General features: G+C 35.3%; 1 protein-coding gene across 4 annotated transcripts; it reads right to left on the reverse strand.

Annotated features, from left to right (window-relative positions):
• Window positions 1-81,292: 81,292 nt before the first annotated feature.
• USP25 (ubiquitin specific peptidase 25) lies at window positions 81,293-218,816 on the reverse strand. Of its 4 annotated transcripts, XM_041734849.1 has the most exons (26): window positions 218,624-218,816; window positions 195,185-195,262; window positions 191,752-191,896; window positions 179,322-179,445; window positions 169,010-169,172; window positions 159,159-159,245; window positions 150,754-150,891; window positions 146,298-146,374; window positions 140,476-140,549; window positions 135,932-136,080; window positions 129,902-130,029; window positions 129,421-129,516; window positions 127,934-128,092; window positions 127,116-127,342; window positions 123,924-123,994; window positions 123,020-123,248; window positions 121,417-121,617; window positions 112,425-112,564; window positions 107,172-107,285; window positions 105,615-105,710; window positions 95,694-95,872; window positions 93,660-93,738; window positions 90,433-90,512; window positions 86,553-86,676; window positions 83,018-83,213; window positions 81,293-82,709 (listed from the first exon to the last, which is right to left on the reverse strand). In XM_041734849.1, exons 1-26 carry the CDS (start codon window positions 218,666-218,668, stop codon window positions 82,537-82,539), a joined length of 3,372 nt encoding a protein of 1,123 aa, XP_041590783.1. In that variant the 5' UTR covers window positions 218,669-218,816; the 3' UTR covers window positions 81,293-82,536. The 4 variants fall into 4 exon arrangements, with proteins under 4 accessions (XP_041590783.1, XP_041590786.1, XP_041590782.1 ...); XM_041734852.1 differs by lacking the exons at window positions 105,615-105,710; window positions 107,172-107,285; XM_041734848.1 differs by lacking the exons at window positions 191,752-191,896; window positions 195,185-195,262; window positions 218,624-218,816 and adding an exon at window positions 187,364-187,447.
• Between the last annotated feature and the right edge of the window lie 58,161 nt (window positions 218,817-276,977).

Here is a 276,977-nt window from a genome sequence, read left to right on the forward strand (position 1 = left end):
CACTAGAGGCTCCCCTGGGTCTCTAGCTTTCTGACTGCAGATCTTGAGACTTTTCAGCCTCCATTATCATATGAGCAGTATCTTAGAACAAATCTCTCTATGGATAGATAGATGATAGATAGATAGATGATAGATAGATAGATAGATAGATAGATAGATAGATAGATAGATGATATACAATCATGGAAGCTAAAGTTGGTCCACTTTATAGATAAGGAAAATGAAATGCAGTGAGTTTAAATATTTTCCCAAAGATATACAGCAAATCAGTAGCACATCTTTCCTGAATTCTAGCTTAGTTGTTCTATCCTTCACACCAGGCTACTAATTTCACACTTGATTCTTTTTACACTTCAGTGGTTTAATACGTAAAATGATCTCAGAAGCTAACTCATACTCCCTACTTCATTTATTGTGAGCCGATCCTTTTTTTAAAATGAATGCGTCCTGCTAAACAAGACAGGTCTTTAGGCTGGATAAGAAGTAGGCTTATATTTGAGGGAAGGTATGGCAGTGAAGGGCCAGGAGAGATGAGCAGAATGCTTCTGGCTCATGAGAGTCAGTCACAGAGAACTCTTTGTTGTCCACTCTAAGATGGGAAGGGAGTAAATACTGAACTGGTGCCAAGGTACTCAATTGCAAGAAGCGGGACGGGGGTAGGATGCCAAGGCCTACAGAGAGGCATTATCCTGGTAGCCTCCTTAAATCACCCCATCTCCAGAGAGGGCTCTGGGGCCCTGAACATGCCATAAACAAAGCTGACACTGCCACAACTAAGAAGAACAAAAATTTGTTTCAAAGGACTTTCCCTGAATATTCTTGTATGAGGCCCTTACTGTGCATCAACTCACTGCTTAGGGTAAATTTCACCACTACACTTATTCAATTTTCACGCTTTTGGAAGTCTCACTCAATATTTAGTGATACACTGGCTTGGCAAAATAAAAGAAACTGTAGATTATTCCTGCAAAATGCATCTGCTTGCTACAGAAAAAAAAATGTGGAAAGAAAAATAAGACATTATTTTTCCAATTGATTCCAATTTCCCTGGACAGATTTAAAGCCAGCTAAAAAAAAAAATTGTATCAAAGAATACTTTCTAATTTCTAAGAAAGCAAATAAAACAGTCATCTGATGTTGATCACAACTCGCTATACATTTTTAGTCAAATCTATAAGAAAAGTTTTATTTAGAAAACTGATACGTTCAGTATATTTTCCCTATTCTATGATTTCAAGCAAGATGTTGAAAGTTCAAATTATTGTAGATGTTTATAGTTGTATGTTTTGTTATGACCACTTTTACATTGGGTCCCTGGTCAGAAATGCGGCACTACCACCCATTACAATTGTTCCTATGGGAAAAATCAATCTTTTGGACAATAAAATAAGTCATGACAATTCCCATGAACATCTTCTAGTGAAAAGCAAGGATATGCCTCCAAAACATAGAAAGGACCAGAGGGAGCAATATCATAGTATTTACTTTGGATAAATCATTCAGATTTTATGAGTCCTCACATAGATCCATTCCCTCTGTCAGAACCAGCCATGTGTCTCTAAGGGGGTTTTACAGACCTCCAGGGTGCTGCTGAGCTATGGTGCTGCACGTCCATAGGCTGGAAGGTCAATATCCAGGACTACTTATATGAAGTATCTGATATATTCTATGGTCAGTAATCTGTGAATCCTAGGATATATTCAAGAGCTAGTTATTAGTGACCCTAACTGTATACTCACTTCTGATGCCTTTCTGTTTGGGGATGAATGAGGGATAAATTTAGGTGGGCACATAAATGGAATCAAATGCTTAATTTGGATGGTGGTGAGATATCCAAGAAGAGAAGCAATTTCATTAGAAATATTCAGATACATAAAATTGAATTTAAATAAAAAACAATAAACTATATTATATCCACAAACGGTTTCTTTTTTTTTTTTTTTTTCCAGAAGGATCTGTGGTTTAAAAGGTGTTTGTGACATCTGGATATTTATTTTCTGACCCAAGACTGTCATAAAGCCAAAACACCTAAATAAATATATCAAGACTTAACAAATTAGGGACACCTGGGTGGCTCAGCAGTTGAGTGTCTGCCTTTGGCTCAGGGAGTGATCATGGTCCAGAGATCAAGTCCCACATCGGGTTCCCTGTGAGGAGCCTGCTTCTCCCTCTGTCTATGTCTCTGCTTCTCTCTGTGTCTCTCAGGAATAAATAAAATCTTTTTTAAAAAAAGACTTAACAAATTAGACTCTACTCAAAACTTTCCTTCCCACATGATGCTAACTTCCATTCTTACTTATCGTATCAACCACTTAAGGCAACCAGTCTATCAGTTGGTTGCCTTGCCAGGAGTCATGAAAATCTGACAGTGGATACTGATTGCTAAGTGAAATGACCAGTTTTGTAAAAATATGTGGAGTTTCATAAAGTCCACAAAGTGATTTTGGAGGACTACTTTTACTATATGCACAGAAACTGACAATGAAAATTTAGCTGGCTTACTCTAATTAATAATTGGGGGAAAAATTAACTTAAAAGAAAATGACTATGTATCAAAAGGTTAAGAGGTGAGTCGGGAAAAAGAGGATTTAGGAAACTTCCTTTTTTTTTCAAAATATTACCAGATAGCTTTCTTCTTTGTGCATACTCTTTTCATTTCTTCATCTAAAATTGAAGACTCTTCCTTACAAAAATGAAATAAGAACAGAAATTCACTTCCTATCCCTCATAGAGGCTCACTAAACCAGTGATGCCTAACATAGAACAAAGTTGAGGAAAGTTTGAAAACCATATTTAGTATGATATATTTTTGAGATTTTATAAAGCAAACAAAAATATTTTGTATCACATCATAATAGTTAATAATACAAACCACAGAAAAGAAAGCCTATGAAACTTTGTAAGTTGTAATATGCATACAATTGTGTGACGAAAAGGTTTATTCATTCAATTAAAAAGTAGGGAAAATTTGAGAATTTTTTTCTAAGATGCATGTGAGTAGTAAAAGTGGGAGAAACATTGATATCTGTAAATTGGCAAAATATTTTAAGTTGGGAGAAAAAAAATAAAATCAATTTAGTCATTTGAGGTTTGACCAAATCTATTCACTCTAATCATCTCCTCTAATAAAATGACAAATAAGCTGATTTAAAGGTACCTTGGTGGATCTATTTTAACATTCTCTCCCCTCCCACCTGGATCCAGACCTCGCCTCTAAAATTGACTCCTTTATTTGATGAACAAGGATGGCCAGGAAAAGGCAAACACACACATAACCTCTTTGCAAGCTCGATCTATGTTTCTATGTTCCTATGAAGAAACCCTAGTGTTAAAGGCAAGTCATGTATTTGCATTGGTCTTAACTATATTTATAAAACCAGAGCAGAGTTCCTTCCTTGATCCTATAACTCATTCTGAGTTCTGGGAGGTTTGTATAAAGGTCAGCTGTCATAATTGTTCATTTATATGGGAAAGTATTTTAACATTTTTATTGAGATCCTGGGATTCCTTCTATAGCAATATAAAATTTCTTTTTTTACGAAACTCTTTAGACAGGCTAAGATATAGTACAGGATTTAGGCAACAGAATTTTAAGCTAGACCAGACCTTATAGATCATCCAATTTTCTCATTTTTATAAATAAAAAACTAAGGCCCAGAAAACTAGAGACCCAAGCTCATGCTTACACAGCAATGCTGCAAAGTCAAAGGAAATACTGCAGGTTTTGTAATTCTAAGAATCTGAACTTAAATCATAATTCTACCATTTATAAGAGTGAAACACTTGGCCAAATCATTTAATCCCAAAGGAAGATATTTTTACGTGACTAAAGTTAAACAATTTATCCGTCTATAGGATTAGGACAATAATACCTAGCTTTCAGGACTATTGACAGAAATACAGATAATATTTTTAAAAGCCTTTAAAATGTTAACTGCTATTTTTACCAACTAGACAAAATTCCAGAAGTCCTGAATCTTAGCCTTTTGCTCTAAGATTATACTGTCAGTTTCAAACGTTAGATTCATATTTTTTAAACTCTTTTAGTAAAAGCCTCCTTTTTCTTCATAATGTCTTCCAACAGTTTCATAATTAGGACTTAGTTGTTTGACATAGAATGGGTCTCAACAGCACACTCAGAATGCTCCAGAAAACATTATGCAAATAATTTAGGAAACAGTTTGGTATGGCTCTAAACTAAACAGAAGTAGATTTTATGAACATACAAAAGGTTTCTAAAAAATCTGCATATATGAGCTTAACCAGTTTCTTTGCATACTTAAAAAAAAAAAGTAATATCAATATCCCCACAGACTCCTGTTGCCTGGACCAAGTCCTCCCTAAAAAATAACAGGAAAGCGCTGCTAAAGGCACAACTTAACTGAAATGATATGGATAACTCGAAAATAATGGCTTTAATTCTTTCTAAGTGTTGAGTAAGTAAAATATCAAGTAGGTTGACTTATCTCTACTTTGAAAATTTCACGCATAGGGCTCCAGGGTGGGTGAAGTGGGGAGAGACTGTCCATGGGTTCAGAGTATCACCTTGTGGTTGCACAACATTATCAGTGTGCTAAATGACCCTCAACTGCTTCCTTTAAAATGGCTTTGTTTAGCTTATGTGAATTTTAACCTCAATAAGTTAACTTTTTAAATTTTACAAATGCATAAACCGTTTAGCTTCAGAGTACTAAAACCTAAATATTTCAAGCATTGTATGAGAAACCTACAAAAAGTTTCACAGATTTAAAACATGTATCATTACACATGACATTGTACATCTGAAAGTAATATAATGCAATGTCTATTATGCCTCAATTTTAATTATCTAATCAAAAAGCAAGTTTTCTAAATGGTCTCTAAGATGTCTGTATGTGTTTATAAAAATAAAAAATCAATATTTTTCTTAAGCTCTGAATTTACAGAAGCTATATAATAAAGTCAATACTAGGGGAAAAAAGGTATTTTCTACAGGTAGCTAATATTTTACAGGCAGATTACAAACCATCACAAAACACATATTGACAGAGATTGACTGTAGCTGCTGTAACTTAATCTCAGCAGTCGTGATCTCAAACCTCTGGAGTCTCACTTCATGGTTTATGATATAGTTACATCACAATCCCTCAATAGAATTACAGCTTTGTCACTAATCTCTCCCTATCAGTTATCCTGTAAGGAAGGAAGCTGCGAGGCACCACTAGAAAGAGGCAATGGCATGAATGATTGCATTCAGTCTCTTTCCACAACAATATCTGTAAGTCTGGGAGTGATAAATGGCACCCAAGTTATAAACGAGCAACAAGGTCAGTGGCACCAAGCAGCCAAGAGTTCAAAGAAAAGTCACAATTCTGACGGGTTCAAGAAAAGGCCACATACTGCTGGCGTGCATCAGCAGAGATAAATCCTCAGAGATGCCTTACTGCAATTACAAAACAGAATTAGAAGAGTCTGGTATTGAAGAACTAAGATTTTTGTCTAGTAATTGAATGAGGACATTTATTAGCATAAAAGTCAATGCTTTTATGGAAAAAATGATGAATTTAATAACACTCCATGACCAGTCAAGAATCTTGATGGAAAATATCTTGAAATGTTAAATAATTCTTTGACACTGAAAGATATGTAACTGAACAGCACTAATTTTCTTCTCCTTCTCTCCTTAGTAATTTCTCAAATATATCTACAGAGTCCAGAAGAGACATGGAGAGAAATAGCCTCTCTAGGATTATTTTAGGTTATGCCTATATCTCTTTACACATATCCTAAGGTGAATGTGATTTTTTTAATAAATTAAAATATGCAAATATCCTAACAATATCACAAATAAAAGCCACTCATAGTATGTTATAATGGAAAGTCTCCTGAGAAATCTTATTTGACCTTTTATGTAATGGAGACCCAGAAATGCTGAGGGTCTCTCCCAAGGTCGTGTCACCAGTAATGGCAGGTTAGGATTAAAATCATTGAGTTCCTAATGTCTTCTCCTATCTTCTTTCCACTTAATAAAAATTCCAATAGCTCAAATAGATAGCTGCTAAAGCTCTTGTAGCATCTAGGTCTCTCATTGGATGGCTGCAATCCTCAAACTTTTATGCTCTACATAGATTTGTAATAGATTTAAATAAACTTTGCTATTTCTCATTTATTTGTTCATAAGGATCATGACAAATTGTATCACACTGGAAAATTTGCTAGCCCATTGTGATGCAAAGATGAAAAAGAATATAAGAAAAGATAATCATTGGAATCTCCATTACTCCTGAGAGAAAGAAGACTTAAAACAAAGTGGTCTTGATGATATTGAAAGAATTTCCCTCCATTTTCACTCCACTTCCTCATGAGGAAACTCACTGTACTCTTGTGACAGCCATGGAGATTTTCTTCCTTATTTTAAGCAGCCATGTTTAAATAAAAATATTTTATTTCTTAAATAAAATAAGATTAAAATATTGGATTAAAAAAGACAAAAATATTGCATCACATCTCCCATGAGTGATTAACATTAGGATTATTATTTTAACAATGTTTCTCCCTGAAACAACAGCATAGAAAATGTTAAAAAGCTGCTCATTGCATCCAGCAGTGGAAATTTAAGGCACATTTTGTATATGTGTGCTTTTAAGATTCAAGATGATTTTACAAAATTTTAATGACAGGACACTAACCAATGAAAAAATATACTATATTTTCATCAGTGGCATAAAACTGTAATTAGTGCTAATCAAAGGACGTGGGAGCTCCTATTATCCAAACTGATGGACAATCCAGGAATGACTTACTTGTCTTTAAAGACTATTTTTTATATGTAGTTATTTTATGCATGTCTAACGTTCTGGAAATACTTCAAAGTTAGTATTGAAATTTTACTCTTAAAGCTTTGAAGATTTATTTTTCCCATTGTGTCCCATAACTAGCTCTATAACACTTTTCAGCTCTTCATGAGAGTACCTCTCTGATTGGCATGTGATGAAGCCCAAAGAATTTCTGCAAGCTTGCTGACTCACACCTCTCCTGAATATGTAGAATAATGTTTTGCTTCCAAAGTATCTCTCTTCTTGCTATGATAAACTTGAAAAACATACGTAAGAGGAGTATTTCAACCAAGTACATAATTAGTAAGTCTAGAACATGAATGTGAGATTTTTGTAATGGATAATGAAAAACTTAGGTGATCAATAGAAAGCCACACAGCTTCAAATACATATGAAAAGTTCTTGCATTTCTTTACTCCATGACATAAATTGCTCATGCTAATTTATCGTGGAAGCAATGCTATGTGTCCTGTTGGCTGGGAGCTTCCAGAGAGCTGTTCACCCCTCCTCACTCAGTGTCACCATAAATGCTTCCTTGCTAAGCTAGAAGAATCTATGCTCCATTTTCATGGGAGGACATCATGAATTGAGACATAACCCAGACAAAGCACTTTTTAACTTAATTAAGACTAATATTGTAATGAGCACATTAAAGCATAAACATTGTTGGCAATTGGCTGGAGCTGAGAGACTTTGAAAACCGTGGTGGATTTTATTGTTGTTATAATGGTTTTTACCATAATGAAATTTAATGCATTACCAGGAAAAAGCCATGCCCTGTGGTAGGGTGCTGCTTATATTTCGAAACGCGTTAGTGTGAAGCTACAGTGAGATCTAATAATAGAAATGAACTTACCTAAAGACATATTGATTTTTATATTAGGTCATGTTGAAAATTTACAAAGAACATCTAGTCCACAAAAAAAAAAAAAAATCCTCTTGAGAATAGCATTGATTGCAAGAAGGGTAATATTAGAAAAATGGAAATCCTCTCCTCCCGAAATGGTGTACATTCATATAATGGATTAAGTGCACTAGGTAGTTTAGGAAAGGTCATCTTTCAGATAAATGATAAATTTGATAAATTTCAGTAGATTTAATCACCCCCTGAGATTTGATCAAAACAATGAAGTAAAAAATAATATCCATCTCACCCACAGAATTTGCTTATTAAAAATACCTCACCCACGTTATTTATTCTAACTTCTGATTATTTCTATTATCATAAGCTATTAAATAAAATTCCCCATAAAATCAATTCCTACCATTTTAATACACACTTCAGTCACCAGATGGCTTCAAAGAAGATAGGTTTATCTCTTAGGCAAAATATCCAGAAAGAGAAGGACCAGAGGCAGTATTCGATTCTAGCTTTTACAGAACCAGAGATCCTCCCTAAAATATAAAGACTAGAGATGGAAGGTTACTTTCTTATGCCCACATTAGAAAGTTGGGATCAGCATTTAACAGTTTACACACATATATTTTAAAAAATCACTTTGCTAAACAGTTTTCTTCAGAGTTGTGTATTTCTGCATATCTGTCACTCTAGTTTCTATTGTTTATCCACATTCTCTACTATATGCTTCATGTATTTTGTTTTGAAATATTAGGTCAGTTTTCATTTCTTTGTAGGCATGCCTCTGGAGTGTTTTCCCAATATGTAGGGATGTTCCACTGCTCCTTACTCTCCTTTTTCCAATATTAAATTGGTATGAGACTCAACTCACTTTTTCTATTGTTCAATTTTAAGTAAAATGAACTTTCAGGTCCCTTTGAAGAAAGGGATGAACCAACTTCATGGCTCTAGAGCTCCCTCTTTTGTTGTTTTCTCAAAGTGATTAAAACAACATGGAGTCCTACTTTCTGAGATTAGCTTCCTTTGCTTCCTTTTCTATTTTTTACCTAGATCAAGGGAGGCAAACTACAGCTAATGAATGAAATATGGACTTCTGGCCTGTGTTTTGTAATGCCCTCAAGCTAAGAATGTTTTTCACATTTTAAAAATATTGTTTAAAAAAATAGAAAAGAAGAAAGGAAAGGAGGGAAGAGGAGCAGAGGTGGGGGGGAGAGAGAGAGAGGAAGGGAGTAAGGGAGGGCAGGCGATGATCCAACAGAGACTATATATGGCCCACAATAAAGCTTGGAAACTTACTATCTGGCCCTTTACACAAAGTTTGCATCTCCTGAGTCCTGAATCAATATCTTCCTTTTGAACTTGTTGTCATTGCTCTGTTCAGGGCAATGGTTTCTACTGCCAGAATTTTCTCCTGGTTCAAGACTTTGACCTGGAAGAAAGTTTCCATCTTTTCTTATCAAGTATTCTTGGGATTCGGATCTTAGAGTAATCCCCATTCACTAACAGTAAATCAGATCCTGAGAAACCCCTTCCACTTTGCTGTTTTCAGATTGCCACACTTTTGGTTGGTTTTCTATCTCTGTATCTGTGGAAAGATTCAGGGAGAGCTGAAGTTTAGGCCACTGCTTCCATTCTTCCCAAAAATCTTGAGTTAAATTTTTTTTTAATGACAAAGAGGGCTTAGAAAGATGAGGAACACTTCTGCATTCTCTTTATTAACTGGAACATGATTTTTTTTAAGGACCAAGTATGTCTTTAGTAAATGCTTATAAACTTGTTTCTTATCTCTAATAAACTATTCGGGAATTTTTATAAATTAATAAAACTGATCAAATAATTAAATTTCAATGTACATATCAGTCTACAATAAAATTAAATTCCCCTAAGAGATAGCAGGGTATTTCTACTGGGTTAATTCTTTGCCTCAATACCTCAATTATCAATAATAAATTCTGCAATCTCCGAGAGTTTAAGCTATTTTACTCTCTTTGTTTCTGGCTTCCTTTTCAAGGATGAAGGAGTAATATGAACCATCATAATTAAACGTATTCTATGAACATGATAGAGTTACTTATTGTATTGGACCCATAGACAGGTAACTATTCAGGATTCTGCACAAAGTATAAAGGTAACTCCAAGGAGATGCTGAAGAGCGAGCAAGAGCCAGAAGAAACTGGAGGACATTTGACTCTCTCGTGAAGGAAAAGTTGCTGCTCCACCAAAAATCTTGGCTGATCCCTGGCCCTAGCCTGGGTGGGAGATGGGGAACTATTGGTTTACAACCTCGGAAGTTGCCCTGGCCAAATCAGAAACCTGCTGGAAGATTGAGGGCAGAGAGGGACAGAAGGAAGTGCCAGCTGCTCCAGATTAGCAGGTGGAAGTTTTTAAAAGCAAGAAGACTTACCTGGCTCTTCTTGGGTGGCCGCAAGGCTAGTAGACATGGGCACCACGGGCCTGAATGTTGAGTTTAGATGGAAGCTGTAGCACAGCCCATTCATATAGATCTTCCAGAAGATCTCCACACATTACTCTCTCAAAGCTGTGTCCTTGAGGCGGCTCCTAGTGTGAGAAAAGTAAGGGAAACCCACATTCCTAGGGTAAGGGGGGCGGGGAAGAGCCTCCCACTAGGTTGTCCAGCTCTCAGGTCGACAAGCGGTCATGTCCTCACCATGGCCTCCTCCAGGAGGAGCTTTGAGGTTTGGTGTCAGGTGCAGCAGCTGGGAAGGCTAAAAGAACAGACCAGTTTCAGGAGCAGCTCTTCAGAGCAGACAGTTTAGAGTTTAAACCCCAAATAACTAACTACCAGCTAGGGCAAAAATCAGCACTCTTTAAGGAGGTTATAAAACCCAGAGTCTTTTCGGGGTGGGGGGAAGAGCAGACAATAGACCAACTCCTCACCTGAATAACCCAGATGTTGGAATTAGCAGACAAGCATTTTTAACACCTATTATGAAAATGCACAAGAACTTAGGGAAGAAATACAGACATAATCAACAAAAGGGGGAAAGTTATAGCAGAGAAAGAGAAAACCTTTAAAAAATAATAAAATGGAATATCTAGAACAAAAAATGTAAAATATTTTAAATGAGGATGTACCTGGATAAGCTTAATAGCCAATTGTAAATGACAGAAAACTTATTATAATGATGTAATTATTACATTTTACAATTTAACTTATATTTATGATACTCATATTAAATCATAATTATTAAATTATAAATTATTAAAATATAACATTATTGTATTTGTTATAATTATATTATTAAATATATTCTTATGTGCTGAAATATAAACATTAGTGATGAAAATTGCTAGCTACTGTCGAGTGTTCTAAAACCGCATCCGATGCTATCGGAACTTTGCTTTCTCGACACGAGTAAGTCACCTAATAGAGATCAGGACAAACACAGAGTCAGTCATTTAACTGTGAACACAGGAGGAAAGAAAGATTATTAACTGACTCTCATCAACAAAAGGTTTTCATACCAAGTCAGCTCAGACTATGAACTTGGACCTTTAATCTTAAGGCCTGAGAGTATGATAAAGAGAATTAACCCAGGTAGAGAAACAGGATTCTTAAAGCAAAAGTCTGAAAAAAAAAATTTTAACTGCTTTAGCATCTTCAATTTAATGTTTAAGTACTTGCAATATAGGTAACTTTACCTAAGGAAATCCCCCAATATCTCACCATTTATTTATTTATAACTTTAGTAAAAACCTTTTGAACATGCCCTGAGATGGGCACCACAGGAGATACAAAGTGAATGGGACATATCCTTAGCCTTTAAAATAATTTAAAATCTAGGTTAGATCTAAGATGTACATATACACATGCAAAAAATAAAAATAGAATATGATAATTAATTTAAGAACAAAAGAACCAGGGAATTGTAGTCATTCAGAGAAGGAAACATTTACTTCTTGGATGATTATCTAGAAAAGATAGCATTTTAGGCAGCTTTTGGAAATGAAAAGTTTAGTCTGAGTTTTGGCAGGGGGACATGTTTGTACAGGGCATTTTAGTGGATGAGGCCATGCTAATAAATGTTCACAAGTCAGATAAAAGAAGAGGTTGCAAGTTCAGACACTCTCTTTATACCATCATTACTCTGCCAAGGCTTAAATAATTTGAATTTTATGTAAAATAAAAACAATCTACTTTTAGATTCGATCACAAACAAATCTCACTACTTCATTAAAGTTATAAAACTGAAGAATCAGATTTTAATCACCAGCATATTCAAGAAATTTCTCATCATTGCAGTTTGAGTTTTAGGTGAACATAAAACCAGCCTCTTTTTATATTTAGTCATGAACAAATCTCACCATTTTATCAACATTATTAAAACCAAAGAATCAGGTTTTAATTCCCAGCATAATCCAAGAAATTCTTTATAAATTACTCTTTTTAGAAATAAAAAAAAAGAAAATCACACAAAGACATGAAATCTATACATGTTACAACCTATATGCTACTTCTCAAGTGAAAATAAATTGCATTGTTAATGACCATATTCCATGTACCAGGCATAATGGGAAAGCAACTTAGTGTATCACAATTTCATGTATGTGTCTATCTGTGCAAAGCACTGTGCTAGATACTACAGAAGAAAGAAGACAAGTCTCCACCCTTTAAGAAGTTTGCACATTAGTAAGAGAAACACACATGAGTTCAGTTACACCTAAATGAGATCTGTGCATTTATCAGTCCAAAGCTGTAAATATCCTTGGCTATTCAGAAAGAGAGAACATTTTTCCCTTACGTCGTATTTGGCTTACATCCTTTAATTCAAAACTTCCATTACAGTACAGTTCCTTTATCACAGCACTTCTTAGGCTGCATTTTAATTGTGTAAATGAATGAGTGGTAACTTAATTTTTTTTAAGATTTATTTATTTGAGAGAGAGAATTCAAGCAGGGGGAAGGACAGAGAGAGAGAGAGAGAGAGAATCCTCAAGCGGACTCAAGCCCACTCCTCACTAAGGAGGGAGCCTATCGTGGGGCTTGATCCCAGGACCATGAAATCATGACCTGAGCCAAAATCAAGAGTTGATTACTTGACTGATGGAGCCACCCAGGCACTACTGAGTGGTAACTTGAAAAATCACTTGTGATTGTAATCCCTGATTTAATAAAAGAGGACCACCGTAACCATAGAAATTACAGAGTTATAGAATAGGATGGGACCCAAAAAGATCAATCCTTTTATTTTCTCAAACTGACTTAAACAGTCCTTTCTAAATATTTTAAATATCTAAATTATTTTAAATATATTTTCTGCAAAGGGTAATCTATCATATATTTTGGTAGTATATGCCAGGGATCAATTAAATATTTAGATTCATACTTAATCTAAATTCTACTCAGAGAAAAGTTCTCATCTAGAAATCAGAACCTATTATGTGATGCAAATATTTTCCCTATAAAGGTTCTATGTCTTCCTTAGAATTGAAAAATAATAACAAAGTTTTCCAGGTCTTTCCTTTTTCTCCTTTTTTAAAAAATATAGACTGTTTTTTAAAGAAGATTATAGGAAAATTGAGCATAAAGTACAGAGATTCTTCATATACTCCCTGGATCTCATATCCACAGCCTCCCCCACTATCAAAATCCTACACCAGGGGCACCTGGGTGGCTCAATGGTTGAGCATCTGCCTTCGGCTCAGGGCATGATCTCAGAGTCCCAGGATCCAGTTCCACATCAGGCTCCCCACAGGGAGCCTGCTTCTCCCTCTACCTGTGTCTCTGCCTCTCTATGTTTTTCATGAATAAATAAATAAAATCTTTAAAAAAAAATCCTGCACCAGGATGGTACATTTGTTACAATTGATTTGTTACATTGACACATTATTATCACCTAGAGTCCACAGTTTACACGAGGGTTCACTCTTGGGGCATATTCCATAGGTTTTGACAAACATATCACATGTATCTACAATTATAATATCATATAGGATAGTTCCACTGCCCAAAAAATCCTGTGTTCTGTTTATTCATCCCTCCCTCCTCACAAACCCTTGGCAGCCACTGATCTTTTTGTTTTTCATATATAGATTTTATTTTTTAATGCAGTTTCAGGTTCACACCAAAATTGAGTGGAAAGCACGGAGAGGTCCCCTCTACTCCTTGCCCCACGCATGCACTTTTTCTCTTTAATCATTTCCATCATACAAAGAGTGGTAAATGCAGAACCAGAAGCCAAATGTCCTAATTCTAATCCTGTGTTCTTCTTTTTATTTTATAGGAAATTCACTTCTCTAAACAGTCCCCACTGTAACAGGTTGGGCGTTTGGGCCCACTGCACACAAAGTTCATTCAGGAATGACTGTGGCCCTCATTTGTTTACTAAAAATTCTCCTGAGAGTATCATAAAATATACCATTGCAATCTTAACCAAAGTTTAGTGAATACGAATACTTAGCATTCAATTTTCTGTGAAGGCTCATCTCTCAGAAAGAGCTCTGTGTATTTGGCCTGTGCTTTCCTTCAAAACAGCATTTCCTTTAATAGGAAGTCAGCTACCTAGTAAGGAGCCAGTCAATGAAATCCCTTCAGTTGTAATAAATAGTCTTTTGGATTAAATGACATGTTAGTCTCTCTACAGCAATAAATTCAACGACTACATCCATCATTCCTTCCCCCTACAGTATCAGAATCTTTCAGAAAAAGTTTATTAATTTAGAAAATTTAAATATTAATAAAACAATTTTGTATTCCAGAAATGATATCTGCTTCCAAGATTTAGCAAATGGGATAAGAATATATGAGATTAATTTAGCAGTGTATTGGATAATATTCAATCATTGATAACAAAAACTATTATTTAGATGATAATTATAGGTATATAGGTATCCTTATAGTTTTTATAATGTTGATTAATAATAATTATTGCCATTACTATTATTAAAATGAATTGATGCCAATATCGGAGAATAAATAAAAATATTATATCAGTGGAGTGCACTTACATGTTTGTAGAAAAGCTAAGAGTATGATTGGAATCTTCTAGGAGCCAGGATGTCTGAAGGAGAGGTTTATCAGTACTTCTCATCAAATAACAGACTTCTAGAAATAGAGTGACAGATCCCAGCCCCAAGATAAATTGGGGAAGGGGCCTTAAACATATTGGAGAGTAACTTCCCCTTAAGCTGTTGATAAGACACTCAAATGGCAAGGTACCATCCAAAACAGTACATCTGACTGGAGTATAACATCTCCACCAACAAGGTGGGGTTGTGAACTCCCCCTGCACTGTGAAAAGGATGTGCTTATGTGCTTCGAAGCCAAAACCTCTTGGGAGCATTCTGTTGGCACCATTTGCAAGGCTGACTCTTCCATGAGATCGTGGAGTCCATTTTGTGGAACTAACTCAAAACAAAATGAGAAACCATGTAGATGGTGGTGATGACTACCCCCCAGTCATCATGCTAGTGAGGGGAAATACTTGGAATTTGGGGTAGAATAAATTCCTTTAAATTATAACTTTGTATCCTGAGGTACCTTTCTTAAATTTTGTCCTCTGAGATTACATGCTGTAAAAAAGAAATTAAAATGAGGGTTTTTATCTTAATTACTCCATGCATCATTAAGAAATTAAAATGAGGGTTTTTATCTTAATTACTCCATGCTGGTTTTTCAAGATGCTTATATTTAGAAAATTGGATACTATCTAGTTCTACTTCGTGTCTATCTGAAAAAAAAAAAAAAAGCTATCGAAGATAGAGGACTTCACAGGTTAAAGTACGTAAGGAAAGGTTATAGTCCAGTGACCATTCTGAATGTGAAAATGAAGATGGAAATTTTTAAAAATACTGAGTATTAATGATTCATATGGTTTTCCATTTTTTATTGAAGCTATTAAGTGATGAAGTTAATTTTATAGAAACTAACTTCTGGCCTATTAGTGAAATGATTCAGTAGTTCTGTTTTCTTCCTGGATAGCAGGATTTCACATATCCATATGCCCACCACCCAGAGATCTGACCCTATTGAAGGAGCAGAATCACAGTGGTTCCAGAGACAGGGAAGAGCCCCGTGTAGGCACTGCCCCCCACTTCCAGAAAGAAACTTCACTTCTCGTCTTCTTTACAAAACAGTTCCTAAAAACGTTATAAGATGATGGCTTATACATCCTTTAATTTGAAGCTAGTGAAGTTGGTTCGCTGATTGAAACAATTACTCTTCATAAGATAATCATATGCTTGAATGCTGGTAAAATGTCAAAAGACACTGACTAAAATGAGGATTGCAATTTCCTGATTCTAAAAACACAGCCTGAGTAAAGATTGCTTTAGCCTTTGCTTCAGTTGACTATCTACATTGCTCACAGTTGCAGTCAGACATTGTGTCCTTTATTGATGAAAAACAGGAAGTTCAAGTAAGTTCAAATGGGAAATTTATACAGGAAGAAGTTCAGTATATCCTTGTATGACAGAGTCGATTCAGCTCAATGCCTCACATTTTCTATATCTAAAAAAAAAAGAACAATAACTGATTTTAAGGATTAGTGTAAAAAACAAAAATTACATTGTTTTGTAGGACATATAGAGAGGGAGATTTTATACAGTTAGGGAAGAAAGGTTATCCACCAGAGAAACCCAAATGATGCTAATATTTTTAGAGCCAGCCAGGGAATACTAGAAATTTTTAAAGCTGGGATGTGTGCCCTGACTAATCAAGTCATCTCTTGAAATTTTAGTTATTCATTATATCCCATTTCTTCAACGAATGAAATTATGTTGAGTAAATATCAGTTCCTAAGTGAATAAAAACATAAATCCCAAATTGAATAAAAACTCCTATAGCACAGTGACCTAAATTTCCAAAAAAATTAAGAACTCTTGAAAGCAGAATTTAAATCACTTGTCCCAACTCTGCGCCTGTTAAAATAGTATATTAAAAACACTTCTCTCCTCCTGTCTATCAAATCATTGTACATGTCATTATTTACTTGTCAAATAAAATATTTAACACTAAAATTAAGTTGTCGCACAGCAGAGCCATCCCAAATATAATTTTTGCCCCTGAGACCTACATCAACAATGGAAAGCAACCTTTTTCAGCTGCATCTATGCCTTTTTCCCTATCCCATTGACCCACATCCATCATATCCTTTCTGCCTCAGCTATTCACTTACAAATGTACTTTGTACCCTTCACTTCTGAAATCAAACACTCCTACATGTTTAAACAGTTTGCATGAACTCTCTCTTTTCACCCTAATTAAAATGTGGCTCCCTCCTTAATATGCTATTTTCTTTATAAAAATTCTGTAATTATAAAAGCCACTATAACCCAAGTAGTCTAGGTCTCTATTGTATCCCTACACATGGAGTCTAAACAGACTTGGAAGGAAAAGTAAAGGGCATTGACTTTGTGATTCCTCAAACCATAAGCATATACTCCTCATCAGTCATGATGTGGGTGTTTGATGATGATGATGATGATGATGATGATGATGAATTTAGCTGATCAGGAAGGAAAGGAGATACTTCTCCTCCACATGTCATTTATACTTCCTCCTCCATCTTTTCCCAAAGAAAATTGGCATTATATCCCAATGGCAAATTAAGCTGTTCTTAATTTAAAGCTGTACAGAGTTCAAGATTGAGATTAAACATCGCAAATACAACTTGAAACAGATACCTGGCTATCAGGTACCATACGTTTTCCTGGAATTCCCAATAATACCCTGAAACAGTGACTAAATATCTGTTCCTCTTGTGTACTTTATAAAGTTTATAGATTCTGGCATACACTTTCCAAGGCCTTTCTTGGAAAAGTAAAGATGGAGGAGCTTTGGTCTCATTGTCTTTGAATGGGGATACGAGGTTTTCCACTTCAGGCTACATTTTGAATCATCTAAGGTATCTAAAGTAAAAACGTTTCTCATGCTGTGAGAATTAACTTCCTTCAAAGAATATACATGAGATATTAAACTTTTTCCTACTGAGGTAAGCTAATCTCCAAGAATGACCTCAACAAATTTTCCCACTCTATATGTACATACTACTCTTCACATCAAGAAATGAATCTGATTTCCCATCTCCTTGAATCTAGGCTGGTCTTGGGACTAGTTTTGACCAATGAAATGTAGCAGAACTGACATTCTGCAACTTCCAAGCCGTGGCCTTAAGAATGACAGTCTTAATTTCTTACCTGCTGTGAGAATCACAGCAATGGATTGACCATACGGGGAAGAATAGGGACACTTTTGTCAGCAACTTGAGCTGAGCTACCAACCAATAGTCAATAACAATTGCTAGTGATATGAGACCACCATCTTGGACATTCTAGCCCAGTCAGGCTTCCAGATACACAGACCCATCATGTGAAGCAGAAGAATCACATAATTGAGTCTAATCAACCCAAAGAATTATGAGAACTAATAAAACTGGTTGTTCCTTTAAGCCACTACTAGTTTATTACACAATAGATAATCCAAATACCTATTAACATAATTTTGACTTTATGCCTTAAAAATTTAGTTTATTAAATTCATAAAATAAATGCTGATGTTAGATTAAGTGCTCATTGCGTTCAGGAATGCTGAATAGAATACTGAACCCAAGAATTAGACTTACCCATTCATTTATAGACATAGTTGGACTTACAAGTTATACAGCATTGTGGGGGGAGAATGAAAGTTAATCCTAAATGGAAAAAGAAAGACTTTGACAAGACTTCCTTAGGCTCTTTGTTCAAGTTCACCAGAGTATGTCATTCCTCTTCCTCTGAGAGAGTAGAGAAGAGCACGTAGAGGTTTAGGAATATTGTGATAACAAACCCGCCCAAGTATGAAAAATTACCAGAAGTAGGAGAAGGATTGCCTTCAAACATCTTCCTGCTATCGTTCTTTAAGTGATATCAAATGGCAACATGAAGATAGACCAATGAAAAATAAAATAAAAATGAAGTAAAAAGATAAATTTCACTTTCAGTTGGATATTAGAAGGCATAAAAGAGCTTTTCTCTGATTATAGTAAAAAGAAAAACCCAGATAAAGTTTTAAAAAACATAGATAGGGGGATCCCTGGGTGGCCCAGCAGCTTAGTGCCTGCCTTTGGCCCAGGGCGTGATCCTGGAGTCCCCAGATCAAGTCCACACATCGGGCTCCCTGCATGGAGCCTGCTTCTCCTTCTGCCTGTGTCCCTGCTTCTGTCTCTCATTCCCTCTCTGTGTGTGTCTCTCATGAATAAATAAATAAAATCTTTAAAATAAATAAATAAATAAATAAATAAATAAATAAATAATTGAAAAAACATACATTTTGACAGAATTAGAGAAAAGCAGTTGTTTCAAAATAAAACCTTCAATGATTTATCTTAAAAAACAATGGATATATCAAATAATTAAAAGTATTTAACTAAACAAAAATAATTGTGAGATTATGAGACACATAATGAGCCTTTTATAGGTAAACAGAATTCTAAGACAAAATTGAGCAGCTAATACATGTGTATATGGTGGGGGGAGGAGGGTAAAAGTATTTGAAAAAATAATGATTAAAGATTTATCAAATTTGATGAAAATTATGAACCTACACAGCCTACTGTACATTCAGCACACTCCAAAAACAAGATATACAAAGTATACCAAACTACAGCATAATCAAACTCCATAAAACTAGTGATAAAGAGAAAATCTTAAAAGTTGCCAGTTAAAAAAAAAAAACAGACATTACATACAGAAGAACAAAGTTAAAGATGACAGCAGATTTATATCAGTATTAAAGGAAGTCACAAAGCAGTGGGCCAATATCTTTAGGGTCCTGAAAGGTAAAACAGCCTAGAAATCTATATCCAGTGAGAACAGCTTTCAAAAGTAGTCAAAACATACTTTTTCAGATACAAAAATGCTGAAAGAATTTTCAGCAGATCTCTACTATAAGAGCTATTAAAGAGTCCTTTAGGCAGAAGATAATAATACCAAGAATGAAAATTCATATTTTCATACCCAAGAGAATGAATAGCATTGCAAATGGTATGTATATATAAAAGACTTTTTGTTGTTGTTGTTATTTAAAGTTCTTCGCAGGGGCGCCTGATTGGCTCAGTTGGTTAAGCATCTGCTTTAGGCTTAGGTCATGATCCTGAAGTCCTGCATGGGGCTCCTTGCTCAGGAGGGAGTCTGCTTCTCCCTCTTCTTCTGCCCCTCCCCCCACTCATGCTCTCTCTCTCTCTCTCTCTCTCTCTCTCATTCTCTCTCTCAAATAAAATCTTTAAGAAAAAATAAAGTTCTTCCCAAAATAATTGTGAAGCTCCTTGTTAAGTTGCTTGACATTGCTCAACAGGTCTTGTCTATATTCTGGGTCAAAGTAAAAGCTAGTAATACTAATACCCTATAAATGATTTTGAAGTCTTAAATGACTAATTTAGTTCATCAATTAAGAATGCAGTGTGCTGGGGGAGACTCTTTCCATCTTTCTATTCTCCCCTCCTTATACGATAAGATTATTTTCCTCATACCTATTGTGTAAAAATGGTCATACCTATTGCTGAAAAAAAAAGAAAGAAAAGAATGGCTACCATAGGTCCAACAGTCATGTTTACATTCTAGACAACAAAAGAGAAAAAAAAGTAGCATCAGATATCCTCTCACTCTCAACAAAATTTATCCCTAAACTCATTGATAGATTTTCTTATATCCAATTTGCTGAAATTTGGTCACATGGTCCCCCCAGGTACAATAGGGCCAGTATGTGACAGAGAGAGACAGGAATGCCATGTGTGGTATAGATCAATAATATTTTATCACGTAAGGCTGGGAATGTTGGCATCTCCCACAAATCAGGGTTCTAGTAACAAGGAAGAAGATAGAAATGGATATTGAATAAGCCACCATGCTTACTAGTCAGTAACTACAAATTACTCATTGTGAAAAGACTTAATACTAAAATTATAGAATAAAAAATAAGAATTCTGGGTGGTATCTGGGTTGAGTCCCAGGATCAAGTCCCAAGTCTGGCTCCCTGCTTGAGAAGGAGTCTGCTTCTCCCTCAGCCCCTCTTCGGCTCATGTGCATGTGAGCATGCTCTGCCTCTCTCCCTCCCTCCCTCAATCTTTCTCAAATGAATAAATAGAATATTTTTTAAATGAATGGTTGCATATTGTTCTTTTAAAAAATTATTTGTTTTTGTATTTATTTGAGAGAGAGCACTATGCACAAGCGGGGGAGAGACAGAGGGAGAGACAGGAGGAGCTGACTCCACACTGAGTGGGGAGCCTGTGGGGCCTGATCTCAAGACCCTGAGATCATGACCTGAGCCAAAATCAAGAATTGGACACTTAACCAACTGAACCACCCAGGTCACCCAAGTTGCATGTTGTTCTTAATGGATGACTGCCAATGTTTTCACATTTCATTCTTCAGTGTACTATGTAATTATGTATTATGTAATAATTATGTATTATGTATTATATAATAATTTCATGAAATCTATGAGATGTGACAAAAATTTTTCTAACATGATGACCACCAAAGGAACAGTGATAGAGTGGAAAGTTCTTATTAAAGAATGTTTATCAGTTTCATCAAAGAAATAGCCTAGCCTGATGTCCAGAGCTTCTAGTGACTAACAGGGCAATCTACTCCATATCTGGAATATAGACAGCAGTTATTTCTTATACTTAACCAAGTAAAAATGTGGTAATGAGTTTATAGCTGTGAATAAAATAAAATGTCTCTATTTTCTGGTAGAAGGTAGGAGGCCCTTTTTGTAGGAGTTATGAGATTAAATTATAAGCATTCTGAAGAATAACTGACTTTTTATTCCTGAAGGATAAGGGAGAAAAATGTGCTGTCACAAGATTGACATGAGTCTCACAAACTCCAGAAAGGCACTGACACCAATCACTGATGAGAAATCAACAGAGACCACACAAGTAACCACCCCTCCCAATTGACCAGCACCAGGAAATCCCAGCATGACAGTCAGCAGATGAAACAAGTATATATTAAGAGGTCAGAAATAGGATGCCAGTCTGTCTCTCTCTATTCCAACTTTAAAAAGTCATTATACAAAAAAAAAAAAAATGTCATTAATAAAGTGAAAGGAATCATGTTGAAACAAAAGTAAATTGAGAAATCTTCAGTTTCACAATCTCATAATTATTTTTGTTTACTTAAAGCCCTTTAATTCTCAGATGATTCCATGATTTGATATATTCTATTTCTTTGGGAGCTATTATATCTACTGGAAAAATAATTTTTTAGGCAGCTAAATAATATTACTAGATAACAATGAATGAATAGGCTATATAAGAAAATCTTTTGTTTAACAACTTTCTATAACTTCTTATAGAGTTTTTTCTAAATATGCTAGAAGTCTGAAAAACTCAAAGCTTCTTTGCCTAATATTACTGCTAGGAACAATTAGGCAAAGCATAAGAGATCAGAGTTTTCTAGTGACTATACAGCTCTAATGGTAAAAAAGCATGATCACAGAGAAACTAAATGAAGTCTTTTAAGTTAAAGATCTTTCACTTGCTTATAGTCTTAATTGTAGGGGTGATAGTGATGCACCTCACCACTCAGAATTAATTCAATTTAAACAACATGTAATGACTAAATTTGGCCTTAATTGATCAAACTAAGCAACAATTCATAAATGGTCAACTAAGGAATTCGTCAATATTCTAATCAAGAGATGAGTCCTATGATCAAATTTGAGTTGAAAATAAATAATACTAACATAATTTTAAGGTTAGCAACAAAAGGATCAGTGCCAATAGAATTTTTTTCTTAATATAAATGGGGTAAGAGATATTAGCCCAGCCCAGAATTACTCCACACTCTTTAGTACAGTCTTGTCCTTGAGACAGAACATTAAGGCCACATCAGCAAGGCCTTATCTACAGAATATTTTTTTTAAATTTTTATTTATTTATTATAGTCACAGAGAGAGAGAGAGAGAGAGAGAGACAGAGACACAGGCAGAGGGAGAAGCAGGCTCCATGCACCGGGAGCCCGACGTGGGATTCGATCCCGGGTCTCCAGGATCGCTCCCCGGGCCAAAGGCAGGCGCCAAACCGCTGCGCCACCCAGGGATCCCTATCTACAGAATATTTAAAGTAAGTTCTCTTGTCCAGAATATATCCCTTATTCTGACTCTTTGCTTAGTAAGTAAACTACCAATTATGATTGCCTAAAAGTGCCTATAGGTAAAGAACAGTATATCTTGCCAACATCATATCTGGCTGAATAGAAGTAACATTTATTTTTTAAAAAACAAACAAAAACTGACATTCCAGTCTATGTATTAGACACCTGTGAATTTAGATTAGATCATTGATAATATATACATTCTGGGCTTCCAAACTATAATATGGTAACCCTCTCAGAAAACTTTCAGGGGGCTGGCTGCCTTGTGTTGTCTACATTTCTTTTCCTCACTCTTTCAGGTCCATTATCCCACACTATCCTCTGAATATGAAAATTATGTCATTAGTCTACTCTTAAAAGGCACCTAGTAATTCCTCTAGAATTTGAGATAGATTGTGCTGAAAAATCAATAAATAGCCTTTTACTATTAGAATATAATTGAAACTCAATCTGGGAAATAAAGGTTTGATCTATGGTCAGTTATGGGAGTATGAACCCTTAACTTTAGCCTGCTTACCACCTACTGACAATTCATTGGGTTGCTAACCCAGACATTATCCAATAAGGCAGCCTCACTTGGCTGCCAAGGAGGACCTGGATCTCTGGGTAATGCTAGCAACATACCAAGAAAAGACCCCCTTTTTATTCTCCCATGGATTTTAAAAATTTAATCTTTGTCTTTTTCCTATTGTTTTTCTTCCACTTTGACTACCTGCTACAATAATCATAATTACTGCAACATCGACTTATGTTTGCTTAGCAAAAATTTCAATAATCTATAGCAAAATGCAGAGCATTTTATGTCTTTATGATGATCTAAAAGATTAGTCAACACCAATTAAGGCATTAATTTTCCCTTTGCCTGGTACAAAAATGTATGGATTCAAATACAGGTTGTTAGAGTAACTTTCAGAGACCATCAATGAATGGATAAAATAAAGGATATAAAGGATTTCTGATGTTTCTGAAATTTAACACACATTGTGGGCTCTCCATATCACAATTAGAGCAATATTTGGGGTAGTGAGCCAGCTGGAGGAGAATCAGACTTGAAATATAATAAACCCAGGAGAGGAAGCCCAGGACAGGAAGCTGGGAGCAGTATGGTGTTGGCTAATGCCACACTCAATCATCTGCTAGATTAAGTTTTGGCCAGGTCAGCTAGCTGGAGGAAAAATGTGAAGCAGAAACTTGCTCATTATCGAGGTGTAAGTTGACTAAAAACAGAGTAATACTACTTAGTAATTATCACCTTGCCTCCAACTACCCCCCCCCTCAACACACATCTAATAATGGATGGATATCTGGCATGAAAGTCTTTGACCACAAAACGAACAAGCAAAGGGTACAGGAATTGAGCCTCAGGAAAGAGCTCAAAAACCACTCTGAAAATCTTCACTTTGCTTCCCTAGGTTTATTGATGATGGTGTCCCCAAAGGACCAATTAAGGTTCTCTTCCCAGATCCAAGAATTCTTCTAGGTTAATGAGAGATACACTCTTTTTTTTTTCAAACCAAAAAAAAAAAAAAAAAAGGTTTAAAGCACTTACAGCAAAGAGGAGGAAAAGTTCTTTTTACCCTAGCTCTGTAAATGTTTGTTTGCATTAATATTTTTCTCCTAAAATACTTGATAATGCATAGTAAAAGTAAGAGAGCAGACATAAAATGATGTTTTAAAGTCAATACAACATAATCTGATTGAGGAATGTTGCTCTCTTCTACCTTCAAAACATAGAAAGAAATTGACCCTGATATATATTAAATAAGCTGTCACTGCATTTATGAGGGGGGAAATAGGGCATTTCCTAGAGACAAAAGGATTTAGACTAGACATTTGCTTTCATACAGCACCACTGAGAAACTGTTAGCATTTTTTGGGAAAAATTATTTACTTCACAGAAGAGCCAGAAAGTGGTGTCATCAAGGGTTGCACACACCTGATTCCTTGTTCCTAACTTGCCATTGTTACCCATTTGCTTTCACAGTCTTCCTATACATTTGGCCCTGTAATTTGGTTCTTGACGTGCTTCCTGCCTAATGGCCCAACCCACCCTATAGCCTAAACTTTAACCAGCAAGGGAGGCCCATACCTACAAACAGTTCTGTTCTACAATGACCACCTGTACACTTGGCTCTCAGTAGTCGCTGTTTTCTGATTTGCTTGCTACTGACCTGACTGGAAAGTAACTATTTTTTGCATTGCAAACTAGATTGCAATACTCCTCAAAAATGTAGCCCCCAAAATTTGTCACCCTTAGACCATTAGCACTTGTATCTGTGCACTTCCCTATGTCATTTCTTCCATAGAGAAAAGATTTTGTGCTAACACCCAAATATGTGAGGGACAGGTTTTCTGCTCTGTCTTACTCTAGAAAGACCATCAGTATTTGGCAAGAATTTATCCCAGGATGTGGCATTGTGGTAGGCACAATTCTAAAGATTAGAATTGTGTTCTAAATGGTGGGAGAATCTGGCCTGCCAAGATTTCCATCCCCTGATTATTTAAACACTAATCAAGGTACTGTTAGGAGATGTAATTAAGGTTACTCATCAGTTAACCTTAAAATTGGGAGGAGTTTATCTTGGATTATGTGGGTAAGCTCAACATAGTCCTATAAAGAGAAAGAAGAATTAATTTTAGGGATGTGTTAGAAGAGGAAGAAGAGAGATGTAGCAGAAAGAGGAAGTCAGAGAGATTCCAAGCAGAAGAAAGGCGTGACTGTACTTATTACTGGCTCTGAGATCTGGGGACCCACGGGCAAAAACCTGGGAAGGGTCTCTAAGAGCTAAGGGTACAGGGTACCTAGGTGGCACAGCTGGTTGGGTCTCCAACTCAGTTTTGGCTCAGGTCATGATTTCAGGAGTCCAGTTCCCTCAGGCTCCATGCTCAGCCCAGAAGTCTGCTTGAGATTCTCTTCCCCTCTCCCTGCTTCTCCTGCTTGTGCTCTCTCTCTCTCTCTCTCTCTAAAAGAAGTAAATAAAAAAAAAAGTAAATAAATAAATAAATATCTCTAAAAGTAAGTAAAGAGAGAGAGAGAGCTCCCACTAAGGGCAAGCCCCAGCTAACAGCCAGCAAGGAAATATAAATCTTGGTCCTAAAACCATGAGAGAACTGGATTCTGCCAATAACCTGAAGGATCTTAGAAGGGGATTCTTTCCTGGGGCTCCAGACAAGAGCCCAGCTCTTGAATTCAGCTTTGTGAGACCCAGAGCAAAGAAACCTATGAAGCCGTTCTGGACATAAGACCTGTAGAACTGTGAGCCATAAATTTGTATTGTTTAAGGCCATTAATTTTATGATAATTTGTTATGGCAGTAGTAAAGATACTACTTATAGATGTAAAATACACTCACAATTTCTTGTGAAAACAAATTTTTTTCCTTAGGAAAATAATACCTCTGATTAAAGTTAGTATCAATATTCTTTTTTTATAAACACAGTTAGGAGTTTATGTTTCTTGGGACCCCTAGGTGGCTCAGCAGTTGAGCGCCTGCCTTCTGCCCAGGGTGTGATCCCGGAGTCCCAGGGTCAAGTCCCACATTGGGCTCCCTGTGAGGAGCCTGTTTCTCCTTCTGCCTGGGTCTCTGCCTCTCTCTCTCTCTCTCTCTCTCTATCTCTATCTCTCTCTCTCTCTCTGTCTCTCATGAATAAATAAATTAAATATATTTTTTAAAAGTTTATCTTTCTTATAGTTCCTCTACCACTTAACTATTAGCAGCTTTTCAGAACCAAGTATTTCTTCTATCATTATACATTACTGAGCATCTCTGATGTCCAAAGGTATTCAACATGTACAATCTCTGCTCACCAACTCCTCCTTGTATGAAAGATGAGCTGACCCTGACAGGATAAAGTCTAAATACTGTAACATGGCACACACAGTGTTCAATCATCTGTTTTCTACATGCAATTCTCCCCTTACCCACTAAGATCCAGCCACACATGACACTGGCTGCTTTTTAAAACCCTTCCTTTCATGCCTTTAAAACTTAGAACTTACAGTGTCATACCACAAGGTGGCTTTCCCCTCCATCTGGAAACCTCCTCCCCCAGATATCCAGACGGCCCTCTCACTTCCTCAATTCTTTGCCATATTTTGCTCTTTAAAAAACTTCTACCCTTATCATTCTATTGACTCTTGCAAACTACCTCACCTCCAGCTCCAAATCACCCTTATCCCTGCACAAATTTTATTCAATAACACAATTACTCATTATTGTATCTTTTGGGTGTTGTCTCTCTCTTTTCCTAATAAAACATAATCCTTACAAGACAGTGACTTTAACTGTTGTGTTCACTGAGTGATCCCTAGCACCCAGAACAGAGCCGGGCTCATAGTAAATAAACTCTCTATAAATATATCCTAGAGCATTGAATGAATCTTTTCAAGGCTACAAATTTTTAATAATTACCTGCAGAGTGGAGTTTGGTGGAGCCCGTTAATGTCCATGCAAAGTGGAGGACTAACTAAGAAATGTGCTTGTCACTTTGTTAAAACCAGGAAACAGGCCTAGGACTCCACATTTGTCAAGTGTCTGGTATGTTCAGTGTTCTTCTAGAACTGGTCTACAAATATGGAGAGCACTGCTAGACAAGTTTTGGTGAAATGAGGGCCAATCTTGCATTAATAAAATACTACAAAAAATGAACATATTTTGAATTCTTGAAAGAGAACAGAACAGTTTAGGATTCACTCATTAATTCCTTTCTCCAATTGTCCCTTTTTATTTCAGCAGAGACATAAAAGCAATGCTAAATTGAATGCAATATTTATTTATTACCGCTCCAGTTCTATCCCTATTGGTTGCCAGTATCTTTTCCCATATACTCTTCAATCTATGAGTGACAGTTTCTTCTTGTCTTTTTTAAAAACCATTTTTACCTTGGTATCCATATACTGGGAGTGCAAGGATGAAAAGTGTAAAAATTAGATAAGACTTTTTTTTTTTTTCTTGTTGCAAATGCAAGTTATTCACTTTGAGGTTGTTCTTTAATTTTCTAATTGCTAACTCTTTATTCTAAGTTGTATCTAGAAGAAAAAAGTTTGCAAACAGCTATCAAGCACCTACAAGGCCACATATGGTTCCCCACATATAAGCCAAAGCCACAAATTGATATTTATAAAACTTCAAAAGTTTAAGATCTGTCTGGGATATGTGGCATAAAAGTACTAACACTGTCAGTGACAAGGAGCTAGTGTGCTTACTGGTAAAGAAATTCTAGCTCATGCTGGCCCTGAACAACGTGCTTGAACTTGCCCACCATTTAGTAGGTTACAGTTTGCCAACTTTACAAAGGAAAGGTTTATTAAGGAAAAATTTCAACCTCTCCATCTTTAGCCTTCTGTATCTTGTCCAAAGCCATTTTGCCAAAGCCAAAGGTTTAAGGGCTGGGCTCAAATTCTCCATTTTAAATAGAGACCACAAATAAAACTGTCAACCGGTAAGAATAAATGTAGTGAGCTTCTTGCCCAAAGTGGTAGACTTAGTTTGGCCAGCAGTGCCAGAGCAAATACATCCATAGGGCTCATTCAAAGACTGACAAATTTTGACTTGGTCCCAACAACAGCAAGTGGAAAAAAATCAGTCCTCAAATCACCTCCTTGTGGGTTTGCATGTTTTAAGTTATGCCTGCTGCTGAGACCTAACTAGCAGCTATTTTCAGACATGTTTTCATCCCCCAAATCCTAAAATGGATCTAATCACAGAGTTTCATACTTAAAAGCACAACAAGCAAACATGACCAATTTTCCTTTAAAGCTGGAGGCATAGCAGATAAACAAAGATAGCTTGAAACCCAACATGTTTAGACATGAGAGATGAAGGAATCAGCAATTTATTTCAAAAAAACCATGAAAATTCATTTTTTAAAAGAACTTCAAATTTTCCTGGCAAATTTCAATTTTTTAAAAGCAATCTTGACAGTCTGAAAACTCTATAATAGATGCTCCAAAGAGTACTCAAAGTAGAACAATTGATACTATTACAAAACATCTGATGTTTGCATTTCCTAAGGTAATGGTTGCCGGTACTATTAGAATCGCCTGAGTATTTTTTTTTTTTTTTTTTTTGAAGCTCAGGCTCTATCCCGGATCAATTAGACTAGAATTTCTGGGAGTGAGGTCCAAGTGACTCTAAAGTCTAGCCAGGGCAGTAAACTGAGTTCTACAAACAAAGGGAAGGTAAAAAGAATTGTGAGAAAAATGTTTTCCACTCTTGCCTGATGATCAGTGTCTTCGAATACCCACCCAGACCTACTGTATGCCATCCTCTGGGAAATGTTTTTTGTTTTTTGTTTTTTTTTTTAAGATTTTACTTATATATTCATGAGAGGCACAGAAAGAGAGAGGCAGAGACATAGGCAGAGGAAGAGCAGGTTCCCTGTGGGGAGCCTGATGTGGGACTAGATTCAGGGACTCTGGAATCACGCCCTGAGCTGAAGGCAGATGCTCAACCACTGAGCCACCCAGGCATGCGAAATGTATTTTTAAACAGCAACATAATAATATGTATCATCAGAAACCTGGTCCTGTAAGGAGAAATGTGAGTCACTATATATGGGCTTTAGCAGAGATCTATGGAAAGCACTCAGAACAAAATGTTATTTAAACTTACCTCCAAATCACTACCTGGGCCTTTTAGGAAAGGTAAGGTCTGTGTTAACTCAGGCGCACTCTAGAGAAAGCTTGTTTACCCTAATATTTTCAGTGTATCCCCAAGGAAAAGGAGATGTGAAAAAATTCAAGAACAAGACACAATCCTCAGAGACATTGAGCGGAGGTGGTGGGAAGAAATGGATTGGCTCAAATCCTGTGTCATTTTCTTGTCTTTGCACAGACTTACCCTATTCATATCACAGGTGTATGCTGTTCACTCTCCTTTGTGTGTGGAACTGGGGTCTGGAGCACCTTCACAGCAGCTGATGCCTCCAACTTCACAGGGCCTGAAGATACACATGATGAGGCCACTTACTAGAACATTAAAAGATAGCCGTATCAGTTTAAATGGCTGCATTCCACTGCCTATTTGTCTTACTATTTTTTCGATTTTACTCTTATTTTTACTAAGTTGTTTTATTATTTCCCCTGGTAGTACTGAAGAACAGCAGTATTCATTTAATAACCCTTCAACATTCTGTAACCATAAGGAGAGTAAAGACAGGCTTCCCCACTTTGCCACTAAATTTCCTACATAAGCTGCCCTGTGAGACCCCATGACATCAGTGACAATACCTAGTGGACCAATAGAAAAGCCTGGTAGGCACAGTTATGTTCTACCATGGTCTGGAGGGATACCCTCATACTAGTAGGGCATGGCAATACCAAGGACTGCATCATGAGGAATGTAAAAGAGCACTTTAGAAACAAGTGGAGTAACCACTAGAATATTCTCAGACAAAACATTGTTGCACTTTGAACAAGACTTGAGTTTCTATAAAGAAGATAAAAGCAAAGGACAAAAACTTCAGAGGTTATCATATCCAAGGTATCCTTATCTCTACCCAAAGGCAAAGGAGGACCAGAGATATATGAACTTAATCAAAGGTTTTTTTGTTATGTTTTGTTTTTAAAGATTTTATTTTATTTATTCATGAGAGAAAGAGAAAGGCAGAGACATAGGCAGAGGAAGAAGCAGGCTCCATGCAGGAAGCCTGATGTGGGACTCGATCCCGGGATTTATGGATCACACCCTGAGCCAAAGGCAGATGCTCAACCCCTGAACTATCCAGGTACCTCAAAGTTGTTTTCTTTATTTTTTTTAAAGTAGGATATTATAATAACATATACCCAACAATTTCAGTTTTGTTGGAGAAATCTGGGTGCATATTTTAAGACTTTAAATGAGTAGAAGACACTGTTAAGTGATTATCTCTGAGTAGAGGGATTATGAATGATTTTAGGAATGTTTTGTGCTTAATTGTATTTCCTAGATATTCTACAATTAATATTTATTTTTATAATAAGACGAAATATTAAAATTATAAAAACATTGTGACTGTTCAAATTTTATTTGTATACTATAGATCTGTGGTTTAGGAAAGTTAAGTCTTTAGACCTCATAATCTGAGGTAATTTGTTAGTTTTAAGCCTTTCACACTGTGACAATTTCTTAAAGAAATAAATGTGTATACTATGGAACTCAAGTTGTATCTTAATCCAACAAGGTAGAGGAATAAGTATTCATCATCAAAACACAAAAAAGTTGCAGGATTTTTTTGCTAAATACAATTTTTTTATAATAATTATTCACTGTGTTAGCTAATATTTTGTAACTCCAATCTTTTCCATTAATCTAGCCTATCTCATAAGTCATTAATATTGTCAAAGTCATTGACTGTGAATAAATTCAAGACTCAGATTCTTTAGTTTTGGGACCCAAATCCTAGTACAAGCTCAACTGTCCAGCATGCTCAAATCATAGGGAAGGGAATGGGATGACTTGAGAACAACTGTTTCAACTAAAAGTCATATTTTTTAAAGGCAGAGTAGAAAACCCATGGTTCTATTCAGCTGTTCCTGTGGAAAAAAAAGAATTTCATAATATACTTCACTATAATCCATCACTACATTAAATTAAACTATTACCCTTTTGACGTTAGTTAAAAATAATTAAGGTATTTTAATTAGTAAATATTAATGAGTGTTTGAAATATTCAATACTTGTTACATATAAGAATGACATATGAAAAATGTCATATCTTGAGGATGGATTTTCATTACAATTCATATTCTCTCTTTGTTCAGCAAATACTGAAGTTTTTGTAATCACAATTCAATAGATATTTTAAGATAGAACTAACAACATGGTGCTTGGATGACCATTTGGCCAACAGAAACAACTTCCATAATCTTCAGACTTGAGTGTAGTGGGTGATGAAATATGGAGATAGAGTTATTTAGCAGCATAGCATCCTAAACTGATAACAACTAAATTTACTCATCTTCTCTTTTTCTGATAAGGCACATTCTGAAATGGAACGACCTTATATCAGACCCAGTAGGATGGAAGTATCTATTGATTTAAGAAAGTTACCCAATATGGGGATCCCTGAGTGGCTCAGTAGTTTAGTGCCTGCCTTCGGCCCAGGGTGTGATCCTGGAGACCTGGGATCAAGTCCCACATCAGGCTCCCTTCATGGAGCCTACTTCTCCCTCTGCCTTTGTCTCTGCCTCTCCCTCTTTCTCTCTCTCTCATGAATATATAAATAAAAATATCTTTTTTTAAAAAAAGAAAGTTACCCAATGGAAATTTAATTTCACTAACTGTTAAACAGAGATATATAAGGGCACATCTAAAATGCTGCTATTTGAAATTATAAATTTATAATATATAGCATTTCATTATTTTGTTGATTGATGTCTATTTTATAGGTAAATTTCCAGAATATTGTTCAGGCCTCTGAAATTCTCAAAAACTTTCCTGGATGACATTCAAGAGCAATATGCCCATCATTCCCCCCATGACCAATGTCATCAACAATATTAGCACCATCGTCACTAAAATTATGATCGTAATCATCCTAGTTATAGTTAATAAACTATAACCAGAATTCACCATTTTGAATTTTATCTGTGGCTTAAGTCATGGCTATGGCATCCTTCTACCATGTAAGGTAAACCTTTTAAAAAATAATATTCAAAATTGAAGATGTGAAATAGTGAAAAACAGCTAATATTTAAAAATGTATTTCGTATATGTATCTTAAATCTTAAGAATATAAGAATATGACACACGATTTATATATATTTTTTCTTTTGTATTGCTTATTTTAAAAAATGTGATATTGAAGTCCTTCCCCTGTGATCCCATTCAGTATCCTTGAACATTATCATTGCTAGCTTATTATTGTAGTGATTCATTGGAAAATAAGTTAAAGCTATGGAGCCGAACATATAAAAATGTTGGCAGCAGGATAAATATCACTTGTAGTACTGAGGATAAAAATGGGTAAGTATAACTGGAGAGAAAAACAAAACATGAATAGAAATTCTCTGAAGCTCATTCACAGCAACACATAATAGGTAGAAAATCACTGTTGCCAACAATGTTCCATAGCTATAAGAAATTGTATTGAGCCATATTTTTAAGCAAAACTTACAGGCAAAATATATGCCTGGGGGCATATTTCAATTCTGGTAGACACTTGAATAGTGGCTATAGCAACAGGTATTTGGAGAAAGACTATACTTATAGTCCAAAGCATAACATTCACCTGTGAAAACTGGCCTTCCTAATTCTATCTGAACATGTAGGTCTCACTTTCCACTCAAATCATGCCCTCTAAAAAATGAGAGGATAACAAAATATATTTATCCTAAGGGGATAGAATACAACCATGTTGAACCCTGCTTAAACTAATCTGTGTTAAGGAGACTGATGGTCAAGAAAGAGTCAACCAAGAGTTATACAGGTAGAGGATCAATTGACATACATCAGTGACTAACACGGAACAAAGAGAAAGGTAAACAACAGAGAGTACAAAGGAATCAGCCCTCCTTTTGATTCAGGGATACTAAATGAAAAAGAAGCATTGGTAGAGAACACAGAGAGTGTTTATGGTAGTACTCTCCATGTGTTTGTCTTTTCAATTTCTTAATGGTAGCATTTAGAGGTCACTTAATTTTGTTCAAGTCTAAATTATTAAATTTTTGTTATGAACTATGCTTTTGATATTTATCTAGGAAATCTTTGCTTAACCTAAGGTCATGAAGATGTTCTCTAATGTTTTATTCTAGAGGTGTCATACTTTTGCCTAATTGTATTTAGATCCATGGTCCGGCACTGTTTCTTAATAAGACCAGACTTCCCCAGTTGGATTACTTAGCATATTTGTCAAAAATTCATTGGCACACACTTACCAATTTAAGATGGCAATATTCCAAAAATTGATCTACAGACTCAGCAGAATCCTTATCAACATCCCAGTTGTCTTATCCTTTTTTTTTTTAATTTGACAAACTAATAATAAAACTAATGTAGAACTGAAAGGAATCCAGAACATCCAAAATGATTTTGCAAAAGGAGAATGAAATTGAAGGAATAATTCTTCAAAATTTTAACACTTACTACAAAACTACAGTAATCAAGGCAATGTGGAATTGGATTAAGGAAAAACATACATATCAATGGAATAGATTTGAGAATCCAGAAATAAACCCTTACATTTATGGTCCATTGATTTTCAACAAGGGTACCAAGTCCGTCCAATGGAAAAAGAAAATTATTTTCAATAAAATCCTCTGAAAAAGCTGGATATCCATATGCCAAAAAAAAAAAAATGGAACTTGGAACTCTTCTTTAAACCATACATAAGAATAAACTTGAAATGACCATGGATCTAATTGTAAGTTAAAATTATAAAACTCTTAGAGGAAAATATAGGAGTAAATCTTCACGACCTTGGATTAGGCAAAGCATTCAGAGACAATGACAACAAAACACAAATGACAGAAGAAATATTAAATAAGTTGGACCTCATTAAACTTAAAAACTTTTGGGCTGCAAACTATATCATCAAGAAAGCAGAAAGATGACCTATAGAATAGGAGAAAATATTTGTAAGTCATATATCTGGTAAAGAAATTATAACCAAAATAAAGAACTGCTACAACTCATTAATAAAAAGACAAACAATCCAAATAAAACATGGGCGAAGGACCTGTCATTTCTCCAAAGGACATACATAAATGACCAATAAACACATGAAAAGATGCTCGATATTAGAAACATTAACCATTAGAAATATGCAAATAAAAAACAGAATAAGATACTATTTCATGTCTATGAGGATAGTTATAATGAAAAAGACAGATAACAAGTATTGGTAGAGACATGGAGAAACTGGAATTCTCACACATTGGTGGCCAGAATATAAAATGTTGATATCACTTTGGAAAATTGTTTGGCAGCTCCTCAAAATGTTAAAATCAGAATTACCATAAGACCCAGTAATTCTACTCCTAAGTATATACCCATGAAAAATGAAAACATATGTCCACACACTTACACACAAATATTCATAGTAGAATTATTAATAGTAACCAAAATGAGAAAACAACTCAAGTGTCCGTCAACTGATGAATGGATAAATCAATGTGATGTATCCTTACAATGGGATATGATTCTGCCAACTGATTTCTTACAAAGATGTAAAAACAACTCAGTGAGGAAACCATTTCAACAAATGGTTCTAGAGCAATTAGACAACCAAAGTCAAAAATTTGAATCTCAACCTGAAACTCCTATCTTATACAAAAATTAAGTCAGGATGGGTCACAAACTTATATGTAAAATTATAAAACTTTTGGAATAAGACACAGGAGAGAATCTTCAGGATCTAGGATGAAACAAACAAAGTTCTTAAACTTTATACCAAAAGGACAATCTATAAATATAAAAACTGACAAATTGCTCCACATCAAAATTTAAAACTTTTGGGAATTAAAAAACTCTTTAAAAGAGAACGAAAAGACAAGTTACAGTTTGGGTGGAAATATTTGCAAAACATATATCCAACAAAGGATTAATATCTAGAATATATAAACAGCTTTCACACTCAACAAATGATTGTTGATTGTTAATAAAACAAACAATCTAATTGGAAAATTGGCAAAAGACATGAACAAATATTTCACTGAAGAGCTTAGAGAGATAGCAAATGTGCACACAAAAAGATGTTCAAAAAAACAAAACAAAACAAGAAACAAAAAAAAGATGTTCAAAAATCATTAGCAATTAAGAAAACGAAAACTGAAACCAAAATGAGATATCATTACATACATATCAAGTAGCTAAAATAAAAAATGGTGACAACATCAAATATTGGTGAGCACTTGGGGAAGGGCCACCCAAACATCGCTGGTGGGAACATAAAATAAAACAGCCATTCTTTAAAATAACTTGGCAGGCCTGCCTTTGGCCCAGGGCGCGATCCTGGAGACCCGGGATCGAATCCCACGTCGGGCTCCCGGTGCATGGAGCCTGCTTCCCCTCTGCCTGTGTCTCTGCCTCTCTCTCTCTCTCTCTCTCTGTGACTATCATAAATAAATAAATTAAAAAAAAATTAAATAACTTGGCAGTTTCTCATGAAAATACACACTTAACCATATGACTCCACAATTGCACTTTGGGGCATTTATTTGAATGAAGTGTAGTATATGAAGTTCAGTGTAAGGAATAAGGCTGAGACCAAGGCTGCTTGTCAGTTCCACTTACCCTACCGTTCTCCTAACTTCAGTTCAGCCTGACTATTCTTTACTTGAATAATTTAGTCAAAAAAGTATGGATGGGGGGACGGGGAAAGAGTAGTGAGCTTTATCTCAGACGGTGCTATGAAATCCCTAAACATGTTTTCCATAGCACTTACTCTGATAGTTCAGTAAATAAAACATAACATGGAAAACATTTAATTCCAAAGTACCAAGGACGTATATAAAGATGTTCTTTGTAAAAGTAATACTTGCTAACTTTTTTAAAGATTTATTATTTATTTGAGAGAGAGAGAAGGAGGGAGAGCGCAGGGAGTGGGGGAAAGAGGGAGAGAGAGAGAATATCCAGTAGACTCCCCAGTGAGTGCAGAGCCCAACATGGGGCTCAATCTCATGACCCTGAGACCATGATCTGAGCCAAAATCAAGTCAGAAGCTTAGCCAACTGAGCTACCCACTTACCCCACTTTTTGCTAAAATTTTATTGAACAACAATAAAAGTTCAAAGTTATAGAACTTCTATTGCATAGAATGTTGTACATTAAGTATTTATATTTTGAGATTTGCCAGTATATTTATAAAACATAGTTTTATTAATTGTTACAATGATATGGTATATTCTAATCTTACCAGCAGGAATTCTGCTAGGCAAACATATTTTAATATGTTTGGAAAAGAAATATCTTGAAACAAAAATGCTGCTTTCTAAATTGCCATTCAAATATGAGAGACTCTCCAGTTCCAAAATCCAAAAAGATTATGTGAAATGACTGATATTTAGTTGAGATAACTTTATTTTACTTTGAGTTTACATTTTGCCTGAGCTTTATGTTCATGATAACACCATTTCTTTTGCATATTTTTGCAGTGTTCATTCTAAATAAGTCAGTTCTATCAACGTGTTTTCATTTTTATTAGTTTCATAAAAACATTTTCTAAAAATTAGGGGTTGAAAGTGATTGTGGAAGGATTTCATATACTCTCCCATCACATTTATGAAGAAACCATTCTTATCAATACTTCAGTGGAAAAAGGCAACCACTAACGCATTAGTTTCTCCCCCATCTGCATAGATATTTATGAACTACTTGTGGTTATTTCGTTATCTGTCACCACACCCCAGACAGCCATAGGAGACACCTTCATGCACAGTCTTTGCTCTTACCACTCTTTGCAAACTGCTCACGTAAAACTGACAATTCTTTCATGTTTATTAAGCTCCACAAGATTTGTCCACCTTTGAACACTTGGAATCGAAGGAGTTACTTTCAAGAAGTGTGTTTTCAAAGGCAGCAGGATGGGAAGGACTGAGCAGCAGCCTGGTGAGCAAAACACCAAGAGTTCCGTTGTCATCTCGACCTCGGTGACCCCTTCACTTCACTTCCCTCAGCTGCAAAAACACAGAAAGCTGCGTTACCATTGCTTATTCGTGGACATGAAAGGACACCATGCAACAAAAATGAGTAGAGGTCAGATTTGGCAGCAAAGTCTTGTGCAAAGAGGTGAGTTGGGAATCAGAGTACCCACACACTGTTTTCTGCTATCAGGACTGTGTGACCCCCACGAGCCAACACTTTCATGTCTTCATCACAAAATGGCCATAATCACAACAACAAAAAAATGAATTGCAGAGTTTTTGAAAAAGGAATACCTCTGTTGGTACTCTAAAATATAAATAAAAGCCGAATTGATTTGATATATTATAATAATTATCAAATAAATAACAAGATAAGCTCTGACCTGATAATTCATTTTTCTAGGTTTGAATAGGAACCAAATAAATTTTTAGTCCTCAGGCAAATGTCTTTTGGCCAAAGGAGTTTTAGGATTTTATTCAAGAGGAAAATAGATTACCAAAAAACAAAAGAGCTTCCTAAGGGATGTTAGATATTGGATATCAACCTTTAAAAACAAAGCTATTATAAAACATTGAAGTGAATCAAAACCCCATAGACTCTGTTCTGTCAAGTGATTTTAGAAACAAAAATGTTTACTCAGATATGATTGGAATTTCAGGAGAGACAAATATGAAACATATTTTATGCTATTTTTCCAGTGTTAATAGTTTATAGCAATACGTTGAAAACTGTATTAAATAGTTAAGAGAAGACTTTCAAAAAGATGTTACTAAAAAAATGTACCAATTACTTTTAATTTGAAAATATCTATTACCTAATAGTTTGCCAGCATGATTGTCATTTTTCAAACTCAAGGGTTCTTAATGACTAGCAAATCAACAGCTTAAAATATGTGCGGTCAATTCCAGCATACAACACCTAAGGTCAATAGGAGTTAGGAATAGTATCTGAGGAAGCTTAGAAATGCAACACAAATACTTTCAACTTATCTATCTTTTCTTGATCAAAGACTACAAAATGCCATGCACTTATTGACTATTCCTTCTGAATATTAATGATAATATGATCAAAAACATAATCTTGTTTTATTCTCCTAACTGCATTAGACTGCAACATTTTCAACACAGATGGTCTTCACATTATATGGGGATTTTGACAGTAAGTTGTTTTCAGAAAGAGTTTAAGTGACTTGAAGTCAAAGAGGGGCTGAAAGGAAAGTGGCTGTTAGTTTTACTCACACCATCTAAAGGCTGACCTTGTAGCTCTCTTTGCCTTGCTGAGCTGCTTGCTCTTTCACAGAAAATGAAACTATGTGGAAAGTGAATGAAAAAGTAAATGTGTATTGCAACTTTAAAGAGGGGAGTGGGGAACAACAGAAAACCACTCATGGGAAGTAGAAACTGTAACCGAGATTTGGAATACAAAAACAGAAAGAACAATTGCCATGCTTAACTCAAACATTATATCTTTTACTATAGTAATTATATAAAATGAAATCTAACCTAATTTTTGTCTAATTATACCTTATAATATAAGACACAATTATAATTGAATTTATGCCATGGTTAAGTGATGCCTATTTCACTTTACACTACATCATCCATGCTACTTTGAGTACTTACTCCCAATCAATGTTAACTTTATATGAAGGGAAGAAAAGTCTTCAGCAGTCTGTTCATGCACTCTTTCTTAACTGAGTGTGTTAAATGGTAGTTGGGAAAGTGTTTGATACAGTATCCAAGCATGGGATACCAAAAACTGGAGCTTATATCTGTGAAATCTTCCTGTTATGCCACTGAAGTAACACAAATTTTAACATAATTTTTAAAAATGTATATGAAACTTTAAAATTCATCCATCCATGGAGCTGTAGAGACAAAACCATGATTACTTCTAACCAAAATAGTTAAAGCATCTTTTCTATTACTTAAGCCAAATTGGCTTCTAAACATTCTATTATTCACCCACCGGGATCAAGAAAGTAAGGAAACTAATATTTCTGGCATCTCCTTTTTATAGGAACTTTTAAATACTTTCTCACTGAGTCCTAACAGTAATCATATGAGTCAGCTTTTATTATTTTTATTTTTCAAATGCAGAAAGAGACACATAAGCAATTTTCCTACGTAGAGGACAGGGAAGTGATTGAAATTCATTTGGCTCAAAGAAATTGTATGGCAAAAATGCTGAGAAAGTGTTATAAAAGGGAAATCATAATGTGGTATTATTTTTTTTCTATATTTTCCCCAATTTGTGAGTGATTTATAATACAAGTCACATCACCTAAATAAGGGTCAGCAGATGTTTACAAAGCAATTAGTATATTTCAGAATCAGATCAATGCAAGGAAAGACTGACCACTCCATATGGATAACTACCATTTGAAATGATGTTCTTCTATATCATTCACTAATGCCATCTAAATCAGTTTTTTAACAACAGAGGCCCTGTGAATTCGCTAGAATATTTTAAAATGTGTTTTCTTTGTTAATTCTTGAAATCATATTGATAATCTCAAAATCATTAATTGCATGAGTACCAATATTTTCTGTTCTGGTTTTGGTCTCTGTATCTTTTTATATGGTTTAGTGATACATCTTCCTTGTAGAGGCAGCAATGAGAAAAGAGAAACCAATGTAATACTTAACTAACGTGTTTACACAAAGTAAAAGGCAAATGATATCAAGATATACTGTATAAGTGATGTTTCCTGGAAAGACAGGAGGGCCTGGGAGAATTTATACATCATGCAGTACATAGGAATAGAGACATGCTAAATATTTTTAATATGCTATAGAAATCAGAATTACACCCTAATATGCATCATTTTAGTTTCAGGAAAAGAAATCATCTGTCGAATTAAATAACAATGCATTATGAGGTATTTACTACACACAAAAAACCCCACTTTGGGAATCATTTAACAACATATTAACAAAACTCATGTGTTAAAAACTATAGAACACTGATGAGAAAAATTAAAGAAGGAGAAATTTTAAAGACTTTTAAGCTATTGATTTCAGTACTTACTAGAGTAATTATGGTAATTAAGACATTGGTGTACTGAAAGTGAGAACAGGTAAGTACATCAAAGTAAGAGACCGGAAAGTCTACAAACAGACCCATATATATATATGATTGACAAATTTTCAAGAGAGATAGAAAAGTAATTCAACAGGAAAAGGATGGTGCCTTCAAGAGTACTGAAGCAACAAGGTATCAGTTTAGGACAAACTATCCTCATTGTTCACATCATACGATGCAAAAAATATTAACTTAAGATGGGTCATAGATACAAACATGAAAGGACCTCATCAAATTTGAAAGTATCTGCTCTTAGAAAGATACCATTATGAAAATGAAAATACAAGGCACGGTATAAGAGAAAATATCTGTAATATACATATGTGACAAAGCAGACCTATCCTGAATATATAAAGAAATCTTACAACTCAATAGTAAAATAAAATATTTTAAAAGGCAAGATTTTGAATAAATATTTCATAAAGATATACGAGTAGCAGAACAAGCACAGGAAAAGATGCTTAACATAGGTAAATTATCAAATAAATACAAGTTGAAACTATAATATAATATTATTACACATCTTATAAAATAGGCAAAATTTAAAAGGCAGACAAGACAATAGGGCAGCCACAGTGGCTCAGCAGTTTAGCGCCACCTTCAGCCCAGGGCGTGATCCTGGAGACCCGGGGTCGAGTCCCACATCGGGCTCCCTGCCTGGAGCCTGCTTCTCCCTCTGCCTGTGTCTCTGCCTCTCTCTCTCTCTCTCTGTGTCTCTCATGAATAAATAAATAAATTTTTTTTAAAAAAGGCAGAAAATGCCAAGGGCTGATATGGAGATAGAGCAATGAAAATCTCAAATGTTACTGGTAAAAGTATTAAGTTATATAATAATTTTAAAGAACTCTTTGGCAATTTCTTATAAAGTCAAACATAAATAATAAATAAAATAATAAACATAATAATAAATAATTATTATTATAATAAATAATAAATAATAAATAAAACACCCAATAATAAATAAAACACAGATGCCTAAACAAGTCTTTGTAAATGGAAGTTTATAACCATTTTATTGAAAATAATAGCTTGAAATAATGCAAATGCTCACCAACTATTGAATGAACAGATAAATAATTATATATGCATACAATGGGACACCACTCACAAATTAAGAGTCACTGATATACACAACAGGGATGAATCTCAAAAATATGCTCTCAAAAGAACCCAGACACAAAAGTGTGTACATCATGTGATCCGAATCAGATGAAATTCTGGAATAGGCAAAATTAATCTATTTGGCAGAATGCAGATCAGTGATTGCCTAGGGTGGGGTGGGTAGGGAGGAATTAACTGCAGAGAGATAGAAAGGAACTTTTTGGGATAATGAAAATGTTATATACCTTGATTGACTTGGTGTATGTATAGGTAAATATGTCTGTCAAAACTCCTACTACTGGGAAATGAACAAAGGATTGAGGAAGGGGAGGTGGGAGGAGGGTTGGGGTAACTGGGTGACAGGCACTGAGGAGGGCACTTGGGATGAGCCCTGGGTATTATACTATATGTTGGCAAATCAAACTTCAATAAAAACAAATGAAAAAAACCTCATGTACACTTAATATGTGCAATTTATTCCATATAGGTTATCCCTCAGTAAAGTATATTTAGAAAAATAAAACAGCACCCTGAATAAAGTAGATACAGAATGTTACTGAGACCTGTTTTCTTGGCCAGAGCTGGAAAAATGTGTCATGGTTGCAAATTACCCTCCACTCCTCTCTTATATAACTCTTTGTTATAATTGTTTTATCATCCATTCGCCAGAGTCTAAAATGTTTTTACGCCCCACATGTAAGGCAAGTCAACAATGGTGAGGATCTGTTGGCCCTTGTTGGTGCCAGTGTCTTCTTCTTGCAGCTTTGGCTTAGGAAGAGCAAAAAGAGAGCCCGAGAATAAAAAAGCCAAAGGAAATGCTGATTATTCTATAGTCATGGGAAGATATAACCACCAGAACTGGTTTTAAAGATGTCTAATCCACCAATGACAGTTATAACGCAATGGCAACAACAGAACTCGTTTTAAATCTGTATACTTGGTTGGTGACAATTAACTTCAGTGAACATACCTCTATAACCAAAAAAAACCAAAACAAAACAAAAAACAGGCTTTCAGAATGCCATCACCATACTTCTGCTTCTCTATTAGCAACACAAAACATGCCTCTGTAATTGATGTCAGCCCACTTATGCCTCTATACCCAGCACAACCCAAAACAAAATCTTTCTCAAGACTGCCAATCTGTTGCTCTACAAAATTATGCCTAATCATCAGCGCTCTTTCTGGTGTATGTTGTGGTTTTGGCACTTACATTGCAGATATTGAGCAAGACACTGAATTTTATACTTTGGCAATTCCCACATAGATCCTATTTTACAGATGGAGACAATAAGGCACGAAAAAAAATTAAAGAAGAAAATTAAAATAAATTAATTAGTAAAGAAAAATGTTTTTAATATAACTAATGTTTATATAGCTAATATAATCCAGTGGGAACTAAATATCAGTCTACTGAGAATAGGTCTGGCAGGAAAGAGTAGGTCTGCTCTTTCTCCCCTAATAGGCACACATGCACACATGTGTTCATGTATAATGGATAAAAAAATTTTAAAAATAATAGACACTATATAAGTTCCAAGGTTATTCAATATTATTTTCTTACTTAGGCATAAGGAATTCAAAGATAAATAATATGCCTCCTAGTACATAAGGATTGCAGTTTTGTGAAGGAGACATTCAGGTAAGAAATAATAGCAAAGTAATAATGGTAAATAGAACCAAATAAGCCGGACTTGTTCTAGATTTGTGGCAATATCATGATGTATAAATTACCTATCTTTTCAGAGTATCAATTTTCTTACCCATAAAATGCAAATAATAAAACACACTTGAAAGAGTATGGAGGAGTTTGAAGATTCAAGTTAAAAATCGCAGTGTCAGAAACAAAAATAGTCTCTATTCTCATTTTATCAACATCATCATTCCCAATAAAATAATTAGAAAGTGTTTTGTTAACAGACATGAGAGAATGGTTGCAATTTTGAAAAGATAAACCTGAGTAGAACATGATAGCTTATACTCTATCTAATCCATCATATGATAATACAATAAAGAATATACTTTAAGGTATATGACTACTTTATATCAATTTCAGAGCTATCTATGACAGTTGAGCTTTTCAGAAGCCATTGAAAGCATCTAGAAAACTAGCATATTCAAATATTTAACAAATATTTAATTTCTTTTGCAATATGATTAAATAATTACATGTGGTTGGTACAAAACACAGTATAAAAATTCAGTGTGCACAAAATACAATTTTTTTCTATTACTTAGTTTACTCTATAACAAGCTTCCAAGTAGTCAGATGACAAAAATTTAATATTAATTAAATATCCATATCACTGGGATGGGTGGGTGGGAGTTGCTGGACATCTGGCTCTTGTGTTATATTCTATACATGCTGGCATCTCCCAGGATTGGCTGAAAAATCAGTAATTAGTTCGTCAATAATTTCTATCCAAACAGGTCACTACTAAGTCATTGTTCCGTCCCACTCAAGAGGTCCCTTCATACATTCTCTCTCTAGGCTACCTCCCACATCTTTTAGGGTATGTAGGATCATTCTGCTGCCCCTCATCTCACAAGTCACAGAAACTTACAGGATGAGGGGCTATCTATAATCTCTCATGACTTCTTTGCTCCTCTTAGTTTCAGGAGATATTTACATTTCTCAGGTGCTAACGTATGATGTGAGCAAAGTGTGTGTTGTCATCAAGTGAACAGAGATGTTTGTCCACTTAAGTTTATTTTATCTTTTTCCTAGACCAATATTCCATCCTCCCTTGCTGAGAGGTATGACCATGTAACTGAGTTTTAACCAATGTGATATACGATCAGAGATAACATAGGCCACTTCCAGCCTCACCCCCAAACCTTTTACACATGCTCTTCTATGTTCTTTCTCCCTCTGCTGTCATGACACAGACAAGGCCCCAGAAGCTGCAGAGATACAAGCTGTACAAGCTGGAAAGGGCCCTGCTTCCTAAATGAGAGTCATAATCTGGAACACCCATTAGGACTTTTGATCAAGAAATAAACTTCTGTTGGGGATGCCTGGGTGGCTCACTCTGTTAACATCAGATTTTCCTAATTTCAGCTTAGCTCATGATCTCAGAGTCATGAGATCGAGCCTTGTGTCAGGCTCCATGCTCAGTAGGGAGTCTGCTTTCTTTCTCTCTCTCTGCCCCTCCCGTCTCTCTGTCTCTGTCTGTCTGTCTGTATCCCTCTCTCTCAAATAAATAAATAAATCTTTTAAAAAATCCTTTTTTTGTTTAGCCATTACTAGAGTAAGTCCAGATAGTAGATTAAGTCTATTTTTTACCACAGCCTACTGTAGCCTAATACACAGATCCATTTGATTTATATGCTAAATGTATCTGTACATTTTTACATACATATTTGTACACCTTTCTATTCTGTAATACTGATGTCTCCATGGAGTGTTGGGAAAGAGAATACAGGTATCACTTGTACTCTAATCCCTCAAATTTATCTGGAATCTCTAAATGACCTGCTGAGTTCATCCAAGACCAGGAGCCATCTCCCTTTTCCTAAAGGACTCTCGTTATTTATCCACTCACTGCTTCTCCATCTTATTGCTCTCTTCCCTCTGAGTTCCAAGAATCTTTATTATTTCAGTGGGTAGGTAGAAAGTTTTTTGTTACTCATCAAATACTCCTTAAAAAACAATGTTGAAGAGATTAAAAGATCATAAATTGATTAAATACTTCAGAAATAAGTAAGAAAATAAATAAATAATGCTTTAGTGGATTGAGACCAATATAAAAAAATAGCAAAGGTGAAAGAATCTCTATTCATGTTTCCAAACATTAACCCATAACTTTGCAGTCTTCCATCAAATCACATACCTAAGAACTGTACTATCTCTTAGGGTCTTAGTGATAAGCTTGAGTTCCACCCAGAATTTGGGAACTGTGACGCTTGAAAATTATTATTTTTTGATAGTGAAGAGTTTGGTCAATGAACACATGTTTACTGAATACCTACTATATATACCAGTCACTGTTCTAGGTATTGAAATCTTCAGAAGTACAAATACTTGTAATGAATAACAACCAATCTCTATTTTATTCCAAAATACAAGTAGCCCATGGAGATACCCTCCCTCGTACAAGCATGATCCACATTTGAAAAGGCTGAGCAAGACAGAGACCAAAGCAAGTTTTTGTAACACTCTACAGATATTTTCATAAATTTACTTAATGTATATACCTGGACACATCTAGGTATGCTGATATGAGACAATATGAGTGTATTATTATTATTACTTGCATTGCTTCTAGAAAACAAGACCCCTCAAGTCCAGTTCTTGAATTGAGACACATTTTCATTTCTCCCCATCCTCTGCAGAAGTACACATGAGGTTTTATGGTGCAGGATTCAGGCATCTAAGAAAATTGCCAATTGCCTCAACTTCTCTTAACACCTGCCTCACTCCTTAAACTGGAGTAAAGGAGCACATATTCAAACCGTAAACTTGACACATGCTTGGACAAACTATAGTTTTCTGGTTAAATATGCAGAGCAAATTTTAACACTGGTCTCAGGTGATGTGTTGGGTGTCAAATTTCCTAAAATAATTGTTTTACTGGTTTCTCAGTCATGAATCTATCTTGGTATTAAACATCAATCCATATTGTGCAAATTCTCACCCCAGCTGGCTAAGCTCAAAGAGTGAAAAAGGAAAATCAGACATGATTTTCACGTAATAAATATGAAAATTGTGACTTTCATGATGGAACACTGGAGAACTGAAGGACAAGGGATTTTTAGGTTTCTGGGGAACTTCCTTCTTCCAAAAACAACTTGATTTGCATGGGTTTGGATATTTTGAGGTTATGAGCTGTGAGTTAAAATAAAAGCACAGAGCTCACTAGTCTGGTAAAACCATGAAATTCTGTTTTAAACGGAATTTCTGGCAACACCAAGATTTGTACTGCTTTTACCTGGAACCATAATGACAGAAGTCAAGTTTTGCAAATGGACAGAAAAAAGAGAAAACAAACAAATAACACTTGTTTATCACATAACCACGCAGGCAGGCAATGACCCTTGTGCCAAGTCTGCCCAGCACTTAAGCAAGAATCCTGAAGAAAGATTCAGTGAGCCACTACTATTGCTTTAGCCAGTTTCTCCCCAAAGATTTGGGTACTTCCATCCCACTGTCCTGAGGGAGTGCCTTGGGCTAAGTCTGCATATTTGTGGACAAAATGGCCACAGTTGGGAAATATTGTTTTGAGAACATGCTGGTTACAACAGCCAGTGTGCAGTTTCACCATATTCAGTCAAATTAATCCCTGTCTCCCATCTCTCACTTTTTTTTTTTTTTTTGGCTTTTAAATGACTTCCTCTCCATCCTACTCCCATGTGGCTCAAACCTCCTTTCTTTTTCTTTAATACCTTTACAACTACTCACTGAAAAACTCATTCTCAATTTGGAAAGATGGACAAAAAACACTTTTCCCTATTTCTCCCACTAGGTACAGCTAAATATCCTGGACACTATATATAAAACAAGCAAAAGAAGGCTTTGAATGGTAGAAAGAAGAAGACAAATTGGCTAAGGACTGTTGTCCCAAGGAATGATACCATGGTGAGATCCCTGGGTTTTCTTTCTGCTTCATATGTCCTAGACTTGTAACTCAAAAAACCATCAAACAGGAAACACTAATGTACACAAACTAAGCCTCCATGTCTATTTTTCTCTGCCCAAAGGACCAGGAAAGGGACATCTTAGACAATAACAGTTCAACACCAAACAAACACCACAGAAAAAATTGGCACCTCCATGCCAACCCCACCCCTCTGGGTCAACACACGCTGGGTGAAATGACTAGACTTCTACCCATAGAGGTAGCTCCCCAAGCCCCATACCTGTTGGTGTGGTGTTGGAAAAGAGTGAGGAGGTGGGAAATCCACCTCCTTCAAGCACTAATGAATTCCACCCTACTCTGCAGGTGTCTTCTAACCCCACACTGTGGTAATAAAGTACCCCTCCCCCTACATGCTTCTGAGGTGTCAGATGAGGACTAGTGGAGAGTCAGAACTCTTAGCACTGCTCAGAGTTAATGAAGCCACCTCTATCCTTGCCCCACATGTCAGTGGAGGCCATGTAGGAAACAATGAACAGGCATTCTAGACAGGGGAGGTTTCAGCAAAGGTTTAGTGGAAAACCTGAATTTTCATACTAACCCAGAAGTACTGAAGTACCCTTCAACAACTCACCCCCCGTATCCAACTAGTATCCAACTAATATCCATGTTTATCCATGTTTGAGGCCTGGTGGGAAACCTAGATTTCTACCTTCTTCTAGCATTACTAAGGAGGTGCTCATATCCCTTGCCAGTGTCAGAGAAGGCTAAAATAAAAGATGCATATAAGATCCAGTTTCATTACATAATATCCACAATATCCAGGATATAATCACAAATCACTTATTATACCAAGAACCAGGATAATCTCAATGTGAATGAGAAGACAATAAATATATGCCAATAGCAAGATGGCACAGATGTTGGAATTATCTGACAAGAACTTAGTATCATTCCTATTTAGCATATTTACTATACACATTAGTTTCTCAGTAAAGTAGAAAGCTCGATTAAAATAAATCTCATGAAATATAATTCACACATAATGAAATATACTTGTAAAAATGCTCACTCACTATCAACAACCATAAAGAATTTAATGACAGCAATTAATGATGGCATTTTACAAAATGATACTGGAATATAGGTTAAAAAATTAAGAACCAGGGTAATAAAGTATCCATGTTTTACTTCACCTACACAAATTATTATCAAATCATTGTCAACTGAGTTATATGGATTGGGGTTCATTTGTCTAGTCACACTTATTTCCATATTTTCCTTCACCATCCCTCCCAATCCTGCTTTCAAATCCCATGATCACTTATGAGTGACTAATGGCTTACAAATTAGAATTATTCAAATATAGTCAAACACAATTTAGATGACTATTACTTTTTGACAGTGGAACCTAGTGAAGATGTATTAATCAGCATTCTCAGGATGCCTGGGTGGCTCAGCGGTTGAGCCCCTGCCTTCGGCTTAGGGCCTGATCCCAGATTCCCGGGATTGAGTCCCGCATCAGGCTCCATGCCTGGAGCCTGCTTCTCCTCCCTCTGCCTGTGTCTCTGCCTCTCTCTCTGTGTCTCTCATGAATGAATAAATAAAATCTTTAAAAAAAATAAATCAGGGCTCTCCAGAAAAACAGAATCAATAGGATCGATCTATCTATCTATCTATCTATCATCTATCTATCTATCTATCTATCTATCTATCATCTATCTATCTATCTATCTATCTTTATACATCTACATGTTCATAACTATTTCTATATGTTGAAAGAGAGAGAGAGAGAGAGAGATTGATTTTTTTTTTTATAAAGAATTAGCTCACACAATTGTAAGTCCCACTGTCTGCTGTCTGCAGGCTGGAGACCCAGGAAAGCTGATAATATAGTTCAATCAGAGTACAGAGACTTGAGAACCAGGCCAACCTGTGGTGTAAGTCCCAGTCAAAGGGCAGGAGAAAACTGACATCTTAGTTCAGCAGTCAGGCAGAAGGGGCAAATTCTCCCTTCTTCCACCTATTTGTCCTCTTCAATGGACTGGATGATGCACATCCATGTTGGGAAAGGCAATCTGTTCTACTGAGTCTATCAATTCAAATGCAAATGTCATCTGGAAACACTTTCACAAACACACCCAGAAATAACGTTTAGCCAAATATCTAGGCATGTTCCAGTCAAGATGATATGCAACACAAAGGACAAGTGAGCCATCAAATTCTAAGTTAAATAATTAATTTTATATTTGCTCCAAACTATTTTCTTTCCTTAAAGAGTTCTCCATATTTAGCTCCTTGAAACACAAGCCCCAAATTATTTCACTGAATTTGATAGTCTTTAAGATACCATTTCACTATAAATAGTATTTTTTTCTCTCTCTCTCCTTTTATAGTCAAATTTTATTGAGTCTTTATTTATGAGATAATGTCATGATTCAGAAGCAATACAAGGCTTTTTATAGACTGGTTTTCCCTCCAAAATAAGACTATAAAAGTTCCCATAAACCTCTCCACTCTTAAAAGCATGAATTGGCAGACCCTGCTAGGGTTTCAAAATCATTAGATGGCTTCAGCTGCATGGTCACTTGTCTTAACGTGATATCTTTCATCTGGTTTTTAATCTCAAGAGAAAAAAAATTGTGGATGACTTAATTTTTCATTTAAACAAATATAAAAAGATAAATTTATCATTCTTTACTTTTATCAGTTTTATTTGGAGTTTTGTAAATCTTGGGAATGTGTCCCATTAGAAAAAAAAAAAAAAGGAGGGTATTCAACCTGCATATAAAATAAAAGAAGGAAGGAAGGAAAGGAGAGAGGAAGTTTTTTCTTATGCAGCAGCTCTAACATGTTACCATATTTGTAGGGAATTGTTTTTTTTTTTTTTTTTTTTTTTAGGGAATTGTTTCTTGTCTTATAAAACAAATAAAACCATCTGACTGAACCATCTAACTGTGAATAAAGTTCTTGAAAACTGCCCAAAACACAGAAAATGGAACTTTTCTACCCTGGACTCTGTTGTATTAAAGAGTTTTCTCTGGTAGAGTACATTGATTATAATTCTTTCCAAATTAGCAAACCACAAAAATGTAGGAAGCAGAAAATTACTTGCAAGCAAAATGAAACCAGTTTTTACAATAATTAAAATATGAGGAGTTTTCTGGGAGGGGAGGATTAATTTAAAGTGGGAGAATCTATACTACTTAATTAGATAACAACACTGTTACAGAAACTTTAAAGAAACCAGCATGTGCTGAGCAGCCCACGCTCAACTCTGGTATCCAACACATTCACCCTTCCAGCTATTCAGTTTAGATGGAAATATGAGATGTAAATGCTTTAGCTTTACCCCTGCCGTGTTTCCTTTCTGTTTAAATTATAAATGTTTGTGCACAATTGCGAAATATGGTAGTGATGTTTAGAAACCCTTAAACCTTTATGAATTAACTTTGAGATAAGGTTAATTCCTTACACTAGTAGGTAAACTCTGGAAATCTTACACAAAAATAAAGAACTATATAAAACACCCTTTCTGATTTTTAGGATTCAGTCATATTTCTCTGTGTAATATCTTGGGAAATAGCAAACCTCTGTTCCAATTGAGTTATTCTCTGGTTGTATAGTCACCTCAAAACAAACTCTGGACATTAAGGATTCAGAACATTACAAGAGTTAAGATAAAATGCTAGGATGGAGAAAGGCTTAGGGGGGTGGCAGCTGTCTGAAGCTCTAATAAGGTTCAGACCCATTCAGGCAGGAGTTCATTTTCCCACAGAAGATATCTAGAATCTGTTATTTTATAGTAAATTCCAATAGTCACAGAGAGTTATAAAGAGTAAATTGTTAATTGGCCCACCTGTTGAGCACTGCCATGTCACTTCAACAGCTTTTAGGAATCATTTCTGAAAGTAGAATTGGAATAGTTTCCTGGGAGATAAATGACATTAGAGAAAGCCAAGTTGAAACTGGAATCCTTATGGAACAGCCTTTACATACTGCTTTACAGCTTACAATGTCTTGTAGATGCAACCTTAGCCAATGGCCTATTTATTCCCATCCAATCATGTTGGATGGAATACAATTCCATGTCTAGATGAATCAGCAGTACATAAAAATCAGCTTGGCCTTAACCATGCAAATACAATCTGAATTCAATTTTTAAGAAACCACAGATTTTCCCCTTAGGGAATGGACCGTTTGTGGGCAGGCTGTCTCTTTTATAAGAAAATTATTCTCCAACGGAGCATTTTCACAGACTAAAACTAAGAATCCCAGTATTTTCATTGCATAAATGTACCTAAACATTTCAAAGGAATATTCCGAAACCTAAACATGAAATATTTTCTTGTTTTTGCAGTTTAAATACCTATATGAAGCTCTATGTAAAATTCAACTCAAGGATTGATTTCCCTTATTGGGTAAATCAATGGATTCCACATTTTTAAAAATCTTTTGCTTTCACTTAGGTAAAAGAAAGCAATATCATTTATTTTGTGCCAGTTATCAATTGATCAATTAACTACCTCTCATTTCCAAGTCTACCCTCCATTGCCCTACTTATGATACTGGAGATGGATCTTGTAAACATTTCCCTTTTCTCAGGTGATACAATGTTAGATGTCAGCAGATGGCTAGAAAGACCGCTGCAGGAAAAATGAGGCGTTGTTCCAGTGTGTTTTTTCCTCTTCTCCCTCCTGTGGTACACAATATCCAGCAGTGCATAAGACATCCAGTGGTGCCTCCTCCCCACCAATGAGTTATGCTGAATGGCACTTCTGCAGGGGCAACTTCCTCTGGCATTTCAGAGGGCAGCTTCCCAGAAAATTCCATGAAGTAATACTTCCCTATCGACAGTTTTCCAAGCACCTGGAAGGCAGCTTTCTGGCAATTTCTGCTGGCATTCTACCTCAGAGAACCTCACCATCAAATGGGTCATGGCCACAGCCATAACCATTCTATTGGAAAGAAGGAGCATCTCTTCCAGATTTGTTCCTTAGTGCTTTGCTTCTCAGGCTTAGAGGTAATGGCTTTCCTCTATATCTCTTCTTCTATCATTCTTTAGTTTTGTTTTTGTTTTGTTGTGTTGTGTTGTGTTCTTGTGGTAAGTAATCTCAATTGGTTGTAGTTATTAATTCTTTATATTAAGCTTTCTTTGTTAAAATTCTGTGATTCCTATCTCCATATTGGACCCTGAATGATGGCCCAGTTTCTAATTCAATAGTACCTACCAATATAAGCACAAAATTTTTTCCCAAAAAATCATGGTATAATAATGAAGAAAATCTAAAACACCATCTTAAAAAACATGATCCCAGGCAGCCCAGGTGGCTCAGTGGTTTAGCGCTGCCTTTAGTCCAGGGCCTGATGTTGGAGGCCCCGGGATCGAGCCCCACATCAGGATCCCTGCATGGAGCCTGCTTCTCCCTCTGCCTGAAATGCTAACCTACATATTTTTTTTTTTTATTTATTTATTTATGATAGTCACAGAGAGAGAGAGAGGCAGAGACACAGGCAGAGGGAGAAGCAGGCTCCATGCACCGGGAGCCCGATATGGGATTCGATCCCGGGTCTCCAGGATCGCGCCCTGGGCCAAAGGCAGGCGCCAAACCGCTGCGCCACCCAGGGATCCCCCTAACCTACATATTTATTGGCTAAAGACAAAAGTTGTCCTTAATATATCTACATATTATCCCAATATCTCTACCCTTCCCCCATCTCTCTCTCTGTGTCTCTCATGAATAAATAAAATATTTTAAAAAATAAAAATAAAAAATCGGGTCCCACAGTTATTCTTTAAGTAGACAGTATTTTTAAAGTATCTGCTTACTGCCAACATAAACATACAATTTAATATAATAAATATCATCGAACTAATTTGTTGATCTCTGATGTTCGAAAGAAAATTTAGTTTGGCGGAAATGCTGCTGAAGTATCCACATGGGCACTGATCAGTTAAAAGGCCAAACAAAATGAGATCAATTTGTACTTTTAAAAAGAAATAGATTTGTTTACATGCTAGATTATATAACTTAAAGTACTTCTGAAAATGCCAGAACAGAAGGCTGTCAATGCTATCACTAATGGAGACATTTTAAAGCACATGGAGCAAAGGAATTGGGACAATATGTAGAGATATTAAGGACAACTTTTGTCTTTAGCCAATAAATATGTAGGTTAGCATTTCATCTCATCACTTCCCCCATTAAAAGGTACCTTCCCTCCCTCTACTCCAGGTTCAGAATACCCTCAACATGTCAGAATTTAGTTCTGTAACCTCCTGTAGGTATAAGGTTATTTAGTTACAAGCAACAGAAACTTCTGGTATCCAACTTAAGCAAGTATGAAATGGATTTTAATGTTATTGGGCAGCTTACAATATTAGCAGGAAGTCAGGTTCTGGAAAGCCTGAGCACTGGGCTCAGGAAAAGCTTAGACCAAGAGCTTCTCTGGAGTTCCAGGCAGCAGGCATACTGGATCATCCTATTAAGGATATCTAAGAGAAATAATGAGTTCTGAACACTGCCCTGAAGTATCTCTACTCAAAAGTCAAAGTCCTCAGAATGGAAGCCCAGTTTCTCCAGCTTAGTCATATGCCCATTCCTTGCTTAGAAGAGAGAGTATTGTGATTTTTCAGTCTCGTCAAAATGACACAAATTGGAAGGGTTAATTAACTCAGTAGAAATTAGGGTGACATTAGCTGAAGTGGGTGAAAGGAGACTGGAAGCTCAAAAATCTTTTTCTTTCTTTTTTTTTTTTTTTAAATTTTTATTTATTTATGATAGTCATACAGAGAGAGAGAGAGAGAGAGGCAGAGACACAGGCTCCATGCACCGGGAGCCCGATGTGGGATTCGATCCCGGGTCTCCAGGATCGCGCCCTGGGCCAAAGGCAGGCGCCAAACCGCTGCGCCACCCAGGGATCCCTCAAAAATCTTTTTCATTATGTGACACATCAAGGTTAAGTCTCTCGTTCCTTAAGCATCACAGCTAACAGATAAGTGATAGATGAAATAAACTGACAGTAATTGACCAATACAGTGACAGGCTGGTAAACTCAGTTTCTTGTGGACTACCTATATATTAAAAAAAGATTATAACCTCCCCCCAAATACTGAAGAGACAAACCTACTTTACCTGTTCCTCACGCGTGTTCCATCAAGCCAAAAATTAACAGACATGATAATATGGCATCCATGACTAAAATGTTCTCTCTTCTCCAAGAAGGATAAAGGAGATCCGGTGACTACTTAATTGTTTTCACTGTCCTTAGTACTCACTCAAAAAACGATGCTCAAATTATTGTGAAGAGTCCCTGAGTTTCCTGTGATTAGTATAACAAGTTATCACAAACGTAGTGATAACTGATGGTGATAGTGATGACGTAGTGTTGCTTCAACCAACAGAAATTTATTCTTTTACATCTCTGGGGGCTAAAAATACAATGTCAGTTTCCCTGGGCTGAAATCAATGTGTTGGCAAGTCTGTGCTTCCTGTAGAAGCCCTTGGGGAATATCCATTCCTTGTGTCTTTCAGCTGTTGGTGGTTGCTGCTATTCCTTTGCTGTGGTCCCATCACACCAATATCTGCATCCATCTTTACATGGCCTTCTCCTTTTCTGTCTTCTCTTCTTCTGTCTCAATTTATTTCTCCCTCTCTCATAAGGACACTTGTTATTGCATCTAAAGTTCATTCACATAATCCAGAATAATCACCAATGTCAAGATCCTTAGTTTAAGCATATATGCAAAGACTCTTTTCCTTTATACAGTAACATTTGTATGTTCTAGGGATTAGGACCTAATATCCGTGGGTGACCATTATTTAGCCTACTGCACTGAATATCACCTAAAGAACTTTAACTTTTGTCTAATAACATAATAGCTGAATGACTTTGGGCTATTTTCCTTGAAGAGAGGATAAATGTGTTCTACTCCTGGAAAGAAAAAGATGGATTATGAAGCAGCTGCCCCACTAGCATCTATATGTAGTCATGTGGCTGGTGTTTGTTCAATGAAAAATGAGTGGAAATGATTGACGTGTGTTATTCTGGGCCAAAGATACTAAGAAGCTAGTGTGTGTCCATAACAGTTTTTTTTTTTTTCCTTTCTGCTGGCTGGATTCAAACTATGAAAAGTGAATCATTTGGGACACAAAAAGAAAGAACTGAGTTCCTCAATGATTATGTGGAAGAAAAGTATCTACCAGTATATCCTAAACAGGAAAAATACAAAGGAATATACACCTGGAAATATTTGACTGAAAATGCAAACACCAAGCAAATAAATAATATCTTAAAAACAGAGAGAAAAGGCAGACCACCTACAAAGGCATGATAGTTTGATTGATGATACACAGATTAATGATGGAATTTTCAACAGTAAAAGGGAAGCCAGAATATAGTAGAAAGACGAAGTGTTTAGAGAAAATACCTATCAACTAAGAATTGTGCATCCAGCCAAACTCTATTACTAGAACAAAGGTGAAGTAAAGACATTTTAGAAATCAAAATCTTTGAATGTTTATCATTTTAATGAGAGGAACTTCAGATATACTTCCATAAGAAGAAAATTGATTAGAGGATGACAGTTGGAACATAAATATTGAACAAATACAATGATTAATGTGTCTACAAATATAAAACAACTTTTCTATATGGTATTAATGATAATATCTAATTTTGAAAGTTAAAAAAAAGGAATAGAACTAAACAACTAGGTAGCTACAGCACAGAAGTTGCAAGGCTGTTACTGTATTTAAGTCATCTGCCAATTTAACTTGTATACTCTAAATTTAGTTCTACCACAGGTTACAGCGAAGGTCTGGCTGAGGATGCCAGTTAAAAGAAATAACCAAGAAAACTACTTACTGCTACAAAGTGCATTTATTTTCATTCAACAAACTAATTAAGCAATTAATCAATTAAGCAAACAAGCCATCACAGCTGACAGACTGGGAAGGGATGCACTATTTTATGCTTATTTTTGACCAGACATTCTATTTCCTTTGGCCATTGTTTATTTCCAGCTGATCCTTTGTATTCTCTACCCAAACAGAAGTAGGTGGTAATAATAACCTCACATAACTGCAGCAAGATCAGTGCATTGTAGAGACAGGCAGAGAGTCCAGTGTCTGTTGGGTGTCAGACGAAGCACTTTATGCTAACTAGGGACTTAGGCAGATTTGATATGCCCTTACATCTACTGCTTCAAATTAACACCAACCTTATCAATGTCTTTATATTCAGAATAAATTAGATGTATACAACAGATGTTATTTGTTTGCAAATTTTCTCTCAGGTTTTTATTAGTATTAATTTCTTCTTCATCAGAAGATGCTCACAAGAAGCAACTATAAAACTTGGACTAATACAAAAAGGCAATGGAGAATGAACTGAAGCACATAGAATTAGATGTGCAGTATACCCTCAAGGGAAGGTAGTGGAGCAACATGAGGGAGGCACTTGTAGCCTAAAGTTAATTGCAGTCTTTGAGGCCATCCAGTGGTAGTGGGGGGCACTTGTAAAAAATCACACTATTTCTGGCTGGGAAGAGCCAGAAAACTGGTACCAGGAAAAGACCACTGAAGTGAGAAAAGACCCTGGGAGGGAGAGACAGTAAAAGAACATAAAATCCGTATCTCAAACCTCTGAAAAAACTCAAAATGGCCATTTTCTCTCATGTATTCTCCTGTACAAATTCCAGCCATCTTACCCTCTGTGCATTCTAGTTTCTGCCTTCTCAGTTTACCAAGACCACCATACTCTGTTTGATTTCCTTTCTGTGAGAGATTAAGGACTTCTTAGATCTTTCCTGGCCTGGGCACACCACAGCCTTGCCCATGTACCTGGCCTTCTACATGCCCAGGACTATGCCAGAGCTTTTTAAAACCCCATATGAACATCTTATTCTCCAAATATTCCTTTTGTTTTGGGGCCAGACTCTTATTTCCCCTAGCTGGTATCGTCACCTCAGTCAGCTACCTGGCTGTTAAATAATTGTCACTGATTGTTTTTCACGAATGCTCTGGGAGTAGGACCCTTCCCACTGAGCAAATTCTGAGTCAGTTCAAATAAAGATAAGTTCTTTGAAGTGGGCTTTCCCAGGTAGCTGCCAGACAGGGGAAGTAGTAACAATTATCTAGGGATGAGGCTTTTTGGAGCGTACCTGAACCAATTCTGTTTCCTTCAGCTGTTACTTAGCCCCTCGTTTTCAAAGCTGCTATGGAGTGGGAAGAGAGGATGGGAATAGGGCAGGTTAACATGCCACAGAACTCATTCTTCTTACCCAGATTGTCATTTTTGATAAATATACATTCCCTAGATTGTTACAATCCTTTCGTTAATTTCCAGAGTACAAAAAAAAAAGTTGACTTCGATCCCTTTCTGTAATGTTCTCATAGATTTTCTGGAGGAATATATTTTCAGAGGTTCTTATTCCACCATTCCAGAAGTGTTTTTTCTCCCATATATTTACTTTTTATTTTGCTCTTCATTTTTTCCTACATTTCTAATTGTCATTTGAAATTTTCTATTTTGCCAATGAATTCCTTGCCAGTATTAATAACACTTATTTTAAAGTCTTTGCATGATCTTTTCATGATCTGGATCTCCCATTTATCTTTTTCTAATGATTTTACCTTGTCATTTAAATTCAAGGTCATGTCTTCTTTTCTGCTAGTTTTTGTTGTACTTCTTTGTTTTGTCTGACTCAGCTTGCTTGATATTATATGTAAAGTTTGAAGAGACAGTATCAGGCAGTGAATAATGTATCTTTACTTTTATTGCTAGTAGGTAACCCAGCTAGAGGTGCTAGCAACTCACAGTAATCTCATCAGTCATTTCAAGACTCAAATCTGGGCTTTACTCCCTCCTAGGACCTATTTCTGTTTACTCTTGTTCTTAAAGTAAAACATTTCAAGGTGTCAGAACAAGGTTTTTTCCAAGGTCTCTCAACCTGTATGGGTCCTGAACTTCAATCCTTCCCACTCCCTCAAGCTCCATCAGTCATCCCCTTTGCGAATTGGTAAATGTGTTGAAGAGAAAAGCAGCATCTGATGCTGGGCTTATCTAACTTGATTCTTTCCTGGACTCAAGCCCGTGCAAATCTTTAATCCTCATTACTTACCTAGTTCTCCAATGCCTTCACATAGCTATCTGTACTTTATTTCATGAGGCTTTTTTTTTTTTTTTTTAGAGCAGGAATGACTGCTTTGAAACAACTGATTGTATCATTCCCAGAAATAAAAACTCCACTCAAAATTTTAGTTCTTGACCTTAGGTCTTTGAATCAACTTAGGAGAGCTAGTTTTGTTTTGTTTTACCTCAAGGAAGAGTCACTTCCCACCAGGTTTATGGAATCCAAAAGAGAGTATTGGTCTACGTATTGCTACTAGAGACCACCTTGGTTGGAATCAAATCTGCAGACCCCGTCTTTGTGTGTAGTGCCCAGATTTGCATTCTATAAAGTTTCTCTTTCATTTTAAGCAAAGGAAAGATTTAAGAACATTTGCACTAGAGGAAGAAACCAAAAAGATCATCCAAACATTAGCTGGTATATTTGCTAGGGTGCTATAACAGAGCACAACAATTTGAGTGGCTTAAAAATGGAAATTTATTTTCTTACTTTTCTGGAGACTAGAAGTCCAAGAACAAGGTGTTAACAAGATTGGTTTCTTTTGAGGCTTCTCTCCTTTTCCCTGTGTCTTCACATGCTCTTCCATCTCTACATGTCTGTGTATAAATTTCTTTTTCCTATAAGGTCACCAGTCATAGTGAGTTATGGCCCACTTTGATCATTGCATTTTCTCCTAATTACTCTTTAATAACCTTACCTACAAATACAGGTACATTCTGAGGTAATGAGAAGTTACAACTTCAACATATGGATTTTAAAGAAACACAATTCAACTACAATACCTGGAGAAATGGATCTTGGTTCTCGAGAAGAAATATCATTATTTCTATATTTGGAGGCCATTACAACATAGGGCCAAATCCAGAAAGCTACTATGGAGTGTTCAGGAAATGGCTCTTCAAACCACTAAACTCAGTGATAATGTCTAGAAACAACTTCCCCAGGGAATGTCAATGGATTCTTATGGCTAAGTCCCTGAGACTGCCACACTTTCTGTTCTTTCAAGGGCCTGGGTGTTCAACATTTTCCCGAAAATAATGAGATATCTCAGTATTTTTTGAAAAGTTTTTCTTAACTTAAACTATATCGTCTTAATTTTTTAATTTCAGAAAAGAGAAAGTTAAAAATGTTTTAACTTCTTTAACAGACTTTTAAAAATAAGTGAAATACTTATTGCTTTTGAAAAGAATTTAACAACATTCCATTAAAGACCAACCCTATGGGGAGCATACATCTTCAGATTCCTGACTACTGAGGTATCACAAGCATTAAATTATCAAAATAATAGAACTCACACTGTAGATACCTAATCTCTGGGATGTAGGAACATTTCAAGGATAAGTCAATTACTTAAATTTAAATAGTATCACATTTAAAAAACATTTTCCAAACGTCTATATAATTTTGATAGTTTAAAAAAGGCTCTGGGTGGGTACTAAACAAACACACACCACTAATCCATGGGCTCTATCTTCAAAGGGCATATAATCTGTGTCTCTGCCTCTCTCTCTCTCTCTCTGTGTGTCTCTCATGAATAAATAAATAAAATATTTTTTTTAAAAAAGAATCATCCTTGCAATGAGGCCACACTATCCTCTGAGTTGTACAGCATGTATTATATCGTCAAAGCAAATGTAAGAATTATTAAAGTGTAAGGTAGAAAATTAAAACTACATTCAATTCAGCTAGAAACAGTTGGATTTCTAGCAAGGCCAATCACTTATGATATAGATAGTTCTAGAGAGTAGCTAAAAGTAGAAAACATTTTGAGTGCAAAATAAAGGTTATAATGATTATAATGACAGGTTCTGCATTCCTGTTTGAATTCCAGAATACGAGCAGTTTCTTTTTTCATATGTCCATAATATGAGAGCAAAAAAGAAAGATTCTTGAAAACATTTTGGTCTTCTGATTTACTGTGTAGTCTCATATAACTCCAGAGGATAAAATAATAAAATACTGTCACTTTGTACATACTTTTTGTAAAAATATGAATTGAAATATTTCATAAAGAATTAAGGTGTTTGGGCAGCCTCAGTGGTGCAGCGGTTTAGCGCCGTCTGCAGCCCAGGGTGTGATCCTGGAGACCCAGGATCGAGTCCCGAGTCGGGCTCCTTGCATGGAGCCTGCTTCTCCCTCTGCCTGTGTCTCTGCCTCTGTGTGTGTGTGTGTGTGTCTCTCATGAATAAATAAATAAAATCTTAAAAAAAAAAAGAATTAAGGTGTTTGTAATAGTGCCGCTTCAGAAGAAAAAGTAAAGAAGCTTTTAAAATGAAAGTACATATATTTGAACAAGTATATTAGCGTTTTCTTCTTTTTCCACTCTATTAAATATATATATATATTCCCTAAATACAGTATTATGACACCACCTACTGGGAATTTAGAAGACAACAATCAATTTATTGGAGTGTAACTATGCCCTCTTCAACTAGAAGTGCTTTAAAAATGATCAATCAAGTGATCAAAAGAATGCCCAATATACACACACTAGTGAAAGCAAAGAAAATTTTAACAAAATTGTTAGTAAATTTTCACATTAAAAGGGCTTCTAGTTCAATCATTTTTCTTTGCTCTTTTGGGTACTATTAACCATGATGATCATACCTACACAAAGTAGTTTGGATTAATGAAACTGATTATAGACATTTATTAAGCAGAACACACATTTATTAACCTGTAATGAGGGATAAAAAAAATTTGGTCCTATTTTTGCATCAATATGCCTGAGAAATCTAATCACATCTAATTGGGTAAACATGTGTCACCAATTGCATTTTCCAGAAGCTCACACTGAGGCAGAGTTTGTATTAGAAAATAGATGATCACCTGTGGAAGTGATAGGGGAAGCCAGGACTAGATAGAGAAGAGTGAGGATCAAAGTTTTGCCAATCCAGTAGGGAACACTGGAGCACACATGGCCCTGCACTGGGCCAAAATGGCATGACCTTTAATATCGCCATGCATCTGTGGGACCCCAGCTGTGGGCAATGCCAGGAAGGGTATGCCCTTGGACGAAGCTGCCCTTTCCACTGATGCAGACCCTGTAGTAGTCCTGAACAAAGGGGATCTAAGCAATGCCCCCTCTGTATCCACATCAACATGCGATAAGAGAGATATTCTAAAGATATTTTAAGGTCTCATTTATTGGAAACTTTATCAATCTGATAAATGTCATCATATCTATCATGCTCTTTAACCCTTCTGCTTTTTAAAATTCTTCCTTTCCTAATGCATAACTGCTGTCAAAATGGGGCAAATCCTTTTCCAGCACCAACATCTGAAAGGACTCTTTATGCCAATTTCTGCAAATGTTTATATTTACCTCTTGGTCATGGCTTATATAAAATCAATTTAAAAACCTTGTTGCTGAGGGCCAACACTTTTCATTTTCTATTTTCAGCCCTTCTGGGTATAAGTTGCATGACGCACAAAGGATTTGATTTTGCTACTGCTGCCAGATTCCTGCTGCCACTATCAACCTGGCGCCACTTCAAAGGAAAAAGTTCTCATCTTGAGATTTTTCAGACCATGTATTCAACGCCAGTTCTAGCCTCAAACCATATCTCCAGATAAGCAGCTAGTGGCTGTAGATTTCTCCCTCCATCCATCCAGAGCAAAGGATGGAAAAGATGCATTTCTTTACTGCCTTCCTTGGGAAGATTTTTCCCATTTTGCTTAATGTTTTTTCTTCTTCCTGGGCTTTATGTTCTTTCCCTAGCTTACTGGCCTGAATTGGGTTTTATGGGTCCAAAGATCCAATTTATGGTGGGAGGAGGAGCTTTTAAATGAAAAATGTAAAATTATTTAGGAAAGTTAATATTTACTGGAGCAGGAAAAGAAATAGCAAAAATTATAAAAATATGACAAATAGTAACATATATAATTAAATCCAGTCATCTCCGCAATTCTTTTTCTGACATTTTTGGCCACATCTCTTCACATGTTAATGATTTTGTAATATTTTCTATGGGAAGACTAAAAAAAGTAATTTAGTCTTCCTTTTGGCATAGTTGATCAGAATGGATCCAGGCTTATGTGATTCTTGACCATTGAGAGTATTCCTCACTATCTTCCCAGCCCGAGGGATGCATTAAAACTGCTCTAATATTTTATCCAGTACTGACAGTGCTTTCTAGCCGCACAGTGCCTGGTGACTTCTTGAAGCCGGTCTATCATGCCTTCTGTCTCTGCCACTCCATGGAGATGACCGTTGTCAAGATAACAGACTCTCTGTCCCCATGTTACTCAGAAACACTTCTTATAAGTGACCAGTTCCAACTTGTAGAAAAACTCTTCTGTCTTAGGCTAAGAGATACGAGACTTTCCTCCCTCATTTGATGTTCTCTATTTCCTGTGCTGGTTTTCCCTTGAGCACAGCACCTTCCATGCTCCTCAAAACTCAGACCTGGGCCCTCCTCTCCTCTCTTGTCTCTGCATCATCTTATTATATATCATGGAAATTCCCTTCATTTTAACTACACCTCAAAGCTGATTTTCAAATTTATATCTCTAAGGGATAATTCTGTTTCAAGCTCCACTTGCAAACTTACATACATACAGAAAACTGAAACATATCAGATCATAAGAAATTGGAAGCAAGAGTCCCTGATGCCCTTTACCAATCACACATCTTTCCTCCTACCTCAAAGTACCATATAAGTCATCACTTATACGGCAATCCTTTTCTTGCTTTTTATTTTTATTTTACCATTTATGAATGAATTCCTATGTATTTTGATTTTGCCCAGGGTTTTTTGAATATTAAATACATTGAATGATTTTGTCTTGCTTCTCTCAGTGAAGGGATTCACTTTTGTTAACCTATACAGCTGTTGTCTGTTCCTTTTTATTGCTGTGGAATATTCCATTATGGGAATATCCAACAATTTATCATTTTACTGTTGATGGCTATTTGAGTTGTTTCTAGTTTTTGTTAGTATGAACAATGCTTCCAAGAACATTTTTGTATGCATAAGCTGATACACATATACCCAAATAACTTTAGGAAAAACACTTAGGAATTGCTGCATAATGTACTTATAATTTCAGATGTCCTAAATAATGTTAAATGTTAAAATAATGTTTTCCAAAGTGATTGCACTAATTTACACACCCACCAGAATGATTTAGGTGTTCCTGTTGCTATGTACACATCCCACCAACATTTGATAGTGTCAAAAGTCAATTTTTGACACCCATCTTGTGGGTGTTTGGTGGCTATCTTGTGGTTTCAATTTGTATTTGCCTGATTATTATTGAAGTTAGCACTTTTCCATATTTACCAGTCATTGGGTTTTTTGTAAAACTTCTATTTAAGTTCACTTCTTTACTGGATTCTCAGGATTTTTTGTATAACATATATTGTAATGTATGTATAACACATGCACACATACATTTGCTTTGTGGCTCTGTTTTTCTTCCATGCCTTCATCATATGTCACCTGTTAAAGCTCTAAGTCCATTTTCTAGAATCTCCTTTTCTTTATGATTTGAGTTAGCATTGGTAAAAAGATTCACAAGACTGGGAAAGTAGAATTAGCCTTTTTTCTCTAAAGGCCCTTGGTTAGATGTGGTGACTAACACCTGTGGATATGCCAGTATGTCCTAGTTTGTATCTGATCTCCTTCCATTCCACACCCATCTCTTTGCTAATTCTGTTGACTGTTAGTTGCCCCATGCCCATCATCAAGGTAGAGATGGGAGTGATACAAGCACACCTCCTCATAAGTCTCCCTGGAGTTTTCTCTTCAGAATCCAAGTTTAGCAACTGGGCATGCTTGGCTTCCCAGGTGGACTGCTCAGTGACACTTTCACTAATTTCCCAACTTTTCTTCTAGAATTTCATTTCCACATCCTCCCCAAATTGTGTTGTTTTAATTATCATAAGTATTATATCTCACAATTCATAGTAGCCTCCCCCATTCAACCTCATAAATATCATTATTGGTATCAAAAGTGGTTCCAGAGTAACAGAATCTTCAGAGTGATGAACTTTAATTTTTATCTCCAGTATGTTTATTTTTTTTTTAATTTTTATAGGAGTTCAATTAGCCAACATATAGCATAACACCCAGTGCTCATCCTGCCAAGTGCCCCCCTCAGTGCCCATCACCCAGTCACGCCAAACCCCCGCCCACCTCCCCTTCCACTATCCTTTGCTTCTTTACCATAGTTAGGTGTCTCTCATGTTTTGTCACCCTCACTGATATTTTCACTCATTTTCTCTCCTTTCCCTTTATTCCCTTTCACTAATTTTTATATTCCCCAAATGAATGAGACCATATAATGTTTGTCCTTTTCTGATTGACTTATTTCACTCAGCATAATACCCTCTAGGTCCCTCCATGTCAAAGCAAGTAGTGGGTATTTGTCGTTTCTAATGGCTGAGGAATATTCCATTGTTTACATAAACCACATCTTCTTTATCCATTCATCTTTTGATGGACACCGAGGCTCCTTCCACAGTTTGGCTATTGTGGACATTGCTGCTAGAAACATCGGGGTGCAGGTGTCCCGGCATTTCATTGCATCTGTATCTTTGGGGTAAATCTCCAGTAGTGCAATTGCTGGGTCATAGGGCAGATCTATTTTTAACTCTTTGAGGAACCTCCACACAGTTTTCCAGAGTGGCTGCACCAGTTCACATTCCCACCAACAGTGCAAGAGGCACTTTCTCCACATCCTCTCCAACATTTTTGGTTTCCTGCCTTGTTAATTTTCCCCATTCTCACTGGTGTGAGGTGGTGTCTCATTGTGGTTTTGATTTGTATTTCCCTGATGGCGAGTGATGCAGAGCATTTTCTCATGTGCATGTTGGCCATGTCTATGTCTTCCTCTGTGAGATTTCTGTTCATGTCTTTTGCCCATTTCATGATTGGATTGTTTGTTTCTTTGCTGTTGAGTTTAATAAGTTCTTTATAGATCTTGGAAACTAGCCCTTTATCTGATACATCATTTGCAAATATCTTCTCCCATTCTGTAGGTTGTCTTTTAGTTTTGTTGACTGTTTCTTTTGCTGTGCAGAAGCTTCTTATCTTGATGAAATCCCAATAATTCATTATTGCTTTTGTTTCTCTTGCTTTCATGGATGTATCTTGCAAGAAGTTGCTGTGGCCAAGTTCAAAAAGTGTGTTGCCTGTGTTCTCCTCTAGGATTTTGATGGAATCTTGTCTCACATTTAGATCTTTCATTCATTTTGAGTTTATCTTTGTGTACAGTGTAAGAGAGTGGTCCAGTTTCATTTTTCTGCATGTGGATGTCCAATTTTCCCAGCACCATTTATTGAAGAGACTATCTTTTTTTCCAGTGGATAGTCTTTCCTGCTTTGTCGAATATTAGTTGACCATAAAGTTGAGGGTCCACTTCTGGATTCTCCATTCTGTTCCATTGATCTATATGTCTGTTTTTGTGCCTGTACCACACTGTCTTGATGACCACAGCTTTGTAGTACAACCTGAAATCTGGCATTGTGATGCCCCCAGCTATGGTTTTCTTTTTTAATATTCCCCTGGCTATTCGGGGTCTTTTCTGATTCCACACAAATCTTAAGATGATTTGTTCCAACTCTCTGAAAAAAGTCCATGGTATTTGATAGGGATTGCATTAAATGTGTAAATTGCCCTGGGTAACATTGACATTTTCACAATATTAATTCTTCCAATCCATGAGCATGGAATATTTTTCCATCCCTTTGTGTCTTCCTCAATTTCTTTCAGAAGTATTCTGTAGTTTTTAGGGTATAGATCCTTTACTTCTTTGGTTAGGTTTATTCCTAGGTATCTTATGCTTTTGGGTGTAATTGTAAATGGGACTTACTCCTTAATTTCCTTTCTTCAGTCTCATTGTTAGTGTATAGAAATGCCACTGACTTCTGGGCATTGATTTTGTATCCTGCCACACTGCTGAATTGCTGTATGAGTTCTAGCAATCTTGGGGTGGAGTCTTTTGGGTTTTCTATGTACAATATCATATCATCTACAAAGAGGGAGAGTTTGACTTCTTTGCCAATTTGAATGCCTTTTATTTCTTTTTTGTTGCATGATTGTTGAGGCTAGGACTTCTAGTACTTTGTTGAATAGCTGTGGTGAGAGTGGACATCCCTGTCTTATTCCTGATCTTAGGGGAAAGGCTCCCAGTGTTTCCCCATTGAGAATGATATTTGCTGTGGGCTTTTGTAGATGGCTTTTAAGATGCTGAGGAATGTTCCCTCTATCCCTATACTCTGAAGAGATTTGATCAGAAATGGATGCTGTATTTTGTCAAATGCTTTCTCTGCATCTATTGAGAGGATTATATGGTTCTTGTTTTTTCTCTTGCTGATATGATCTATCACATTGATTGCTTTATGAGTGTTGAATCAACCTTGCATCCCGGGGATAAATCTCCCTTGGTCATGGTGCATAATCTTCTTAATGTACTGTTGGATCCTACAGGCTAGTATCTTGGTGAGAATTTTTGTATCCATGTTCATCAGGGATACTGGTCTGTAATTCTTTTTGGTGGGGTCTTTGTTTGGTTTTGGAATTAAGGTGATGCTGGCCTCATAGAACGAGTTTGGAAGTACTCCATCTTTTTCTATCTTTCCGAACAGCTTTAGTAGAATAGGTATGGTTTCTTCTTTAAACGTTTGATAGAATTCCCCTGGGAAGCCATCTGGCCCTGGACTTTTGTGCCTTGGGAGGTTTTTGATGACTGCTTCAATTTCCTCCTTGGTTATCGGCCTGTTCAGGTTTTCTGTTTCTTCCTTTTCCAGTTTTGGTAGTTTGTGGTTTTCCAGAAATGTGTCCATTTCTTCTAGATTGCCTAATTTATTGGCTTATAGCTGCTTATAATAAGTTTTTAAAATCATTTGTATTTCCTTGGTATTGGTGGTGATCTCTCCTTTCTCATTCATGATTTTATTAATTTGAGTCTTTTCTCTCTTCTTTTTAATAAGGCTGGCTAATGGTTTATCTATCTTATTAATTCTTTCAAAGAACCAACTCCTGGTTTTGTTAATCTGTTCCACATTTCTTCTGGTCTCTATTTCATTGAGTTCTGCTCGAATCTTTATTCTCTTCTTCTGCTGGGTGTAGGATCTATTTGCTGTTTTTTCTTCAGCTCCTTTAGGTGCAAGGTTAGCTTTTGTATTTGAGTTCTTTCCAGGTTTTGGATGGATGCTTGTATTGCAATGTATATCCCCCTCAGGACTGTTTTTGCTGCATCCCAAAGATTTTGAACGGTTGTATCTTCATTCTCATTAGTTTCCATGAATCTCTTTCATTCTTCCCTAATTTCCTGGTTGACCCTTTCGCCTTTTAGCAGGATGGTCCTTAACCTCCACGTGTTTAAAATCCTTCCAAACTTCTTGTGATTTAGTTCTAATTTCAAAGCATTATGGTCTGAAAATTTGCAGGGTACGATCCCAATCTTTTGGTATCAGTTAAGACCTGATTTGTGACTCAGTATGTGGTCTATTCTGGAGAAAGTTCCATGTGCACTTGAGAAGAATGTGTACTCAGTTGCGTTTGGATGTAAAGTTGTGTAAATATCTGTGAAATCCATCTGGTCCAGTGTATCATTTAAAGCTCTTGTTTCTTTGGAGATATTTTGCTTAGAAGACCAGTCGATTGTAGAAAGCGCTATAGTCAAGTCACCAGGTATAAATATATTATTATCTAAGTATGTCTTAATTTTGGTTATTAATTGATTGATATACTTGGTAGCTTCCACATTCGGGGCATAAATATTGATGATTGTTAGGTCCTCTTGTTGGATAGATCCTTTATGATATAGTGTCCCTCTTCATCTCTTACTATGGTCTTTGGGATAAACTTTAATTTATCTGATATAAGGATGGCTACCCCTGCTTTCTTTTGAGGACCATTTGAATGGTAAATGGTTCTCCAACCTTTTATTTTCAGGCTGTAGGTGTCCTTATGTCTAAAATTAGTCTCTTGTAGACAGCAAATATATGGGTCTTGCTTTTTTATCCAGTCTGAAACCCTGCGCCTTTTGATGGGGTCATTAAGCCCATTCACATTCAGAGTTACTATTGAAAGATATGAATTTAGTGTCATCATAATACCTATTCAGTCCCTGTTTTTGTGGATTGTTTCCTTGGACTTCCTCTTTCTTTTACAGGGTCCCCCTTAAAATTTCTTGCAGAGCTGGTTTGGTGGTCACATATTCTTCAGTTTCTGTCTATCTTGGAAGCTCTTTATATCTCCTTCTATTCTGAATGACAGACTTGCTCGATAAAGTATTCTTGGCTGCATGTTCTTCTCATGTAGGACCCTGAATATATCCTGCCAGCCCTTTCTGGCCTGCCAGGTCTTTGTGGAGAGATCTTCTGTTATCCTAATACTTCTCCCCATAAAGGTTAGGGATTTCTTGTCTCTAGTTGCTTTAAGGATCTTTATCTTTGGAATTTGCAAGTTTCACTATTAAATGTGGAGGTGTTGAGCGGTTTTTATTGATTTTAGGGGAGGATCTCTCTATCTCCTGGATCTGAATGCCTGTTTCCCTTCCCAAGTTAGGGAAGTTCTCAGCTATGATTTGTTCAAATACAGTTTCTGGACCTCTGTCCCTTTCCGCACCCTCGGGAACCCCAATTAAACATAGATTTTTCCTTTTTAGGCTGTCATTTATTTCCTCATGATTTTTTGTTTTTCTCCTTTTTCCTCAGTTTCCTTCCTTGCCATCAACTTGTCTTCTATGTCACTCACTCGTTTTTCTACCTTGTTAACCCTCATCGTTAGGACCTCCAGTTTGGATTGCATCTCATTTAATTGACTTTTAATTTCGGCCTGATTAGATCCAAATTCTGCAGTCTCTTGAATCCTTTATACTTTTTTCCAGAGCCACCAGTAGCTTTATAATTGTGCTTCTGAATTGGCTTTCTGGCATTGAATTGTAATCCAAATTTTGTAACTCTGTGGGAGAGAGGGCTGTTTCTGATTCTTTGTTTTGTGGTGAGTTTTTCCTTCTAGTCATTTTGCTCAGTGCAGAGTGGCCAAAAACAAGTTGTACTGGAAAAAGGAGAAAAAGAGAGAAAAGGGGAAAAAGGGGGGGGAGGGGGACAAACAGAAAACAAAAAACAAGGGGTAGTATCCTCTGATTCTATATACTGTAAATTCCTCGACTTCCCCTGAAACTTTCCAGTGCGGTTTGGTCAATAACTTGCTTTTCCCCTGTCCTTCCAGCTGGTCTTCTGGGGGAGGGGCCTGCTGTGCTGATTCTCAGGTGTGTGCACCTGGGGGAGCTGCCCGCCCCTTGCCAGGTGCAAGGCTCAGTGGGAGCCGTTTATCCTGTGAGACCCCTGCTCAGTCCCAGGTACAAGGTGACACCAGGAGGAACAACACCACTGGCGGCGGCCAGCCCTCCAGCCCTGGAGTCAGCTGCCGCAGTAACTATAGCAGCTCCCAGTCTGCAGGGGCTTGGATGCTCCGGGGTGGGGCATCGATCTGCACAGCTCGGGGCGCCCAGCGGCAGGAGCATCCTCGCTGTCCCGTGTCCTCCCGGCCTCCGCCTGTCCCGGGAGGGAATGAAGATCCTGGGCTGTGTCCACTGGGTGTCCTGGGCTCCGGGGCCGTGCCTCTGGAATCGTGCTCCCAGGCCGCGCAGCCCCCTCTGCAGAGCCGCCTCCGAGCTGCTCCCGGGCCCCGCCGTGCACGCTGCGGCCCTTTAGGGAGCTCGGCCACGGAGTGTGGCCACTCTCCCCGGGGCGCAGGTGTCTGTTAGTGCCCCTGGGTGCCTGAGGGCACCCCGCCCTCCTGGGGTCCTGCTCCAACTCCCTGCGAGCGCCTTTCTTTCCGGGAAGATTGGTGCAGCTCCTGCCTCCCCGGGACGGGGCTCTCCTGTCCTGGGGACACTCGCCCTGGCCTCAGCCCGGCTCCTCGTGGGGCCCCTCCCCCTTGGAGGCCTTTTGTTTCTTTATTTCTTTTTCTCCGTCTTCCTGCCTTGATAGAAGCGCGAACTCTTCTCACTGTAGCGTTCCAGCTGTTCTCTCTTTAAATCTCAGACTGAATTCATAGGTTTTCAAGGATGATTTGAAAGTTATCTAAGTTGGTGGGAACAGGTGACTTGGGGACCCTACTCTCCCGCCACCTTGCCCCGCCTCCATCCAATCTGATTAAAGGGAATTAATGTTGCTTATTGTAAAGGCACTAGTATGAAGGAGGCACTAGCAGTCCATTGATTGCAATGGCAAAATTGTGACTGAAATTATTACTTGAAATCACCTATGATTAAATACCCTAGAAGGCAATATTGGCCTATAACTAAGTAGCTCCTGCCATATTTTAGTGAAATCGGTGTAGAAAAAGATTGGTTACTTTAAAGTGCACTAAGAATATGAAGAAAGAAAATGATGAGGTTGGTGAACCTTACATTCCCATCTCAAAGTCTGCATAAAGGACAGGAAAGCTGCAACTGCCCTACATGAAACCCTTGTCTCCTGGAACTTCCAGGATGTTTTTAAAACCATATCTGCAGTTTAATTCTGTGGATGGTTGAATTAAAAAGCAAATTGAATTCACAGAACAACAGGATGTCTTATGTTAAAGTTAGGTCATCAACTAGGAAAGAGTGGGACCCTGAAAATTGGAACAGGGACACATGGGCAGTTTCCAAAGAAGCTCAGGACCTTGAACCTTTAAGTTTTGCTAAGAGCAGCCTCCCTCCCCTGTCAGAAGCTAGATACCCCTTGCTTGGAGTAGCTGTAATGGCCTCACCTGAGGTCACTGCCTTGTAGGGAACTGCTGAACTTTTTCAACATTTCCTCACTTACCACCTCTTATTGCTTGTAGGTCTACATTCAGACTCAAGTAGGTGCCAGGGTTCAACTGTGAAGTGTGATCTAAGAGGAAAGAGACATCACACACATCAAAGTAATGCAAAATTTTATCAATTTATATTGAGATAAACCTAAGAACTATGTGTGAAAATGGATGTTTGGTCAGGGTAAAGGAATATACTGTTGGATTGGCTTGAATCTATTCATATGAAGCACTAAGCAGAGACTTTGTATTCAATTGTTGGCTATGAAGGCTAGGAGCAGTTATAAAAGTTTTGTTTCATTATCTGAAACTTGGACTCACATGTGGCCAACACTGAACAATGTTGAGATGCCAGAACTTGCTTGGTATATATACCATATAAGGAGTTTCCAAAAGTTTAGGGAGATTGCAATGCTGGAATAGATTTACTATGTAAGACATGCTCATTCACCTACTATGTCTACTGAAGAGTCCAGAAAATACTCCCTTTATCAAATACTTGGGAAACATATTAGTGAAGTCATCACCAACATTCTTGAAGAACTCTTGTGGCTATTCTCTGTGCATCAGAAATGACAATGGGAAATGCTATTCTGGAACAGGTTCCCAGAATTCAATGGGAATAATATGATCACAGAGAGGTAAGGGGCATGTAGTAGCATCACTGAAGTAGCGGAGATAAGGTGGGCATGGTTACTTTAATGGCACCACAGCCAAAGTCAAAGTAACTGGAAGATGTGATCTTTGGCAACATCTAATTGCTATGGTATCCCAGGACTGAAATACCTAAGTAGCCAATTAAAGAAGAAAAGATTGTTAATCTGATAAATGGGAGTTCAACTTGAATGACCAAAATGAAGAGTCATGGGCCCTTGGCCAATTCCAAAAATGCGAGAGTTTGTAGCCCCAGGGCCACCTGAATGAAGGAGAGGCTAAGAAGCTGAAGAAAGCTCCCAATCATGTGGTGGAAGTATAAATATTCTAAATCATAACCTTTCCCTAAAGAGACTGTTGTCCATTTACCAAGGTGTTTGTGCATTGGGAGAAGGGATCTAAGTGAGCACTTCAGATTAATAATAGACACTGTATCTTCACTAATTCCTAGGGACACAGGAATGCTGTTATGGTGCATCAGGAAGAGTAGGAATTTACGCGTCAGATAATTAATAGTTTTGGGTTAGGTCCATCTTAACTGGATTCTATTCCCAGCAACTTCTGTCCTTCTGAAATAGTTTTATTTTTGACTTTTTGTTAGACTGCCTCAACCCCCTCTGATATCTTGCAACACCTTTGTTCTCATGTTCTTTTGTACTCATCCACATATTGAAGCCAGTGGAGCCTTCTGTCTCGCCAGTTGTTCTCAGATCTACCTGGAGAAGATTCCAGATTGAAATCTTCTCACTTTATGTATATTTATTGGTAATTTGTTTTCTGGAGGTCTTAGGACACACAGATTTTCCCTTTTAACTTGCTAACTACTCACATCTGCAAAATCTGCCAAGCCTTGCCAAAATATTGTTGTTCCCCATAGTTTTGTTCCATCTACTTGTACTTTGTATTTTATGAGAATGTCTTGTCACTTAGTTTGTCAAAAAACACTGTCTATTGGTTTTTCTTAGCCATTTTTGTTGATTTTTAAATGAAAAAGATCTGGGAACGTTTCCAAAACTCTATCTTACCCAAGCCATAAACCTACTCTTTACAACATTTTATTACTGCACTGTCCTCTTCTACATTGCAACTAACTACCCCCACTACATTGTCTTGTCTTTTTATTCACGTTAGGGAATCTCCTGATGGATAGAATTCTTTATTTAATGTGAATGAATTTATCAAAAATTTCCTTCATGTGTAATTTTTTTCTATTAAGAAATCATTGTTATGCCAGAATCTTAACAATATTCTTCTCTATACTATATTCTAAAAGATTATAGACTTCTGTGATTTAGCCATCATGGAATAGCAGATAACAGAATAAATTTCCCATGATCAATAACCATAACTGGATAGAAATATTTGAAGCAACTCATTTCAGTGTTTGGATGATGGACAGTACAGTGTTGTAGTTAATTGAGGGCAGTAGATAAGCTTTTTTCTTGGAGACATTTTCAAAATATGGGGCAAAGGAAGTGCAATCCAAGTAAAGAGCAGTTGTCTTACCGTGGAATTCCCAGTACTACTAAAGGCATACTAAAGTTCCAAACTGTTAAACTTAGACAATTTTTGTTTTTCAAAGAAATGGAATGACTGCTTTGAAAATGATTCCTATCTATTTTTAAACTCAATCTTTTTAGTGTTTGCTAGTCTGAACTTTTTAAATCTGACACAATAAATTTATTTTAAATTCAATTAACATAGTGTATTATTAATTTCAGAGGTAGAGCTCAGTGATTAGCTGTATATAACAACCAGTGCTCATCACATCACATGCCCTCCTTAATGCCCATCACTCAGTTACCCCATCCCACCACCCTTCTCCTCCAGCAACCCTATTTGTTTCCTATGGTTAAGAGTCTTATTGTCTCCCTCACTGCTTCGGTTTTATTTTTCCCTCCCTTCCTCTGAATTTTAATTCTATGTGGTGTATGGAAGTGTTAGCACACCATAATTTTTGTAATTATTACCAGGGATGGGGGCTATTATAATTAGTACTTCAAGACTCAGTTTTATGATATAAGCAGACTAGCCTCCAAAAGGCAGACTAGATAAAAATCTAGCTATTTTTCACTTAAAATACATTATTTTTAATATTTTTATTTTCCCTCCCTTCCCTTGTGTTCATCTGTTTTCTTAAATTCCATATATATGTGAAATCGTATCGTCTTTCTCTGATTGATACTGTTTCACTTAGCATAACACCTTCTATTTCCAACCACATCATTGCAAATGGTAAGATTTCATTTGTCATGGCTAAGTAATATTCCATTGTATATGAGCATATATATATATATATATATATATATATATATATATATGCCACATTGTGTGTGTGTGTGTGTGTATATGTATATATATATCACATCTTCTTTATCCATTCATCTGTTGATGGACATCTGAGCTCTTTCCAAATTTTGGCTATTGTGGACATTGCTGCTATAAACATTGGGTGCAGGTGCCCCTTGAAACCACTATCTTTTTATAAATACCTAGTAGTGCAATTGCTGGGTTCAAAGGTAGTTCTAGAAGATATATTATTTTTGGTAACATCTGAGTTATGTTGATATTTTATCATTTTAGAATATCATAAATTTTTTTCCATTTCAATTTCTAATATGGTAAATAGCAATAGATATAACTTGTCCAAACAATAGCACTGTTCGGTCCTCAATAATTTTCGAGTGTGAAGACGTCCTGAAACCAAAAAGGCTGAGAGCTACAATTCATTCCATTCCAATAGTATTCAATTAGAAAACTCAAATTTGGAAAGAGAGGTTCATTCGTAAACACCATAAAAAAAACATTAAAACACATTCAGATACCTAGAATTAAAGACAAATGAAAATAATTTTAAAACTCCAACTAAAGAAACTATGAGCCAAATAAAAGGACAGACAATATTCTTTGGGGCAGGAAGAGTCAATATTGTGAAGAAACCATGACTTCTCAATATGCAAATCTATGTAGGCCAGAATAATTACAATCAAAATGCCAATAAAACTTTTATTTGAAGTAAGATTAAATAAATCTAAAGTTTATAAGAATATAGAAAATTCTGGAAAAAAATTAGTATTAAAGATGTATGTGCCAGGGAGCAACAGCTGATGCATTAGATAGGAAAATATTTATTAGTTACAAAATATTTTAAATCAATGTTAAAACAACAGTGATTAAATTAGTAATGACAGCTGAATAGACAAAAACATAAATGGAACTCTATAAATGTTAAATATAAAAATTTATTATCTAGTGGAGTTTACATTTTAGATCAGTAAAGGAAAAGAGGAATTATTTTATAAATGGTATTAGACAACTAGATATTCGTGGCAGAAATTTATTAATCTTTACCTCACTCCTTAAATTAATATAATTTCCAACTGCAGTAGGAACTGACATAAAAAATAAATCATAAAAATATCAGAAGAAAACATGGATGAGGATTTTTATAATTTTGGACAGGGAAAATTCTTTGTAGACAGAATATCAGGCAGAAATTATAAAGCAGGTCAACAGATTTGATTACATAAAAGTCATAAAACAATATTATGAGCAAGCTTAAAATAAATGACAGAAGGAAAATTTTTGCAATGTTCATAACAAAGAATTAATGATTCCTAATATAAGCTACTGTAAATTTGGACATGCAGGCCCCCACAAAAGTGCAGAGTATAAGCAGTTAATTACACACAATAAATACAAATATCTATTAACATATTAAAAATGTTCACCTTCACCAAAAATAAAAAATACAATAAACTTCTGTCACTGAAAACAAAAAAAATTAAAAACTGATAATATTCAATGTTGAACCTGTAGAAATACTCTCATGCTCTAGTGGTGGCAGTATAATCAGATAGCTTTGGTGAAGGTCCATTTGACAATTTAGCCAAAATTTTAAACATATGTTTTAGATGTGCAGGATTATCATTAAAATGTCAAAGTGTCTAATTTCAGGTAGATGGACTTGTGTGGGTTATTACTTTTGTTTTACAAAGTCTTATGTATGTACACCTGGTAGATTATGTATGTGGCAGGCATGCAAAAAAAAAAAAAAGAAAGAAAAAAGACAAAAATGTAGAAGAAAAATAAAAATATATATGTGAATGAACGTCTGGGAGTGAATTCCTTCTGCTACTGATTTTAAAAAGTACAAATGGATCATTAAAAGGTTTCATTTGATAGAAAGAGCAACATGATTCCAATTAGAACTAGTACATTTACTCTTGAAGTCCCAGAGACAGTCTACATATACATTCCTGAATATTTGGAATTTTAGGGATGAACATCTTTGGACAGAAAGGAATTTTCATAAGGAAACTTAAGTGTTCTTTACCTATTGTCTCTCAGCTCCAATTCCACCCTTCTATCCTTTGCTCTGTGATGCTGGGGTTGGGACTCCCAAAATTGCATTTTCCTGACCCCTTGACTGCTACATTCCATTTAGGTTCTGCCAGTAAGTACTAGAGGGAAGTGGAAGGTAGGAAAAGGAAAACAAAAAGAAAAACAAAAAAAGGAAAAGGAAAGCAAGATTTACTTCTGTCTTTGCTTGCCAATCTTACCAGTGTTGACTTAATAATGTCAGTTGATTCCAGTCTTCAACTACTTTCAGAACATCTAGAACTATCTTCACTACATCCCTCAGAATAGCAAGACCAGATAGGTGGTGAACCACCTTGGAGGTTTATGCACCAAGTCCACAGCGACCCCTATTTGGGAGCTCCAAGGTTCTGGTAACCCCAATTTTCCCTTTTGTTTCTTCACCTCTAGGGATAGTGGCTACATCCTGCAGTTAGATCTCTGGGTTGTCCTCTACCACATCTCGTTTGTTGAAATACCTGTGGGCTCTCCTGACAGAGACGTGCTGTGAGAAGGGCTAGTTTAAAAAGCAGATGCAGTAAAGTGGTTAATGGGAAAATCAAGATAAAAAGACATAAATACGGGACACCTGTGTGGCTCTGCGGTTGGGCATCTGCCTTTGACTCAGGGTGTGATCCCGAAGTCCCGGGATCGAGTCCCACATCAGGCTCCCTGCATGGAGCCTGCTTCTCCCTCTGCCTATGTTCCTGCGCCATTCTCTCATGAATAAATACATGAAATAAAAAAATTTTTAAAAGACAAATACTAAAGACTGGTTTGCTCAGGTTAACACTCTAAAGGTGTTCGATGTTCTCGTGTTGTCAATAAAGGAAGACGTCCATACCAGCGAGGGTCTTTGGCAGCTCTGTACTTTGTGGTAATGGAAATGTTCTAAAACATGTTATCCAATATGTTGGATATAACACAGTAGTCTCATGTGTCTACTGAGCATTTGAAGTGTGGCTAGTATGACTAAGTAATTTTAACTTTATTTGGTTTAAATTTAAATAGTCACATACGGCTGGTGGTTATATCAAACAATGAGGGTCAAAGATAGCTGGCTAGGGAATCCCTGGGTGGCTCAGCAGTTTAGGGTCTGCCTTCAGCCCAGGGCGTGATCCTGGAGTCCTGGGATCGAGTCCCACGTCAGGCTCCCTGCCTGGAGCCTGCTTCTCCCTCTGCCTGTGTCTCTGCCTCTCTCTCTCTCTCTCTGTGTGTCTTTCATGAATAAATAAATAAAATCTTAAAAAAAAAAAAAAAAAGATGGCTGGCTAGAAAACCAGAGAACCTGTAAGACTACTCTTCAATTAAGTTGCCAGTTAATTTAACAGATGCTAAGGTTACAAAAACAGGATACTATCTCTCTCTAAGGAGCCCAGCAATCGAAGACAAACATAACACCTCTTTGATAGATTGTTCTGCCAACAGTATAGAAGATGGGCTATAAGGGGAAAGATCAATGACAAAGAGGCCAGTGTATAACAACTGTATTTCAACTAAAACAAAGAGCTGACAGAGGGCCATTAATGACCAAATCTAATTGTCCAAATTAAGAGATGAGAGATCTCATCAACATAGTAGTGAAGAAATGCATGAGCAAGGTATTAACAATTTTGACCTGTTGACACTTGGTCATCAAGGGGAAATAAAAGTAGAATTAAGAATAATTCCCCAAACGGATCCCTGGATGGCGCAGCAGTTTAGCGCCTGCCAAAGCCCAGGGCTTTGCCCACGTCGGGCACCCGGTGCATGGAGCCTGCTTCTCCCTCTGCCTATGTCTCTGCCTCTCTTTCTCTCTCTCTCTCTCTCTCTCTGTGACTATCATAAATAAATAAGAATTTAAAAAAACAACAAAAAAAGAATAATTCCCCATGTCTGGATTATTTCATTCACCAAGGGAATATAAGATAATTAGGTCTGGGAAGAGGTGATGAATGCAGTGTATGTGCAAAGTTTGAAATACCTGTGAAATATCCAAGTCTGTATGTTGACCAGACAACTGGAAACATATATGGATCTAAAATGCACGAGGTTGGTTTGGTTAGAAATTAGAGACACAGGCTTGTGAATCATCAGCATGTAGGCAGTACAAGAAGATAAACTAGTAGACACAACTATCCAGGAAAGGTGAAGAGTTAGAGGGCCAAGTACAGAACCCTGACAACACTCATGTTTTAAGGAGTAGGATAAAAAAGAAATGATACAGAATGCAGGTAAGGAATGAGAGTAGTCCAAAGAAGCCTGTCTCAGGAAGGCAGATTCTGAAAATCAGGAGTAATCAATAGCAACAAATTTTTGTAAAAAAAAAAAAAAAGGCTGACAATTACTGAACACTATATGGCAGATATTTTCTAAGAATTTTATATATAGAAACCCATTTAAGCTTTTAAGGTCCTATAAAGTAGGTTATACTATAATCCCATTTTCTAGATGAAGAAACACGGAAAGGCAGAAGAGTTGAAGAATCATAGCTGGTCAAGTAAACAGCTGACCCAGAATCCAGACCCAGGCAGCATTTGAGCATAGCTTTGGCTGGAGCACATACTAAAATGGACATGTTCCATGGCTGAGGGGGGCAGCAGCAAATGTAAATCACTTGCCTTTTCATGTGACATACAAGAATGCAAAAAGCAAATTTTTCCGTCCTGCTTTTGTCAGACTCCATTATTAGTCTCTCAAGGTAATGGCAGAGTTGATTCTTAGAAAAAATAAAGTTGGAGAAACACCTACCAAATGTTCTCATACTAGTTCTCACTTTAAAAGTCTTTTTAAGAATCCATGTTAGATAGGACCTAGGCACTTTTTTAAAAGAACACTCCTCATGTGCTTTTGATGCACAACCAAGGTTAAGAATATTAGTCTAGCTCTAGATTATTGAAAATGTGAGAACCATTTGCTAAAGGACAAACTGATGTTTTACTGGCTTGTGCTGGAATAAGGCAAAGAGTACGGTTTTTGAATTCTACAGAAGAGGAAATATGTCCCCCAGATAATGGATGTACTTTTAAGTAAAGGTGTAAGTTCATTTTACATCATATTTGATTTTATATTTTCCTCCTAACACTGGGTTATCAATGATATCCACCTCTTATTAGATCTCGGTTAACTAATAATTAACTGTAAATGCATAGGTATGGAGGTTAAAAGTTGAAGGGTATTATATCCAAGGGCTCCATTTTCTTGGTAAGGCAAAGGAAAAATCATCCTGTTTTATTGGAGCTGGCATGGACTAGGAGGTTGAGAATGGTAGTGGTTTGAAATAGCCATTGAGAAAAACTACACATAGAATGAATAAGGATATTTGAAATTCCAATGTGTATGCATGTGTGTATTCAGCTGTATATATAGTCCCCTCAATCATGACTCATATTTTTTATTAGTGTCATAGTATTTATTATTATTTAATTACTGTCACTTTTATTAAAGCTTATTAGAAAAAGAAGGAACTCAAGTCCAGAAAGACTGGAAGTGAGGAGGAGAAATGATGCATAGAATAGACGATCCTTTCCTTTTCTGCTCCCTCCCCAAAACCCAATACTTTTGTATATACACTGCATAACATTACCCAAACATGGCCACAATGGTTAACAGTAGTTACCTCTGGGCTGAGGGTGGAAAGGGTGATGGAAAAGGGAAGAGGAGCAGGTAAGAATAAAAACATTAGCAAAGTAGAAACAGATCCATGGTACAAAGTTAAGTGAAACTGATGGGGAAAACCCACATAAACATGGGAAGTCAACATAAGTATTTCATTAATTCAACAAAGATCTGTTCAATGAAAATACACTGAACTGATACTGATTAGATGAATGCATTGTGAGCAATTCCTAACTTAGTTTGCTATAGCTTTAACATGGTTTTTAGAAAACAGTGAAAGTAAAAACAATAAAGCGGATATAACAGCAGAACCATGGATACTTGCATTGTAATCTTGAGGCTAAGGGAAGAAGCTATCATACTTTTTTGTGTTTGGAAAGGAGGACATAAACACTGTCACACACTATGGACTGAATTGTGTCACCCACTGCCAAAATCCTACGTTGAAACCACTCCACCCAAGGTAACCGTATGTGGAGATAGAGTTTTTAAAGGCCGAATGAGGTCGTAAGGGTAGGGTCCTCATCCAGTATGACTGGTGTAAAATTTATTTTCTCTGAGAAAATAAATAAATTTGTTCGATAACCCACCCACTTAGCCTGTAGTACTTTGTCATGGCAGCTCTGAGATAAATATACATACTTTGGATAAAGTTATCATGGGCACAACAAATGATATATAATCTGCTTAATGACGTACAATAAATTTTAAAAAACAACAAAAAATGATTACATAAGGGTATCCCTACTCACTGCTCATAAGCATCTGAGTGACTGTACTTTTTGGGGATGCAGTAGGATTCAGAGGCAGAAGTCAACAACTCTGAATCATAAACAAAGATACTGAACTCTAGAGAATTAGGTATAGAAAATCCACCTTAGTGTCAATAAATCTAAAACTAAGAAAATGATTTTTTTAGTTACTTCCTTGACATCACAACTGAAGGAAATACTAAAAAGCTTCCAATAAGGGATCAGAGGTAAATGGAAATTAAACAGCATCAATTTCAGGTGCATAAAATGCTGACAGTTTTATCTACTGCCCTGGTCCAGTTTAGACCGGACTGAAACATATTGATACAAAAGCAAGTTGTTTCCCCAGGTCTTGAAAAAGGTCACTTTTAAAAAATGAGTACTTCAGGGTGATTAACAGGAATGAATAAGCTGGCTTTTTAAGTAGAAAGTAAAAACAATAATAATACTTACCTTCAGCCTAAGAACCACATACGATTTTCCCTGGATATGCCTTGTGAAGGGAGTAATTTCCACATGGTGTTTGAGCACTTTGTGTTCAGTGGGTCAATTATACACAGAAACACAGACAATTTTACCATTATTGTAGAATATCACAGAATACTGAAGATACTTTACAAATACTTTGCTGATACATATGGAGTTTTAAAACTTTGGACAGGATTTGAAAACCAATGTAGGATACTAATTCTGCCTAGTAGAGAATTTAAAATCTAAACCAAATCACATTTTGGTAGCTACAATGTGCAAAATCTAACCTTAAGATAAAAATAGTACCAATTCCTTGTCATTAATACCTCTGGTGCATTCATACCTTAAGGAACGTTACATAATTGCTTAATATTTTCTTCTTCCTCCTCTGTCCAAGATCTTTTATGAGAGGCACTTATAAAGAGTTCGAGTTTTGGCGGCGCTATAACAAACATACACATAGTATAATGATATATTTTACTATGCTAACAAAGTATCATTTATAAAGAAATTTTTATAAAGTCAAAAATAGGTTATTGGTAACATGATTACCTTTAAAGCATTGATTTCATTCACAATATTACTTCATTAATCTTAAACAGCAGTTCCATCTACAAAACATTCTACAGCTTTTTCTTCTTGAAAAGGAGGAAAATAAAAGCAGGTAAGGTACTCATAACTTCTAGTTCAACAATATCAACTTCATTTCACAGCATTGATTAGTAGAGAACATTTTCAATTAAAGTGGTATACAATTTACAAAAATAGAATGATTATATAATGTAAAACATTGTCCTCCATTATGAAGAATGTGTATATGTGTGCATGTGTGTGTGTGTATATACATATACAGATTTCTTATAAGTTTCACTATTAAATAGCCCTTATTCAAGTACTTTTTTCTGGTATCTCTTGAAATAATCACCTTGCTATATTATTTGTAAATACATAAAAAAATAAAAGGTTAATCTAAGAAAAAGTTAAAAGTTTCAGTGTGGTTGACTTAAATATCAGCCGCTTACTTCAGTGAAAACCTGATTTGAATTCAAAACAGGTTTAGGTGCCACTAAGTTTAACAACTTAGTCAAAAATATAGATACATTTAAGTGTCAAATATTTAGTAAATTTCCAATATGCTAACAGAGAAAAATTAAAAGTTTGTAATAATCTAGTCATCTGTCCATCCAATCTTACACAATCCCCAGACAAAATTCATTTATATATAACTAAAATAATACACTAATATACAATATACCTGCTAACAAACACATAGGTAGCCATAAATAAAACTTTATTCTTTAATTTCATTTACAAGCTACCAAGTATTATGTATCGTACACAGTGCTGAACACTTAAATGGCTGCAGTCATGGAAGGATCCAGACTGAATGGAAAGCTGTAGATAAAAGAAAAAAGCAAAGTAATACTGTAACAGAAAGGTGGCAAAAGCATGGTTTTGCCATAATGAAATCAATCAGATTTGTAATTATACATCAGTCCTGGTTAAAACAAAGTCTGAGCGCCATGCGATTCTCAGCTTTATTGTTTGTAGTCCGGCTAGAGTCTGTATAGTCATTTTGTGTTTTGCAGTTATTAAAATAAAAAAAGTTAAAAACTATAGCAGCAACAAGCAAACCCTGTGACAGGAAGGCAAGGGTTAAGAACTAAAAAAAGTTTATACAGTGTGTTTAGGGAAAGTGTGTGCAGTTTATCTTCCATCAGCAGGAGTTCGACTGAGGGACAACATGATTCGGGCAAACCGCTCACACAGTTCATGTGTGGAATATGAAGGTAACTTCGGTGGTTCGTGGAAACCTTTAATCTCAGTAGAACAATCGAGCAGTTTTGGCAGAAAATCTGTCAGCTTCTCTTGGAGGTTTGCTGTAAATACAAACAATTAGATGTAGCTAAAGATAGAGAGGGAAAGAAATTATCTTTAACATGATTTATTAAAGTGGTCAATTGATGTTTCATTTCAAAATATGCAAAATAATTACCATTTGGTAGAGAGAGGTAGAATATAAATGGCAAGGCAATGTGCACAACTTGGTTTGTAAACAGGAAAAAAAAAGTAATGATGTGAATGTAAAATATTACAGAATATAAAAAATGATAAGAATAAATAACATCTAATTCTAACTACACTTATCCCAACAACTGAGGTGCCCACTAGCACAGGTTAAACTTACATTCCATTTCTTGTCCAAGATAGGAGCACCATCGATTTCTCATGTCTTCCACAGCAAGAATATCTTTCTCTTCCATTTCATCCACCAATAACAAGGGCAAAAATGGGACAATAAACTCGTTCATGATAATCAGACCATTGTTTACTTCTCGATCCTCTCCAGATTCAAACAGTTCTGCCGCTTGCTCATTTAATTTCTTAATGCAATGAGGAAAAGAAAGAGTTTGGGTTTTTTTAATTAAATAAAAACACTTGTGTTAATATTGAAGATGACATAATAAGTATGTTTACAAACAATTTTAGAACAAATAGCAATCAGGAAAAACAATCTCAATCTATTCGAGCATGAAGTCTCTTAGAAAAAGCTGTGCATATAATAATAACAAAAACAAAAGCAAAAAGAAGTGGCGAAAATATTGTTATATTTTTAAAGTTCATATTCAGCTAATATTACTGTAATCATCACTACAAGGATCATTTTTATTCTACAGAGGTAAATTTCCCCTATTCTAAAATTTGGTAAGACATCAAAGTAATTTTAAAAATTAAAAAAAAAATTCAGATTCCATATTAACTTTGAAGAACATTTTATCATCTTCTATGTAAATGCCAAGTGAATAAATATTGTTATATTTCTTGAATATAAAATATAAAATCAATCACTTAATTTATTATTCCTTCAAAAACTTCTTAATGAATACATACTATATGCCAGAGGCTGTTCTAGTTTCAGAGGAACCCAAGTGATTAGTACAGGAAACACTCACGGAGCTTACAATTTGCCATCGAGATTAGAAAACTTCTGTAAAGGACAAGGTAAGATATACTTAAGGCTTTGAGGGCCATATGGTTTCTGCTGTAACTACTCTGCCATTGCTGCACTAATGCAGTCATATATAATATACAAATGACTGGACTATGTTTCAATAAAACTTTATTTACAAAAACACGTGGTAGACTAGAGTACAGGCCAAGTGTGCTGACCTCTGATAGCAGAAGACAGAAATTCATGAGATAAGAAATACAGACATAGGAAACAGATAAGGAATTACAGGTATAACAAGAGCTTAACATTAACATTAACATTAACATTAACATTAACAAGGGTTTAGGTCTGAAATTTTATGTTTAGAGCATGATAGATATGCTTTTGAAATATTCATAGTTTTAAGCTGAATTTCAAATAAAAAATTGTATTTTTATGTTTATGTCATTCTTGAAGGATTCATCTCTTGACTTTGTAGAGAGGCTTATGATCAAAATCTAACTCAGTCACTAAGCAGTTAGTTATCTAATCTTGAGCAAATACGTAATCTCTTAGCTTCAGTTTCTTCATATGGAAAATGGAATATTATCACCTTCCATATACAGTGGTTAAGAGAATTAAATGAAATAAGCCTTTAAGCACCTAGTATAATTTTTACAATATACATTCAAAGACATAATAGTTAACTATTATTCTGAAATTTAATGTTAATTTGTCTGGAAACAACTTAAATATCATACACCCAAACCCAAATTTATTCATCTTCTTTAGAGTCCCAGAAGCCAAACACAAAACTACAAAGTCAGGCAGTTTTGATTATTCTTTTTCCTTCTTTCCACTCATCTAGTAGTTACCAAGTCCCTTGATGGCACTTCTTTCATCATCTTCTATGCCCTCTTCTTTGTACCCACTGTACTTCTGCTTTGGTTGAGGCTCTCACCTTTCTTCCTCCTTCAAGGGACTTCAATCTCTACTTCTTTCCAGTTCATCCTCTAATATGCTATAGCCAGAATTATTTTCTAAGAACAAACCTGAACATGCCAAATCTACTCAAACTTAAAAAGGCCCAAACTCATTAGAATGCTGCATAAACTTCTACATAGACTGACATCAACAAGTACCGTTAGCTTCATCATTTCCACCTAACCCTGTTCCTCATAACCTAGCCACAATGGATCTATCTTCATTTTCTGTTGTATACTTCCCATGCCTTTTCATATACTGTCCCTCTGAGCTAGACTGTTCTTCTGTCTTCTCTTCAAGGCATAAAATTCCTATTTATCCATCAAGATCCAGATCAGTGTTGTTCGTATCTCTTACAGTTTTCCTTGACAACTTGCAGGCATATGATTTTGTGTATTTCTCATATTGACATTTATTCTGGAACATAAAAGTCATTTCTGTACAGACGGAGTTCTCAGAGGGCAGGATATAAACAGGTCTTGTCTTTGTATCCCTCAAATCTGACACTCAGTAAATATTCAATACAAAAAACCCCAAAAGGAACCCTGACATAATCCTCACGAGGTGTCATTTAAATCCCTGTGTAAAACACCAAACTAGATACGGCTGGTTTACTATTATAAACTAATGAGAAACATTCTATCATTTTTTTAAATGTTTTGAAGTAACCAAGTTTTGGCTGTATTTATGTTTAAAATAGCTTTACCAAAATATTTCCATATCCCAAGGCTTTAATGTTTTTACATTAAAAATTGCTTTAATTCATTCCATATACAAATATATAAAATCTTGTATTTTTTTTAAGCTAAAATATATTCAGGTCTTCCTTCTCAGGTGTTGACTAAAAACTTTTTGAAACTGGCCAAATTTAAGAACTATCCTCCATGGATACAAACCACTAACAATTCAAGTTTTAAAATACACTCAAATGCAATAAAAGCAGCTGAGAGAAAAATAGTAAGATCACAACCTTCTAATATTCTCATATGAAAATTTTAAAGATATACTAAAGACTACAATTAGTTTATACTATGTAGTTCTACTGAAAGAAAACATTTTACCAGCATACCTAGTTAGTTGTTTATATTTGAACCATGTAACTTATATAAGCTCAAAAATCATACATTCTTGAATAATTTTGTATTCAAGAGCAATGTTAGTAGTTAAGGATGAAATTCAATTGGAAAAATATATAAAGATGGATTTTGTCATTTAGTATTAAATGATATTAGCTAATGAGAGAAAGTACTCCAGACATCTAGAAAGTAATGTGGTGCAAAAAAAACTACTAAAAAGCTTTTTAAAGTTTATATAACAATAGTAATATTTCTGCACATGGATAGTAAAAATATTTGAGGGAAAAAAACCTACCAATGACTAGGTGAGAAAAAAGGATACTGTATTACAATGGAACTTTTGACATTATGTACACCAAATATACTATTTATAAAAACTCAAAAAAATCTATTTTTTTTCTGGAATAATCATAATAATTCCTCAGGCCCTCTTCTCTCACCATAAAAGGGAATGGCAGAATGATGAAGAAATCTAAATATAGAAATGTAATTATTTTTAGCTCAATTTAAGCACATTTCTAGTTTATCACCTGCAATATTTAGAATTAATCAAGAAGGGATAATGAAGAATTGAGAGCATTCTCACATTGTAAGGGATTAAACCCAGATTATAAACATCATCATGATGCTTTCCCCATCAGAATTTATAGTCAATCACACATGAATCTGAAAATGTGTTCAATGTAAGACAAAATGATAAAGTAAACAGGACCTATGTATATTCAACTTACTAGTAAACATTCTCTTCTATAATGTGATATCAATTCTTCATCATGTCCTCTGTTTGGGCCTTTGGACAAGAGTTCTTTGTTGTTCTGATAGGCACAGATAAGGAACAGCAGGGAATCTATATAACTTAAAAATTAAAAGGAACACATACCATTAGTATTTCATCTTTGTGGAAAAATAAGAAAAGTCAGCTACAATTATAAAATATTTTAAGTACACATTTAAGTGTTGATTATTCAGAACATTGCAATAAAAATATCATCCAATGCACTATAAGTCTGAGAATATCTTTTTAGCAACAGCCACATATGAAACCAGTATGTAGTTATGTCATAAAGTAAACAACAAAAACAAAAAACGGAGCTAGGAATTAAGAAAAGACTGGGAGGAAAAAGTCCATAATTACTGAATTTAGATAGTTCTAGTCTTCTTTGGTCATCATTTCCCTCATGTCTTCCATTTAGAGTCAAAATTAAGACTGATATGAAACCAAGAATCTACTTTTTTAACAACATAATGTCATTTTTGTTTGAAGGAAGGATCAAGTTACTCTGTTTCTTTATAACAAACATCATCTGTTTCATTCAGTGACCATTCAGGTTTTTTCCATGTGTAGGTACAGTTCTCATCACGGAGAAAAATGTAATCGGTAGAGGGGAGAATATCTAAAGGAGTCCAGGGAAAGTAGAAGGGGGAAAGAATCCTGCTAAATCTGAAAACCCTAGTGAGATACAACAAAAAAAAGAGCATACCTACATAAAAGCTGGCAATTAGGTCTCTCATATTTGATATAATATTAATATATATTAATGTAAGTCTAGAGGTTATGAATTTCAAACTATGTTTTAAAAAGGGATGAGGGTGGAAATGTTTGAGCATTCTATTTGCCTCTAAAATAATTATCCTCTCTTCATATGCTTAAAGAAGTAGATACAGGTATATATTTGGAGAACTGAATTATGAATGATAGTATATCTCCTTTGTGTCAGTTTTTCTGATCACAACATACCTTCTCTTATGGATTAACTCAGAAAATGTAACATCCTAAAAGGTGAAATATTATAAAGAAACACTTTTAAAACTCTAGGTTATACTAAGTTTTACTGCTTATTATTTAATTTCATGGGCTCAAATATAAATCAATTCTATACTTCAAATGTTAAATGTAGAATTGAAATTAATAACTCAAATTACACACCTGAAACTATTTCATAAAAAATAAGCTACTTCATACTTTTGAAAAGAAATTTGTTTTTAAGAAAACCTATGAATATGGAATTTTATCTTGAAATAATACAAAAATAAGCTCAGCTAAAGACTTTGTTTTATTTATGAAAGAAAAAAAAGAAGGGAGTGATAATAGTATCAAATGTTGTTTTACACCACTAAATTAAGGTAGTCTGCTGGCACATCTACCTTTTTTTTTTTTTTAATAGCTATTAAGTTTCCTACTCAAAAGTCTCCTTGGATGACATTCATATCTGGCCTTCAAGACCTGAGTTACCTCTCTAAGAATAGCTCTGAAACCATGACCTTGTTCCAATATTCTACTGAAGTACACAATTTCCATAGTTTATCAACGACCTCTAAAGAGCCTACAAACATATCTTCAAACAAATCAGAGTAAGACTCAGCAGTTCAGGTACCACATTCTTATTTTAAGATAAAACAAGACCATGCAGCCCCTGTAGATTCTCTTTATCCTCATTTACAGTATTGTAAAATTATGGTTCCTAAAAACATAATTTCACTTCACTACTCACAGACTTGACAATGGACTATCAATCAGTATTCCATTCAAGGCTTTCAAGTGCTATGTTTTTACTTAAAAAAAAAAAAAAGTTGGACAGAATCTTTGGCAATATTTTCTAACCTGCTAGCTGTGGTAATTGCTATATTTAAAGTGTAAAATTAACATTTCTTTTTACAGTAGCCCATAAATATTTGTCATTATTACTAGTTTTCTAGTTGACCTGATTCAATAACATTTGAATCTTCACTTCCTGAATAAGTATATATTTGAGAATAAGCAAATTATGAAATTTAAATACTTCCAAGTTATATCTCAAATTCTTTAACAAATGTTAATTAAGAAAAGCTAATATAGAAGTGAATGCAGAGAGCAAGAAAATGACAGTTTCATCTTTTTAATTCTTTTTGAGAAAAATAAATACTTCTTGTACTTACCCGATTTTATTAAATTTTATAAGAACACAGATCTCTATTTCAATTTTTCTCTCCCTAGTTAATTGTGTGACCTTGAAAATATTACTGTATCTCTCTGGAAACGTGTGTAAGAAAAAATAGTTTCTTTATCTATAAAATTAAAATGCCTTATTGATCTTAGATACTCTGTTCAATTATAAGGTCACATTACTATCCTTCTCAGAAATATTAATCCTAGATATCCTAAAGTGAATTTAAATACTCCTATTAAAGAAATAAAACTCTGACCAAAATAAAGTAACTCATAAAATGGAGCTACTAATCAAAATACTTTTCTGTTTCAGTGACCAAAGTGAATTACCTTATAAAGTACACACTATTTGTGATATATTTTTGATGAGCATTGGATGTTGTATGAATTCTACTCCAAAAATCAATATTGCACTCTGTGTTAACAAAGTTAAAATAAAAATAAATAAATAAATTACACAAGCATTAGGACTTTAGGACTTTAATAATTTGCATCCAAGTATTAACATTATTTTTTAATTTTGTGTTAACTTTTAAAATTTTGGTAAAAGTGATGGCATTGTGTGTTGTTCCACAAATAGAGGAATGCAGTCCAACAGAACTTTCTGCAGCAATGGAAGTATTCTATCTGTGCTGGCCAATATGGGAACCACTAGCCACAGGTGGCTACTAAACATTCAAAATGTGGCTAGTGTGACTAAGAAACTGAATTTTCAGTTTTAAAATTTTTAATTAAATTTAAATTGTCACATGTGTTTGGTAGCAACCAGGATGGCCAGCAGAGCTCTGTAATACCCCGTGTTGTCATCTAAAAACAAAATTGCATCAACATCTCAGTGGAGGTTTCCTATAGTTCATACAAAACAAGGAAAGGAAGGAAAGAAAGAAAAGAGGAGATTCAATAAGGCTTTTACTTGAATACACTATTACAGTCTATTAAAAATACACCACTTTCTAAAAAAAATCACTAGTCAAGGACATTCATGGTAAAGATTATGAGTTAAGAAATACGTGAATAACATGTAAACACAAACTCACTAGTTTATAATGTGTAAGTAAATAAATCAGTATCCATCCTTTTTTCTTAATAACACTTAAAAATAAATATTAGAATTTAATAAGTAGAGATTCCTTTAAAATAATATGTAATTTAAATGAAAAATGATCTAAAATGTGTTTGTAGTCACAAAGCTTAGAAGACAAGTGATATATTTTCTACAGCTATACTGTTTATAGTACCTGGAAGTTCGGACAAAGAGACAGATTGAAAAGACTATCTTTGCTCTGAAGTCAAGATTAGACTCAGAAAGAACATGAAAAAGGCTGGAGACTGAATGCAAATGTTAAGGAATACAAAGAATTCTCTGTGTTGGGCTACCAGCAAACTTGTAGGGTTCAACCTAATCCTATTCCATCCGAAACTTCAACTGTAGTATTTGAGAGTCAATAAAAACAAAGATTAACACCAACCTTACAGATTTAATTGAAAACTGAAAATATTTGGGGTGTATAGGAACTATCTTTACTAACTACACAATTTCTCTGTAAATCTAAAACTTATAAAATTAAAAGTTTATTAAAAATACATATTGTAAAGAAAATATTTTCTATAGATGAGGTCATAACCAAATAGAATTATGTACAGAAATTAAGCTCTTCCTTTCCTATTTGGCCACTCTGCCTTACCTTTCTCTTTGAAAATTTTCGAGCCCAATTATGAGATACATTGTTGTTTCCCTGAATTTCCTATAATCCTGATGCCACTCCTGTAGGTAAAAGAAAATATTAAAAGAATGCAGAGGAGGATATTAAAACCATAATGAAAACTGTTTATAAAGTAATGCATTGTTCTGACAACTGTTCAGATTAATAGAAGCAAAGAATTCAAAATTAACATGCACTAGACCTATATCAAGACTTTCAATTTCAATACACAAGACTTTATTAGTCTAAGAATAAATGTACATCTAGACATTATTAAGAAATTAAATGATTCACTGTAAGATAGCAAATATAAAGGCAAAATAATCTACCATGTTTTCTGTTTCTCAAAAACCGTTCTGTATAAAGGTATATTATTAAAACATTATTATAGATGTACATCAGATTGGATGTAAGAGGTAAATGAAGTTACTACTGTAACAGAATCAATACTGAAGACTATTATTTGATGAAGAATTTTAAGAAACTAAAAGAAAAATTATAATAAATTTATTTAACCTTTTAACTTTGCCAAATTTATGTTAAATTTTATTTTATATATGGTAGCTGAATAGTTTATTCATATGAGGTATGGTGAAAAGAATAAAAAGCATGTCATATTCCAACCACACCTCCCTCCAAAAAATCCAATTATTGGGCATGTAATAGGACTCAAGAATTCAGAACTGACAGCCTCTACCTAGAAAACATTATCCGGATTTTTTGTTAACTTATAAAAAAAAAGAAACTGCTTCAAGAAATACTGTAACTAAATTCAATATAGGATTTAATAAATAATTAAAGTTAGCTCTTGTGGGAAAGTATTCAAATTGCCATTCTTGTCATTAGAATTGCCTGAGAGGTCATAAGTGAACTTTTTCTGTAAAGACCTAGACAGTAAGTGTTAGGCTTTGCATGCTATGCAGTCTCTGTTGTCACTATTCAACTCTGCAACTGTAGTGTGAAAACAGTCCTACACAATACGTAAACATATAGTTCCAATAAAACTGTATTTATAAAAACTGGCAGTGGGCTGGACTTGGTCTGTGGGCCAACGTTTGCTGACTTGTGACTCAGAGCAAGATAAAGATATGCAGGATACACAGAATCCAGAAACATATCGTATAAATATGTGTAAGATTTAATGGCTCTGCAGTTAGAATATGAGAAGTGTTCAAAACAAAAATATGCTGTGTTCAATCTGATGAAGCAACCATGGGGAGAGACTGCAGAGTCAAATCATAATTAAAACATCAAGTCCCACGTAACTTGAATCTTGGAGACAAAGCAGAGTGAGCAACTCACTTGTCATCTCTGGCATATATCATATGTACATTTATTTACACATATGTTCTTAGATTTTTTATTCTGCTTTATTGTTGTAAATTACCTACCCTTATGCTTTTATTATTATAAAACATAGTGGTTAAGAATGGTATCTCTTGATTTCTAATAGAATAAGCCTTCCTACCTTGTTCTTCAAGAACATCTAGCTAGAGTGAGATGTTCGCATTTCATAAATTTTTCTAGGTTTTACTTAAGTAATATCTACACCCTACATGTGGCTCAAACTCATGACCTTGAGTTCAAGAGTTAAACTCTGCTGACTGAGCCAAACAGGTATTCCTCATAAAATTTTTGAAATCAGCTTATCAACCTTCATCAAACAACTTGCTAGAAGTTTGATAGGGAATGCACAGAATCAATAAACTACTCTGGGGAAAAAAATGGCATCATTAAAATACCAAGTTTTCCAAATATCTATGTATATCCATTTATTTAGGTTTTTCTTTAATGTCTCCTTAAGTCACGTACATTTTTTTGCTGAATTGTTTTCTAGTTACTGCCCACTCTTTGATGTGATTATAAATGGTGTCTTTTTAAAAAATTTCCCTTTTTCATTATCTGTTGCTGGGATAAAGGACTAAAAAAAACTGGTGCTTGACATAAGTTCTACATGTTGCAAAGCTCTCTTACTAGTTCCAATTATTTATCTGTAAATTTTGTTTGTAATTTCTACGTGTAAAATCCCCAAATAATGATAACCTTGTTTCTTCTTTTCCAATCTTTTACATTTTATTTTTGTTGCTTTGCTGCTGCCCACTTGAACTTCCAGTACAATTGTGAATAGAAGTGGTGGTTGCAGACATCCCTGTCTTTTTGTTGATGACAAAAGGAAAGCTTTCAATGTCCACAGTTCTATATATTTGATAGTTTTGTTGTTCTTTGAGAGACTCTTTAGCAGCTTAAAGTAACTGTACCTTGTATTCCAGGTTAAGGGTTTCCATCTAAAATGAGTATTCTTAGGGCACCTGGGTGACTCAGTAGTTGAGTGTCTGCCTTTGGCTCAGGTCATGATCCCAGGGTCTTGGGATGGAGTCCTGCATCAGGCTCCCCGGGGGAGCCTGCCTTTCCCTCTACCTATGTCTCTGCCTCTCTCATGAATAAATAAATAAATAAAGTCTTTTAAAAAATGTGCATTTTCTTATATGATAATGTGATGAATTACAATAATTGTTTAAAGGAATCTAAAGTAATTAAGTTTGGGACCACACATTAATAAAAGACACTATGAAATCAGCTTAAAATTTACTAGATTTATAAACTTAAAAAGACAATGTATAGCTAAATTAAAAAGCTGAAGAAATACTAGGTGTTTAAACTGATAAATTTTTTAAAAAGCATTAATTTTAAGGCCAAAGTTAACACGAAAGAATTTTGTGTACAAAAATTACCATAAGCATGATATGAGTGTGCATGCATGCTTTCTCTCACATGTACAACACTGTCCAATAATGACAAATGTATATGGCATACAGTAATTAAAGTCAAGTTTTTAACTTCTTCCCTAAAATATCTGATTAGGCAAACAAAGAAAATACAGCATGGGTTCAGTGACCATAATAACATTTAAGAATGCAGGTTCTATTAAATAGAAAGAAAGAAAGAAGAAAGAAAGAAAGAAAGAAAGAAAGAAAGAAAGAAAGAAAGAAAGGGAGGGAGATAGATAGATAGATAGATAGATAGATAGATAGATCGATCCAGGCTGTGTTAACCAAGCTATAATCTGCTAGCTGTGAAAACTCTGGACAGGTTACTTTACCCTTTTCTATGCTTATTCGCTCATGTGCTCAACTATGTTGAAATAATAGGTGATCAGTGAACAACAGAATTCCTCAATTTACAGCTCAACCTCTCAAAAGGCACTTTACCTCATATTCCTCCAAGTTTACTTCTTCAGGTTTTATCATTTCAAGTTTGGCTTGAGCAACTTTCATTATATTGTGACACCTTCAAATAAAAGAAATGCATTTCTAAATCAAAAGTAGAATTCATAAAAACTGAAAAATATGTGACACAAAACTAAACTACCCAACACATGAAAATAAAATCCACTGTCACTGAGCAATGGTTTTTTGAGGGAGCAACTCCCAAATGATTTTAATTGAAAATGTTTTTTGGATCAATGTTGGATGGTAAAGTACATAAAAAAGACAGCATCAATAATTTTAACTCAAGTTTACCATGCTATATTTACATATGGCTTTTAAATTACACTCTATCAATACATACTGCGGAAGTAAACAAATGAAACGTGTTTTTTTTTTTTATAATGTGTATCTATTAAGTAAGCTTAAGAGACATTAAATCTCATTTTCCCCTTTCAAATGGCATTGTTCATAAATAGCAAAAAAAGGAATCCAAAATGTGCCTATCTTCTCAGGTAACAGAGACATTCTAATGTATACAATCATTGTTACAAAGAAATCTCCACAGAATATATTTAGTTAGCACAGGAATCTTATTCTGTCTTTCAAGTGTAAGAGAAACTAGGCTATCAAAACAAACTGATCAATTTGTAGTCCTCAGAACAAAAATTGCAAAGGAATGAGAAGTCATTGCGATTATCCCATTAATATTTTCCCCAAGTGCAATAGTATATATATATTCACTGCAACATGGTGTCCCAACAAACCAAATAATAAGGGTCATAATCAGTCATATTTCTGAGCTCTTCGCAGTGGTTATATGTAAAATAAGTGATGCTCATGCTAATATTAATAAAATCGGAATAACCAACATTCACTGAGCACTTTATTGTCTATCATATATTGTTCAAATCATTTACTTGTATTATTTTACTTAATCCTAAATATCACAGCAGACACATGGTAAAACAGGAATTAAATCCTGAATGCTTTGTTTTTCTCATATGTTCCTCTGCTATACATATTTTCAGTATTTTTGAGGTATTCATGAAAAGATAATCAATTATTTCAGAATTAAAAGATAACATAAGTGTTTCTGTATTCTAAAACAATGTCCAATACTTGGATCTTTATCCAAGGTTTAAATTTTTTAAATAGTATTCATTCTAACTAGATTATATTTTAATTTTCTAATCATAGGAAAAAATTCTAGGAATTTTATACAGATTTCTAGGAGAAAACATTTTTGGGTAAACCAAAATACAGTAGATACTGACATAACATGGGTTTTACAGGTGCATTCACACACAGATTTTTTACAGTATTGTGTGTTTTCTCTTTCTTATGATTTTAGTAACACTTTCTCTTCTTTAGCTTACTTTACCATAAAAATACAATATATAATTTAACCATTTTAAGGCTTCTCTTGACGTCAGAGGGCATTAACTTATTTTATTTGTATATACAATTAAATAGTATATACAATTAAATACTTTTCTCCAGTGATTCTCAAACAGAGTAATTTTGCTCCTCAGGAGATTATTTGGCAATATCTGGAGACACTTTGGGGTGTCACCACTGGAAGGAGGTACTACCAGTATTTAACAGGGCGAGGTCAGGAACACTGCTAAGTCCCCTACAAGTTATAGGACAGCCCCCTACAATAAAGTGCGAACTGACTCAAATATAGATAGCACAGAGATTGAGGAATTCTTTATTTTTCTAAAATATTGAATCCCAAAAGGGCAGTGATTATAGTATACTCTTCTGTATATCTTTATGTTGCTTAGCTCAGTACCTTGGTCAATAATTCAAATATACTAAAACAATCTAAATTATTTTCAGCTCAAACTTTTTAAAGGTCACAACTATAAACTCCAGAGAAATTATAAAGCAACTGTTCAAATTAAGTGAAGTCAAGTTTTGTGCTGTATTTAATGAAATAGGTATAAAATAAGCATTAAAAAACTGCATTGAAAGCTATTTTAAAACGACAATTTGAGTATATGAGTTAGATATTTCATATTTTTAAGTTACCTTTCATCAAAACTCAAATTTCTATCTCCAAATTGTTCTAGCAATGTTTTCTCAATGATTTTCTTTGGTGCTTGGTTCTGGATAAAATAAACCACTACATGATGTAAACGATAATCTGTTTCTGGTGGGGTGTCTTCTTGGGCCAATTTAACCAATCTTGAATACTCCAACTTAATTGCCTAGAAAATATAACAAAATGCCAATTTGGGGTAATTATAATAATTAAATCCTTCAATACTACAGTTAATTATTCTTGTGTTCAAATAATTTTTTTCTTTTAAAGTATTACAAAAATACTGTCCCATATTACATAGTTGAAAAGAACTTTGTAAAACTGACCATATGTGTATTTCCTTATCCTTTCACTATAAAAATGTTTTTTGTTTTCATGTAGAGAAGTATTACTAAACAATACACCAAACCTTCCTATATGAATAATGCTATAAAACTTACTAGAGCTTGGTTGTCTAATCAGAAGCATCATAAGACTGAGATATTAAATAACTCTTACCCTACGTTTTCCAGTATCAGTTTCATTTAAAAATTTTATTTAAATCCAATTAATTAACATATAATGTATTCTCAGTTTCAGAGATAGAGATCAGTGATTCATCAATCTTATATAATACCCAGTGCTCATTACATCACATGCCCTCCTTAATGTTCATGTATATCTTGAATATCCCTAATTTTAGGGTTGGAATACATGTTTCTGGAAAATCTATATCTGAAAGAAAATAACTGACTCTTATAGGCATAATACTACTGTAATTACCTTTTAGCTGAAGGATCCAAAAATAAAGAATGAAAAAGTAAGCCCTCAGACTTTAGTTACCATAGAATGATTTCCTTGTTGTTTCAAAAATATTTGAGTTTTATTAGTGTAATAATTAATGAATATTATCATTATTACCACCTTATGCTTGAGCTTCCCTTTTCTTTATAAACAGATGATCTCAAAAATTTATAACAGGAAATAACACTGATACATGTTTTACACATAAGCAAATCATCTGGAAATATTGGCTTATACAGAAATAAATGTAAGCTTACTATCAAATACTGCTGTATACAAGAAACATGTATTATTAAAAATAATATTTTTATAATATTCATTTATATTGGACTTATATCTAAATCCTAGCTCTGTTAACCATAAAACGTTTTGGGGCCACATGCAAAATATTTTACAAAAAATCCATGCCTTTCTTAAGCAATTCTTGGCCATCCAGACACTATGCTATATTTTACAGAAGGGAAAAAAAATGTAACTGACAAACATTAAGTGAAATATTCTAGTTATACATACTTATACTTAATTAAAGGCAAGGCTAATAAGTCCTTTCTATATAACTTAGTATTATAAACAGAATTATTACTTTATAGCTAACATAAATTATGCTTTTTTTTTTTTTTTGGTTATACATGCCATTTTAAAACCTAACTGGTGTGGTTAAAAATAGTCATGAAAACTATATTTTCACATGTAGGATTATTAAGGTCACTTTAATGCATATGAAACTAGCACACATAAGCTTTGCTTAGAACTCTAAAATCTTCCCATTTTTCCAATTTGAAAATAAAGGGCACATGTTCATTTAATAGCCAAACTATACTGAATTTGAGAATAAATATAAAACAAAAACAATCAACTGTTTTTATTATGCTCTTCAGACAGTGACTGTCATAGACTATCACACGTTCTTTTGATATTCAAATATATCAGCTATCATGCTTTTGGTCAAAATTAGTATGACCAAAATATATTTGTATTGAGTCTCTTAAAGTGAAAGTGTAGGTTTAGAGATAAGGAATTAAAACACTAAATGGTTATACATATATTTTTTACCTATATTCAAAATAGAGTCTATGTATCTTTTAAGAGCAAAGAGATTTCTATTAGCAAGCTGCAATATTATCCCTCTTTTATTCTAAAATTATGTTTATCTCTTATATTTATTCTATTTAAGATTCTCCCAATTTGTACAAGTAAATGCCAAAGTTACAATCTATAGATAGTTAAACCAGTAGAGGTAAAAAGACACATTTAAATTTCTACAAAAAATTTTTCAAACATGCAAAAATCACTTTTTGCCAGCATAAATTATTTTTTATAATTATCAATTATTTTTATGAACCTCCTTCTAAAAAAGTTTTCTGATGTCTAAAATACACTGCAATCATATCTATTCCTTTGAAATTTCAACAGATGTTCCATGTCAGTATATTTAGCAGAGTTCTTCACCATTTATCATTATGAATAAAGTTAACACTGCTGAGCTGTCAAATTTGATACATACTACTTCCTCAGAATCCTACCCTAGAATTATGTTTGTCCTTTCCATACTCTGGCTGCCTGTGAAGATAATTACTTAAGTTAACTACCACAGATACTACAATGAAACCACCAAACATTTATAAAATGAAATGTAATACTGGTCATTAGGTCTTTCACTAAACCTTTAACCTGGTCCTACTATCAGGGCCAAAGTTACCTATTCAGTCTTATTTCCTATGACTCTTCAAGAAAGATTCCTTCCACTTAAGTCAGGCTTGTCTTCCCACAGATGCACACGGGTCCTTGTTTCTTAAGTTCTCTAAATACACGATGTCCTTTCTTGTTTGTTCCCCATCTATTTATAGATGACCCTTTCAACAAGACTAGTTTCTCTCTCTTTTGAAGTCTTAATGCTTTTATCTCTGAAATAAGGTTAGTTGACTTCAGAGAGTATGTATGTATGAGTGTGCATATAACTATAGATATGTATAAATTAAGTATTTATAGACTATTTTTAAAAAAAACTGACAGTGTACCAAAAGATGGAAGAAAATCTACTTCAAATTCCAAATATATAGGCTATATGATTTGACCACAATACAATTCAAATAGGAATTAAAAATAAAGACAACTCGCAAACTAACCTCTTAGGAATTAGAATAATACTGTCTTATTCTTGGGCGAAAGGAATCAAAATTATATTAATATTGGGATCATAAAATACCCAAACCTATGGGACATAGCCAGACTGGTAATCAAAGGAAAATTCCAATTTAATCGGTACAGGAAAAGTACATTTTAAGACACTGGAGGGAGTGGGGGAAACGAGAGAAAATAAACTAAAGTAAGGTAGAAGAAATAAAATATGTGGCAGTTAACAGTCAAAAGCTTTTCTTTCCAAAAAGCTGGATGGAAAACCAAAGTATGGGAGAAAACTCCACCACATATAAGAAAGGTGACAATACTAAAAATATATTTTTAAAAAGCTTTAAAATTTGTTTTAAGTATACATAACTTTATGCCAATAAACTATAAATTTTTGATTAAACAGATGATCTAGGAAAATATAGACTAACAGAACTGCTTTAAAGGATAGAGAAATTACCAAGTTCTTTAAGAGACCCAGTAAAGTACAGAAGAACTGAAAAGGTTGTCCAAGATCTGTACCCAATAAAGGAATCAGGCCCATTATTTTAGAGCTGTGCTGTTACACCAAATCTTCAAGGACCAAATGATTTCTTGATCTAAACTCCTCAAAGCCTGAGAAAAGGGAAGAATCTACTGAATGACTACATAAGGCCAGCATAATATGAACACAAAATACTGACAAATATAAAATAGGAAATTATAGACCAATTTACCTATGAACACAGATGTCAACCCTGGTCTATTCTTGATAAACTGTATTGTATACTAAAAGAATATACAGAAACAGTGTTTATAATGTTTAAAAAGGGGAGAGGGTCAGTGATAAAATCTTTACGTTCTAAAGATTAAGGATTACAAAGAAATCTGTTCATATCTCAAACAGATACATTAAAATATTTCTAAATTCCAACAACAATCAGTTTAGAAGAAACTCTCAACTATGAATTTGAGAAAGTGTTTTTAAATTTGTAAAGAGAAATCTATAAATTACTACACATCATACTTGAAAATAAAATACTTGAGACACCTTCATTAAAATCAGAAAGTGGGCAAAGAAGCATATTACTAACATTATTTTAATATTTATATTCTGAAAAGTCTGGTCAACCTAATAAAAAGAAAGGAAATAAAAAGTATATTGGAAATTATCCCAATAATGAGATAATTATTGGGAATCAGGGTGCTGAAATAATGACAAGAATCAACTAAAAATTATTAGAAAATGAAGGTAATTGGGTACAATATAAATAAATAAAATTAATTAGCTTTCCCACTACCTACCCTACCAATAACTTGGTAGAAAAAGGAGAGGTAAGTGTCTCAATTCATAAAAACAAACTTTTTTTTTAATACATCTAGGAATAAATTAAGAAAGGTACAAGACCAGTAATAAAGTAAAATTATAAGACACACACTGGATTGAGGACAGTGTCCTGATATAAGCAGGTAATAAATACGTCATGATATGCTTTTCAAGAGAATGAGAAAAAATTACATGATATTCATACAATGGAATAACATGAGAATGAACTACAACTATATTCAAAATACAGCTAAAGCTCCCAAACACAAGAATTAAAAGCAGCCAGATAGAAAAAAGACCTGTAGTAAAAGATTCCAAGTGTATAAAGCATAAGAAAACTCACTTAGGTTGTTAGAGGTCCAGATAATGTCAACTTTTGGGCAGTGGAAGAATGTACTGAGCGACAGGAAGGAGAAACAAAAGGAGCTTCTGAAGTACTGCAGTGTTCCAGACCTGATGGGATTTACCGGGACATGTTCACACTGTGGTCACTCACTACACTGCACACTCGTGAGCTGTACGTTTTGGCATGTTACATGTTGTAATAAATGTACTTTTATGTCCTCTGAATAAATAAAGGGGTAATAATAATAAGCATTTCGAAAGTAAAAAAAGTGATAAAGTTATGTCAACTAGGAACAACTGTTACGACTACCAAGAAAACAGTTTCATGAATACAGAAGTGTTAGTACTTCATTAAAATCCTAAGGACAGGGATCCCTGGGTGGCTCAGTGGTTTGGTGCCTGCAGCCCAGGGTGTGATCCTGGAGACCTGGGATCAAGTCCCACATCGAGCTCCCTGCATGGAGCCTGCTTCTCCCTCTGCCTATGTCTCTGCCTTTCTTTCTTTGTATCTCTCACGAATAAATAAATAAAATCTTAAAAAAAAAAAAAATCAAGGATACTTTAATAGGTATACCCCCTCCCCCCACAACAAAAACAAACAAGAAAACCCACAAAAATATTTTAATGTCTTCAAAAAAAGTGAAAAAAAAAGTATACAAATCCCATGATCACAATTATGAAATGACCCTCCCACCGCCACCGCCGTACATACACACACAAGCAGCAAGTACTTTGTGAGCACCTTCCTTGTGGCTTTTAGATTTGCTCATCATAGCAGTCTTGTACTGCCGTTCAGATTTTCATCTGTATATGACAAACACTTCTTTCTTTAAACCACTATAATTTGGGGATTTTCTGTTAACAGTGGAAACTAAACATAACATAATCAATTGGGCAAAGAACCCAGGTAAGCATCTTTACTTCTTCCAGCTCAGCCTGCCTACTAACTCCCATACTATGTGTTTACAGGGAACAGATCCCATGCGGGAGAGCCGGCTTACTACAGTGTCTGTAACTGCCTTGTGACTCTTCCTAATTAAGAGGCAAAACCTCAGCCAGCCCACTTACCCAGATATAAGTTTCATTCTCCAACTTACCTTTTTATCAGTAGAAAACAACATTTCATCACATGGTTTACCACTGACAAACATATATTAACACTTTAAAACTGATCTGACCAAAATACATAAGGAAGTCCATTTTTAGAAAAAGGCAGAGTTGAAAAATATCTCACATAACCAAAAAGCTAATATAAAATAGACTCAATAAAGATGTTTTTGGTAATGCAACAGAAGGCAAATATAGCTATATTACCATACTATACTATAATTATATGTAATTATGTATAATAAACTAAGCATTACAAAATAAAATTAAGAATATAGTATATCTCATTTACGGAAACAGTAAGACAGAAGCAGCCATCATATGTTAGTTACTGTGCTACATATATATTTTGTGAATTAATACTGAATCCTGATATTGATTTGAATCAATTGCCAAGAAAACAGAACATGTTTAAATAGGCCAATCACTATAGAAGAAACCAAAAAATTATCATAATATCTACAAGCAAAAAAGGGGCTAGGCTCATCTGGTTTTATAAGTTCTAACTTTACTCTTATGGAATAGATAATTCCTATGTAAACCACACCAGAGTATAAGAAAAACAAAAAAAGCTTTCAAATTCATTTACTAAAGCTAATATAAGCATAAAATCAATCTTGATCAAGACAGCACAAAAAAGAAAAATACAATAAAATTTATTAATAGAGAATGTAGAAAACCCAAACAAAATGCTACTGAGTTACTATAGTGTGTACATTGAATCCATAAAAATAAAAATTTACTAAGAAAAGTGCTTTAAGAAACTGAAAAAAACTTGTAATACTTTGGGTCAAAGAAGACTTTTGTATGGCAATGAAACTCCAGAATACAGAAAGGAGTAGAAAGATTTGAAAGCACAGGGTTTTAAAACTTCTTTATGAAAAAAGATACCATAAACTAACTCAAATAGAAATGACAGCCTGGGTAAACATAGTATATATGTCCATAAAGAGGATAATATATAATAAATGAAAATAGGTATCTAAACCTTAGAATTCTAAATGCAGGTAGAAAAGATAATATGGTAAATATAGTGCCTTCACTTTAAGAATGCCCACAATATATTTCTGAGTGATGTTAAGTTACAAAATAATATGAGTAAAATTTAAAAATGAAAAAAAAATTCCCTATATATGCATGTTTGTATAAACAAAAGGAAAAAAATCAGAAAGGTTATACACAGTGTTAACCTTGGTTACATAGGGCAGTGGCAGAGACTGCCATTACTAGTTTTATTTTAGACATCTATATATTAGTGAATGACTGACTGCATTGCATACATGTTACTTTAGTTATTTACATGACAAATTTTCTAAAATTATATATTATCAGCTAGAATTTTCCAAATGCTAATCATTTACCTATACTAAAAACTACACGTTAATCATAAATAACTGATAATATTTACATAAGATTATATATGTGTGTTTGTGTGCATATATCTCAATTACAGATAGGTGAAAATAAATATACAGGGATATAAACATGGCAGATTTGCTGCTGCCTCAAAATCAGATGGTAAACTGAAAAAGGGAAATATAGAAAATACATAAAGGACAAGACACAAAGGGCATCCCCAGGTAATGGTGAATAAAGATCCCAAGATATTAGTTATACACTGGAGGTAAAAGAAAATCAATGTAGACTGAAGCAGGTTACAAAGCTCTCAAATAGACTTCCTCTGGAATAGACTTATAGAAGACGTCTATTCCAGAAGAAGTCTATTCCACGAAATCTATTCCAAAATAAATTTCTCCAAGAACATTAAATTGACAGCAGAATATGAGGAGATTTAAACAGCTGGCAGAGAGTTTAGAAGTGCATCAGTAATCATATAGAAAACTAAGCAAACCAAAAAATAAAACAACTCCAAGGGAAATGAAAGCTGGGGGGGGGGGGAGTCAAAATAATAATGTTTATGACTCAGATCAATTCTGAGTAGAATACATAGAAATAACAATACAAACTGAGAATTCTGATTTAATCCAAATGTCAAAATTTTAGACACACTTGTGTGTGTGTGTGTGTGTGTGTAGATGGAACAGTGGGAACTGTTGGTGGGGAGCGGAGACAGGAGAACGAGAGCCTATTGTTCATATCCCCCAGTAGGGAATTCAACAGGAAATGTGTAAGCTAAAAATCACAAAAACTCAAGCACTGTGTTCACTGAAAGATATGGAATTCATGCCAAAACGATTAGATAAAATAACTGGAAGCTGTTACCGCAGCAGGGGTGGGAGTGGGGTGCATTGTTGTTTGCAGTATATATAATTAGCTGGCTCTTTAAAATATATACAGGCATTAATCTAAAAAGTGGTATTTCCAATTCAACATAAAGATATCCAATTTGACCAAAAAATGACAATGTCACTCTAAATGACAGACAACTTTTCCAAGAGAAATAGATGAAAATTGTATAAGATATACACTCAGTGTATTTTAAGAAAAGAAAATGTAGACCACCTGGAAATAAGGTGAATTTTAAAGTTTTGTTTTGTTTTTCCAATAACAGCAGTTTTTCAACCATTCTTACTAAATAGGGCAATCAACTCATCCTGGGATCAGTTTGCCAAAACTTTGGCAGTTCAGCATTTAAAATCCTGTATTTCAGAAAACTCCTCAGTCCTGGACACACACCAAGATGGCGGGTCACTCTGATTCTAACAAGGTCAAAAGTGCTGATTAATATAAGGCTACTATGCACAAAGCCCTTTCTTGTACTATAGAATGAAAGAAATGGTGAATATAAATAGCTTTTTGAAGACTGAATTGGATGGGGGCAGAGCATAGAGAATTAAGGGAAAATTTTAGATTTTTAAGGTCAAAAGAGAACATATAGCTTATTGTAGTAAACTATACCTCAATAAAGTCTTTTTGTTTTTTTAGAAAATAACTTTTTTAATAGTGCAAGAAGTGAAAACAACTTGAAGTTTTTGGTAAATCAAAATAAGACAAAACATACAGTGTTTCGCCCTTCAAAAATATAAAACCAATAATATTCTAAGTAAAACACTGTAAAGATCTGGTACTAAATGATGTGGAGAACAAAGGCAAAAGAAAAAAAAACCACTAAATTTCCTTACAACTTCTAGCCCACTGACAAGCCCTTGAAATAGGTAGAGTGACCTTCCTCTAGGAACTCAACTGCCTTGATGTTAATACTTTGCTAAGGGCAAAGGCAACCTTATCTTAACATTAGCCTGACTGACGTCCAGGATCCTGTAAGTCTCCTTTAATATACAAAGATTCCTTTGGAAACTTCTTTTATCTCTACCTGCCCCCACCAAGCTATATGTTAGCAATCCCCCCACCAACCATATAACCCACTGATATATGTCTGAAAGGTCTCATGACTAAGGTTTTACTAGATGGTAATAAATGACCTTTTCCTAACAGCTACCCTCAAGGTCCTGGAAACCTTGCTTCTAAATTCCTTAGAATCTACACTGTCCCTAATGCCCTCCCAACTTGAAGTGTATAATCAGCCACCCCTCAAAGCTCCAGTGCAGCTCTTTCTGCCCACAGGTCTAGTCCCCATGCTTTAATATAGACCCCTTTCTAAAACCTCTTTTCTGTACCAAAGGTGTCTCATGAATTCTTTCTTAACCATTTGTTTCAGAACCCCAACATTTCCACATCATTAGAAGGAAAAAAGATTTGGTTATGGAATAAGGCAACTGCTTGATGGTCTCACATTTCTCGAAATGACCAGGATACTAAAAATTAATTTGGAGAAAATGTAAGAGAATAAGAAACATAAAAATAAATGAACAAATCATATTTGAAACAACCAAGTGAAGAAAGCAGTTTAGAATCAAATGACAGTGAAATTTAAAAAAATATATATTGTAATGTTGACTAATAGTGTTACCAATGAGAAGAAAATAAACTATACCAGAAGCAATTACTCAGTTCCTACTTTTGCTCATCAATACCTTTTATTCTCTTCAAATAAAAACACAAATCAAATTTCTGCTATCAACCCAGAGGTACACTATTAGAGTAACTCCAGTAAAATGTTTGTTTTTGGTTGAATTATCTGGGTTACCAAAAAAAAAAAAAAAAAAAACAATCACTCTTAGATTCTTGCATAAAAGAAACCCTCAGAACATCAGGTGGCTGTGTCTAAGATAGAAAAAGAGAAATTATACAGGAAACCAAATTTAATTCAAGGAAATAAAATATTTTAAGAAGTTCATTTTAAAAACATTAAAACATTAAATGAGAATATTAATTGTACCTTAAAGAACCCTGCTTCAGGGCCACACCTGTCATATACATTCCTGGATTTACCTATCGCCATGATAATACCTTGCATGTTCGGTGTCATCATGATCTGCCACAAGGAATTATAAGTAAGAGTTTTTGAAAGGTTAACATAAAAAGATATATCGAAAACCAAAATAGTTTCTTGACATGCAAGTTAAAAGTCTTTTGCTTTCCACTACTTATAAATCATCCATTGTATATTTTACAGCTAATACGATCCAGTATGCCATCATCCATACAGGGCCACAGCTAGCTCCATATGGTGCCTTTGTGCAAATTGCAAAAAGGCATCCTATCTGAACCAAAGAATTCTAAAAAGGCACTTCCTTCTTGACAAATTAGAGAGTAGTGCTGAAAACCACTGAGAACTAGCAACACTCTTTTTGTTTAAAAAAAAAAAAAAGTGCCTCTTCTTTAAGGTTTGAGAAGCTCAGCATGAGCTCAATTTCAGCTCCACTTTGGCCTGTTGGCTGGGCACCATCACCAGTGATGAGCTGCAGCCCTGTATCCATATGACTTAAAAGTTCCCGGGTACATGCACTGTTAAACTGTCACTCCAATCAATTACAAAAACAAAACAAAATGCATCTGCCAAAAGCATAAGCATTTGCACTAAAGATAATGTTAAATGATTAATCACAATTCTGTATTTTAAAATGCCAGAAGGTTTACCCTAAAACAGGTAACTCAGGTGCTTGGTCAATAAGTTAACATTTTCATTAAAAAACATGCCAGTTTCCATAATTTCCAGGCAGCAACATGATAATAAAATAGTTAACTGGAACACACTGCTATTAAGTATTAAATAGTTAAATATGTCTGTTTTTGTAATAGCTTATCATTCTTAGCTGTTCACGTTTTAAAATATTTGTAAAATGTAACAGCTCAAAGCACTATGAAGCTAGTGTATTAGAGCAATCAAGAGATTGCATCCATCATCTCTGATGTTCTGAACCTATAACCCATTTTTTGATTATACGCTGAGAGTCACAATACATCTAACATCTGCTTCAGAAAATCCACCTGACCAGTTCCTATCTCATATAAACCAGCTTCTTATTCTCCTAATAGCCCATATTTTCTTACAGTGGCACAATAATATTAATGTTTTTGTGACACTTTTGGTTTTGGTGATTAACTCTTATATAATCTCTTGATTGTAATTTTGGAGGAAGTCTCTGGGTTACTATTCAGAAACAGCTTTACTGGTCCTTCCTTCACATATAAAAAAGATAAAATTTAAGAGTCTATCAACCTGAGAATAAACTGATCATATGTCTACATAAAAGAATTCACTCCAGGAACATAAAATTATTCTTTTGACAAATTCCATAAGCTTTCTACTTAAATTTTCATTTGAAATTCAAAATTCTGTTAGCAGTTGGTAAGGTAATTTCAGACCATGGGTGCCCAAGCTGTATGTTATGCAGCAATACACATAAATGTGAAGGTGCAAGCATGCCCAAAGTACGTGTATTAAATAGCCAAAGTTAAGTAGGAATAGTGCAGAGGTCTACAACAAAGGTACCTCGTCATCATAACCCCCCTCCTTTGACTCAATCATGAATTTCCCTACATGAGGAATCGCCACCTCTACAACTTGCTGGTTAGAAGGTGGTTGGCTTGTGGTATTTTCAGGTTTCTGCAGAAAAAGATTATTGGTATGAACATTAGAAAAGAGAACAATGCAAATACCAAGTATAAAGGGCAGAGATTCCTGAGTCTAAAAAATATCTGCATTTGCTTAGTATTAAATTAAACCACCTACAACCAACATTAGAAGTGAATGCATGGTTAAGTAATACACAAAGTCTAACTTTCCTTTTATGTTTTAACTACTTAATCAAGGTTTTTTTTTCCCTCCATAAAGCATTTTGGACCTAAATCTTTAAAAATAATAAATACTGGAGTTGCATTTTCTACTGCTGTCTATATGTTATAGATGAGGTTTTCGTTTAATTCTAATAATTCCATAAATCCTACCTTGATAACTCCCCTCAAAATAAGACATGAGAGTTTGTAAGTTTTTTCTTTCTTATAGTTTTACCTTTCCATCCTTTCTAATAATCAATTGTATATCCAATTTATATTCATACTCTATTGTATTTAACTCACTCTACAGCCTCTGAGAGTCTTGTGTGATGTATTTATAGAGAAGTGTCTGATGAATTCTTGCTTCTGAAAAACATGCTGGAAAGTGACATCCATTTTTAACAACTCAATCAGATTTCTTTCTTTTTACTCTTTTCTTTAGTGACAAATTCTATAAATTTCCCTAAATTCATACTAACAGAGTAGAAGTCAGTGTGAAATCCAGAGAAGTCACTCAACTATACTAATGAAGTTCATTCAAAATAGTGTTCAGATTTCACAAAGGTCTTATTTTACTGGATAAATTTATAATTAGCATATTCACTATTTACCTATGAACAAATTTCACAAGTACATAAGGTGCTTAAAAGGAACTTGCTTAAGTAATTTCCATTTGCAGCCTTAGGTTTCTAAAGCAAAAGACAAACTTTAGTTTTGATATAAATAAGATGAAAGCAATTAAAGTGGTTTTATTTCAATTTGAAATATAATTCTAGAGATGAGCACATTTCATGACTTTCCAGAAGTACATATGCAAAAAAGAGTTTCAACAATAAAACAAAACTAATTGCCAAGACTGACACTGTCCTTTTTAAAAGAAATGCTACTTTTAAACATATTTAGAAAAGGTTTCCTTATTTTGAGTTCTCAACTTTTCAGGAAAAAAACCAACCTGCAAGGTTGTTGTGATCATGAGAGATAACATTCTGTTAATTTAATACCTCTTATCTGATAGTTATTCTATAATGACAACTATATTATACGTTCTATAATGACAATAATATTATAATAATACTATTACGCTATTTTAATCTGCTTGTATTTGAATAACTATACTATATATATAATATATATATTGCATTTTGAACATAATAACTATTATACTATATATAGTATAATATTACTATAATACATACCTAGAGAGATATACTTATTAACCCATGACATTTAATTAATAATTTTTAATCCTTTTAGCATATGAAAGAATAATTGTGCTAGGTCTCAATCCAAAGGAGTGAAATTTGAGCAGGTAAATTAGGAGATCTATCTAGACTCTGTAGTGAAACACTTCTCACAATCAAATCAATCTAAAATAATATTATCTTAAAAAGAGAGAATATAAATTTAAAGCAAGTAGCAACTGGGAAACATAAAATACTGATCCTTACAAAACAATATATTGCCTTTGAAAAAAAGATGCACTTAGGAAAAAATGCTTTATAAACATTTTCAGATACCACAGAAGAGTTTCAACAGCGTAATACTGACAAGTTATATGACGCAAGTTGAAAAATCAAATAAACTTTTGGTGAGCATAATAACTCTGAAGTATCACTCATCAAGTTTACATATCCAAAAGTACTATAAAAATTTTCCACATAAAGAATTTTAGGGCTCATTAAAGTACAAGTGTATTTATCTTTTTTCTAGTATTGACAGGCCCTATATAAATACCTTAGCAATAGCTAAACTTAAAAGGAGTTAATAAGTGCTTCAGTTAATAAAAGTTCCCAAATAATTGAAATACAAAGATTTTTTTTAATTCTCTAAACTCTCTTAAGTGGATTGTTTTAAAAAAGTGATTTCTCATGTAACGGCTATTAGAAAGCTATAAATACCTTAGCAATAGCTAAACTTAGAAGGAGTTAATAAGTGCTTCAGTTAATAAAAGTTCCCAAATAATTGAAATACAAAGATTTTTATTAATTCTCTAAACTCTCTTAAGTGGATTGTTTTAAAAAGTGATTTCTCATGTAACGGCTATTAGAAAGCTATGTAACTACAACCACCTTGACCCCCTTAATATGCTCCTTATCTTTTAACCCAGTAAAATTTAACTACAGAGAATCTATTCTAAAGATAGAAATGAAAATTTCTCCATATTTCAATTCATAACAGCCTAGTTATAATAATGTAAAAGCAAATATACAGTGGGGGAATGGTTACATAAGTAAGTCTTTAATCACTCAATGGAATAATACTCAACCATTAAATGTGTTTCACAGAGAATTTTTAACATGGGGAAATGGTTATGTTATAATGTTAAACGGTTACAACAAGAAAAGGCAATATATAAGCAAAACTGTATATGCAGTAGTACCTCAGCTAGAAAAACAGATCCCAAACCTGTACATAAAAATAAGAATGGGAAAAAAAAATAACAACATATTAAGTGATTGGAGCTTTAAGAAGTGGGGTTACACATGCTTCTTTCTTGAAGTATACTTTTCATATTTTTCAAATTTGAAAATATTTCATTTAAAATTAAAGACATTCTTCTAAACCATAAGTTGTATAAACATTTAGAGAGTATCTCTCTATAGGGATTTCTTTTTATTTTTTTAGATTTTATTTATTTATTCATGAGAGAGACAGACAGAGAGGCACAGACACAAGTAGAGGGAGAAGCAGGCTCCATGTAGGGAGCCCGATGTGGGACTCGATCTCAGGACCCCCGGATCACGCCCTGAGTTAAAGGCAGATGCTTAACCGCTGATCTACGCAGGCTTCCCTCGAGGAATTTCTTAAACTCAGGTTGGAATTTAGTATATTGTATGTTTGTGAAATGGTTTGTATTAAAGTAACAAAAAGAAACGGCAAATTAGTACCTTATGCTACATGCTAGGTGCCTTCAAAAAATAATCTCACAATCAACTCCATTGTATGTAAAAGCAAACTAGGTTTAGAAAAATTAAGCACCTTATTCATGTTTGTGTAACTAGTGAGAAGTAACACCAAAATTTGAAAACCCAAGACTATCTAATCCCAAAATTTCAACACTCTTTTCATGTATGCAATTTTAGTTTCTAAGGTATACCTTTTAAGGGAGAAAAACCAATTATGTGGTTATTATGATCCTAAGCAACTAATCATGAGACTAAGAGGCTGCTTCAGACAGCCATGATTAACATATTCTTAGATATGTTGTAGGATTTATACAAACAACTCTGGCTATTGGTGCTACTCCACAAGATACGCCAAATGGAAAAATATTTATGCTAGGTGTCTATCATAATCTCTCAATGCCATCCTCCTTTCTCAAGAAAAAGTGAAGCAGTAGATTGTAGGCTTATAAGATATAATTTTATATATACATAGATTATGTATTATTATTATATTGATATATTTAAATGTTGGTTTCTGCAAATTTAGGTTATACATGATTAACCAAACTAAAAAAAGAAAATCATGTTTCTAATATTAATATCTTTGGCTCTCTGATTAGTTAAAAGGACATATTTCTTAACCATAAGGTAGGCTTTAACAAATAAAATTCCTAATTAGCAAAGGGCCAAGCAAACTACATTTTTAGATCATGCAAAAATATTTCTCCTTTGTATCTACTTCTCCACTCTTTCTACCACCTTAGGTTTTCCTCTTGTATCATAACCCAAGAAGTTAGATATCAGAGATCCATTACAAGAAACATATTCTAAGATTGCTTTAGAGTTAGCAGAGGTTCATCTCAAGCTCATTTAGAGTCTCCAGGGCATTTGCAAAACACTGGAATAAAAAAATACACTTATTTTAAAACATTTTTTTGTAGTAAAATGATATAATTAAATTTTTTCACACAGTAAGTGAAATAAAAAAGCAATTTCTGATTATTCATCAAAACAGAATACCTCATTAATTGAACATTTTGGTTAATCAAGGTCCTATCATATTAAAGACAGACCTCACTGAAAATTAGCAGGTTATTGTTGAGACTAAGTTCACTAAGCAGAAAACTTTGTTGAAAAATTGTATGTCCTGTTCCTTTTAGTTTTCTAGGAGGGTAATCTTCAAATACCAAAATTAGTTATCGAGAAACCTGTATTATAGATGCTTGTGCTAATAAAAAGGGACTACAGCAACTGAATGTTTTTTGTAGTAGGAAATTCTTAAAATAACATCTCTCAGAAGGCCATATTCACTGAAAACATAGTACCAATGTACACAATTTATTGCTATAAAATGACACAATCGAGAGCTACAACACAGGAGGGTTATTAATGACAATTCTGTTTAGACACTGTACTGAAATATGTATAAACCACTTTGCAAGATCACATTTACTCTCAAACCTAGAATTTCTAGTATTTTGTTACTAAACATATTCTATGAACAATGAAAACTATTACCTTATATTCAATGTAATAAGACTAAAGATGGAGTGAAAGAGAAATAATGCTAAATTTTATACTTCTTTTTTAAAATTCCAAATCAAATGATCAATTTAGTCTAGGAGTATGATTTTTCAAAATTCTCTAGCAGGAAGACAGAAAGTTATTTTTAAAAAGAAGCATTTAAGGGCACTTGCGTGGCTCAGTCAGTTAAGTGGCCAGCTCTTGATTTCGGCTCAGGTCATGATGCTAGGACCCTGGGATTGAGTCGTAAATCAGGCTCCCCACTCAGAGGGGAGTCTTCTTGAGGATTTTCTTTTTCCCTCTGCCCCCGCTCACTGCTTGGGTGTGCATGCTCTCTCTCAAAATAAATAAATAAATCTTAAAAAAAAAAAAGGCATTAAAAAAATTACATCTGGGGAAGCTACCGCCTGGGCGTTAGGGTTACAGTCCTTGTTCAAGTTAATGGTAGAGTTGTCTCTTGGCCCAGTCTCTCGTGACTCCTATGCAGGGTGCTCTCCATTACACTGCTAGAAATGTCATGAAGATGTCTATGTTCAGAGAGTTAAAAGAGAAGTTCTTACCGACTGCAAAACTGTTTCAGGACTTTTATCTTCATGTTCATGTGATGCCTTGGTAATTATTCGAATAGTTTCTTCTTTCAAGTGCTTTGAGAAATCACTTCTTGATGGCTGCTCTAGATATTCTGGTTCTCCTGCTTGTGCTTCATAAGAAAAGAATCAGTTGCATATGTAATATAAATCACAGAGAGTTATCCTAAGATGAATCTGTTATTTATTTCTAATTCAAAGTTATATAGTAATCAATTTTACTTGTATTTAATATACCACTCAACAGATAGCACCTACTCCAGAATTTAACCCCACCCGCCTCCCCCAGGTTGAACTCAGGTTCAAGAGTAGTCTATTTCTGAAGAAAATATTCATTGTCTCATAGTCTATGGTTAGAAATTCATAGCAAATTTTTCTGTCATGATAAATACCAAAATTTCATTTTGGAAAATCATCAGCATTCTACCAAAAAAGAAAAAAAAAAGTATGTAGTTTGTATAACGTTCCTGGTCTGAGTTTCTACAGAGAACACAGTAGCTATTTCTCCAGCCACAAAATCCTTTTTCACACCTCTCTGACAAAACCTAAACCTTGAATGAACCCAACCTTCTATCTTTTCTGAACCTGCCCAGTAACTGAGTGTTAGAGGAAAAACAATTACAACCTGGCAAACCAAAACTAATATAAATTCAAGACTGCAAATACCATCATTGTAAAGAACTCTCAAAGTTTTATCTATCATCTAGGCTCTAAGCTCCAGACCTATTGATGCAACAATATACTCTGAATGTCCCACTAGGTTCTTTACAGACAACCTCAAATGCTTTATAAAAGAGGGCCTCTGCCTCTCTCCAACATAATTTTGTATTCTTTGCTCTATACCCTCCTTTGTCAGGTTATCTAATATATCAAAAAAGAGGTTTTTCCTTTGAACCTTTAAATCTTTCCATATTTTCTTCCCTCTGCCTATACATCCAATCGACTTTCACTCTCCCATCTTCGAACTTCTATGTATTTTTGTTTAAATACCACTTCCTTATGAAAGTATTCCTCATTACATCAACTTTAGAATAGGGTTTATCAGCTTCTAGTACTACTGAAATTTTGGTTCATTTTGATTCTTTGGTATGGATAGGTCCTGAGCACCCAGCATCTACCCACTAGATGCGAGTGGTACTATCCCTCCAGGTGTAATAACCAGAAATGTCTTCAATTTATCCAATATCCCCTGGGAGGGGCAAAATTACTCTCAAATGAGAACCACTGCTCTACAGTAACTTATTCTTTCTTTTAGCACTTTTCCACAATTATGATTTAATTACTATTGTATTTAAGCCCATATCCCCTGCTAGACTCTAAGAATCTCAAGAGTAGGGATGCTATCTCCTTTTTGTATTGCTATTTCTTCAATGCCTAGCATACAATAAGCACACAAAAACTTAATGGAACAAATGAATTAGTAAGTAATGGATTTAAGGAACAAGAAAGTACACTAAAATGTTCTACAATATTACTGGGACTGGTTTAGTGAGCCCTTCCTCAACCAACTGATGGGACAGAACAGGACTACTGCCATCCTTTCTAATATTTGATTTAAAAAAAAAACCTCTCAAAATGAAATATTCAAAAAGAAATGCTCTAACTTCAACATATACGCATGGTAATCCATCTATCCAATAAATTTTAATTAAGTATTTAGTAACTATGTGCCAGGCACTAGGCTAGATACTGGGACTCTCAGTGTGAACAAAGCAGCCTTGCTCCAGTAAGTTTAGAGTCAACTATGGAGAATGTCATTAATCAAAGAATCACATTCATGAGTTATGACAACATTCTAATAATACATGCTAGAAATGAAATAGGGGAGGGATAACTTAGATTATGGAATATGATTTTTTAGCTGAAGGATGATGGGTTATTTCATTCCTTGATGGAAGGATGATCTGAAAGAAAGCCAGTGTGGTTGAACTACAGTGTAAGGAGAGAGGTATAGCAAGAGATGACAGGGGCAAAGTCATAAGGGCCTTTGAGTCTATTAAAAGTTTTGAGGATAAAAGGAAGTGAATAAATGTTTTAAATACAATGGCAATGTGGCAAGTTTAAAAAAAAATATTCTGACTACATAAAATGTGAAGAATGGATTAGAGGAAAGTAAAACTAGAAGTCAGTGAAAGTACTAGAAGGTACCAGAGCAATATAAGCAGAGGTGGTGGTGCTTTTGGACAACAGAGGCAGCAACAGAGGTAAAGGGAATTGGTAAAACAGAAGATGTATTTTGGACACAAAAGTTTGGAGCTGATGTGAAGAGGATTCTAAGTTTTTGGCACGAGTAACTAGGATGATGGAAGTAAAATATGCTAAGACAAGGAAGACTAGAGGAAGGATACTGACAATGTGTATGACAGGAAGGAAGTTTAAAGAAGTCAAATGCTCTCATTTCTGTATTTCTTGACTTTGCACTGCAATGTTCTTTCAGTGCCCTGAATGATGGATTGTTATAGAAAATTTCAGACTACACCTCTAGCTGGTATTAGGACATGAACTTAATAAATGAGGGCCAAGAAATCCATCCAGTCTGACACTGGTCTAACACACTGAAACATGGACAGCCTATGTAAAATAAGTCCTTAGGAACAAAAATAAATTTATCTGATCAACACAAATATATCTTAGGTCCCCAGGGTCAAGATTCCTTTCCACACAGGGATTTGAGTCCAAAAAACCTTATTAGTAATGTTGAATGATCCTGCCTAGTTGTCATACAGAACTATTTCCTCTAGAGTGTTTCTTGTGTATGTAATGATCCAGGGAAGTTATTTGAGTGGTGCTGTAGTCACAGCAGGTGAACCTACAAGGATGTTCTTTAAAAAAAAAAAAAAAAAAAAAAAAGATTTATTTGTTCATGAGAGACACAGAGAGAGAGGCAGAGACACAGGAAGAGGGAGAAGTAGGTTCCCCGCGGGAAGGCCAATGTGGGACTAGATCCCACACCCTGGGATCACACCCTGAGCCAAAGGCAGATGCCCAAACGCTAAACTACCCAGGCATCCCTACAAGGATGTTCTTAAGTGAATGAATTTTATGTCAATTTTCCTCACTGCTAATATCTAGCACAATTCTATAAGTGGCATAGGCTCAATAAACATGCCGGATGAAGTCTGGGTTTTTGTTTCCAAACTCCTGAATGTTAAATCCTTTTAGGATTTATATATATGTAAATATATGCTCCATTACAATGGAGCGTATATTTGGGATATTTGGAATATTAGGAAGTTCTTAAAGAATGGGCAAAATTTCAAGAATACTGATTGTCAAAGGACATTTTTTAAATGAATCATAACTTTATAAGAAATGCCGTAATCATATAAAAGTTCCCCAAAAGCAAGAGTAATGGGGAATAATATGGTTTATATGAAACAAAGTATTTTTGGAGGAATTACAAGGCAGTCAGATGATAATACATGGCCCTCATGCAAAAGGGTTTTGGCTTCATTTTATCATACTAGAAGGGTAAAAACATATTTATTTACTGGAACAAATAACTGAGGAAAAGAAGAAGTTCTTTCACTACCCAGAAAAAAAAAATATATAAAAATACTAATATTTTTAGTATTATATATTTCCAGACTATACCTACCTACATTTTATAAACAAAAAGAATTATTCTGAATGTACTGTTTTTAATATAACAAACATTTTTTTGCATGTCAATATAATTTTTACCAGTTATATGGTGTTCTGGATGGAGGGCTCATACAACTCACACTCTACCTATTGCACACGTAAGCAATTTCCATTTCTTTGTTAAAAACAACAGCACAAAGAGTTGCCTTTGTATGTACGTAAATACATACAATTATTTTAGTTCATCCAGTAACCCTATAGAAGCTTCATCACTGCTGGCCTATATAAATAGGAACGCAATTAATAGAGACCATGATATTTTCTTTATCTGTGTTCTGACACTTTATATACTAATTGATCCCTCAACTTAATATATATTATTCAGCTGATATATATGTATTCAATTTGGAATACAGCTGGTGATTACCAAGTCTCTATGGAGGTATATAATATCCCTCTATCTAAAATATCCCTTACATCATTTATATGTCCTATGGGTACTTCTCTGAGCTTTGTAAATGGTTATCCTCCACATAAGAGATTTCCCAGCTATGCTCTATGTTCAAAATGTAGGGGTTTCATTTACTTACTTGGCTGTTAAAGACGACCCAACATTCTATGAGTACTCTGAGCCTGCTCCTTTGGTCCACCTTCACATTGAGTAAGAGACTGGGATGCCTTGGGAGTGTTCTACTTATGTATATTTCCTGGTTCTGCTCTTCAACATTTTAAGAGAGTTAACTAAATAACCAACTGACTTTCTCTTATGGCATAGGGATCTGCTCTTTTTCTTTTTTTTTTTTTAAAGATTTTATTTATTTATTCATGAGAGACTGAGAGACACAGAGACAGAGAGAGAGGCAGAGACACAGGCAGAGGGAGAAGCAGGCTCTATGCAGGGAGCCTGACGTGGGACTCAATCCCAGGTCTCCAGGATCACACCCTGGGCCAAAGGCGGTGCTAAACCGCTGAGCCACCTGAGCTGCCCAAGGATCTGCTCTTAAATCAATTATTTAAAAAAAAAGGGGGGGAGGGGGAGTAACACCTCCTATCTTTCAGAAGTACTTAATACCTTGACTTAGTGATGAGTCTTACTTATTACAATCACATTGAGAATATTTAAAGAGTATTACCTCAAAGATATGCAGACCATTCATTTCTAGAAATGTATTTAAAATTAATGATTCCCCAAAAGCAGCCTATAAAGCCATGATAGGCTAGCTGCATAGAATCCCAAGAGAAATTTTTAAGACTTCAAATTCCTGGGTGCTACTACAAACAGAATCATGGGAACTCAGGGGTAGAGGCTTAGGAACCAGAGTTAAACCTAGAATTTTCCTAGGACAGAGCTACATAAAATGTGTACCACACATTTTTACCCTTCTATCTAATGTATAATTATTTTGGCTAGACTTTTAAAGTGTTAGTATTCCCATACAATGTGGATCACTTCCAGGAAACTCATTATTGGAATCTCCATAGGAAATGAATTCAATTCAGAAAACATTCAAGGGTCAGTTACCATATGTCTTTTATTATGCTAGATTCTGGAAATATACATAAGAACATCACACAGTCCCCGATTTAAAGGAACTTGAGAATATTGAGGGTACTGTTCATGTTACCAGATCTTACTCTCAGGAACCAGCTGAACTTTCCTGGAATATCAGTTTGTTTTTAACTTGTAGACAGTATCTGTGGAAAAGTCCCATAGCTAATTCTATAAGCCCCTTCTAGGCAAATTTATGAAATCTTATGGAATGCATTTCATATCAATATTAACCATTTTTACCTTATTTTTTCTACCTTTTTATTTTTTTATTTTATTTTTTTTCCTTTTTATTTTTTTAAATTGGGTATGCTATACAGGTTATGAGGACTGTAATAGTGTTTCAAGAAGCCAATACTGCACTGAATGTTAACTAAAATTTAAATTTAAAAAACAAAACAAAAAAACACAGTTTTTAGGGGTTCCTCGGTGGTGCAGTCAGTTAAACAAGTCAGCTTGAGATTCTCTCTCTCACACCCTCTTCCCTTGACTCATGCTCTAAAATAAATAAATCCTTTTAAAAAGTTTTTGAAGAAGATAGGAGAAACACAAGTAAAGTGCAAAGTTCTTCTCTTCTCTGTTTCTCTGTTTTATAAACATAGCCATTCTGTTTAACTAGAAGTATACCTCAAACTTATCTAAGGATCTCTTTAAAATATATATTCTGGGGATCCCTGGGTGGCACAGCGGTTTAGCGCCTGCCTTTGGCCCAGGGCGCGATCCTGGAGACCCGGGATGGAGTCCCACATCAGGCTCCCGGTGCATGGAGCCTGCTTCTCCCTCTGTCTGTGTCTCTGCCTCTCTCTCTCTCTCTCTGTGACTATCATAAAGTAATTAACTAATTAATTTAAAAAAATTAAAAATATATATATATTCTGGACCCTTCCTTCAGAGGTTCTGATCCTAGTTAAGTCTTAGGTAATCTTACTCAGGTGGCATGTGCTGCTTATACTCACAATAAAATTCCCTAGGTGTACACTGTAGTAAAGAATGTTGAATAAATCTCTAAACATAAGTGTTAAGGTAAGTTTTTCTTTGCAGTAAGCAGGTTTAAGGAGGCAGCATGAAACGGACCAAATAATTTTTGGTTCCATCACTTATTACTTAGTTTCAGTAAGACAAGGAATGGTACTAGAGAAATGAGGTCTTAGATTTCTTGGTCACGTGTCAGGAGAGGTGGAACAAATACTCATTTAATTAATACTATGTAAATTAATATTTGGAATATCACTCAGAAGAAAATGATTTTAATAGCTGTCACATTACAGTTTTATTGAGAAGATTTGCAAGGAAAGAAAAATCACTCTGCTGGATTCTATGAAGACTTCCTTGTATTACCTTCCATTAGTCACGTATAATTCTAGTGCACACCTGAAAGATTTAAACACAGATTCTCTTTAATATGCTGAAAATTCAATGCTTTCTAAAAACCTCAGTCTGGAAGATAATCATCATAATAGTTATACGCAAACTGACCATTTCTGTCTCTTTATTTTTTAGTTATTCTGATTCCTCTCAGAAATATACTCCATGCTCAAGTATTTCTTTTGAATACTAAAAAGAGATATGAAAATATATGCCCAATACCTATTCCTGTTTTTTTAAGTTACAAAACAGCATTTAAAGTATATGGTAGTAAGTATTAATCAGGATAAAGGGTATGGGGCATAAAGATGTGGCCTTTTAGACAGAGAGAACATAAGATAACAAATGTAAATGGTATGGCAAGGTTAGCTAGTCCTGTCAGACAGGAATATTAATGGGGAATATGTATTAGTCTGAAGAGAAATAAAATATGTTAAGTTGGTAAATTTAGTCAGAGACAAGATGAAAAGAAAACTATCTAGTACTTAATATTTTGGTACCACAAAATATGTGAGCCAAGAATAGAGTTATAGCTTAACCAATAAATGTAGGATTCACCTTCATTTGAGTACTTAGGTACCACCATCACTTACACCAATTAGGAAGCCACAACCTCCCACTAATAAGATAATAGCTACATGCAGATGGCGTGCACAAAAGTTAGTGGAAGTATAACAAAGTTGCTCCTTGGGGTAAGTTCTAGGGATCAGTTTATGAAGGATATGCACAAGGCATAGACAAGGGATGAAATCACACAGGGATGGAATTGGTTCAAAAATGAAAAGAACTATAATGTATATACTGTTATTTGAGCACAGAAATCTCTTGATAGCTACTGAGTAAAATCCTATGGAAGTAGACAAAGTCACTATAATGAAACTGCATTCCTGCAGACCTTTCCTGCAGAAATCACAGACCTGTGATTTACACTGTGGTTTACACAGTGGCTCTTAATGTATGGAAAGAATTACAGTCGGGCATCATTGTAGAGCTTACCACACTACAATGATGGTATTCAAATATACTATATTGCATTTAAGTAGAAAAATATTGGTATTTTTTTGGTATAATACAATTATCATGGTCTTTTAAAAATTCTGAATCAATGCCCATTAACATCGAGATCAAGGACTCAACTAATCAATTTACATGAAAACAAGGTAACAAGTCTGGACAGATCTGTGTGTGCCTGCTTCATTCACAATACCATATTGTGGTACTGTACATCTTCCAGTGAGAGAATAATTACTTCTAAAGTTCAAGAGATAAGGCTAAAATTCACCTAAGTAATGCTGTATGGGAATCAGTCTATAAAAAATGAAATTAAACAAACACATAAAATGCTTTCTTAAAAAATAAAACCAAAATTGGCAGAATTGCATAAAAAGGCCATTCAAAAAGGTTCACTGTTATAAAAAAAAAAGAGACAAATGAGTTTGACAAAAATATCTGTGTTCAATTTATCTCTTCTCGTTTTTCCAACTACTACAGAGAAATAACACATTTTCACAGGAGAAAATATATTGTCCTAAAATATATTAACAACTCTGTGATGATTGATGAAAGTAATCTTAAAAAAAAATTAGAAGATATTTTATTTTCAATTTTGCTAGAACATGTTTATTTTTATACTGTTTACTCTGAACATTTTATTGATTTCATCAGCTAAGAACTTAAGAATATTTTTAAATATTTTATTTTTGTACATTGACCTCTGTTTTATGAGTCTATACATATTTCAACTTGAAATATATTAAATAGTTTCAGCTCACTTGTTTAATTTTAAAAATTCTGAAAAAATCAAATAACTGCCCTATAATAATAGCATAAATGCACAAAATATTACATAAAATATTATACAAAATATGTACGGACATACCAATAGTGCTATTTTGTTGAAATGGGAAATTACTAGTATTCACTCTCTTGATAGCTTTAGTGAAACGGTTTGGTTTACGTGCTAGTTTTCATGGCTTTTCTAAACTTCTGGCCAAGAAGGGTTAGGCCCAACCAAAGTGGGCAGGGTAAGAACAGAAAGAGTTAGCAAAATCATCTCATTTAACTTGAAAAAGGTATATATGTATACAGTAGTGCCTGGCAAAAGGGTAAACTAAATTGTTACCTATGCTAACGGGCAACTTCACTCAGAGAAGTGATGGAATTTCAGATGATTTTTATTGTCTTCTTCACATTTTAAAATAATTAAGGTTCTTTTTTAAATGAGCATATCGGGCAGCCCGGGTGGCTCAGCGGTTTAGCACCGCCTTCAGCCCAGGGCGTGATCCTGGAGACCCGGGATCTGCCTCTGCCTGTGTCTCGGTCTCTCTCTCTCTCTCTGTCTCTCATGAATAAATAAATAAAATCTTAAAAAAAAAAATTGTTAAATGAGCATATCCTATTTTTTAAATAAAATATCAATAATAAATACAGAGATAATAAAATACAATTTAATCAAAATGTACTAACCTGTTGTTATAGAAGACTCTGACTCTCTCAATTTCTGAGATGCTAAAAGTTTTTCCTGCAAAGCTTTCTGAGCAAGCTGTGCATCCCATTCTTCTAGTTCTTTTTCAAATCTCTGGTTGTCTTCCTCAACAAAATCTCTTAAATCCGGTGGTAGCGTTTCTATTCCAACAAGAGCCTGCCCAGTTTCTTTATTTAACTCCTCTGCAAATCATATTTCAAAAACTAATATAAAATTAAGAATTAAAGGAAAAATGCAAAGCTCAAAATAGGATGCATTTCCAATGGGATTTAAAGTATGAATTATTACAATTTAACAAATCAATATTAAAAATTAAAACTAGACAAGCAATGATGCAAATATTTTATAATCCATTACAGGAAATGTTCTCAGCTTTTTTTTCTTTTTTAATCTAAGGAGTAAAAAAAAGGAATGGGATATAAAGCCAACATCATTTGCTACTCAAACACTGACACAGTACTACATATTCTAAGAAAACACTAGACGTTTATTTGTGAAATAAAAATTATCACAGAATGAGAATAATTCATAACCTTATTAAACTCTAAACAGAACTAAAATTCTTTTTCATCTAAAACAGTTAAGCATAGCAATATACCCACATGCAATTTGAAAACTGATCAATATAGCAAGATTTTTAAAAACATTACATAAGTAGTATTTAGGAGAGTTACTGAACCTCTGCTGCACACATACAAAGCACACTATAGCTTTTAGCCACAATTGGACCACCTAGCTACTGTTGCTGACTGGTTAAACACAGAAAGAAGGTTGATTTTTATCAGTTTCAACAAACCTTTATTAAGTATTTTCTATATGCAAGCCTATGTGAGAATATTAAGAAATAAAACAGTAAGACATAGTATGACATTGTCTCTTCTTGGAGCAGATCGGAGTGAAGTGAAAAAGATAAGTCAACATACAATTCCAACACATGTAAGTGCCCAATAGACGTATGCTATGAGAACACAAGGAGAGATATATTCTGGTAGAAGTAAAAAAAAAAAACAAGGTAGAGCAGATGACACCTGAATTGAATATTGCAGATGAGCAGAAATTAAGACAAAAGAAGAAATAGGAACATTACCTCCAAAAAATTAAAAAAAAAAAAACATAAGAACATATAGATATAAGTGAGTGAAATCATTTGGTGCAAAGAGAATACAACAAGCAGTTCAGACATCAGTAAAGTATACACAGTTTAAAATGGACACTGGTAATAAATGAGGCTTGAGAGACAATCAGAGGCCAGAAAATGGAGGCCTTGTATATTAGGTTAAGGAGCTTAAATATGAGTCAATGTGTAATATGATCCTTAAAAGAATTTTAGCGAGGAGAAATAGGTCAGAGTTACATTTTATAGTAGTTACTAAGTAGTTAACTTTGGATACAAAATATATTCCAATTGTCAGTCCTGATTACTCTTGTAATTCCAGTTTCTCACTCAGAATAAGCCAACTGTACTTCCTAATCACATCCATCACCGAGTCAATTAAACTTAACTAATCACACCAGAGACCAGAGTCACATAAAAGAGCTACATATTTAAAAATACATACTACCCTATATATTTTATGTTCTTACCTTTTATTAAGAATTGTGCCTTATCATTTATGTACATTAAACAGTATGCACTGGCATTTCTATAACCACCAAAAGAGTCCCTCACTAGCTCTTCCCATGATGATTTTGTCACAGCAATATCATTGTACTTCATCCACCTGTTTTCACGATGATCAAAAATGTATGCCCAGTAGTGCCCGGCATTAGCTTGACCTTCATGAACTAAAACAGCATGTAAGCGATAAGGAACCTAAATATGAAAACAGAATAGTTAAGCCACAATTTAGTCTATTAATACCATACTCCATGAAACCCATAAACTATCTGATTGGAGAATACCATAAAAGAATATGTTTTTAACAAGAGAAAACTGGCTGTGATTAAAATTTTTTAAAAATTACAGTATGAAATAAGGGGGAGATAAATAAGCTAATGACATGTAAAGCAGGTGTATAAATAGGATATTTTTTCAAACTCTGAAAATGTATTTCCTTGAACTTATGATGAGTATTTTAAATGAAGCACATGATTTTATCTAAATCTTCACAATTATAAATTGATGACTGAATTAGCAATATGGCCTATATAATGTATGCCAAAAGTTAAAATGTAACTGAGCACTATACTTCCCCCTCAATCTTAATATCCCTAAACAACCATATAATTTCCTCTGTAGGACTTTTTGTAAAAACTAAGACCTTCTAAAGATTTTTGCTAAGTTTACTGTAAAACAATTTTAAAAAGTAAACAATAAATATAGTATGAGCATACAACTCAATATGGGAAATATTAATATGGAATCTTTAATTTCAGCAATCTTATAACATAAAAAGAACCAGAATTAGCTTAAAAATTAGGTTAATCATATAAATAAAAAATATGTAAATAATTTTGACAGCACTTACCAAACTCAAATTTAACTTACTTGGATCATAGATTTGTCAGAATACATTAGTTCTATTGTTCGATGGATTCTGGATATGCTTTCCTGCAAATCTAAGGATAGAAGATGCCATTTAAAATAATTAACATAAAAAAAATAATAAATAAAAATAATAAATAAATAAATAAAATGATTAACATATGTCTTTACATAGATATAAGATAGTAACTAATGGTTTTCCTACCAATATGTTAGACCAATAAGGAAAAATTCCTAAAGTGCTCGATTATTATTTGGAGTCTATATAAAACAAAAAAAAAGTTTTCCTTAATAAAAGATATAGCACAAGTGCATAATTAGAAACAAACAAATATGGTTCACTTAGAAAACGTGCTGAGTCTATAAAAGTGAACTTTATTCAAATCTATAAAGGAAAGTTTCAATAAAAGCTGAATCTAAAGCCCCTTATATATTTACATAAAACAGGAGAATTGTGGAATGAAATAAAATAACTTTGCCACAAATCATCTATATACATATATGTCATTGAATAAAACTCTACTACAATCACCAGTGGAAATAATGTTGACACTCCCATTACTTAGTACTTCTACTTCCAAGAGAAATCCACTCTACAAAATTATTCACAGCTATATTGCCCTAACAATTAAAGAACTAGAGACAACCTAAATATCTACTAATGTGGAAATGGTTAAATTATAGTATAACCTATACTATGAAGCTGTTGAAAAGAATAAGGAAGAAATCATGAAAGACTACAAAAAATATTAGTAACTTCAGAGTGGAGGAAAGACCTTTTAGTAAGCCTGACAGAAAATTCAGTAACCATAAAGGAAAAGATAAGACTCTCTCCCCAAACTGAAGAAAATCTACATTACAGAAACAAAACTAACAACAAAAAAAAAGTCAAGTGACAAAAACAAATTAAGAAAACAGTATCTACAGCATGCACTACAGGCAACAGGCTAATACCCATAACATCAAAGTTTCTACTGAGCAGTAAGAGAAAAATAAATGGTTCAATATAAAAAATGGGTGAATGTCATACACAAGAAACTTATAGGAAAATAGAATTTCACTCATAATTAAGGAAATGCAAATTAAGACACTAACATACCATTTTTCAACATTCAGGCTACCACAATCTAAAAAGTACCCAGGGCTAAGGAGGATTTTGGGAGACAGGCTCTCCCACACAGTTAGTGGGAATAAAAACTGGTTCAATGTTTTGGAGGTAAAATTTCAAAACAGCTAAAATTTCAAATATATACACTTTGGACCAGAAATGGCACTTTGAAGAATATATCCTACTCACAAAAGTGTGTCAGTATGCATGTGGAGGGCCAGCACTATTTGCAGTATCAATATAGAAATTAAATAAATTACATCCTACTCAGATACTGCAATATTATACGATAGTTAAAAAATAATGCTAATAGCTAATAACAGGGATAAAAGAGAGGAAACAAATATTCCAAGGAAAATCCCACCTGATCCATAGTATTATTATGGTCCAAACTATTAGGTATTAAGGTCCAAAGCCTTATCAGATGAATGTCTCTTAAGTTTCTCAAACTTAAAATGGCCAAAAGTGGACTCATCGTACTCCTCTACTTCCTCCTGTGAGGTGCGGAACCTGCTCATCCACCAGTTTGCCCTTTTCCAAAGTATATTCCATCTATCTATTCATACCAGCATGAGAATCTAAGGAAATCATCCCTAATTCCTCCCTTTCTCTCACCTCTTGTCAGTGATCTATCTCTGTCAGTTTTCTCCAAAGAGTAGATCATATCTGTTCATTTCTCTCCTCCCTCAATGCCCTACCTTGATGTCAAAAGCTTCCTAGCTTCCACCCTTCCAAATGTAGTCATATAAAAACAAATATAATCTACCAAGTCCCGTAGAAAATTATCCAATATCTATTACAGTGTTCAGGAAACACAGTGTGCTCAATAAATGTTTCCTAATGAATTCAAATGTAAAAAATTCCCTCATAGATGAAAAATACTAAGGGAAATATTTATAGCTACCAATGCTAATTGTTGGTTGCCATTATATCCTATTTATGTTACATTACATTACATTAGGACTGCTATTTACATATCGTCTATAGTCAAGTTGGGCTCCAATAAGCCATACTCTTTAAAATAATTCCAATCTTTTGTTATAAAACAGTAGCTCTTAGATTTTTCTTTTTACATAGAATAAAATTAGGATAAAATTGGGTGATGATAATAGGATATTATATTTTGCCATGTAAGGAAAAATTATAATAAAATCTACCATAAAATATTAACATCACTTCATTTAAAAAAAGAAAAAGGCTACCTTAAGAACACTAAAGTAGCAAAGACATAATTGGGGAATAAAGGAGAGTTCCTTCCAAGGCCAGGTTGCAACTTAACACCAACATATATACACATGCAAACATGCACCCTCATACTCCTAACGGAGCACTGTTATTTTTCTTATTTTGCTACATGCCAGTTAAAACACTTTACAAACTGGCACTGAGCTCCTAGATCATATCTGGAAATCTCTGTTAGAGCAGACTGAAGATTAAAATTCACATTTCTGGGGCACCTGGGTGGCTCAACTGGTTAAGTACCTGCCTTTGAAAAAAACAAACAAACAAAAAAGTGTCTGCCTTTGGCTCAGGTCATGATCCCAGGGTTCTGGGAGAGGGCACACATGGGCTCCCTGCTCAGGAGGAAGTCTGCTTCTCCCTCTCTTACTGCCCCTTGATTTTTTCTCTCAAATAAAGAAAATCTTTTTTAAAAAATAAATAAAATTCACATTTCTAATTCTTAAACTTAAAATAATTTTTTAACACTTTAACTCATTCCACAAACATAAGGGGAAGGATGTTATTGATAAATATATAATTTAATCTTGTATGATGTTTCACTAATGAAGTAGCTGTGAATACCAGTTTGATATAAATTTAGAGTACTAAACAGGAAAATCAGACCATCTGCTATGTCATTAATCAACTAAATAGTCCAGGGAAAATCTGTTGGTCTCTCTGAGTCTGATATTAAGATCATAAAAACAGGTGGCCAGACTAGTTTCTTTTATAGAAAACACTCTCTAGGAAAAAAAAATACTTTATAATATTTATATATGAAATCTAGAGGTGACTTCCCTTCTCAATTTTAACATTATACATAGCCATCTGAGGCGACAGTAGCTATGCTATGAGAAGCTTCTTACCTCTGGTGTCATTTTCTATTTCTGTCCTCCAGCGATGTAAACAGCTTTCTAGCACAGAAAGTTCTTCTTCCGTTATGTGCCTTGGTGCTGGATGCATGGGCAAATCTGGAGGTATCCGAGACTGAGTGAATGGTTTATGTATTACTGATCTTGATGAAATGGCAGCTATTGATGCAGGTGATGTGCTTGGCAGTTCTGAAGAAGGGACTCCCTGTTGTTCTGTTGTGCTATATTTTTAAATCATAAAATATTCATTTTTAAATTTTCCAAGCTGAAGCTCTGGACAAAAATTGTGCCAAACACACAGCATTAATTTTTGAAATTATAATTTCAAAAAGAAAAGGCCTTTAGAAAAATAAATATGTATATTAACTTAATATCCAATGATATACTTAATATATGAGGAATATATTATTATCAGAATGAAATTGTGGCTTTATAGAAGAAATGGCTTAATCATGTCAATAAATCTTATATATACCAAAATTATATAATATCAGCTTACATTACAGGAGAAGCCAACTTAACAGTATTTTCAGGGATAAAAGATGGACATCTATACCAAAACAACCTAAAGTATAATTCTGAACAGAAAAAAAAAATATGATGAAAATTCCAATCCACTACCATAAAATCTATTGAAACAGTGAAATAAGAAAGCATCCAGAAGATGCACAACCTTCTAAGTGAATCTAGTATTTTTAGAGTCCACTAAAATAAATCACAATGGACATTTTATAAAACCCTCTTTAAAGCATCAATTATATCACTATATAATATAGTTAACAGCTGGCTCCTGAATCAGGAAAACATTTTACCTTGGTAATGTCTGTGGTGTGGAACCACTAGGTGGGGAACTAGCATCAATATCCTCAACAGGAGATGTACACACAGGTTTACTTGAAGCAAATTCCAATGCGTACTGTAGAACATCTACCAAGGGGAATCGTTTGGGACCGGAACCGTAGCTTAAATATCTGTTAACCATAAGATGTATAAATGCTTTTAGCTGTATATAAAACACATTTGGTTGTTTTTAGTAATTGTTATAAAACATGATAAAAACACTTTAATAAATCTTCCTCAACAATGCAATTAATTTTCTTTTTCAAATGAGGATGTTAAAACTAAAGACACATTCAAGAAAGAACTTAAATGTCCTCCGAATTAAGGGAAACAAAGTTGATTACAACTGAATGTGTCTGTACACTGTTGTATATTTTAAATGCTGCTCTAAGTTGTAACCCAATAGGAAAATGAATACTGACAGTTCCATTTCCTGAGACTGTTTTTATTTTTAGATCTGTCATCTGGTCTCATGATTAGGATGATGACTAATATTATCCTTCTACCTTTTACCTAGGATTAGTTTTTTTAACCTCTGATTAGTTTTTAATATGATTACAGACACCTTTTAAAAATAAAAATTATTGAAATAATAATACATTATTTTTGTTTAACAAATTTGGGGCTAATTTTCAAATTAATACTAAAATAAGGGATACAGATTAATCAGAGGTTGCAAACTGAGATCTCTCAGGCCACATTTTAGCCTATAGACTTTTGTCTGAACTACAGAGCATCTGTCTAAATTCCACACTTTGGGGAAATTATCAAAAATAGTAGGACATACTCACATGTGGTGTCACACATGGTCCCACCCGGTAGTACAGATGATGAGCACTTCCTCTCTCAGGGATATGCTCTCTAAGCTCCCTTTGCCTATCAGCTTACACCTGACTTGCTTCCCTTCTTTATAAAGTCTCAATGAGAGGCCTGAGAGTTTGTATCTTCTGTATTAAGCAGAAAAACTCAGTCACCATTCATTTTCACGGAAATCTCAAGAATGATATGTAGTCTCATACAAAAAGAAACATTAAAATTTAAATTAGTTCAACTTTGTTTTTTTGTTTTTTATTTTAGGTAATTTTTTACCCAATCTAGGGCTCAAACTCACAGCCCAAGTATCAAGAGTTGCATGCTCTACTGACTGAGCCTGCCAAGTGTCCCTTTTCTGGATATTTTTTTTAACATTAATTTAATTTTCTAACTGTTTTCAACACCAAGAGCATTATTACTAGTCAACAATGAAAATATTTAATTTAAAACACTAAAATAATCATGAATGCCAACTAAGAATTATTTTAGTTTCTAACATAACTCAAAACTAAACTATTCAAGCAAAATATGAATTCAGAGTGATTATTACTAGAATTATAAGTCACCCAAAGCAAATTTAAAATGAAAGATTCCAGATAATCACTAAAAATATGACTTCCCATATGTTTCATAAAAGTTACAATACCTCTCTAGTCTTTGTTGTAATACTGTGAGGTAATCTTTTAGTCTCTTGATTTCTTCCCTCTTAATTCTTGTTATTTCTCTGTTTCTGTGCATGTATCTATCAGGAAAAAAACAAAAAACAATATTACCATTTCTAAAAAACCATGGAAATAGATACAATACTAAGTCTAGCCAACACCACAAAAGGTCAAAAGGTAAAATTTAAAATTTTACAATGAAATATCAGACAAAAGAATATTTCATAAAATTGTAACAAACACAAAAATAAATGTTTTAGCTTCCTTATAATTCCCAGTAACTATACTTTTCTAAATAGAAAGAGAACTCAATTTTCCTTGACAAGTAGTACTGGACATATTATGCAAAAAAAAAAAAAGACTAATTCTAAAGAAATTAAGCAAATTTTTTCTCTAAACACAATAATTCTTTACTTGGTTACTAAACAGTTTCAAAACCAAGTCATGCTGTATACCAAACCATACCTGTCCAGATATAACACTTGAGGAAATTCTAATTTGTTGTGAATTTTTTCTGGTCTTCCCAATGCTTGATTGAATTCAAATCTTGACAATTCAAATGTTAACACAGGTGGCAGTTTGGTGAACCAATGCTGAAAGAAAACAACAACAAAAACCTTACTATCACCTTTTGTTTTCTCTACTGCAGTGTGAGGCACAGAGTGTCAGCATGGCATTTTTAGATGTATCATCTACAATGCTCGCACCACAAATACATGACTAGCTAGGCAATTTAATTAAAATCCAACTTCTTCCCAAAAGTGTTCCACACCACTTAAAAATTTCAAGGATGGGAATAATAGTCAACCAGCAAAGAAAAAAGATCTTCTAACAACTCTCCTTCTTCCATAATACTTTTTTACATTAGGTTTTTTAACCTAAAGCTACAGACATTATTTAAAAGCATGGCTTTTAACAAATTTTAACAAATCCTCTGGCTTCTTCAATATTATGTCACTATGACTACCAGGAATGGTATATATACTTATTAATCAACCACACTTCAAAAATCTTGACAAAGAAAATTGTACACACACACAATTTTTATAGCATAAATGGTCACAATTCTTATTAAAAACTAGAAACTGGGATCCCTGGGTGGCGCAGTGGTTTGGCGCCTGCCTTTGGCCCAGGGCGCGATCCTGGAGATCCGGGATCGAATCCCACATCGGGCTCCTGGGGCATGGAGCCTGCTTCTCCCTCCGCCTGTGTCTCTGCCTCTCTCCCTCTCTCTGTGACTATCATAAATAAAAAAAAAAAAAAAAAAAATTAAAAAAAAAAAAAAACTAGAAACTGATATTCCCTTGTTTTATTTTTAATTTTCCTAATGGAATACTGACTAATTTAAGAAAAAAAAACTATTACTAAAACGGAGTTTAAACTAATGATAATTATATTTAAAATCTTTAAATGACTAGTGTTTGAAGAATTAAATACCTCATTGCTATGAGCCAATTGCTCCACAAACTTTGGCAATTGTTTAGTTAAGCAATAAATGTAACAAAATTTCAAAGAAAATTACTTTCAAAAAAATATTCAAGTATTACATAAACACATTTTTAAAAAGAAATGAACAAAAACTCATGAGTCACCAAATATGGAAGTATAAAATAATGCAACAAATATTTTTAATGCTTACTGTAAATCACACAATGTACTACTGTAAAAAGTAACTGCCACACATTACATTGTATGTGTTATTTTCAAGTGCCACAAAATGCAACCAGACAAATATCAATTAGCTAAGAGTACACTAATTTAAATTCAGATATCCAAAAAAAGTAGTAACAGTGAACATTTGGCAAACTGGGTTTGACTAAGATCTTGTAAGCTACTACTTTTCTCTAAGTAAAGCTAATAAAAATAATTATTTAAAACTATTTTTCTGTCCCAAAATGCTACATCTTACATGAATTGAAATTTCCTGAGTTAGATGTGGCTTATCTTTTACCAAAAGTTGAAGTTTAAGAAATGTATTTTTATATGGCTATTAAAACTGAAGTAGACTAGAGAAAGTTACGAAAGATCTAGTATCAGGAGCATCTCTTAGGTTTGAAGATTTCTTGAGCAAAGACTGCTTATTTACTTTGTTCTCACATGACACTGCCAAGAATTTTAGTGAATTCTAATACACACCTTAAATTACTGTTAAGAATTAAAACATACTCCATACATATCACAAAGAAAACTTTTGATGCCTTAGGATAACTACTCTCCAACTCCATTTTGTGATACTAAAATAAGTACGTAGGTTTCAAGAACTATTGCTTTCATATTTTATTGCAGTATTTTAAATGTCACCATGAAAATTAAATAGTTACATACTTTAACTCATGGAAACCTACCATGGCCAATAGAAATAAAATCACCCAAATTGGGGGTATGCTTCTCAGCAGACCATGAAAAGTGCAGGAAATAACTTCTATAACTTAAGAAAGAATGTTCATAATAATTATGTAATATGTCTCTGTTGTGAATGTATTTCCTATAACAGCAGTAACAGTTTTTTTCCTACAAGACTGGAAGGATTTCACTTTATTCTAAAGCTATGGGGACCAAAGAGATAGCTAGACAGTCCTTTATTTCATCTTAGAAAATATTAAGGATTTGTCTAGCTCTGTGATTTTAGGATTTTACGTATAGCAGTATATGCCTAGAATTTTAAATATATGAAGTATTTTTCTTTCGAAATGTTACTCTTTGGCAGCCCGGTGGCTCAGCGGTTTAGCGCCGCCTTCAGCCCAGGGCCTGATCCTGGAGACCCGGGATCGAGTCCCACATCAGGCTCCCTGCATGGAGCCTGCTTCTCCCTCTGTGTCTCTGCCTCTCTCTCTGTGTGTTCTCCCATGAATAAATAAAATCTTTAAAAAAAAAAAAATGTTATTCTTTTCATTCAATAAAAAACTGTATTTACTTCTCTAACTGGTATGCCATGCTTGTGAGACACAGATCATTAAAGGTAAAAAATAATGCTTATAGTTTCCAGATCTCTAAACACATTTTATTTTTATTTATTATCATATTATATAATAAGCCTAAGGAAGTAATAGATTGGGCAGCTAATGAATAAAAAACATAACGTTGGCAACAAAAGGGCTCCTGAACTCTATGTCTATAAATCTAACTTAACAAAAGTATTTTCTAGAGAGAATGTAGTCATCTTTTTGAGTTATAATAGCTGATTTTTAATATGTTTTAAATACCTTGCTTTTGTGAGATTACACGAATGTGGGAAGCAGGGGACAGAAAAATAAGACCTACCATTTCAAATTCCCACAGAACACCAAACAAAACCAGGATATAAATCAAGCATGAGAAGCAAACAGCTCTATTCCAACTTGAAAATTAGTTTTAGTCATTTAACTGGCTTCACACATTTGCCCTTTCACTCTAAAAGATAAATTTCCCATATAACATCACAGATATCTAATATTGTATATATAGGTATTGTTTATCTAATTTAGTTTTTAAACTTCCATAAAATTTGTTGTAGAACTTTCACTATAACCTAGTACAACTTTGTGACTATAACTTAGTACAACTTAGTAGAATTTTGGGAAATTTGATAGTACTTATATTTTTAAATGAGTATGCCTGGTGATCCAAAGATTCTACTTCTGACTACTCTTCATTGCTAAGTTCTCAAGGTATTTATATTTATAGAAAGATATTCCTTGGGGATCCCTGGGTGGCTCAGCAGTTTGGCGCTTGCCTTTGGCCCAGGGAGCAATCCTGGAGTCCCAGGATCGAGTCCCGCGTTGGGCTCCCAGCATGGAGCCTGCTTCTCCCTCTGCCTGTGTCTCTGCCTCTCTCTCTCTCTCTATGTCTATCATGAATAAGTAAATAAATAAATTTTTAAAAAGATATTCTTTGAAATGATTCTTTGTCCAACTAATGTCTCACAGAAGAATTAAATTAATTTTAGAAATACAGGTTATGTGATACTTTGCAGGTTTTAAAAAGAATGGTGTTGAGCCATATATTTTGACGTTGGAAGGATGCTCGTGATGTACTGGTGTGGGAAAAATGCAAGTCACAGGACAGTATGAACAAATACAAATACTTACACGTGTATAGTGACAGTCTAAAAGAAAATGTGTAAGAAGTGAATACCCACGCAAGAAATGAGGTATTCACTGCTCGAAAGGTTTTTGCTCTAATAGGCAATCAAAAAAAATCTCCAGGTTTCCTAGAAAGTTTGATTCATCTATAAACTGCACATCACGTAATTAAACTTTAAAATTTATGATTTGAAAAATATTTTATAAGTAGTTATCATAGATCTATAATTTTTAATTCATTCAGTTGTCTCTTGGTATGGCATTCCAGAAATTTAAACTCTTATAGACCACTGGATATTTTAACATGAGTGATTCAGGACACTAAAGGTCTTCTAAGTATTACTTGATCACAGCTACTTTAGCAAAAGAGAGGTTTTCTGTACCAAAGTAAAATCAATAACCTTTAAATAAATAATAGTCTAAGAGATAAAAGGTGTTATCAGGGACTATGTCAATTTATAAACAAGCCTAAGATGTTACTGAATTGGTATTTATACAAAGTTAAGAAGAAACAGAACAGTCACTCTGAAGGACATAATGAAATAAGACTATAATTTAAGTACATTATTAAAAGCCTTTAAGATAGTCTACTTTAGCCAGGCTGAATTATCATTGAAACTATAGTGTTCTACAAATCTAGGCAATTGGTAATAGGAATACAGGTAATTGAATTTGTTCTTACTAAGACTCCTTACAAACTGCTGAATTCAGAGGAAACATATCACTGTATTTGATAGGTTGGATATAAAAACCAAGGCAGAAAATATATACACAGTTCAGAGTATGAAGCCAAAGATGGAGGACAAACTAAATCTTTTTAAATAAATAATGAGATTCAGATTAAATTTAAAATAAATAATGAAATTCAGATTCAATGTAAGAAAAACATTTTTAAAAGTGGAATGTGTGAGAAAGATTATTTACCAATTAATTACTAAATTATTTATTAATAAACTAATGCATATTTCACTTATAAGCTCCTCTGATAGGGTAAGGAAAATGCAATCCCTCTTTTTTCTGCTTAAACTCATCTTCCTTTTATTTAATATAACACAAGTCACATTTTAGGCAGGGGGTCTGCTTTCCTATTCCATTATGGGATCCTGAGAGTCTCAATCTTTAGAGATCAATAAAAATAAGTTTAATTTAAATATTCTTAATTGGAGGTCTCTATGGAAATCACTGGTGGAGCTCTTGGGCCCATGTACTGCATTACATTTCTACCCTGCATTCTGATTTGACAGCTTAGAAGTAGGGCCTAGGCATCTGCTGAGAATCACTGAAGTAGATGATCTATGATACAGAAAGAAAAACTAATTCAAATATTTTCTCTCCCTCTCTCTCTCCCCCCCAAAAAAAGCCAAAAAATTGTAAATGTTAATTTATTTTGTTTATTTGGGTGTATAAGGGAAGAGAAGGAAATGAGGATGAAGATAAAACAGGAAAGAGAGAATTCCATCTTTTTAAAAAAGCACATATTCAGATAAAAGCAATTTACTCTGAAAGACACAAGAACTCAGTCCCTGTTTAGAAAAACACAGAGATATCATCACTTAACATCTATTAAGCACCTTATTCAGGGATAAAGTCCTCAGAAACTTTTTTGATAACACAGAGACATTTCATTCATTCAGTCAATAAATATGTATTACATAATTCTTTTTGCAGTCATTGTACTATCCACCAGGGATATAATAAAGAATGACACAGGTGAAGATGCTGACCCTCATGCATGGAGTTTAGAAGTAGACAACTATCAGCGACTGCTTCATAACTGAATTTGGAGCAATGATCTGTCCTTTGCCTTCCGTGATAGTAACACATAAGGAGGAATACATGGCTGAATGGATGGATGTACAGATGGAGCTAGAGACGTGAATAAAGAAAGAGTGGGAGGCCAGACAGAGACCAATTGAAACAAATAAGCAGGTTTATATTTGTTAAGTTATATCTTTCCTGAGAGAGCAAGTTCTTCCATCTGCCCTTCTGCCATTACACAATAATTTGTACCAAAAAAAGGAATCTAGACAAATTCCAACACTACTGGATATAAGTAACAGATGTCTATATAAAATTCCATCCTAATATCAGCACTTTCCCTGTTTACTTCCAGGACTAGCATGCTACCATGACTGGTACCTTCCCTAAAAAGTCTACACAGACTCAGTAATGCCCTAAAAGAGGATTTTTTTTTTCCTAAAAGAGGATTTTAACAGAAAATTTTAAGCTAAATTGTCAAGTGAGAATTTAACATAGATTATAGACTTGTTTGTACTGGTTTCCCAAATGCCTAAGCTACCATAATTAAATCCAAACACATAATCTGAGTATTCTCTCAGATATGAGGCAGTTTTATAATTAGAGACCTAAATTGTGCTTTACCACACTATAAGAAAGACTGGGGAAAGAGAAACAAAGAAGATCCTAAACTCACCTCTTGGCCTGATTTTCCTGAATTCTCTGAATGTAAAGACTCAATTTCTCCTTCAATCATAGCAGCTTCTAGGCACTCATGTAGATCTTTGAATCCATTGACCTGAAGTGGGTACTGACCAAACATTTCAGTATTTTCAAATTTTTTACCTATAGGAGAAGGGAAAGCTAATCAGTACTCAATAAGTAAATGTGTATATGAATTACCTCCTGAACCTGAAAACAATCACTCTCTGTTCCATAGGGTAGTCATTATCATTTTCTTGTTGGTTTATGCATGCACATATGCAGATTCATATCCAGCCGTAGATATTAATTACACACCTGTACGTATGTAGGTAATCACATGTGTGTGTATATATATTCTTCCAAAAAACACTTTGTAAGGACGAGATACTACACTAAACACTGCAAATATATAAAGCAGTGAACAAAAAAGTTCTATAGGGTCCCTGAACTGAGGAAAACTCTCAACCTCTTTTGGAAGAAAGACATTACATTCTATGTACATTAATTATACATGTAATTATTAATAATATATTATTTATCATTATAAGTGCTATAAAATGTGTGGTGAGATAGTGCTGTGAAAGGAAATAAGAAGGAGAGCTAACCTAGTGTTTAAGGGCTAGAGGGTAGAGCAGGAAGACTTCCATAGCAAAATGACATTTACAGAGATTTAAACAGTGAGTAGCAATTAGCCAGGCCAGAGTGTCAGAGTGCTGTGGAGAATTCTTAGCCAAGGAATAATATACACAAAGACTTCAAGGATGCAAAGAACTTGGCCTGTCTGAAGAATTAAGGGAAGGACATTATAACTTAGGGGAGCAAATGGGAAGATAACAATGAAGAGTTAGGTAAGGTCTTAAAATCTACAAAGTTTTATAAGCCCTTGTTAAGAATTTTTTCTTCTGAATATAACAAAAAGTCACTGAATAGTTAAACCTAGGAATAAAAGGATCACATTTATGTCTCTCAAACATCCACATGGCTTCTCTGTTAAGTGGGTAGTAGGTGACTATTGAAGAGTCCATGTAGAAATAAAGGCAACATGGAATACAGCGTTAAGAGTAAAAGTGAAAAAAAAGAAAAAGAGAAAAAAGTGAGAAAAAAAAGTAAAAGTGTACAAAAGCAGATGAAATTACACAGACATTTATACACATATTCGGGAAGGAGTAAATACAATTGACTGGTGGCTGGCTCACTGGCAGGATGGGGGGCAGAATTGTAAGGAAGGTATCAAGAATGATATTCAGTTTCTATCATAAACAACTGAATTGACTGTTTATGTATTGAAAGGGGCTCCACTAAAGAAAAAGCATAGAATTTTTTTTCTTTTAGTTTTAAGGTAGTAGTGGCAACCATTGTTTTAGAATGGACCATTGGATTTTAAGTTGAGAGGAGAGTTGAATATGAGTCTGTAACTAAAATTAATCTTCAGGTCTGAAGTTACAATGAGAGAATTGCTGGCTACTGATGGCAGTTAATCAAGGGAGAGAAGGGAACTAGAAGATGGAAAAGGCAGGGGGCGTCAGCTGAGCCCCAAGGATCTCCTACCTTAGCTAAAAGAGGCTAACTATAACTTCTAAAAGTACCCACAGAGGGATCCCTGGGTGGCTCAGCAGTTTAGTGCCTGCCTTTGGCCCAGGGCGCAATCCTGGGGTCCCGGGATCGAGTCCCGCAACAGGCTCCCAGCATGGAGCCTGCTTCTCCCTCTGCCTGTGTCTCTGCCTCTCTCTCTCTATGTCTATCATAAATAAATAAATAAATCTTTAAAAATAAAAAAAAGTAAAATAATAAAATAAAATAAAATAAAATACCCACAGTAGCAGGAAAAAACAAACAAACAAACAAGAGAATATAGTGCCACAGAAGCTGGAGAAATGATTTTAAAGACAGAATATAGGAAAGAGGAAAAAGAGAGACTAAATAGCATAGAGTTCAATATGAGAACTGAGTGGGATCCTGCAGTCTTTTTTTTTTTTTTTAAATATTTTTTTTTAATTTTTATTTATTTATGATAGTCACAGAGAGATAGAGAGAGAGGCAGAGACACAGGCAGAGGGAGAAGCAGGCTCCATGCACCGGGAGCCCGACGTGGGATTCGATCCCGGGTCTCCAGGATCGCGCCCTGGGCCAAAGGCAGGCGCCAAACCGCTGCGCCACGCAGGGATCCCGGGATCCTGCAGTCTTAAACACATATTGGAAATTGATCTTAGAAAGATCCCTTTTAGAAGAGGTTTGGGGCCAGAAGCAAAAGTGGGATGGGTTGAATACATGGGCATCTAGCAGGTAAAAACAAACTCCTCTCTTAAGGGGGACTTAACGGAATAGGATTAACTGAAAAAGACGGTGAAGGGAGCTCTTTTTTGTTAAAGATGTGACTTACCAAACCACATCTAAATACTTATGAGAAAGACAGCAGAGGGGGACGCTGAAAATACAAGAGAAGGCAGGATGATGGAGAGTCAGGGGTGAGTGAAAGCATGCAGAGATGAGCTTCTGAGCACATATAAATGACAGCCTTTTCATAGAAGAATTCCTTATAATCTGGAGGGACAAATAAAAAGAATGTGGTAGAGGTAGGAATAGATGGAGGTTGTGAAGCGTAAAGCTCACATATTTGGGAAAGTTGTGTTTAAGTACTATGATACAAAATTACAAACACAAAATTAGATTCAGGACCTTAGACAGGACCTATGGCTAGATTTCATTAGCTTCACGGTAAATCCATAAAACCTGAGGGAAGATCTTGTTCAGAGAATGAAGAGCCAGAGAAGTTAGAAGTAAAAAAGGTAAAAATCATTATTACAGAAAATGGGATAGAAGACAGTGATTTAACAGAACAAGTACAACAAGTACAACAAGTGATTTAACAGAACAATTAAGCACAGTAGTGTTACAGGATTGGGACAGTGAAGCTTAGTTATCTACTACCAATTCATGATCCATTTATAGTTAGCCCATTTGACTGACTTTTCCCCAGTAATACTCAGGTACTCAGTGCACATAAGAGAGAGGATGAGCAGCTAAGTGATGTCAGAGAACAGCCACAGAGGTAGCAGAGAGGGAATGGGGGAATTAGATGTTTATAAAAATGATCATAATGCACAAGTAAAGAAAAATGCCAAAAGGAACAAAATGAAGGGGTCAATGAACTAGATGTTCTGGAAAAGTTGAGGAACTTCTGCAAAGAGAACACTTTAGTAAACATATGAAAATCACCTCCAATTGAGAGTCGCTGGTCTAAAAGAAAGCATAAGGAAGATACACATAAAAATGATTAGAGATAGAGCTTGAGAGCAAATTATTTTTACTGAAGCAAATACATAGTTCACGTGGAAATGTACTAAACCACATTTACGTGGCACAATGGTTTGAAACAACTAATATCTAGTACAAGAATTTCAACACTGACAAATTATTTCAATAAATCACTTTTAAGATTCAAGGTAACACAAGTAGGAAGGGTATAAATAGTACAGTCACCGCCTGATTAGAGCTATTCTACTACTTCAAATACAGTATGACACTATGCACATCCCAAATTGGAAAGTAACACACTATGTAAAATATTCCACTATTTATATAATGAATAGTTACCATTTGAGGCAAAAAATGCATATATACATATATATATACTATATACACACACACACACACACACACACACACACACTTCAATGTTACATTTTATATGCCCAACTAAATCCTGAGTCATTAACTTTTTCTGAATCCTACACTATAAAATTATATTCAAACAACGGTTCATAGGAATCCATTAGTTAAGATCCTGAAGGAAAACCAATTTTCCAAAAGTTGATACATTGGGCCATTTGGAAAATTTGAAAAGTTTTTCAAATGTTTCAAATTTTTTCAAAACTTGATGCTTTGTCATTAGTAATCACTATTATCTGAAGTGTATTTAATGAGTCAGTGCCCTTTCCTTATTAGGAAAACAAAAAGACTGTTGGTCAGACCCAGATTTTAAGTAACAGGCATTTAGGATAGATGGAGTAAGTAGTATCACTCCTAAATGATCTTTCAAAAGATAAAAGTACGATTCTTTCTTGAAAACCAGAGCCTAAATAATTCTATAATCACCTGAAAAAGGTAATACCTTGACTATACTAAATTGCTAAATTATTAAATGCAGATTTCAACAAAGAGTTGAAACCCTCAGAAACAATAACCATCATCCCCAAACCAGTATTCAACTCCAATATTATTTTCAAAACCATTGCCCCCCCTTAATCCCTGTACCCCAACAATTCACAGAATCACAGCTTTCTCAGGGAAAGAACATCAGGATGACACTATATATTAGCATGTGATAATGCACGCTTAAAACTTCCTTTTCATTCACTCTATTATTCACTGTTTTCTTGCAAATAAGTAGTAGCAATGCAACAGGCACTACTAGACAGAGTAAATCAAATTAAAATTAAAAATCATTCAACAAGTAAGGAGTCACTATCAAGACAAGAGCTAATAGGTAATATCTCTTCAAATGTAATAAAGAGTAAACATGTATTATATCCATACCTTCAAGTACTCCCACAGCAAGGAACCTCCCATAGAACAACTCTACCATGGGGTTCTTTGGCTTCTCTTCATCCCTAAAGCATGGTAAAAACATAAATGCGGTTGTGATTTTTGGACCTGTAAGTAATAGAGAAAACATCCAAAGAACAATAGTATATGCCAAGATGGTAACATTTATGTGGCTGTCCATTCACTTAGTGCTGCTATTGACATTACCTTGGACAAGGCACTTAAGTGTATTCTTCCATTTTTTCACCTGACAATTGAGGATAACAGTCACTGAACTCAAAGGCCTGCTGTAAGGGTTAAAATGAGTTGCTGCAGGGGACAACATTACAAGAGGTCCTGACACAGTCTGTGTTCAAGGAATGTTTGATCCTTTTATTATCATAATTCATTTTGACCTCACACTTTTAGTCTGTACAATACATGCATACTTGGACTTGTTGAGAAGAAAAAAAAAGCCACTATTAGAGTAAATTTCTATAAAACCTTAAATATCATTTCCTATATTTAAAGAGAAGAGTGCACACCATTCAAAAATAGCAGCTGTCACCAACGAAGGAGCAAAACACCAGCTTTGACACAAAGCAGCTCAGAAGCTACTCTACTCTTCATGCTGCAGGCATGATTAGTCATTTGTGAATTTTCCAAATTCTTTAACATATACACTGTGGATTTTTTTTTCCTTTTTCGCTTGAAGCAAACAGAAGTCAATACTTTTTTTAACCTTTCATTTTTATGTTTTGTTCTCTCTGGTCTGAAAACACAATTTATCTTTGCATTACTACACAAAAGTGTGTGGTATCCACAACTGTGTACATAATTTATCTTCATGAATTTTGTGTTTAAACCAGTAAAATTGATTTGCTCAAAAAAAAAAAAAAGAGGCAGGGAAGGACATGGACTCTTTATAAATGTAGTATATGCACTTTCACTTACTCCTTTAAAAAATGGTAGGGGAAAAAAAACTGGTAGGAAGTATTTCACTTAATCCTTAAAACAATGCTATGAGGCCATATGGTAGTTATTAGTGATACTCAAAAAGATTTCTGGTCTTCTACTCTCAGGTATGTGGTTAAGACATACTTAAAAATTTTATTTGTGGTAAGATACATAACACAAAATTTACCATCTAACCATTCTCAAGTGTTTGGTGATAGTGTTAAGTATATTCATATTGTTGTGCAACCGATCTCCAGAAGTCTTGTCATCTTACAAAACTGAAACTCTACACTCACTGAACAACTCCACATTTCTCCCTCCCCACAGGCCCTGGCAACCACCATTCTTACTCTCTGTTTGAGTTTTACAACTCTTGACACATCATGTAAGTGGCATACAGTGTTTGTCTTTTTGTGACTGGCTTATTTCACTTAGCGTCTGTGTTGCAGCATGTGTCAGAATTTCCTTCTTTTTAAAAGATATTCCACTTTATGTATGCCACATTTTGTTTATCCATTCATCCATCCATTCATCTGAGTTGTTTTCCACCTTTTGGCTATTGTGAATAATGAGATGCTATGACCATGGATGTACAAATATCTCTTCAAGACCCTGCTATCAATTCTTAATATATACCTAGCAGTGGAACTGTTGGATCATACAGTTAACCTTTAAAGTTTAAAGTATACAATGTAATGATCTGATATATGTATACATTGTGAAAGGATTTCCTCCATGGAATAGTAATTCTATTTTTAATCTTTTGAGGAGCCACCATGATGTTTCCCATATCAGCTGTATCATTTCACATTCCCATCAACAGTGTACGAGGGTTCCAATTTCTTCACATCCTTACCAATGCCTGTAATTTTCTGTTTTTGTTTTTTTTTAATAGTAGCCATCCTAATGGGTTTAAGGTGTTCCCCCTCACTTGAAGTTAGGCAGACCACATAACTTGTTTTTCCCAACAAAATGTAAGCAGAAGTAATGTGTGATAGAAACCCTGAAAGCCAGTGTACTTTCATTGCCATGGTAATCCCAGAAGGGATGATGAGGAGAAGCATCTGGGGCTCTGAGTTAAAGAATGATCAGAGCCCCTTATTCTGGGGCTCTGAGTTAAAGAATGATCAGAGTCCCTTACTCACACCCACTGGACACATCTAATAATATGATATAAGCTACAAAGTTTTGGAGCTGTTGCCACTGGACTATCTAGCCCACTATGACTGATAACAGTACAATTACTTCTATTTTACTGATAATGAAGCTGTAGAGCAGGTTAATTCACTTGCCTAAATTCGCAAAATTGGTTAGTGCTCAAGAGGCAAAGTGAACTCAAATTTGACTCCAAAATCAATGTATCCTCTCGCATTATATATATTTCGTCTTTGGACATTTTAACTCTATGGGAAAAATTTACTTCACACCTTACATATTTTATAATATGAGAATAAAAAGGACTTGAGACTGACATGGGGGAGAGGAACAATCCAAAGATTATCTTGCTTGATGTAAATATCTATGAATCTTTAGATGTAAATATTAGTGGGAATCTCTTTTCCATGTCCTCTTATTTTTATGTAGGAAATCAATACTCCTGGTTTTTCTCCTTATTGTCATACACATACCCCATGGAAAGAGCAATGACTTAACAGGTTGCTGACTTTGTCAGAAGGAACTGGATGTTGGCTGGCTCCAGGAATTCTGAACTTTCTTTCCAAATTTCTTTTCAAATCTTCCTACCTGAATTTTAGCCTGCTCTCCACTAATCTGTGATAAACACAAATCACTAAAGAGTTGGGTAGGAATCTCTAGAAATTATTTACCTTGTCCTTCTTTCCAACCTCTTAGACATCCTGTTCTTTGCCTTGCATTTAAGCTGTGAAACTCAGGGGCCCAGATTGGTTATGCCAACAGAAATACAAGGAATACAAGTAAAGAGCAATTAAAAAGACACGAGACTCCTATAATAGAAGTGAGAGCCTGTCGGTTGAACGTCCAACTCTTGATTTTGGCTCAGGTCATGATTTCAGGGTCAGGAGATCGAGCCCTGTGCCCAGGCTCTGTGCTCAGCAGGCAGTCTGCTTGAGAGTCTCTCCCTCTACCCCTCCACCTGTGTGTGGAGAGCATGCACACACACACACATGCTCTCTCCCTCTATAAATAAATCTTTAAAAAAAAAGAGAGAGAGAGAAAAAAAAGAAATGAGAGACCCATCACTTGCATGAAAGCAGTAGTAAAGAAAGAATGACACAAATATCAAAGGCCAAATAAATCACTATAGAAAACTTGCATCTGGGACATCTTACCCTTGGGGATTAGGTTAGCACAGAAGGAGTTCAAAGGTCTGGATAGCTGACAAAGCAAACTAGAATGCTTTGGGTCAGAACTTCCCAATCTTTTTAATACAATTAGTACATATATTAACATATACAGGGAATTTGAAGGTTAAAAGACATATTTTCTCATGATCACAGAAACAGGATCAATATCTCCCACATACCCATAATCTGGCTAGCCATGGCACACCAACTGGAAAGCTCTGTTCTAAATAGGGGGAGCATAAAGATTCAAAACTAGTTTTAGCACCAAAAACAGCAAAAAAACAGATCGAAAAGTATGGCGAAATGAACAAAGAGAACATACTTCAAATAAAACTTAAGATTTTAGGGACGCCTGGGTGGCTTGGTGGTTGAGCATCTACCTTTTGCTCAGGGCATGATCCCAAGGTCCCGGGATTGAGTCCCACATCAGGCTTCCTGCATGGAGCCTGCTTCTCCCTCTGCCTATGTCTCTGCATCTCTCATGAATAAATAAATAAAATCTTAAAAAACAAAAACAAAAAACGAAACAAAACAAGATTTCGAATGAACTGAAATGGAAAAGCTCTGGCTTTTTTTAAAAAACTGCTTCAGAGAAAGGGAGATAACTGGTTAGGTACTAGATCAGAAGAGGTGACTATAATCCAAAAACATTAACAAGTAAATAAATAACAAACACTATTTCCAAAATGAGAATAAAATGACCCCCTCAGAAAGAACACACATTTAGGCACGCTTCTGAGGCTACAGATAAAAAGCAATGGGAAGGTCATGTATTGAAGAAAAGATAAACTAAATGAAGTGCTTATAGAAAATCTGGAGAGATTTGAGAAGAAGGAACTAGGGATTTCAGGGTAAAAGATTCAAAGAATTACTTAAAGAACCTCAGAGACTCTGTTATCACAGATGAGGATACAGATATTGTTCACATTCTGAGGAAACACGCACAATGAATTTCTGGTATTAGAACTCTAAGGAAAGATACAAGGGACATGAGCTACACTAGAGAGGAACCAGAATGGACAATTCTCATTAGTGAATCACTCATTACGAGGAACCTATCAAGACAGTATCAGAGGAGGAAGTTAGAGAAAAACAAATGCAAAGGCAAATTTAGAAAAATGTAAGAACAGGAAGAATTCATCAAATAGGGCTGGCTGTGCATGAGACAGAGGCTAAAGCGGCAGGGTAAACTTAAAAATTCGGCCAAACCTTCCTAAAAGAATAAAAAAAATATACACGTATATGAACGTTAGAGGCATATGTCACCTAGAAAAAGATGCAGCAGAACAAACTACACTCTAGGCCTATAACATTCAAAAGCTAAGGAAAGAATGTATCTTCACTGGATGCTAGGACTCCGCTTTCACAAGCAGCAACAGCAGATTCATTCCAGAGGTTTGATGGGGAAGACTTTCCAGATGAACGTAACGTGAAGAGAGAAGCTAACATGAAGAGAAGAAAGAAACTAACCTAAGGGCAGGTTTCCCAGGCCTAAGCAATTCCATAGCAAAAGGCAGTGGGCACAACCACCATGGCACAAAAATAAGTCATTCAGTGAGGCACTCAGAGCCACAAACTGAAGAAGCTCATAATAATGCAACTAAAACTTTTGGTGGACAGGAAAGACACTGAGGACTACAGCTGTCAACATCATAAACTTCTAAATACGCTTTCAAGAAGGAAGCAGCTTTCAAGAAGGAAGCAGCTTTCAAATGTCCCACTCTGAGATAAAATTTACCAAAAATATATTTTTTTTTTCCTCAAATACTGTAGACTTCAAACCATAATTACTTTCTTCAGAGACTGCTCCCAACTTAGTTTAAGTTCACACATAACAGCCTGCAAGTAACTGGCCCTCAATGACAGGCATCCGGGTAGAATTATAACCAGTCATTTGCTGTTTACAACATATTCCAAAATTTCGAGGTGTTAATTTACATACTGCATCTTGTTAGACCATATCAGAGCCCGCAGTGGTAAATTCTAAGTGGTCCACCAGTGTTTCATGAAGATACAAAAAGGAACTAGTGGTTACTATTAGGAAGTGGCCTCATGGGAGTGGACAAGGACTATCTTGAAAGTGTGCAGATTTCTTAAATAACCAAAGTCTTAATGATTCAATCTGATGGGCAGAACATAAAAAGCTAGAGAATGCTGAGGAGGACTGTCATATCCCTGTTGTTATGATTCCATGTGAAAGGAGATCATCAGAAGTAATACTCCTGGTATCTTTCCCCACCACTAACCCATTCCTCCTCATGAAAAGAGACTGCTGAATCCAAGGAAAAGAAGTGGGCATGTGGATTTAGCCCTTTCAGGGTTGCTTTTTTAGATCTTTCTGGCTGGATTCTACCCTTACAATGGAAATCTAAAGCTACTCAGCATTTGAGCCACAGATTTCAAACAACTTGTCAATACAGGTAACGTTTGGGTTCCTACACATCTCTCGGTTTCTTTCCCATTTCTCCATAGATACTGATAAATAAAAGGAGAAAAATGAGTGTTATTTATCAATCTCCGAAAACCCCATCACTAAATTTCATGGTAACTTACGTCTCTTCTTCAGCTCTCATTTGAAAGGCATCTTCTAACCAATCTAATAATTTGTGTGTAAACTCACTCACATCTTGCTGTGGAAAGAAAAAAAGTCTTGTTGATATTTGAGTGTGCTAATAAAAATACTAAGTATTGCAACACAAAACTTACAGCCAGTCACATCAAACATAAAATTACTGACTCCTCACAGAAATATCATATGAAATGTTTCACACCAAATACAATAAATACTTATAACCTAACCTAACAAGAGAATAAAATCAGTATCTGAGAAAAACAAACATTATATTGATAATCACAATGACTGGGTTTCATTACAGGAAATTTATATATACATTTTTATGTACATATTTACATATACATATATATTTTATATATATACACATACACACATATGTATATAATACATACAATATTATATATACACACATATATATAAATTCTAACTTACAAATAAGGTTTTAAAAATAAGCATCACTCCCAAACGACTTCTCTAATGAATCTTTTTAAAATGAAAGACCCACATTACCAAAGAGTTCATCATATAAGGAATTGTTACTGGCTTCTCTCTCTTCATGAAAAGACATGCTTTTCAGCAATTCATTTTCTTAATTCAACTCTTACACCCAACTTTTTAAGGCTCATCCACTTTTATGAAGATATGTTAATCCTGTCAGGTTTAGTCCAATCACTGACTCCCTATTGAGTCCACTATCTCATGAACTTCAAATTATCCCTTCAGAACTAGCACATGTACATCACCTTTTGCCACCCCTTCTTCCAGTTGTAGTTCCCCTAACATGGAAAAGCAGGAAGAGGGTGGCAGTTGTACTCGTCAACTACCATAATTCTTTGAATAATCTGAGGTAGAACACAAAAAATAGGTTCATCTATAGAGAGCCTAGGGAGAAAAAATAAACCAATCCTACTAAGGCTGTTTCATCAAAGACACATGAATCAGTGTAAACAATGTGCCTTTATTAATCAAAATTGCCCCAAATATTAAACAAATTAACCATCATATATTTTTCCAGCTACAAGTTTTCTAAAGAGCATCTGGGTCAATCTATTCACCTTTAAAATGCTGAAACTAGGAACTCCTGGTGGCTCAGTGCTGGAGTGTCTGCCTTTGACTCAGGGCACAATCCCAAAGTTTCAGGATCGAGTCTCACATCAGGCTCCCTATATGGAACTACTTCTCCCTCTGCCTATGTCTCTCTCTGCCTCTCTCTCTCTGTTATCTCTCATAAATAAATAAAATCTTTAAAAAAATAAATAAAATAAAATATTGAAACTAGGATCTAAGAAGCTTAAGGAAATTGTTCCAAAGCCATGTAAGTTAGGGGTCCCTGGGTGGATCAGTGGTTGAGCATTTGTCTTTGGCTCAGGTTGTGATCCTGAAGTCCTAGGATCAAGTCCCACATCAGGCTCCCCTCAGGGAGCCTGCTTCTCCTTCTGCCTATATCTCTGCCTCTCTCTGCGTCTCTCATAAATAAATAAATAAAATCTTTAAAAAAAAAAAAAAAAGAGGGATCCCTGGGATCCCTGGGTGGCGCAGTGGTTTGGCGCTTGCCTTTGGCTCAGGGCGCGATCCTGGAGACCCGGGATCGAATCCCACGTCGGGCTCCCGGTGCATGGAGCCTGCTTCTCCCTCTACCTGTGTCTCTGCCTCTCTCTCTGTCTCTCTGACTATCATAAATAAATAAAAATTTAAAAAAAAAAATTTAAAAAAAAAAGAAAAAAAAAAGAAAAAAACTAAACTCAGCACAAAAACCCAGTTATAAACATCCATACTAACTGTAGTGGGTTAAATAGCGGCATGCCAAAATATATGCCCATCTGAGACTTCAGGATGTAATCTTATTTAGAATACAGGTCTTTGAAGATATAATTAAGGTAAGGATCTCAACATGAGATCATCCCGGATCAAGGTGGGCCCTAAATCTAAAGGATGTGTATTCTTATAAGAAACAGAAAAGAAGCAGACACAAAGACACACACAGGAGAAAAGGCCATGTAAAGGACACAGAGACTGAAGCTATGCCCCCACAAGCCAAAGAACACCACAGGCCATCAGAAGATGGTGAAGGAAGGCAAGAAAGGATTCGGCCTTAGGGCCATGGTGGGGAGCACAGCCCTTTTACCACCTTTACTTTAGACTCTGGCTTCTAGAATTGTTAAGAGAGTAATTTTCTATTGCTTTGAAATCATTTGGTTTATGGTAATTTGTTACTGCTGTCATAGCAAACTCACAAAACACATTAAAACAACTTTCCATAACCTTAAAATTCTGTAACTTTACTCATCCTGCAAGGTTATATCTGACTAGAAACACAAAACTGTTTCCTAGTTATCAAAATACTATTCAGAATGAATTATTCCTTGTCTTTATTTTAAGCAATCTAAAATTAACATTTACAAAATGATTCTACCTGCTTTCCTCAAGAGAAAAAAAATTAAGGCCTTTACTACAACATTTTAATTTTAAACTCAATTATAGGTATGATTAAAATTGACAGTACTATATACCAAAGTATCCCACAAGATTCTTGCATATTCCAAAATATGATATATTTAGGAAGACTATGAAATATAAGTACAAGTTCATTTTTTTAAAAAGTAATGATGTTTACTTTACTCATGGATTTATTCCATTCTGTCACTAATGTGTGTTCGATTCAAATATCTGGGAGTAGAAGAGAATCAAACCTGTATCAACCTGAATTCACATACACCTACTCTAAAAAGACCTTCAGAGAAAAAGAATGAACAGTGAGAAACCTAGTTAGTCTATCTACACTGCCAACCCAAAGCAATAGCATTCACATTGTGGCATTCGAGTCTGTAACAGCTAGTTGTCTCCCTGTCTACCCTAATAAATCTGAAAAGTCTACTGTGTACATATAAGGCTCCCAATAAACTTTTGCTGCCTCATTTTTACATATGAAAAGATACACAAAGACCACTATTCATGGTCTTTGTGAAAAGATTCAACACCAGAGAGTAACCAAGAAAAAAAACATACAAAAAGCAATTCCATAAGAAACAGTAAGTCAGGGAAGAGAAGCGACTTTTTAAAATTTAATTTTATACTCAAAGCTATTAGAGATTATAATGCACATATTAAATAAATAGTGCTACAAAAAATAAAAGACACTTAAAACCAGGAGTACCCTAAAATGGGGGTTTGAGATCATTTTTAAGAATATTATTTCTTTTGACTTAAGTATTACTTTAACAAATAAGAGTAAGATATTAAACCTAACCAGCACTGGAACTTAGAAATTTTTTTATAAAACAAACCAACCAGGGGCATCTGGGTGGCAGTGTTAGTTAGGCATCCAACTCTTGATTTCAGCTCAGGTCATGATCTCAGCGTGGTGAGATGGAACACCACTTCAGGCTCCACGCTAGGCATGGATTAAGATTAAGATTCTCTCTCTCCCTCTCCCTCTTCTCCCCCACCTTACAAAAAAATAAGAACAACAAATCAAAGCAAATCCTGACATGAGCACCTTTTTTGTTCATTTGTCTTTGCCATAAAAGGTGAATTAAAACAAAACAAAACAAAAACAACATGGGGAAGGCAGGCATTGCAGAATTACACATCTTTTCAGAACCCCTCTCCAAATACCTTTCCTACACATACACATACACATACACATACCAGACACATCCAAGTACTATAAAAAGTGCGCTACAAGTGCAGTAGCTGTATGAATCTATTGAGACATTTTGTCTTGCGCCCCTTACTTCCTTACTGCCATCTCTTCCAACACTGTTGCTACTAGTCTATTTTCTTTGCTTTTCTGTTTTCCCTCTTTTAAAATTTCTCTAACTTCTCAAAAAAATAAAATAAAATAATAAAATAAAATAAAATTTTACTAACTTCTCAAATTATGTGTGAAAATGTTGCTTGTTTATACATTTTCTATTTTATAAGAAAATTCCCAATTATCTGTTTTTAAGGAATGGATTAAAAAAACCCTACCAAATAGCACTATACAAAGATTGAAAAATAAAAGCAACAATAACAAAGTTAATGTAGTTCAGAAACCTTTTCTGAGTAACTAAGGAAACTACTTCATGCCAACAAAAATAGGCATACCAAAAGCATGTATACTATACTGGCCTTGGGTTATCACATTTGTGAAGATTTACAACATTTTTGAACATTCCTAATTTTACCCACTGTTTTCACTTATTAATTTCAATCACAATAAAAATTACAGTTTCATTTATCTTAACACTTTCCAAGATCACTGTTACTTTTCTCTCAACTTACAAAAAGTAAATCTTCCAAATAAGCAATGTTTTAAATGGCTACAACTTATTTTTAATAAAGAGGAATAACAATATCTTTGTCATGTGTCTTTGAAAAAACTGCTTAAGGAATGATCAGATCAAATAAAATACAAATATTAATAAATAAGTAAGTACAAAAAAAAGCTACCTGCTGGGAGTCATTTGATTTGAAAGCGTCCTTAAGAATTTCGACTGCTCTTGATGGGTCAACGTATTTCCTTTTAGTACCAACAAGAAGTGCAAATAGATACCGCAGCTCACGCATAAATGGCAAATTCCGATGCTCCTATTAGGGAGAAGAAAAAACCCGTAAGTGAAACAGATATTCATTTTAACAAATCAAAAAATTTAACTAATATCGATTAGGGAGGAGCCCAGCACTCCCACATCATAATTAAAGAAGAGTATTGTGACCTAGGACACTCAAAGGAGTCCAGCACAAAAATAGAGGACCTAGCTTAGCTTAGCTCACAATTTCAGCACAAACGCCACATTATCATAGCTAATCATGTTATTACCCAGCCAAGAATATCCTCTCTTCATTCAAGTCTATTTATTATAATTCTTTCCATTCAGCTAGGCCCAGCTGCTGTGGACAGCAATAACAACAGCCAACATTCAATGAGTGCTAACTTGGTGCCAGGCGCTGTTTAAGTACTTTTCCTCAATAAGCCCATTTAAACAAAGATCCCTCCTCCTCCATGAAGCTTTCCCAGACCCCTCCAAGTCAATGATTCCTTCAAATTCCACATCTATTAAAACAGATGTCTTTCACTCAGCAATGAATCACTAACTGGCACTGTCGTGGGATGATCCTAATTATCAGACAATACTAGTCTAATAAGTAATTAGAGTAAGTCCTAATATTAAACTAATGTATCATCCTTCTAGTGTTCCTTTGAAATCTCAACTTTTGTTTCTTAGTAAGACTGTAAACTTCTTGGGACGCCTAGGTGGCTCAGTGGTTGAGCGCCTGCCTTGGGCCCAGGGCGTGATCCTGGAGTCCTGGGATCAAGTCTCACATTGGGCTCCCTGCATGGAGCTTGCTTCTCCCTCTGCCTATGTCTGCCTCTCTCCGTGTCTCTCATGAATAAATAAAATATTAAAAAAAAAAAAGACTGTAAACTTCTCAAAAACAAGAACTTCTATATTTCTTCCATAACTTTCTGGCACACAAAGCAGGCATTCAATTCTTATAAACATATGATTGCACCAAATCCTCTAGAAACACCAACAACCCAATGTTATCAATCATAAACAATTTATTTTATTTTTTTAAAAGATTTTCTTTATTTATTCATGAGAGACACACAGAGAGAGAGAGAGAGAGGCAGAGACATAGTAGCACAGAGGGATAAGTTGTCTGAATGGGCAACATTATGAGATGTTTGACATCATTAAGATTGCATTTTTTTTAAGATTTTATTTATTTATTTATTCAAGAGAGAGAGAGAGAGAGAGAGATAGGCAGAGACACAGCCAGAGGGAGAAGCAGGCTCCATGCAGGGAGCCTGATATGGGACTCAATCCCAGGTCTCCAGTATCACACCCTAGGCTGCAGGTGGCGCTAAACTGCTACGCCACTGGGGCTGCCCAATTGATTTTAATACAAGAAGAAAAAACTTGTTTAAAGAATGTGATTCACATACCTCAGTGAAATAATTCATGGTAACAAGCAGTTCCTACTTGAAATAGCTCTTGAAATAATAATTTTAACAGAGCTTATATATCTATTTAAATATTAGAAAATAATTTCCAAGAAAGACTATGTGGTTGGTGTTCTCAAAGTCATAAAACTTTAGGGGTATTGTGTGTGTGTATAGATGCTGTCCAGAATAATATAATCAATACAGAATACTTGTTCCTAGAATGTATTAAAAAAAGGAGTCCCAAAAAATAGGTGTAAAGGAATAAAATATTTGACTCCAAATACTTGTCATTTGATCCAAAAATGATACACCACTACAGCAATCACAAAGTGATCTGAATGAAAATATTAATTTATGGAAACATGAATTTTATGTAAGTATAATAAATTCCATCACCAGGATGCCTGTGTGTGGCTCAGTTGGTTAAGTGTCCAACTCTTGGTTTTGGCTCAGGTCATGCATGATCTCAGGATCCTGGGATCAAGCCATGCAAAGGGCTCCAAGCTCAGTAGGCAGTTTGCTCAAGATCATCTTTCTCCCTCTCTCTGCCCCTCATGCTGCCCTCCCCCCAACACTCACGCTCTAAAATAAGTAAATAAATCTTAAAAAAAAAAAAAATTCCATCATCAACGATAAAGTTTAAATGTAAAAGTTTTCATTGAAAGAAAACTAATCTATGATTTTTCTCGTACTTCCTACACTCCCCCCCAATTGCCTTATATAAATACTGGGTGTTAAAAATATAAATACAAAGAATTTCAATTCATAATATAATTTCCAAAAATACCCCTAATTTCCTGAGATCAATTTCTTTCATCACCACACCTACATCAGTGCAGTTGAGACATTCCTTTCTATGTACCAAGGACGAAATAAATCACTTTTAAAAAATAAGTGAATTTCTGCTGAGAAGCATATTGGAAAAGTAATTTAATATGTATATATAATACAATAAAACAGTTTTGCTCTCAGCCAATTTCCATGGCTAGAAAATCTTTTTGAATTTCAAAAGGCAAAATTGTAATCGATGTTAAATGTAGCCAAATTTAGCATCTGTCTAAATTACAAAAATACAATCACATGCTGTCTTCTTTAAAAATGACTTAAGGTATAATTGATGTACAATATACTGTAGATTATAAAGTATGCAATTTTATGAGCTTCAGACACATACACATCCATGGAAGCATCACTACAGTAAAGATAATCTAACTATTCATTACTTCCCCAAGTTTCTTCAACCCTTATCCCCTTCCAGGATCTTCCCAAAGCAACCATGGTCACTTTGTATTTTCTAGAAAGTTATATAAATCAAACCATACCCTATGTACTCATTTAGTCTGGTTTCTTAAAATAGAATAATAATAATAAAATAATAGTAATTATTCTAAGCTTCCTCCACATGATTGTGCATTAATCGTTAATGCATTAACGATTCATTCTGTTTTGTTGCTCAGTGGTGTTCCACTGTATGGATATTCCAAACTTATTTATCAAGTGATCTATTCCAGATGCTGTGGATATTAAAGTGTCTTTGTGCAGATCTATGCTTTCATTTATCTTAAGTAAAAACCTAGAGAGGACCTAGGTTGCATGTAGATGTTTTTAAGACACAACCAAACTATTTTTGCAGAAGTGTTATACTATTTTATATTCTCACTAATAGCATAATGGCAGTTCTAGGTCCACATTCTACAATATTTGCTATGGAATATATTTTTAACCTGTCCTTCCAGTGGTTTCTAGTGAAAACTAGAAACCTCTAGTTTTCATCTGCATATTCCTATGATTAATACTGTCCAGCACTTTTCCATGTAGTTAATTTACAGTTTTATACCTTCTTTGGTGAAGTATCTGTTCAAATATTTTTTCCAATACAGTAATAGATTATTTTATTATTGAGTTATGCAAGCTCTGTATATATTCTAGATACAATTCCTTTATCTGATACATGTTTTGCTAGTATTTTCTCCTAGTGGTAACCTTTTAATTTTGTATAAATTTTTCAAAAATTACAAGTTTTTAATTTTGATGAAATCCAATCAATTTTTCTTCTATGATTTGTGCCCTTGTTTTGTACCATTTAAGAAATCTTTTAACTTCCTATGTTTTCTTCAAGAATTTTTACATTTTTAATTTTTTAGATCTATAATCCATTATTAATTTTTTCATATATTTGAAAAATAAATGAATATGCTCTGTAAGGGCTAAGGATTATCTACCTATGATACCATTATTTTAAAAGATTTTTCCTTTGCCTACTGAATTGTTTTGTCAACTCTAATTAAAATCAACTCACCCTATATATATAGGTCTATTTCTGGACTCTATCTGTTCCATTTATCTATAGGACTAATTTTTCACCAATAAAAGTGCCTGAGAGTTGATACCTCCAACATTGCCTTTCTTTTCAAAATTACTATAGCTACCCTATATTCTTTGATATTCTACATAAATTTTATATCAATTTGTTAATTCCTATGAAAAAGCCTTCTAGGATTATGATTGAGATAGCACTGAATCTATAGATTAAAATTGGAGATAACTGATACCATAACAATATTGTATCCTCTGATCCTTGAACATAATATATCTACTTCTTTAAATTCAGCAACATATTGTGGTTTTCTATAAAACTTTACCCCTAATAGTCCACATTTTATGCTACTGTATATATTTTTAATTTAAATTTCCCAATGTGTATTGTTAATAATCAGAAATGCAACTGATTTTTGCATGTTCTTCTCTTATCATGTAATCTTGTTGAATTCATTTCTTGGTTCTAGCATCATTTATTTATTTATTTACTTTCTTACTTAATATTTAGGATCTTCCACATAGACAATTAAGTCATATATACCAAAAAGAAAAAAAGCTTTTTTCTTCCCTTTCCAATGTTCATGTTTACTTCTTTTTCCTCCTTGGGGAAAGCACTGGTTAAGAACTCCAGTCTACTGTTCAGCAGAAGTGGTAAGGGATGATGTCCTTGCTTATTCCTGAACTTTGGGGTAAAAAAAATCAATCTTTCACTATTAAGTATTTTATTAGTTGTAGATTTTTCATAAACAATCTTTATCAGGATAAGAAAGCTTCCTTCAATTTCTAGTTTCTGTGAGATTTTAGACACATTAGCTTTAGTCAAATTGCTGTTCTTTATCTACTTAGATCATCATATTTTCTTCTGTAGTCTATTAATGTGGTGAATGACATTGATTTTTGAACACTAAACCAATCTTGAAGTTCTAAATAAACCCAGTTGCCAATGAAGTAGCATCCCCTAATTGATATTTCAGGAGTCAATTTGCCAAAAATCTGTCACAACTTTTTGCTTCTATATTCATGAGGAATATTGGTCTTTAGTTTTCTTAAAACATCTCTTTCTATTTTGGTTTCAGGGTAATATTGGGCTCATAGAATGAATTGGGTAAGTTCTACATCTTCTTCCGTTTTCTGGAAAAATATATAGAGAAGTGGTATTATTTCTTCCTTAGATGTTTGATATAATTCACCAGTAAACTACTTCACTGAATTTTTTGGTGAGTAAATTCTTAACTAAAAATTCAATTTTTAAATGTAATATAAGGATATTGTCTATTTATAATATTCCACTATTCTCTTTTATTGTCTAGATAATATGTAGTGATATCCATCTTTTTCATTCTTTATACTGATTTGTTTCTTCCCTCTTTCTTCTTGCTCAATCTACCTAGAAATTCAATAATTTTACTGATCTTTGGAAGCAGCTTGTGGTTCTATTAAATATTTTTCACTAACCACTGCCTTGGTTGCATCCTCTAATTTTGGAATGTCCACTATCAGGGGGATTTTCTAAATCTGTTGTCAAATTCCATCTTACTTCCACTGTAGCCAGAAAACACTTTGTATACTTTGAATCCTTTAAGATTTACTGAAACTTATAAATTCAATCTTGTTACTTTATTTATACCTAAAGACAGAAATTCCAGAATGCCTCTGTTATTTGTAAAATTCAAAATTCCTTCAGGTATTTGTCCAGTAGTATTCAACTATTCTCCTGTTCATATGTTTCTCAGCTCTGAGTAGTGGAAGGCATGGAAATATTGTTTATTTGGAAATATTTGCCTTTAAATCAAGACTTTAATTAATATAACTTTATGAGTAGTAAAGTTTTAGTTATTTATGTGGAGCTTACCTTTATTATGAACTTATGCATCTTTGTTTTCTCAACATTTAGCATGTTTTCTTATCAGTTTGTGACTTTGTAAGCCAAAAGACTCTATGTGTAGGAGTGAGGAGGAATAGTTTACAGTGAGAATCCACCTTTAAATTTTTAGTAACCTCACAATTCTCCCAGTTGTTAAAACTATAAACATTACAAATATTTGTATAGGGCAACCCGGGCGGTTCAGTGGTTTAGCGCCACCTCTGGCCCAGGGCATGAACCTGGAGTCCCAGGATTGAGTCCCATGTCGGGCTCCCAGCATGGAGCCTGCCTCTCCCTCTGCCTATGTCTCTGCCTCTTTCTCTCTCTCTCTCTCTCCCTCTCTCATGAATAAATAAATAAAATCTTAAAACAAAACAAAACAAACAAAAACCCACAAATATTTGTATAAAACCAATTTCAACCTCTAGAAGCAATAGCCAAGTCTACCTAAAATAGAAACTGATTTCAAAAACTCCATCTCTTTCTCTCACTCAATATGTATATATTTATGACTGGTTTACCTGATGACAAAAAATATCCTAAAAAAATCCTGTTTATTATTAAAAAATAACAGCAAGAAGTCACACTGATACGCTTTTGAAAACATATGCCTTGAGGATCCCTGGGTGGCTCAGCAGTTTAGCACCTGCCTTCAGCTCAGGGCATGATCCTGGGGTCCCAGGATCAAGGGTCCCAGGATCAAGTCCTGCATTGGGCTCCCTGCATGGAAACTGCTTCTCCCTCTGCCTATGTCTCTGCCTCTCTTTCTGTGTGTCTCTCATGAATAAACAAAATCTTAAATATATATTTTTTATATGCCTTTTATCACCCCAGTTGAATGTAGCATCAATCAATGGCTGATAACTATCTCTAAGTCCCACATGTTTGCTTCAGAAGTGTCAAGTTATAGTATGTATGGATGTCACCACACTAGATTAAAGAATAACCTCATTTGTGGAACCTTCTTTTTAACATTTTATTTATTTATTCTTATTCTAGGACCCCAGGATCATGACCTGAACCAAAGACAAGACACTTAACCACTGAGCCACCTAGGTGCCCTGTGGAACCTTTTTTTTTTAATAAAAATGTACAGAATTCTTCTAAATAAGTGTCCTTTTCAGAATGGAAGTAGAGATCCTTTTAATTCCTTAACCTAAAGGTCTCTCTGGACATGCTGCTCCTTCCATTGCAAGAAAACAAATTTCCCTAGAAAGGTGCTAAAGATTGGATTTATATATTTCCCTAGTACTCAACTGAATATCTTAAAACTAGCTCTGTTATATAGGTATGGATATCACTATTGATTTTTTAAAAAGGATTATAAAATTGACTTGGTCTTAATTAACATTTTGAAGAACAAAATAAATTAAAATTCTGTCAAGCCCTAAAATCCAGAAACAAAAAAGGTCAAGATACATATAAATATCTAATTGGAAGCAATATTTCCAAATAATGTCATGTAAATTATAAATCTACTTCAACTGAGATATCAGAAGACAGAACTGTGATTATTAAAAAGTTGCTATAAAGGGAAGCAACAGTCCAAAAAATTTCGTGGAAAAACTGTAATGAGTGAAGGGGTTTTGCTGAATTTTTCTGGAGGTCTGCAGGTGATCTTGGTTCCTTTTTGAAAATGGCTTGTTACCAGCCTGATACTTTATAGCTCAAAGATTACAGCCTGAAAAACCAGCTATAAATTGTTACATTCCCATTCGTTTGTATTATAAATGTTTCATGTTGCAAACAAGTCCTTTTCAAATTACACACTAAAAAAAAAAAAAGAAAGATTCAATTATGAATCATTTATACTATCAATAAGTCACACAAAATTCAACACTTTACTGAAACCTAAAACTTTAATTTCTTTGCGCAACCAGTCCCCTTTAGGGCTACAATTTCTTTATGACAAGATCCCTAAAGCCCTAACATTCATGCACATCATCAATATAACTAATTTTTCCACTAAGTATAAATTTCTGCATCGGTCAGTCCTATTTTTGAAAAGCTAGTAAAAACAGAGTAACTGACATCTGAGGTACTTACTATGTACTAGGCACTTCAAAGCCCTTTGTACATTTTATCTCATTTAAATCTCACAACTCTATAAAATAATGACTATTATTATTTATACCTTTCAAATAAGGAAACGAGGTTCAAGCCAAACACGCAGGCAATCTAGCCCTGATTATCTGTGCACTCTGTCACATTATATTGCCTAACAGTATTAACTTACAAAATAGAGAAGTTATAGATTTGCACTGCAAAGACAGCCAGCCTTTTAAAAGGCTCATCAAATAAATAAATAAATAAATAGCTCATCTACACAAGCAGTTGAAAAAAATTTCTATTTCCACACAATTTTTCAGGAGGCAACTGAAGAAAGATCTTGAATTACAAATTGAAATCTATAAAGTTAACTGAAATTTGACAGTCCAAAAAGAAAAAAAACAATTACTAAAGTCACACAAAAAATTGGCATATTCCTGACAACCATGTGAAGAAACATTCGTGTTTATAATCTATTGATGAAGAATAGAAAGTTACTGTAGTAACTAAGATTAATGGGTTGATATTCAAATTTAATGGTTTCAGATTTGATAAGACAAACGGCCCCCAAACTAAGCACAGATAAAATAGGATCACACACACACACACACACACACACACACACACACACACACAAATACATTTACTTTGCTTAAAAATCTTTCATTTTACCTTTTGATTTCGGGGTAAATCTTGAGCATTTGATGGAGGCTTGTAATTCAGAACTAATCTTCTAAATTCCAAAAGATTGAATAATGACTGAAAAAGAACAACAATTTCAGATAACGTAAGGGAAGATTCTATTAACAGAACTATAAAAATATGACCGGTCTCAGAGATTTATTTTGGACTATACTACTTATACATAGGATTGTTGCCCTAGCACAAGACCGATTTTCTCCTGGAGAAAATGTAAAATTTCTTATATACTGACACATTATTCTTGATCATTAATAATACTTATTGTACTGGAAGGCAGAAAATTACATGTGGACAATTTAAAAAACCTACTATATATATTATTAAAGGTGGTCTTTCTTTGGAGCTTAATAAGCAGTTTCCTCAAAATAAAAGGTACACAAATGCAAAGTCTAGAAGTTTTTAGATATGTTCACTAAGTTATCTTGAGATGTCAATTCTACAAAAATATAGCACAAATAAATTTATGGGCCCATTACTAAGTGACAGAGACAGAAAGAAATTACATATTATCTCTATGCTCAAGGAGACACACAGTCTAGAAAGGACACATATTATAACAATAGAAACATTCCAACATAGTAATATTGATCTCATATAGAGTATGAGAACATATGAAAGATGCCCATGAAATATCAGGAAGGGAGACAGAACATAAAGACTCCTAACTTGGGGAAACGAACTAGGGGTGGTGGAAGGGGGGAGGAGGGTGGGTGTTGGAGGGGAATGGGTGACGGGCACTGAGGTGGACACTTGACGGGATGAGCACTGGGTGTTTTTCTGTATGTTGGTAAATTGAACACCAATAAAAATTAATTAAAAAAAAAAAAAGAAAGAAAGAAAGAAAGATGCCCATGGAAAGGCTTCCTAGAACTGTTTTTTAAGTTCTAGGAATTCTGGAGCTTGTAACACATTGACATCATGGTGAATATTTATTTAAAAAACAAAATAAAATACAATTGAAAATATTAAAGCACATTATACATAGTAAATGCACCACAGGGTACTGTTTGCAAAATTGTCATTGTACATATTATACATATACATAGATGTATCAAGTGTTCTACAACAGAAAAGTATTCCCTTTTGGGAGTCATAGTTTATAAACCTTGAAAATCACTGTACAGGAGGCAATAATGTAGAGGTCCTAGTAAAGCTGTGTAAGCAAACCTAATAGAAGATAAAAGTAGCACCACAAATCAATGAAAAAACAAGGTTTTATTTAGGAGCTGAGTGTTGGGAAAAATGGCCCACTATATACAAAGAAATGGGAGTCAGATTTACGTATACAGATATGATGTGGTTTAAAAACCTAAATATGAAAGGAAAAATCATAAAAGCTGGTAACAGAAACTGTAAGAAAATATTTTGGTTATCTTATAATCTGAAAATATTTAATTAAACAATATGAACACATGAGATAATTCATTTATTCAGTCATTTAACAAATATTTGTGGAGCACCCACTACATGCAGACACAAGAAAGACAGGCAGCAGAGAATAAATATCTCCAGTTTCTGACAAAGTAAGAATAGTATGGAAAGTGAAGAGTATGTAATCAAGAAGAAAAAGGAGTAGAGAAACATGAGCTTTTTAAAAATATATATTTTTTTATTTATTTATGAGAGAGAGAGAGAGAGAGAGAGAGGCAGGGACACAGGCAGAGGGAGAAGCAGGCTCCAAGCAAGGTCTCCAGGATCAGGCCCTGGAGCTGAAGGCGGCGCTAAGCCGCTGAGCCACCTGGGCTGCCCAAATCATGAGCTTTCAAATATAGCTGTGTATCAGAGTAATTGTGGATCTTCAAAAAATACCCATGCCAAAAGCTTTTCAACAAAGATATAAAGTACCACAGAAAACTCTGAAGTACATCAAAGAATCAATGGCAAATTTCAAAAAGGACAAGATTAGCAATACAGATCTCCTTGGTATGCAATGGGACAAACCCATCATAAGTTTAAAATACCATTAAATTGAAAATTCATTTTATTACACACCTAATCTACCAAACATCATAGCTTAGCCTAGCCTACCTCAAAAGTGCTTTGAACACTTTTTAGTGTGCAGGTGGGCAAAATGATCTAATACAAAGCCTATTTTATAACAAAAGTATTGAATATCTCATGTAACTTATTAACTACTATACTGAAAGTGAAAAACAGAATGGTTGTATGGGTACAAAATGATCATAAGTCTATCAGTTAACCTTACTATCACATGCCTGAGTAGGAGCCAGCATTACAAGAGAATATTGTACTGTGTATTGGTAGCCCAGGAAATGATCAAAATTCAAAGTACAGTTTCTACTGAATACATATTACTTACGCATCATCATGAGTCAAAAAATCATAAATTGAATCACAATATATTGGAGGCCATCTATACTCTTAAATGTTGCCAAATCCAATAAAGGGCAGAAAAATAACCTTTGGATTTGGCAATTGGGAAGTCATCTTTCCAGCAGAATGGTAGAAGAAGAACAGCAAGCAATGAGTACTGAAGAAATGGGATATAAAGGCAACAAAGTATGGACTGTTTTTATGAGAAATTTAAATAGGAAAAAGAATAAGGACAAAATGGGATAATCCCAATCCCCCTTCTTTGCTCTCAGTTCCCACTGGGGATAATTTTCCTTCTTCCTGAATACTCTTCTGAACAGTTAGAATTTCTTCTTGTGTGGGTCTGCTGGTGACAGATTATTTCAGCTTCTGTTATAGTAGAAGTCGTTTTTCTTCATTTTTGGAAGATGTTTGCTGGTTATAGAATGCTAGATAGCCAGTTATTTTTTTCTACCATTTTAATGACAGCATTTCTATTGAGAAGTCAGCTGTTGGTCTTAATTTTGCTTCTTTATAGAGGTGATACAGGCATACCTTGTTTTATTGTGCTTCACTTTAATGTGTTTTGTAGATACAGTGTTTTCATAATTGAAGGTTTTATGGCAACCCTGTGTCAAGCAAGTCAACCAGCACCATTTTTCCAATTGCATTTATTCATTTTGGGTCTCTGTGTCACATTTTGGTAATTCTTGCAATATTTTAAACTTTGTCACTATTATCGTATTTGTTATGGTGATCGATGAACAGTGATCTTTGATATTACTAATGTAATTGTTTTGGGGCTCCACAAATCATTCTCAAAAAGATTTCAAACTTAATTGATAATGGTGTATGTGTTCTGATTACTGCACCAACTAGCCATTCCTCTATCTCTCTTCCTCTCCTCAGGCCTCTCTATTTCTTGGGGCACAACAATACTGAAATTAGGCCAATTAATAACCCTTCAATGCCCTCTAAGTGTTCAAGTGAAAGGAAGATTCAATTGACCTGGCAAACTTCACTGGTGTCTTTAAGAAATTGCCACAGCCACCCTAACCTTTAGCAACCACCACCCTAGTCAGTCAGTAGCTGTCAATATTGAAACAGGATCTTCCAACACCAAAAAGATTATGACTCACTGAAAACTCAGATAAAAATTAGCATTTTCAGCAATAAATTAAAGTACATACTTTTTTTTTTAAGTAGTAAGGCTACTGTATACTAAATAGGCTACAAAATAATGTAAACATAACTTTTATATGCACTGAGAAGCCAAAAAATTCATTTGCCTCATTTTGTTAAGATATTCACTTTATTGTGATGATATGGAACAAACTCCATATATCTCCAAGATATGTCTGTACATCTTTTCCACCTGGTTATTACTTTTAGGATTTTCTCTGTCTATAGTTTTTTTTTTTTCCATTTTATTATGATGTGCCTTCCTTGACACAGTATTATTAATATTTATGCTACTTGATTCCTACTGCTTCTAGAGTCTGTGGCTTGATCTCGTTTATCAAATTCGGAATATTCTCAGTCATCTCTTCAATTTTTTTTCTGCCCTATTTCCTTTATATTCTCCCTTTATACTCTAACATAACACTATGTTAGCACTATTCACCATGCCCAAAATATTTCTAATATGCTCTAATCTGTATTTCACAGCTTTAGTCTGAAAATGTTCATCAGACCAATTATCCAGTTGACTAATTCTCTCTTCAGCTATGTCAAATATACTACTAAAGTCATTCTTTGATTTAACTTTATTATATTTTTCAGTATTAAAATTTCTATTTTGCTTTTTTTTATAGTTTACTTTTCTAATGAAATTCTCAATCTTTTAATTCCTTGACCATATTAAGTTATCCAATCCAATTCTCAGGTTTCATATTGCTAGTTATTTTATCTTAATTTTTGGACACATATTCTTTCCTGGTATGACTAATTATGACTGATTTGAGCACTAAATATTTATTTTTATGTGAAAGTGGAGAAAATTATATGTTCCAGATAATATTACCTTTTAATGGAATTTACACTTCCTTCTGTGAGGTGGCAAAACTGGGGACATTTGTAATCCCAGATCAACTTACCCCAAACAATTCTGAGATGAAGTTGGGATTCAAAAACTATGAAGACTGGTCTATTTTAAGTTCTCATTAATCCAAGGTTCTAGTCCTCTAGAACTTTTTTTTTTAATTAATTTTTATTGGTGTTCAATTTACCAACATACAGAAAAACACCCAGTGCTCATCCCGTCAAGTGTCCACCTCAGTACCCGTCACCCATTCCCCTCCAACACCCGCCCTCCTCCCCTTCCACCACCCCTAGTTCGTTTCCCTCAAAAAGTTAAAAATAGACCTGCCCTACGACCCAGCAATTGCACTGTTGGGGATTTACCCCAAAGATTTAGTCCTCTAGAACTTAATGAAAGTCCAAGGTCTGCTCCAAGTCGTACAAAGCATTGATTACCTTCCCAAACACTCAATAGCCCAATATATGAACTGCCTCAAGGATAAAGTCAGCCCAATATATGAAGCTTATTCTGAAAATCACGTTCTCACGGAGCTTAGCCTCAAAATCTTTTGTGTTATGTGACATAGTTTTCAAAAGTTGATTTGCTGTTGTTGTTGTTTTGGTTGGGTTGGGTTCCAGCAAAATACGACTAGGTATATGGTTTAAAACAACCTAATAAGCTATTACCCAAAGCAGAACTTGTGACCACTACAATAAATCATGGAAATTAATACTTTTAAGTCATAAACATTGTATCCTCAATCACAGTCGTAACAGTATTGATCAACATATTTCTTCAAAAAAGGTGGTAAAGGGTAATTGTCACTACCACCTATATTGTGTTTGTGATTGATGTACCCTGAAAACAAGAACTTTTCATTCAATCCAAAGCTAAAAGGTATATTTTGAAGAGCACTTAACAGAATGGAATTTGGCTAAACTCTTGCTAATAAAAGAAAGCTATGAGAGATGAGATTTCAAATAATTTGTGTAAAAGAAAGAATGACGACAAAGAGCAAAGGGATATAAACTGTCTATAATGAAGATACTGAGAAGCAAGATCAATTCTCCTTGGTGGATTAAAAAAAAAAAAAAAGCAAAGTATCACAAAAGTTCAAGGTAAAGTAGGGACTGGAAACAGCATGATTAAAAGATAAAAATCTATATACAGAGCAATTAAATCCCTATGTCCTTCCCAGATACAGAAGAGTCAGACAACTTAGCACCTCCTCCTGTGGGATATAGGAAATTTAGTCTTTGGATATAATTGAAATAAACAAATTCAAGTTCAGAAGAATCAGTCATAATTTTGAAAGGAATGAAATTCAGGGCTACAAATAGGAGGATTAAGTAAAAACCATGCAAAGTGATCCCCAATCAACCCTCCCACAATCTCTTTTCTCATAGGTCTGCTTTGGAAAGCCAGCACTCATGCTTTAAACACAAAGAATAGAAATCCAGTTTGGACTTGAGATAGAGAAACCTTTTGTGGGAAAGGGGAAAGAAGGGTGGAAGGAAGGAAGGAACAGAGATAATATGTTCATGCACACAGAACATATTATTAGTAAGACCATATCAAAGATACTACAGTATTTAGAAAACTTTAAGTATATAGAAACTAGAAAGAAAAAAAGTGGGACCTGAAAACTCCAGGAAAAAAAGGATTACAAAGGGCTATTCCCAGTAAATCACTGTAATGTTCACAAAGTCACAGAAAATGTAAACACTAACTACAGATTATTTTAAATTTATGATATAACTATGCTGGCAATGAAAGGAAAGGCAATTCTAGCATATGAAATGAGACGGCTAAATTTCCATTTATCTCAGCAGAAAGGCATGTCATTTAGAAAAATGAAGATAAAAGGAAAAACAGCTAGAGCAGGTTGTAGTTACTTTAAGGAACAAGACTATGGACAGGGAGGTTTGGGGCAGATTACTGCCTTTTTTCATTATAAGCCTTCTATTGCTATGGAATTTTTTATTTTCTCTTTGAACTAGGTACCTTAAATTCTTTGATGAAAATTAGAGATTTAAGAGCAACTGATATGAATAAACATGTTAAATGATATCTTAGCATTTTTTGAAAACTTGCAGTATCTTCTCAATCCCATTCATCATTAGGGTGATAAAAGCATCCTGAAGTCTTTAATTCAACCATAAATAATATATGCCCCTTTTTGGTTCATTTACCTATGTAGTAATTACTTAAAGGCCTCCACCAATGTGTCAAACACTGTACTATACACTGGTATAAAACAATAACCTAGAAGATATATATTCTCTGCCTTGAGGATGCTTGTATTTTAGTCAATCTGGAGTTACATGATTTATGAGTAAGGTGACCAATATCCTCTATCTTCCAATTCACAACCTTTTTTAAAATGTATTAACAAGCACCAGGAGATCTACAACAGAAGTAAATTGGAGCTGTACAAGGCAACTCAGAAGTATGAACACCTTACTTCTGGGCATCTCAACAGCATCCAAATGGGAAAGGTGCCAAGGATCATCATGAGAATCCATGAATTATACCCCAAAATAGCAAGAGAAGAGTCTATTTTAAGTAGCTACCTCATTCACTGATATCCTAGTGGAGAAAAAGCAGACCCCATTAGTCCTTTATAGGTATAAGTTCCAAGATAAAAATACTTCTGACTAGATGAGGTATTAATGCCCAACAGGGTATTATTGCTAATATTGCTACCATCCAAAAGATTATTTAATTGTATTCACTTTTCACATAAAAATAAATGTTTAGCGTTCAAATCAGTCATAATTAGTCATACTAGGAAATAATCTTCTGTACTATCTTCTCCTAAATTATAGTCCCTTTCTGATATTGTTTCCCTTTTCTCTCAAAATACTGGTCCCAGTACCTAAAAAAAACAAGTATAAAGCTGTATCCTCTGTAGCCTAACCCTGCTACTCATTCTGTAGTTAAAGGTTTATAATCCAAGTAATTTTCTATAATTGGCAGATATACTTACAAGGAAAAGAAGTCCCAGTTGTTTCACACTAGTCCTGCCAACTAAGTAAACTCCATCCCTGAGAAAATTTTGTAATTGAAACTTTACAGTACATTTACATCATAGTTTGAACAAGTTCCAATTCACTTTGGAAAATACAATAAGAAACGTCCAACACTAACAGAGATTTCCTGCCCAACTTTTCTTTCATAGGTGAAAAGTTCCATTTATGATGATAAACTTTTACATCTCAGATAGTATCTGTGGATTTAAACAATAATGTCACAAAATGAAAAAAATAAAAGATTTTAATTATTAGAGATGAAAATAAAAAGCTACTTAAAAACTAGATACAGTAAAATTACAGTAAAAAAAAAAAACCTGAAGTGATCTTTTGACAATTTTTCTTCCCACCCACAATTTTCCCAAACCTGAAGTTTAATGTATTTTCGCACACCCAAAGCCCAATGATCTAACACTTCACTATAACTCAAGCTTTTCAAGCCTAGAAGTCATTTCTCTTAGGTATGTAGATTTTTCCGAAAAATAAAAAAATATAATAGTAACAACAATCCCAAGAACCCAATACTTAACCTATGTTAGGAGTGTGGTACCAGTTAAACAGCCACTAATTTAAGGTAAATTTTAGAAATCAGTAAAATTATTTCAAATTTTATACAGGACAAGCAATTTTTTCCATTCCATCTCCTCCCACCAAAAAACACCAAAAATTTGAAAAGTAAAGAGCTAAGATCAGCAAACACCACTTAGAGTAGAAATAGATGTACAATTGTTTCTAATTTAAACTACTGAAAGAAGTTTATCCTATGAAAACAAAAAGTGATTATCCTCATTTCTGTTAGAATGAATTTAATTCTTTCAAACAAACCTTTCTTAAAATACAGTGTAGAAAAATAAAAAGCACCTATTCTAATTAACAAATACTGATTGTTTGCAAGTAGTTTCTTCTAAGAGGTTTCCAATCAATGAGCTTCATTAATTGGTCGTTATAGTGCAGAGATAGCATCTACTTATCCAAACACAGGAAGCAAAGAGTATTCATAAAGACTGGTATCACAGCCTTAAACCTTGTTTCATACTTTTAAATAATGTCAAAATCATGAAATTTAAATTGGACAATAAATGTAAAAACTCTAACAGTGCAAATAAAGACAAAGGACTAATAAAATTTTAGATATTCTGAATATCTAAATATTCATGAATAATTAATCAAGGATAGGAACAAAGGTAGTATTACAGATTTATATTAATTCAAGTATTCCCTAACATTTTAATAGCCTGGAAAACAAAATTGTATATTACTAACTAGTGTACACCACAGAATATTAAAGAGTGAGATATAAATCTAGAAAACCAAAGGAAATCAAACTGTATGGTATTATGTGCCAAGTAAAAAAGTAGAGGGAAAGTTGGAAATTATAACAATGAAGTAGAAAAAAATTAAAACTACAGATTAATTACCTAAAGAACACAATTAACAATCTTATAGCAAATGAACTAAATAATCAGTTAGTTGCTTTAATATCACAAAGATGCATATGCCATCATACATCCAGGCTTGGAAGGCTACAGAATGAAAAGATAATTTGAATATAAAAAGAAATGGCATACAAAATTATTTAAATGGTACTCATTAGGAATACTAAATAGTAAGTTACAAATCAACTATTAGGAAAATTAAACAAAATCTTTTCCTAAAGGGCAATAAAAATTAAGAGTTAATCACAGATCGTTTTAAAGAGATCATTTATTTTAATGCTTTGTAATCTGATGGATAACATTATCAATGTCTAACTGAGAATGACAAATAATTATTACAATAGTCCTATCTCATAAAAGAACTGAAAAAAAAAACTAATCCACATTAAGATGCATAACTATGCATATAAACATTTTTCATTTTAGAATAAGGGTCTCAAGAAACATTTCATAAGGACCTTCCAAGTTAAAAAAAAAAAAAAAGCGTTACTTTTGATTATCAGTGTTCATTCTTTACATCATTCTCACATATGCATTGAGAATTATGTCAATCTATACCCTCCTCAAACAAAATGCCTCCTTTTATTAAGGAGAGTATTTAAATGACTATAATTTTATGAATAACATTCCACTATATACAATAAATCTGATTTGATTAATAAAAAAATAGTTCTGATTTCATATCTTGGTTATCTCCTTCTCAAAATGTGCAGAGAATTACATACAAAAACATTTTTCACTCTTTACACTCTGACAACAGTTCCTAACAGCAGGGAGGGAGGAGAGATTAATCCCAAGTAAGTGAAAGGCATAGGCAGTACTCCACTGTTAAAACCCCATACTGGGGGGTAAGGACAAGAGAGAAGTGAGGAGCACTACAATCTACAAACTAGTTTGTTAGAAGGGCATATGAAAACCTTGCCTGCATTTATGTTTAAAGTACACAACTTGAAAGAAACACAACTGCAACCCACTTTCCATTGTTATCATGCCCACCAAGTAAGATGTCAAGATCCTTACCTGAATAACAGCACTAAACCAGCAAGTATTGCCAACATTCTTTAGTCCAACAGGAGCTTTGTCCTGCCTTTTCCTATCATAAGGATTTCGAGAATCCCTCCAAACTTCTGTAGGTGTTCTCTTTAAACACGCTTTATTTTCTGCTATGCTGGCTTCAAGAACTCTTAAGCAATGGAGAAAAAATGATAAAAAAAAAAAAAAAAAAAGAAGAAGAAGAAGAAAAAAAAAGTATTAATTTAGTGCCATACCCTAGGATTTTAGTTCTTAAGCTCTGGATAATGTATTTGGGGAAATACTATTAAACACTAACTTTACTCAAGTAGAAGTTAGTTTTAAGAATACAGTAGTGCCAAAAAAAAAAAAAAAAAAGAATACAGTAGTGCCAAACAGAATAAGAGACATGCAGCCTTTTTTCCTAAGAAAATAGGAAATCTCAAATGCAAAGAAACAGTTTATAAAACAGAAAATATATTAAATTGTATTTGAATAAATTTGAGGTTTAGTACCAGGAATACAGCACCTAGGTAAGTTTTCTAAGAAATCACTATAGCAAATAATTACAAAATAACAAGTGACTGGTTTTTTATAACAATTGCTTTGAATCATCAGGAAAACATTAAAAACTGAACAAACTGCACTTTCACTCCTCTGAGCATTAATTTCCTTTTCTATTAAAAAAAACAAAAAACAAAAAACAAAACTAGGGGACCCTGGGTGGCTTGGTGGTTTAGCGCTGCCTTCACCCTGGGGTGTGATCCTGGAGTCCCAGGATCGAGTCCCACATCAGACTCCCTGCATGGGGCCTGCTTCTCCCTCTGCCTGTATCTCTGCCTCTCTCTCTCTCTCTCTCTCTCTCTCTCTGTCTCTCATGAATATATAAGTAAAAATTAAAAAGCTAAGGTAAACTCTAGGGTTCCTTTCAGTTCTAGAGATCTATAACTCTATGACAGCTAACTAAAGAGAATATGTATGTCTTTACTTCTTTACCCAAAAGTTGACCTACATACATACCAGAAATTTTAAAGATTTATCTCTTCAAAATAAGCTGACCTATACAACATCTTAAATACATCTAAACATGGCAAGAATAATGCTACTTTGCTCAAAGTAGCATTTGCATGTTGTTCTTCTTAAGCATACTGCAAAATGCTGGAAAATTCTCATTTCCCATATTTGAACTAACAAAACATTTTGCCTGCTCAAAACATGTATTATTCACTACTCTAAATAAGTAATATTCGGGTGTCTTAATTGATTTTGTGTTAATTTTAAAAACCTCAGCAAGAATGAGTTTTTCCAACATTTTGGCTTAAGAAAACCTCATTCATGCTATACCATCTTTATTTTACAGATATTGCCCTATCAGATTAATGTCAAATTAATATAGCTATATTCCTTAATTATGGGGAAAAAGTAAATTATACTTTTATCTCTAACAGCATTATTTTCAACATGATGTTAGATATAATGGAGTAGGATTCAAACTTATCATTACTTAAAATAACTGTGAATACAGGATAAATTCTTTGGGAATCAATGAAACCACATCCCCAAAAACAGCAGGTAACAACCACATGGTATATCTTATAATGCAAAGATCAAAGTAAACTCACATATTTAAAAATGAACAGTTTACACCTCTGTAACTATTAAAGGTGATCCAACATGAGCTGCAGTCTCTGTCCAAAATTCAGCTCTCACTTCAACCACAGCCCCTAGGAGGCTTTTTCTTGTAAACAATTTACTGCTAAAAGGTATAATAACTCCTTGGAAGATATTTAGTTAGGTGAATTGGGGCAGAAGAAAATCAGAATTTATCTAGAACATCCACTGTTACTAAGTTTTCAAGAACGTAAGGGGAAGATAAAAAGTCAAAAAGGCAACCTGAAAGACTTCCTACTGTTCAAGTTGTACAGCTCGGCATAATAATAAACTGGAACAAACTGATTTTGTATAAGGCAACTCGTTTATGCTCAAGAGAGAAAAGTTAATACAAAGTCAAAACACAAAAGATTGCTGTATATATGAAGGTATATATTTTTCATTGACTTTTATAATGTATGTTTTCATTTAACAATTTTGTTCTTCTTGTAGGGATTATGTATATTTAAAAGTATAAATAAAGGAAACCTATTTCCACCTTGGTAATTAGAGATTAGTGAAATTAAAAAGCCATGAATTCTGGGGAAAATAGCAACAATACCACAAATAGGAAAGAAGAATTAGCACCAGTGGTCATGTATAAAAGACATATTCAATTCAGTCATATGTTAGATCTCATCATTCATTATAACAAAAATATGAGTTTTAAAGAAATAGGTTTACTGTAATATTCCTTAGCCACATCATATGGCAGAACTATCATATCTTAAGATGGTGGATAGGGATCCCTGGGTGGCGCAGCGGTTTGGCGCCTGCCTTTGGCCCAGGGCGCGATCCTGGAGACCCGGGATCGAATCCCACGTCGGGCTCCCGGTGCATGGAGCCTGCTTCTCCCTCTGCCTATGTCTCTGCCTCTCTCTCTCTCTCTCTCTCTCTGTGACTATCATAAAAAAAAAAAAAAAAAAAAAAAAAAATTTAAAAAAGATGGTGGATAAAAGAACACCATGACTTTTGTGATCTTCTTGACTTAGAGCGTTCAGTTTTGTATCACCAGGGACTTAAAACAGGCTTCAGTAAGTTTACTACCATCTCTTCCTGGCTCCTAAAAAATCATAAATACATTTATCATATTGTACCAAAATTATTTATTAGTCAGCATGTGAAGGGTAGAAACCCACTGTTTTATTCCTAAAGCATATATGATAAATACTAGGGGCACAACAAATGTTTGAAGTAAATGGATGATTAAGATATTAGAGGTTGCTACCTTTTTGCTACTTTTTTTTTTAGCAAAAGCCCAACCTCTAGCTCACATATTACTCTATTTCCAAGCCCCCATTACCTTCTGTAGTCCAGGATTAGCAAAATGAATATAAACTTTCTATAAAGACAAGTGCTACCTAAGGGTTCCTTCCCTGGCCTCACCAAAGTAAAGCCACTGATACTAACCAGGCTTTGAAGCATAAAGTATAAAGTATGCAACCACTACAAATCCAGGTATTAAATCTGTCAATAGAGAAAACAACAACAAAAAAACCTAACAACACAAATCTCAGAGAGCTCAGAAAAAGCTTATAACAAAATATAGCATGACGAGAGAGGCAACCCCAAAAGCCACAAAACAAAAAGCAATTCCCACTACCCATCACCTGCTTTATCTTCCCAACACTGGTCATGACCACACAGCAACATAAAAGGATGACAAAATGTTTTGCTCTTTTCTTTCCACACTCTATATGGAATATTTAAAGCACTTACTTATGATAAATGTTCACCTTCCCATTAAATTTTTATTGTACTGGTTTTGTTTTTGGGTTTTTATGCTAGTTTTATGTTTGAATTGTTATTTAAATTACTTAAATTGCATTATAGCTGTAAAGTTGAAAGCATCCCACTTTAGATCATCTAAGTTTCCCTAAATAGGGAAACATCATACTCACTGAAAAATATACATATTATTTAAGCTGTAGACCAACGAAAAAGAAAATAAGAAAGAAGGAAGGAAGGGAGACAAAAAAGGGAGGGAGGGATCGTTTTGTTGATATCCTTTTTAAAAAAAGTTATAGTATGATTAGGATAACACTAAACCCATTGTCAGTTTAAGAAGAACTGACCATTTTTATGATGTTCAGTCCTCCTGGATGGCTCAGTAGGTTAAAAGTCTGACTCTTGTTCTGGGCTCAGGTCATGATCTCAGGGGTTGTGAGACTGAGCTCCATGTGGGGCTCTGCAATGGGTGTGGAACCTACTTAAGATTCTCTCCCTCCCCTTCTCCCTCTGCCGTTCCCTGCTCTGTGCATCCCCTCTCTAAAAAAAATTACTATGTTCAGTCCTTCAATTTGTGAAACAGAATATGCTTCCAATTAATTACATATTCATTAATATGTATCAGTGATATCCTCCAATTTTCTCCTGGTAAGTTCTTGCATATTCATTAAATTTATTATTGGACTTTCACAGTTTTATGTTATAAATTTTTATGTTATAAATTTTTTTATAAATTTTTATAAATTTTTAAATTTTCTATCATTCTTTTTTATACACAGAAATATAATTTTGCATGCTGATTATCAAACATAGCTCAAAACATGCTTTTTTTTGGAAAGAGTACTTTGTAGAAGGTAATTTGTACATGATAAGATACACAAATCTTAAATGTACAGCTCAGTGAAACTTTTTACATATGTATACACCCATATGATCACCACCCTGATCAAGATATAGAAAATTTCCATTAGTCCAGAAAATTCTCTAATACCCTTTTTTTAGCCAACAATGTCCTTCCTCTCCACCTCCCAGAAAATCATCATTCTGACTTGTAGCACCATAAATTTGTTGTGCATGTCCTTAAACAACACATACATGGAATCACGCAGTAGTTACTCTTTTGTGTCATTTTGTTTATAGCTTTTCGTTATTATCAATAAAGCTACAATGTACTCCTTTCTCAAGGGTCTATACCTAGAGATGGAAACAGCACTAGAATAGTATTTGTTGAAATTCATTAGAAATTCCCAGTGTTCCAAAGTGGTAATTCCATTATATATTATCTCAAACAGTATATGATGGTTCCAATTATTCCACATGCTTGTTAATACTTGGTATTGTCTATATCTCTCATTTTAACCATTGTGATGGATATATACAGTGGTCCCTGTTCTCTAACGGGATGACTCAGCCAGTATGCACTACCCCAGTGACCACCACTGCTGTGTCTACCATCATACCCAACAAGGCAACATATCTACAATCATATGTTGAGTACACATTAAGAGAGTCTACCACTGCCTGTCAGATGTACTCCTGCACGAATCTGTAAGATTTGACACATAGAAACTTTGACCACCTACCTCTCCCCTTATTCACTCCAACCCTTCTTGGGTCTATCAGTGGTGCCTCATTATTGACACTTTTTCAAGTTACAATTTTGCTGTTCCAGTCTTATCAGTCAATTCTGGCCACAGTCTTGCAGCCCTTGAAACTAATCTGTTTCATATTTTCAATTTTTCCAAACCACTTATAATCTGACAATGGTGTACCTTTTTATCATAAGAGCTACTCAAAAAATGGAATAATAAGCATTCTATGTATGGATCTCCTAAGATCTGCAGGCATCTGATATTGTTAAGCCCTTGAATTATTTTCACAAGTCAACTTAAAACGATTTGTAACTGCCTCCCTCACCTACTCCTATTCAACACGTCTTCTCAAGGCAATTTCCTCTCACAATAGCTTTCAAGTAATGACTAGGGTGAAATGGGTGGGAGTTACAGAAACCTACGTTAAAAATTTAGAATCCCACCCTAACCATTTCTGGACATGGTGCTTTTTTCTTTCCCCTAATGACAACTCCAGGCCATTCTGACTGGGAAACCCTCCAGGTGGCTCCCAAACTCTAGTTCAGACACCTGGATTTCTTTGTTGGACTGAATGGTCTTAAAGTGTAAAGATAATGATTAGTTGGTTGAAAATACTACTCACCCAGTTCCTCTACAGTGGCCCATGCAGGCCAAAGTGGGAGGTACAAGGAGTCCCTTGTAATTCTATAAAAATACCTTTTTTTCCTCTTGTACCTACCATTCTAGAAAGGTCAGGTTCAAGTAGAATATTACTACAAAAAAACTGCCTGGATAGCTCAGTTGGTTAAGCACTCAACTCTTGATTTCAGCTCAGGTCACGATCTCAGGGTCATGAGACTCCAGCCCCATGTCAGCCTCCACATTTGACTGGGAAAACACTCTCCCAATCCCTGCGCGCTTGCCCTCTTCCCCTTCTTCCCCTTGTTCCTGTGCTTTCTCTAAATAAATAAATAATAATAGTAAATAAAAATAATTAATTAATTAATTAATTAAATCTTTAAAAAAAGGGGGGGGGGAGGTAAAATTACAACTACCAGAATAGGACATACTGCTTTTGTAGCAGTGGGGGCTATACAAGTAGTCTTTCAGTCTTTCAGAACTGGAAGCTTAATCACAAAGAAAAATTCCCTGGTAAGACTACCCAGAACTGTTCCATAGAGTATAGAATTCTGGCAACTATTTTAATTGACAGTCTTGTGTCAATTTGTGTCATTCATCACCCTTCCTGTCACTATTTTAAGGATAATTTCACTTTTTTTCTCTGAATATCTTTAAGATTTTCTCAGTCTTAGACATTCCAGAGTTATCAGTATTATGAACCTAGGGGTGAGTTTCTTTTCATTTTCTGGACTAGGATTTGTTGGGCTTTGTAAAATTATAGGGTTTTTCCCCCCACTTCTGAAAAATCCTCAATGATTCACTCCTTAAATTGGCCTTTGGCTCACTCTCTCCTCTCCTTCTGTAATACCAATTAAATTATGTTAGATCTACTCACTATTTTCCATGTCTTTCAAACTCTCTCTCAGTTATCTGTTACAAGTTGTAGAATTTCTTCTCCTATATACCCCCTCTAGTCTAATATGTTCTTTAGCTATTTCTAATCTATTAAGTCTATACTGTTTTCTTTTCTTACTTTAGTAATTCTAATTTTCATTTCCAAAAGGTATTTTCAGTTCTTTTTCAAATGTGTTAGGTCATATTTTCAAGTATTTTTTTTATTTCTTATTGCCTTTAAAAGCTAAAGCATAGTTCTATCCATCACAATATCTAAATATTTGGTGCATTTTTGTTGATTTTTGTTGCCTATTGTTCTAGCTGCTCCTCATAGTGACGTTTTTCCAAGTGTGTGTGGTAATTGTCATAGGTGGTTCCAGTAGAGCTTCAAAAGTTACTGAAGGGGATTCTTTGAGGCCAAGGATAAAGAAACCTTCCTAGAGAGACAACGTACTTTTGATTCCATTAGGACCTAGAAACAATATAAATCCAACACCATATAAAACTAAATTCCCCTAGGGACATTTAGTGTGACCAAGCAATCAATAGTATTTACATTTTGGTTTGTTTGGTTATCTGTTTTTATAAGTGTGGCAAGCTAAGTAGCATATTCCCTTGAATTTGCTTTCTCTCTTTCCCTTTTTACTTTATCTTTGCTTCCCTGGTAATATTATATTCCTCAATAAAGAATTAGCAACTTAAAAAAAAAAACTAACTAAATTCCCAAGTTGAGAATTACTAGACTACTAAAGTGATAGAAATTTCAGCTGCGAACCAATGGTACAACTTTGCAGGGGCAAGTCCTATCACCTCTAATTGCTCCCCTCAGAGCAAGAGCAACTGTCTTTGCAATACTCTAAGGTTCTGAAGGGGGGGGGATACATATAATCTACTCTTATTGTAAATATGTCACCCTTTGACATAACCACTTAATAAGGGAAATGATCTCTTATTAAAGCTCCAGACCTTACATAGACCATGGCCTCTGACTTCTTTTTCCCATACCCAACAAGGATATCATAACTGAAGTTCAAGTTTATATACACAAGTAAATATCACGTCAAGAAATGACTTTCAGTGTTCTGAACTTACTTCTTTGGTTTCCTGCTTTCACTCTGATGTAGTTCTATTTTAGTCTTTACTATCTTAATTCTGAAGTACTGCTAAGATCTTAAAATAATTTATGTACAACAAACAGTACACTCTAGCTGTTTTCATCAGAAAATTTCTTAGACCACCATATTTTTTCTTGAAATACCTAGATTTGCATGTAATAACTTTAACTAAAATCTAGCCCAATCCTCTACGCAACTAATTCAAAGTCATTCCATGAAGCAAGTCATTTCACAACAAACACATCACAGACACAAATCAATTACAGTGTAGTTTATTAGCAAATTCAGTTATCCATATTGTACTTGTTCCCCATCTAAGCATTAGTAACCATGAAATAATTATAATAAATACATCCAATCCTGACATTGAGGAGTAATTATATTAAGAAGGACACTTTAAAAATATTCAATTTCTTAAGAAATTTCACCATAATTTTGTGAGTGGCTGAACAGAAGATTGTAAGATATAAAAAGATAGGCTGTAATTCAAATAATTATAATGTTGTATTCCAAATGTATGAATACATATCAAAGTATGTCTGCTAAAATATAACTATCATCAAATGATTCTAGGAATTTGGCAAACTTTTGTTATGTGAACTTAAGTAATGTATAAATAGTTATATTTACTTTTGAGCATGATATATAAACTTTTTCTTAAAAATACATCATTTCCCCTTTTGAATTTAGAATCCTAAGCCTATTAATAAAACCCACCGGAACAAATATCTCTTTACCAAAGGGTTAGCTAGAATTCTCACATTCCTTTCTTCTGACACAGTATGATTTACATGTCTTATTAACCGCACATTTTATATTTAACATTATTTTTTAACTGTAAGTTATAAAATCTACATACCACAAAAACTTACATTTTGTACTAGTAAATTAATAGAAGTTATTTACTTCTATTACACTACACCAAATCTGCATGTTGTGTACAATAAAAATATTTATAAAGTATTCACTATTTTAAGAGTATATTAAAATTTAGAAGACCAATAATAAAAAACACTATCTTAAGAGATATTTGTTTCCATTTGGACACAAATGAGTATCTAGAACAATATGTAATGAATACATTAAACTTAACAGATTAGGAATAATTTTAATACTTTAACTTTCAAGTTATTTTTACTTATTAACTAATTACAACACGCTGTTTTAATTTAAAAACATGTGATATAAAACTACTGACACTATTTGGTATATAAGCTTCCATAGTTTTTTCTATTTGTATACTAACATAAATTCATTTAAACAAAAATATACATATATTTTTAAAAACAAGATTTGAATCACGGCATATATTCTATTCTATAATCTTTTACATATAATAGATCATTTCCTTTAAATATGAAATCCAACTCACGTATTTCACGTTTAAAATATTTCTGATCAAAGCATAAGTAGTCAAGTTTTATAATTATTCAAGACAATTATTTCATTCCAATCCATTTTTTGAGACAAATCAAATTTTACAATTTCTCTAAATCCCTCATAACATAAGCCTAATTACAATGTCTAAAGATAATGCATAAATTTTTGTTTTTTCATTTAGAATTACTGGCATTAACTGATATTACACCCAACTGGAGAGGACAATAAATTTTAAGTCTTCTCATCTTAATACAATTGTTTTATGAAGTTTCCAAAGTAACATTTAAAGACATTAAAAAGTATTACTAAAAAGAATTATGTGCCTTTGCTAAAAATAGCAGTTTGAGACCTCTCCTGCCATACAATAATCTCAGATTACTTAGAAAGAAATATACTACTGATACCATGGTAAGGGAAATTATCTGAGAAAGCTGTTATATTCCAAGCAACTTGTGTTATTGGGAAAAAAAACACTAGACTCATAAGATTTACCCTCGCTGTGTACTTTTGGAAAATCATTCAACCTCTTAAAAGATCAATTTCTTCTTCAATAAAATAGCTACCACTACACCTCCATAGAGTTCTTTAGAAGATTATAGTTATATTTTAAAGACTTTAAAGACTTTTCAAAATCAACATTGTTTCCTGATAAAACAAATTTATTTTTATTTGACCCATCAACAAATCAAAATGTTTCAAACTAAAAAGTTTTCATTATTAAATCAAAAGATGCATTCTATCAAACATTTTGGAATCTTGCCAATTTCTTTAAAAAAAAAAACTGTAAGTAAACTATTATATTATAGATCAGAAGATGGAGAATGAAGGCCCATGGGCTAAATCCAGCTGGCAGCCTGTTTTTTAAAACAAGATTTATTGGACCAGAGCCACACTCATTAAATTATGTATTATCTATGGCTGCTTTGGCACTACTATACTAGAGTCTATATTAGAGTTGAGTAGCTGTGACAGAAACTATATGGCCAACAAAGCCTAAAATATTTACTACTCGCCCTTTACATAAAACGTTTGCTAACCTCTGCTATAAATGACTACAAACTAAATGGGACAATGTATCCAAAAGAAATTAGAGGAAGAAAAATAAAAATAAAAAAGTATTAAAATATTCACCTAAATTTAATGCCTCATAATGCCACTCCAAAATCCTAAAAATCTAAGCTCCAAATCAATCAGAACTAGAATGTGAAAACTATGGTTACAGAAAATATAAAAACAATACTAAAGTTTCTTAATGGGTTTCTTCAGAATAACAAAATATATCTCTGTGCCTCTTGAAATTAAAGCCAATTATTTCTATTATAAGTAATACTTATATCTATTTTATACAAATTATGTTTTTACCTGCTAATGGCTTGCTCCTCATCAGTTATTCCAGTCTCCCTGAATGCCCTGTTTGATTCCGCCAAACTCAAGGCAATTGCTCTCTGAAGATCATCTTTATCATCTCCAGTGAGATCAATCACATCTGAAAAGCAAAACTATCTTTCTCAAAATTAAAAGTCAAACAAAATGAAGGTAATTCTTATCATGGGGATTCTATACGCAATATATCCTTTCAAACCAAAGTCAGCACCAACTTAAATTCTCCTTAAGAGCCTCTCTGAAGAGAATGCAAAGTACATTTTAAATTGGTTATATTTTAAAACTTAATGCTCTTCCCTACAAAATATGCCTAAAACATAAAGAGCATAAATATTTTTCAATGCACAGGAATCTCAATGTTTGCTATGAAGCCTCTGATGAAGAGCTAACAAGTAGAAAGATCACTAAAAACAGGGTTTTACCAACAAAAATTGAAATCACCATAAACATTTACATTTATGCTTTCTGAAGTTTATCCAAATACACACATTACAGTTCATGCATACTACCACCCAGACATTAACTAACAAAGTATAATAATAACTGAGATCAAAAATTATGCTTCAGAACCTAATTGACCATGAATACATAAATGCTTATTTATACATTTTGTAAAGACTAGAAGAATGTATTAAACTGTTAACAGTGGTTAATTTTGAAGAAGAGGGTTATGGGAAGAGGAAGGAAGTAACAAGGCCTTTCACTTTCTATTTTAAACACTTCTCTACCAGCTGAATATTCAATGAACATGCAGTCCTCTCATTTTAAAAAAAACTTTTCATTTCATAAAAAGAAATATACAAATACATGATACCAACTTCTTTTGTTAGAAAGAAAACAGTCTTGATGCTGTAAGTATTCTTTTTCCAAAGAACAGAGGCCACAGATATTATTACTACCTTCAAGAAAACCTTTTTAATCCAATTTCCCAATATATATTGGTCTATTTCCTTCACTCAGAAGATGGCAATAATACACCCATTATCATAAGACCCATAATATATTGCTAAGTAGAGGATTACAAAACAGTATGATAAGAAAGACAAAAGCTATAACTTTGTGTTGTTAGGCTTATGCTTACAGGTATCTTGTATACGTTGTATATTTATTTTATTTGTATTTGAGACATTAAAAATTATTTTTTTCTTTGTAATCTTGTAAAAGGAATTTGCAAGAGGGGAAACATAAAAAGGGTAGGGATAGGAAATAAAATGCCTGCATTTTACCATTTAACTCTAGAGTTATATGTAGTTACTCAAAAAGAATAAGCCACACTTAGTGAGAAAGAAATAATGTATATTGATAGTTTCAAAAATCTACTTCTATTGTTATCCACACTTTTTTCTCTGAACAGTATTTATAAAAGAATATTAAAAATATTAGAAATAATAGCTGGCTATGGAAGGTGTTTTTAAAATATCTTTAGAAGTATAATAAAACCTATGAAAATGTAGTAAGTAGGGTCCAAAAAAAGTTAGTCAAGTAAAATGCAGAACAGAGCATATAGCAAGGTTAGTGAAATGATGGAGCATGCCTAAATATACTGACAGGCCAAAGATTTCCTAAGTCTTACTTACAAGACCCAAGTCCACCTAGATCACAGTCATAGATAGATACCATAGGGGTGTTGCCATCCAGTCCACTTAAAAACTGATGAAGCAGCTAGGACTAGAAAGGCATAAATGTGCCTCAAAAAATGAGGATATTTTGGTCATTAAATAATGACTAGAACTCAAGTTAGTAAAGAGAGAATAATGGAAGTAAAAAAATAAATAATTTGAAAGAAATTCTGCTTCACAAAGAAGCAGGAAAATCAGTTTGGGGGATATGACTAATTAGCCCTCAGATTCCATTCCCTCACCCTCCTAGTGTGCTTTCTTCAACTACAGAAGCTAGAAAGATTAAAACAAACAAATCTATTTTCCCAATTCACTGACAGTTATGGTTCTGAAGAGAATTTAGGTTCCACCAGCTAGATACATTAGGGGGATGCAGGGGATACAGAAGGCAGAAGTGAGGGAAAGCCATCCTGCTGCTTTAGGCTCTTTTCTCCAGCATGACTGGACAGATACAGGTTGTTCCGCACAGCATTCCAGTGTCCAATTTCCAGATTCAGGATGTCAAGAGTAGAAGGGGCAACTAGACTCTGCATTCCAATGTTCAGGCATAGCTCAGTAGCAGTTACCTAATCCTGCCTTCTTGTTCTCTAGGCTGCAGCTCCAGAAGTATGTTTTTGAACTCAGTAGTCCCAGAAACAGCCTCCTGAGTCACACTACCTTCCTGACAGTGGCAGAAGGAACAGCTTCCCTGGCTAGCCAGTTCTGCAAGAATTTGGGGATCATTTCATAAGACAAGCTGCAGATCCCTCCTCCACTCCATCCAGATTTTTTTTAAGAACCTAATTCCCTGGATTAAATTTCTTCTTTGAAACTATCTGGAGTGTTTACTGTTTCATGTCTGACAAGTAAAGGAAACTGGCTAAAGCAGAAACTCACTTAGAAATATCAACAACTTATAATTAGACCTTTCATGATTTAATTGTAACTCAAGCAACATGAATGCAAAAAAACAAGGCAAGGTTTTTAACCCTATTTCATAAATAACTGAAGCTGTGAGAAATGAAGTATATCATCATAAGAATAAAGAATGCTTGACAGCTTTAAACTTAAATCTTAAAACTATGAATCTTTCCTTTCAGAGGAAAGGAAAGGATCCTAGCAGATCTCCAAGAGTAGTCAATGGAGCCTTGGGGATTCCCCCATGATCCTTAAAAGAGAAGGGGGTTCCATAAGTAAAAACGTTCTCATAAAAATATCAAGATGTTATCTGCCTTTCTCCTGTGGTCATATCTGCACTGATGATACAAGACAATAGTGCATAAAAGTACTGCATTTTTGCAAAAATCGAGGCAGTACCACCAAGTTGAGTAATGTACTGTATTACAACTATTGATACTCATTATTCCAAAAAAAAAAAAGCCAGTTTCTCTTAGATCCTTGATAAAAAGGGAAAATTTTATTTTATTAAATCTCAATCACTGACTTACATATTCTTTTCATTCTATGTGACAAAACAGGAAGTATGCATAGTACTTCTGCTGCATCCAAAGTAAGCTTTTGCTCAAGAGAAAACACTAATTCAATGCTTGAGCTGCAAGCCAACTGAACTGGCTTATCTTTTTTTCATGGAACACTATTTTTACTTGAAAAAAAAAAAACTAACTACAAACTATGATTACTCAAACTTCAGGATTTGGCAGATATTTTCTCGAGAATAAACAAAGTGAGCCCGCCACCTATATAGGAGAACAAATGAGAGTATGTGTTGCCAATGAGGAATGCAGACTTTTCAAGCAAAAATGATAACTTTGGAAAGCTTGTTCTTACCACTACGCACACATTTTCCCAACATTAAAAGTTTTTTTGGGTAAATCAAGTGATACCAACAATTTTGATTTGTTTTATAATGTAGACATTCTTCTAATATTTAGAATGAAATCTTTTCCATGGTGTAATAAAATTATGCATAGGTAAATCCATTCCAAGAGCAACACAAGTGATAGAGATGCCAGGAATAACTTTAGTTTCTAATATTTGGTCTCTGACCCATTTCCTGATACAGAGTTCCTAAATTATTTGGAATTTCCTGGGTGACAGGAGCATCTTTTGCTTTAATACTATGAGTCCTGGTGGACTCCTGGTATAGATGCAGGATGAATGCTGCACCAGAAAAAAACAGAAAAACCAAGCCATGGTGAGAAGCTTGGAACTTTGAGAGGAATTTTTTCTTTGGGAGGAGAGAAAGGCTAGAGATTAGGTTAATAATCTAATCATGCCTACCTGCCCAACCCTCCATAAAAATCTCTAAAGTACAGCATTCAGAGAGCTTCCAAGTTGGTGAACATATTCACATGCTGGTATGGTGGCAAACCCCAACTCCATGAGACAGAAGTTCCAGTGCTTGTGACCCTTCCAGACCTTTCCCTATGTATCTCTTCATCGGACCGTTCACCTGTATCCTTTATCATATTCTTTTTTAAAAAATAAACCAGGACATGTTAAGTGTTTCCCTGAGTTCTGCGAGCCATTATTGCAAATTCTCAAACTCAAAGAAGGGGTTTTGGGAACCCCCAACTTGTAGCCAAGTCAGACAGACTTATGGAAGGAAACTGCGGACTCACTACATATGACTGGCATCTGAAGTGTGGGTGTCTTGTGGGACTGCAAGCCCTTAACTTATAGAATCTAAAGTTAACATCAGGTAGAGAGTGTCAGAATTGAACTGAATTACAGGACACCTCACTAGTACTAGAGTATCAGTGAGGTGTGGAAAAAAATTCACATTTCTGGTGTCAGAAATATTGAGTGTAAGCACAGAAAGAAATAAGCAATAGTAGTAGTCTTTAATGCTAGAAAGATAGGTGAATCAGAGACTACTGGTCCTTAACTGAAAAGTTGGAGCTTTTTCCTTTACGCAATGGAGAAAGTTTATTTATTACTTGTAGTTTCATTATAATTACAATAACTTTCTCCATGATGTTCCCATTACTTCATAAAGCCTCCTCTTTCCATAGGATATTTTAAACAATAAGGCAATCCTCAAAGACCACTATAACCTACTCACACACATTTCAACAGAATGGTTAAACATGAGTTTTTCCTTTGTTTGGAGTTAGCACAATTTCTCCTAAAACATGAAACATGTAATGAACTATTTGTTTCACAATGAAAACTAGCCCTCTATGAGTTTCTTATATGCTTATACTCAAAAAAGGAACAGAGAATATGCTTGGCTATAAATAATTTCTAACTGAAACAATTTCTAATTTCAACTGTAAAAATTTAGCCTTTGTAAAACTTTCATCCAGGGGGCACCTGGGTGGCTCAGTAGGTTGAGCATTTGCCTTCAGCTCAGGTCATGATGCCAGGGTCCTGAGATTGAGCCCTGTATCAGGCTCCCTGCTCAGGGGGGAGTTGCTTCTCCCTCTTCCTCTGCCTCTCCCCCTGCTAGTGCTCTCTCACTCACACACACTCTCTCTCTCTCAAATAAATAAAATCTCTTAAAAAAAATTCCATCCAAATACCAAGGTCTTATGAATATTTTTATATCTGTGTCAAGGGAGGATCTCAATGAAACACCAAACTTTGTTTCAGCCAACCCTCCCTCTAGTACAAGTATGAACACAATTCAAGGGCACAATTGTCACTGTTAGCTGAGTAACATTAGAAAAAATCGCATGTTACAAAAACCTCCATCATTTTCAAGTCTTCCCAAATTAAAACATTTTTTTCTATAAAGTTGGAAATATAAATACCAAAACATAACACTCACCTAATAAATCTTTCACTCTCCAAAGAAATACTATTTCAGTATTAAAACTTAAATACAACTCTGAAACATTTCTCTGCTTACTCCAAAATATAGGCAGTCATCAGCTTAACAATGAATTAGACTTCAAATCAATGCATTATTTATAACTCATAATTCATTTTCCCATGAAAACAGCATATTAAGTGACATGAGGCTTCCAAATTAGTTTACAAAGCCAATTTAGCCCATAATATAGTTGAAACTGCAATATATGTAAAGATTTTGAAAAAATTCTTCCATTGTTTTCCTTACCCAAATAAGGTTAAACCTAAGGGAAAACCTTCCCCTTCCCCTACCAATTAATCAAGTTTATATATATCACCAGCAAAGATTTCTAGGCAGGGGAATGGTATGAGTAGAAAGAACTGTTAGGAGAGTTAAGAGTTAAAGTGTTGAATAAGAGTTTGAGGAGCTGTAATAATATATACCAGACAAGAGCAACTGAAGGGAATACACAAAAACTGACACAACTGCAAACTAAATGATTATTTTGGTAGATTAGGAAGAGCTTGTTTAAAAATAAATAAATAAATAAATCACTGGGCTACCAGAAGGATGGGGATGCCCTTAAGAGACACAGGCAACTGGACAGGTTGATGTGGTTGGTAAGTGATGGAGCTGAAAATAAAAAAAGAGAGAGAGAGAGAGAGAGAGACAGGCAAAAATGAACAAAGGGATGGTCAGCAGATCAGAAATAAGAAAACTACCATTCTCACCCTCACGCACTCTGTTTCACCATGACGATATCCACACCATTCATTTCCTGAGCCAAATATGCTCCTGCCTAGTCTGGGATACACCTGCCTCGGACATCACAAAGTCTATTCCCTAACTTCATTCAGATATCTGGATAAATGTGAACTCATCCTAGAGAGATTCCCTGACCAATTTTTTGTCTCAGCACATTCCCTGCCTGACATCCAACCACATCCCTGTCACCCTCTGTCCCTTTACCCTTCTCTACTGTTTCTCATGAACTCACTACTACCTGACATTATTTATTTATTGTTTACTGTCTTTCCCCTATGTAAACTGAGACTCTGTGGCCTAAAAAACTACCTGATACAGATGAGGCAATCAATAAATATTTGTTAAACAAATAAGACTAAATATAGACTACAGAACAAGACAAAAATAAGTGAGCCATCTTCCCAGTGGCACTAATTAGAAGACTAGAGAACATATGCTTTATCCACCCAGAACTTTTTCTAGTAAGTGAAAGGACAAATAGCATAAAGTATCACATTAGAAGAACACTACTTAAAAGCGAGAAGACATACGCAATGTAAATTGTCTTTCCCACCCCATGCTTCCATTCTCCTCTCTCTGCTTCCTGTCAGCTCATAAGATGTTCCTGCTTTTCCAATCTTCTCACTGCTGAACTCAGATTCTCTCAAACATCAAGGTACAAAAGAGCCTTCTGTGATGATGGAAATACTCTATTAATCTGCACTGTCCAATACAGTAGCCACCAGGCACATGTGACTTCTACTAAACATTGAAAATATGGCTAGTGCAAGAGAGGAAACTAAATTTTAGTATTAATTTATATTTAAATTTAAGTTGCCACATGTGACTATCGGCAACTATATCGAACAGCTCAGCTCTAAATGGTCTTGTTCTATTTTTAATAATAGCTGCTGAAATTATAATGGCAGCAGCACTGGTAAAAAAAAAAAGTGAATAGTAAAGGAACTATTGCTGAGTCTGTCAGAGACTTTAAGGTTTTCCAACTTGGATTACGTAAAAAAAAATTGAAGTTAACATTCAATATTAGTCAACAAAAGTTATAGCCTATGGCTATTATTCTGCCATAAAATTTAAGAAAATTCATAAAGTTGCACAAGTCATTTTGCAGTACATGTCTAACAGAATTCTAAGTACATGCTTAGAATAGAGTAGAAGCCTAGCCTAGCTGCATTCAACTGGTTGTGATCAACTTTCACACCATTTCATCTTTATGCTTAACCTTGATTTTTGGTGAATCATCAAAATAGCTTTATGCAATTAGAAATCTTGATGGAGTGCCATCTAGGTGGCTCTGTCAGTTAAGCATCTGCCTTCAGCTCAGGTCATGATCTTGGGGTCCAGCCCCATACTGGGCTCCCTGCTCAGCAGGAAGTTTGCTTCTCCCTCTCCCTCTGACTCTCTCTAGGTTGCGTGCTTTCTCTCTCTGTCAAATAAATAAATCTTTAAAAAAGGAAAAGGTAAAGAAAAAGAGAAAAAGAAATCTCTATGGAAAAAGAGATTTAATTGTCTTTGTATTATTTTTTTTCTATCCATAGTTACTTGTTTAACATATTTGAAGAATGGAAAAAATATTAGCATTCAATTAATAAAATCCTAAACTGCTTAACATAAGCAATTTACCCTCAACAGAGGTAAACGCCCTAGACTTGGGTCTATATATTACTTGGGCTTTAAATCACTTTTAGGCTGGCTAAGCAATGTAACCAAGACCAGGGTTCTAAGACAGAACCTCACTTTCTATGCAATCCTTACCTAATAACTCAGTTTCTTTTGGAGGAAAAATATACCAATTCTAAGTTTATAAGGGGTTGACCACTTAACAGTAATTCCAATGCCTTATACCAATTTCTCTGAAACTTAAGGCAATATGTGGCATTACTGTCTGTGTTGAAATTACCTACCCAAATCCCTCTCATCTTTTGATCCATACTTTGATTGCTCAATTGTAGCACATCTTGTTCTGGTGGGCATATACAGTTTTTTTCCTGTTTTAAAAAAGTTCAAAAGAATTTAATGGTCATGAAGAAAAGAGTATTACTATTTGATTTCAAATTGGGCAAAAAGCCTTACATGGACATGTCTATGACAGAGTCTGTCATGACACAAAAATTTAGCAGAATCTATTAAGTATATACCTATGATATCTCAATATCTTGCACTGTTTCCTAGTCCTCTCTGCATTAATATTTTTTATTGCAAAACTCCAACACAATTTTATTTCCAATTTAAGATGGAGGTGGGAAGCATTCATTTAAGAATCCACAATATCCAATCTGGATAAGAGATCCAAGTAGTGAAAAAAGATGCCTAAAAGTTTCACTAATACTACTTCAAATGATTTGGGCTTTTTCTCAGAGTTCAGTAGAGTATGGAAAATTAAAATGCAATGAAAAGATACCAAGTACCTTACTACTTAATTCATTATTATGCAGAGTATAAGCTTTCCTTGGAATGTTTCCTTTTTCTCTCAAAATGACAGGTAAAAAGGATATAGTCCTACTAACTATTGAAAATGTAATTACTTCTTCAGCATTAAATGAAGGCTCATAAATATGTGTTAATCTTCAAATAAAGTGATAAAATCTTATCTTCTGACATACCCAGTTATGCATAACAGAAAATTTCTCCACAATCCCCAAATGTGACTTCTATAGGCCATTAAAAGCTATCCCCTTATAGTCATTAAAAAAAAAAAAAAGATGGATTTTATTCCTTGTAAAAGAGCTTATGTAAACAAACGATCTTATGTACTTAGCATTACAGACTTTATTTCAAAATACAGATGTTCTATCAGCACCACAACCAATAGATAATGACACATGTAAAGTTAGCAGTGCTTTATGTTTTATCTATCCCTGTCAGAGATTTAATACTTAAAAAAGAAAAAAAGGAATAAAAAATTTCTTAAAAGTTAAAAAACATGCCATATTTGAAAAAAATAAGTTAAACTATGGTCAACTTTCAAGTAACAACATATTTCATATAAAATTAAGAAAATGCTCAGAAAGGATCTTTCTATCTAGAACAATCCCTTGAGAACTTCTTGACACCCTGATCACTCCAATACACCACCCTCCTGAAGCTCTTACAGTAAGTTTTCTCAATAGAGACCTGTGTTTGAATATATATTTGTGATTATTTCCTGGCGTTCCTCCTCACGTTTTACCACTCCTTCCAAGAATTAAAACACAAAAGATTTCATTTCTTCTTAGGACTAATAGCACAGTAATTTAAAGAATCTGTTGAATGCATGACATCTCCTTACTTTTTCACTTTTAAGCCATTTAACACTACTGTGACACTGCCAAATTTAAATGCTGAATCTATTTCCTAAAGGCAACTGTACTGCTTAGAACTTTATGAAATATGATACAAATTTATTCATGGAAAAGATTTAATTGTTATCTCATCAGATACTTTTTCCCAGGTTGATACTATTGTAATATAATCACCACACTATATTTTTAGGGTTTTTCTCAATAACCTGAAAACAACTTTATGGACCTATCATCCAACTTACTGAATTTTTTTTTAAAGATTTTTTATTTATTTATTCATGAGAGACAGGCAGAGGGAGAAGCAGGCTCCATCCAGGGAGCCCGACTTGGGACTCGATCCCGGGCCTCCAGGATCAGGCCCTGGGCTGAAGGTGGCGCTAAACCGCTGAGCCACCCAGGCTGCCCCAACTTACTGAATTATTAAGTATAAATCAGCACCTTGGTGAGAAGGATAACACACTTTACTGATAAAGAAACCACAACAGCACACAATTTGCTCAAAATGATAATCAGTTGTAATGAACCAGAAACTCCATTTCTCTACCATTACTTTCAAGTGAAATAGAAAATTATATTTTAATGAGTGGCACCAGTTGGTTGACCAGACTGACTCTTGCTTTTATTTTAGCTCAGGTTATAATTTTGCAATCTCATGAGATCAAGCCGCATACTGGGTTCTACACTCAATGTGGAGACCTCTTGGGACTGTCTCTCCTTCTCTCTCTCTCCCTCTCCCCTGCATTTGCATGGGCACAAGATATTTCTCTCTCTCTTAAATAAATAAATCTTATTTAAAAACTAATGAATATTTTTGAAGAACTACACACACACACACACACACACACACACAATTTTTAATCTTATTCATATGTGACACACATCTTCTGAAATGAGGTTGCCTTCTCCCTAAGAGCATCTATTCAAATCTCTCTTGTCCAGACCATTTTCACTATTCCTTGTCAAAAATCTTGAACAGGTATTAACATCTGGCTTAAACAATACTTGCTGACTCTCACAGAGCAAGTAAGAAAGTATTTAGGAAAAAGTCTTACAGTCCTAATTCCCTTACCTACTTATATAAACTACCTCATGTCACAAAATCCACCATCTATATTAAGAATTCACAGCTTTCAGTCTAAAATCTTGTCATCCTTTCCACTAGAACAGTGAACCATGTTAGTCAATTTCCTGTTTCCTTCACCTTAACCAATTGCCTTCAGTCAAAAACGTTTTCTCCTTTCTCTACCTAATTTTATTTTCCCCCAAGTCTCAGGACCTTGAAAGATAGGTATTATTCTCACATACAAATTCCTCCTCTATTTATGCTACTTCTCTTTTTTCTAACTTCTTGCAACAAGCTTTTCAAGCCCATTCCTTTTCATTGGTTCTGAAACAGCTTTTTTTATACGTATTATCAAAAATAATTCAATGAAACTTTCTGAGAAACGATGCTAACTATTCTAGCATGAGGGTAGGAAGATCAATGGTCTTTTGCCCTGTTATGCTTCCTGTTTGGTAAGAAAAAAAGGCACAAGCAAATAATTTCAAAATTGCACAGTACTCATTAAGACCCAAGTATACTCTGAGTGCTAGAGAAGCACTTGCTTCAATCTAGAAGCCAGGAGAAATATTCTAAAGTCAGAAGCTCCTGAACTAAATCTTACAACACCGAAGGTAATTAGGCTAGGGTGTAGAGGCTACAGGGGATTGTAGACAGAAGGAACAAGTGTAAAGACCAAAGAAATTAAATAGCACTGAGTGGATAAGAACTCCAAACCATCCTGAATTATCACAGTATAAAGTGAGAAGAGAAAAACAACAGAAAATGAAGTTAAAGATGTAGATAGGGTCCAAACCACAGTTTGTCTTGAACTTAGACATAAACAACTGGGTCTGTCTCACATAAATAAAACTTCTTCCATCACTTATTGCCTATGTGAGGTTAAGAGTATTTCAGCTTTGGCTGACATAAGATCATTTGTGAACAAAAATATTAAGATTACCCTGAAAATACAAAATTAAAATATTTTTAAAAACATTAAAATAATCTTTACTGACAATACTTAAAACAACCATGTGAATTTGTTCTTCCTAGTTGTTTCTTAAATTTGAGAAAGTCTGTAAACAATATCAGAGGGGCTGGTTCAGTCAGTAGAGCAGGTAATTCCTGATCTGAGGGTTGTGAGTTTGAATCCCATGCTGGGTGTAGAGACCACTTAAAAATAAAATCTTTTAAAGAAAAAATCAGAAATTCTCTTCAAATACAAGTTAGTAATCAAACTTCTCAAATACAGAATGCATAAATATCTTTTATTTTATAAAATTAATAAATTTTACATGGTGTAGTTATTACACCATAATGAGATATAGAGGAAACTAAACATATTTTGAACAATTCAGTACTATATATAAGCATGAACTATTCACACTATAAAGAAAAAGTCATATCCCACATAAAACTTTCCATATGTATGTATATATGTGTATATGTCTGTGTGCGTATGTATGTATGCTTACTTTGTTACATGGTAATAAATGTTTTTCTAAAATCTTCATTTTGGGGAGGGGCAAGGATTGAGGGAAGGAAAATTCTGTTAAGTGGAAAACCTATCAATAATTAGAAATAATAGCTCCCCTTCAAAAATAATACTAAGGCCTCTAACAACATTTAAAAGCCAAAAGAAATGTTTGTACCCATGTAAAATCCTGGAAATGTTTGTTTCTTTCATGAATAACACCTATAGCTGTTCTGTATTTGAGTACAATTGAGTATTAAATAAAACGCTCTATGAAAGGATATATAACTTAAATACAATCTGTTGTACCTAAACTGGAGAAAACACTGATGCAGCTAATAAAAATGTATACTCTTTGCAACTACACTAAAAAGAATCAAGGTTAAAGTCAAGTAGTCTTTGTCCTTTGCTTCTGCTTAAACAAAATTAATACATTCCCAAGGAAGTTTTTCAATACATTCTTATTAAAGCATTGAGAAAGAGAAATAAACTTACTTGTGTCTGCTTGGCTTCCCACACTGATGTATCTATCGTTGCCAGGGAGTGCTGTTTGGTAGTAAGTTGTCTCCTCCTGCTGAGGGGTCTTGGCATTCTTTGCAGTAAGGAAAGCCACTGCTAATTCCAAGTTTCCATTACTATCCTTCAAATATCAAGAACAGAACATCAAACATTTTAGAATAACTCCATATATTCTCACATGATTTAATTTTCTCCATAACAACTAATACTTAATAGCAAAATTCACTTTCAGATTTGAAATCATTCTATGTGATCCTAATTTTATAAACTGATCATAAAGTACATTCTATGAACAGAAATTCCTTTTCCTATTTAGACTACCGATCTAAGAATTCTATAATTTCTTCATTTCCAATTATTTTCATTTCTGCTTAACAAAAGTCAATCACAGAATTTATGCTTCTAAACAAATAAACTAAAAAATGTTTTCTAGGACTTGCTATACAAAAGGATGGAAATGAGTATTTGAAACAGTACCTCTGCAAAGAAGAGCTATAAAAGATATTCCCTTTAATATGGATGCTAAATGCATATCTAGTGGCAAACTTAAGCAAATGTCAGACTTGTAGGTGGAAAACAGCAAAACATTCTGAAGCTTGATAGTACAGAGAGACACACAGAATTGGACAGAAATACTCAATCCTATCATAGGATGACAATCATACCTAAGATGATTGGGTGACAATCATACCCAAATTAAGTATATACATTTTATGGAGTTCTCATCAAAAGCATTTCTGGGCAAAATTATTCTGAAGTTAATTTAGAAGAAAGCAGATGCTAGAAAACCAAAAATATTTTTAACAGCACAATAATGACAAGAGACATGACCAGTTCTATCTATATTCTCTGTAGAGTTAATAATAAATATAACACTAGCTCTGGGACAACTAATTGAAACAACATTAGGAAACCCAGATATTAATAATGAAGCGATCTCTGTAACAGAAGGCCAGAACACCTAAGACTATGCAGGCCTCATTAACTTTAGCATACACAGAGATGGTAATAGGAAGTCAGTGGAGGGTTTTGGACAGAAATGACATGGTATGACTTACATTTTAAAAGGATCACTCTGGCTGTGTGTTGAGAATAGATTATCGGAGAGAAAGGGCTAAAGCAGAGAGTCCAACATTATTTGCTATCACATTAAATGTGGGAGGTGACAGAAAAAGAAAAATCAGAATGATTACAAGATGTGAAACCTGAGCAACTGGAATGGAAGAATGAAGTTCCCAACCCACCCCAACTCCAGTTCTAGTTAGCCACGGAAGAGAGAAAAAAAAAGTAAGAGTGCAGTTGGAAAAGTACCAGTGCTTTAAAACTTTATATCACAGTCATTATAATACTCTTAAATGACTCACCAAAAATACGCATATAATATAATCTACAGCATGAAAAGTAAAATAGTTGTGAAATAATTTGCAATAACAATGGCTACATTTATGGACCACTTAGTATGTGCCAAGAAATGTGCTAAAGTGCTTTTTATATACTACCGTATATAATAACAATAAACTGAATGCAACGGGGATTTACACAACATAAAGATCACTTACTTTAGAAGGCTAAAAATAGATTCTTCAAATAAAAGTACTGAAATCAGTGACATTCCCAAAAGTAGATTCCTTGGCAGTGCATTACTGAGAAAGTCAACTCATTACTAAGCATCTTACAAATGTATAATGGGAAATGGTTAAAGTTTAAGTACATTGCCCCCACCATCACCACCAACAACTACTGGTAACTGAAACCAAAGCTTAAAAAATCAAAAACAAAAGTAGCACACAACTTACCTCAAAGAAAATGTAGATAATAGGTAATTTGATTAATCCTTTATGTTCATTTAACTAAACATATTTTACATGTTTCCCAGGTTAAAACAGGAAAAGTAAATTCCCCAAACTTGACAAGGTAATGGGGATAGCCCCACACTCAGATATATAGAATGGTAAAGGCACTTTCTGAAAACACCTTGGAGTGACTGAGTCATATTTAAGAGAATAAAGAAAGGACTGGCAATCATCTAAATGTCATAATCATAAAAACTGAGATATGGCTTTTTTTTTAAAGATTTTATTTATTTACTCATGAGACACACACACACACACACAGAGAGAGAGAGAGAGAGAAAGAAAGAGAGAGAGAGAGAGAGAGAGACAGGCAGAGGGAGAAGCAGGCTCCATGCAGGGAGCCCGACATGAGATTCATTCCCGGGTCTCCAGGATCACGCCCTGGACTGAAGGCAGCGCTAAACTGCCGAGCCACTGGCTGCAGAGGTATGACATTTTTGTATCCTCTCCAAATACTCACAGTTGCTTCATAAACCCTGCATTAATACTCTTAACATTACTATTTCATCATTTCCCTAACAGGAAAAAAAAAGGCTGAAGCAAAGCTTGTAGTAAAAGCAGAAACTGGCCCTCCAGGATTAGGTTGCTTGGTTTCTATTCAGCTCCTCCACATACCAGCTGTGTGATCTTACTCAACTCACTTTAAAGTGTTTCCTTATCTTTTAAAAGGTGTTATCTAAGAAAGGTAACACCTACCTCAACAGAGTTACTAGGAGAATGTCAGCCACATAAAATACTTTGTATATCACCTATAGGTCCTAAATAACTGCTAGTTATTGTTATCATGATTACAATCACCTCAAAGATTATTTCTAGAAACAAATGAAGAACTTTTGGACTGGAATAAAAAATTGCAATTAAACTTATCTCATGGAGCAAGTTTCAAATGACTGAAGTTCTATGTATGCCTTACAACAGCAAAAATACTATATTGCTGTTAGCCTTTAGCAGCAAAACAGAAATAACTTTAAAATGCAGTTCTAGTTCTTCTTTTTTCCTAGGGTTTATTTATTTGGGGTGGGGGTGGGGGGAGAGGTACAGAGAGAATCTCAAGACTCCCTCACTGAGCGATGAGCCTGATGCAGGGCTGGATCACTTTTGAATGTTCCTAAGGTACAATGAGTTAAATTTTAGCTAGGTTTTAATTCTTCTTGGAAGAAAAAAAATAAAGTTTCTTACCCTCTATTAATTTTCTCTCTCCTCTCCCTACCCATATTTCTCCATCCCAACCCACCCTATACCCTATATCATTTAAACTCTAGTATCATAGCTCTTGAGTACCATCAACCATCACATTTGGATTCATATCCTTCCATTTTCCATAAAAAGTGTCCCATATGGAGGAAGATTATCTGTCACTCCAAGGTACTTGGAACATTAGGCTGCTAAAAACTAATATGCTCAACATTACATCCTAAGTAAGGGTTTTACATTATAAAAGTTCTTTCCTATTTCTACTACTATACCACAATACGTAAATAAAAACCTTTCAAATATGGTAGGCAGTATAGATGAGGGTGTAACATAAATTGTATGCCATGAAACAGAGGTCATACCTTCAAGGCTTGCTGTAGTATCTGGGCATCATTAATCCCAGTGATTTCTCTCAGCTGATTCAAAAACGTCTGCTGGTGCTAGAGGAGAAAAACCGTAATCATTACCTTTTAAAATCTGAGAATATACAAGAATAAGAAAATAAGTGGCCTCTGGGTTAAAAAAAAAAAAAAAAAACAGAAAACACAAACTAGTACAGAGAAGAAAAAATACAGAACTTGACAAAGACTCAACAAATGTCATCATTTTTTATTATTTATTTATAAAATTATTATTATAAACCATGCTGTAAGGAGGCCATACTCCATTCTCCTGTTTCCAAAGGGAACTTCTGCATTATTTCCCAAGAATTCTTACCTAATTAACAGTTTCTGGCCCATTCTTCACTGCCTAATTTATTCTTCCCAACAAGAAAAAGGAGTGATTATGTACAATGGTTAAGCCTAAGAAGAATTAAGGAAAACAGTTTTATCTATTGGGCTCTCTTCATTAGGGGCTGAGGTCACTGGCTAGAGCCTGGCAGCTCTAGCATCTCTCCCTACCCCTAGGGTCAGCCAGCATCCATTCACCTAGGATGTTTGAAAAGACATGCCAAAGGACAGGCCTTGCTCCAGGTATGTATATTATCTCATGGGGATTCTAAGAATCATCTCACTCTCTAGTGTATAAAAGCTCCTAAGCAAAAGTAATCACTTGCCCGTGTTTGCTACAGATCTGTTGGTCTTTGTGATCTATTATACTCTCTTAAAGAGAAAAAGAAAAAGAGGGATGGGATTCCACTACCAAACACTTCCCTGAAGATCCCTAATTAAGAACCATGTTCCTTCCTACATCTCCATATTTTTTTTTTTAAGATTTTTACTTATTTACTCATGAGAGACAGAGAGAGAGGCAGAGACACAGGCAGAGGGAGAAGCAGGCTCCATGCAGGGAGCCCGATGTGGGACTCGATCCTGGGTCCCCAGGATTAGGCTCTGGGCGGAACGCAGGCACTAAACCACTGAGTCACCCAGGCGTCCCCATCTCCATATTTCTTAAAACAAGTTCCCCCAAACTATTAGCACTATGAAATAGAGAAATCTCAATGAAAAAGAAGTCATCACTAGAATAAAAGAATCTGATGAAATCTTTCTCGAAAATGTTTTATATTCATCTTAGTTATAATCCAGTCAAGAATCATCAATGGATGATAAAACCACAGGATGAAAGTGTGATGAAAAGCAGGATAGTTACATAGTTTCAAACTCTCTTCCTACAAATTATAAAGGGAGAAAGAGTATAACTTTATAATGAAGACACATGACACATACCACCTTAACCAAGTAATCAAATTTAATATTACCCATAATGGGATAAAATGACAGTATATGCCTCCCAATGTTGTATGATACACGAAGAAGACAGTATCACCTCCAGTATTCCTGACCATAATCCATAACCTGAATGTAAACTTGTGGAAGCATCAGACAAATCCAAACTAAGGGACATTTTACAAAATAATTACTATACTATCTTTAAAATTTCTGTATCATAAAAGACAAAGAGTGAGTTTCCAGGTTAAAGGGGGCATGAGAGTCAAACATAATGTGGGAAACCAAACTGCATCTAACTCTAAATGCTATACAGGACATTACTGGGACACTGGAGAAATAAGAATATGAACTGCTTAGTATTTTATTAATATTAAATTCCTGAATTTGATACCTGCACTATAGTTAGGTAAGAAAATAGCTTTTTCTTAGGAAACACACCCTGAAATATTTAAGTTTTAAAGGGGCATTGATGTCTGGAATTTACTCTCAAATCATTAAAAAAAAAAAAAAGTAGAAGTACTTTGTACTAATCTTGCAACTTTAAATTTAAAATTACTTCAAGGGACTCCTGGCTGGCTCAGCAGTTGAGAGTCTGCCTTTGGCTCAGGGCAAGATCCCAGAGTCCTGGAATCCAGTCCCACTTGGGGCTCCCTGCAGGGAGCCTGCTTCTCCCTCTGCCTATGTCTCCCCCTCTCTCCCTCTGTGTCTCTCATGAATACACAAATAAAATCTTTTTAAAAAAAATAAGATTACTTCAAAATAAGGTTTTAAAATATACTATGTACAAATTTGTTAGAATTGTTAGATGTGCATTTCAAAATATTCTTGACAATTTAAATATATGTAACGTATATACCTTCAGAGTTGACGGGTCCCAAACAAATTACAAAATAAAATGAAGAATAATTAAGAAACAATTTGAAAATCGGGTTTGAGGTAACTTACACCTAAATATCTTTATAGAAACCACATGTAGAAGTTAGAAATTATATTCAACTACATGTACCAGAATCCCAAATAGTAACTTCAATAGTACATCCAAATAGTAACTTCAACATACTGCAGTGTCTGTTTTTTCTAATATAATTAGACTGGAGGTGGGCAATCCAGATCTGATAAGGCCTCCCACATGTCAAAAAGGATCTAAGCTCCTTCTGTCTTCCCACTAAACACTATTATATGTGACATTCATCAAATGTCTGTCATTCCATGTCTCGTCCTCACGCATCCTGTCCAAGCTCTAGGTATGATAAAAGGAAGGGCATAAGACAAAGGGCATAAGCCAAAACATTCTGACATATTTAAGAAGCCCTAGTGACTTCCACTTAAAGCTTCATTGAGCAGAAGAAAACTGGATGGTCACTCATAGTTCAAAGAAAGTTGGGAAATGTATTTTTCAGCTAAGCAAAAAGCCACTTTGAAAATGAAATCAAGGCTCTGTGAGGAAAAGTAAAGAACATATACTAGATAAGCAAGGCAGTATCTACCATGCCATCCATGAAGGTTATTTCCAATAACCTTATTAAAGATATGAAATAACCAAGACTATCTAACAATAAAATAAAAATAATAATGTATACAAACAAGGTCATATAAAATCCCAGGACAAATAAAATAGTTAAGTAAAAAAATCAAGTTGCCAAACTTAACAAAGTAAAAAAGGAATTCTCTTTAAACCTGTCAATTTTTCTATGTTTATTTAAAATATTACTAATGACTAGTAAGGGAAACATGACTAAGCTACTCAATACTAAACATTACAAATTAAAGATGTAGAAAAATTTTACAGAAATTCTTCTCATCTAATTCAAGGTCTCATTTCAGTGAACAACAACAACAACAAAAAAAAACAGAAGATTTTATATGTCTCTATGTAATCTCCCCAACAACTGCACTCCAAACTCCATTCTTTACACAGAGCATTATTTCCCTCAACTGCAAATTACCTGGTCATGGAATAAAAACTACTGTACACCTCCCCCAAATCAGTCATTTATACAAATGTTGTCAGCTATTACATATAATACTGGAAAAATGTAAACAATACAAATGTCCTTCCACTACGGAAGAGGTTCTAAATTTTAACGTACAGAAGAATGACCTGATGAGTTTGATAACAATCAAGATTCTCAGGCCCTAGCCCCACAGAATGTGATTCCAGAGGGATCAGGGTGAAGGCTAAGGGATCTGCATTTTTAATAAGCATCTCAGATTATTTTTATACAGATGGACCTAGAGGCACAGTTTGAGTCAACCAAACTGAATATTTTTAAATAGCAAATATATAACCTATATTGAAACTATCTTCCCAAAATCAATATCATGCTAAAGTGATGGAACACAAAATAGTATACACATTAATGACAAAGTAAAATGTAACAAAAGTAAATGTGTTAATGTAATTAAACACAAATGTAAAGCCCAGAAAAGATTGCAGGAGCCTGTATTAGACTCCCAATTCTCTCATCTCTATATCCACACCCTTTACCACTTTTCACTTCCTCTCACTAGAAAGACCATTTATTTCCTTGCTGCACTGATGATGAGTTTAGCCATGTGACACATTTTGGCCATGTGACACACTTTGACCAACAACATATTAAAGACAGTCATGCAGATATGAAATATAATTGCACAGCTAGGGGATCCCTGGGTGGCGCAGCGGTTTGGCGCCTGCCTTTGGCCCAGGGCGCGATCCTGGAGACCCGGGATCGAATCCCACATCAGGCTCCCGGTGCATGGAGCCTGCTTCTCCCTCTGCCTGTATCTCTGCCTCTCTCTCTCTGTGTGTGTGTGACTATCATAAATAATAAAAAAAAAAAATTTAAAAAAAAAATAAAAAAATAAAAATAATAATTGCACAGCTGAACTTCCCTCCTGAACTCCTGCAACTTTCTTAAGAAGAATACGACCCTGAGTAGCCCACATGCCCCAGAAGACTGAGGCACATGTGGAGAAGAGCCACCCCCAACCAACCTGAAAAATCTGTGAACATGATGATTAACATTTCAGTACACCACTAACTTTTGGAGTAGCCTGTTATGGTGAGAGTTGACTGATACAGAGTGCAGTAAGAACGCTGAGTACTTTATTGAAGAGAAGCAACGTCTTTGAAATTTTGTAACTTGTAGCTATAGTTCGGTGTCTTGTTTATCTTTTGTAATAAAGTCAGTTAAATACCATTAAAAAAAAAATCCAGGCATATCTCTAGCATAGTTCAATGATCTCATGAATTTTAACAGAAAATAAAGCAAGGAGGAGAAAATGACTGGGGTGGAGAAGGAGGCTGAGTGGGAAGGAGAAAAACTGAAAAAATTTTCTTAGCTATGTTAGCAAGAAATGGGAGAGAGATCAAAAGAGGTGAACTATGAGAAAAATTCTGTTATGGCACATAAGCCACCTTATTTGTAGTTTTCTCCTTTGTAATTGGCATCTTCCAGCTGTGCTTTTCCTGTCTTTGAAAACCTGCACCTTCACTTCCTACAATTATATGTTTTTGTTGTTGCTATTTCTGTTGTAATTAAGACCCTGGTCTTTCTTTCAAGGTTTGCACCTTTCTATTTACCACACTTCTGGTCTGCATACACCCTGATCCTCAACTAAAAATGTCCTGCATATGGTTCTCTCCTCCTGGACTAGCAACTTTGGATCTAAGATGGATCCCACCCACTTCCTTCTCTAGAGCTCTTTTTCTGAGCTAGAGGTCTTTTTGGTATGGATTTATATGCTACAATATAAGGAGGAGGATGCAATCTGTTCATACTGCTGGACCAAGAAAGGCAAGACACAATGTTCAAAGAAATTCAGCAGCTGCAAACACCACAGAAATCAATAAGCTCACAAACCAAGACTGCATGCAAGCCTTCAGATTCTTTCCTCAATGCAATTTTTATTGAATGACTTAAAGTGCCCACTATGTGCAAAATACAGTACTAAACACACTTCTGGGAAAAAGAAGCATCAGTACTTCCAATATAAATTAAGAACCAGAGAGTTCTACAAAAATTATTTCCCTCCCCAGTTGACCCTACTTAACTCCGGTCTGTTTTAAGTCTGTTTCAGTAAATATACGGTATATTTAACATCGATATAACTTCATGAGGATGCAAAAAAAAAGGGGGGGGGGGAATCACAGGCTTAGACCAAAGAAAAGGTAAGCAATTATTATGCTCTTGCAGTATGTCAAATGTTTTAAGTGCTTCCACTTTACAGTTTCACTTAATATGTGCACACATATGTGTGCACACTCACCCGGGCATACATACGTTCTCCAGAAAGCTACTCTCATTTCATAGCTAACAAAGTCTTCAAGAAATTAGTAAGTACAGACACAGGAATGAAAACAGGTTTTTCAAATTCCACAGCCCGTGCCCTTTCCATATTTTCTCTACAGTTGATTTTGGAGATTAAAGATTCAGTGAAAAATGAAAACTCAGTGCAAAAATCCAATACTATCTTCATGTAAAATACTAAATGGTACAAAAAAAGTGGAGAACCACTACAAGGCAGGAAAGTTTTACATTAAGGGGTGAATGATTCGTAAGTCAGTCAATGGCTTCTGAATTTCCAAATACAAATAAAACTTGGTTTAGTGCAAAAGAGTTCCATCTTCAGGAGAAAAAAAGGCAACTCTTAGAATGACTTCTAAAAACAATTTTAAATTTTTTAAGAAAAAATCCTAATTTGAAAGAAAATTCCAAGGCATCCTTAAACTTCAAGATCACATTCACTAAAGCACTGCTAGGCACTGTGTGGTATTTCAGTCACCTATCAATGAAAGGATTAATCATACTATTGCTTTTAAGGCACACAACCATACGTACACCTATTTTTGCAAATACCTTCTGGATCTACCTGATAACACTAAACTGCCCTAGTTCATGTTATCTTTCACCATAACAAGAAATCTCAAACTTCCTAGACAGATAATTCCAAATACATAAATATGTCCTTCATGAAGCTTCTTTGTGAGCCCCAAACCTGCCTCTAACCAGCTATAGAAGCCAAAACAAAATAAAATAAAACATAATTCAATAGATTGAGGACACTGGCCTTCAGCGTGCACTAGGCTCTTCCAATATTTTATGGTAGCATTTTTGTGCTAGAACCACATTTCAACCTGATTTCAAAATATATCACCTATTCAACATTCTCTTTATCCTTATCTACCAACCCAAATTTATATACTACTTGCCTTCTGTTAAGGTTGGAGGGTCTCCTGACACTTACCACAGATTATAATATATTATTGTTAATCACCAGACTCAAGTCTCAAGACAGCACAGACTATTTTGCTCATCAACGTATTCCTGGTAATTAGTACAGTGTCTGGCTTGTGGTAGGCAGTACTGACTGAATAAAAGAATACAGTGGAGTCTGCAGAGGTAAATTGTAGTAAGTCAGATCATAAGCCTTGAACTCATCCACAGGAAAGAACATACTGATTATTGGAAACAGAACAAAAAACATAAATAAATCAGGACTACTCACTAAACAAACTTTCCACACTCTCTTACATTCTATCTAGAATTCCATAGAAAGTTTCATTTCCTAGTTCTGGTCCTGTCAACCCTACTTGAATATGAGTGTACAGTACAATACCGTTGAAATTTTCAACTGCAAATACTCCATAGTAACCCCATAAAGGGTTGGGGTAATTCTGTATTTTCTAGCATCACAGATGAAAGGCTTATCTCAATCTTTCTGGGTTAACAGCACTTCTGTATTACAAAAAAATTAATCCTATACCTCTATGGTATATAAATCTGAAGGCATGCATTTTCATTCTTCACTATTTACATTTAGGCTTAAATATCCCAGAAATTCTGAATTTAGAAAGATTTTCCTGATCATTTTATAGAATCTGAGAGCTACAATCTTAAACACTCATACAATTAAAAAAAAAAAAGGAAGAAGAAATGTAAAGAAATGAGATAGGTAGCTAAGAGTAATCAATATAGTTGGTTTGTTTCTATCCTTCCTCACCTCAGTTCATGTCCCTACCTGCAACCCAACTCTTCAACCAATTTAACAGCTGCATGATATCCATGCCCCTAATAAAAGCCCCATCCTCATTAACTGCAGATAACTGAAATGCATCATAAATAGAAATTCCAAATGTAACTTCCCCAAAAAATATTGTTACACAGCATTATAGTATAAGTTCTTACAGAGTTAAATACATTTCCAAGCCAAATAAGAACTCAACACCATAAAACATGGTTTTTATGGGAACATGCATTCTAAAACCCCAACTATCCCAATCTTTTGGGATAGACAATATTTTTAAATTAGTGTGTCTATATTCTGGAAAAAATTTAAGTAAATAAAACTTTTGTTAATCAAATCATATCTTTGAACTTCAAGATCTGAAGTTTAAATAAAATACACATTCATGTATCTCTAGTTTCTACACTTAAGTTTTCACAATGAACTTGCAGTCCAAAAATAAAATCCCTCATACTAATAAAACAAATATGCTCTACATAGAACTCTCAGACTAGAATACTATATGATTCTTCAGAGCTATGTGTGTCACAATTCCTCTGATAAAGCAAATATAGTTTTTGGTCACATTAATTAAAGACATAATACACTCTACTATTAGGAATTCCAATCATCTAGACATAGTGCTGTTTAATAAAATATGCTCTAAATGACTTTCTTTCTCATACCCCTAAGAGCTATTTGCAGAAATGTCCCAGTTGTCCTAGTACCTCATCAAACAAGTCCCCATCCACTGGGCTTCAATTACACCATCTACAGCAAGAACTGAAATTCAGTCTGAGAGCAGACCTCTCGCAAATTTACTCCTTCCACTATTCTTAAGAGTTTTCTTTACATTCTTATAGCCAATCATATGTTACTGGTCAATACTTTCTTGTATTAAACTCTTCCTATTCAAATTACTCTGTGGTCTCTGTGTCTTAATTGGACCCTTACTTATATAACTTTCTTAAAAGAAATTTTTATTTATTTATTTCAATATTTTATTTATATTCAAATGATATATTAGTGATGTAATTCTGTATTTTTAAGAGAATAAGTCTCAAAAACTAGGAAGGGGAAAATTAACCATATATGCCAAGTTCTACCCTAGAACTACCATTAACTGAGCGCTTTTTTTTTTTAACTGAGCACTTATTAAAAGTATGGAAGGCACTAAAGATTTCATTATATAGGTATGACTGAATCATTGGCCATTGGTGACTGAACTCAATCTCCAGCCCTTCTCCTGGCCACCAGACTAATCACAGTGGTTGGTTTTCTAAGGTTGGTTTTACAACAACACCTGAAGCTGCCTTGTCTTCCAACAAGGAGTTAACTCATTAGAATACAAAAGACAGTAAATTCCAAGGATTCTAGAAGCTCTGTGGCAGAAACCAGGGAAAAGACTAAACATTTTTTATTACACAATATCTAGCCATATGAAGCTACTGGTAGACAACAGAAGGCACCAAATTGCTGTGTTTGTTTTCCCTTGCTCATGGACTTCTCTGCCTAGAATGATACTGTCAATCTACCTAGTAGTCTTCCTTTCATTTCAACCACTCCCTCCTTCACAAAGCTTTTCCTATTCTTAGATCTTCTTCTTTGTCCTACCAATACATCTTACAAATACTTAATTTAACTTCAAATATCATATTGGCATTTCTGGCTCCCACCACCACTAAACTGTAAGCTTTCTGGGTTATTACCTACTTCTCAACCTGCTTAAAACAAAGAAATAATAATTAAATGCATAGACTTGATAATGAGATAACTGAATAAGCAGAAATCTACAACAGGCAACTGAAAACCTGAAACTAGAGTTTATGTAAGGGTGTAATATTTGATTTTGAATATACAAACTTGGTAGTAATGAACATAACACATGAGTAAGAAAATATATGTCTCTCAAAGACACCTTGCAAAAGTAGAAAGCAGAAAATCAAAGACCAAACCTTAGAAAATACCTCCAGTGAACAAATACAAACACACTATATTGATTAGCAGCCAAATTTTACTATACAACATAGCCCAAAGGTGAACATTTTAAATACATGTACTAAAAGTTCACATATCAAAAACTGACATACTCACAGAAATCTTGTCCAATAACTAAGCCTATCTGTTTGTCTTCTTATCCAGTAATTCTCAACATTTTTATGTTTGTAACATGCATTCAAATACTAAATATTTTTGGCAGCACACCTGGAAAGCTTTAAAACCTTCACCACAACAAAGTACAACCACCCCTAAGGCAGGTAGCAATAATTACAACACATCATTACTGCAGTATATAATGCTGTCTCAAAGTGTCTGCAAAAGCAGTTATCACACTACACAGCAGTATCTCTCTCTCTCTCAATTGTCCAGGCTCTAAGATATGTTCATAAGGCAAAGTACTCACAAGTTCTAATAAATAATATTTATTGGGCACTAATTTAAAAGTAAGCTATAATTGTTACCCCTCTTATTCACAGGAAATATGTTCCACTTTATAAGAAATCACACAACCTGTTTAGTTCAACATTCTGCTTCAAAGATACTGCAATTACATTTATAGAGCTTTAGCAAAAAAAAAAAATGACAAAAATACTTTATAGTATGATCAAACATGGAGGCATATCTGTGAAGATTTTACAACGAAAAGGCGGAGAACATCACTCTAAAAACAATGGCTTTCAACTAACAGGGTCACAAAAGTAATGTGGATGACAACAGCAATAAAGCCTGCTTCCAGAGTTTATTAGTAACAATATATTACAATAATACCCTGATACACGTATATTAATTTCCTTGAAGTTGCAAATGCTTAAGTTAGCTTCTATATAACACTACTATCTGTCAAGTTGACCTTATTAATCTAAATTTTACTAATTTTCTAACTTTGCTTACATCTAAGTTCTTAGTTGGTTTTTAGTTTTAGTGCATAAGAGCCATATAATAGAACATACTAAATTTATGCCTAGTTATATTTATGCAAGCTTCAGTAAAGCTATAACAAAAATACTTTGAGTGTCCCAGAGACCTGCTTTCCTTTAAAAAGGTCCCAAATCAAGAATTAAAATCTTGGGCGCCTGGGTGGCTCAGCTGGTTAAGCAACTTCCTTGGGCTCAGGTCATGATCCCAAGGAATCAAGGGATCAAGGTCTCCCCCACATTCTCCCCCCCAACCCCGTGTTGGGCTCCCTACTCAGCAGAGAGCCTAGGTCTCCCTGTCCCTTGACTCCCTGACCCTCTGACACTCCCCCTGCTTGTGCTCTTGTGCTCTCTCATTCTCTCTCTCTCTCTCAAATAAATAAATAGTCTTTAAAAAAGAGAGAGAATAAAAATCTTGTCATCAAATGAAGTGTTAATGAGAAGACAAACTTTTCAATAAAGTTGCTGGTTTTCCAGATGGGGAAAATGAATTTGGCCACCTACTCAAACACTGTATAAAATTCAAATGCAAGTGAAATAAGACTTAAATACTAGAGGCAAAACAAGAGAAACAGTAGAGGGTAATAAAAGAGTATCTTTATAAAACAGGGTATGGAAGTTCAAGGAAACCAATTACATATGACACTAAATTAAAGTAAACTTCTATTCATTAAAGGGCACGATAAAGAAAGTAAAAAGACCTCCTGAAAATGGGGGGTAGGGGGGGTATTTAGACTATTATAAACTCCAGCAAATTAAAAAAAAAAAAAAGATAAAACCAATCCAAATGAAGAAACCAATGTGAATTTCACAGAAAAAAAGATCTCAGTGGTCCATAAACATAAAAAGGTAAATGAGTAACTTATCAGCAGTAAAACATTTCCAGTGTATCAAGAAGTATAAATGAACTACAACACAAAGGTTCATTTATTTCATATGAACCTTGACTCTTACACCTCAGAACATACACAAAAGTAAACTCTACATAGATCACAGACCTAAATGTAAATGCTAAGATGATAAAGAATAAAGAAGAAAACACAGAAAAAAGTTTTATAAACTAAGGTTCAAGAAAATTAGGCCAAAGCACTGTGAAAGAAAAAAAAATGGGACAATGAGCATCAATGTTAAAATACTTAGACTTCAGAGAAACTGATAAAAGATAAGCTACATACACCTTAAGAGAAAAAAATATACATATAATGAAATACATTCATTATATACAAATTCCTACAACTCAATAGCAACATACAGATTATTTGTATATGATATAAAAATGATCAATAAGGAAAATATGGAAGCAGCTGGTTCCCAGTACCTCCCACCACACCCCCTGCCTGATTCAACTCTCCCACAGCCCCACTCCCTCTTCTCCACAGAGAGCTCCCTGAATTTCTAACACTGGAGTGAGAGTAAGAACAAAGGTTCTGTTGGTCAAAAGGGTGTTCTTGATGAGAAACCCAGATCAGCTGAGAGGCCTCAGTGGGAGACATAGCAAGCTTCACAGCCCCAATTCAAAGTTGTTTCTGTAGCTCCACCCCAAAGAAACAAGATACTGATTTTACATGTATTCTGACATGAATTATAACACATAAGCTCATTTAAGTGCGAGTGTGACCACTGCTTCTCATATTAGTGTTACCATTGGGATGAACCCTCACTACTAATGGTTCTTCATTCCTGCTCCCTCTTTCCACAATGCTCCCCCTCATCCAGCTTCACTGAGGACCTAGCTCTCAGCTCTGCAGCCAGTCCTGCCCTCAGGCCTAGTACAGCTCACCTCCACCTCACCCACTTCCAGACAGAACAGCAGACTCAGCAAGCATGAGCTGTTTCCTTTTCCAGTTCAAAATAGGTTCTTCCTTGTTCTCCCACAGACCAAAAACAGTAAGAAAAGTCTTTCTGATCCAAAGGCTTACCCTTCCACAATTTAACCCACCCACCATTGGTCCTCCAAGTTCTTTCCAAACCAACTACAATGTTAAAATATTCTGTACCCTCTACATCAAAATATACATCATAGAGATTTTTCGTGTGTGTGCAATTATCAAAGAGATTATTTTAATGCTAGTTTGAGGCATGAAGAAAAGGGGCTTCTATTTTTTTCTAAAGACTTATTTGTGAGAGAGAGACAGAGTACACAAAGGAGGGCAGGAGAGAAAAAGGGGGAAGCAGACCACACACTGAGTGAGTAGCCTGACAGGAGGCTTGATCTCAGGGATCCTGATATCATGACCTGAGCCAAAACCAAGAGAGAGACAACCAACTGAGTCACCCAGTCGCCCCTGAAAAGGGTTTCCATTCTTCAGCAGTGAGTCTTTTTAACAAGTATTTAAATGCTTGTTTGCTTCCAAGCAGTAATGCTTCCAGTCATGGTAGACTATTAGCAGTTAAATTCTGGGAGAGTCAAAGGTAACCACAGATTTCTGACTGTATGGGGGAGTCAGCACCCCAGCTCCAGTTCAAGAATCAACTGTGTATGAGAAGCAGTATCTAAAAATCCTCCAAAAATGGCCAATAAGCACATGACAAAAATGTTTAAAACCACTAGTCATTAGGGAAATACAAGTTAATACCACAATGAGATATCACTACATACTCACTAAAATGACTAAAACATAAAAGTTGACAATAGGGATCCCTGGGTGGCACAGCGGTTTGGCGCCTGCCTTAGGCCCGGGGCGCGATCCTGGAGACCCGGGATCGAATCCCACGTCGGGCTCCCAGTGCGTGGAGCCTGCTTCTCCCTCTGCCTGTGTCTCTGCCTCTCTCTCTCTCTCTGTATGACTATCATAAATAATTAATAATAATAATAAAAAAAAAGATTATTTAAATAAAAAAAAATAAAAAAAAATAAAAAAATAAAAAAAAAAGTTGACAATACCAAGTGTTAACAAAAAAGTAGACCAATGTTAACTCTCATGCACTGCTGATGGTAATGTACAATAGTACAACCACTTCAAATAACCATTTAGCAATATTTTATAACAATTTTACTTCTCTATATTCGCCCAAGAGAAATGTAAATATGTCCCTTCAAATACCCTTTACATATTGATGTATGTAAATCAATATCACTCATGAGGGCCAAGAACCAGAAACAACCCAAAAGCTCACCAACAGAAACATACTTACACAGTCTGTAATATTCACATAAATATTACTCAGCACTAAAAAAGGAACTACTAACAAATGCAATAAGGTGGCTCAATCTCAAAAGCATTTTGCTGAGAAAAAAAAATGTCAAATGCAAAAAAAAAAATTAAGATTTCATTTATGTGAAGAACTAAGACAACCAAAACTGATCTGTAGTGAGAGAAATCAGATCAATGGTTACCTGGATAGGGAGTGTGGAGATACTAAACAGAAAGGGTGACACAAGGGTATCTTTTGGAGCTGCCAAATTCATCTAATGATATGCTTTAAATGGGTGCTTTTATTATATTTTTTGTAAATTATAACACAGTAACATTAACTTGGAAAAATCAAGATAGCAACTAGTAGGATGTGGAAAGGAGGGGCAGTTTGAGTGAGGAAAAAAGGAAATTTCTAGAATAAAAGGATGTTCTATTTCACATCTAGGGTGGTACAAAGAGTAGTAATGTTATTATATTTCTTTAAGGTATACATAAGCTTTCATATGCTTTGGTTCATACACACACACACACACACACACACACACACAAACTTTCAGGAATGATTCATACACATACACACTCCAAAAAGAAAAGAAACAGGAAGACTGCAGTCTTAGCATATATAATTGTTTCTCAACTCCTTGATCTATGAGTCAATTAATAAAAAGAAGATTAAATCTGCCCTACAGAGATTGGGGGTGGAGAGCATGTGTCCAGCCTATGCACCTGAAGCTTTGGGTTTCCATACAGATGTTGGCCATGAAAGCCTAAGGAAGGAGGCATTTCCCTTACGACAGGTAAGTCTATCAGGGAACTGATGGGGAGAAACACTGGAAACAGAAGAAGGCCTACATGTTCAAAGACTCTGATCCCTGTTAAATTGGGTGTATTATAATAATCCAAACCTGGAGGACCCCTGCAGCCAATACACACAGGTGCCGAAGCATTCTTTAAGAATACTAATTAATTTCAACTCGTGGTCCTCAAACTTTAAGTACAGAAGAATCATCTGGGATTCCTGTTAAGAATCCTTTAGTCCAACCCTTGGGCTTGAAACATTAAGTCTGTAATGTATAGATTCTACATTTTTAGCAAGCACTACAGGAAATGAATTGTCTACAAAGCACATTTGAGAAACTCTGATCTAAACTTGTATCAACAAGGTTAAAGAGACAATGAAAATATTGTTGGACATTTTTAAATATGAAGACCAAGTAAGTTTTCAAAAGCAGACAGACTGTACTAAAATGGTTAATTGAGGTTAGAAAAGGAGAAAAGTTTCAAAAATTACCCATCATATGTTCAAAACAAAATATCATGACAAGGAGAATATTCCTGAAAATTAATACAAGTTTGCCAAAATAAACACAGGTGGTCATTTTAGAAGTTCAACTTTAACTTCATCTACTTAGCCACATTATTGCACAGTGACATTCCAAAATGGCCTTCACAAGCCAAATTTGGTCTTTCATGTATTATATATATTAATGATTATGATAAGCTATGATAGCATACTCACCATGTCTAGCTGCAGGAAAAAGGCAGGCCACTGCAGCATGCCAATACTTAAAGAGTTCTATGGTATTAGAGAGTAACAGTGTGTTGTAGACTCAGAGAAGCAAAGACTCTAGTAACTACCCCTACTCTAAGCACATAAGAGCAGGAATGAATAATCATAGAATGGTCCCTGGGGGAAAAGGGGGAAAAGACAGAGAGGGCCCATGATTTAAAAAGAAAAAAAAAAAGTGCACTGCCCTGACTTTATAGGAGATAGCATGACAGAGTAGTACTGACTAACTAAACTCCTGACAAACCAACTATCTCCCCCCACTCATCCCCAGGGAGCCTGGTGTGAAACTATCACAGGAGTCACCAGGACTCAAAGGAAAAACTACATGCAAGCACTAAAATTTAAAACACTACAATATTCTTTAGTTATTCAGAAACAGAACACTTTTTTATAAACAGAACACTTTTTTATAACATGTAAGCTCACACAACTATCACATGTAAAAATACTTTAGAAGCTCACTAGGTACCAAAGTGGGGAGCTGTCCTTTAAAATCAGTAATAAGAGGGCAGCACGGGTGGCTCGGCGGTTTAGCGCCACCTTCAGCCCAGGGCATGATCCTGGAGCCCCGGGATGGAGTCCTGCAATCAGGCTCCCTGCATGGAGCCTGCTTCTCCTTCTGCCTGTGTCTCTGCCTGTGTCTCTACCTCTCTCTCTCTCTATCTCTCTCTCTCTCTCTCTCTCTCTTGTGTATTCTCATGAATAAATAAATAAAATCTTTAAAAAAATTAGTAATAAGACAATATCCATTATCATCACTTCTAATCAATATTTATTAAAGGTCTTACCCTGTGTAATAAGAAAAAAAGGAATTATAGGCATAAAAGTTATAAATAAAACTGTCATAATGTATTCATGATATAATTTTTTACCTAGAAAATCCAAAATCATCTCTAGGAAAGTATTAAAATAGAAAAGTTAAGCAAGATGGCTAGACATAAGATGAATATACAAAAGCCAATTGCATGTGTACACACCAGTAATAAATAACAAATATTTTAAAGCACCACATATAATTATTATCAGAAATTACCAACTATCTAGGAAAAAAATGACATACAAGAATTCCACAGTTAAAATTATAAACTGAAGAGATATTTTAAAAGACCCAAAGAAAAGAAGTATACTCTGTTCATGGATAAAGACCCAATGCCATAAATATGTTAATGATTCCAAATTGGTCTATACAATCAACTGAATTACTGAAAAATTCAAGGGTTTTTCAGAGGTCTTGGTAAGATTATTCTAACACTTCTAAGAAAAATAATCTGTCATGACACTTTGGAAAGAAGAAAAGCAAACTTACTTTTCCAGGAGTAGAGATTATTATGAAACTACAGCAATGAAGACAGGATGGTATTCACAAAATGAATGACGAAACAAAAGACAACACAAGGAAACAAAGAGCACCATGTAAAGCTTTTGTATATGATAAAAATGGCAGGTCAGTTCAGCGGCGGAGAGTATTAACTTTTCTATGAGGTAAAATTAACAACAACAAAAAAACATATGTAATAAAAATTAAATTGGATCACCACCTTACACCTAGTACAAAAAAAAAAAAAACTAAAGATGGAATATGGTCGAAATGTTGCAAACAACTTTAAAACTCTCAGTAGAAAAGATAGATGAGTATCTTTGGCTATTTAGAGAAAAGCTTCTAAAGTTAAAACAATGAAAATATACTCTTCAAGAATTCATTAAGCTGCAATAAAAGGGAGGATAAACTTAGGAATCAAGATGATTAACAATCTCAAATGAAAATAAAGGAGTGGAAATGAAAATGAGGAGACTGGTTAGACAGAGGTTACTTTCAAAGTTATATCTTTAGTTTTAAGTAGAATTCATGTGTATTTGTTATTATAAAGTATTAAAATGAGTATTAAAATTAATAAGAAATTTCATAAATAAATGAAAACATATTTGCATGGACAGCTGATCAGAAATCAATATTTATAATTAATTCAATTCTGCTTACTTCACAACTAAAAATGCAGATTATTAAAACAAACCCTCAAAAAAGCATATGACCACCTAAGGAAGTAGTACACCCAGAACTGGCATTACAAAAATAATAATTTGTACAATCAAACAAACCTTATCTCAACATATAGGATATAAGAAGAAAGAAAAATATTATAAAATAAAATTTGTAGCAAGAGAGATGAACGGTATTTAATATTCAAATAATATAGTTACATAAAGGGGGTAGGGGAGAAGGAATAGAGTAGAAACAATAATTTTAAAATTTATATCTTTTTCATGAGAAGAACATGAAAGTTTTCAGACTAAAAATCCTAGGCAGGACTGTTAAGAAGATGCACACACACACACACACACACAATATACACACACATATACACACAATTTCTAGATTCTAAAACCAAAGAAGAAAGCTTATAAGCTTACACAAAGAGTTAACTTACTTACAAAAAAAAAAAAAAGTAACATTAAACAGTATTAAATTTTAAATTTTACAGAAAAAAAACACATAATTAAAATTAAATACCTGATTTTTAAAAACTAATTGGCTATTAAATGTGTCTATAACACAAGTAATATTTTTTGATGGAAGTTGTATCATAAGAAATTTAAAATACCATCATTTAGAATACAATTCCATATTAATCCAACAAAATCAGGAATATTGTCAATAAAAATATGCTAAAAAGTCTTTCTTATTGAGGACAGAAAGAAAACTTTTCATTTTGACACTACTGGTGGGGGATGCAAGCCTATAAAAACTTCATCAATCCATCAAAACTGAGTGGGAAAAAAAAACTGAGTGGGGAAAATAAAACTAATAAATAGAAACTCAGATGACAAAAAAAATATTTTTATCAGTTACCACCATATACATAAGTGATGAAATCCTACTGAAAGACTAGCAAAAGCACACAAGTTTAGATCAGATCTATTAGAAATAAAAAGAATTTGATGAAACTACCAAAAAATTACATCATCTCTCAGAATTTAAGAGACAAGAAAAAAGCATGAAATACTCAAATCACACTATGAATGTTCATTTAATATATAAATATAAAACTTTAACTTTCAAATACACATCATTTTCATATGCTAAAACCTCATGTAGTCATAAGGAAAATCTTAAATTCTAAAACTATTACAAATCATGTTTTTTAAACAGTACATTGAAACTAAAAATCCACAATTTAAAAAATGCAACATCTTAGGAAGTATACCAGAAAAAAAAAAAAATCTTTTAAACAGTAAAAGAAAAATGAAGTCAAATCCCAAACAAAGATGAAAATCCACAGCCCAAAATGACTGGAAACTCACGAGGTGATGAATTCAAGTATAAAAAGAGCAACAACAATAAACACCCAAAAAAACTAGAAAAGTGGAAATAATAAATACAAAAGCAAAAATTAATAAATTAGAAGATAAACGGAACTTATAAAGGCAACAAAGAACTGAATTTTGGAAAAACCAGTAAAATAGATCAACATCTGGCAAACATTAATGAGGACAAAACAAAACAATCAGGAATAAGAAAGAAATTGATCTATATAGACAGATTTAAGAGAAAACATCAGACCTATACATACACACACACACATCTAAATGAAATCAACTTGAAATCCATAAGCATTTTTAAAATTGACTCCAGAAGAGGTAGAAAACCTAAAAGCTTAATAGTCAAAATTTGGAAAACTTATCTAAAATGTGCTCTAGATAAATGGTCAGCCTGCCATTGTCATATTCACCAAATGTTCAAAGTAGTAAGTACTTAGGTTGAACGATAGAAAATGGCTAAATACCACCAATTTTGAATGATTTAACTTAGTCCTATACTAAACTATTCCAAAAGCAAAGGAAAACCTAAAAAAGCTTTCTAATCAATTTTATGAGCTGACCTCTCCTTGATAGCCCATATGCACATAACAAACTATGTAACCAATCTCATTTAAGAATAAAGACACTAAATTCCAGATAAAAGTTTACTATATTGAATTTGGATGCATCATGACTACAGAAAACAATAAAACATAACGGGTAAGAGAAGGTGCTCATGAGTCTCATGACCCTGAGTTTAAAGTCCACGCCCAACACATAACAGCAATGAAATGTTCCTTTAGTTCTTCTCTAATACTGTTTCCTCAACCACAACATGCCGAGGGAAATAAAAAAAAATAGTGCTCACCTAATAATAATGTGCTTGGAAAGACTAAGTGAATAAAAAGTTTTGAAAACTCTATGCACAATTAGTTAACATAGGTATATATAACATATTCCAAATGTTATCTATTACAATTGTTTTTATTTTTGACAAATTATCACATCAATCATTGCAAAAGGAAAAAAGAAAAAGACATTTGATAAAGAATCAACATCTAAATCTGATTTCAAAACAAATTTTAAAACTTAGGACTATAAGGAAATCTCCATATCATAATGAAACAATGCGCAAAAGAGACTAACACTAGCAGTATTCTGTAATCTTAACTAAAGCAATAAAAAAATGAAAAAAAAGAAGTATTAACAAGAAATAGGTCAGAATGATAATTACTTGCAAATGACACAAACTATAATACATAGAATATTTTAAAAATCAACAGAATATTTATTAAAACAGGACTTCATTAAGGCAACTAGATACAATGTCAGTATACAAATCAAAATAGGTAAGAAAAGGAATAAGGAAATACGTAGCTGAATCCCTGCCTCTTTGCCCAAACCCAGTCTAGCTAATAACAACATAATAAACTATTTAGTACTAAAGAATATCCCTTTTATGTGATGTTTACAGTGATTTACATAACATTCACTGTCCTTGGAAATGCTATACTGTATTTTTCACAACTATAAATGATATCTAAATTAGAAAATATTACATAATTTAACTAAAAACTTTACCCTGGATCCAGCTTCTAATGTTTTCCAAGTTTTGCTTTAACTCTTAAATTAGCTGATCTGTGACATCCTTCCCACCTGATCCCCAAATGTAATTAAGTGAAAGTTGACTGTTGATCCATAAAATTCATTCTGCCTCCACCCTCTAGTATTTCTTTTTTTGTCCTCCCTGTCCAGAAATAAATGCATGCTTAGCTCCACTGAAACACTCAGATCCAAAAGAGTTGTTTCTGTCTAATCATACTAACTTTAAGGCTTTAAAGGAAGATTCAGAGGCAATTAATGATTTGTGCAAGGTCACAGAAAGGTGATTTAGGTCCAACCCACACTTCACTACACAGCCTATATTCCAACAGTAGTCCATGGTTTCTCAATAATTAAATCCTGAGATTCAGTTAGGAAACTAAATTACTGCATTTGCATTCCTTTTAGAAAACATTCACTCATTATTTCACTCATCAAATATTTACTGAAACCTATTATGTGCAAGACACCATTATTCTAAGCTCTATAATGAAACAAAATAGGCAAAATACCTACCCTTATAAACCCTATATTTTATCCAATTCAGAAAAATACATTTAATGTAAATAGTACCCAGCTCACTTCACTCTGTAAATCAGTTTGGTCCCTAGGAGGAAGCCTTCTATTGCTGCCCTAAGGAATCCTCATTTGGGACCTGAAGCTATATATATAGGTACCAAATTTTTGAGATCTAAGGATGCTACACTTAGGTAAATATAAAGTACAAATGTTGAACCTACATGTTCATGAAACCACCTGCGTGGCTCAGTGGTGGAGTATCTACCTTTGGCTCAGGTTGTGATCCCAGGGGCCTGGGATGAAGTGCCACATCCGGCTCCTCTCAGAGAGCCTGCTTCTCCCTCTGCCTCTCTCTGTCTCTCATGCATAAATAAATAAAATCTTAAAGAAAAAGAAGATACATGTTCAAGACTAAGATTATGGACAGGATTTAATGGTAGCTAATCTGCCACCAACTCCACCTAACCTGTATCACCTAAACCTCAGAAAAGCAGCTTTCTGCAGTTTTATTACATCTCATAACTCCCTGCCATGGCCAAACTTCAACAACAAGCAAAGAACACATCAGAGGAAAAGACAGCCAAGCCAGCCCCTTGGCTTATACCATGGCAAGCTACTTTGCAGGTGAACAAGACCTATGAAAGAAAGCTTTGTGTTGCTGCTTAAATAAATAAATAAATAAATAATAAAGTTAAAAATCATTATTACTAATCATCCTTCTGGAAAAAAAATCTTGAAAATATAATAAACTATTTCAACCTCCAGAATAAAACTGCATACATAAAACTAATACATATGTGCATTCACACGCATAATTTTAAGGAGAGCAGAAAATAGGCTAAATTTTGATTATGCAAATGCACTAGACACTTCTTGTTTTCATAATAATTCATAAAGTTTCTAAGTGAAAACAAAGAGTTTCACTTTTGTTTCTTCTAAAGTATGAAGTTCACTTCCTAGTTACTAGCTTGTAGTCCGCTTCCCAGTTACTAATCTGGTGAATTTAAGCCTATGAATTTATCTGTAATGGATGGTTTAAAGTACTTATACCTAAATAAACATTTTTAAACAGTTCTGAGCAACAAAGAGTATATTACTGCAAAAAAGTAAATAAACACATTGTTTCTTTTCAAAAACCCCATAAATACCATAATGGAAGTATAAAAATAAGTGCATAATAAAAATTGCTCCAATAAAAATTCCCCAGTATCCCAAAAGATCTGACACATACACTAACAATAGCATCATAATAGTAATATTTTGGATCAACAACTATTCCCTTTGTGTAAGGAGGGGACTCATGAAGCTGGGAAACTGGATTTGATGGCCAAGATCATCTTCAGTAATTTGATTCTAGAACCTACGATCTTATGCATAAACCTCTGAACCAGGCAGATCTGCATTATCTGATTCTACGCTAGAAAAAGTCAACTTAAAAAAAAAAAAAGAAAGAAAACCCTCACAAACTTCTTACCACTGTTCAAACTTAAAAGATGTGAAAAGTAGGAGCCACATTTCCCACTTTCAAACAATAATCAGGCTTTAATATTCAACACTGAAGAGAGCTATAAACACAAACGATACCGAACCTATTAAACCCTGCTTAGCGTACATATGAACACAAGGTCCTGCTCTAAGTATTAACACTTTATCACATACTTAACATCAAAAACTAAAGTTTAAGACATTCAAAACAGAATACAAGGAGTAGAAGATAAACTATTCTAAACTCCCATTAGTAAATCTAGAATCGTTTCACTGTAAATAGATCGCAGTCCGCAACAACACCCCGAATTTGCCGGGAGCAGTTCACTTACACAAGAGTTCCAAGGACAACTTTCCCAAAGTGCCTAAAATAACAATGCACGATCCTTGCTTTCCAAAATTCTCGAGCATCTTCAATCACCTCAAGCACTATCTAGAATTCTAAAAATAATCTCAAAGCAAAAACTTAGCAGTGGGTATTCAGACCGGCCGTGCACTCTCGGGCAGCAGGCCTCGTTCTGAAATCAAGCACAGGTAGGATAGATACAAGCTTCGCCAAAGCTACCACCGGGTGGGGCATTCACGACTCGCTCAGATAAGCCCAACACAGCTTTGGTCGCTGCTCCCAGCAAACCCCTAGTGACTCCCCAAATTTCAACACGACTAAAGCAATGTTTTCCTTTTGCCCAAAATGCTTTTCACAGAATGCCAAAAAAAAAAAAAAAAAAAAGTCATAGCCAACACTTCAAGATATGGTGCAAGCCATGATAGTGCACTTGAGATTCTGGAAACCAAATCTCCAATAAAATGAATGTGTCTCACCGCTCACTGTGAAAGATCTGAAGCTGCACACTTCAGATTTGTTTTTTTTTGTTTGTTTGTTTTTTTACTTACGTGGCCATTTGAATGTGTGACTGAGGCAAGAGTAAAGGTGAAGGATGGAATAAGGTCAAACTTAGCAGACAAAAGATCCCTGGAATAAACAGGGCCAGAAAGGTCTCCTTTCGTAGGGGCAGGGTGTATATTCAGAGAGAAAGAAAAAAAAAAGAAAAGAAAAGAAGAGAAAAAGGGAAAAGAAGAACACACCAAATCCTGTACTTTCTAACACAGGAGTCCACCAGGTCACCGTCCCTGCCCCGCCAGGCGGGCAACTCCATCCCAGCAGAGGTCCCTTCTGCAGAGCAGGCCTGGGATGCTCCCACCTCCGACACAGACCGTGTTCAGGAGCGATGACAACCGGCCGCCTTTTTTTTTTTTTTTTTTTTTTTTTTTTTCAAAAAAGGAAGAGGTGAGTAAAGTTTAATTCAGAAGCCCCGTACGGAGTGTCGGGACGTGAGGGTCGCTCTCAGGCGCCGCGGGCACTGCCGGCTGCAGGAAAGCGACCGGCAAGAAGGAAGCGGGTCGAGACCACTACGTGCCCCGCTCCCCAGGCTGGGCGCGACGGCCCGAAGGCGCGGGCGGGCGGCGGGCGGCGGGCGGCGGGCGGCGGGCGCGGGGGAGCAAGCCGGGGCGGGGCGGGGCCGGGCCGGGCCGGGCCGGGCGGGCCGGGCGGCGGGGGGAGGCCGGGAGCAGGGAGGAGCGGGGCCCCGCCGCGCCGGCTCCGGGCTCGCCTCACCTTCTGCGCCGCGCTCTGCTGCAGCACGTTCTGCTCCACGGTCATGGCCCCCGCGGCGCCGGCGGCGACTCGGGCGGCGGCGGGCGGGTCCTCGCGCCTCCGCCGGCCCTGGCAGCCGCGCTCCGCCGAGCTCCAGGGAGCGGCGCGGACCGCCGGGGAGGACAGCGCCCCCGCCAGCCAGGCGCGAAGGCGATGGCGGCCGGCGTGCGCGGGCACCGCGGGCTGGCGGCGAGGCGCGGGCGGCGAGGGCCACGGCGGCAGCCCCACGACTTCGCGCCGCCCGCCTCAGCGCGGCTGCTCGGCGGCGGCCGGGGCCATGGGCGGGGGCGGGGGCGGGCGCGGGCGCGGCACGGAACGGGGGCGCGGGGGCGCGGGGGGCGAGCGGGCCGGGCCGGGCCGCGTCACGCGCGCGCTCCCTCGCCGGCGGCTCGCGGGCCACTGCGGGGAAGGGAGAGGGGACGGAGCGAGCGGCGGGCCGGAATGGCGCTCTGCCCCTCCCTCCCCGGCTCCGCCTCCCCTCCCCTCCCCCAACCGCCGTCACCTCCCCCGCCCGGCGGCTCCGCCCCCTCGAGCCCCGCCCGCCGGCCGCCCTAACCCTAGATTGTGACCCGCGGGGCGGCCCCGCCCCCTGCCGGCCCCGCCCCCGGCAGGCCCCGCCCCCGGCAGGCCCCGCCCCGCCCTGCGCGTTCCCGGCGGGGGGGCGGGGGGGCGAGGGCGCGCCCCGCGGGCTCTGCCTCGGCTCGGAGCCGCCCCTGCGGCAGGTTGCGCGGTGCCTGCCCTCGGCCCCGCGAGGCTCGGAGCCCGGGCGGGAGGCAGCGCTCTCGGCGCCGGGGCTGCGCGCACCGCCGGCTTCCCGACCTCCTCCGAGACAGAGTCCCGAACCCCGGCTCCTTTCTGGGTCCCCGGTCCTCCCCCCTCGCCTTTCCAGGAATCTCACGAGCAGTAAACTTGCCGGAGGGAAGAAGTCACGTGTGACTTCAGCAAAGGGCTGTCGGAGGTCCTTAGGCTGGAATGTACTTTTCTCCTTGACTGATCATCACATAAGTGAATACTGATATTCTCCGTCTGCTTCATCCACGCAAACAGGCACCTACCAGTCGTTGCGAGGCTCTGGAGGAATAAGGGTTATTTCCTGAAGATTTGATAAAAATGAAATACGGTCTATACAGCAGACGAAAGTCTCACTGCCCGCCCGGGGGCCGCATAATTCCGATACACCAGTTGTCAGACAATTAGCAGCGAACCTTCCTGCGTGGAAAACTTGACCGTATATGGAATTGAAAGAAAAACTTAACGTCCAGAAGGCGATCTCTGCTCTCAAAAAGACCTTGAGCTTCCGAGCTCATCTGGGGATAGGAGGTGAGGGTGTGGCAATGAGAGGGACAGAATAATCAGTCCATCTTGTCATAAATGCATTACACACATGTGCAAATCCGGGCATGATTTTTAATCTGACGGCAAGAAAAGCAAGTTTAGTGAATGATCACTGAGATATTATCCGGTTTTATATAATAACCATGGATCATCGTGATTCTTAAGGCTTTGCAACAAATCTGTGCACTTCACAGCAGTCCTTGCTTCACACCTCAGATATTTTCAATCAGCATTTGAGATCCTTCCCTGGAGTCTTCATAGGTATTTGATTTTGACATATTATAATAGAACTTAATTCTATTGATATCCTATGTTTTCACCGGAGGAATTTGAAAAGTTGTGAAGTGGTTGGAAACACAGAATTTCAGGAATAACGCAATAGCTCTCCTAGAATGCACAATTTTGTTGTGAGAACACTGAGACTCAAAGAAGGCTACTTGCCAAAGAAAGCAAACTAGAGCCCACTTGACCCCATTTACAGACCGAAGTTCTGTCCAACGTCATCTTCATGTTTCTCTCTATTATGGATTAAAAAAAAAAAAAAAAAGAAGAAGAACTCTATCCAGTTCATGACATTTAATATAAGAAAGTTTAACATAAAACTTTAACATAAAAATTTAACATAAAAACTTTAACATAAAAATTTAACATAAAAATGTAGTACTATGATTTTAAAAAGATACTGCCATATACTAAACTTTAGTTTTGTTTTTCTGAGTTAAATTGTTAGTTCCACAGAAAATGTTATTTTACCAGTGGTTACTAGATAATTATTCACTAAATGTTTTTATAGGATAGTCATATTTGCCCACTTTGATCATTTATTTCCAGCTTACCTCTAGTGGTTTTCCTACTGAAATTTTTAAAACCTTAACCGTTTTGTATGAGGAGAAACTTTCAAGTGTCCTTATAGGTATTCTTTTCTAGAAAGCATACTAGAATGAACAGAGGATGGAAATGTGAAAATTTGAGATAAATTTGCACACATGACACACTGCCAGATATCCTAATTCATTTTAGCAATTTGTCCCAATGTTCAGTTTTTTCTGTTCATGAATAAGCCTTAATATAAGTATGATTGTTGGAAGTATATAACCTCAGGATATTATTTAATAATTCCTAAATTGTACTACTCTGGAGTGTTGACACTCAGGTAAACAGTTAAACTGACAGATTTCATTAAAATTAAAAATTTAGGGGCCTCTGGTGGCTCAGTTCATTAAGCCTCTGCCTTGGACTCAGGTCATGGTAATGGGATAGAGCCCTAGTAGGGCTCCTGGCTCAGCGAGGAGTCTGCTTCTTCCTCTGCCCCTCCCCCTACTTGTGCAAGCTCTCTCTTTCAAATAAATAAAATCTTTCTTAAAAAAAATTAAATTAAATTAAAAATTTAGTTCTTAACACCAAGTCTGTTTTTCTATGTGGGATCAAAATAATGTTTCCAACGATATTCAGTATTGTGCCTTGTGTGAACCAAGGAAATTGGTATTCATTCTATCTTGACTATTTATTTCTCTTTGTTTAGAATGAGTCTGAAAATCCATTTCTGAACACCAAAAGTCTAACATACTGCCAAAGCACATTTGTAAGCCAGAGTAAGAAATAAGCATTCAATTCACAGTGTAGATTTGAACAATTTCCTCCGCAAAAGAATGGTTCTTAACTCTCCTCTTGAAGAGGATCAGAATTATTTTCCTTCCTTAGGTATATTGACACTCTAGGATGATTTTATTTCCACCAATAAGGTAACCATAAACAATCATTGAAAGAGGTTTCGATGATGTCACGATGGAACCATTCACTGATAAGGCGCTCATAAATTAGAACCTGTACGAGTACTATCTGCCTAATACACGTACAACACAATGCTTATTGAATTAAAGGGGCAGTCATGAAGGAGAGAAGACAAGTTTATGCTTTGGTAGGGCATGGCTAACTCTAACTTCTCACTCTACCTGGACAGCTCTGTGGTCCTGGCAGCCCTACTCTTTATCTGACAAAGCATATCAATATTGGTATCTCCAGCTATCAGCAATACCTCAGACACTGAGAATCTCCAGATGTTGCTTCTTTGCTCAGAGTATTCATTGTCTAGGGCAGTCATAACAAAATAGCACAGACCAGGTGGCTTAAACAAGAGAAATATATTCTCTCACAGTTGAGAAGGCTGGAAGTCAGAGATTGAGGGGCCAGCAGGTTTGGTTTCTCCTGCAGCCTCTCTCCTGGGCTTGCAGATGCCATCCTCTCGCTGCCTCTTCTTATATGGCTGATCCTCTGTGCACACAGTTCCCTGATGTCCTTTTTTTATAAGGTCATACTGGAGTAGGGCCCCATTCTAACAGCCTCATCTTAATCACCTCGTAAGGAATTTATCTCCAGGGATGCCTGGGTGGCTCAGTGGTTAAAGCATCTGCCTTTGACTCAGGTTGTGATCCTGGAGTCCCGGGATCGAGTCCCACATTGAGCTCCCTGCATGGAGCCTGCTTCTCCCTCTGCCTGTCTCTCTTTTTGTGTCTCTCATGAATAAATAAATAAATAAAATCTTTAAGAAAAAATTTTAAAAAGGAATTCATCTCCAAATGCAGTTATATTCTAAGGTACTAGAGATTGGGACTTCAACATGTGAATTTTGGGGGAACACAGTTTGGCCCATGGCAGTCATATTCAATCTACTTTGATTAATCCTGTACTTCATACCAATGTACTATCAAATACTCCTTTTCCTGCCCCATCCCATAACCTCTTAGATTAGTAAGAGATGCATTAAAACATTAAAGAATAGTGCCTCCACATTTTCTGTCAATATTCATACTTCTAGTTGGAATAGTTTTGGGGAAAAAGTTCTGTGAGTTGAAAAAGGAATCCAATCTAATGTGAACTATTTCTTTGCAAGATCTACCTTGAAAGTCTCCAGATATATGGAGAAAAAGCTGTACTTTATCAACTGCGAGCCAGCACAAAAGCACAGATTTCTTGCATGAATCACTTGTTCCCCTTACTTTGAGCAAGCCCAGAAGTGTACTCTGACACTGAAAATGACTTAAAGTTCCCAGACTCTTCCTCACTTCTTACCTTCTGCTCCCATAGTGGTAGGCACACATTTCCCTGACGGTATCCTATAATGTGCATGGACAGAGAAAAGTATGTAGTCAAAAGTGATTAACGTCACTTCTTAAGACCTCTGTCCCACAGGGGATAGAGTACATGATTCAGAGCACATGATTGCTACATATACACAAATCCCCAAGAACAACCCAGAGACAGATAGCTCTGTAATCTTGGGCAAATTGCTTAAACCTTCTGCATAATCCTAGCCTATTTGCTTTTAGTACATTCCTTGTACGTCATTGCTTGCTCTGAATCACAGAAAGGACTATGCTTGCATGTCCCATGCTCTCAGGTAAGCTGGCTTCCAAATAGATTTGGCATAGGTAAGGTAATGGAAGGTCAGAGAAAAAGAGAAGCCAGGGTGTTTCTCTTTCTCCTTCTCCCTCTCCCCCTGGATGGCTTCTCCTTAGGCTATAGCTCTTTGGTGGGGTCCAGCTCCCACCAATTCTGGCCTATTCTAGTTCAACTTCCTCCTGGTTGAGGCAGGTCCCTGGGCTCCGCAAATCTTACCTCCTCTCCTTCCATCACTCCTCCAAATTAAGAGTCGTAAAGATTTCTTGCTGTTGCCAAACTAGTTTAATTCATTGTCTCTCTTTGGCTTCTTAGTTCTTTCATTACCTAAATAGCTAATTCTTTGGATTAAGTATCCCTTGATTTAAATATTTAGGGAGTATTCTGTTTTTCTGACATGACCTTTACTGACTTATGTTCTCTGGGTCAATTCTGTCATCTCTAAAATGAGAGTAATAATATAGGGCTATTTTGATGATTAAATGATTAAGTACATATAAATTATTCAAAACACCATATAAGGCACAAAGTGAGTGCATAATAAATATAAGCAAATTCTTGCTTTTATTATTATTATTATTATTATTATTATTATTATTAGGTTTTCCTTCTGACCTGTACATTGAGAAGTTAAAACCATTAGGTGAAAACAAAACAAAACAAAACAAAATATTAGGTGAGCACCAAAGAGAATTAGTCAGCTGGAGTTGAATATATTCTTAGTTTAGAAAAACAAGACCTGAAGCAGAGTTAAGTAAGGTCAGTTTACAAAATCTTGCAGTTTAAGAAAAGACTGTTTCACTGCGGTTTCTGTAATAATTTCACATCAAATCATATACAGAAGAACTTGTATAGTTATTCCTAGGCAGTTACTTTACCACTAGTTTCAGACCTTTGGTGATTATTTGTGTTTTTTCTTGGAGAGTAGAAGAGACACAAAGATCAGATGTGAATGCCTTTAATTTTTAAAAATACATACTAGAGTTATGACAAATCAAAAATTTGTTTTTGGATGATAAAAGTTATTAGCAAGTAGAAACAAACATAAAAAGGAAAAAACTTAAATATTAGGCAGAGATGCTATTCATTTTTGGATTCTACACGACATTTACTGAATGGGTGCTCAATAAGTGTAATTGAAATGAATTTATAAACAAAAATGAAAACAAATGTTTAAAATCTCCTTTCACACTTTTCAGGCTTTCAGAAAATGTTTTTAGTATATTTAGTAAATCTGATATCATTTTATAAAATGAGATATGTAAACAATAATCTATTGTCTCAACATTAGTTTGGTCAGTTTTTCATCAAGAACAACGTGGTATTTTTTTTTTATGTGAAGGTTAGTTAAATGGTACTGTTCAAATGTATCATAGCTTTCAGTTCAGGTTATCATATTATAAACATCCATAATAGTATGGAAATACTGACTTGGAATAAATGCTATATAACTATAAATAGGGCAGCATATTTTAAAAATAGATTTTATTGCTTTCAGCTTCAGAACCTTTGCTCCAAGACTGGCCATACTGTCAGGTCAGTTGAAATGGTTGTTCTAGGTTTTCCCTTTTTAGGGAATACAGGGAACAGTCTATGATGTTTTAGAGTCAAGTACTACTTTTTGTATACTTACTATGTGCCAAGACCCATGCTAAGCACTTCATACTTCAAACAACCTAATCTTTATAATAACCACATGCAATTGGAGCTAGTGTACTCTTTTCACAGAGGAGAAGCTGTGGCTTATTAAGTAAATTGCTCAAGGACACACAACCAAAACATATTAAACCAGTATGAACCCAGGTAGGAGGTCTGTCTAACTTCAAGGGTTCTGCATTTAAACCCCCTACACTGTGGATCAGCCATTTTCCAAGTGTGGTTGATAGATTTGATAGATTTCTGGAGATATTCAAAACCCTTTCAGAGGGCTGGCAAGAACCTGTCTTCTCTTCTCTTCTCTTCTCTTCTCTTCTCTTCTCTTCTCTTCTCTTTTCTTCTTTCTCTTTTCCAACTCCATCTATATATACATATATAAATAAAATATATTGGAAAATATATATGTGTGTGTATATATGTACATATGTGTATATATATATATACATATCTGTATATATGTATATGTACACAGATTTTCCTCTTATGCTGCAACCCAAACAGTGTATGGTAACAGACAGAATCAGAAGCAGCTTAGACAACTCTGTTGTTCTCTATTAAACCAAACATTAGAGATTTGCAAAAATGTAAAACAGCCTCATTCTTCTCACTAATCCTTTTTGTTTTGAAAAATATAGTTATTGTCATAAAAGTAGTATTTACATGGCCCTCTTGCTTTTACATAAAATAACAAATAATATGTTGGAAAATTATCAGTTTTAACTTCTGAAACTATAAAGAGTAATAGATGTAACTTACAGACATAAAATCTCATTGAAGTCCTCAGTAATTTTTAAGAGTGTAAAGCAGTCCTAGGATCAAAAATGTTGAGACTCACTGCTTTAGATTTCCATTGTCATCAGTCATTTTGCAAGAACTAGCAAAAAAACTGATCTGACAGTTCTTTATGTCTCTCAGTTATCATGTATTACTATTGTGATCCTTCAAGAAATTGGAGTGGAACTAAACTGAATCAAAATTTCTTCCTTAAAAAAAAAAAATTCCTTTATCCAAGTAGCATTCAAAAACTAGTTTGTCTCTAGGTTTAGAAATTACCATGTAGAAAAGTAGAGCCCTAGAAATGTATGGATGAAAAAAATGAAGGATCTGTTTGTTGTTGAAAGGATCAAAGATGAATTATAGGAAAGTGGAATGTAAATGGTAAAAGACAATTCAGATGCATATTTTTATAAGTTAATATAATACATTGGTAGTAATGAAATGATGGTAGTTAAGAATTGGCTTCAGGAGATAACCATAGTACTATTTAATAAATAGAATTTTATTGCACTAATATATTTTATTACTATATTATATATGTGTTATATCAAAATAAATATAACAGCTGCACATTTAAGTGTTCTACTATGTGTAAGTCACTTGAATATACAACGTGTCTCTCACTAACTATGCTAAGAGACAATGCAGGACATAGTCTATACTCATTTTACAAATGTAGAAACCTAATCTCAGGTGGTTGGGTGACTTACCAGTAGTACACAGCAAGAATACAGTTGTGCTAAAATTTGTAACTAGCATAATATGTCAGCAAATATTTATTGAATTAAAAAAATAAAGACATCAGGCCTTTTAACTCCTAGTCCAGTGTCTTAGCTCAGGGTAGTGTATTTTATGTAACCCTGCTTAATTTGCCAACGCTATTCAAAATGAGTTAAAAAAGGTACATTGTGGCTATTCGTTTAGCACGTACTTATGCAGATCTTTGTCAGGAAAGCAATAACAGATAAAGATGATATGCATTCTTTTATTAAGATCTCATACTTAATCCTCAAACTTATTCTTTTTCCCATCTTCAAAGAGTAAGTGATGTAATATGTTTTTTCACATGGCATGTTAGGATTAACTTCCAAAAAACAAAAACACACATGAGTTTCACTGGAATTTTGAAAGTATGATCATTTGCCAAATAAATGGGAGTTTAATATACATCTTGTTTATGACAAATCCACTTAGGACAAACCAATGATCCCACCCTATCAGCTCTTTAGAATTTCAGTACCATGGACAAAACAGGAAAAAAAAAATCTCTACCCCCCCAAAAGCTTATAGCCTGATGGGGAGTCAGCCACAAACACAGTGTCTATAGTGTACAAGGTAATGAGGAAACTAGGAATAGGATTAACCTAACTCTTGCTAAATACACTAAATAAGATGGTCTTTACTCTGACACAGTTCACAATCTGATGAGAAAATCAGGAATACAGATAACGGAACACTAGATGTTAATAAGTACAAATTCCTGGAAGTCAGAGGAAGGAGAAATAGACTCAGTTTGAAAAAATAAAGGTTTCACAGAGGTGACATTTGATATAGGCATTGTAGAAAAAGAATGAAGTAGAATTGACAGCAGGATCTTCAGGTCCCAGCCTACTAAAAACTTAACCTTTCCTTTACCTTTGCCTCACAGAAACTTGAAGTTAAGGATCATGAAACTGGTGCTTTTTTTTTTTTTTTTTTTTTGATCCAGTTTACCTGTGTGTGATGAAAAGGAAATCCTGTGGACAGAGGTTCTACAACAATTAGGCTTGTGAGTTTGAAATATGGACAGGCGTCAGGGATACCCTCAAGAATGGCAGTCATAAAAAAAAAAAAAAAGAATGGCAGTCATACTTCTTGAACATTGCAGAACCCTCCTTTCACTTATATGGAATCATCCACAGCTGTATATATGAATGGCAACTTATGGGAAGATAGGAAGTCTCCAAAACCATTTTGTGTCATCTCCTTCTTTATGTAACTAGTGCCCAATGTGGCCATACACTTGGCCATTAAATCATCTTACTGTTATGTTTTAAAATTTCCTGAGTTTAGGGGCACCTGGGTAGCTCAGTTGGTTAAGCATCTGACGCTTGATCTCAGCTCAGGTCTTGATCTCAGGGTCATGAGATCAAGGCCCATGTTGGGCTCCATGCTGGGTGGGGAGTCACTTTTATTGGAGTTCAATTTGCCAACATATAGCATAACACCCAGTGCTCATCCCATCAAGTGCCCCTCTCAGTGCCTGTCATCCAGTCACCTCCACCCCCCCACCCACCTCCCTTTTCACCACCCCCTGTTCATTTTGGGGAGCCACTTTTAAAGTAAAATAAAATTCCCTAATTTTATTTCAAGTCTTTCTTGAAACTCTTATCTGCTCCACATTTTTTATCAACAATACAATCAAACTAAGCGCATTTCTTGAAAATGCCAAAATTCTGTATTGGATGTATTAGGGGTTATGTTTTGGGGTAAAGGCAGCCTATGTTTGGGCAATTGACCATTGTGTCTTGGTGAGAGGTAGGGTCCCACATATTGCCACAGAAACCAAAAATGCCAGATACTTGCTCTCTCAGAGCCACAGAATGAACTCTGCCAATCAGATGCTCCCCAAGTCCCCCTAGCTAGTGAGATAAAGAGAAAGACAATTTAGAATTCTTTATGATGATGGGAGTGGTGGGGGAATGGGAAGGTGGTGGTAGTGAAAGCTTCATGAGTAGTGTCTAGTATCAAGTCAAGGACATAGCAACACACTGCACTGGCTTGAAAGTCATCTCTCTCTCTCTCTCTTTTTAAAGATTTTATTTATTTATTCACGGTAGACATGGAGAGAGAGAGAGAGAGAGGCAGAGGGAGAAGCCGGCTCCATGCAGGGAGCCTGATGTTGGACTCGATCCCAGGACTTTGGGATCACGACCTGAGTTGAAGGCAGATGCTCAACCACTGAGCCACCCAGTCATCCCGAAGGTCATCTCTTTAACTAGGGTCCTAGCCTCCCCCACAGCTTAGTTCCTATGCATTTTCCATGCTGAATCCTCTCTGCTTCCTATTATTCTGTCAGCTGCCAACTAGGTTACCGACACACCTTTTTCTTAAAGGCAGAATTGATTTCTGTCACTTATAACAAGGAACCCTGACTGGCCCAGTTTTTCTAAGTAACAGAATGTATAATGTAATTGCATCTTGTAGCACTTCTAATTGGAAAATTTCTATGAGAAGTGCATTTTAAGAATTTCCTAACAATTGTTAAGTGACAGGTGATGGCATCCCAAAGGAAGGATGTCTTTATGGTTGAATATGAAGAAAGATACATTAATTTGAATAGGTCACATGCACTCCCACACCCAAGGGCATAAACTTTCCCTAGACTTTAGAATTCCAGTGCTTGCTAATTATACCCAAGACATAGCTGGTTAATAGATGCAACCCATTCTGCAGTTGGGAACAGTCATAGGAAGGAATAAAACTAGAAGATGGAAAGGACAGTTTCTTAGCAGGATAGAACATAAAAAGAACCACGGTACTGCAAGAAGGAATTCATCTGCTAATTAATTCATTCAAAGAATATTCAAGGAATGTTTGTAGTCAAAATGAAGGAAAACACAACGAGAACCAAAGATGAGCCCAGCTCTCACGAAGTGTATGAAAACAGACATGTAAAAAACATCATGACACAAAGCTGTCTGGTTACCTATGATATTCCATAGGCTTGTGCATTTGTTTTCTATACTGCATAATAAATTAGCACAAACTCAGTGGCTTAAAATAACTCATTTGTATTATCTCACACTTCCTGTGAGTGAAGAGTCTAGGCTGGTTTCCGGGACCCTCTGCTCTGGGTCTCACACAGCTGCAAGCAAGGAGTTACCAAGACTTGGGTCTCCACTGGTCCTCTACCAAGCTTCCGTGGCTGTTAGCAGAAGCCATTTCCGTGCAGCTGTAGCAGTGCTAGCAATTTTCTTCTTCAAGACCGGCAGGAAAGAGAGAGGCTCTAGCGGTCTCTAACAGGGCCCGTGTGATTAGGTCTGGTGGTTGACAGAGTGGAGGGGGGTGGGGGATGGGTGACATAGATAAAGAGAGAAAAATAAGCCCATATACTTTCAAAGCATTTCACTAGATTGAAGACATTGGTAAAAATCTGCAGTGTGCACTAGGTTCTTCCAACATTCAGTGGGGGCAATTCTGTACTACACTGATTTCATCAAGTCTCATCTAATCCACATTCTATTTTTACATATCACTTTAGGTCTGCAATTTGTTTTCTTGGTCATTTAAAATACAGAGTTCTTACAGAACTGGCTGGTACACTGGGACTTTTCTCCTAAAGACCTAGGAAATAACTATCCCTCATAAAATTCTAGCCTTCTTATTACTCCCACTTCTGATATTTGTCTGAACGGTTAACAGGATGGCAAAGGATTTTGTTTGCAAGTATTTATACTCTAAAGACTCTAAACTATATGCTTCATAGTAAGATGTCAATTTTTTATCAAAGATAAGCAAAAGAAAAATAGAAGCAGACTTATATACCAATGACTACAAATTTGGACGTGAAAAGGATTTTACTTTCCTCTTGAAATTTGTATTTTGTTCAAAATCATATAGCTAAACAAAAGTTTTAAGAACAGTCATTTTAATTTTCTAACTAGTTTTATTTGTTCAACTTGGATCAAAATTAATGTGGAAAATATTTTGAATTGACTGCAGGGATCACACACACACACACACACATCAAAAAGCTTCATATTTGAGAAACCCCAACTTAAGGTTAGTAATATTGGAACAGTAAAATAGTTTCCATCTTACTTTAGATAGAATTTACTCAGTACAAGTACTTTGCTGTTTAAATATTTATTAATGTGTTTAAATATTAAAAAGAAAACCTCTCTGATACTAGACGTGCACTACAACAAATTGAAATTGGTTTCTGAATTTCAATATTGATATTCTCTTTGGGAACAACTGAGGAAAAGAAAACAAAGACAAAAAGTTGCACTCAGGGATGTTCTCAAAGCAAAAACTAAGATATATAAGCTATATTTAGATTGATAACTAAAAATCCAGGGCATTGTATATATTCTTTTTCCTGAACTCAGCTAAATAAAAACTCAGTACACTTTCTCATTCTTAAACAAGGTGGTGGAGGAATGCAAGTAAAATGTACATAGTTGGGAATTATTGTCTACTCTCTGGAGGTATAAAGATTTTTCAGATATCTTGTTTTTATTTTTTGATATTTTGGTCCTTTCTGAATGTAAAGTTGGCATTTGAGAGAGTATATTCTGCTGATATTTTGTGACACAAGCAGCATTTTTTGGATTTACAAAGGTAAATAGTTTTCTTTCATATTCTGGAAAAAATAACATGTTAACAGTTGCTCATTTTCTACATGTTAATCTGTTTTTTTTAACTAATTCTGTTCTTAAGGTGATAAACAGATTTTTTCCTCTTCTTTTTGTATCTTGATGAATAACCAGCCAGTGCCTTAAATTTAATCATAAATGTGAGTCATACAACGAATACGAATAAATCACAAAGCTAGAAATAGATTTTTTTTCCATTTCACCACAATTGAAAAAGAATTCTAACAATCTCAAAGTTTTAATTCAGGTCTATGCTAATTCCAGGGTTTAAGTGATCTGTTCTGCATTAATCTATTGCCTTAACTTAGGCTGTTCTCATTTTTAAAAGATAGTGATAATTTTTCACAATAGTCTTGTGCTGTGAGGCATTCCATTTTAGTGACATACATTCAAACACAAATGTATGTCCATAAGGGAAATATTGCCCTTCTGTTTGATACTACATTAGAACACTAATGACACTTCTAGAAGACAGCTACCAGCTAAGTATCATATGTTATACACATATATGCCAATTTTACAAACACTCTGATAGTGGGGAGGTTAAGTTTATTTTCTTAATAAGTTGGCATTATAGCTAGGGATGCATGGAATTATTCTCAATTAAGAATAATTCTATTTGTCAACAGAATAGAGATTTTCATGAAATGTTTTTTTAATTGGGATTCAGAGTTTTTTTTTTAATTTTTTGAGACTTTAGAGAGCCATTTCAAACTTTATGAAGTAGTTGAAAATCACACATCTATCCTGTAATACACTATTGATGTTAGTTCTGACTAAACTATTAAGGTTGTATAGTTACCCAAGACACTTTATAAATAGAATACAAGAGTGGGGAGAAAAAAAGCCTGCGACATACTAACTCTTCTCAAGCAGAATTATGCCTTAAGGCAGACTTTACACCTACACTACTTTTCTTTCATCAAAGTCTGTTGTCACTTAAGTTTGGAGATAAACACTCAAGTGAATATTCATCCAAAGATTCAAAGGATATTTACATTATCCAGGCAGTGGGTGAGGTTTAAGAGTAAATAAGGACAACTGTCCTTGCTCTCAAAAAGTATATTTTCTATTAGAGATAAAACACAGGTAAATGCAAAGTGAGGATAAGTGCAACAAAATGAATATGTCCAGGGTAACAAAGGCTTATGGGAAACAAATCCTTTCCCAGTAGAAGAGATCAGTGCAGTGGACTGAATGTTCGTGTCCCTCAGTAAAATTCTTATGTTGTATATCCTAATCCTCCTTGTAATGGTATTAGGAAGTGGGGGACTTTGGGAAGTGATTAGGTCCTGAGGGCAGAGCCCTCATGAATGAACTAATCCTCACGAATGGATTAGTGCTTGTATAAAAGAGAGCTCTCACCCTCTTTCAACCATAGGATACAATAAGTCAGCAATCTGAACCCAGAAGAAGGCTATTCTCAGAACCTGACCCTGCTGTCACTCTGATCTCGGACTGCTGGCATTGAGAACACTGATTAAATAAATATCTGTTTATGCCGTTCAGTCTACAATTCATTGTGACAGCAGCCAAAACAGACTAAGATAGTAAAGTCTTCATAACAGCAGTGACACAAATTATACCCTCAAATGGATGTAAGTGCCCCCAGCTGAATGGACAGAACAGCACAAGCAAAGGCATAGAAAGTTGAAGCATCAGTTGCCTTCTGGGAACCTTAAGAGTGCTGGTTGGCTGCATGAATGGCGGTGGGGTAAGGCTGGGAAGGCTGGTAGAACCCAGGAAATGTAGAGCCTTTCACCATACAAAGAAGGTTGAGCTTGTAAGACATTATGTCGTCTATTCCTTGTTTTCAATATTTTTAGAAATACTTCTAGAATTGGTGCTTCTTTCCCTAAGAAATATCATGTGGAAAGCTAATGTATAAAATTATATGTAAGTGAGGCCTCTCTGATTGAGTGTGAGGTGCCCAGAGTCATTGTGGTGATACAAAGACATTACAAAGTAATGTCTTCTGACATTATTTGACTATTTCAAATACTTGTGACATAAATACATACATTCAAAGAGCAGGCATCTTGTCTTTTGAACATTGAAGATGGTCTGTCCAATCAGCCTTTTGCCAGTCAGATAAAAGCTTTTATTCCTAGTTCTATAAAAAACCTGAAGAAGTACTACAAGAGAGGAGAATGTAGCCATATGGAGAAGGTGTCTATTGTTATTTTAGACATCTCCACCCCCACCGGGGAAGAGAAGTGCTTTTGTTTGAATAGGTCCTGAGAATGAGGCTGGATGCAGTGGCTAGTGAAGCCCAGCTAGGGAATGCATTACTCTTTTGAAGTCTCCAGTTTATGTTTTGCTTCAGTTATTGCAACGTGGGGTTGTAGTTGATGCTAGTAACGAAACAGTAGCTTGCTAGATACTGTGTGAAAGAAAGGAGGAAAGAAGAAAAGGGGGGAAAAACTATTCAGATTGGGAAGGAAGCATTTGAGAAAGAAAAACATGAAGAGCCCTTATGTCTAGCGAAGATTTTGCTTAAGTTTTTGCACAGTGGTATGTGACATGACACATTGTCCTTCCCTCTGCAAAACCTTAGTAAATCATCCATTTCCCGTTACTGCTTCACAGAGTTTTGAGTGTTTTTGTGAGAGACCCCTGGAAAACAGCTTTTTGAGTGTTTTTGTGAGAGACCCCTGGAAAACAGCTTCCAGGTAGATAAGGAGCCAAGGGTGAGGCTGGCCAAGAAGCCTCCATGAGTGAGTTTTGGAAGATTGAGTGATTTATAATTTATTCTGCAACTCACACCTTCCTCCCTTATTAGAAGATACATGTCACTTTAACTCACTGTTAAGATTATGTTGTTGATCAGGTTTATAATGGCATCTGATCCCAAATTTTTCCTGCTACTTGGATTCCAAGTCATAGCTGCTTTTACTTCTTCCTCTGCTGGGCTAGCAACTGGTACTAAATTCATATCAATTGTGGATAGCCATGAAGTAACCAAAGGTTATTTTGAATGTCAGTCCTTCAGATACTCTTTAGGAGCCATAAAATTTATCTATACGAAGAGCTGATTAGAATAATAACGAATAGGGATACTGGCTTATATTTTGTCTGGCCAGAAAAGTTTCCACTTCTTTAAAAAAAAAAAAAAAAAAGATTTTATTTATTCATGAGAGACACAGAGAGAGAGAGAGGCAGAGACATAAGCAGAGGGAAAAGCAGGATCCCTGTGGAGAGCCTGCTGTGGGACTCAATCCCAGGACCCCAGGATCATGCCCTGAGCCAAACCCAGATGCTCAACCACTGAGCCTCCCAGGTGCCCCCAAAATCTCCTATCTTGACTGGGTTGAGAGTATCAGATGCCAGCCTGAGGACAAATGAAGAAGCAGCCACAAAAGGAGGAAGCTTAGCTCAGCTCCAGGGGGCTCTTCTTCAGAGCTCATACATAACACCTTGCTATCAACCCTTCAGTGAAAACTAAAAGGGGCAAGGCTTTGGGATTGTTGTTTTTGTTTTTGTCAGGCCCATGAAAAGAAGAAACAACCAATGTGTCTGACGAAGAAGGAACAACTCAACTTTTGATATATGGGGGTGACATGATTGTTAAAAACTCAGACTTAAAAACAAGTGCTTTTCAAACGTGGATGAACCTACACATCACTTGGGAATCTTATAAAAAGTCAAACTCTGGTGAGCAAGACTGAATGGGAGTACAGGATCTGCATTTCTAATAATATTATCGGTGATACAATTCTGCTGGTCCAATGATCTCACTTTGGGTGACAAAATTCTGGAGTCAAATTGCCTGTGTTCAAGTCCTGTTCTGGGTTGCACCAAGCTATGGCCCTGGGTAATTTGATACCAACTATTTCCTCATCTGTAAAATGGGATAATACTATTACTTACATCCATCAGTTGTTATAAAAGTTAAAAGTGTTAATATAAATAGCATAGAGAAGAATGTCTGGCACATTGGTAGGTGTCAATAAATATTTGGTGAATAATAGCCAACCTATGGAAACAACCCAGATGACTATCAGCAGATGAGTGGATAAAAAAAGATGTGATATACATACACAATGGGAGAGCAAACTGTTGGTTACCAGAGGAGAGAGGTTGGGGTGGGAATATTGGTGATATTTAAGGGTACAAAGTTGTAACGAGTAGTGAATAAGCCATAGAGATATAACAGACAGTCTAATGAATATAGTCAATAATTCTGTACTATAATAATGTAATGTGATACATATTGCTTCAATGGCAATCAAATTACAATACATAAATATGTCAAAGTAATAAACTGTACACTTTAAATTTACAAATGGTTACATGTGAAATTTATCAAATAAAAAATATTTGATGAATGAATTACTTAGCAGGATAGGAGGAGTAAAAGGGTCTGTGTATTTGAACTCAACTGTTTGACATCTTCCCAAAAAATTCATCTACTATAACTTGGTACCATTGGTTGTCTTTCAGTCAACTCTGTAGAATCCTAATTAGGGAACAAAAGAATAAAGTGAGTTTTTGTTTGTTTGGTTTGGTTTGGTTTTTTCCCACTTGGAGTGGAAAATATGCAGATTTATATTTAAGAAAATCACTCTGAGAGCAGATAGGAGACAGACAGTGGGACTTGGACAAAATGAGGGCTGGAGAGATAAGCTTATAGACTCATAACAAACTAGAGAAATGACAAAAAGCCCCTGCAATTAGGGCAGTGGAGAGAATTGGGGAGGGGGACAATACAAGCATGATTAAGGAGGTTGACTTGGCAAGACAAGGCAATAATTAGTGGGCACAACTGATGTTCAGAAAGAAATGTGGGAAAGACTCCCAGTTTTCTAGCTTGGGTAAGAAGACAAATCTGGGGGACCATTTGCAGAGATACAAAGTAGAGGGAAAGGAAATACACCATAAAGGGGATGAATAAAGCAGGAGGAAAATAAGATGGCACTAAGATTGATCTTGGACATAATAGAAGTGGTTGTGGAGCTAAAATAATCATAGGCAATTAGCAATCCAGGCCTGGAGCAGAGGAGGCACACATGCTGACCAAACAGATTTGGCAGTCATCAGTATTTGTATATTAAGGCCTTGGAAGTCTACACAGGAAAGTAAGAGCTGTAAGAGGTGGACAAAAAATGGATATCATGGAGGAGACTGAGAAAGATGGGAGAGGTAGAAACAAAGTCAAAAAGGAGGTATAGAAGAAGGCTAGGGAGGAAGGTGCTTTTGCGATGAGGGAATGGTCAACTGGGCCCAGTTTCACAAAACAACAGCTACTCTCCCAGAATTCGTGATTCCTGCAACACCCTTTTCATTGTGCCATATTTATTCTCTTCCACACTTTACAATATATTTTGTAACTTGGAAAATATATTTTGTTTAGGAACAAAAGCATCTATGTATCCAAAGTGTTATGAAAGGCATGACAATAATCAACACCAAATTTAGGATGATAATTACCTCTGCAGAGGGTGGTGCAGTAATTGTCAGGAAGGAATCACTCAAATTTCAACTGCATTGATAGTGTTTAATTCTTAAGCTAGATAACAGAATCATGGATTTAAGTTCCTGCATACTTAGATAATATAACAAATATTAAATAAATACCTTATAATGATAGAAACATGAAATTCACCCTGAAGTTTTTAAGGTCTTCTCAATTTGGGATCTCTGTCTCAACTATTTCCCACAATTCCTTACAGTGCTCTCTTCTGAATCCATCTTTTCTCTGCATCATCCAAAAAGGTCATTGTCAAGTACATTTCATTGCCTTCTTTCAGCCATAGTGCCCTCTGGCCAGACATGCGTCTCCATTTGGTTGGGTATTATCCTCCAAAATCTTTATAGCCCTTTAAGCTCAGAAACCCTTGTTGCTGATTTCTCCCTTGGAAATGATTTCCTTGTCCTCCGAAGTCTCATGAATGTGTGTGTGTGTGTGTGTGTGTGTGTGTGTGTGTGTGTGTGAGAGAGAGAGAGAGAGAGAGAGAGATTCTTATCTCTCAAATCTATCTGCATGATGTTTTCTTACTATGTTGTTCAATAATTCTAATCTTGATTACACATTAAAATTATCTGGGAAGTTCTTAAAAATATTGGTATTTGGACCCCAACTCAAACAGGCCCCACTACAAACGGGCCTGAGTGACAGAGTTTTTAAAAAAACTTCCAAGGTAATTCTAATATACATTTATAGCCTAATCATGCCTTAAAGATAGGGTAACCTCTTCCTAGCCACCTCAACACCAGCATAGAATTTTATGTATATGAGAAGTGAAATACAAGCATGTGAAATATGTAAATATGAGCTCAAATATCAATTTCAGTCAATTAAAGTAGGAAAAGATAATAATCTTAAACTGTTACACTGTTCTTCTGACATTACAGTATCTATAAAAAAATCCACTTAGCAGTAACTTGACCTTCAATATTTCAACATAATGAATATTTGGAAACAAGTTATGAAAATGTGCAAACAAAAGCAGCAGGACTGAAATTGAACACTGACCGAAGTACTAAATACTAAAATCCAAAAGAGACAGGGCGATTAATAAGAGCTTTTGGTTTCAATGTTTGACAATTGATCCTTAATCCCAGAAAAGAACAAAGTAGCGGGAGACGAGTGTAAAGGGAACAGCATAGGGCAGCTGGGGGCGGGGGCGGCTCAGCGGTTTAGTGCCTGCCTTCAGCCCGGGTCGGTCCTGGAGACCCAGGATCGAGTCCCACGTCGGGCTCCCTGCATGGAGCCTGCTCCTCCCTCTGCCTGTGTCTCTGTCTCTTTCTCTGTGTCTCTCATGAATAAATAAATAAAATCTTAAAAAAAAAAAAAAAAGTAGGGCATTTAGTCAAAGAATGACAAAGCAAATATGTTAAAGAAACTTGGTCAGGATGTTTTACAATAGTGAAAAAAATGTAGGATTCTCTTCTAAGTCTCCTAATTCGATCGTAACTGCCTATAACTTGTGTATTGCATTGCTTTTTAGAGGCAAATGGCATTTAAATGCCGAAAGTTGTTTCATCTACACTAGTTGTATTAATTTATATGCTATTTGCGAAAGTCTTGACAGCAAGGGTTAGGTGATTTTTTATGTCATCGATATCCCATCAGAAAAGGGAATGTATTTTGAATCTAATTTTTTACAAGGAAAATGGATAAATATACTAGACAACTTTTAATGTCTCTTTCAACCCTTAGATTCCTTCAATTATTTCTATTGATCTATCTTCAAGCTCGCTGATTCTTTTCTTGGTCATGTCATATCTACAAATGAGCCCATTCCAGGCATTCTTCATTTATGTTATCGTGTTTTTGATATCTCTCTTTTCTTTTTTCATTCCTTCTAATGTTTGCTCTCTCTGCTTATATTACCTCTACGCTCCTGCATATTGTCTATTTTTCTCATTAGGGCTGCTATAATATTAATCAGTTATTTTATTTTATCAAAGAATTTTTTTTCTTTGAAACTTTATTTTCTCTGTCAACCTTATATCCATTTTCTGCTCAAAAGTCTGTGGATGAACAACTTAAGACCACACAGTAGGGGCACCTGGGTGGTTAGCTGGCTAAGCCTTTGGCTCATTATGATCCCAGAATCCTGGGGAGTCCAGAGTGGGGCTCCTTGATCAGCGGGGTGTCTGCTTCTCCATCTGCTTCGCCCCTCCCTCCATTCCTGTGCACTCTCTCACACTTGCTCACTCTCCCCTTCTCTAATAAATAAATAAAATCTTAAAAAAAAAAAAAAAAAGACCACTCAGTGGTTGTTCCTATCCATTGCGCGGCCATAGCAGTGAGACTGCTGATCAGTCCTCAGGGGCAGGCTGAGCATTCCAGTTTTCAGTGAGTAACTGCTGGGTTGGCACAGAGGACAGATGCACGCCTTCAGACCAGCTTGTGACCTTGGGTTGAGTAGCACTGAACTTAGAAGCTGGAGCAATCCATTCATCCTGAAATTCCTCCTTAGTCACATAGCTTTTTCAGCAGTAGCCCGCTATTCCTTTTTTTTTTTTAAGATTCATTTATTTATTTGACAGAGAGAGAGAGCATGTGAGTGAGCACTGGGGTGGGAGGCAGGGCAAAGGGAGAAAATCTTCAAGTTGATGCCCTGCTGAGTGCAGAACCCCTCAATCTCACAACCTATGAAATCATGGCCTGAGCTGAAACAAGGAGTCTAACACTTAACTGACTGAGCCACGCAGGCACCTCTTTGCTCTTCCTTTTCAATCTCTTTTCATGATTTCTGTAAAAGGAAAAATCAGACATGACCTCCTATGAATGTTCATAGGAGATGGTGCCATGCATGTGCAGAACTTCCTTGGCCAGCATCCACCATATCAGACCCACAGAGTGAGGTCCCTTGCTGCAAAGGATGACAGTGTTCATACAGTGCAGAGCAGAGAGTCCGCGTTATGCTGAGTGATGGTAGGGAGGTTAACATAAGGCAGCTCTGTGAGAAGTTGGTGGTCAGCCCTGGGATCAGTTTCTACCAGTTTTAGTTCCCAGAAGACTGCCTAGATCTGGTTCCAGGTTCCTGGAGGAAGTGACCAGCAATAGAAGTGGCTCCAATGGCAGCAGGAAACATCAGCACAGCCAACTGACTAGTATTACCAGACAATATGACACTGGGTTTTCAATGGCAACAATGACATGAGCCATCCACAGAAGCTTCTCTCAGGTTCTCTTCAGATGGTATAGATGCCATGACTATTCTTTTTGTAGATGTACTGTTCCATTTGGAAGTCAACGTCAGTGCCACCTGAGCGGGTTCCTGCTGCAAGGAATTTGAGGACATCCTCTTTTATTTCAGAACCTCAAGGGCTCCAGACACTATGAAAGTTCCCCTTTAAGTTATGATGGAAATCCAGAATAATGCTGTAAGGACTTCTCTGGATAGTGCAGAAAGGTTAATCATTGTTATTTTAAATTCTCTGCATGATAATCCTTAAATCTGTGTCTTAATCTGAGGCTGGTTCTAACATTTGCTTTGTCAGTTTAAAGCTTGATTGATTCATTGATTTGGAGAGGTGTGAATGAGTAGGGGGGGCAGAGAGAGAGAGAGAGAGGGAGAGGAGAGAAGTAGACTCCCCACTAAGTGGGGAGCCCAACTTGAGGCTCAGTCTTGAGATCTTGACATCATGACCTGATCCAAAGTCAAGAGTCAGATGCTTAACTGACTCAGCCACCCAGGCGCCCCTTGCTTTGTCATTTTAGACTGTGGGGTTTTTTGTTTGTTTGTTTGTTTGTTTGTTTTTGCCTGTGATAGGCCTTTATAATTTTTTGTTGAAAGGTAAATATGGTATGTATGAATAATTAAAACTGAGGTAAATAAGCCATAAGTGTGAGGGTTTATGTTAATTTTTGCTGTAGCTATAGATGCCAAAAGATTCAAATTCTTCTAATGTCTGTTTTATTTTCCCTCTTGACATTGGCCTTTCCTAAATGTGCCATCTCAGAGGAAGCCTGTTTCTTGCAGAACTTACAGGTGTAATCCACTGTTATATTAGAAACTTGTTGCTATAGTAGTATGATGTAGGCAAGGGAAAGTGTTCTACAATTTGAAATTTCAGTGTTTTACTGGCCCTTTATCCTTGGACTGAGATCTTCAAAAGTTTTTCTCTAGTGGTATAGCTTCCCCTACCTAGCACCCTGGACTACCTTCCAATGGCTGCAGCTATATGAATCTATTTCCTTGAAGTCCTGATCCCTGTTGACTATGTTTTGGGTTGTTTTTTGTTTTTTGACTCTTTTTTTTTTTTTTTTTTTTTTGCCTCTTTACGTGAAAGAGAAAGGCTGGAGGTGGGTAGAGTGGAAGGCATTTCTTTCTGTCAGCTGGGATAAGGCTCTGAAAAAGTCCTTTCCACAGGAGAGTAGTCCCTGATTATGGTTCACAGCAATTACTCCTCTCTTTCCCCTGCCAGGGCCACAGCAATCTTCCTTGGATCTTCACAGTGAGAACCTAGTACAGGTATTAGAATCAAAGCCCATGAAAATGTGGGACCCTCTTAAAAATGCAACCTCCAGAAGTCTCTCATGCTTACCTTGTCAATGCTCAGCTTCCAACCAATCACCAAAATTACCTTTACAGTGTTTCTACCAGCTTATGGCTCCTGTAGCTTCTGTTCCAGATCAGCAAGTTTTACCCATGTCTCTCTAGATGAACCTGTCTATTCAGATTTCTGGGTAACAATTTGCCCAAGACCTCAGTTCTCTAAGGAGTTCAGAAATAGTCAAGAATGTTCAGTTTACTCAGTTTTTTCAGGTTGTAAGGACAGCAGTCACAACTTCCAAGTTCTTCACATGTCAAGGCTGAAACCCAAAGTATAGCCTATGTTACTATAAGTTATTTCTTATTGTATATTTCTAAACTTGTAGGCAAATGTAGTTCAAGATTTTAAAGTATTATATTGGAACTAAATACCTTGTCATTTAAGTATAGTTTAAAACCTAAAAACCCTTATTTTTAAAAAGACTATGAGTGTTTGGTATTAGTTGGAATGAATGTTTTAATTTTTGGCAATTTTTATTGTTGATAGTGAAAATTATTTTCTGTTACCTAGTTTATAAAATAATCACCTCTCAATTAATAAATATAGCAGTCCTAATCTGCCATTTCATGAAATCTTCCTCAGGGACTACATCATGTATGCTCCTATTAATTAAATAATGTTTGCTTCTTTTGTTAGCTTATTTTAGGTATTGATATATTTCCTTAAATAAATCATATCTGAAACTTTGAGTTCAGCATTTCACTTTATATTTATGAAACTATTTGTTTTGGTTTCTTACTAACATATTTAAACTTACATTTAGCGTCACAATCCCAGGATTTTCATTATTGAAGTTTCTCCAAAATATAGGGCAAGTATTGTTACTGATAGGGTTCAGAATATGCTACCCTAAAATATGATACTTTGGCAGATTGAAAATTTTAGGCTGAAAGAATTTAAGAAAGAGCAGATGCTGGGGTGATTTTCCCTCTTCTTTCTGAAGCAGGTCATAACACCCTCATGTGAGAGGTGCCTCCTTCACAAAGGAAAGGAGTACCCTTATCTCTGAATGTGAATGAGTGGGTTTGCCAAGTTTCCCCTGGTTTACTATACTTTTTTCTTCCCGATATTATAAATAAAGGGTTTCAAAATTTTGTTTATTTATTTATTTTAGTGTGAGGTGGTCACTGACAGATATTTTAACAAATCAGCAACATTCTCCAAGTTTGAATAATCATTATTTTGGCATATCTATGGAAGATTTCCTCATTTGAGTGGCTCTATGATTTTGGTATCTTGTGTCATATACAAGCCAATTGTAGATCAGAGATGGGATACTTTAAGACCGTGGCTTCAATCAGCTAGCCCTTGGAAGCAGGGTGCTTCTGTATGACTCACCTGTGTGGTTTCTTGAATTGCTCTATTAAGTATAGGCTTAAGTAAAAATAAGTTTAAATGCTGTTGTAAAATAAAAGTTAATTAAAAACAAATAAATGGTGTTGTAATCTTAGTTGAAGTAAACTACAACCCTGTAATTCTGTACGACAATGAAGAAAACAAATTTTGGAGTTTGGAACTTTTGTATACAATTCATGAAGAATGGAAACTAATTGGGATTTCTTACTTCTTCCAATGAAACTAAATTCTACAGAAAGGTCCCAAACTATTTTGTCAGTCTAAGAATCCTCTAGACAGGTATGTGACTTGCCTAAGAAGAGGGTTTGGTTTGTAAAGTATCTGTGAGTCATTTCAACCTTTCCCTCTCTCAAAGTTATTACACACACTATCCTCTCTACAAAAGCCTTCAACACATCATCTCTCCTCCTCCTGGTCTTGTTTTGATTTATTTATTTAATTTATTTTTTTAAAGATTTATTTATTTATTTATTCATGATAGAGAGAGAGAGAGAGAGAGAGAGGCAGAGACACAGGCAAAGGGAGAAGCAGGCTCCATGCCGGGAGCCTGATGCAGGACTCGATCCCAGGACTCCAGGATCGCGCCCCAGGCCAAAGGCAGGCGCTAAACTGTTGAGTCACCCAGGGATCTCCCTGGTCTTGTTTTTACTGATATTTAATGGAAAATATCAATCTGCCAGCCTGATTCTGTAATCATATATACTATATTATCTCCTGTGGTTAAACATGATGGGTAATACTTTGTCCTGAAGTCAACTCCTTCTCTGGTGTACTGACTCTCATCACCTCAAAGACTTCATACTTGCAGTTGTTTTCTCTTCCATTAATGACAACAAAAGGACAATAAACACATCATGATTCCACATCTCCTTTAGTTCCATTTTCCATTTTCCTGCTTCCCTTTGCAGTGGAACCTCTTAAAAACACAATTGTCTGTCCTTATTCTCTATACTTCCTGTTTTCCCACACTCTCTTGAATCTTTTCCAATCTGTTCGTCTCTTTCCCCCTCACAAGAACTGTTTTTTCAGTCACCAGTGATCTCCATGCAGCCAAATCTAAGTCAATTTTCAGTCCTGATACTGCCTTACCTATAAGTACATTTTGGCTTTACACAATGATTTTATAGCTTTTGACAGAGATGATGATCCCTTTGTTCTTAGAAGAGTTTCTTTACTCCATGCCAAAGACTCCTCTTGCTCTTGATGGTCATCTATCTTATTGGCCATTCCTTACCAGTCTCACTTGTAAGATCTGGTTCTGCTTTGATAATTTCTAAGTTGGTCTGCCCCAGAGAATCCTCTCTCTCTCTCTCTCTCTCTCTCTCTCTCTCTATATATATATATATATATATATATATATATACATATATATATATATATATATATCTAGGTAATGTCACATAATTCCATGGCTTCCGTGCCATCTGTGTAACAATTTTTAAGTTAACGTCTGCCTACCCAACAATTCCATGTGGATATCTACAAGTATCTTACACATAGATTGTCTAAAACTAAACTCTTGATTAAATCTGTTCTTCCCTAAGCCTCCATTGTATGCATTTGGGTATTACTATTTGCTAGGTACTAGATACCAAAAAAACAGAAAGGTATTATTTTTTAAAGATTTTATTTATTTATTTATTCATGAGAGAGAGAGAGAGAATGAGAAGCAGAGACACAGGCAGAGGGAGAAGCAGGCTCCCCACAAGGAGCCCGATGCAGGACTGGATCTCCAATCCCGGGATCACGCCCTGAGCTGAAGGCAGATAGACGCTCAACCGCCACGCCACCTAGGCGTCCCAGAAAGCTAGTTTTAAAGCCTTTTTTAATTGTTAACATTTGTTTTTAAAAATATAATATGATATAATTTCTCCAGTGTGAATTATGCTTCTTTAACTGAAAAAATTTCTCTTATTTTAAGGTGATGAGAACTAGCATACTAATGGAGGACTTTTTTCTTCCTTTTCTTCTTTTTAAACCAAGAGATACTGATTCTATTGCCATTTAAAAGATAATTTGGTTTGTGTGCAGCAGTGGGTCTGAGAAGAGAGCTTTCTAGAGGCCTGAACGATGCACTGTGACATGGGGAGTTGGGAAATCTGGCTCTGGGAATGTGATATGGACTGTGGGCTCCAGCCACAGTCAGGGCTTTAGCTCCAGAATTCAGTGTAGTGCTGGCAACTAGACCATGTGGAGTTGGCTGCAGCTTTGTAGTAACAGCTGAAGGTGAGTGATGCATTTAGGGTCATGGGAAACCATCCATTTCTGCAGACAAAGCCCTTAATGATGATAATAATCTTAATGATATTAACTGCCCTCAAAGAATATAATCAAGATAAGAAGAAGTTCATTATAGTTATAATGATAAATTCCAAAGCATTGGTAAAATATAAGCCTTAGCTACAACCCAGCAACCAAATCCTATCACCACTGTCCCAGTTGGTTCATCCACAGCAGTAGGTATAGCTTAAGTCCAACTGCTGTCTCAGCTTTGGTTTCCACTTCTGCACCTGTACCCATTGCTCAGGCCTCAAGGATGGCATCTTCTGAACCTGCACCACATAGTGCAACTAAACAGGAGAAACCTGCACAGAAGTCTGTGGAGACTCCAGTGATTACTACTGGTCCAATATCAACCTAATGATACATTAGGAAATTCTTGTCAATAAAAATGTTTTTGAAGATGCAACAAAAGCACTTGAACCAGGTTGGTCATATAAATATATATGACAATGAAATCATGTCAATGAGCTGATTTCAACAACCCTGAGTGAGCAGTAAAGTACTTTTTTACTTTATAAAATATTTTAAAAATTATTAATAAGCTTTATTTTTAGAGTAGTTTTAGGTGTACAGAAAAATTGAGCAGACATTGAGAGAGGTCCCACATACTCTTCCCATGTGTCTCTTCCAAGATATCTCTTCCCCTGCCCCACTATAGTTTCTATCAACATCTTGTATTGGTATGAGATAGTTGTTAAAATTTATGAGCCAATATTGATATGTTCTTATTATTAACTAAACCCCTTTGTTTACATTAGGGTTCATTCTTCATGTTTTATGAGTTTTGACAAATGTGTGGTATGGTGTATTCAGTGTTACAGTATCACACAGATTAGTTTCACTGCCTTAAAAATTCTCTGTACTCCACCTATTCGTGCCTCCTCCCTCTCCTTGCCTCTGGCAACCACTGATCTTTTTACTGTCTCTATAGATTTGCCTTTTCCAGAATGTCATATAGCTGGAATCATACAGCATGAAGCCTTTTCAAACTGACATCTTTCACTTAGTAATACATTTTCACAGTTCTCTATTTCTTTTGTGGCTTGAAAGCTCATTTCTTTTCATCACTGAATAATATTCCATTTTCTGAGTGTAGCACCATTTATTTATCCACTCACCTACAAAAGGACATCTTGGTTATTTCCAGTTTTTGGCAATTATGAATAAAGCTGCCATGAACATTCATGTGCATGTTTTTATGGGAACATAAATTTTCAACTCCTTTGGGTAAATGCCAAGGAGTACAACTGCTGGATCATATAATAAGAGCATGTTTAGTTTTGTAAGAAACCACCAAAGTGTCTTCCAAAGTGGCTGTACCATGTTGTATTCCTACCGGCAATGCGTGAGAAATTCCTGTTGCTCCACATCTTAGCCAACACTGGTCTTGTCAGTGGTTTTTGGATTTTTGCTGTTCTGATAGATGTGTAGTGGTAGCTCATTGTTATTTTAATTTGCAATTCCCTAATGACATATGATATAGAATATCATTTCAAATGCTTATTGGTTATTTTCCATCTGTATATCTTTTAAGTGAGATGCCTGTTCAGATCTTTAGCCCACTTTTTAATTGAGTTATTTGTTTTCTTATTGTCGAGTTTTAAAAGTACTTTAGGTGCCTGGGTGGCTCAGTCAGTTAAGTGTATGACTCTTGATCTCAGCTCAGGTCATGATCTCAGGGTCATAATCCCCTCCCCCCCGTGTCAGGCTCTGTGCTCAGTATGGAGTCTGCTTGAGATTCTCTCCCTCTGCCCCTCCCACGGCTCATGTATACACATACTGTCTCTCTCAAAATAAATAAAAATCATTTAAAAAAAGAGTTCTTTGTATGTTTTGGATCCATGCCTTTTATCAGATATATGTTTTGCAAATATTTTTCCTAGTCTGTGTCTTGTCTGCAACTATACAAGTATCTTTTGAAGGGAAGTACTAGAAAGAGAAAGTTGGTCTGTAGTTGACTTCTTTAGGCAGTGAGAACTGGTTTCCTCAGTCTTGAGCAGTGGCTACAGCTGCAACTTCTGTAGGACTTGCCCTTGAATTTTTATGAAATCAGTCTTGGTTGAGATGAGATACATCAGTCAGCAGAATCCTTCACTGCTTTCAGTATTGCTACTTTCAACAGGTCAAGACAATCTTCAAAGACTTCAGCAAATTAGCCAACATTAGCAGTATTGATTCAGATGCTAAGTGGATGATTTCTAGAAGCTGGTGCTCAAGGAGAAAAAGTGTAAGTGGTGGAAGAAGAGCGACAGAAGCTGGAAGTAGCATATGAGCCACTGTTACAGACTGCATGCTTATGTCCCCCCAGATTCACATGTTGAAATCCTAACCCCCAAAGTGATGGCATTAGGTGAGGTGAGGACTTTTGGGAGGTGACTAGGTTATGAGAGTAGAGCCCTCATGAATTAAATTAGTGCCTCTATAAAAGCATCTCCAGAGAGCTTCCTTGCCTTCTCTTTACCATGTGAGAGTCCAAGTCAGCAGTCTGTAATCTGGAAGAGGGTCTTTCCCAAAACCAAGCTGGCATCCTGATCTTAGACTTCCAGACTCCAGAACTTTGAGAAATAAATTTCTGTGTTTTTTAAAAATTTTATTTATTTATTCATGAGAGACAGAGAGAGAGAGAGAGAGAGAGAGAGAGAGATGAGAGAGAGATAGGCAGAGACATAGGCAAATAGAGAAGCAGGCTCTACGCAGGGACCCTGACTGCGTGACTCAATCCTAGAACCCCAGGACCACGGCCTGGGCCAAAGGCAAGTGCCCAACTGCTGAACCATCCAGGCGTCCCAATTGCTGTTGTTTATATGCCATGCATTCTGTGGTAATTTGTTGTAACAGCTCAAGCAAAGACAACCACATTCAAGTATAGTAGTATCAGGAAAAAGACACTATCAAAAAGTCAAAGACATCAATCAGTGTTTTCTGAGGGACTTGTGATATAAACATATTTTGCTTTGGAGAAGATTAAAAGGGACTTTTTTTTTCCCCCATCACATTTTACATCAGTGCATTACATTAACTTTTCCCATGGACCATGTGGGATAATTTAGGTTACTGTCTATAACTTGGTAAAAGGTAATATATTGTTGGGGTGGAAAGGGAGAGCTATAGAAAGTAGGGTAGAGATGAATACGGTGTATGCCTATTTATTTATTTATTTATTTAGATTTTATTTACTTATTCATGAGACACACACACACACACACACACACACAGAGACAGAGACAGAGACAGAGACAGAGACACAAGCAGAAGTCCGATGCAAGACTTGATCCCTGGACCCTGGGATCACACCCTGAGCCAAAGAAGATGCTCAACCACTGAGCCACCCAGCGGTCCCTTGTATGTCTATTTAAATCACATATCCATACAGCGCATAGAATACTGTACAATCCAAAACCAGCCTTTGCAGCTCTTTTTTTTTCTTTCAGAAAATAGTAGAAAACTTTACATAGGTGTTTATTCTTAGTGCACAAGTTCCAGAAATTTAGGGTCATGCCCTGCTTTGTATTTCTTTGACTTAACATTAGTTTTAGGAATAATCTTTGCTGCTTAGAATCTACAGTCTCTATTTTATGGCCACACTGGATAATGGGTTTTTGGAATTGAAAAATATTTTGGAGCAACTGAAAATAGAAATGCCACATTTTTGCTGACTATAGTTGCTGCTTCAAATATGTATGACATTTGTGTAAGAAAACACATTTTTTTCATGAGAAATACTTGTGGAAAAAGGGAAACATTTTTAAATAAAAATACTAATTTTAAATGATGTCTTGATTATTAAATGTAAGAATCTTCTTATATGACTTAAAAAGCTGTACAATTATAATTACTATATGCAAATACAGTTAGTTTCTTGTTCACATTGTTAGCTTGGAGTAAAAATTGGTAGTTGTCCAAGTTTCAAAATAATCATTGTGGGTTTCATTTTGATGTATCCTTTCGGGCAGTGTACACTTTTGAGACCAATGAAGAGATGGAGCAGTTACATTTCTTCAGTCTTACTCTTCCTTTAACAGAAATGTGTTGAGTGGTAAGCCATGAGTTCAAACTGCTTTCTTTTTTTCTTTTTTAACCCACAAAATGCTGATTGGATTAAAAACTAATGAAATGTTTCAAAACCAGGTGTCTAACATTCATACACTGTTTTTCTAATCATAAAGATGTATGGCAACTAAAGTTATGTTTAATATTATAATATAAAAAGAGAAGGACAGAACTATATCCAGCATCTTGAATCAGGAAAATGGGAGCAATCTTTGGAGGGTTGAGAGATGCACCTGGGAACATACTTTGAAAAATATAAAATCAATAATTTCATGGCATATTAAAAGTAAAATCTTAATATCTTAATCTTAAAATCTTAATTTTAAGAATAATCATTTGAATTCCCTTTGGGTTACACAAATATAATATACAATCATCTACCTAATATCTCTTGTATGTTGTACTAGTATTCAAATCCAATACTCCCTGAATAAAATTCTTGGTCTCTCTCCCAAATCTAATTGTCTCCAAAGTTTTCCATATCAATAAGTTGTAGCACTAGGCATTCTTACTCTAATGAACATATAAATGTACTTTATTAACCCTTTATCACATATGTATAACAAACAAAATCTTTGAACTTGTTGTTTGAATTTTTTAGTGGTATTTCTGACTTGCCAAAGATGCTAGATTTTATGTCATTAAATCTGTCAGTACTTTCCTTTATAATTTATGATATTAGTGTCATGTTTAGAAAAGCTATCACTAACCAAGGGATATTATCTGCATTATTTGAGAATTCAGTTTGAAGATCTGATGTATCTGATCTATTCCATGGAAACTTTTTCTCTGTTAACAGTTGGTTCAAACCCCTATCTGAAGTCTTTTAGAACTTAAGGCTGAATTATCCATAGTAGTTATTATAGGGTGGGGATGGGATTATGGTTGTGATGATGATTATGGTAGTAGAATGGGTGGCCTTGTTGTTTTGATGAAGGAGATGATGGTGGTGATAGTGGTGTCTGTGGTAGTGGTGATAGAGATAGAGATAGAATAATAGTGGTGGTAGCTTTTTTCCACAGGTCACCTGAATAATCTGTTTGATTACTAGGCTATCTAATTTTGTGTGCACCAGAAATGCACCTAATATAATCAGACACAATATAATTAAATACTACTGTATTATTTGGTGAATTATATCCTTCCCAAACTCATAGATTAAACTATGAGGTTAATCCTAACTCCCAGTAACTCAGAATGTGACTGTACTTGGAAAGAGGGTCTTTACAAAAGTAATTAAGCTTAAATGAGATCATTAGGATGGACTCTGAGCCAATGACTCATGCCCTTATAAGAAGAGGAAATTAGGGGTGCCTGGGTGGCTCAGTCAGCTAAGTGTCTGCCTTTGGCTCAGGTTGTGATCCCAGGGTCCTAGTATCCAGCCCTGCTTTGGGCTCCCTGCTCCATGGGGAATCTGCTTCTCCCTCTCCCTCTGCCACTGTCCCTGCTTATGCCCTCTCTCTCTCTCCCAAATAAATAAGTAAAATCTTAAAAAAAAAAAAAAAGGAAGAGGAAATTATGGCACAGATATAAACAGAGAGAAGACATGTAAAGACACAGAAAAAAAGATCATCTATAAGCCAAAGAGAAAAGCCTCGAAAGAAACCAATCCCATAATACCTAGTCTCTAGAATTATGAGAAAATAAATTTCCATTATGCAAGCTTCCCAGCCTATATGACTTTGTTATGGCAGTCCTAGCAAACTAACATATGCTGTACAAGATAGACCAAAAACAAATAGTTTGGTTGATTTTATCTACTGTTTCCTTCAATTATTTTGTTCTTAGGAGCCTCTCATGTTGTAAGCATCTCCCTCATTGAGTTGTGAGTCTGATGTTTAAATATATACATTTTTATTACAATGTGGCCTTAAACTTAAGCAAACTATGTTATTTGAAGATCAAAAATCTGGTCCAAAGGAAAACTGCACTGGACTCTAGATATGAGAGATCATATTCTATTATGGTTTACCACAGAGTGTTTTACTAGCAATTTAAGGGATTTTCAAGGACAATGTTGACTACATGCAATTTTTCACATCTCAGGTTGACTCCAGAACTAAGCTCGCACCTAAAATTTGATTCCACTATAAATTACAAAAAAGAAATTTTAGCTTGAGCTAGACCTAAAAAGAATTCATACTTACAAGATATGTTAGGATATAACAAATTCGAGTTTCAAAAGAATCAATGTTTTCATAAAATATTGAGTTTACCTGGAATATTAAAAAAATGATGACCTTTACAAAATAATTTTAACTTACCAACACATCTTGGAGAATACATCGATTAAGCAAAGTGCCATTTATTGTTAGTATAATTGCTACATTTCTATAGTATTTAAGTCAAAATGGAAGCACCATTTGATTATTGTATCTCCACCTACAAGGATGTACCTACAAAATCAAGTTTCTATAGCATATGTGAAATAACTCCACAACCATAAGAGTAATGCTGCATTACTTAAGCCCAGGATCTCCATTCATTCCCACTGGATTCCTCACACAAGGTACTCTGGAGTTACAGTGCTCCAAACTATTTAATCTATCCAATCTGTGGAGACTTGTTTTGGATAGCTCTGTATAAGCACTTTACTTTTCTTAAGAAAATAAACTGTTGGGGCACCAGGGTGGCTCAGTGGGTTAAGCATCTGCCTTTAGCTCAGGTCATGATCTAGGGTCCTGGGATTGAGCTCTGTGTCCTTGGGGCTCCCTGCTCAGTGGAGAGTCTCCTTCTCCCTCTCCCTCTGCCTCTCCCCTGGCTCATGCTCTCTCTCTCTCTCTCTCTCTCTCTCTCTCTCTCATAAATAAATGAAATCTTTTAAAAAATGAACTCTTATTTCAAAACCACATTTTGTGTGAGCAGAGAACTGTGGTAGCGTCTTATAAGTAATAAGATGTTTCTCAATGCCAGAAAATATACTCCTGACTTCTTAAGAGGATGTATTCTATTTTTAAAAAATCAACCTCAATCATTTGAGAGGAAGTAGAGATGGTAGAGGTTTTTTTTATGTTGATCAAATATTTTCTTCTGAAAAATTGCCCTTCACTGAAAAAATAACACAAAAAAAAGAAAATAGAAGTTATATTCAAATATTGTTAGGCAGGTACTTTTGATTATTCTTATGGTGCTCATTAAGTACTTTAAATAAGTTCATAACCACGATTACTTTCTACCTTCTACTCTCCCTTGCACTGTCCAGTGCCCACACTCTTGAATAGAATTTTCCAAATCAAGTTGACATATTTGCTTTCATAAAACAGCAGTAACATGAAATGTCTGAGAGAAAATATGGCTGGAGACAAGCATAAGCCATCATATTTCTTATGCTTTATTTCTTATAACTATTTGTAATCTCTGTAGATTTCACTTGTTTTTCTAATTACAATGTCAGCCTTATGAAGCATTATTTGTATATTTGAAGCAAACTTGTATAGGTTGAATCCTATTAGAATGCATTCTAAGATAATCTTCAAATATTTTTTCAAGCAGAAACCCATTTCACTGAATAACCCTTAAAATTAAAAAAAGGTATATGAATGTACCTTAGAACATTGATTCTTAAAGAGATGCAGGCTTGGCAGAGGAGGTGGGAAATCAGAATTTTGTCATCCCTAAAGAAGGAGGTAGAGAATATTCCCAGAAGAAAGTTAGTAACAGTGTCAGATGTGTCAGAGTTCAGAAAATTTATGACTGAAAAATATCATTTGATTTCAACAACAACAAAAAAGTTGGTATCTTCAGTGAAAGCAGTTTTAGGCAGGTTTGCAGGGAGCTTTTGGAATTCAGACAGTTGAGGGTTGGAGGTAAGTGGGATGTTAGAAAGCAGAAAAATCCAGCTTTGGGAGTCCTTTCAAGAAGAGAAGAGGCAAAAAAAAAAAAAAAAAAAAAAAAGAGAGAGAAGAGAAGAGAAGAGAAGAAGAGAAGAGAAGAAGAGAAGAGAAGAGAAGAGGCAGTAGCAGAATGGAGCTATGGCGCTAGAACAAAGACTATAAAATTACTAATGTGGGAAACATTAGAGAGTTTGCTTAAGTAAGAAAAGGATAAAGAAGAGAAGGAAAGATTGAAGACTCAAATGGCAAAAAGGAGAACCAATACAGCAGAAAAACCCCTGGTTGCAGGAGTGGATGGGGTCAGAGGGGATTCATTTTTATAAGAAAAGAAACTTGGCACCATTGCGAAAGAACAAGGAAGGATTCATGGGCAACAAAGGTAAAACCGGAGTATGTCTGTAGGATCTATATTAAGACCGCACATTTCTATACATTGCTGTTTCTGAAATACCCAGCTTCCTCCCTCCATGTACACATATCTGCAGTCATACTTCCATACATAGCTCAAACATCATTCCTGGAAAGCCTTCCTTGGCATGTGTAGTCTGCTCTAGAAATTCTCCTCGTGTTCCTAGATGCTCCCTGTGCAGTGCTCTGTGCATATCTTGCCCAACAATAGTCATTTACTTGTCAGTCTCTTCCTTTGGATTGCAAGCACTCGCACAGTGGAAGCTTATCTTAATTGCCTTGGTATCTCACAGCCTGCCTAATCCATATGTTTGTTTTTGTTAAATCGGTAGTCACTTCTGCTTATTTGTAATGAGATGGCATAGGCATACGTCCTATGGACACTGTTGAATGGCAGGTCGTGGAGATGCTAGGTGATCGCCCTGTCCTCTCTTGCTGTGAATTTCTACTCTTGGCTCACTTGATTCACTAACCCTTGTAATCATCTTTGCCATGTCGCTGTTGTCCTCCTTGAGCTTGGCTTTACCGCATTCAGGTTTTGTGTACATGGCTCCACCTCTCCTTTTTCTTCATTTCAAAGCCACCTTAAGTAACAGATTTTTTATTACACAGTAGGGCTTAATGGAGAAATGTAGAAATAGGAAAAAACACAAAGTGGGATATTAAAAACCATGATTTAAAAAAACACTTTAAAGTCTCATTGACCATCAATCCCTCTGATAGGGAAATTCTCACTGGATATCTTTCTCGTAGGAACACATTGTGGGGCAGCCTGGGTGGCTCAGCGGTTTAGTGCCGCTTTCAGCCCAGGGCCTGATCCTGGAGACCTGGGATCGAGTCCCACGACGGGCTCCCTGCGTGGAGCCTGCTTCTCCCTCTGCCTGTGTCTCTGCCTCTCTCCCTCTGTGTTTCTCATTAATAAATAAATAAAATCTAAAAAAAAAAAAAAGGAACACATTGTGCTATCCTGTGCAGGGCCTGCTCTTGCCTTCTCTCTCCCTCCAATTCCTTTTTTTTTTTTTTGCCTTTTCCCTCCATGCTGTGAATCTTACTCCTCCCTCCAAGGGCTGTGGTAGGTAGAGAAATACTCCTCCAATATATCTAATCTATATCTAATATTCCAATATATTAGAACACGCTAATCTCCAGAATCTATGATTATGTTCCCTGACAAAAGGGAAACTGAGGCCACAAAATCAGGTAACCCTAAAATAGGGAGAGCATCTTGGACCATCCAGGAAAATCCAGTGCAATCACAAGGTGAAGCGAATAGTAGCAATGTCTGTGTCAGAGTGATGCAATGTAAGACATCACTGGTCATTGCTGGCTTTGAAGATGGAAGGGGCCATGAGGAATATTGGTGGCCTCTAAAAGCAAGAAAAGGCAAGAAATGATATTTTTACCTGGAGTCTCCAGAAAGGGACTCAGCACTCCAAACATATTGACTTTAATCCTCTGAGACCTGTGTTGGAGTTCCAATTTGCAAGAACTTTAAGATAATAAATTTGTGTTGTTTAAGCCATTAAGTTTGTAATAATTCATTACGGTAGCAAATAGAACACTAATACAAAAGCCAAGATGACAAATTCAAATTCATTTTGATGTGAAGTATCTTAAATCTTTTCATTCAAAATCTGTTCCAGCCTAAGCTCTGAGACCTTCCTTTGCCAAATTAAAAAGAACATTAACAAACCTTCTCTTACAAAACAGCTATCTATCCTTATGATGAATGGAAAAGAGCCCTCTCATGCTCAAGCTCTCTTACCATATTTATGATAACATTTTTCATTTCTGTCACAAATACCCTGTCCACCAAATGGATTCTAGAAATAATATCTTTTTTTCCAGGAAGATATTAAAATACATTTATGTATACTATATTGTGCATTTTAGATAGGAATATATAAATGATGTACCTATTGAAGGGAAGGTAGTAAATTTTGATGAATAAGAATTTTTTAAAATGTTAATTCCCCAAACTCTTCTAGTTTGACTCTTATAACTCAGCATTAAATTTCTGCATATTAAAAGGGCAGAGTATTATGTTTAATGAAATTAAACATCATATGACTAAACCCTTTCTAGTCTTCTTTTTTTTTAAGATTGTATTTATTTATTCATGAGAGCCACAGAGATTGAGAGGGGCAGAGACACAGGCAGAGGGAGAAGCAGGCTCCATGCAGGGAGCCTGATGTGGGAATCCAGGATCACGCCCTGGGCCAAAGGCAGGTGCTAAACCACTGAGCCACCCAGGGATCCCCCTTCCTAGTCTTCAAATAGATTTCTATACTGGATGGGAATAAAGTTCTAAGGCAAACCTTCTCAGACTTTAATGTGCAAACAAATCATATGAAGATCTTATTAAAATGCAGATTCTAACTCAGTAGCTTTGGGTGGGGGCTGATTCTAAGATTCTAACTTGCTAACATACCTCTAGATGATGATGATGCACTTGTTCCCTGGAATGTTCACATTTCAACTAGCAAAGTCATAGAGGACCTTAAGGGTCATAGTAAAATCTAACAGTTGAATTCTATGCTTTTATAAAATAAACATAACAAAAGTACATACCCACTATACTTGATTTAAGTAGCAAAGAGAAAATTCTTTACAATTATTATTTGGAATTGAAAATCATTTTATGATAAGACCTTAAGATTATGAATTTTATTTGAAATTGCTGATGGCATTTTTAAACAACTCTGTTTCAATGACTCCATAATCATGACAAACTTTGTCTACTTTCCAAGTGTGTACATCAAGCATATATTTCAAATTAGGCTTCCATTATCTTATTGTAAGAACTTGATGATCTGTATACCAGGAAGAGATAGGATCAAGAGGTCAGATGCCATTAGCTAGCTTCCTTTCCTACTGCTGTCATTGCCTAAAAGGTTCCAAGCCTTCAGTAGAAGCCTGGCATTTGGCAGGGTTCCACATCCAACATGTTTGCAGGAACCACAGAGTAAAGAATTTGTTCCTATTTTCTAGATATAAAGCATGTCAAAGTCCCCTTGATAATGCCTACAAGAACCCCTCCCTCCATGGTCAATCTTACCTAGCTCTCTCCAGTCTCCAGACTGCCTTGTGGCAGTCTTTCCCCTTTGTTTCATCTCAGTCACACTACTTTTCTTTCAGTTCTTTCAGTATTCCATTCCCTTTCCCAACACAGGTGTGTGTTTATGCTCTTCTCTTTCTGTAAATACAACTCTCCTCAAACTCTTCACTTTAATTCCTAAGCATTTTCCCAATCTCAATTCAAAAGTCATATTCTTATGAGAGCCTTATTTGACTCCTCACACTAAATCATATGCCCTTTCCATGCACTCTCAGAGCTTCTTTAAATGGACTCATTACAGGACATAATTATATACTTGGATGATTGTCTGATCACGCTTTTCTCCCTAGATGACCATATGTTTCATGAGGGCAGGTTTATGTCTATTTCTCCCACATTGTACTCATATTGCCTAGCACAGGAGAAACCATCTGATAAATATTGATGAAGGAGTGAAAGCAAAATTGCCTTTTTAATGGACCTAGACAGCTAACATTAGAACCAGGGACATCGTTTCTGATACAAAAATGTCTGGCTTAGAAGTGCAATTTTAGAACAATGCTTTTTATAATTCATTGGTGACTGATAATATGTCAGGCTGATCAAGTCTTACCTGTATGACATGTTTATTCATTTGTCACTTGGTACTATGCCAGGTGTTGGAAATATGGATATGGACCTAGCTGGGCTCTTCTCCCTGGGCAGCTGAGCCCAGCGCACATCCCCTGTTGACTGTGCCCTAGTGACCTGAGAGAGGTTCATGCACAGTTTTCATTTGTAAACCTATGATTACAATGGAGAATATGCAGCCAGGGCAGGGTTGGAATCTGACTCATGTCATTTCCAGGACAAACATCTGTGTGGACTGCCTGCACCATGTTTTAAACAATAGGATGGATAAATAGTATTCCACTACAGTGAAGCATGACATAGCCTTTGCCACCTCTTCCTCTCAACTGAGTGTTGTTTGCAAATTCAACAATGATCAGAATCTGTGTTGTGTAAATGCTTAAAAAAACAATACCTACATATTTCATAATACTGGAGTCATAATATTTCAATTGTAGTTGGATCTGAACACAAAGCAGACATTTTGATGTTTCCCCTAAACGCACAAAACAGATTTTACTATATATATATATATATATATATATATATATATATATATAGTTTAATGTTAAAAGGAATGAAAATATAAACATTAAAAGAACTGAAGACTTCTATTTCAGTTTTAAAGAAACTCTTTTTCAATATATGGTCAAGAGGCACTTTATGAGCACTTCAGAGTTTCACCAAAATGAACAATTTCTAGTGAGAAGAAAAAGGATACCTGAAGATTGAAGACTCATTCATAAAGCAAATACTTATTGAGTTCCTCTTTTATGCTAGGCATCCTCTCCCATCCTAGGAAGAAATGTTCTTATACTTGTGGAGTTTGTTTGTAGGAGGGGAAACTAACAAGGTAATGAATGATAGTGATAAATATTTTGATGACAGTGCGAAATGTATTGAGATCGTTACAGGGAAGGCTGCTCTGGAAAGGTGACACTTGGGCTGGAATCCAAATGTTGGGAGGAATGCCTTACAAAGACCTGGAAGAAGAGCAGAGGGGACAAGGAATGCAGAAGACTGAAGGCAGAAACCATTGTGGTATATCAGAGAAACAGAAAGAGAGCCAGATGGCCCAAAGCTACAGAGGGAGGTTGTGGCCAGATCATGGAGGTCTGAATTTTAAGTGCAGTTGAAAAGTCACAGATGAGTTTTGAGCAGCAGTGATGTAATGTCTAAAAATTCACCCTGGCGCTACATAGAAAATAAAGTATAAGTGAGTGAGAGAAGATGGAGAGAGATCAATTAGGATATTGCATTAGGAAGAGGTGCTGGTAGCTTGAATCAGAGCAGTAGCCATGGAATCAAGAAGTTCATGGAATCAAAATGCAACTCTACACATGAATACTGCAAATGAATCAGAATTCTTTTCCATGAAACTATTCCATTAGGTAACTGCCATTATCCACAGGCCATTTTATGAAGTCATGTTATAGTTGTGGCTAAAGTAACAGATTTATGAGAAGCCTCAGTGGCTCAGCAGTTGAGCATTTGCCTTGGGCTCAGGGCGTGATCTCGGGGTCCGGGGATCAAGTCCTACAATTGGCTCCCTGCAGGGAGCCTGCTTCTCCCTCTGCCTATGTCTCTGCCTCTCTCTCTGTGTCTCTCATGAATAAATAAAATCTTTAAAGTGATAGATTTATTTCATACATACATTAAGCTATGGAACAGTACTTTGAGTTCAGGCAGTACGTTGATTCAGTCAGTACTTTGATTCAGTCAGTGATCTTTCTAACTAGGCTGAGGCAGTGGAAAGGGATCAGCATGATTTATGAAAATACATGCCTGTTAATGAAGAAATGCAATGACCATAGTGCCTCATCAAGGCACTCATTGTAGGAAAAATAGAGGTAACTTCATACACTGACAAAATTAATGTATTATAATTAGAGACTGTATTTTTAAGTATGTTTGTTTTGAATGTATTTTCTAAATCCAAGTACTTACTTACCAAACAGTATTAGGCAACAGAATGGTTTTCTAGTTCTTATTTCAACCTATTATCCAAATAACTGTTCAAAATATCTATGGACAAGTACATCTAGTTTTCTTTCATTAGAGCATCTAATGCTTCAGAATACAAGAATCACCTGTATAAAATGATTAACCCTTTCATACTAGACTTTGCTTAGAGCCTATTTACTCTAATGGCCAAAGATACTAAGGTTGTTAAGTATCAGAGTATAACACACTGATACTCTGTCAGGTTTTTAAATTAGAATTTATGTAATTGGTGAAATTTTACATTGCCATTGTAGACGGGATTGAACTTATAAAACTATTAAAGAAAATCACATGTATCTTCAGTAACTGTAAATGATGTTTAAAGAATAGTAATTTCCAAATCATATTTTCCACTGAAGTATACTTTTTCATGAAATTACTATTTTTATATGTAATGAATTGCATCCATATTCAGAACCATAACCATAGAGTTTCAAACAGTATGAGCTATCCATTTTCAAAAATGCCTATGTCAAAATTTATCCTCTTTTAAATAACAAACTCAAGATTCCTGAAAAGATACTCTACCCACTGTTATTTTGGATCTCTGAAAGTGCAACTCACAGAAAACCGTAGCTCACAGACATAGAATGTTTTAATTAACAATATTGAACAGATAATATTTCTGGTTTGGACTTTTCACATTTGAACTTGAATGAAAGCTGAAACTAATATTTTATTAGAATGAGATATTTCTCCCCAATTATTTTCTGAATTTTACTACGCATAAAAAACATTTTTAAATGAAGGATGGTCAGTGGGTGGACTAATAAGGGATGTTCTTTTCCTGTTGCTTTTATGAATAAAAATATGCCTACATGTGTATCTCCATCATTATTATTTTCTGGAGGAGTTTTCCTGTCTTTTCTATGTTAAAACTCAATATATGCAATGATAATTTTAATTAAAAATAGTTAATAGTAGTATAAAAGAGTTCAAGAACAGTAAGAGACATAGTATTCATATGAATAAAGTGATAATAATTTACAATTGCCTCGTGTTCAAATATAAGAACAGAATTCAGGGCTTTAGAATATTACTCTAGGCTCCTGATTTTGAACACTTTCAGTTGATTTTGTTCTGCTTTGTCATTTGTAATAATTTGAAGCCTACAAACCATAGATTTGATAGAAATCATAGTATGAAATGAAAATTTAACTGTGGGAGAGAGCTCTCAAGTTTTTTTGAGAATTAAATGGTGAGATTCATGCTGAATTAAGTATCTAAGAAACAGAACTATAGCCAAAATGCTTGGGGAAAAAAATTCCATTTTCAAAGAACATTAACTACTAATATTATGAGAAACTCTAAACTTTGTTTTCTGGGGTATTTTATATTTTGATATAATTTCAAATTTAGTGAAAAGTTACAAGAATCATATGAATAATTCCTATACAATGTTGACCCAGATTGATCAACTGTTTCTATTTGGTCTCATTTATTTATTTTTTTTAATTTTTTTTAATTTATTTATGATAGTCACAGAGAGAGAGAGAGAGAGAGGCAGAGACACAGGCAGAGGGAGAAGCAGGCTCCATGCACCGGGAGCCTGATGTGGGATTCGATCCCGGGTCTCCAGGATCCCGCCCTGGGCCAAAGGCAAGCGCCAAACCACTGCGCCACCCAGGGATCCCGGTCTCATTTATTTTATCATTCTATCATCTATTATCTATCTATTTAACAATCTATCAATCTATCATCAATCAACTTTTTCTGACCCATTTGAGTGCAAGTTGCAGAAATCTTGCTGCTTGACTCTTAAATACCAGTGTGTATTTCCTAAGAAGAAGGATATACAATTATTAAAATGAGAATAATCAAGCTAGCTCCTGCATTGTTTGATCTCATTCTTCTTTGAGTGCTTCCATACTTTCTCTCCTAAGATATTCCAGGTCCCTCTCATACTCCCCCTGTACCAGCTGTCGATTTAGTTATATCTCTAAGGAATCTCACATTTTTAACAACCAAGATCTGGGTTCTAGGTAGTCAGTATATATTTCAATGGTACTTGACATGACATCATCATGGGGAATTTAATCAATTAAATGAAATCAACATTGATCGATTACCAACTATGTAGAAGAACTGCAGATTATTCTAATAAGAAGGAAATGAGGACTTCAAAAGGGTTTACATTCTATGGTTTAATTTAAAGTCAATTGAAAAATATTACCTGTTTTCATGTTTGAAAGAGTTGTCTTATTGTGGTTTTCTCCAAATTTGATCTATAAGTTAATCAAACATTATTAGAAAGCTAACCGGTAGTTTAAAGATCTAAACCTTTACAAACAAAACTATAGCAATAAGAGGAAATATGAAAGATGTGATTAACTAGTAGGGTGGAAGAAGAAGGTAGAGGAACACCTGGGTGGTTCAGTGGTTGAGCGTCTGCCTTTGGCTCAGGGCATGATCCTGGGTCCAGGGATCAAGTCCCACATTGGGCTCTCTGCATGGAGCCTGCTTCTCCTCCCTCTTCCTATGTATCTGCCTCTCTATGTCTCTCATGAATAAATAAATAAAATCTTTTTAAAAAGAAGGTAGAATGTATTCAAAAAATGGAAAATATCTAGCATTGACAGATGTGGGGAAAACCAGTATTCCAAATCACTGTTCTGACAGTGTAAATAGTTATTGTGTTAAAGAGTAGTTGGAAAATCTATCAAGAAAAAATGCCCATGTCCTTTGAAGCTTCACATCTACGAGTCTAGAATAGGGATATATCACTTCATGAACACAAAGAGATAAGTACAAGTCTATTAATTACAACAATGTTGGTCAAAGTGAAATACTAGAAACAAATGTGCCTGAGTAGGGCATGGATTAAATAAAATTGTGTTATGGTTCCATTATAGAAGATAAGAGAGAAATATAAATATCAATGTTCAGCTTTGAGAAGATCTTTAGGACAAGTTAAACTAAAAAAAAAGAAACTTGCAGAATATTCTTTTTTATTTCTGTGAAGTAAAACTCCACATATGAAAATGTTAATGCTGAGAAAAAGGTCTGGAAAAATAACCTAATGATTAATTCAGAAGAGGGATGTGAATTTAGGGAGGGAGATTTTACTGTTTATGACTCCTCATTTTTGAAATTTTTTGGCAAGAAAATGTTAGTATTTCTTAAATAAAATGTTTCTAAGTTATTAGACAAATTGACTTTTAAATCCATAATCTTAACACTAAATTACAACAGAATCTTTGGCCTTTCCCCTTTTACCTTTTAGTTATCTATAGTTGCCTAACAAGTTCCTTCACAACTTAGTGGCTTAAAGGCTTGAAACAAACATTTATTATCCCACAGTTTCTGCGGATCAGGACCTTGGACATAGCTCAATTGAGTACCTTGGGATCAAAGCTTCTCACTAAATTGTAGTCAAGCTGTTGACTGGGATTGCAGTCTCATGTGAAGGCTCAACTAGGTGGAAATCTTCTAAGCTCCTTCATGACGTGAATCTCTCCACAGGGCTACGCCGAGAGCAAGTGATCCAAGAGACAGTATGACAGAGCAAGCGGAATGGTAGCCATGGTCATTTAAAACTAAATCTTGGAAGTGATACCCATCAGACTGACTACATTCTATTCATTAGAAGCAAGTCATTCAGTCCAGCCTATATGCAAGGGGCGAGGTGGTGAATACTAGGGGGCAGGGTTCATCTGTGGTCATTTTACAGGCTCCCTACCACATCCTCCTCTCAGTAGAAATTTCCCTACTCAGAAATAAAAGCCTTCTAAGTTTGTGTATTTTTAAAAAGTTTTGGAGAGGAAAGTCCCCTTCTTTTTGTTTTTGTTTCTTGACACTTCTAACATATTAAAAATAAAAGTATCTTTTAAAAAAGAGTTAATGGGGACACCTGGATGGCTCAGCAGTTGAGCGCCTGCCTTTGGCTCAGGGCATGATCCCCTAGAGTCCTGGAATCGAGTCCCACATCGGACTCCCTGCACAGAGCCTGCTTCTCCCTCTGCTTGTGTCCCTGCCTCTGTGTGTGTGTCTCTCTCATGAATAAATAAAATTTTTAAAAAGCTTTAAAAAATAGTTAATGAAATTTAATTTACCTTTCTTGTCTACATTAAACAACCTAACCCTTTCAAGATGCAAACATATATCTTTTTCTGTTTAACAAGCTGATTTCAGAATTTACAAAAACTATTAGTAGCTTACTATACATGGTATGATCTAGTTCTAGGATACAAATGTAAACTTATGAGATACATACTTTCTTTTAATCCTGTAAGATTTTTCGTTACTCCTTTTGGAAAATAAATAAAAGTGAAGGCTTAAAGCCCTTAATGAACTTGCACTTTAAGCTAAATGATCCTCCTGGTTAACCTTCTTATGACAAGCTCACAGTTATTCAATGTAGAATGGATTTAGTGATGTGGGATTCTAAACTTTTTTCTAGGGACGCCTGGGTGGCTCAGCTGTTGAGCATCTGCCTTCGGCTCAGGGCATGATCCCGGTTCTGGAATCAAATCCCACATTGGGCTCCCTGCGAGGAGCCTGCTTCTCCCTCTGTCTGTGTCTCTGCCTCTCTCTGTGTGTCTCGCATGAATAAATAAATACAATCTTTAAAAAAAACCCAAACTTTTTTATTATACAAAATATTGTAGACAGTAACTGCAAACTTAGGCTAAAATTCTATAAAACAGAACATAAAATTCTGCAGGACATAAAGAACAGAATATCTATACATTCATAATATAAATATTTTTTAAATCTTTAAAATCAAGCCTCAGGAAAAACGTTCTGAGCCTTACCGATGGCTATTCACTAATAATGAAAATGTCTCAATAAACATATGCAATTATTGTCATAGGGAAGCTTATTCCTTTTTCCTGATTTTTTTTTTTTTATGTGGAGGGAGCAATATTAACATTAACACTTGAGTTTTTTTCCTCTTTCTCGTTCTTTTATTCTCTGGTGGGTTTGTGGAGCTGCCAGCCCAAGCTGCAGAAAGAACACATTTGCTCTGTTCCTCCACACTATTCGTTCTTCAGGGGGCAAACAATCACCTGAAGAGATCTGTGATGGCCCAATGCTATCTGCTACTGAGTAGGTAAGTAAATGTGATTTCAGTGTTTCGGATTACCGTGCTCATTTGCCTTCAGATATGTCAGATTCTCCAAAATGAGCTTTAGCATCAACAAAAGTGGGATTTTGCTCACCATTTCAATTGGTTCAGAACTCATGTGGAAAACAAATGTGTTATGTTGAAGCTCCCTATTACAGGTCCCTGTTTACTGTGTCCCTCCAAAAGATATGTTGAAATTCTAACCCCCAGTACCTCAGAATGTGAGGGTCATTGCAGACTTATTTAGGCCTAAGTTTAAAATGAAATCATACTGGAGTAGGGTGAGACCTTAATCCAATATAATAGGTGTCCTTATAAGATGAGGAGAGGAGATACACAGGGAAATGGCCATGTGAGAATGGGGCAGATTGGAGTTATGCTGCTATTCACCAGGGAAGATATCCAGGGCTACCAGAATCTGGAAAAGGCAAGGAAGAGTCTTCCTCCAGATGCTTCAGAGGGAGCAAGGTCCTGCAAACAACTTGATTTCAGATTTGTAGACTCAAGGCTGTGAGAGAACAATTTTCTATTGTTTTCAAGTACCCAATCTGTTGTACTTTGCTATGGCATCCTTAGGAAACTAAGACACACACTCCTTAAAATATCAGACATAAAACCTGAAGGAACGAATCTTGAATTTTACTTTTCCTGTCTTCATATCAAATTGGAAAAAAATTGTTGAAAGTTTTGATTCACTATTGATGTTGAAACCAGTTAAACCTTAAATTACTTAACTTTTTGCTACAATATAGACACAACTCAAAAGAGATCCGTGAAGATCTCATTTAATTAATGACAAACATTATCTTTAATTAATTAACTCTAAGGAAAATATTTGAGTTCAGTAGTAAATATTTTCATGATTAAATGCTTTTTCCTCTATGTGAATGCATATTGTACATAATATATTGTAGCTCTCTGAACATAAATTGCATTTATCAGAAACTTTTCATTACAATGTGCTATTTCTGCATGTTAAGATACTCAATACGTAGTTTGTATCTTAATGCATAACTTGGCATTATTAGATGCGTCCTGGTGAAATATTTATCTCTCTCTTTTTTTTAAAGGTGTTTATTTATTTATTTATTATTAAGAGAGAGAGAGAGAGAGAGGCAGAGACACAGGCAGAGGGAGGAGCAGGCTCCCTGCATGGAGCCTGACATGGGACTCAATCCTGGGTCTCCAGGATCAGGCCCTGGGCTGAAGGCTGCGCTAAACCACTGAGCCACCCGGGCTGCCCTATTTCTCTCTCTTCTTAATAGAGTAGCACTAAAGGACTCCATTCAGGAGTCCTCTTCTTAATAGAGTAGCACTAAAGGACTCCATTCAAGACAGCCTCATATCAGCGGTTGAATCTAACTAGAGATATAAATGGAAGAACAAATGCTTTCGAGAGAAGATAAAGCATATCTGTGTGTGTGTAGTAGACAGAAGATCCTTTGGCTGAATTGTCGTTTTGGAACAGAAAACAAAAAGGATCATGAGGGAAACATGACTCAGTTTAATTTACTAAAAACAGATATGGACTCAATTTTTACTTCCTTATGTGGGTACCTCTAGGGAGATCTGTAACATGGTTGATAGAGATTCACTCCTCTGTGAATGTGTCAATGCTTTTGAGATGGGGGAATAAGCTAGATGGCAGGGGAAGGCATCAATGGATACTCCAAAGGGGGAAAATATCCTTTTCTTCAGAAATAAATAAAATGTATTATATTTGCCAAAATATTTTTCATGTTTTTGATTTAATTTAATCTGGACAAAACAAAGCACTAGTGAGAGTTCACCAGCTAAAAATATCTGTAATAAGTAAACAAGGCCTGAATTTAATTTGATTTAGAGAGCTCAGTGTTGCTAAGCACTACAATGCAATAATAAACAAATCCCTTTTACAATTGTGCATTGATATAGGTGGTTAACATGTCAATTAGCTATGTTTTAAAAGTAAACTTCTAAGTTGATTATTTGGAACAAAGGACCTGTTACTTTACTGTAAACATTCCATTCCAGGCTAGCCTACAGAAGCCTATTTAATACATGGCATAGCCAGGATATTATATTTGTAATAAAAACAGAGGAAATAATTCTATGACTATTCTATGACGATTGTGATAAAGAAAGAATGATTACATCATAGCCAACTCTAATCATGACAGTAAGCATTGGGATTCATTTTTTTTTTCTTTTTCAAGAATGTATTTATTTACTTATTAATTTATTTAGTGTGAGCAGGGGGAAGGGCCTTAAGCAGACTCTGCGTTGAGTGCCGGGATCCATAATTTAACTTGAAGATTAAAATATACAGTCAGACCAACTAAAGTTCAAAATTCTTATATATGAAAGCATTAAAAGTCCTTTAGCTGAAGCAACTAACTACTCATAATACCAAGTCCTTGGGATCCCTGGGTGGCGCAGCGGTTTGGCGCCTGCCTTTAGCCCAGGGCGCGATCCTGGAGACCCAGGATCGAATCCCACATCGGGCTCCCAGTGCATGGAGCCTGCTTCTCCCTCTGCCTGTGTCTCTGCCTCTCTCTCTCTCTGTGACTATCATAAATAAAAATTAAAAAAAAAATTAAAAAAAAAATACCAAGTCCTTAAGGCTCCATAAGTTTGGTTACAAATTCCAGCTGAAAATGGAATCTCTCTTACCTACCACATGGCACCATGTAAAATATCCAAATGCTAGAGAGTAGAAAGATAATTTTTTTTAAAGATTTTATTTATTTATTCATGAGAGACACACACACAGAGAGAGGTAGAGACACAGGCAGAGGGAGAAACAGGCTCCATGCAGGAAGCCCGACATGGGACTCGATCCTGGGACTCTAAGACCACCACCTGGGTGGAAGGCAGGCGCTAAACCGCTGAGCCATCCAAGGATCCCCTAGAAAGATAAATTCAATATAAATCCCAAAGTTCAGTAAGTCAGAAATAAAGATTGACTTTATAATATTCTTCTGATGAGATAATAATACATGATTTATTATAGTTTTTTTTTTCCCCAGAATATTTTTCTGTGGAGGTAGGATATTTTCAACTTATAAATTATTTGGAAATTCCTTTTTGGCATAATTTTCCAGTTCCATCCTCAGTAGTTTTTAAATTTTTGTCATTTCTCCCCGGTGATATGGGCATTTCTTCTTTTAAAGAAAAATCTATACAGCACTTCCCACTGCTTACACAAGTAGACATGCAAATACAATCTTCTGTAAATTTCCTCATGAGGTATGTCATGCAATTTCAGAGATGTGGAAAGTTAGATACAGCTGACAGCTACTATAAGTAAACGTTTTTCATGGCTCTCTTACAAGAACTTCAGTTTGTATCTCCTCATCTGGGAGCAAGCTGGAACTGGTGCTGGGTGAGGGTGAGGAGGCAACATAAAATCTGATAGGCATAATTACAGCTGCCCTTACTTCCACCTCCCTACCCCTCCATCACCACTGCCGATGTAAAGGGAAGGATTGAAAGATCCAGTACTCACTGGAATGGAGTGTTGGATTCTAGATACTGAATTCTCCCAAGGATCTGGAGGAGGTGGTATTGCTATATGTGAATTGCACAAGACTGTGCAAGCACCTATGAAGGAAGACACTGTTCAGTGTATACACTTTGGTACCATTTGAACTTTTAAGCATGAACATGTTTTATCTGTCTATCTACCTATCATCTATCTATCTACCTATTTATTTAAAAGACTTATTTATTTATTTTAGAGAGAGAAAGAGAGCACAAGTGGGAGGAAAAGGGAGAGGGGGCAAGAATCACAAGCAGACTCCTAGCTGAGTGCAGAACCCCACGTGTGACCGGATCTCATGACCCAGAGACCACTACTTGAGCCAAAACCAACAGTTGCACACCTAACCAATGGTGCCACCCAGGTGCCCCCAACATGTGTTATTTAAAAGCCGTATAATACCACATGCATTTCAATAGTCTTTCAAGAATCTTTCAATTGTGATTAATAAAGCACAATGATACAACAGAATGATATATTTTCCTTTTTTTTAAAAAATAGATTTTATTTATGTGAGACGGAAAGAAAGAATGAGAGAGAGACACGAGCAGGGGGTAGAGGGAGCGGGAGAAGCAGACTCCTCACAGAGCAGAGAGCCCAATGCAGGGCTCAATCTGAGGACTCTGGGCTCATAACCTGAACTGAAGGCAGACATTTAACCAACTGAGCCACCCAGATGCCCTCAGGATGATATATTTTCAATGATAGAAGTGTCTACAGTTTTAAAAATTATTTTAATTTATTTGCTTTTTCATCATTATCAGTGTACTCTTTAATCCCTATCTCCTATTTTCCCCATGCCCACATCCAGCTCCCCTGGGGTAACCATCAGTTTGTTCTCTATAGATAATAGTCTGTTTCTCAGTTGTCACTCTCTCTTTTTTTTCCCTTTGCTCATTTGTTTTGTTTCTTAAATTCTATACTTGGGTGAAACCATGTTATTTGTCTTTCTCTTACTTATTTTGCTTAGACTTATACTCTCTAGCTCTATGCATGTTGTTGCAAATGGCAAGAGTTCATTCTTTTTTATGGTGGAACAATATTCCATTGTATATGTGTACCACATCTTCTTTATCCAATCCTCCATCGATAGACACTTGAGCTGCTTCCACAGTTTGGCTATTGAAAATAATGCTGCAATAAACATAGGGGTTCCCTATATACCTTTGAATTAGTGTTTTGTTTTTAAAAATATTTTATTTATTCATGAGACACACACACACAGAGAGAGAGAGAGAGAGAGAGAGGCACAGACACAGGCAGAGGGAGAAGCAGGCTCCATGCCCCAACGTGGGACTCCATCCAAGGTCTCCAGGATCACACCCTGGGCTGAAGGCGGCGCTACACCCCCGAGCCACCCAGGCTGCCCTGAATTAGTGTTTTTATATTTTTTGGTAAATACCCAGTAGTGTGATTTCTGGATCATAGGGTAGTTCTATTTTTAATTTTTTGAGGAACTTCCATACTGTTTTCCACAATGGCTGCAACAATTTGCATTCCCACCAATAGTGCAATAGGCTCCCTTTTTCTCCACATTCTCCCCAGCCCTTGTTGTTTCTTGTGTTTTTGAGTTTAGCTATTCTGACATTATGAGGTGATATGTCATTGTAGTTTTGATTTGCATTTCCCGGGTGAGTGATGTTGAACATCTTTTCATGTATATGTTGGCCATCTGTATGTCCTCTTGGGAGAAGTGTCTATTCCTGTCTTCAGCTCATTTTAATTGGATTATTTGTTTTTTGGGTATTGACTTGTCTCAGTTCTTTATATATTTTGGATACTAAGCCTCTATTGGAAATGTCAGTTGAAAATACCTTCTCCCCTTCAGTAGATTGTCTTTTAGCTTTGTTGATTTCTTCCTTCCCTGTGCAAAAACTTTTTATTCTGATGTATATAGTTCCAATGTGGAGTTTTTTTGTTTTGTTTTGTTTTTGTTTTGCTCCTATTTCTCTTGCCTCAGGAGACATATCTAGAAAAATGTTGCTATGGCCAATGTCAAAGAAATTATTGCCTATGCTCTCTTTAAAGATTTTTATAGTTTCGGGTCTCACATTTAGGCCTTTCATCCATTTTGAATTTATTTTTGTGTATGGTCAGAATAAGTGGTCCAGTTTCTTTAATTTGCATGTGGCTGTCCTATCTACCATTTGTTGAAGAGACTTTTTCCCACTGTATATTCAGTCCTCCTTTATTGAAGATTAATTGGCCATATAACTGTGGGTTTATTTCTGTAAACTACACAGAAATTTCTGGATTTTCTGTTCTATTCTATTAATCTATGTGTCTGTTTTTAATGTCAGCACCATACCGTTTTAATTACTACTGCCTTATAGCATAACTTGAAATCTGAAATTGTGATACCTCCAGTTTTGTTTTTCTTTTTCAAGATTGCTTTGTCTATTCAGTCTTTTATGATTTCACACAAATTTTAAAAATGTATTTAAAAATTCCTATGAATATGGGATGTCTTTTCATTTTTGTATCATCTTTTATTTCTCTTATCAGTGTTTTATAGTTTTTAAAGTACAGGTCTTCCAAAGATTCAGATGCAATGAAACGTCGGGACACCTGCACCCCGATGTTTCTATCAGCAATGGCCACAATAGCCAAACTGTGGAAGGAGCCTCGGTGTCCATCGAAAGATGAATGGATAAAGAAGATGTGGTTTATGTATACAATGGAATATTACTCAGCAATTAGAAACGACAAATACCCACCATTTGCTTCAACGTGGATGGAACTGGAGGGTATTATGCTGAGTGAAATAAGTCAATTGGAGAAGGACAAACAGTGTATGTTCTCATTCATTTGGGGAATATGAATAATAGTGAAAGGGAATATAAAGGAAGGGAAAAGAAATGTTGGGAAATATCAGGAAGGGAGACAGAACATAAAGACTCCTAACTCGGGGAAACGAACTAGGGGTGGTGGAAGGGGAGGAGGGCGGGTGTTGGAGGGGAATGGGTGACGGGCACTGAGGTGGACACTTGACGGGATGAGCACTGGGTGTTTTTCTGTATGTTGGTAAATTAAACACCAATAAAAGTTAATTAAAAAAAAAAAAATAAAGTACAGGTCTTTCACTTCTTTGGTTAAGTTTATTTCCTAGATATTTTATTGTTTTTGGTGCAATTGTAAATGAGATTGTTTTCTTAAGTTAACTTTTTGCTGCTTCATTATTATTCTGTATATTAATTTTATATCCTGTGATTTTACTGAATTCATTTATCGGTTCTAATAGTTTTTTTTTTTTTTGTAGAATCTTTAAGGTTTTTTTTTTATATAAATACTATATCATCTGCAAATAGTGAGCTTTACTTCTTCCTTACCTATTTGGATGCCTTGTATATCTTAATGTTGTCTAATTGCTGTGGCTCGAACTATGTTAAAGAAAAGTGGTGAGAGTGGATAGCCTTGTGTTTTCCCGATATTAGGGGAAAAGCTCTCAGTTTTCCACCATTGAACACGATACTGTCTGTGTGTTTTTCATATAAGGCTTTTATTATGTTTAGGTGTATTGCCTTTATACCTACTTTGCAGAGAGTTATTACCATGAATGGATGTTGTACTTTGTCAAATGCTTTTTCTGCAACTTTTGAAATGATCATATAGTTTTTATCCTCTCTTGTTGATGTGACATTATCCCGTTGATTGTTTTGCAAATATTGAACCACACTTGCATCCTGGGAATAAATCCCACTTGATCATGTATGGTATATGAGTTTTAAAAATATATTGTTGGATTCAGCTTGCTAATATTTTGTTGAGAATTTTTGCATCTATATTCATGAGAGATATCAGCCTGTAGTTTTCTTTTTTTGTGGTGTCTTTATTTGGTTTTGGTACCAAGGTGATACTGGCCTCATAAGATGAATTTGGAGGTCTTCCTTACTCTTGTAATTTTTAGAATAGTTTGATAAGGATGGACATATTAAATGTTTTTTAAATGTTTGGCAGAATCTGCCTCTGAAGCTATCTGGTTCTGGGCTTTTGGTTTTTGGGATTTTTTTAAATGAATGATTCAATTTCACTGCTGGTGATTGGTCAGTTCAGTCAAATTTTCTATTTCTTCCTGCTATACTTTTCATAGGTTATATGTTTCTAGGAATTTATCCATTTCTTCTAAGTTGTCCAATTTGTTGGCATATAGGTTTTCATAATATTGTTACAATTGTTTGTGTTTCTCTGGGTGGTTTTTATTTCCCCTCTTTCATTAGTAATTTTGTTTACTGGGTCTTCTTTTTTTTTTTTTTTTAATGAGTCTTGCTAGAGGTATATCAATTTTGTTGATCTTTTCAAAGAATCAGCTCCTGGTTACATTACTCTGTCCTATTTTTTTTCCCTTTCGTTTCTGTATCATGTATTTCTGCTTCAACCTTAATTATTTCCTTCCTTTTGCTGGGTTTGGACTTTTTTATTCTTTTTCTAGCTCCTTCAGGTGTAGGTTAGATTGTTTGAGATTTTTCTTGGTAGGCCTTTATTTTGAGGTAGGCCTTTATTGCAATAAACTTCCCTCTTACAACTACTTCTGCTGTATCCCAAAGATTTTGGACTGTTGTATTTTCATTTTCATGTGATTTTTATTTCTTCTTTGATTTCTTTGTTGACACATTCATTATTTAATAGCATATTATTTAGCCAGAAGTGCCTATAGTTTTAAACTTAGTTTCACTTAAAAATATTTTGCTTTTTATGCAAATGCATGTATATAATCCAATAAAGAACTGATACCACTGAAAGCACTTCATAGCTATTTTTTATTCATGAAACATCATTACTGCTGAATCTCAAAGCTATTATGTATGTCTATGGAACATTTGTGTCTTCCTTAAATGTAGGGGCAAGCTTTACATTTTCCATTACACTTAAATGGCCCATTATAAATCAGGGCATGATTTAAATTTGCTGCAGTTTACCATTAATCTCATAAAACTTGGTCCCATTTTATCAACATAGCTAAAACCCAAAAGACTTTCATTATTAAAGATATTTTCTGAGGTTTTCTACTCATAGTTTAATTCACAGCTATTCTTTTGTCCTATAAGTTGTCTTCTTACCTGTTAAATAAACTGAGTGGTATGTGTGTGGGGGTGTGCCTAGGTGGCTTAACTGATGAGTGTCTAACTCTTGATTTTGGCTTGAGTCATGATCTCAGGGTCCTAGGAACAAGCCTGCATCAGGATCTATGCTCAGTGGGGAGTCTGCTTGAGAATTCTCTCCCTCCCTCTTCCTCTGCCCCTCCCCCACTTGTGCTCTCACTCTCCCTAAAATAAATAAATCTTTAACAAAAGTTACAAAAAAATAAATGAGAGCATATGGTTCTGATTCATAGCGTTGGTTTTCATTATTCCTTTTTTTTTTAAGTTTGTATATGAAAGAAGGGTGAAAATATTTTGTCCTCATCTTTTACTCTAAACTGTACCTGTGAAAATTTTGTTTCTGTACTCGGATTAATCTCATCAACCCTTCTTTCAAGTAATAACCATTTTCTACCAACTATCATTTTTACATATAGATTTCAGATGTACTCTGTGTCCTTTAATCTGTTTAAAATGTCCTAACAATTTTTTATTGATAGTTTCAACACAAATTCATATTTCGTCCAAAATTCTAATTTCAAATGCATTCCACTTAGAAGTCTTCAGAGTTTCCTAGAACTTTTATCCAAATAGAGGTCCCTAACTGCCATTTTTCCTCATAATTGAATTTCTGTTGGCAGAACACTGAGTACAGGGAAGTGCTACTTATTTATATCAGTAGCTATAACCGGTGAAAAACACGCTGTTCTGGCAGAGTATTTATTAATTAAACATTACTTTGTTTTTTGTATCAACTTACATATTTCATTATAGGCATAATTAACATCCTCACCATATTCAGATTTAATATTTCATATAAAATGATCAAAATCCTGTGAAATGTCAATGACTAATTGGAGATCATTCTTCATGACACCAATTATTGTTTGTTTAATGTGTTTATTTTGGAGGGTATTTGTTGGATGCCTTCCTAGCACCCATTCCCCATGGGCTCAGGTTGTTTTGTTTTGTTTTGTGGTGGCATTGAAGGGTGGAGAGGCGGATCCATATAGTCCCATCGTGCTATGATAAGAAGTCATATTTAGAATGAAACTAGCTTGGCAGAGGGCAGGCTGGCAAGACAAGGAATTGGATCCTTATTGAAGTGTTTACACCTATAGATCAAGTCTGTCCTGAACAAGCCTACCTTTGAGTTTGGGGTTACATGAGCCAATACATTCTCTTCAATTGTTAAGTCATGTTAAGGTGGATTTGCTATTACTTGCAAGCAAAGTATTCTAACTGATACTAGCACTCATGGTAGGATCACCCTTCCTAAGTTACATTCTTTCAAATCAACTCGTCCTGTGGAATCTGGGGCTTTGGTTCTAGTTGCTCTCTGCTCCCTTTAGAGTCCTATTCCCATCTTATATGGGAAAGAGTTTTTTTCCCCTGATTTTTAGTCCATTTGATTTCTCTTTTACTATTTAGCTTGTATTTCTTCTTAAAGTTCTCAAAAAGAATTTGGCATTATTTATACTTTTACTTCTTAAGACTTAAATCATGTAAAAATGCTCTGGAAGGCATAAAACTCTTATAAACAATTTTATGTACTTTCTTAAATTTAAAATAGTTGGATGTGTTTAATATAGCAATGTGTGAAATTCTGAGCTTAATTTAAAAAAGATTCAGTAGACATTGAAAAAAATATACCTAATTCTAATAGTTACTTGTTATTTGACACTATTTATTTGATGTCATTACCATGAACACTATATTTAACATTACGTTGGCTGAAAGCGTAAAAACCACACCTAGGGGAACATGAGTAAGCATCTCTAAGCTGTGTAGAATATGACAGTAAAAAATAATCTGAGAAATGGAAGTTTTCAGAGAAATAAGTGCTCGCAAGGATGTGGAGAAAAAGGAGCTCTTGTGCACTATTGATGGGAATATAAATTGGCATAGCCACTATGGAAACAGTATAAAGTTTCCTCAAAAAACTAAAAATAGAATTACCATATGATCCACTAATCCTACTTCTAGTTTTTTACCAGAGAAAGCAAAAACATTACCTTGAAAAGATATGTGCACTCCATGTTCATTGCAGCATTATATTTACAATAGTCAAGATGTGGAAAACCTAAGTGTCCCTTATTAGGTGATTGGATAATAAAAATGTATATATATATATATACACACACACACAAATGGGATATTACTCAGCCATAAAAATGAAGGAAATCTTGCCATTTGCAACAGCATGGACACACCTTGAAGGCATTATGCGAAGTTTAAAAAGTCAGACAGAGAGAAACAAACACTGTATGATCTCATGTATATGTGAAATTTTTTAAAAAGGGCAAAAAAATGAAAACAAACCCCAATAACAAAAAAACACCCAAGTTCATAGATAAAGAATAGTTTGGTGGTTGCCAGAAGCTGGAGTTGAAAGGCAGACAAAATGGATCAAGGGAGTCCAAGGATACAAATCTCCAATTATAAAATAAGTTATAGGTTGTAATGTATACCATGGTGACCAGAGTTAACAAAACTCTATTGCATATTTGAAAGTTGCTAAGAGAGTAGATCTTAAACTTCTCATCAGAAGAAAAAACTTGGGATCCCTGGGTGGCGCAGTGGTTTGGCGCTTGCCTTTGGCCCAGGGCGTGATCCTGGAGACCCGGGATCGAATCCCACATCAGGCTCCCGGTGCATGGAGCCTGCTTCTCCCTCTGCCTATGTCTCTGCCTCTCTCTCTCTCTCTCTCTGTGACTATCATAAAAAATTAAAAAAAAATTTAAAAAAAAAAAAAAGAAGAAAAAACTTTTGTAACTATCTATGGTGATGAATGTTAACTAGACTTATTGGGGTGATCATTTTGCAATATAAACAAGTATTGAATCATTACATCGTATACATGAAACTACTGTATTGTATGCCAATTATATCTCAACAAAAAGTTGAAGTTTTAATACAAATAGTCTTTAGAAGTTCAAGTTTTATTTTTATCTTTTGCCTTCACTGGTAAATTTTGATTCAGACTCCTGATATGAAATCTTGTTATTTATATTGGTATTAGCTTTACACTGTCTAACCAAACATTTTATGAAATATTCCATTATTTCACACATTAGTACCCTTGATGGATATTGCAGCCAAACTCTTAGAATGTTTGTGAAAAGCAACAAAATTTGTTTTGACATTATTTTCATATGGATCAATGTATCTGGTGAAGAAACCATAACTAGCCAATGTTAAAATGCAAAATGATTGGAGGACAGTAAAAGATGTATATTGCAAATTGTGCAAAGGTATGTGCCACTGTGAAGAAGCAAGTTCCCACTGGTTGTCAGGCAGGACATCAGGCTGCTGGAGACCATGAAAGGTAGGCCATCAACACGTGAGTTATATCAGGGCAGGGCTGAAATGCCAGGGTAACACATTGTTTTGTCTGTACAGGTCATTAGAGTAGTGAAATAAATGTTAATGCCAGGGTCACCTCAGCCATTCCACTAGATCCCCAGACCCTTTTCCAACTCCTGCCTTGTGTCTTCTGGCCCTGGTCATTGCCCATCTATATCAACTGTTCAATATTTTTATACCCTGGATCAAAGTGCTAACAGCATTTTTGGATTGGTATCCTACTGATTTTTTTCAATGACATTTTCACATTTCACTTGGCTGACTTTTTGTACTTTTGACCGTTCTTCCATATAACTGATATAAAAATTGTTTTGTCTTTTTCTGGAAGGTGTGGGGGTATGTGTGTTGAGCCCTTCTCTCCAAACACTCCCCCGCAACAATGCTAACCTGTTTCCTGTAACTGGGGCTGTGAGAGGTGTCCCAAAACATTCTGACACTTGTCACACAAACAGGTAAAGTCACTCTCTTGGGATTGCAGTTGAGCAATTCTACCCTTTATATAAACAGTTACTGATTCCTTCTTTGGAAAGAGCTCAGTTACAGCTGCCTTTGGAATGAAATCACCAGCTTTGCCTCTCACAGCAGGAGCTTCTGCTCTTCCTGCAGCCTGACTTTCCAGTGACAGTAGAAACCTCAGTTCTTTTCTTCCTCTCAAACTTCTCAAAATTCTGACCTACTCCACTCTCTTCTCCCTTATCTGCCTCTACCTTCCCATTCCCCGCCTAGGCCCCCCCAGCCACTAAGGGTTTTTAAGGTTAAATGAATGGGGGGGGAAATGGAAAAAGTAAGGAAGATGTGCTTGGTGAGGTCTATGGAAGCATATTTCTCAGGCTTCACATTTTACTGAAACTGAATTCTTCAGCATGCATCTGCCAACTCTCCTCATCTGATTCAGATTCACATGTAATACTTTCAGATTGGTTGAGATCTCTTACTTATTACCACATAAAGGAGCAACATTCTCCCCACTTTAACATTTTATGATTCTAAGAAAATCTAACTCTTCCAAAAAATAATGAATAAATGAATCTCTGTATTCTCTGGGCGGGTCATGGCACGATTTTATAGATTACATTATGATATTTTCTTTGGGCAAATAATCAAATTCTGCTTGCATTCTTTGAACATACAAGGACTACTGAAAAAT

This window comes from Vulpes lagopus, chromosome 20 (assembly GCF_018345385.1).
Source record: "Vulpes lagopus strain Blue_001 chromosome 20, ASM1834538v1, whole genome shotgun sequence".
Classification (NCBI taxonomy): domain Eukaryota; kingdom Metazoa; phylum Chordata; class Mammalia; order Carnivora; family Canidae; genus Vulpes; species Vulpes lagopus.

Excerpts from the sequence above, each read along its gene's own strand:
- USP25 (XM_041734849.1), bottom strand. The coding sequence starts at position 218,668 with ATGACCGTGGAGCAGAACGTGCTGCAGCAGAGCGCGGCGCAGAAG. Across the intron at positions 93,739-95,693 it reads AATTTGAGTTTTGATGAAAG|GTGTCACAATATAATGAAAG; the intron begins GTAACTTAAAAA and ends TTTTATTTGAAG. Across the intron at positions 82,710-83,017 it reads TCTTGGACAAGAAATGGAAT|CAAACCTCCAAGAGAAGCTG; the intron begins GTAAGTTTAACC and ends TTGTATTTACAG.